This window comes from Cynocephalus volans, chromosome 10 (genome assembly GCF_027409185.1).
Source record: "Cynocephalus volans isolate mCynVol1 chromosome 10, mCynVol1.pri, whole genome shotgun sequence".
Taxonomy (NCBI): Eukaryota; Metazoa; Chordata; class Mammalia; order Dermoptera; family Cynocephalidae; genus Cynocephalus; species Cynocephalus volans.
The window spans coordinates 45532443-45776235 of NC_084469.1; the positions used below are offsets into that span (position 1 = coordinate 45532443).

At 42.8% G+C, this 243793-nt stretch overlaps 1 protein-coding gene, 1 non-coding gene and 1 pseudogene across 3 annotated transcripts; 1 reads left to right on the forward strand and 2 right to left on the reverse strand.

The window, feature by feature from the left end:
- Positions 1-38273: 38273 nt before the first annotated feature.
- On the reverse strand, positions 38274-38677 carry LOC134389235 (small ribosomal subunit protein eS26-like; annotated as a pseudogene).
- Positions 38678-56698: 18021 nt separating this feature from the next.
- Positions 56699-243020, forward strand: SPECC1 (sperm antigen with calponin homology and coiled-coil domains 1). Of its 2 annotated transcripts, XM_063110531.1 has the most exons (15): positions 56699-56841; positions 59497-59667; positions 66458-66593; positions 134286-135862; positions 150970-151177; positions 154834-154907; positions 155309-155487; positions 167909-168054; positions 169198-169298; positions 181327-181408; positions 184406-184592; positions 188774-188876; positions 219844-219960; positions 227555-227614; positions 242484-243020. In XM_063110531.1, the coding sequence occupies exons 1-15, from the start codon at positions 56788-56790 to the stop codon at positions 242571-242573; spliced, it is 3285 nt and encodes a 1094-aa protein (XP_062966601.1). In that variant the 5' UTR covers positions 56699-56787; the 3' UTR covers positions 242574-243020. The 2 variants fall into 2 exon arrangements, with proteins under 2 accessions (XP_062966601.1, XP_062966600.1); XM_063110530.1 differs by lacking the exons at positions 167909-168054; positions 169198-169298; positions 181327-181408; ... (3 more) ...; positions 227555-227614; positions 242484-243020 and adding an exon at positions 159938-160014.
- LOC134389798 (U6 spliceosomal RNA) lies at positions 78894-78999 on the reverse strand. Its single transcript, XR_010024770.1, has one exon. It is a non-coding gene; the product is annotated as a U6 spliceosomal RNA (small nuclear RNA).
- Positions 243021-243793: the final 773 nt, after the last annotated feature.

Sequence of the window (243793 nt, forward strand, 5' to 3'; positions counted from 1 at the left end):
CCTAGCACCTGCCGTGGCCACTCCTGTGTCTGATTTGCTGTGTGTAGTTCTCTCTGCCTTGCAAGACTTTCACCACGTCACTGAAGCTTTCTCTACATCCTAAAAGCTGGGCATTCCTCTCTCTTCTCCCCTACCCCCAGTGTATGCATCTTTAATTGCTGTGATCATGTCACCGTCTTAATTGTTTCTCCACTAGATTAGGGGCTGCGCTCTATTTATCTTTTTGTTTGTTGTTGTTGTGCCTAGTGGAATATACGAATAGGATGTTTTGAGATTAGTCTAGCAGATAAGGACTCGCACAGTTAACAAACCCAGTACAAAAACGTAACTTTATTTCTCTGTACTCAAACTTTGCTCTCTAGGTAGTCAATGTCTTTCCAGTAGAGGCAGCGAAATGCCTTTGGGGTTGGGGTATCTGGCTCCGTCCACGTAGGCCTCATTGGTTGTCGGCACCATCCCATGTGTCCACACAGAAGCCTCTGCGGCCCTCTCCTCTCTGTGTTGGTCTCTTTGGGCCCTCTTCTTCCTGACGGTGAGGGTCTCCAGGCTGGCAGGCCTGCACCCGACTGCTCCAGTGCCCTTCTCAGGCATGCCCCTGGGCGTGCCGTGTGGGAATCTGTGGGGCCTGCAAAGGCCTGAGTCTCTTGAGGAGGACAGCCCTTTGGGACTTCTGTTATCTTGATCCCTCCAGAATCCCAAATCTTATCCTGGAATGCAGAAAGGCAGAGGACCTGGAATGCTTTTCAAAGGGACTTAACAGCATCCTTAAAAGAAAAAACTGTAGTTCTTCTGGTAGAAAACACTGGCTTCCAAGAGATATCTGCTATGGATTTATGGGCCTATTTTGGAGCAGAAAGCCAAAAATATTCACCATAAGTTTTAAAACAATAAATATTAAATGATTTTAAAAGTAATTACACCATGTTTTATGTATTTATAAGAGGGAACACACTGTGAGTTTTCGCTGTCTATAGCCTGGGACAGATTCCAGAGCCTTTCTATTTCTTTTCTTACTGTTTCCATTGAAATAGAAAGTCTAATTGAGAATTATAGGTCATCAGGAATGATAACACGTGTTTTGACTCTAACTGATCTGTATAAGTTGGGGGTAAGTATGGACGCAGAGATTACAGAGTAATTTCTAAGGTTGCTTTCTGCTGCTGAGTTAACAAACATATCACACTTAAAAGCTGGAAGGTTAAATGTTTCTATTTAATCGAAAATGGGTTTTTTTGCATTTGATTTTTTGGGGGATTGCATTTGATTCTGGAAAATATTTATTTATATTGTTTTGAAGCATTTCAGTGTAGTTTTATAATGTGCCAATAATCTGTCAAAAATGTATTTCCTTAATTTGTGAAGAAAACTATCAATTACTGGGGAATGCAAACTCATGGAGACTTAGCTGCCTACACTGCAGTTTGGTCATGTCAAGACACCCTAACATTAGGTGTATTTGTAGCAAATTTAAAATGACAAATGCCCATTTGGCCTTGCAAACTTTACCCTTCCATTTTGACCCTGCTATTCTGACTCAGACATTTTACTTCAGAGAGCTCTAGGCCCTCAAAATATTTTTAATCTGTGCTTAATAAACTTTATATCGGAATTATACCAATATCTAAAAAAATTTTTTTAAGGATGTATTTGTGAGAATAAACTTCAGCAAGACATTTTAATTCTATAATATTTAAAAATATATATAGCACAGCAAAACAATTTAGTTTATCTACATTTATTTTTAATTTATTAAGTGTTTTTATGATGATCATTTACATTTTATGTAAATGATTTTCTGTCTCCATAAGTTACTGACAACAATTCTGTCTTTTTAAGATTTCTTTAGGGATCATTATTTATACATTTTCAAGATCCCTGAGTCAAATAATCCATATCTGAATTTTTTAAAAATATTTTTTCTCCATCAATTCTTTGGCAGTAATAAACTTCACCATGTGCAGTTGTCACCAATATCAGTTTTTAAAATTATTATTAGCATATTCATTATTACAAATTGTGATTTTTCTTTATGCCCTTTACCTTACCTGTCCCTCCCCAAACCCCCTTCCTGCCTCCCCCTCATCTCCATTAATCTTTGGTTTGTTCTCTCCTTCTGAAAATTCAATGAGTTGTGTGGTCTTATCTGTCTGTCTGTCTGTCTGTCTGTCTCCCTCCCTCCCTATCTCTCCACTTTCTTTTCTTTCTTTCTGACTTTCTTTGTTAGCGCCCAGTTATAAGTGAGAACATGTGGTATTTCTCTTTCCTAGTTTGGCTTATTTCACTTAACATAATTTTCTCCAGACTCATCCGTGTTTCTGCTAATGGGAGGATTTCATTCATCATGAATGAATGATTCAGGCCCGCCAGCCTGGAGACCCTCGCAGTCAGGAAGAAGAGGGCCCGAAGAGACCAACACAGAGAGGAGAGGGCCGCAGAGGATTCTGTGTGGACACAGGATTTTTTTTTTTTTTTTTACTGTCTAGTTGTTTGAGTTCTTTGTATATTCTGGATATTAATCCCTTATTGGATGTATAGTGTGCAAATATTCTCTCCCATTCCAGAGATTGTCTTTCTGCTCTGTTGATTGTTCCCTTTGCTGTGCAGAAGCTTTTTAGTTTGATATAATCCCATTTGTTTATTTTTTCTTTTGTTGCTTGTGTTTTTGCAGTCTTATTCATAAAGTCTTTGCCCAGTCCTATTACCTGGAGTGTTTCCCCTGTATTTTCCTTTGGTAATTTTATGTTTTCAGGTCTTATATTTAAGTCTCTAATCCATTTTGAGTTGATTTTGGTATATGGTTAGAGGTATAAATCCAGTTTCATTTTTCTGCATATGAATGCCCGGTTTTTCCAGCACCATTTATTGAAGAGGGAGACTTTTCCCCAGTGTAAATTTTTGCTACCTTTGTCAAAGATCATTTGGCTGTAAGTATGTGGGTTGATTCCTGGGTTTTCTATTCTGTTCCATTGATCCAAGTGTCTATTTTTATGCCAGTACCATGTGATTTTGGTTACAATAGCTTTCTAATATAATTTGAAGTCACGTAGTGTTATGTCTCTGGCTTTATTATTTTTTTTTTTTGCTTAGAATTGCTTTGACTATTCGGGGTCTTTGGTTGTTCCATATGAATGTTTGGATTGCTTTTTTTATTTCTGTGAAGAATATCATTGGCATTTTGATGGGAATTGCATTGAATCTGTGGATTGCTTTGGGTAGAATGGACATTTTGACGATGTTAATTTTTCCCATCCAAGAGCATGGGTATGTCTTTCCACCTTTTTGTGTCCTCTTTAATTTCTTTCAGTAGTGGTTTGTAGTTTTTATTGTAGAGATTGTTCACCTCCTTGGTTAAATTGATATCTAGGTATTTTATTTTTTTGGTGACTATTGTCAATGGGCTTGCTTTCGTGATTTAGTTTTCTGCTAGTTTGTTATTGGAGTATAAAATGCTATTGATTTTGGGGTGTTGATTTTTCATCCTGCAACGTTACTGAAATTGTTAATCAGCTGTAAGAGTTTTTTGGTAGAGTCTATAGGTTTTTCTATATATAAGATCATGTCGTCAGCAAAAAAGGACAATTTGACTTCATCCTCTTCAATCTGGATGCCCTTTATTTCTTTCTCTTGCCTGTTTGCTCTGGCTAGTGCTTCCAATGCTATGTTAAATAGGAGTGGTGAGAGAGGGCATCCTTGTCTAGTTCCTGTTCTTAAGGGAAAAGCTTTCAGCTTTTCCCCATTCATGATGATATTGGCAATTGGTTTGTCATAAATGGCTTTTATTGTATTGAGATAATTTCCTTCTATACCTAATTTGCTGAGAGTCTTAATCATGAAGTGATGTTGAATTTTGTTGAATGCCTTTTCTGCATCAATTGAGATAAGCATATGGTTTTGCCCTTGGTTTCATTGATGTAGTATATCACATTTATTTACTTGTATATGTGTTGAACCAACCTTGTATCCCTGGGATGTTTAATCCATTTGCATTTAGGGTTGTTATTAATAAGTATTGATTTACTCTTATACACCACTTGATCATGGTGTATAATTTTTTTGATGTTTTGCTGTAATCTGATTGCTAGTATATTGTTGAGGATTTTTGCATCTATGTTCATCAAGGATATTGGTACTTTTCTTATTTTGTTGTATCTTTATCTGGGTTTGGTATCAGGGTGATGCCGGCCTCACAGAATGAGTTTTGGAGAATAGCTTCTGTTTCAATTTTTGGGAAAACCTTGAAGAGAAGTGGTATTAATTCTTCTTTAAGGGTTTGATAGAATTCAGCTGTAAAGCCATCCGGTCCTGGGCTTTTCTTTGTTGGAAGATTTCTGATCACTCCTTCAATCTCATTGCTTGATATTGTCTCATTGCTTGATATTGGTCTGTTCTGGTTCTCTCTTTCTTCTGGGTCCAGTCTTGGTAGTTTGTATGCATCCAGAATTTTATCCATTTCTTCCAGGTTTTCATGTTCGTTGGCGTGCAATTGTTTATAATAATCTAATGATTCTTCCTATTTCTGTGGTATTGGTTGTAATGTCTCCCTTTTCATTTCTGATTTTTGTTATTTGGGTCTTCTCTCTTCTTTTTTTTGTTAACCTAGCTAGTGGTTTGTCTGTTTATCTTCTCAAAAAAGCAACTTTTTGTTCCCTTGGTCTCTTGTATTGTTTTTTGGGTCTCTATTTCATTTAGTTCTGCCCTAATCTTGGTTATTTCTTTCTGTCTGCTTTTGGGATTGCATTGTTGTTGTTTTTCTAGTTCTTTAAGGTGTAGTGTTAGGTCATTTATTTGAGATCTTTCCATTCTTTTGATGTAAGCATTCATTGCAATAGACTTCCCTCTTAGTACTGCTTTTGCAGTATCCTGTAGTTTTTGAATGATGTATCTTTATTCTCATTAGTTTCAAGACATTTTTTGATCTCCTGTTTAATTTCTTCTTGGATCTATAAGTCGTTCAGGAGTCTGTTGTTCAGTTTCCATGCACTTGAGTGGTTTCTGGAATTTTGCCTGTTATTGATTTCCAGTTTTAATCCATTGTGGTCTGAAAAGATACTTGGGATAATTTCAGTTTTTTAAAATTTGATAAGACTTGGTTTGTGACCTAGTATGTGGTCTATCCTGGAGAATGTTCCATGTGCTGATGAGAAGAATGTACATTCTCTAGTTTTTGGATGAAATGTTCTGTAGATGTCTGCCAGATCCAATTGTTCTAAAATGTAGTTTAAATCCTGTGTTTCTCTGTTGATTTATTGCCTGAAAGATCTGTTTAATGCTGAGAGAGGGGTGTTCAGGTCACCCACTATTATCGTATTTGGGTCTATCTCTTTTTTTTTTTTAGGTCTAAGAGTGTTTGCTTTACATATCTAGGTGCTCCACTGGTGGGTGCATACATAGTTATGATTGTTATGTCCTCTAACTGGATAGATCCCTTTATCCTTATATAATGGCCTTTTTTGTCTCTTTTTATGGTTTTTGGTTTGAAGTCTATTTTATCCAATATAGGAATAACTACCTGTGCATGTTTTTGGTTTCTATTTGCATGGTATATCTTTTGACATCCCTTTACGTTTAGACTGTGTGTGTCTTTATAGGTCAGGGGGGTCTCTTGAAGACAGCATATAGTTGTGTCTAGCTTCTTAATCCAATTGGTCAGTCTGTGTCTTTTGAATAGGGAGTTTAATCCATTTGCATTTAGGGTTGTTATTAATAAGTATTGCTTTACTCTTGTCATTGTATTGCTTTTTGCTTAGATGTTTTAAACATCATTTGTCCCTTTCTTCCCTTTTTATTTTTCTTCTTCAATGTTAGTTGGATTTTTGAGGTGACATGATTTAGCTTCTTTCTCTTTCTCATTTGCATTTTGGTTTTAATGGTGAGTTTTGCTCTTTCTTGGGAATCTGTGATATTGATTACTGTTTTTCAGATTCTGGATGCAAGACTCCCTTGAGTATTTCTTGCAGGGCTGGTTGCAGGGCTCCCATAATTTTTGTTTGTCTGGGAAATACATTATTTCTCCCTCATTTCTGAAGAATAACCATGCTGGGTATAGGATTCTCGGCTAGCAATTACTTTCTTTTAGTCTTTTGAATATATCATCCCATTTTCTTCTGGCCTGTAAAGTTTCAGTTGAGAAGTCTGCTGTTAGTCTGATGGGGACTCCCTTATAGATGACTTGACTCTTTTTTCTTGCTGCTTTTAGAATTCTCTTTTTGTCTTTGAGTTTTGCCAGTTTGACTATCACCATGTCTTGGAGAGGGTCTTTTTGGATTGAATCTGTTTGGAGATCTTTGGGCTTCCTAGATTTGAAGGTCTGCATCCCTCTCTATACCTGGGAAGTTTTCTGTTATTACTTCCTTGAATAGGTTTTCAATGCCTTTTCCTTTTTCCTTCCCTTCTGGAATACCCATGATTTGGATGTTTGTGTGCTTGAGTTTGTCTGCTAGCTCTCTTAAATTTTCTTCATTTTTTAAAATTACTTTTTCTTTTTTTTTTTTTTTTTGGTCTGCCTGGGTTATTACAAAAAGACCATCTTCAAGGTTTTAAATTCTATCTTCTGCTTGCTCTAGCCTGCTGCTCAAGCTTTCTGTTCTGTTTTTTATTTCATTGAGTGGATCCTTCATTTCTAGGAGTTCTGTTGCATTCCTTTTTAAGATATTAATCTCTTGTAAATTTCCTCCCTCGTATCCTGGATATTTTTTCTTGTTTCATTGTGTTCTCTAATTGATTCTTCTCTTATCTCTTGGAGTTTTCTTAAGATCAGTGCTCAGAATTCCTTTTCAGACATCTCAGGGTTTCTTGCCCTATCGGATCTGGTATTTGAGAATTACCATAGTCCTTTGGTGGAGTCATATCTTCTTGTTTTTTTGTAGTTCCGGTATTTTTCATTGATGTTTGGTCATCTGGTAGAACACTTGCTTCTTCTATTATTCTGTAGTGGAATATGAGGAGAAAGACTTGCTACTTTATTTGTGGGTTCTGCTGATGACTCTTTTTGTATCAGTGCAGTTAAACATGTAGTGGGCTGCTTTGGCTCCTGTTGGGTTGGTGTGCAGGCTTGGGTGGGCCTGCAGCTGTGTCGGGGGTAAGCTGTTCAGGAGCCTGTACTCATCTTGGCACCAGCTTGGTCAGTGTTCGTCCCCTCTGGGGCTCAGGTGACAGCCTGTGCTCACCAGGGCCTTGGGTCGGTTGGGGTGCAACCTCTCTAGCACCAATATCAGTTTTATATTGTGTGGGCTGTTTTTACTAGTAACGTCTACTGTGGTGGTCCCAGTGTCCTTGGGGTCAGAGCACTGCACTACTTTCATTACAGAGCTTCATATTTGACCCAGTTAGGGATATGACGCTTCCCTTACAGACCGCACCCCACCCACCTCACCACCCCATGTAGGCATGGAAGGGGATTTTCTTGAAGCCCCTGCCCACATGTGGGTGGATGAACTGAAAGCAGGTCTACCACTCACATGTCCTGGTTGGGATTAAGGCTTGTTCCCTCTCTCTGGGATGAGTAGACCCCAAGGAGAGAGGCTATGGATGAGAAATGCCATCCATGCCCTAGGGGGCAGCAGCTCTTCCTTCCCACCCCAGGTGTCTGCACAGGGACACTTGTGCCTACCTGTGCTCTGTCCTTCAGAACCGAGACTTGGTCTCACCAGAGAACTAATCCCCAAACCGAAAGGCCGTGGTCCTCACCTCTGCTGCAGCGAAGTGGCCACAATTCTGGCTCCTTAGCTGTGGCAGGGGACAGCGTGGGCTTTGGAGGCAGTGTGGGCATAGCCAGGTGATGACTCACTGCCCTGGGGCAGCCTAGAGGCGGCACGGATTGCCAACTCCAGAATCTCCACAGGGGAAGGAAGATCTTTCTTCTCTGCCCAGTATCAGTCTGAGTTTTCTGCTGTGTGTAGGCAAAGCGAATCCAACCGAGGTGCTAGTTTTTCCTTGAGTCATGGTGTAAACTTGGACCAGACACTTCCCCTCTCTGGGACATATTCCCATCTGCACAACTGGCAGGGGTGGGTGACTTGTTGGATTCTGAAGATCTAAGGCTTTTGCCTGGCTCACATCCTTGTCTGCTTTTGATAGTCATAGTGCCTCAGTTTCTCGTTGGGGAACTACCTTGGTCCCCCAAGTCCATGTGGTTAAGTGAGGGTGACATCACTTCCTGGCTGCAGGGCAGAGGGGACATGTGGCCAGACACTGGAGGAGCCATTGGTCTTGGCACACGGTGTGCAGCAGCTGTCGGCCTCCCATGCAGGCCTGGCTGGACAGTCGGGGTCCACCTGTGATGGAGGCCCGTGCTCACACCAGAGCAGGTCCCCACCACCCCCCACACAGGGTGGAGGGAACTGAGCAGAGTCTGTGCTTGTGCCGCTTGTGCAGGGCCAGCCACGCCCCTCAGTGTGCATTTGGGAAACCGAGGCCCAGAGAGAGGCAGGGACTAACTTGGGGTTTAGGACGTGAGCAGAGTCCAGAGGAGAAGGGAGGGTCTGAGCTCTTAGTTCAGAGCTCAGCCCCCTCTCATGCGGCTTCTGTGGGAGCGAGCGCCTCTAAGACCCTTCCCGTGTGCAGCTCTTAGCACCCCCACAGGTACACACACGTACGCAGACACAACAGGTGGAGACCAGGGGATGGGTGGGATGAGAAGTGGGCCCTGGGGAGGTGACAGGAACAGAAGAAAGGGACTGGAGGCAGTGCTGCCAGGGGACAGAGCATCCAGTCTCCTTGCACGAAGACCAGGGCCCACAGCATGGGAAAGCCGGGGAGATATGCCAGCATGCTGAGCTGGGGGATCCCTAAGGGGCCCAGAGGTCTGCCTGGTCTGGGGCCATCCCAAGGGCAGCCAAGGGAGCACACAGCCTGGGGTTCTTTGTACACCATCCTGGGCACCTTCAACTAGAACAAGCTCCCCTTCAAGAGTGGAGGAGCTATGAGAGAGGCCTCAGTTCTGGTCCCCAGATAATGTGATGGTTTCAGTGACCACCCCGAGGGTCCCATGGGCTCAGAAAGTGACTGTTGCCCCAGGTTCTCTGCAGATGACCACTGTGCTCTGAGGTCCTTGGAAAATGCTCTCTCCTCCCTGGAGGTCCTTCTCAGAAGAGACAGGCTTGAGCTTGGTGGACTGAGACTTGGGTTGAGGGGAAGGTGGCAGAGCATTGGACCACTCATCCTTGGACAGGGACAAAGACCACCTAGTTGGAACCTCAGGGTCCTCATCTGGAAGTGGGCCTGAGGGTCATGGCCCTGGCTGTGGTGAGGTGGCCTCGTGAGTGAACTGGACCCCAGGGCCAGTGCCAGCTGCAGGGGCCAAGGGCAGTGTCTGAGGCCCCTCTCAATGCCCCCGGATCCTGCAGATCCTCCTTCTTCACCCCAGGACTTGGGGAACTGATACCTGAAGTCATTCAAGCAGGGAAATGTTCTGCGGTTTTTCTTCCTTGAGAGCAGCCATAGGATTAGCCACTGTGCTCTGCTGGACTGGGGCCAGGGAGGAGCCACCAGAGGCCACTCTGGCCACTCTCTTGCTACCAGTCAGACGTGTGCTACTAGTATTAGCCTCCAAGTCCACGATCTGAGCTCATCTGTGACAGACACCTGAAGGCGAGAAGCTGCAATCCTTGCAAAACCCTCTCACTGATTCCTTCAGTAACAGCCCTGAGCACCTTGTTCCAGGGGCCGAGTCAGGCCTGGGTGCCTGGGTGCTGCTGTGAGAAAGACCCACGTGGACCCTGGCCTCCAGGAGCTCCCAGCCTGGAGAGGAAAGAAACCACATGACAGAGAAACAGACATAAGCAGAGGGAAAGACCAAGCGTTATATCAGAATAAAGCAGGTGCTGCATGGAAGGTGGGTCACTGCACAGGGGATGTGAAAAGGCCTCACTGAGGTGACATTCAGGCTGGGAGCAGAATGACAAGCAGGAGCCAGCACTGCACAAGTCTGGGAACAGTGTGCCAGGGGGAGGGTCCACTGTGCAGAGATTCCAAGTCAGAAGCACCTTTGCCCAGAGAGGAGGTTACACAGGCGGCCAGTGTGGCTGAGAGGGCTTGGGAGGGCAGGAGGGGAGGGAGGGAGACGGGCAGGGGCAGATTCCGGGGCCTGGTAGACAGTGTGTGATCTGTTGTGTGAAAACACTACCCCAAATGTGTCAGCTTACAACAGCAACCATTGATCATCTCACAGTTTCTGTGGAGCAGGGATCCAGCCCAGCTCAGCTGCTGCCTCTGCCCTGGGGTCTCCCAGGAGGCTGGGGCTGTGGTCTCAGCTGAGGCTCAGCTGGGGCAGGACCCACTTGCAAGCTCAGTCACATGGTTGCTGGCTGGATTCAGTTTATATGGAGGGCCTGAGTTCCCCTCTGACCTCTAGGTCCTAAAATACATGATCCTCCCCATAGGGCAGCTCATAACATACCAGCTGCTTCCAAAGAGCCAGGAATCTGAGAGAAAGAAAAACAGAGAGAGAAAAAGAGGAAGAGAAATCAGAGGAGAGAGAGCAGGACGTTAATCACAGACACTTTGTAACTAAATCTCGGAAGTGACATCATATCACTTTTGCACATTTTGTTGGTTAGAAGTGAGTCCCCAAGTCCAGTCCACACTGAAGCATAGGGCATTACACGAGGATGTGTGTACTGGGAGGTGAGGTCGCTGGGAGCCACTGAGCAGGCCACACACCACATAGGCCTGGAGAGGCACCTGGGTCTGAATCCACATGGGAAGTCATGGGAAGGTTTATGGGGCATGAGGTAGCTGAATTAACTGAATTTCACCCTTTCATGATGCACCCCTTCCTGTATTTCATCTCATTTTTTACATTGGATACACGTGACATCAGTGCACAGGTTTTATAAGTGTCATCTCACTGATGCCTGATGACATCCCTAGGAAGTTGATGCTAGAGTGATTCTCATCATGCAGGAGGTGAGACTGGAGAGGCCCTGAGAGGCACAGTGGCTTGTCCAGAGTCACGTGAGATGTGGAGGAGGAGCTGGGTCTAAACCCAGGTAAGCGTCCTCTAAGCTGGGATCCTGGCTGCACTGAGGCCTTCCACGGGGCTCTAAGGAGGTAGCGTTGTTGTAACAAGTATGGAGATGTCATGGGATGAAAGGGTGAGCAGTCAGTAGCCCAGAGGAGCATGTGGGGTCTTTCTATCTATAGAGGGGACTTAGGTGAGAGGACCCCAGGTAGTGACCTCACTTGCTTGGTGACAGATCACAGAAGAACTTGGAACCCTGGTAACCAGGCACCCACATTCTAGAGACAGCCCTGCCCAGCTCATTTGTTCTGAGATACTCAGAGAGAGAGATGTTTTCTTGTTGTTTTCCCAAGGCTATTGCCTCAGAAAACCATGGACATCAAGGCTGTGGCCGTCGGTTTAGACGTTATTTCAGATGCCCGTGCCCCCTTTCCAGGAGGCACCGAAAGGTAACACAAGGCAGCCCAGGCCAGGCCATGGCTGTGAGTCGACCTGGGCAGCCCCACACCCTCCTGAGTGTGGAGGAGGGGACGTGAAGGGAGGTCCCACCTTGGGCAGGAGCAGGTGGGTGGGAGGCTGTCAACCTGGTGACCTGTCACGTTCACACCCAGGTCTCGGCTGGCAGGGTGGGAAGGGAGTGGGGGGACAGCTCTCATCTGTCCCATGTTAATCCCTGGCCTCGGGCTGTCACCTCCTTTCTTTCCAGGGTAGAAGTTGTGACACGAAGGTCTGTGTGGCCCAAGGAGCAGAAGGTCATGTTGGGTAGAAACAGGCTGAGAGTGGACAGGCAGGTTCTGAGGCTTCCTGCCTGGCTGCCAGCCACTGTCTTTACAGAGCTCCGCACAGGACAGAGGCGAGGAGCTGACCAACAGGGTCCTCTAGTTCGTCACCCTCTTGGAGGGACGGGGACCCCACACTACTACCAGGGGTGACCAGAGGCTGGGAAGGGGAGGGGCAGGGAGGATAGTGAAAGATTGGTTAATGAATACAAACTAACTGCTGGATAGGAGGTGTAAGATCTAGTGTTCTGTAGCGTTGTGAATTGACTATAATTAACAATTTATTGTATATTTTCAATTAGCTAGAAGAGAGGATTTTGAATGTTCCTAACACAAAGAAATGGTGAATGTTTTATATTCCTCTCCTCTGCAACCCTCCCCCCAGTTTTCTCCTATGATTAATATTTTACATTAGTATGGTGTATTTGTTACAATTAATGAACCAGTACTGACACTAATTTATTAACTAACTAATACCGTTATTTTGATCCCCTTTACCTTTTTTCAAAATTCGATTTCCACTGCTTGCCTACTCTTCCCTCAATTTTGGTAAGATTCTTTTTGAGGCCAAATATGAATTTCACTCTTCTTGCAAAGACTTCTCTGACTTTTGGAATGGGACTGGAGGGGAGGGAGCTGACACAACACAGAAGAGAATGAACGTTTTTATCAGGCTTTTCATTTGCTACAAGCCTACTCAGACTCCAAACACAACAAATCCAGACTTTCAGCAGGAGCTGACTGACATCACTGTTTGTACCTGACAGAGTTTGCATGTGTTGTCCCCACCCAAACTCGTGGAAATCTGATCCCCAATGTGGCAGTGTTGGAAGCTGTTTGAGTCATGGGGGTGGATCCCTCAAAATGGATTAATGCTCTCCCTGGGGGGGGGGGTCCTGAGTGAGTTCTCGCTCTGGTAGTTCCTACAAGAGCTGGTTGCTTAAAAGACCCTGGCACCCCCTCTCTCTCTGCTTCCACCATCTTGCAATGTGAGACCCCTGGGTCACTGTTGCTACCACCAGGTGGACTTTGGACTTCCCAGCCTCAGAAACTGTAAGCAATAGATGTTGTTTTTCTTTATAAATCACCCAGCCCCAGGTATTCTGTTATAGGAACACAAAATGGACGAATACAGAAAATTGGTACTGAGGAGTGGGGTGTTGTTATGCAGATACCTGAAAATGTGGATGCCGCTTTGGAACTGGGTGTTAGGCAAAGGTTGGAGGAGTTTGGAGGACTTAGAAGAAGACAAAAAGATGAGAGAATGTGCGGAACGTTTTAGGGTTAAATGGTTAAATCATTGTGATCAGAATGTTGATAGAAACGTGGACAGTAAAGGCCATGCTGATGATTGAAAGAAAGTGAGCCAAAACACCAGGTACCCATTGAGCTTTATTAAAGGAAAAGAACCTGCTGGGCTGCACTCAGAATGGAGAGCAGCAGCCGCATGGGGTGGGAGAGCTTATGCAGGCTGTAAGGAAGGCTGACGTAATCAGGGAGGGGTCTGGTGCTGCTGTGGAAGATAAGACTGGCTGATGCAATCAGGTGGAAGGTTGCACCCGTGCAGAAGTAGAGGAGTTGCTATTTCTCAGAAACCACGAGGTTTCTCCCAAGGGAAAGGCTGGCAGCCGTTTTGTGCTCAGTGTGTGTAAAATGGTGCCAGTCATGTCAAAGATCCATCAGTGATGAGGTTTCAGATAGAAATGAGGAACTTATCAGGAAATGGACAAAAAGATCATCCTTGTTGCACCATAGCAAGGAACTTGGCTGCATTGTGTCCATGCCCATGGGCTTTGTGCAAGGTGGGACTTAAGAGTTGTGAACCAGAATGTTTGGCAGAAGAAATTTCCAAGCAGCAAAGCATTAAAGAAGCTGCAAGATTACTTTTAACAGCCTACTTTGAGTTATGGCGACAAAAGCAGGACATAAAGCCACAATTTAAAAGGGAAGCAGAGCTTAAAGATTTGGAAAATTTGCAGCCTGGCCATGCAGTAGAGCAGTGGAGTTTTAGGACATAATGTCTGCCCTGCTGGGTTTCAGACTTGTTTGGGGCCTGTTTCTCCTTTTTTTTTTTGGCCCATTCCTCCCTTTTGGAATGGGAATATATACCCAGTGTCTGTTCCACTGTTGTGTCTTGGCAGTAGATAAATTTGGTTTTGAGTTTCATGGGTTCAATTCTGAAGAGGTTCCTTTATGCTTCTGGTAATTTACACATGAAAAAGGAATAAATGTTCTTTTAAGCCTACTAAAAAAGAAAATAAATAAAAGAAATGATCAATGTTTGAGGTGATGATGTGTATGTTGATTGACTTGATTTGACCATTACACATTATACACATTATATACAGGTATCAAAATATCACACAGTACCTAAATATTTGCAGTTATATTATCAATTAAAAATTAAAATGAAACTGGCTGTTATTAAGGTGCTTCAAAACTTGACATTTTTACCATGGTTTAGGTTTGACCTTAAGCTGGTAAGCTAATAGATTTGATCCTGTGATTATCCTAAATATCTGTTGAACACCTACTTTGAGGGAGGTGTACTTGTAGATACAGTATTAAATATGGCATATTTCCTGACTTGAATGAACCTACCATCTAGTAAAAGGTACAATCAACTGGCAGTTACAACGCCCTAATCATCTATATTGGAAAAACAGGGAAACTAAACTTGGGTGCAGGATGTCAGAGCAGACCTCTCAAATAAATGTATATCTAAGCGTCAATAAATAATTTTCGTGGACACCTCTGCATGAAATCAGAATTTCAGCTTTTTAGTTTATTTTTAATGTCTATATAGAAAATTAGATTTTTTTATGCCCTCTTGAATGGCAACATGTTCATTATAAATAAGTTCAATCTATTCACTTGTTATGTTTAGAAGAGATATTTATAATAAATTAATTATAAAAATTTTAAAAATTGTTTAATTAAAAATTTAAAAGCAAAGACAGATCGTCTCTGATGGTAGTTTGATTTAAAATGTTTATCCCTTTTTCGGTACTGTGTGAAGATGAGGTCATTTAGATCAGCTCTTCTGAGAGGAAAACGGCAGTGGTACAGATGGGCCCTGCATGTACCGCTGTGACCCCATGTAGTATCCTTTTCTTCCAGGTTCTCCTCCAGTGCACAGTCCTGGGCACCTTTTCTACTTTGTTCCTTGACCCTCATAGATGAACCTTGAACATGAAAGGCGCTGATTCATACGCTGCACAGAGGTTGTTTTTTAAATTTCTTGCACATCCAATTTCCCTGGACTGCACAGAGGTTTCATTCCATGGCAGGTTGGAAGTGTCTGCTGATCAGTGCATGCTAGCAGCTCCTCTTCCGCAGGGCGTAGCACGGATACTCCTCAATGTTCAGAGCGTTGATAGAAGAATTTTGCTGTCTTGCTCTCCTTTCTCTCTGACCAAGACATTTATCATTAACTTTGGGGCTATTTAAAGAATGTTCCATTAGTGTGTTCTGTACCTGTTTTTGGTCTCTGGATGGTGCCCCTATAGTTGTGGTCTTTTCCTTTCGGTAATGAAATGCATCAGTTTTGCTCTGAGAAACATTATTTTGCCCTTGAAGAAGAACTTGGTTGGTTTACCGAAGAGGCTGTTGTACGTTGTTTGAAAGTGACGTAGAAGGCATACGTGGTTTTCTGCCACTATTTTGGAAGCTTCATAAGAGCAATAAAGGACTCTGGCCTTAAGAGCAAATGGATTGATGGTCCAGTAAATTCCAATTTTCCAATATTCACCATTGTGCCTCCTATTTGCCCTTCCCTTTTTTACCTGCCTGGTACACAGGGCATGTATCTTGCTAGCTTGCATTTTAGTCCTGTTCAGTAGTGGTCCTGATAGTTGTTAACAGCTGTATTTATATTACTCTCAGTGTGTCTTTTATACTTCATAGAACCCCTTTGCTATATTAATTTTTTTGAACTGGTGTAATGCTACGAAATAGAAAAAGATGAAAACTGCGAATTTCAAGAAATATGAGCGCAAACATGTATAAACACCAGCACATACATATAATGAGAGCATATTGTGAAAACACAGTAACAGACTAACCAAGATGAACCACAGCCTTTAAACTGAAAGTTAGCTACAGAAAAATGACCGGTATATGAAGTATAAGTATAAATTTCAAAATTAATGGCTGTAAGAATGTAACAGTATTTCAGTGAGTATAATAACTTTACATTTAAAATTTGTGAAGTATATGTGAACAAAATTGTTTCACTTGTTTCTTTGGAAATTGAAATCTCCAGAGCACCTTTTTATATACAACATGTACGTCCATGGGCCCTGTGTGTCCTCCAGCCAGCCACAGGCTGTCTGTGCATTTGGCTGTGGTCACTTGGTGACAAGGACCGTGGTGGGCATCAGCTCGATCCACTGACTGCTAGAGAGTATAATTGGTAGACCCTTAAAGACACAGCCTTTGGGAACCTCGAGCCTTCAGTTTCTATGAACAAGTCAACACCGAGTTTATGATCACTCAGGATTCTGGGCTGAATGATGCTTACAAGGAGATTGATTTTTTGACAGATACTTTTAGGCCTTTAAGTTATTCCGCTTACTGATCAAGTAACACTTTCTAATGTTTTCTATAATTTATTGACTTTGGTCCATTTTTCTCTCATTTATTCAGCAAACTTTATTAAGGGCTTGCTGTGTGCTAGGCACTCTGCAAAATAAGACAGCGGTTTTGCCCTCATTAAACTAATGCTTTGTATATGTGGTTTTCTCCTGTGTCATATCCAGTCTGTAGTTTGCTGCTTATTTTTCTATTTCTCCTTTTTCTTACCTATTATGTTTCAGATCCATAAACTATATTAAGTCTATGTCCTCATTTCAAATTATTTTGTTCCCCAATATAAACATACAGTAACAATTATGGTATTAATCCTTGTGCATATGGACTTAAAAATTCCATTTTAAAAGTTTCAGGCATAATACAAAAAAAAATATTCTTATAGAAATTCAGATATAGAGTAAAATATGAAAAGTCACCCTTTACAATCCCTAGTCCAGCTGCCTCCCAAAAGCCATATACACAAGCGTATGAAAGTGCCTATTTCTTACACTTTTGCTAAGACTGTTATTTCTTTTAAAAATATTAGTCCATTTGATGGATTTTTAAATACCTTATTGCTTTAGCTCGTGTTTTTTAACTACTGGACAGTTTAAGCATCTTTTCATAAGTGTGGTTATGATTTGTACTTTTTCATTTGTGAATTGCTTTTTCATTTCATTTGCCTTTTTTCTGCTGTAATGTTTGTTTCTTCTTGAGTTAATTTTGGCAGTCTATGTTTTCCTAGAAAATTATCTGTTTTGCCTAGTTCACAAATCCACATATGTAATTATGTCCTCTTTCTTGTTTCTAATTTGGATACCTTCTTTTTTCTTCCTTGATTAGATTTGCCAGAAGGTTCCATCTTGTTAGTCCTTTCAAAACACCAGCTTTTATTTTCATTAACCTTCAGGACCATTTTTTCCATCGTGTTTTCTGTTTCATTAATTGCTGCTTTCCTCTTCGTTCATTCCTCCCCTCCTTTCTGAGGGCTTAGGGAAGGTAGACTCTTCCTGCGCATGGGGGAGGGTGGGAGCAAGTGTCGAAGGTCGTCGTTGGGGGACACAGGTGACATCATTCTCCTCTGCCCCTTCCCCAAAACCACATCACAAACCACACACAGTTCAGAGCAGACTGAGAAGTAAGAGATGAGAGGAATCAGATTGAGATCAGACCAGCCGCTCTTAATAACAGGGCTGAGCTGGAGAACGGTGCGTGACCTGTGACCACGGTCAGGCTAACAACCCTCCCCTCTGAGTTAAACTTAACTGATGAATTATTAAAATAAATGCCTTGGGAGGTTCAACAAGAAGACGATTAGAGCTGAATAAATCAGTTGCTCAGAGACACTGAGGGCCAAGAGGCCTCAGAGGTGTTTAGTCTTTTATATCCATTTGGAGACCCAGATTAGAAAAAGGGAAAAATGAGTGAGTTGACAATCCCTGGTTGGCTGCTGACTGAGCAGGGCCAGAGTTGGTGGAAGGAGGTGATCTTTGGGTCCGGACTGCTCAGGGAGGCATGTGAGATGGCAGGAGAGGGGAGGAACCTGAGAAGATGGAGAGGTCAGGGTCTTCAGCTTCCTATGAACGTGCAATCCAGGCTCAGAGCAAGTGTAGTCAAGGCACGGCCGAAGAGGAGCAGCTGGAGGTCAGAGAAGGGCATCGCGCACTCAGAATCCTGATGGCAGGAGAGTCGAATAGACAGGCACATTCCAAGTGGGTAGAACTTGCAGGGGACTGAGGCTGAGTCATTCTTCAATCTCTCTGGGGCTTGTGTTCTTTCCCCAAATTAGTTTGACATCTGCTTTGGAATCAGAAGGGTAGCTGCTTTCCTATTTCTGCCTCATTAAATAAATGCAAATCTATACATAGCCTTACTGCTGCCTCACATAGCTCCGGAAGGAGGTGGCGGGTGTGTAGACCTAGAAGCAGAGGGTGGTCAGTGCTGGGGTGAAAGCATAGCAGGAGGGTTCATCCCCGGAGCCAGATGTACCTCAACTGTACATGACCTCTCAAGGTCATGCTACATGACCTTTGTTGTATGAATTCACCTGGCACTTACAGTAATGCTTTTAAAAATGAAAACATAACAACATATTGTAACTTGTGAGCTGACATACTTTTTGTTCTTAGCCGTGCATTTACAGAAAGAAACTCGCCTTCATATTTTCATAGGGAGGCACAATGAACCTTGTCTCAGAGCTTATAGGAAGGGCAACTTCTCTAATCAACCTTGCCCAGTGTGGTATGTTTCCCTCTGTAATTAGTTTTCTATGTAGTATTTTATGGTGCAATTTTATGCTTTGGAATTAAATTAAAAAGTTATCTAAAGAAATGGTTTGGTTAACATAGAAGTCAAGTTCCTCTTAGTAGGAATGAGTGTTTATAGGTAGACTTTATAGATGTTACAAAGAAGAGCAGTACATTTCTATACTACATGCTTATGTCCAATTTCACATTTTGTTTAGTGCATTTGTTCATGTAATAGTCATTATGACCTGCTAACCCATCAGATAAATAATTTCAAGTTGTACTTCTTTTCTAGTAATAATCTCTGGATCTGTTACTGGCTAGATGAAAGTTAGAAACCCATGAAAAATTTTAAGTTTTTTCGCACCTGGGAGTGTGCCCTTCCATCCTGAATCATCACCAGTTCTCGTGGATACCCCTCTGCTGTCATGCAGGAGTCCTGAGGACTCTTACTCTGACAGTCTTTGCAAAAACTGGTCACACATCTGTTTGAAACTCAGAGTCACTTTCATCTTTTGGTTTTGCCCTAGTTATTTTTAGAGTTGATAAATCTATTTTCCAAGAGCGTTTTTAAGCTTCGGGTTTTAGTAGGGTTTAGGGAACTCTTGTTCTGTGGAGAGCTGGCAGGTCCCCACTGAGGCATTTAGGAACTTCACTGCACGGAGGTTTCCTTCAGCAAGGAGCGTGGGTGTGGAGCTGCCGGTGTGGCTGGCGCTGCCTGGCCTCCGTGCACGTGAACACTGCGGAACGCCAGTGAAGTCGGGTCACCGCGGTTCTTGAAGAATCCAGGAAGAGAGATGGCATAGTCCCTGCAAAGGAAGTCTCATTCAGGGTTTAACTATTTCTGCAATGAAGAGAGCCTTTCTCAGGTCAAATTGAACTTAACTTTCTGCCTTATAAGCCATGAAGTTACAAATAGAGTTTGATGCTGTCGGCATACATAACTGTTGCTATGCTTAAATAGAATTTTTAAAATTATAAAACTGTTACATGTTCATTGTTGATAGTATAGAAAAATCTAAAAAGTAAAAAGTAGAATTTCCTGTCATCCCACCACCCAGAGTTAACCATTCTTAATATATAGATTTCCCAGTTTTTTTCTATGCATAAATATAAATATGGGCTCCTACTATTTACACCATTTACAATCTGTATTTTCTACTAAGTATATTGTCATCAACATTCTATATCATCAAATATTTTACAGTATCACTTTAAATTGAGATATAGTCTACATATCATAAAATTCATACATTTAACATATACAGTGCAGTTTTTTTTATATTCACAAAGTTGTGCAACAATTACAGCTGTCAAATTCCAGAATGTATATATATTTTTACCACTGTTAGCAGTCATTCTCCTTTCACTCCCCTCCCTTTCTCCCATGGCAACCACTAATCTGCTTTCTGTTTCTTGGACTTGCCTATCCTGGACATTTCAAATAAGTGGAATTATACCATACGTGGCCTCTTACGTCTGGCGTCTCACTCAACACAATTTTTTCAAGGTTCACCTGTGGTTCCTCATGTTGATTCATCAGTTGGTGGTCATTTGGGTTTTTTCCACTTTGGGGCTATTGTGAATAGTGCTGCTGTGCACATTTGTGTGCAGGTTTTTGTTTGAAATCCTCTGCTTGCAGTTCTTTGGGGCGTATACTGAGGAATGGAATTGCTGGGTCATACTGTGTTTGACTTTTTGAGGAACTGCCCAACTGTTTTCCACAGCAGCTGCACTATTTTCATTCCCGCAAGCAATGTGGGAGGATTTTGATTTTCTCACATCCTTGCCCCTGTCTTTTTGGCTGTAGCCATCCTAGTAGGTGTCGAAGTGGTATCTCATTGTGCCTTTGGTTGGCGTATTGCCTGGTGATTGCTTTCCCTAATGCTTGGTGACATTGCGCATCTTCACACGTTCTTATGGGCCATTTGTATTGTTATTATCTTTGGAGAAATGTCTGCTCAGATCCTTTGCTCATTTTTTAGTTCAGTTACTTGTCCTTCTATTATTGAGTTGTAAGAGTTCTCTATATATTCTAGATAATAAACCCCTATCAGGTAATGCTGTGGGTTATCTTTTCACTTTCTTGATAGTACTCTTTGAAACACAAAAGTTTTTAATTTTTATGAAGTCCAATTTGTGTAGTTTGTCTTTGGTTGCTCATGTTTTTGATGCCATATCTAAAGAAAACATTGCATAATCCAAGGTCACAAAGTTTTACACTGATGTTTTCTTCTAAGAGTTTTATAGTTTTAGCTCTTATATCTTGAGGTGATTTTTGTACACTGCATGAAGTGGGAGTTTAACTCCATTCTTTTGCATGCTGACGTCCAGTTACCTGAGCAACATTTGTAGAAATGCCTGTTCTCCCCCCATTGAATTGTCTAGTTATACTTGTCAAAATCAACTGCCCATATATGTATGGGTTCAGTCCCGGACTCAGTTCTATTGATTTACATGTCTGTCCTTATGCCAAAACCACCCAGTCTTGATTGCTGTTACTTTGTAGTAGATTTTTTTTTTTCATTTTATTAAAATTATTTTTTATTCTACGATGTCGTTGTGGAGCAGTTGGGAGGGAGGGGGAGAGGGGAAGAGGGAAGGAAATGGGATGGAAGAAGGAGGAAGCAGGAGGGGTGGGATTGAGGCCTGTGGCTCCCCCCTCATTCCCACAGGGGAGTCTGGTGGGCTTCCAATGGTGGCTTGATTATTGCCAGGCTGGGTGCAGATGTCAGGGGGGTGTGGCAACAGCTCTCGCCCCCCACCACCCCAGTTTGGAAACCTGAGGACCTTCTTGCTGAAGCTTGGTGTTGTCACTGGGCTGGTTGAGTGTGGTGGGGTGTGGCTAAGGCCCCTGGCCCTCCCCTCTTTTTGGCTTGGTAGCCCAGGGGACTTCCTGTCCTTCTCAGTGTTATAGGTTGTTGTTTGGTAAAATGATACCTTTACTAGTTCATACCAAACTTTGTCTCTGGTTGTGAGTAGTTTGTTTTTTCTTTCACTTCTGTGTTGGATTATTTGCTGTTCTCACCACTTAAACTCTGCACTGGAACTAATTTGTTGTCCTTTGCTTACTTCTAAAATGGGGGAATTTCCTGTGGGGACCAGCACTTGAGCTCTGTGGTTGAGCTAAATTTCTGCTTTGCTGCTCATTCCCTAGGGAAGGCTTTTTGTGGAGGTCAGGTTTAATAGTTGACTTTAGAGGTACTTCCGGATCTGGTGAAATCTGGTGCACCTGCGTTGTATAGAAACACTGGTCTGGGCCTGAGTCTTTTCATCAAACTGCACCACATGCAATTCTATATTCCTGACCAGTCTCCTCTGAGTGGTCCTGCACTGATTGGGGGGAAGATCAGCTGTCCTTGCTGTGTCCCAGTGTTCCCCCAGTGGGCCCATCCCCACCACCACCCATGCTGCAAATACTTCCCATGGGCTGGACTGTGCTCTGGTCCCTTTCGATGACTCGCCAGCCTCTGAGTGGCTCCTTTTCTTCAGTTGTTGTGGCTCCTCGGTCCTATGTGGGTCCTTGGGAATGCTGTTGTGGTTCTGCTGGCCTGGGGGCCACCAAGGCCCTCTTCTCCCCTGCTGCCTCCAATCAACTTCATCCGAAGGGCACAGCAGCAGCTTTTGCTGGCTCCTGTTCCATGTGCTCAGCATGTGGCCACAGCATGAAATGGTCAAAGTTGTTTTTTCTTTCTCTCATTGTGGCTTCTCTTGCCTTCAGGCACCCCGTAGGTCTCTCCTCCTCTTCCCCTGACCTCTAGCAGTCCCAGCTTGGCTGTTGTTGCTTTCAAATAGTTGTAAATCGGTTGATTTATGGGAGAGAGTGATGCTGGGGACCATCTATTCCACCATCTTGACTGGAAACCCTGTCTGTAGTAGATTTTCAAATGGAGAAATTTGAGTCCTCCAACTTTGTTCTTCCTTTTTAAGATGATTTTGGCTCTTCTGGGCCCATGAATTTCCATGAGAGTTATAGAACTAGCTTGTCAGTTTCTGCAAAAGAGGGCAGCTGGAATTTGGTAGGGATTGCATTGAATCTGTAGATCAGTTTGGGAAGTATTGTCATCTTAGTATTGTCTTACAGTATATGAACACAGGATGTTGTCCATTTATTTAAGACTTCTTCAGTTTTTCCAATGATGTTTTGTAGTTTTTATTGTACAAATCTTGCACTTATTTGTTAAATATATTTCTAAGTGTTTTATTCTTTTTGATGCTATTGTAAATGGAATTGTTTTTAAAACTATTTGGATTGTTCTATGCAAGTATATGGAAATACAGTTGATTTTTTGAGGGGTGGCTGGCTGGTAAGGGGATCTGAACCCTTGACCTTGGTGTTATAACACTGTGCTCTAACCAACTGAACTAACCAGCCAGGTACAATTAATTTTGTATATTGATCTTGTATCCTGCAATCTTGCTGAACTCATTTATTAGCTGTAAGAATTTTTGTTGTTTTTGTTGTAGATTCCTTAAGATTTTCTACATACAAGTTCATGTCATCTGTTAAGAGAGATAGTTTTACTTTCTTACCAATCTGGATGTCTTTCTTTTTCTTGCTAATTGTCTAATTTCTTGTCTAAAGCCTGCAGTATAATGTTGAATAGAAGTGGTGAGAGCAGGAACGTTCTTGTTTTATTTCTGATCTTAGAGCAAGGCTTTCAGATTTTCCCCACCAAGTATGATGTGGAGGTTTTGCAGTTGCCCTTTATCAGGCTGAGGAAGTTCCCTTTAATTTCTAGTTAGTTGAGTGTTTTTATCATGACAGTCTGTTGGATTTTGTCAAGTGCTTTTTTGGCATCTATTCAGATGATCACATGGTATGTCCTTTATTAATATGATGTATTACATTGATTGACTTTCGTATGTAGGACCAACCTTGAATTCCTGTTGCTAGGTTTGGTTTGGTGGTATTTTGTTGAGGATTTTTGTAGCTATATTATAGGTGATAATGGTATTGTACCATTTTAAACAGCTGCATGAGGTTTAATTATGTAGATATACCATAATCTAACCAATTCGGCTTTTAATTACTTCCTTTTCATTGTTATTATCAAGGGCACACTCACTACTCTCACTCATGTAGCTTTGCATTCATGATTGTTTCACAGCATACATTCTCGCACATGGAATAGCTGAAGCAAAGGTGTCTGTCTCGTCTTGTGATTGGCATTTACTTTTGTTTATAGTGTGTTGTTGTGTTTTTTTTTAACTTTCAGGTAGTCACATCTGTTTTTTCTTTTCATATTCTGTCTTTGTGTGTGGGCTCAGAAAGGCATTTCCTACCTTGTCCAGATATATGTATAATCTCCTATGTTTTCTTCTACCTCTTATAATGCTACTTGTTTTCTCCACTTAAATCTTTATTCCATCAGAATTCATGTGGGTATGTGGTGGGAGTAGGATCTATTTTTTTTTTTTTTTTTTGGCTAGTGATTAGCCAATTTTCTGAATGCCATTTTGTTTAAGCAACCCATTCTTTATCTCAAGTCAGTAATGCCATCTTCGTCATAACCTAAATTCGTGTTTCTGGGCTTTGTTATGATCTGTTGATATTCTTTCTAGTCCTGAACCATCCCATTGTCATTATTTTATTTTTCTGGTCTGTTTTAATATATGGCAGTACAAGTACCCTTCCATTTTTTTTTTTTTCAAGAATTTTCAGCTATACAGAAGAATTATTCTGTATCTTCTATAGAGAAGAATTAATTATTCTACTGGATAGATTTTAAGATAATTTTATAAAGAATTTTCGTAACATTTCTAATCTTATTAAGAATTTTTACTGGAATTATAACACATTTATAAGATAATCTGTAGAAAATGAAATCTGGTTGGAAGAACATGGTATTTTTTTCATTCAGTCCTCATTTTTGTCGTTCAGTAAAGTGTTGTAGATTTATTTGGGGTGACTGCAATTTTCTTTCTGGCTATATATATATCGCTCTTGTAAGTAGGATTTTTTTAAGCACGTGATAACTTATTTAATTGTATTATTTTATTACACAATTTAATAATACTCATTTTTAGAAACTTTAGAATGTGAATTTAAAAAATAGATGTCCCACAATCTGAGAGATCATCACTGTTAACATTTGTGTATATCCTTCTGGTAATAGGTTGGCAGTCTAATTGGGGAAGTAAGGTGTGATCACATGAAAGGCTAATAACCCGAGGCCCTTCCAGGTGACTAGTTTGTTCTCTTTTGTCTGCCCAGCACTTTATTCCTTGTGGGAACTGCTCTTCCCACACCTAGCAGGGCTGCCAATCACCGAGGTCCCTCTCACTCAGATTCTTTTCTGGGAAGAGTCTTCTTCTGGGGTCTCGAAGGCTGAAGACCTCTAATGCTGGAATGCTGCTGGGAAAGACTTCCCCATCCCAAAGCACCTGTGCTTGAATGATGCTAATTTAGGGAGGCCGAGCTGAGAGGGCATTAAAGACTGATTCCTGGTGGCATCATTTGAACCTCAAGGTCTAGCTGGCTTAAAGCCAGCTTGAGTTCACCCCTAGATTTTCCAGTTAGTTGAGCCAATTAATTCACCATTTTGCTGAAGTAAGGTTGAGTTGTATTTCTGTCACTTGCCCAGTCCCAACCACTACCACATCCTGTGTCTGAGCCATGATGCCGTGTGTTGGGGGAATCACTGAGGTGTCCCCGACCCCCACAAGAGTGGGTTTTAGACAGTGAGAACAAGTCCAAGGCATTGTGCCTCTTGCCTCCTTCAAGGCAGAGAGGGCTGGCCACGAGAGGCTGCAGCACTGGCCAGGTGGGGCATGGGGCCACTGTGGTAGTAACACCCCTGCCTGACCATAGCGCCTTACTGGTGTGTCCATCACAATGGCAGAGTCTGAGTGTGGGGGATGGAATTGCAGTGAACACTGGGAATTCTGTGTCACTGAGGCTGCGCAAACCCATACCACCTGTGATGTATGAGCTCTCTGCCATAGAAGAGCTGCTTGGCTACTTTTCACACCGATTAGCTAGAAAAATAGCAATTAAAACCCAATTTATGGCAGTGACTAAGCTTACCCTAGGCTTGCTGACTAGAGGTCGTGGTGCGTGTGGCTATAACACATGTTTTTTATTTGCTTTCACAACATGTCTTCCCTGTTTGTCCTGTGCACTGGATTTGCTCCCTTGTGCAGTAGATGCCACCAGTGTGGGGCTTACCATAGGCCATCTGGAGGAGAGGGACGTAGACCCCAGGTTTTGGGAGGATGCCCATCTCATTTTGGAGCTCTCTGAATTCAAAATTACATATGAATGGGGGCTGGCCGATTAGCTCAGTGGGTTAGAGTGCAGTGTTGTAACACTAAGGTCAAGGGTTCAGGTTCCTGTATGGGCAAGCTGCAAAAAAAAAAAAAAAAAAAAAAAAACCCACAAAATTAAGTATGAAAATGTACATTTAGAATGAAAAAAATTGCAACAGATCACTGGAGCCTAGGAGGTCCAGACGCCCCACTCTGAGATGCCTTAGTCTGCTCCACAGGACCACCTGGCTGGAACCTGACTTCCCCTTCCCATCTCGAACTCTCAGCACCCCTGGCCGTGGCAGGTGGGGGCCCAAGCTTCAGGGCAAGCGTACCTCTGCAGAGCAGGCTGGCTGTCACTGCTGCTGTGGCTGTTGTGTTTGACATCTCAGGGAGCCGTCAGCAAGAAGCTAGCCAGCCTACATCTCTAAATCCTTAGGCTTAGGAGAGATGCAAATTAAGTATTTAGGATCCAGTCCAATAGAAGTATGATTCTGCACTTTGTGCATGTGCGTGTGCGTGTGCACATGCATGCATGTGAGTGAGTGAGAGTGCGACTGTGGTCAGCGCGGGAGAGCGGGAAGCCTGCTTCCTGATGAAGCCTCGCTCAGCCTCGCAGCCCCGCCCGCCCGCCCAGCACGGGCTTCCTCCCAGGCAGCACCCAGCCCTGAAGAGCCAGAAGCCGCTCCCGAGAAGCCTGAGAAGCAAAGGGTTTGGCAGTAAGTACGTGGTTGGTTATTGTTTAAGACGAGGATGAAAAATCTTAGAAGACAGATCTGAGGGAAGAGGTTCTTCTGCTTTAGGTACAGTGGCTAACGTACCTAGTGGATCCTGATATGACTAAGGCAGCATCAATACAGTCTTTTGTGGTGCCTGGACGGGGTAAGTTAATGCTACATGTGTGCTTTGGGGGGCTAAATATGGATTTGAAACTCGTCTTGAAAAAATAGTCTTTTCTCACTGCTTGTCAAGTTTTCTTCTTGCAAAGGAAGGGTGATTAACGCTGAGCTCCAGTTAGTGTATAAAGTTCTTTGGAAGAGAAGTCCTCTCTCTGCGGGCACTGATTACTGCTAGTGTGGAGATCTGTCTTCACAACCAGGGTGAATAGGGCTGCTTCTGTGTGTTCTTTTCGCCAAGTGTGGGAAGACCAACGTCCTGTAGAGAGAGCCACCCACTTGCCTGGTGCTCGGCCCCCAGGAGGCTCTAGAGCTCCCCCCATGGAAGGAGAGCAGCGCTCTGGCAGCGGGTCCAGGAAGGTCCCCGTGCTCAGCATTAGGGCAGCGCATCGTGAAACCCCAGATGGCAGAATTTCCAAGCAATAGCATAACCGAGATGGAGACTTTTCTAGGAAGGTGTTCATTGTATGGTTTGTTTAGACAGTCTTCCCCCACCCTCCCTCAAAGGCCTCAGCATACTTTGATATATCTGTTAACCGCTCTCTTTTCTAGAAATTAAGTCTTTCGTTTTTATTTTCTTTTCCCACCAACTCTACTTTCTAACTGGGGTAAAATATTTAGCTCAGTATTGCAGGAAGTCGGATTCTTAAGTGTCCTGGGAAGGGTGCCTAACCCCGCTCAGCAGATGCAGAGGTAAAGACGTGTGTTTGCGGCCCCGGCCGTCGCTCTCATCAGTGTGGCTCCGTTTTGTCCCCTACCACAGGACTCCGTAGACTCTGTATTCTTACATAGGTCTTTTTTTAGAGTGGCCGTGTTTCACTTCCTTTAATCTTTCCTTTCCCAAGTGAGTTTACATGTAAGAGCTGTCTGAACAGAGAAGCCCCCAAAAGTAGAGGTGGAGTACAAAACAGACAATGCTCAACTTTCATCTGAAAATCTGGAATTTGAAATAAATCGCTACTGTGAAGTGCCTTTCCCCCCTCATTTTAATCTTATTTTTTAAATACATTAAAAATTTTTGAAATGATAAAAATAACGTTTTTGGGTGCTCACTGTGACAGGTACAGCAGTCAAGCTCTTTACAGATGTCACCTCATTTGATTCTCACAATAGCCCTGTGAGGTAGCTACCTTTATGGTCTTTAATTTGTAGGTGAGGAAATGGAGGCATAGAGAGGTTATGTCACTGGTCAGCGTCAGACAGGTAGGTGGACAGGTGAGTGGGGCAGCTAGGATGGGACTTGGGTCTCTCTCAATCCAGAGCCCGTGCTCTGATACAATGTTATAGCAAATTTGGAAATTAGAGAAAATAGTGACTCAATCCCACACCCTAAAACAACTGTTAAAATTTCTATATTTCTTTATACCTGGACAACTAGATATTATAGCATAAGTTTTTTATGTTATTATGTAGCTTCACAATTATTTTTAATGGTGCGTAACGTTCTATTAAGTGGTTGTTTCATAAATTATTTAGCCTTTCCCTGTTCTTGAAAATTGCATTGCTTTTCTTTTTGTTTGGTTGGTTTTTGCTATTCTGAGTCGTAGTTCAGTAACTGTCTTTGTCCATAGAACATTTCCCATGATTTTGGGTTATGTCTGTGAAATGGATCGCCAGATGTGGGTTTCCTGGGTAAAAGGGCGTGAATATTTTCGTGGAGTTTGGCGTGTTGCTGAACTCCTTTCCATCAACGCTGTGTGTGAGGGCACTAGCTTTACTTCATCCATCCAGCAGTGGACAGCATCCTGGGGGAAGGAGGTAAAACAGAACGTCTTTTTTGTAATTTTGCATTTCCTTTAATATGGTTAGGCCAAAGGCTTTTTCGCATGCTTGTTTACAAGTTGTACTCTCTCTTTTTCTTTTGTCCTCTCTCTTTTGATCATTTTTATAATCTTAACCTTTGCTTTTTTTAAAAATTTTATATTTTTATACCTTCAGCTTTTCTATGTTATATGATTTTTCTGGATTATCTGTTTTTGCTTATAGGAGCAATCTACTTCTGTGCCATTATCACATTGTGGGAATTTTGTTGCTTTTATAATATGTAGGGAGAATGAGTTGCGTGGAGTATTATTGAGTCGAAATAAGGTATCGGTCAAGAGCGTGGGCCCTGGAGGCAGCTTGCTTAGCCTTAACTTCTCTGTCCTTTAGTCTTATTCTCTATGCAGTGGGAGTAGTGACAGTGCCTATTCTGTAGGGTTGTGGGGGTGAGGAGATAAAAGCTAAATTGAAAAACATACACACTGAAAAAGTATTCGATGTATGTAGATGTGTATAGAGAGTATTTGAAGTGTGTATGTATATGTATTTTATATACATAAATGTGCATTATATGTATTTTTTATGGAGAGTCAAACATGTCATTGTTTTTCTTAATGGCTTAAGACAACCTTTCATGTAATCTGGGGAGACAGGGAAAGTTGTCTTAAGCCATGGAGGAAGAATGACACATTTGACTCTATGTCCACTAAAAACTTGTTACACTGAAAGAAAGGCAAATGGCAGACAGAGAGATCCATGCAATACGCATACCACAGAGATTGCTATCCACCATAAATGAAGAATCCTCACAAACCAAATACAAAAGGACAAACACACAAAAGAAAAATGGCAAAGGTTATACACAGACAACTCTCAGAAGAAGAAATTTGGAAAGGCAGTAAATATAATGTTCAACCTCACTAATGATCATGGAAATGCAAATTCAAATACTAATGAAATATCATTTCCCATGCAACAGATTGGCAAAAATTGAAAACATAAATAATATCCAGTGTGAAGAGAACATAAGGAGATGAGCATTGGTAATCACAACTAATAGGAGCAAAAATGAGTGAAGCGTTTTCATATGACAATTTTATAAAAATCTGTCAAAATGTAAACTATGCATAGCTTTGATATGTCTTAGAAAAATACCGTACATGTTTTTAAAGTAAGAATATACAGTATAATCATATTTATGTTAAAACTTTTGCTATTTATGTTAAGAATCTTTAAAAATATATTTTTATTTATATGTGTGTAAAAATTCATTTGTACGGAGTGAAGCATGTGTGATATTGAGCTGTTCACCATGTCACCTCTGGAGAGGGAAGTGGAGTTAGGGCAAGGTCGCTTTCTCCTTTTGCTAGATATACTTCTGTGTTTGAGTTTTTTATGAGTCTGTATTTGTATATTCATGTAAAATAAATAAACAGGCATTTTTCCATGCCTAAAAGCAAGAAAATTCTTGAGAGCAGGATCCCAGATGTAGAGGCTCAGGGTTGGGGAAGTACATGACAATTTTAGGGAGAGTGAGCGTTTGGGTGGCAATGGTATAAGATTCCTTAAAGGTTTTAACTTACCTTTTAGGAAAAGAAGCAAGGAGTGTGTTAAGAAAACTCAACCCGAGGCACGGAGGAAAAGTTGCTTTACTCATGGGCTCTGACCTTCCCCAGCTCCTGCCCCTGTACTCAGGCTTTGTGCAGAGTCTGGAGTCCCCTGTGCATAGCTCAGGACCCCCTCAGACCTGTTGTGCTGCCCCCTTCCTCTCCACCTGTTTCTTATCTCTAGGTTAAAAAGCCACCCCCTGAGATTCAAAGAGCCCTTCATCCCGCTGTCCCCTCCAGATATCCAGCACCTGTCCAAGCCAGGCAGTATGCAGGGGCTTCACCAGCCTGGGAGGGATGGTAGCACACTCATGGATCACGTGACCAGTTGTGACCTGGCTGTGGAGCTGCCACTGGGGGCCAGGATGGAGAGTGATGGAAAGGGAAACTGAGGCACTCCGAGACGAGCCTGCATGGGCCATCGCTCTTGCTCACTTCTCACTTGGCCAGTGCCGTCAGCCAGTCGCTCCCATCCTGTCCTCTCCTGCCATTTCCTCATTCCCTTCCCTGGGATGGTGTTTCCCAGATTTCAGCCAGTTGCTGCCATAGCCATTGCTTACTTACTAAATTTCCTAAAATTGACTTACGTTATTAATATATCTTACAGGGAAACTCTGTGACTTACTGTCAGTGATAACCATTGAATTTAGCATCATAATAATGCTAAATTTAAAAATTAAAATTAGTAATGAAGGCAGAACTCTTTGACATGGTCTATAAGGCATAAGGAACACTACTTACATGAGAGGAAGGAAATGTATTGGGTTTAGATATTTATCCAGCAGAAAGTGACACTATTGTCAGCGCATTCAGGGAGGACGCTGCAGGGAAGACAGGGTCGAGGGAGGACTGTGGAGCATTTATTTATTTTGTGCAGTTGAGGAGCGAGTGAGGTGAGCTGGCGGCATGTAATGACCTGGCATCAGTGGGTCCCCTGAGACAGGCTGTGCGGGAGCCACACTGATTGCTACGGCAGGGCCTCCTCCTCCTGAGCAGAGGCTGCGGTGGCACTGGGCAGAGCGCGCTGGGGAAGTGAGCAGAGGAGCCGGAGGGGCGATGCAGTAGATGAGTGGGAGATCCTCGGGCACGCTCTTGGGTTGTAAATAAGTCTCTACTGAGCCTACGGGGACCTGACACAGGTCTCCCTCATGGGATCCTGGCATGAGTGAAGGTAGTCCCTCTGGCCTCACCGCTGCCACCTGTGAGTCCCTGCTGCCTGGGAGGGGCCCCAGGACTGGGAGGTGGTGCAGCAGTCACTTTTGCGAACTGGCCGGCAGAGCTGAGCCACTGGGCATCTCCAAAGGAGGGCTGGGCCCACCTGACGGGATCAGGGCAGGTGGGGGTGGCGTGCTTGCTTTCCCACTTCCCGCCGTGGTATCTTTCCCTTGTTCTGCTGCTGTTCCCTCGGCCTGTGCACGCTCTCTGTGCCTTCTCACCTAGTTTGTGCCTGTTATTCTGGAAATGTCACCTGAAGGGTCTTTTCCTCCTTGTCTTCGTCATGTCCCCCACTGGATAAGCTCTTAAAGCACCGAGAGACTCCCTTTAGTAGCATTTTCTCAATTGAGATCTTGTATTTTTTTGTGACAATTTAATAGTTCCTACACTGGACCGCGAATCGCAGACGGGGAAGGATGGTGCTTGTTTTTGGCCCTCTCTGTGTCCAGTGCCTACTCCAGTGCCTGAGATAGAAGTTGTGCTGCAAAAACGTGTGCTGAGCAAACAGATGAATGAACAGTCCAGCTGTTTGATTGTTTAAACAAGTGAATTCCCACGACTCCTTTCAGATCTGACTTTTCCTTTCCCAGTGCACAAAGCACAGGGAATGAAGGCCCGGAGAGTGGGAGTGCAGGGTGTGTGTGTGAACCACAGGAGGGAGCTTGGGTTTTATTCCAAGGGACATGGGGACCCACTGTAGGGTTCTGAGCAGAAGAGCAACAGGATCTGACCTGTGTTTTTAAAGGGTCACTGTGGTTAATATGGAAAGATTAACCAGAGTGGAGGGAATAGGGTGATCAGAGGATGAAGGTGAATTAAGAGGCAGCCACGGCATCCAGAATAAGCTCCGAGTGGATTTGGGGTCTATCCTGAACACAGAGCTGGAGGGATGCGGCTCTTTTGGGCATCAGGATCCTATTATATGTTTGTGGTTCTGAGAGTGTGCTAACTTTTCACAAGAGAACCACGCTGTGGTCCTGAGTTTCCCACATTAAAACACATAACTTTTCAGTTAACAAATGTTTGCTGTACCTTAAAGCCCTCCAGAAGCCCCAGGCCATGTGTGCAGGTTTAGGGGCTGTGACCCCATCAGCAGCTGGCTGGCTTCCGGCACTCCTTTGCCTGGACCTGCTGCTTCCTTCTATCACAGATGATACCGCCTTGCCACTGGTCACACAGGGAGGAGGCACTCCTGCCTACAAAACAGAGTCTAAGCTCCCTAACCTGGCTTCTGGGTCCACAGCCTCCTGCCAGACCATTTTTCCAGTGCTGCTTTGCACTACCCACCCAAGTGCTCACCCACTGCTGCCAAGCTGAGCCGCCTGGCACCCGCACCCTGGCATCACCCCTGCCTGCCTGTGGGCGTGTGGAATGCCCTTTCTTCGAGTTTCCAGATACCAACATCCTACTCATCCTTCCAAGCTGTATTGGTTAGCAAGGGCTGCTGTAACAAAGCAGACTGGGTGTCTTAAACAACAGAAGTCAACTTTCTCACAATACTGGAAGCCAGAAAACCAAGATCAAAGTGTAGGCAGGGGTGGTTTCCCCTGGGTGCTCTGTCCTTGGCTTGCAGATGCTGTCTTCTGCCTGTGTCTTCACATGGTCTTCCTTCTGTTCACGTCTGTGTCCTAATGTCCTCTTCTTACAGGGACACCAGTCATATTGGATCAGGGCCCACTCATATGAATTTATTAACCCTTAATTACCTCTTTCAAGACCCTGTCTCCTAATACAGTCACATTCTGCGTTGCTGGGGGTTAGGAATTTGGGGTGGTGGGCGAGGGGACACACAGTTCAGCCCATGACAAGAGTCTGGCTCAAACGCCACATTCCCCTCAGCGTCCTCTTGTTCTCCTGCATCACAGCCCTTTAGTAACCTCCTGTCATTCATTCACCTCAAGTATCACCAAGAGACCATGTAGTCCACACTCGTGGGCTATACTACTCTTTCTGAGTGTTGACCACACCAATTTTATCCCTGGCCGTTTAATTTTTCACTGTTCATCAAATAGAACATTTCTGAGCATTTCCCATACATAAAGCATTGACCCAGATGCTGTGCATAAATGCAAAGGTGAATCAGATCTGGTGCTTCCAGATAGCTGGAGAGACATGATATTGGCATACACAGCCATACAAGAGAAGGAAATAAATGTACGAAAGACATAGATAAAATGCCTGGAATTTAGAGGCACATCAAATCATTTCCATCCTTTTGTAGGTGTGCGGAGCTGGTAGGCAGAGAAGTCTGCAGAGAAGAAGTAACGTTTGATCTGGGACTTGAAGGATGGATAAGTTTTGTGTATATAGTAGGCAGCCTTTTGAGTTTGGCATCTTGGCATAATGCATTTAAAATTCATCTTTTTTGTGTGAGTAGCTGTAGTTTATTGTTTTTATTGCTGAGTATTCCATCATATAGACATACCACGGTTGGTTTATCCTCTCACCGTGGAAGGATAGTTGGGTCATTTCTGGTTTTGCTGTTATGAATCAAGTTCCTATGAACATTTGCATTACAGATGTTTGTGTGAACCCAAATTTTCATTTCTCTTGGGTGTATACAAGGAGTGGGATTCCTGGATTGTATAAGTGTATGTTTACTTTTTAAGTCATGCATTTTGTTATTATTATTATGATTGTTATTTGTTATTATTGAGTTTTATGAGTTCTTTATAAATTGAAGAAACAAGTCCTTTATCAGTTTCGTGTTTTGCAGATACTTCCTTTCCAGTCTGTGGCTTGTCTTTTCCTTTTCTTGATAACATCTTTTGAAGACCAGAAGTTTTAAATTTTGATGATTTATCAGTCTTTAAAAAATTTATTCTATATATCATGCTTCTGGTGTTGTATCAAAGAAATCTTGGCCTCACTCAAGGTCACAGCAATTTTCTCCTGGAAATTTTCTAGTTTTAGGTTTTACGTTTTGGTCTGTGATTCACCTTTAACATTTATTGTGGACCAGATACTGGGCACAGAGCTGTGGAACCCAAGAGGGACGAGACAGTCCTTCACTCCAGACCATCTGGGCTGGGAGGTGGTGCGGGAGGCAAACACGTAACCAGAACGTCACTGTGGTGTAAGGAACGCTGCCAGGCACTGCTGCAGGGTTCTGTGGACAGTCACTGTGGGGGAAGCAGGACTTTTCCCCAGATAAGGGGCCCCTGAGCCGAGTTTTGCAGGACAGTAGGAGTTAGGCAGAAAGCAGCGGGAATCAGGGGTGGAAAGCCTATTGTTCTGGGCTTGGATTGAGTGGCCTTGGGCAGGCCTGGAGAATGGATGATAGACACTGCATCCCAGCAGCTGCTGGTCACTTGTGGGGCCTGGGCTCTGAGTGCAAGGCAGCGGGCGGAAGTGGGCAGAGGGGGTGGGGGTGGCTTGACAGTGTGACTCATGCCCTGCTCTTTGAGGAACAGGAGGGAGCTTTCTTCATGAGTCAGTCAAACGCGTCTGTATCAAAACACCCATCGTTAGGGGCAGCCACAGTGCTGTTACGTAACTGTTCCTGTCCCCCACCCTGGGAACAGGCCACATAGCAGTGCCGTACTCGCTGTTCCTTGTAGATTTACTCCTGAGGACTATGTGAGGAATGGGTGATGACAACATGATCTCAGGAACAGCCTGCAAATTATCCCTCATAGTTGTGGTTCTTGTGTATATTTAAAACACGATACTAGAAGCCTTTGATGTGGAGGGAAGACAGGGCACGTTCCAGGTGCTGAATGAGTTAACCCTGCACAGCACAGCAGTTACTTTCATAGCAACTGGCACTACAGGAAAATAGCTGAAGTCTGTGGGTTAGAAAGGAAAACTTCAGGAATGTGAGAACAAAAAAGAAATCGGCTGCATTCAGTGATTTGATTTAATCTGGTAATGAGGAAATCCAGAACTCACTGTGCTCTGGCAGCAGCAGACTCCCATGGTGTGTGCGAAGGGCCAGACTCTCCCTGTGGAGCAGAGGGATGTCCACCACGACTCTGGGCACCCAGGCAGTGCAGGCAGGACTCGAGTCCCACGAAGAGAGCATCCAGATTTTGTTCCTGCCTCCTCTGCATCTATAGAAGCTGCAGCAAAGTTCTGTCTTCCCCTGTGTCTTCCGGGCGGTCCCGAGGAGTGAGCACAGATCAGCAGGCTCGGCCACCGTGCAGCCTTTCTCTGTTCCTGGCCTGGGCACTTGTGGCGACAGCTGCTGTTGAGACCACTGCACTGGAGGCCTCTGCTGCCCGCAGTCTTGAAGGCACCTCTCCTCAGCCACAGAAGGAGTCCTCCCAGGGCTGTGAGGTGCCAAAGTGCCAAGACTTCAGTACGACCCAGAAGGCACGGCGAATACGCTGGGAGACCCCAGAATTTCTTGAGGAATCGCTTTTTCAGTGTTATCTTGATGGCCCTGTCTCTACCTGCCTCTCTCTTTCCCTAGGCTGAGAGTTGTCCCAGGAGGCTCTCCAGTTCCTCAGACAGACAGACAGACTGCCAGGGGCCCTTCCTGCCAGCCTCCCAGCACACCTGGGTCGCAGTTCTCAGGGTGCTTGGGTCCAGCTGAGACCTTGCTACTCCAAACTCTTCAAGCTTTCGTGACTCAGGGCTGCCTTTGCAGAATAATGTCTTTGTTGTAGAAAACCTGTTTCTATCCAAGAGGAGTCCTTTGTGACTATGTCAGAAATCAAGACGCTGAAGGCGCCAGATCGGAGGGGGAGGCTGCCCTCGTTGAGCAGGAAGCAGGAAAGGAATCAGAGTCGGGTCTTGTTGCTTTCCCCTATAAGCTGAACTTCTGTATTTTTCCAGGCTCAACATTTACTTTTGTTATTGGTTGTCTGCCCCCAGCCCCAACACACGCACACATCAAGAGAGCTTGGGCCTTTGTGGGGTGAAGGCCTCCCTCGGCATCTGGGGGTACCTGGCTCTGATGCAGGATCACATGAGTGGTGAGGACTGGTCGGGGTGAACACGTATCTTTCAGAGGGAAGAGAAATAACCAGTCACAATTAAAGCCTTGAAGGGGAATGAGCCGCATGAGGAAGCAGTCGGGTCTGTGAGTGACTCGGGGGCTCCCTGGCTGGACGGCTTGGTACAGCCATGACAATGGAGAAGCTGACACCAGCGCTCTCACCTCTGAATCAGAACTGGGCTGTGGGTGGATTCTCCCACCATCTCCTGCCTTCTTGAATTGTTAAGCCACTTTCTCAGCAAGGGGACTTGTGAGCTGACCCTTGGTGGTTTTTCTCAGCAGCTCCTGTTTGCAGGATAGGTAGTGTGTGTCATGCCAAGGGCGCATGGCACCTGGGGGCTGCCTCTCCTGAGTTTGCAGAGCTGATGCTGGCTTCTTCCTTGTTTATATCTTGCTTTGGTCAGAAGGCCAGTGTGGCTAAAGTATAGTGAGCAAGGTGGGGGCAGTGGATGTGGTGAGGGACAGACCTCTGCACCCAGGGGCAGGGGCTCTTGTCACTGAGGGTCCTTCTTTGCTTCTGTGCTCAGCAGTGTTGGGGAGAAGATTTGTCCCCTTCCTTCTGGGTGCTGGTGGTTCAAGTCCACAGAAGAGTGTTGGTGGAAGGCCTGGAATTTACTGGCTGGCAGGGCAGTATACCCCAAAGTTCTTGCATTGTTCTTAGAGGAAATAGGACAGAATGAGACAGAACTGCTTGTTGCCTTGGAAGCTGTGCCACCAACATCACAGGCTTGGCCCCTTGTCCCACCTGATGTAGGGACCCTGGTTAGGAACAAAGAAACAGAAAAGTGTGGATGAAAGATAAGTTACTCAGACTTGATGCTTTAATGATCGGTTTCCTAAATGTGTGGTTACCGTCAGCTCCCACTTGACAAAGCATCTACTAACAAATTCGTTTATCATGTTCCTGTTAAGACATCTGGTTACATCTTAAACCTTAAAAATATAAAGTGTTATTTACTATTACTGTGAAACTAGGACATATACCAAAAATTTTATAAGTCATCCTTCAGGAATAAATTCAGGAAATTAGATAAAGCAGTAGATGATTTTAGAGATTCGATGCTGAATAATTTTAGGAACTATTTCTCAAGCATGACTATGAGTTAATGAGATTAAGTTTTATAATGCTAATGCTCAGACATCAACGTGAATAACATTTTCAAGGTAATAGTATGGGCAGGCACTACATCCATGTCAATGGGGTTCTCATCCTGAAAGCAATTTTTTTGTTTTTTAATTTAATTTTATTTTGTCAATATACAATGTGGTTGGTTATTGTGGCCCATTACCGAAACCTCCCTCCCTCCCTCTCCTCACTCCCTCCCAAGGAATTGTGATTGTTGTGTCTTCTTCCCTCCCCCCCCATTTATTTGTGTATTTATTTATTTTTAGCTCCCACAAATCAGTGAGAACATGTGGTATTTCTCTTTCTGTGCCAGACAGCTTTCACTTAATATAATTTTCTCTAAGTCCATCCATGTTGTTGCAAATGGCAGTATTTCATTCGTTTTTATAGCTGAGTAGTATTCCATTGTGTAGATGTACCACATTTTCCGTATCCACTCATCTGATGATGGGCATTTGAGCTGGTTCCAACTCTTGGCTATTGTAAAGAGTGCTGCGATGAACATTGGGGAACAGGTATACCTTCGACTTGATGATTTCCATTCCTCTGGGTATATTCCCAGCAGTGGGATAGCTGGGTCATATGGTAGATCTATCTGCAATTGTTTGAGGAACCTCCATACCATTTTCCATAGAGGCTGCACCATTTTGCAGTCCCACCAACAATGTATGAGAGTTCCTTTTTCTCCGCAACCTCACCAGCATTTATCATTCAGAGTCTTTTGGATTTTAGCCATCCTGACAGGGGTGAGATGGTATGTCAGTGTGGTTTTGATTTGCATTTCCCGGATGCTGAGTGATGTTGAGCATTTTTTCATGTGTCTGTTGGCCATTCATCTACCTTGCTTTGAGAAATGCCTATTTAGCTCCTTTGTCCATTTTAATTTTTATTTTATTATTATTATTTTTTAGTATAATTTCCATTTTATTTTTTTCCAGAGAATAGTTTTTCTTCAGTCCTTATGAATTCACCTCCTTACATGGGCTTTGGTGGAGGTCGCGGGCAGCACCTGCAGGTCTAAATCATGGTGGGGGTGTTCAGTCCTTCTGGGCTTCACGAGATCGATTCCTGACAACCTTGCTGTGAATGGCACAACTCACACAGTAATGTAGCTTCACATACAGCTTGGGAAGCACATAGGCATCGAAGACACTCGCTTCGGAAATGTCCCTGACGGCTGCAGCCTCTACTAAGTTTCAAATGACGGACTTCTTAATGGCCTTGTCCTTGGGCACGCATCGAGCACAGTTCGTGCAGCGAATAGGATGCACATGGCTGCGGCCCTTTTTGGCACAACCGTTGTTCCATCTTTTCTTTGTCATCTTGGAGAGGAGGATTCGAGAGAGGCACCCATTTTTAAATTGGGTTACTTTTGTTGTTGTTGTAAGGTTGTTTCAGTTCCTTGTATATTCTGGATATTAATCCTTTGTCAGATGTATATTTTGCAAATATTTCTTCCCACTCTGTTGGTTGTCTTTTAACTCTGCTAATTGTTTCTTTTGCTGTGCAGAAGCTTTTTAATTTGGTATAATCCCATTTGTTTATTTTTCCTTTGGTTGCCCCTGCTTTGGGAGTTGTATTCATGAAGTCTGTGCCTAGTCCCACTTCCTGGAGTGTTTCTCCATGTTTTCCTTAAGAAGTTTTATTGTTTCAGGGTGTATATTTAATTCTTTAATACATTTTGAGTTGATTTTGGTATATAGTGAGAGGTATTGGTCTAGTTTCATTCTCTTGCATATGGATATCCAGTTGTCCCAGCACCATTTGCTGAAGAGGCACTCTCTTTCCCAATGTATAGGCTTAGTGCCTTTGTTAAAGATCACATGGCCGTAGGTGTGTGAGTTGATTTCTGGATTCTCTATTCTATTCCATTGATCTATGCGTCTGTTTTTATGCCAGTACCATGCTGTTTTGGTTAGTATAGCTTTGTAGTATAGCTTAAAGTCAGGTAGTGTTATGCCTCCAGCTTTATTTGTTTTGCTCAGAATTGCTTTGGCTATGCATGGTCTTTTTGTTATTCCATATAAATGTTAGGATAGTTTTTTCCATTTCTTAGAAAAATGTCATTGGAATTTTGATGGGGATTGCATTGAATTTGTTCACTTTGGGTAGTATAGACATTTTCACAATGTTGATTCTTCCAATCCAAGAGCATGGAACTTTCCATCTTCTTGTGTCCTCTTTAATTTCTCTCAACAGTGGTTTGTAGTTCTCATTATAGAGAGTTCTCATTAGTTAACTCTATGAAAGCAATTTTGGAACTGTTTTTTTGTTTGTTTTGTTTCCTGCAACTGTTTAGAGTCATTTATAAATTTTGCAGGAAAAGGATTGTCATTGCTTTTTTGTCTGTTTTGCATTTGCCCATTAATTCAGCACCTATTTACTGCATGCCTTCTATTTGCAGGGCCCTGTGCTGGGCCCTGTGCACCTTTTTAGAAGCTCCCTGCTGGTGGGGCAGGGGCAGGGAGACACCCACATGTATATTTTCAATGATAGTCGGAATCTAAATATGCATTAACGAGTATTTGTTGAGCACCTGCTATGTGCCAGGAACACCGTGGTGAACAAGGGGGCAAGTCTGTGCTGTCATGGACCTTCCGTGGTGATGGAGGGAGGCAGATAATCAGTGATGTGTGATCAATGCTGGTGATGTGTGATCAATGCTGGTGATGGTCTTGGTTTGGTGATAAAGGCTCTGAAGAAATAAAGAGGGGGCTGCTAGGTCCGGTGGGAGAGCTACTACAGAGAGTGGAAAGAGGTGCTCTCTTAGAGGAACTACTTAGAGGAACTGCTCTTAGAGGAAGTGCTCTTGAGCAGAGGCCAGACTGAGGATAACGGACCCCCTGTGTGAGAGCTGGGGGCACATTCGGCAGAGGGAACTGCGAGTGCAAAGCTCTTTAATGGGAACTAGCCAGGCATGTCCAAGGAGCTGGAAGCTGGTGCCAGCAGGAAGCAGGGGGAGTGGACAGAGCCAAGCTGACAGCATGGGCAGGGTCAGGCTGCCTAGGACCTTGGGGGCCACAACAAAGATCTTGGATTTTCATTCCAGATGCAGTGAGAAGCCATTGGAGGGTTCTCTGTAGGGAGTGACAGGATCAAATTTGTGTTTGTGTTTAAAATTATTTTTAAAACTTTTATTGTAAAAAATCACATAAATTGAAATTTACCATCTTAACCATTTTTAAGTGGACAACTCATGATATGTGTTTCTAAAAGACCCCTCTGGCTGCAGAGCAGGATTAACTGTGTGGACAGGAAGGGACCAGTGCAGAGGCAGAGAGACAGGAGGCTGCAGGATCCAGGTGAGAGGTGGGCACCTTGGGGGAACCTTCAGTGGTCAAGGACATAGAAGTTCCAAAAGAGAATTACACAATTTTCTGGGGGGTTAGAGAGATAGGAGTATCAGACCTTGTGAGAAAGTCTTGATTGGCATGGGCCTCGAAGTCAGGGATAGAAAACACTCATAGAGGGAGGGGCTCGGACAAGTGAATGCCCCACGGTGAGAACCATGACACTTGGGAGGGTAGAGAAGAGGCTGGCTGGGCTGCACTGTGGGGTAAGTGGTCAGCGTGGCTTGGCCGAGCTCCAGTGAGCAGGTGTTTAATTTGGTGAGTGCTATTGTCTGGATGTTGGTGTCCCCCCAAAACTCATCTGTTGGAATCTAAAACCCAATGTGATAGTTTTAAAAGGTGGGGCCTTTCAGAAATAAGTCGTGGGTGCTCCACCTTTATGAATAGGTCTAGTGCCCTTATGAAAGAAGCTCGAGGGAGCTCCCCTGCCCCTTCCTGTGCGAGCTCTTACCAGATGCTGAATCTGCCGGTGCCTTCGTCTCAGACTTCCAGCCTCCAGAACTGTAAGCAGTAGACTGCTGGTGTTTATGAGCCACCCAGTCTAAGGTATTCTGTTACAGCAGCCTGAACGGACTGAGACGGGGGTCAGGGGAGCAGCGGGTCCAGGGTCAGGTGCACAGATTGAGGTGATGCTGCCCAGGTCCTCAACAGGCACTCTGCAAGCTCTTTGCCATTTGTTGTTGCCCAAAATGTGGATGACAACAGCTGCTTCGCGGGGAGCCAGGAGCATGAAAGAAGATGTAGGAAAATGCCGAACGTCATGCCTGGCACGTAGTCAGCGTTGATAAATGTTAGCTGTAAGATGAGGTAAGGTGAAGGGTCTTAAGCACGAATGACTGGCTCCCACTGAATTTTGGAAGTCTCTTGGGAATACGTGGAGGGGCTGAGCTCCAGAAGGGACCTGGGTGCAGGTCTGTGCTGGAGAGAAAGGCCGGGTAGTTGTGAACTTGAGACATGGGAGCCCCAGGGAGATGACTCTGAAGTTCTGAGTCTGGGAGAGTGGGGGAAAGGCCGTGCTGATGATAGGGATGGGGAAGTTGGGGCGGAGCGGGTTGTGCAGAGTGTTCTGGGTCTGTTCTGTGCCCTGTGCTAGGGCTGGCCGTCCGCAAGGAGATGCCGTGAGGCTGCCCCACGAAACCTTACTGACCAGAGGGGCAGGCAGGCACAGAGCCCGATGAGACCCCCCACACTGGGGAAGGTTTTCTAGAGTAGGGACTTGACCTCACTTTGGAAGGAGGGATTGAAGTCCAGACCGAGGGAGCTGGGCCTCTTCTGCCCTTCTACATCTCCTCTCATGTTCCTCTACCAGCTCTGTGCCGGGAGGTGTCCCTAGTCACTGTGTCTGCTCTCCAGGCCGTCCTGGGGACTGCAGGGGGCGCAGAATGAGCTGAAGGCCGTTCTTCCCAGCTCCTGCCCCACTGAGGCTCCTTGGGTTGGTTGTGTTTCTCTGCTGAAGGCCACAGCTCCTGAATGTCTGTCCAACTCTCTCTGGGTTCCAGCTGCTTCCTTCCCTGACCCCTGCAGACCTAGGGGTGATAAGGTGTCCGGCCCTGGGCTTTGCTTCTGGCTCCTTGCCAGTCCTGCCAACACCTTTGTGAATGGTTCCTTTCTGAGTTTGCCTCAGTTTCCCAGCTGGCATCCCAGGCAGTAGCATGTGTCAGCAGCCAGGACCGGGACTGAATAAACGTTATGGCCCGAGATGCTTCAGCCTAACAGTTATGAAAGTCTCTCCTATACTGCAGTTTTTACTACAGGTTCCCTTCTATACTACAGTTTTTATTTGGAGTTTGTTACTTTACAATAGGCCCTTTTAGACTGTTCTTGAAGAAAGGGCTCTTGAAGTATTTTATTCTCATCTCCTTTCTCTACTGCCTTGGCTCATTCACTTTTGGTTCTTCGATGTGAAGCCACATTATAGGTAAGAAAATAACTACTGATTAGTGGTCATCGGCTCTTTGGGGCTCTGGCTTCATAGTTCCACTTTGGAGACAGAAGGACGTCCCAGACCAGTGATTCGGAGCTTCTGGTCTCAATATAGCTGCCAGATTACAGCCTCTCTCAAGGGTCCGTGTTTCGTGCACGGGACCCGCCTCTGCCTCTGTTTCTCATTCCAGGTTCCGCCCGATCCATTGCTGGTCTCCGTCTCGTGGCGGTTCACGGACTCTGTAGGTTCTCGCTCCACTGTCCAAGTTTGTTTTCAGACTTGAGGCGGCGTGGTTCATGCTGTGAGATGTTCCTCTCTATCCAGTTTTCATTTTAACCCTTCTCGGCCCTCGTTTTCTTCCAGTGACTTCCCCTGGTTGGATCAGTGAGCTTTAGCTTGCAGGTTTTCTTCTGATGCTGTGTGGAAATCTGTTCTTTCTCTTGTTTGCCAGGAAAGAATCTAAGGCTATTGGGATGATTTTTTCATGTCCAGACCACAGGAAATAATCAGGTTTGAAGCATTTCCTGTGGCCACTTGCTGAAGTCTGGGATTCCCTGGGCTGCTCCCAAACCTGATTTTCAGCATTGACATCACGAGACACATCGTGTGCCGGTGTAAGACCCGGCACCTGAGGACTCGCGTTTTTCCTCTTCAACAGCCTCTCAGCCTCGGTGCTGCTGACATCTTTGGGGCTGCCCTTTGGGCTGTAGGATGTCTAGCAGCCTCTGTGGCCTCTACCCAGCAGAACCCCACGTCCACACATCCTCATATGTCCCCCAGAGGGCAGAATGGCCCTGGGCGGAGAACCACAACTATAGATTAGTCAGGGGCAAACTGAACGCTTTAGAAAAACTCCGGCTCGATGTTTTCCACATGTTGTTCACTTGTGTTCTGCTTCCTGCTGAGTCCCCTGGTGATTGAGCTATGTGCACATTCTTATTCAGTTAGTTCTCAGGCTTGAATGCCGTAGCTTTCCGCTTCCTTAGTGCTCATTGTGCTTGCAGCCCAGACCTGCTGCCCCCTCCCACTCTCGACTTGTCATTATTTTCTGATGGCCCGGAATGGTTTCCCAGTCACCCTTCTGTTTTCTTATCCTAAAAGGGTGATAAAGCTAAGGTCCCAGGATTAACCCTGCCAACCCAGCTCTGCGGGTGCAGATTCGGTAGCAGAACAGCATGTTTTAAGGGAGCGGGAGGCATATGCATGGGCTCTGACTTCCCCGGTGCCCCGGCCCCTAATTCTCTTCCTAAAATAGCTGTTCCTCTTCCACCCTTCCTCCCTTCTTCCCTCCTTTCTTTTCTACTTTTGCCGTACGATTCATGGGTTACTGTTTAAATGTAAGCCTTACACTATTCTGGAGAGGAAAGAAACTTGGTAAGAAAATAAAATGTTTGAAAAATTTAAAGAAAACAGCCCTGGAAAGACCCTCTCTCTGCCCTGTCCTCTCCACGCCCCACTCCCACCCCCCGCGGGAGTGAGTTCCTAGATTTAACTGTAATTCCTTCATCAATTCGATCCTTTCTGATGTTTATGAGGATTTTAAGAAATCAGGAAATTAATAATAGGAATATCTTTTTCACTGCCTTGTACTTGGCCAGAGCCCGTCTCTTTGTTTTATATTAGTAATTCACATCCGCAAGAAAACTGTCATTCAAACAGCTTCCCCACCTGTGTTTATCATTTGGCAGCCAGGATTTGCTAAGGTGGGGACCAGTGCTAACGACGGTAAGGTGTCTGCCCTTGGTCTTTATTTCTCTATTTCCCTCTTTCATGTTTCTGAATGAAGATAGGCTGCTCTGTGTACAGGAAGCCTTCCCAAATTTTGCATGTCTGCCTGCCTCCTGCCACTGAGAACTTATCTGACCGATCCCTCACCGTGTGTTGTGAGTGAGTAAAGCAGAGCAGCCCCCACCTAACACAATTCACAGCTTTTGTCGGGAAGGCAGCTCACCCTTGTTCAGAGCCCTCTGTGTGCCGGCACTGTGGTCTGTGTTCTCTTTCAGTCTTCGTGTTGTATGTGGTTGGCATTGGTAACCCCATCTTACTTGGGAAGATGGTGATAATCCTAGTGTTCAAACAGCATGCCTGGCTCGCATGGTCAGCAGTGGAGCTGGATTTGGACCAGGTGCACTGGATCCACAAGCCTTCGTGCTTTCCCAAGGGAGCAAAGGTTATTCAGAGACCCCACATCTACTGTTGAGCCATGTAGATTTGGGGGCCAATTTAAACTGGGTTTGATTCTTGGCTCCATGATAAACTCTGTGATTTGGACACGTTGCTTAAACTCCTTGAGCCAAATAAAGTTTCTCCATCTGTAAAATAGGGGTGTCTTCATCAGTCTGAGCTGCCTTAACAGAAATACTATGAACTCAATGGCTTATAAACAACAGAAACTTATTGCTCACAGTTCTGGAGGCTGGGAAGTCCAAGATCAAGGCACTGGCGGGTTCCCTGTCTAGTGGGGGCTCTCTCTCTGGTTCATAGATGGCACCTTCCTGCTTTGTCCTCACATGGTGGGAGGGAGAACAAGCTTCCTCAGGCCTCTTTTATAAGGGCATTAATTCCATTCATGAGGGTTCCGCCCTCATGACCTAATCACCTTCCTGATGTCCCACCTCCTAATACCACCACATTGGGGACTAGGTTTCAACGTATCAATTTGAAGGGAGACACAAACATCCAGACCATAGCAGGGAGTGACATGTACCTTGTAGGGTTACAGTGAGGACTTAATGAGCCATCCATGTAGAGCCTGGAGTACCCCATCAGGCTCAGAGTAGAACAGTGTAGCTGCTCTCAAGTCACGAAAGCACATATGTAATTAACTGGTTCCCCGTCTCAGAGAGCCAGGCCAAGGGGGTGGCAGAAGAAGCAGTGGGACATGGATCGGGTGGAAAGCCAGAGTGGCCTAGGGGTGCCCCTGCTCCCCTCCCGGCAGGAGGCCTTCCTGCAAGTGGACAGAGGGCAGAGCCAAGGCCGGTGGCGCAGTGTTTAATAAGGTGGAGCCTGGGGAGCGGGGAGCAAGGTTGCTGTTCAGTCTGACTAGATCGTAGGGAGCGGCTCTGTGTCTTCTCACACCGGTCCTTGTCCCCCTGTCTGTGTTGATCCTACAGAGCCCATCACCGCTCCCTGGTGTGGGGCACCCCATGCCGGGCACTTTCCCTATCTGTAGCCGTCTCTTCCTGGTTACAGAGAGTAGGACATCAATGACTTTATTATTGTGTATTTTAAATTCTGAAAGATGATGGGATTTGAAGGGAAGAGGCTGGCTGGGGACGGGTACAAAATGGGAGGCTCGAGTCCAGGGAACACAAGGACAGAGTGAGGCGTGAAGAACACTCGGTAGAGGCAGCGTGTGCAGCAGGGGGGTCCAGACGGAGGAGGTCTCGGGCTCCCTGTGGGAATAATGTGGCTGAATTCAGAGGTGCCAGGAGAGGAGAGAACGAGGTGTGACTTGGCAGATGAAGCAGGGGCTTTGCCTTGGAGCAAGCAGCTCGTCCGTCTCTGGCCAGAGGTGGTCAGATTTGCTGCTGGAGAGTAAGAGAGCAGTTTAGATCTTTGCATTTTGACTAAGATGGTTTTTTTTTCTTTTCTTTTTTACCAAGGACCTAGACTCCCAAAATGTTGGAGAAAGATTTGCAAGGAAAATATCCCCCCTCTTCCTGCTGCTTTTTGTCTTCATATGTTTATGTTTCTGGCGCGGGGTGGGGGGGGGGTATAAATAAAAGCCATTTCATTTCAGAGGTAACCTCGGTGGATTTTGGAACATATAGACACAATGAAAAAATCATCTTTTGTTTTCATAAAGTAATCCCTGTAATAGTCATTCTAAGTAGTTCTAATCATAACATAAAAGGGTAACTTGATTAAATAGATATTTTACGTAAGTCATCTCCATGAGTCAGACTGACATGATGCTAGTAGGTTCTATAGTAACTGATAAAATTCATGATGATTTTCTTCAAGAATCACTCAGGTTCTGTTAGTTCATTTTATATTTGGAGGAAGTCCTAATAAAATTACTTACTGTACAGGTCTTAACCTAGGCATTCTTCCATTGTTGCTGTGGAAACCAGTGTTAAAAATTGTGGGCTGAAAAAGAGAAATAATCAGTGCTAACCATCAGTAAAATACATGAGAAGTGAGTTGCTTTTTTTTATACAGAATTTTTAAAAAATCGTGGTGCCTGGAGCCAAGCTGAGACTAATAAGGTTCTGAACTAATTATGTAACAGAAATCATGACTAGTGATCTCAGAAACACTATGCAAAACAAATCACAAAGTCTCTAAAAGAATGTTCTCACCGGTAGCCACATTCCCACAGCTGCTGTGGTCACAGTGCTGCAGAGCGGGTTCCAGGTAGATGCCTGGATACAAGCCACCGCTAATTGCGTTGTTTAAATAGGAGTAGGAACTGGACGGCCTTTGTGCAGAGCCATCATTGTTGACATGGTGTCCTTCAGCCAGGAAAGGAGACAAGAGCAGAAGGGAGTTGCAGCTGAGCTAGACCCTGTGGTCTCTCCCATGGCTGGGCGATGGGGTGTACTGGGATGCTCGTGGGAAGGGGAGCCGGGGACACTTAGCATAGGGGCAGTTCATTAGACCCTGTTCCCTGTACCAGTGGCCACTGGAATTGGTTGTCACCCGTGGGTGTGTTGTAAAGTGCAATTCTGGTGTTCTTTGAGAGGATGGCACATTGTAGTTTGGGTGCTCTGGGTCACACCATTGGCCTTCAGAGTCCACAGGGACAGGCAGAGTGAGGGCTGGAGCTGATGGGACCCTAGAGGGCATTGAGTCCAGTCCCATTATGTTACTGATGGAAGAAACAGAGGCCCAGAGGGGAAGGGCTGGGCCAGTCCTCGCTCTGCAGTGCAGCGCTGACAGCTGGGCGCAAGACTCGTGCTGTGTGCTCTGTCCCTGCACATGACTTTTTTCTTAGGCCATTAGCTGCATCCTGCTACTTTGAGCAGGTTTTCTTTCATAAAATATTTTAGTTAGGGCAGTAACTCTGCCCTATAAAATCAGGGTTGACCAATTAAAATGTGCTTTATTAACTTTTAAATGATATCCATCTTTATCCAAAAGAAAAAAAGTATTGTGTTTCTGTGAAATCCAATTTTCAAACAATTCATTATGTCTATTTAAAAATTAGGTAAGTTGTTTCTTTGTTAACCCTAAAGCTGCAAAGCTTATGGACATTTTATGTCTTGACTCCAGCTGACCTGTTTCATATGAGGTGTGATGTTATATATGAAGTACGTGGTATATGACATGATACCGTGTCAAGCGTCCCTGACCAAGAAGAAGCTATTGTTTTGCTGAAAAGTAATGTCAGAACATCAGTAATATTGCACATCTTTAATAGTCTGGTAAAAGCTGTGTGGAGTTGTAAAAATTAGCCTAGTCCAAAGTATTGTCTTAGGAACAGAATAATGTACGTCCAGCCAGAGCACAGGGCTCGTTCCCTGTGACAGCAGAACGTGGTGTGTGGGAGTGAAGCCTCATGATGCCACGCAGCAGGTTCAAGCCATGCAGACACCGTTTTCTTTCCTGCTCTCCTACAGGAGGACGATCCCGTGAGTACAAACATACGGAGTGCAGCCAAGCCCTTGAGTCCAGTCATCAAAGCGGGGAGCCATGGCCCTGAGCATGCCCGGCCCCTCCCCGCAGCTTCTTCTGGCATGAAAAGTTCTAAATCTTCAACCTCGTTGGCTTCTGAGTCCCGACTTAGCAAGGTATGGTCCAGGATGCCCAGGGCAGGGCTGTTGGGCACCCCTGATGGCCCTGGTTGGCAGTTAGCACACCAGGGAAGGAGGCCCGAGGAGGGTTCCCAGGAAAACCCGTGTGTCTTGACCTGAAGGAACAGAGTAAGCAGGTGGTAGCGGTGATCTGGGGTCAAGAAAGGAAATTTGCAAAGTGCTTAACACGGTGATTAAGGTCCTCTGCCCTTGATTACATGGATTCTCTGGGAGGGCATCTCCCCCAGCACCCCCTGGGATGGGGTTCAGGGTCCCCGTGATCCTCACAACCCTGACGGTTCACTGTTGACTCTACCTCCACCAGGAGGGCATTCTTTCCTTTTCTTCTTCCTCCTCGTCCCCTTGCCATGATCCGTGATTCATCTCTGCTAGCTGCCTGCCTTCTCCACATCAGAGGTTCTCCCTGTGTCACGCCCAACACCTCCGTTGCCACCTGGAGAGGAAACGGACAGTATTACCTCCCTGCACACACACTTTTGAGAAATCAATATAATATCCTAAAGTAATGTAAAAGGAAGGTAGCTTACTATTAAATAACATGTATTTCCATACGCAAATAAATGCCTGAGCATGCAGTGCTAACAGCCTCCAGTGCTCCTGAGAGCCCCCTGGATGTGAGCACAGTGCAGACTGATTGGGGGGTGTGTGTTGATGACTCGGTGCCACAAAGCGTGCGCTGAGCGCGATTGTTTTGAAGTGGTGAGCACTCTTAGTGAAGTTCTGAACCAAGGTGCAGTCCTTCCTTGTTTTATCGTCACAGCTGTATTTTTAGTAAGTTCAGTGTATCTTGTGGTTGTGTAAGAAGTACCTTGCTTTTACGTGTAAAATGAAGAGAGGCTGTAGGCTGGGATGATTACAAGAGGTGTCCCATCTGTGGAATGTCTGCAGGATCTGTGAAAGCCACGTGTGTTGTGAGGCAGTTCTATGTGCATTTTAGGACTAGATTTTCCATCTTCCTACCCATTAAGTATCAATAGCACGTCCAGTCGTGGTGACAGCCCAAAATGTGTCCTCAGATTTCCAACGCACTCTCCAAGGGACAGTGCTCTCCCTGTTGAGAACCATGTTCTAGGTGACAGTGTCCATTCTCATGGCTTTTAACATTATATGTGAATGGTGCCCAAATTTGCATCTCCAACGAGGATCCCTCCAATGGCCTTTGTGACACCACTCCTTGGATGTGTAAATGCCACCTCTAGTGTAACATGTCCCTTACTGAATCTCAATTCCTTCTCCTTCATCTCTGCTGCTCCCCAGACCTGCTCCTCCTGACTCTTCCCATTGAGCAAATAGCAGCTCCATGCTTTTGGCTGCACAGGCCAGAGCCCCTGGCATCATCCATGAAACCTCCTTTTCTCATGTCCATCATTGAAATGTCATCACTTCTACCTTAAACACATGTGTCAACACCACCCGGGTCCCCCTGGCTCCCATGTGACCAGCATGTCATGCCCCCCATCCTGGCTTCCCAAAGGCTGTTCCTACTTCTAGCCTTGTCCTTACATTCCCATCTCAATGGAAGCCAGAGTGGTCCTTGTCACACGTAAGTCACATCACTTCTCTGCTTAAAACTCTCCAGTGGCCCTTCCCGCTCCCTCAGAGTGAAATAGCCAGTGATGCCCTCAGGACCTGACCCCAGCCCCTCTCAGATGTCATTGAGCTCCCCTCTGCTCTGGCTCCCAGGGCTCCAGCCACACAGTCTCCTGGTGACCCGTGGGTGTGTTGTAAAGTGCATTTCTGGTGTTCTTTGAGAGGATGGCACATTGTAGTTTGGGTGCTCTGGGTCACACCATTGGCCTTCAGAGTCCACAGGGACAGGCAGAGTGAGGGCTGGAGCTGATGGGACCCTAGAGGGCATTGAGTCCAGTCCCATTATGTTACTGATGGAAGAAACAGAGGCCCAGAGGGGAAGGGCTGGGCCAGTCCTCGCTCTGCAGTGCAGCGCTGACAGCTGGGCGCAAGACTCGTGCTGTGTGCTCTGTCCCTGCACATGACTTTTTTCTTAGGCCATTAGCTGCATCCTGCTACTTTGAGCAGGTTTTCTTTCATAAAATATTTTAGTTAGGGCAGTAACTCTGCCCTATAAAATCAGGTTTGACCAATTAAAATGTGCTTTATTAACTTTTAAATGATATCCATCTTTATCCAAAAGAAAAAAAGTATTGTGTTTCTGTGAAATTCAATTTTCAAACAATTCATTATGTCTATTTAAAAATTAGGTAAGTTGTTTCTTTGTTAACCCTAAAGCTGCAAAGCTTATGGACATTTTATGTCTTGACTACAGCTGACCTGTTTCATATGAGGTGTGATGTTATATATGAAGTACGTGGTACATGACATGATACTGTGTCAAGCGTCCCTGACCAAGAAGAAGCTATTGTTTTGCTGAAAAGTAATGTCAGAACATCAGTAATATTGCACATCTTTAATAGTCTGGTAAAAGCTGTGTGGAGTTGTAAAAATTAGCCTAGTCCAAAGTATTGTCTTAGGAACAGAATAATGTACGTCCAGCCAGAGCACAGGGCTCGTTCCCTGTGACAGCAGAACGTGGTGTGTGGGAGTGAAGCCTCATGATGCCACGCAGCAGGTTCAAGCCATGCAGACACCGTTTTCTTTCCTGCTCTTCTACAGGAGGACGATCCCGCGAGTACAAACATACGGAGTGCAGCCAAGCCCTTGAGTCCAGTCGTCAAAGCGGGGAGCCATGGCCCTGAGCGTGCCCGGCCCCTCCCCGCAGCTGCTTCTGGCATGAAAAGTTCTAAATCTTCAACCTCGTTGGCTTCTGAGTCCCGACTTAGCAAGGTATGGTCCAGGATGCCCAGGGCAGGGCTGTTGGGCACCCCTGATGGCCCTGGTTGGCAGTTAGCACACCAGGGAAGGAGGCCCGAGGAGGGGTCCCAGGAAAACCCGTGTGTCTTGACCTGAAGGAACAGAGTAAGCAGGTGGTAGCGGTGATCTGGGGTCAAGAAAGGAAATCTGCAAAGTGCTTAACACGGTGATTAAGGTCCTCTGCCCTTGATTACATGGATTCTCTGGGAGGGCATCTCCCCCAGCACCCCCTGGGATGGGGTTCAGGGTCCCCGTGATCCTCACAACCCTGACGGTTCACTGTTGACTCTGCCTCCACCAGGAGGGCATTCTTTCCTTTTCTTCTTCCTCCTCGTCCCCTTGCCATGGTCCGTGATTCATCTCTGCTAGCTGCCTGCCTTCTCCACATCAAAGGTTCTCCCTGTGTCACGCCCAACACCTCCGTTGCCACCTGGAGAGGAAACGGACAGTATTACCTCCCTGCACACACACTTTTGAGAAATCAATATAATATCCTAAAGTAATGTAAAAGGAAGGTAGCTTACTATTAAATAACATGTATTTCCATACGCAAATAAATGCCTGAGCATGCAGTGCTAACAGCCTCCAGTGCTCCTGAGAGCCCCCTGGATGTGAGCACAGTGCAGACTGATTGGGGGGTGTGTGTTGATGACTCGGTGCCACAAAGCGTGCGCTGAGCGCGATTGTTTTGAAGTGGTGAGCACTCTTAGTGAAGTTCTGAACCAAGGTGCAGTCCTTCCTTGTTTTATCGTCACAGCTGTATTTTTAGTAAGTTCAGTGTATCTTGTGGTTGTGTAAGAAGTACCTTGCTTTTACGTGTAAAATGAAGAGAGGCTGTAGGCTGGGATGATTACAAGAGGTGTCCCATCTGTGGAATGTCTGCAGGATCTGTGAAAGCCACGTGGGTTGTGAGGCAGTTCTATGTGCATTTTAGGACTAGATTTTCCATCTTCCTACCCATTAAGTATCAATAGCACGTCCAGTCGTGGTGACAGCCCAAAATGTGTCCTCAGATTTCCAACGCACTCTCCAAGGGACAGTGCTCTCCCTGTTGAGAACCATGTTCTAGGTGACAGTGTCCATTCTCATGGCTTTTAACATTATATGTGAATGGTGCCCAAATTTGCATCTCCAACGAGGATCCCTCCAATGGCCTTTGTGACACCACTCCTTGGATGTGTAAATGCCACCTCTAGTGTAACATGTCCCTTACTGAATCTCAATTCCTTCCCCTTCATCTCTGCTGCTCCCCAGACCTGCTCCTCCTGACTCTTCCCATTGAGCAAATAGCAGCTCCATGCTTTTGGCTGCACAGGCCAGAGCCCCTGGCATCATCCATGAAACCTCCTTTTCTCATGTCCATCAGTGAAATGTCATCACTTCTACCTTAAACACATGTGTCAACACCACCCGGGTCCCCCTGGCTCCCATGTGACCAGCAGGTCATGCCCCCCTGCCTGGCTTCCCAAAGGCTGTTCCTACTTCTAGCCTTGTCCTTACATTCCCATCTCAATGGAAGCCAGAGTGGTCCTTGTCACACGTAAGTCACATCACTTCTCTGCTTAAAACTCTCCAGTGGCCCTTCCCGCTCCCTCAGAGTGAAATAGCCAGTGATGCCCTCAGGACCTGACCCCAGCCCCTCTCAGATGTCATTGAGCTCCCCTCTGCTCTGGCTCCCAGGGCTCCAGCCACACAGTCTCCTGGTGACCCGTGGGTGTGTTGTAAAGTGCATTTCTGGTGTTCTTTGAGAGGATGGCACATTGTAGTTTGGGTGCTCTGGGTCACACCATTGGCCTTCAGAGTCCACAGGGACAGGCAGAGTGAGGGCTGGAGCTGATGGGACCCTAGAGGGCATTGAGTCCAGTCCCATTATGTTACTGATGGAAGAAACAGAGGCCCAGAGGGGAAGGGCTGGGCCAGTCCTCGCTCTGCAGTGCAGCGCTGACAGCTGGGCGCAAGACTCGTGCTGTGTGCTCTGTCCCTGCACATGACTTTTTTCTTAGGCCATTAGCTGCATCCTGCTACTTTGAGCAGGTTTTCTTTCATAAAATATTTTAGTTAGGGCAGTAACTCTGCCCTATAAAATCAGGTTTGACCAATTAAAATGTGCTTTATTAACTTTTAAATGATATCCATCTTTATCCAAAAGAAAAAAAGTATTGTGTTTCTGTGAAATTCAATTTTCAAACAATTCATTATGTCTATTTAAAAATTAGGTAAGTTGTTTCTTTGTTAACCCTAAAGCTGCAAAGCTTATGGACATTTTATGTCTTGACTCCAGCTGACCTGTTTCATATGAGGTGTGATGTTATATATGAAGTACGTGGTATATGACATGATACCGTGTCAAGCGTCCCTGACCAAGAAGAAGCTATTGTTTTGCTGAAAAGTAATGTCAGAACATCAGTAATATTGCACATCTTTAATAGTCTGGTAAAAGCTGTGTGGAGTTGTAAAAATTAGCCTAGTCCAAAGTATTGTCTTAGGAACAGAATAATGTACGTCCAGCCAGAGCACAGGGCTCGTTCCCTGTGACAGCAGAACGTGGTGTGTGGGAGTGAAGCCTCATGATGCCACGCAGCAGGTTCAAGCCATGCAGACACCGTTTTCTTTCCTGCTCTCCTACAGGAGGACGATCCCGTGAGTACAAACATACGGAGTGCAGCCAAGCCCTTGAGTCCAGTCGTCAAAGCGGGGAGCCATGGCCCTGAGCGTGCCCGGCCCCTCCCCGCAGCTGCTTCTGGCATGAAAAGTTCTAAATCTTCAACCTCGTTGGCTTCTGAGTCCCGACTTAGCAAGGTATGGTCCAGGATGCCCAGGGCAGGGCTGTTGGGCACCCCTGATGGCCCTGGTTGGCAGTTAGCACACCAGGGAAGGAGGCCCGAGGAGGGGTCCCAGGAAAACCCGTGTGTCTTGACCTGAAGGAACAGAGTAAGCAGGTGGTAGCGGTGATCTGGGGTCAAGAAAGGAAATCTGCAAAGTGCTTAACACGGTGATTAAGGTCCTCTGCCCTTGATTACATGGATTCTCTGGGAGGGCATCTCCCCCAGCACCCCCTGGGATGGGGTTCAGGGTCCCCGTGATCCTCACAACCCTGACGGTTCACTGTTGACTCTGCCTCCACCAGGAGGGCATTCTTTCCTTTTCTTCTTCCTCCTCGTCCCCTTGCCATGGTCCGTGATTCATCTCTGCTAGCTGCCTGCCTTCTCCACATCAGAGGTTCTCCCTGTGTCACGCCCAACACCTCCGTTGCCACCTGGAGAGGAAACGGACAGTATTACCTCCCTGCACACACACTTTTGAGAAATCAATATAATATCCTAAAGTAATGTAAAAGGAAGGTAGCTTACTATTAAATAACATGTATTTCCATACGCAAATAAATGCCTGAGCATGCAGTGCTAACAGCCTCCAGTGCTCCTGAGAGCCCCCTGGATGTGAGCACAGTGCAGACTGATTGGGGGGTGTGTGTTGATGACTCGGTGCCACAAAGCGTGCGCTGAGCGCGATTGTTTTGAAGTGGTGAGCACTCTTAGTGAAGTTCTGAACCAAGGTGCAGTCCTTCCTTGTTTTATCGTCACAGCTGTATTTTTAGTAAGTTCAGTGTATCTTGTGGTTGTGTAAGAAGTACCTTGCTTTTACGTGTAAAATGAAGAGAGGCTGTAGGCTGGGATGATTACAAGAGGTGTCCCATCTGTGGAATGTCTGCAGGATCTGTGAAAGCCACGTGGGTTGTGAGGCAGTTCTATGTGCATTTTAGGACTAGATTTTCCATCTTCCTACCCATTAAGTATCAATAGCACGTCCAGTCGTGGTGACAGCCCAAAATGTGTCCTCAGATTTCCAACGCACTCTCCAAGGGACAGTGCTCTCCCTGTTGAGAACCATGTTCTAGGTGACAGTGTCCATTCTCATGGCTTTTAACATTATATGTGAATGGTGCCCAAATTTGCATCTCCAACGAGGATCCCTCCAATGGCCTTTGTGACACCACTCCTTGGATGTGTAAATGCCACCTCTAGTGTAACATGTCCCTTACTGAATCTCAATTCCTTCCCCTTCATCTCTGCTGCTCCCCAGACCTGCTCCTCCTGACTCTTCCCATTGAGCAAATAGCAGCTCCATGCTTTTGGCTGCACAGGCCAGAGCCCCTGGCATCATCCATGAAACCTCCTTTTCTCATGTCCATCAGTGAAATGTCATCACTTCTACCTTAAACACATGTGTCAACACCACCCGGGTCCCCCTGGCTCCCATGTGACCAGCAGGTCATGCCCCCCTGCCTGGCTTCCCAAAGGCTGTTCCTACTTCTAGCCTTGTCCTTACATTCCCATCTCAATGGAAGCCAGAGTGGTCCTTGTCACACGTAAGTCACATCACTTCTCTGCTTAAAACTCTCCAGTGGCCCTTCCCGCTCCCTCAGAGTGAAATAGCCAGTGATGCCCTCAGGACCTGACCCCAGCCCCTCTCAGATGTCATTGAGCTCCCCTCTGCCCTGGCTCCCAGGGCTCCAGCCACACAGTCTCCTGGTGACCCGTGGGTGTGTTGTAAAGTGCATTTCTGGTGTTCTTTGAGAGGATGGCACATTGTAGTTTGGGTGCTCTGGGTCACACCATTGGCCTTCAGAGTCCACAGGGACAGGCAGAGTGAGGGCTGGAGCTGATGGGACCCTAGAGGGCATTGAGTCCAGTCCCATTATGTTACTGATGGAAGAAACAGAGGCCCAGAGGGGAAGGGCTGGGCCAGTCCTCGCTCTGCAGTGCAGCGCTGACAGCTGGGCGCAAGACTCGTGCTATGTGCTCTGTCCCTGCACATGACTTTTTTCTTAGGCCATTAGCTGCATCCTGCTACTTTGAGCAGGTTTTCTTTCATAAAATATTTTAGTTAGGGCAGTAACTCTGCCCTATAAAATCAGGTTTGACCAATTAAAATGTGCTTTATTAACTTTTAAATGATATCCATCTTTATCCAAAAGAAAAAAGTATTGTGTTTCTGTGAAATCCAATTTTCAAACAATTCATTATGTCTATTTAAAAATTAGGTAAGTTGTTTCTTTGTTAACCCTAAAGCTGCAAAGCTTATGGACATTTTATGTCTTGACTCCAGCTGACCTGTTTCATATGAGGTGTGATGTTATATATGAAGTACGTGGTATATGACATGATACCGTGTCAAGCATCCCTGACCAAGAAGAAGCTATTGTTTTGCTGAAAAGTAATGTCAGAACATCAGTAATATTGCACATCTTTAATAGTCTGGTAAAAGCTGTGTGGAGTTGTAAAAATTAGCCTAGTCCAAAGTATTGTCTTAGGAACAGAATAATGTACGTCCAGCCAGAGCACAGGGCTCGTTCCCTGTGACAGCAGAACGTGGTGTGTGGGAGTGAAGCCTCATGATGCCACGCAGCAGGTTCAAGCCATGCAGACACCGTTTTCTTTCCTGCTCTTCTACAGGAAGACGATCCCGCGAGTACAAACATGCGGAGTGCAGCCAAGCCCTTGAGTCCAGTCATCAAAGTGAGGAGCCATGGCCCTGAGCGTGCCCGGCCCCTCCCCGCAGCTTCTTCTGGCATGAAAAGTTCTAAATCTTCAACCTCGTTGGCTTTTGAGTCCCGACTTAGCAAGGTATGGTCCAGGATGCCCAGGGCAGGGCTGTTGGGCACCCCTGATGGCCCTGGTTGGCAGTTAGCACACCAGGGAAGGAGGCCCGAGGAGGGTTCCCAGGAAAACCCGTGTGTCTTGACCTGAAGGAACAGAGTAAGCAGGTGGTAGCGGTGATCTGGGGTCAAGAAAGGAAATCTGCAAAGTGCTTAACACGGTGATTAAGGTCCTCTGCCCTTGATTACATGGATTCTCTGGGAGGGCATCTCCCCCAGCACCCCCTGGGATGGGGTTCAGGGTCCCCGTGATCCTCACAACCCTGACGGTTCACTGTTGACTCTGCCTCCACCAGGAGGGCATTCTTTCCTTTTCTTCTTCCTCCTCGTCCCCTTGCCATGGTCTGTGATTCATCTCTGCTAGCTGCCTGCCTTCTCCACATCAGAGGTTCTCCCTGTGTCACGCCCAACACCTCCGTTGCCACCTGGAGAGGAAACGGACAGTATTACCTCCCTGCACACACACTTTTGAGAAATCAATATAATATCCTAAAGTAATGTAAAAGGAAGGTAGCTTACTATTAAATAACATGTATTTCCATACGCAAATAAATGCCTGAGCATGCAGTGCTAACAGCCTCCAGTGCTCCTGAGAGCCCCCTGGATGTGAGCACAGTGCAGACTGATTGGGGGGTGTGTGTTGATGACTCGGTGCCACAAAGCGTGCGCTGAGCGCGATTGTTTTGAAGTGGTGAGCACTCTTAGTGAAGTTCTGAACCAAGGTGCAGTCCTTCCTTGTTTTATCATCACAGCTGTATTTTTAGTAAGTTCAGTGTATCTTGTGGTTGTGTAAGAAGTACCTTGCTTTTACGTGTAAAATGAAAAGAGGCTGTAGGCTGGGATGATTACAAGAGGTGTCCCACCTGTGGAATGTCTGCAGGATCTGTGAAAGCCACGTGGGTTGTGAGGCAGTTCTATGTGCATTTTAGGACTAGATTTTCCATCTTCCTACCCATTAAGTATCAATAGCACGTCCAGTCGTGGTGACAGCCCAAAATGTGTCCTCAGATTTCCAACGCACTCTCCAAGGGACAGTGCTCTCCCTGTTGAGAACCATGTTCTAGGTGACAGTGTCCATTCTCATGGCTTTTAACATTATATGTGAATGGTGCCCAAATTTGCATCTCCAACGAGGATCCCTCCAATGGCCTTTGTGACACCACTCCTTGGATGTGTAAATGCCACCTCTAGTGTAACATGTCCCTTACTGAATCTCAATTCCTTCCCCTTCATCCCTGCTTCTCCCCAGACCTGCTCCTCCTGACTCTTCCCATTGAGCAAATAGCAGCTCCATGCTTTTGGCTGCACAGGCCAGAGCCCCTGGCATCATCCATGAAACCTCCTTTTCTCATGTCCATCAGTGAAATGTCATCACTTCTACCTTAAACACATGTGTCAACACCACCCGGGTCCCCCTGGCTCCCATGTGACCAGCAGGTCATGCTCCCCTGCCTGGCTTCCCAAAGGCTGTTCCTACTTCTAGCCTTGTCCTTACATTCCCATCTCAATGGAAGCCAGAGTGGTCCTTGTCACACGTAAGTCACATCACTTCTCTGCTTAAAACTCTCCAGTGGCCCTTCCCGCTCCCTCAGAGTGAAATAGCCAGTGATGCCCTCAGGACCTGACCCCAGCCCCTCTCAGATGTCATTGAGCTCCCCTCTGCCCTGGCTCCCAGGGCTCCAGCCACACAGTCTCCTGGTGACCCGTGGGTGTGTTGTAAAGTGCATTTCTGGTGTTCTTTGAGAGGATGGCACATTGTAGTTTGGGTGCTCTGGGTCACACCATTGGCCTTCAGAGTCCACAGGGACAGGCAGAGTGAGGGCTGGAGCTGATGGGACCCTAGAGGGCATTGAGTCTAGTCCCATTATGTTACTGATGGAAGAAACAAAGGCCCAGAGGGGAAGGGCTGGGCCAGTCCTCGCTCTGCAGTGCAGCGCTGACAGCTGGGCGCAAGACTCGTGCTATGTGCTCTGTCCCTGCACATGACTTTTTTCTTAGGCCATTAGCTGCATCCTGCTACTTTGAGCAGGTTTTCTTTCATAAAATATTTTAGTTAGGGCAGTAACTCTGCCCTATAAAATCAGGTTTGACCAATTAAAATGTGCTTTATTAACTTTTAAATGATATCCATCTTTATCCAAAAGAAAAAAAGTATTGTGTTTCTGTGAAATCCAATTTTCAAACAATTCATTATGTCTATTTAAAAATTAGGTAAGTTGTTTCTTTGTTAACCCTAAAGCTGCAAAGCTTATGGACATTTTATGTCTTGACTACAGCTGACCTGTTTCATATGAGGTGTGATGTTATATATGAAGTACGTGGTACATGACATGATACTGTGTCAAGCGTCCCTGACCAAGAAGAAGCTATTGTTTTGCTGAAAAGTAATGTCAGAACATCAGTAATATTGCACATCTTTAATAGTCTGGTAAAAGCTGTGTGGAGTTGTAAAAATTAGCCTAGTCCAAAGTATTGTCTTAGGAACAGAATAATGTACGTCCAGCCAGAGCACAGGGCTCGTTCCCTGTGACAGCAGAACGTGGTGTGTGGGAGTGAAGCCTCATGATGCCACGCAGCAGGTTCAAGCCATGCAGACACCGTTTTCTTTCCTGCTCTTCTACAGGAGGACGATCCCGCGAGTACAAACATACGGAGTGCCGCCAAGCCCTTGAGTCCAGTCGTCAAAGCGGGGAGCCATGGCCCTGAGCGTGCCCGGCCCCTCCCCGCAGCTGCTTCTGGCATGAAAAGTTCTAAATCTTCAACCTCGTTGGCTTTTGAGTCCCGACTTAGCAAGGTATGGTCCAGGATGCCCAGGGCAGGGCTGTTGGGCACCCCTGATGGCCCTGGTTGGCAGTTAGCACACCAGGGAAGGAGGCCCGAGGAGGGGTCCCAGGAAAACCCGTGTGTCTTGACCTGAAGGAACAGAGTAAGCAGGTGGTAGCGGTGATCTGGGGTCAAGAAAAGAAATCTGCAAAGTGCTTAACACGGTGATTAAGGTCTTCTGCCCTTGATTACATGGATTCTCTGGGAGGGCATCTCCCCCAGCACCCCCTGGGATGGGGTTCAGGGTCCCCGTGATCCTCACAACCCTGACGGTTCACTGTTGACTCTGCCTCCACCAGGAGGGCATTCTTTCCTTTTCTTCTTCCTCCTCGTCCCCTTGCCATGGTCTGTGATTCATCTCTGCTAGCTGCCTGCCTTCTCCACATCAGAGGTTCTCCCTGTGTCACGCCCAACACCTCCGTTGCCACCTGGAGAGGAAACGGACAGTATTACCTCCCTGCACACACACTTTTGAGAAATCAATATAATATCCTAAAGTAATGTAAAAGGAAGGTAGCTTACTATTAAATAACATGTATTTCCATACGCAAATAAATGCCTGAGCATGCAGTGCTAACAGCCTCCAGTGCTCCTGAGAGCCCCCTGGATGTGAGCACAGTGCAGACTGATTGGGGGGTGTGTGTTGATGACTCGGTGCCACAAAGCGTGCGCTGAGCGCGATTGTTTTGAAGTGGTGAGCACTCTTAGTGAAGTTCTGAACCAAGGTGCAGTCCTTCCTTGTTTTATCGTCACAGCTGTATTTTTAGTAAGTTCAGTGTATCTTGTGGTTGTGTAAGAAGTACCTTGCTTTTACGTGTAAAATGAAGAGAGGCTGTAGGCTGGGATGATTACAAGAGGTGTCCCACCTGTGGAATGTCTGCAGGATCTGTGAAAGCCACGTGTGTTGTGAGGCAGTTCTATGTGCATTTTAGGACTAGATTTTTCCATCTTCCTACCCATTAAGTATCAATAGCACGTCCAGTCGTGGTGACAGCCCAAAATGTGTCCTCAGATTTCCAACGCACTCTCCAAGGGACAGTGCTCTCCCTGTTGAGAACCATGTTCTAGGTGACAGTGTCCATTCTCATGGCTTTTAACATTATATGTGAATGGTGCCCAAATTTGCATCTCCAACGAGGATCCCTCCAATGGCCTTTGTGACACCACTCCTTGGATGTGTAAATGCCACCTCTAGTGTAACATGTCCCTTACTGAATCTCAATTCCTTCCCCTTCATCTCTGCTGCTCCCCAGACCTGCTCCTCCTGACTCTTCCCATTGAGCAAATAGCAGCTCCATGCTTTTGGCTGCACAGGCCAGAGCCCCTGGTATCATCCATGAAACCTCCTTTTCTCATGTCCATCAGTGAAATGTCATCACTTCTACCTTAAACACATGTGTCAACACCACCCGGGTCCCCCTGGCTCCCATGTGACCAGCATGTCATGCCCCCCATCCTGGCTTCCCAAAGGCTGTTCCTACTTCTAGCCTTGTCCTTACATTCCCATCTCAATGGAAGCCAGAGTGGTCCTTGTCACACGTAAGTCACATCACTTCTCTGCTTAAAACTCTCCAGTGGCCCTTCCCGCTCCCTCAGAGTGAAATAGCCAGTGATGCCCTCAGGACCTGACCCCAGCCCCTTTCAGATGTCATTGAGCTCCCCTCTGCCCTGGCTCCCAGGGCTCCAGCCACACAGTCTCCTGGTGACCGGAGATGACAGTCCCTAGACATGCCACGTGCAGTCCGGCGGCAGCGTGGTTGTCCCTCACTTCTCTATACTCAGTGCCCGGTGACCTCCCTCCTCCCCTGCCTTATCTTCCTTCCTGGCTCTCGCACCATCGCACACACCACATGTTCAGTGTCTGACTCTCCAGGGCTGGAAAGTGAGACCCATGGGGGCAGGGACTGGCTGCTGTTTTATTTGTCCTCAGCTCTGTCCCTTGTGCTTAGAAAAGTGCCTGCTACCAGGCACTCAGTGTTTACTGACTGCTGAGTACACCTGCTCTCAGGAGTGGCAGTCCAGTGCCACAGGAGGAGATTGGCCCGAGCTGGATCCTGGTGCTACTGCTCCCCAGCCGTGAGGTCTCAGGCGCGGTGTGTCGCCGCCCCGAGCTCCTGCTTCCTCTTCTCTGAGATGAAGGCAGCACCTGCTGTGCCATGAGGAATGAATGTGGATAAAGTGTCCTACACATACAATTTTGTCTGTTATTCTATTATCCTGGACTCAACCATCATTTCCATTATTTTTGTTTTTAGTATCTTTAACCAAATAGCACATTTTTAACTTAGATTTTTAGTGAATACATATAGTCCACCAATAACAGACCATCAGAGCTTCTGGAATATATTGGAATATTTTTAAAAGCAGTGTTTTGTAGAAAGCTCAAACAGAGGTGTGTTTCTAAGGACAACGAGATGTTGGCCACTTCCGCCATCGATGGGTGAGCATTTTGGAAACTTGTTCCATAGGGAAAATGTCAGGGAAAAGCAAGTTCTCCTGTTGGAGGCTTTCTGCTCTCCTTTCACATTCCTGGGCTCTCCTTTTATTCTTTTATTCATACAAAAGAATGACAGGGCTTGAGGAAAGGAGCGGCAGAAAGCACTGTACCGTGCCTGCCCCTTTCTGGCCCTTGTCCTGTGCCTCTGCTTTGACCTTCTGCTCGTGGGTAGATGAAGAAGACCAAAAATCCGGAGAACAGGAGAGAAAAAGAGGAAGTGGTGGTAGGCAGAAGGACAAGTATTTTCTCCCCAATATTTTGCTATGAAAATTTGCAAGCATGCAGGGAAGCCAAATTACTCAGCCAACACCCACATACCGCTACCCAGGTAGATTATGCAGGCAACATCTTACTGTATTTGATTTATAGTAAGTGAATAGATAGGTTTTAATTAGTCAAAAATAGGAAAACTTAAACAAATCCACCAAAAGTAGAACTCAATACCCAATGTCAAATACCGGGTGGCCCTGTTCTCTCTGAGTGAAAGAACAAGGTTAGGGGCATAGGAGCCCAGATGGAACTGGGAGGGGGCATGTTGTAACTCCTCGTGCTATCTGAACATAGCGCAAGAAGGAAATGCACCTCGAGTGCTCTGGTTTCAGCAGGCCACCTCATGCTGGCCGTTCAAAAGGCCCAGGCCTATCAGGGTTGCAAGTGATGAAACACTGGCCTGAGCTTGCTTCAGCAGAAAAGGAAAGTATTGAACCGATCCTAAGGCTCCCATGTCGCTACAGGCAGGACAAGGAGCAAGACTGGCACTCAGAGGAGCTGGGAGTGGGACGGACCATCCCCCAGGGACGGAACACCCCAGGACCCTCTCTCTCTGCTGCTCCTCTCTACCTGCCTCTGTGCCACCTCCAATGTGTGGTGTGAAGCAAGGCTGCCAGCATGCAAACCTACATCCCAGGGAGGCCTTGCTGCTGCTTTACTTCCTTCCTACTTGTTAAAAAAAAAAAAAAAGGCCACACAACAAGCAGAACACTCAGGAAGGCCTCTGCAGGGCTCAGTGTAAGTCACAGGTTGGTTCGATCCAGTCTGCTGTGGCCAGTGGGGCAGTGCTCTGTGTTGGGGCAGCCTGAGCAGGGCCCAGCCCTAGAGGAGTCATCTGTTCCTAGAAAAGCACAGTCCTAGTGTGTGGCATGTTCTGTGTGAGTCTTGGGGAACCAGGCATTCTCATGGACTTATTCTCAGCGACTGCTCTAAACCTGTATTGTCCAATACAATAGCCACCAGCCACGTGTGGCAGTGGAGCCTCTGAAATGTGGCTGGTCAAAATTGAGATGTGCTGTAGGTGTAAAATACACACCAGATTTGAAAAGTTAGTACCCAAAATGCAGAATACCTCATTAATACATTCTGTGTTGATTGCACTTTGATAATACTTTGGATGTGTTTGTTAAAATATATTATTAAAACGACTCTTGCTGATTTTGTTTTACTTTTTTAATGTGGCTACTAGACAATATAAACTTTCATATGTGGCTTGTATTACATGTGTTTCCCTTGACAGTGCTGCTCTGAACTATTGGTTCTCAAAGTGTGGTCTCCAGTCCAGCAGCATCAGCATTGCCTGGGAACTTCGGAGAAATGCAAATTTTCAGGCCCTGCCCTAGACCTAGGGAATTAGAAATGTGGTGGTTGGTGGTGGGCTTGGGGGCTGGGGCAAGGAGAAGTCTGCATTTCAGCAAACCCTCCTCACGATTATGATGCCTGCTCAAGTGTGAGAACATTGTCTGATCAAAACATGTTATCACCACCAAAGACCAGATTATGTTATGTCTAATGATAAAGAGCTTTGAATTTTTTCCCCATCTTTGTGAAGTTGAGAGGAATTTCTTAATCTGTGAGATATTTAAACTTTTCCCTTTTGTAGGCTTTCATGTACAGGTGCTCGACAGCTTAAGTATCAGTGCGACTGTTAGAGAGAATACTCATTAAATATGTCAAAGCACCACCGCAGAGCACTCCTTCACAGGGATCTTCTGTGACAAACCTGAAACCTCAGCTGCATTGGATGACCAGGAAAAAAAAAGCCAAAAATGCAGCCATGCATAGAGAAAGAGTATGAATTAGTAACCAAGACAACTAGTGGCTTTCCTTATTTGAAGTTGCTCCCCCCAAAAAGTGACAGAGTAGGAGCAGTTTCAGCTGTTGATTTCAGAGGACAGGCAGGATCAGTTTTTAGTCTTTATGTCCTACCTCCTGGGAAAGCATCTAAGCAATCAGTCTTTCCCAAATGGAACTCCTTGTGGAAGGTGCAAGGGAAGTAAAGTGTTCTGTTGAACAGCTCTGCTGCCACCCAGACGCTGCATGTGGCGTGGGGAGGAGGCGGCAAGCATTGGCCTGTAGCACGTCCTGTTTATCCTGTTGCTTGGGACAGGACCAGGTGTATCTACAGTGTAGAGTAATAAGACCCAAAGTCCAAGAAGAGGCAGAGTAGGTAGGAGGTGGCTGACAAAATGGACCTGGCATTGAGCATCTACGTAAAGTGACACCACTTTTAAGAGCAGCTATCATTTGTGGAGCATGGGTCCTGTGCTGAGGCATTTTATACACTTCATTTCCAAGTCTCACAATGGCCATGTAAAGTATCTGTTATCCTTAGCTATGCCTGGTGCATCACAGGCAGGCACACTATGCGTTTTCACTGAATACTGTTGTGTGAATTTAGCAGAAGAGCCTGAGGTTCAGGGAAGTTAATGACTTGCTCAATGTTCTCCTGTGCTGTCCAGAACCCCCACTGCATTGCCTTAACCTTTTCCTAAAGATACTCCCTCCTCATCCTTGCCTTAATTTGAATTTAGGTTTTACAGGATAGCAACAGTAAAAATGATAATGACGGTTTTCATTGGTTGTTATTATTATAGTTGGCATCTATTGAATGCATACTATGTGCTAGATACCATTATTGTAAGCACATAACGTGGCTAACTCATTTAATCCTCAAAGTAACACTGTGAGGTAGGTACCATTAGTATACCTATTTTTTTAGGTGAAGAAACCAAAGCACAGAGAAGTGAAGTGATTTGCCCAAGGTCACATGTCTGGGAACTGGCAGAGCCAGGATTCACACCAGGTAGTCTGGATTTTGAGCCCAGGCCCTTGGCCACTAAACCTGCTGCCACGCGAGCATGACACAGCTCTGCCCCCAGCCCCTAGGAGGTGGGGCAGAGTCTCCTGCTGCTGTTGCTCTTCAAGCTGGTGGCACTGGGGAAGAATGATGGACCCTGGAAGCACAGTCCTGGGTTTGAATCCCAGCTCTGCCTCCCCACACAGCCTTGAGCATGTAGCTGCATGTCGTCCCCTGTGCATGTCACAGGCTGTGCTGAAAGGAGAAGCGCCGTGCAGGTGGAGGACACGGCAGAGCTCACAGGCGCCTGCCTTGCCGGGCCCTCTGTCACTGGCTCCCTGGCGTTTACCTTTGGGTCCTTGGCTGCCCACTCCCCATCTGCATGGTTTGGGGGCTTTTTCTTACTGTTCGCTCCAGACGTCAGGTGCATTAGGACGGCTCTGGGCACATGCTTGGCTCCAGCCTTCTGCACAGTTCCTAAGACTGAAAGGTGCTGGAGAGAATTTACTTGGGGTTTTTCTCATTAACCTTGAATGTAATTTAGGAGTCCTCCTTCTTAGATTTCAGCACCTTTCAGCAAACATTCGTTCTGCCCCTTTCATGACAGGGAAGGAAGCAAAAAAGGAGCAGAGGGTCCTGCTTTCTTCCTGTCATCCATGAACAGTGACCTTCCGGCCTCCAGGAAAGTTCCTTTCTCAAGTGGAGCATGTTTTCTGCATGAGATAACATACAGGGGCTTGGCGCTGAGCACGTGGTGGCGCTCAGATGGCCTCTCATCCTGTTTCCTCTTGACGTGTGTTATTTTAAGCCAGTTTTTACTGTCCTTGAGTCTTCTGTGCGTTGCCCTACCTGCCTTCGTGCCTCTCTCGGTTCTTTTTCATAAGCTTTATTCTTTTTTCCCATACCACAAAGCAGATTTTTTTACTCATTATTTGAAGTGTGACCTAATGGGTACTATTCTTGCACGATATGGTAACGTCCTTTGAAAGGGTGACGCAGGCTCACATGCTGCCCTGCAAGGATGGAAGCAGGTCGTTTGGTTCTGCGTCTTCCCTCCACCCTGTCCTGCGATTCTGAGGGCCTTGTGCTTAGCGCGGGCCACACGGGACTGCTCTGTGCTTAGTGGATTTGTGGCGCCCCTCACCGAGGACGCATCTCTTCATCCTCTCTCTTTCCCTCCGACCCCCCTTGTAGCTCAAGAGAGCCAGCAGCGAGGACACACTCAACAGACCTGGAAGTGCCCCTGCATCCGGCGTGGTCCGACTGAAGAAGACTGCGACGTCCGGAGCCATCTCGGAGCTGGCCGAGAGCCGCCCGAGGGGCATTGCAGGTAGGAGGGCTGGGCAGGGGGTGCTGGGCAGGGGGAGGGGGCCTGGGGACGAGGGGCCCGGGCAGGAGGGGGCCAGGGAGGCCATTCATCTTGGCCATCTGAAAGCACTGCCGTGCTTCATTTGTCCCTCCCCCCCCCTCAGGTACATACTGAGCACTTTACCCCATGCCGGGGACTGTCTTAGGCAGACAGTGACGCTGCTGCAGGGAGTTTGCATCTCGTGGGGAGTGCCATGGTTTCCTCTGTCCCTTCAGTTGTCCATTTGTCGTCATGCGTGTGCGAAATCCTTTTGAGACCCAGGCAAGGTGGTGTATGTTCTGGGGTCGTCTTGGTGTAAAATGCGTCAGATTAATGAATGAAACTTGTAGGTCCCTTGTGGAGGTGGGTGTGTAACGTTTGTCCTGAACTTACTTCAGCAGCGGTGGCTTCATAAACGCTGCTCGGTGGCTCAGACGGCAGTGACGTCTGGAACCTGTGAACTTTTTCAGTGTTGCTAGTTTTTTGATAATCAGAAAAGGGATTTTTAACCATTGTATTTGAGTTCAAAGCACAAAAAACAAAATATCAAAGAATTTATTTAATTTTCTTTTTAAGCAGGTAGAAAAGAAAGCTAAGCTTTCTGTGATCTAACTCTTATAACACAGCTCTCAGTGTATTGTGAAATTGTCTGAGACAGGAAAATAACTGAATTGTATCACTGATAATTTAGAGTAAGTGTTGAAGAGTAGTGTCCTTATGATTCTTGTATTCTTTGTAAAACGCGACGTTCCAAGACTAGCTTACTAAAGGTATATTTCAATTTATTCAATTTTTAAAAAGTTGAATCTGTGAAAAATTATATGTGGCTTTTTTTTTCTGGATGTAGAGGAAAGTGGTCTGGTGTTTCTATATAATCATTTTACTATTTTAAAGACTGAGTTCATGTAAACGCACACACACATTTGATTTTAAAAATATAGCAAATGAAAGTACAACTTATTTTCTATCAAGCCAGCCTAACACTGATTCCAAAAGTTAATAAAGCACCACTAAAAAATGACGAACCTGTCTCACTCTCAAATATTGATGTAAAAATGTGAGATCAAAATATTAGCAAATAGAATTCAAGAAGAAATTAAAAGAACAGTAATGTACATCACAACCAAGTGGGTTTGTGCCATCCAAGAATGGATGAATATTAGGAAATCTTGGAATGTAATCTGTCATATAATGTTAATAGGCCAAAGAAGAAAAACCACATGGTCATCTTGTTAGACAGGAAGATGCATTTGACACAATTAGCAATCTTTCTGATTTAATAACAAGCTCTTGATAGACTACAAGCGTATGGAGACTTCTTTGATGATATAAAATATATTATCTCAAACCAAAGCCAGCATTATGCTTGACGGTGAAATCCTAGAAGTATTCCCATTCAGATCAAGAATGACTCAAGGTTGCCTGCTGTCACCATGGCTCTCTAGAATTTTCTGCAAGTATTAGCCAAGGCAGTGAGACAAGAGAGGTGTAGGACTGTATAAACATTGGAAATGATGAAACAAAATGATGACTCATGCAGATAATAACATTGTACACTTAGAGTGTCCTGAAAATTATTAGATAATAGTAATTATTAATAATTTAATATGAAAAAATGTAGAATTTCCTGAAAAATCTATTAGATACAATAAGAGTTAGGTGTGTGGCTAGTAGTCTACTTAGAAAAGATAATACAGTAATACACAATCCCATTCATAAAGGAACAAAAAAGGCAAAATACCTAGGAATAGACTTAACAGGACAAGAACCTAATTAAAAAATATCTTAAAACCCTTTTAGGACAAGTCTGTGTTCTTCAAAGCAGACGTAAATAAGTGGAAGGATATCCATGGCTCTTGGATAGGAAGATGAAGGGCCCTGAGATGGGGGCCCGAGGGCCGCAGCCCTGCCCCCTCCCCCCTCCCCCCAGCTGACTCAGCGTGCACTTACTAGGCAGGAGTGTTTCTATGGGGTGTGTAACTCGTCTGCTTATGTCCTTCACCAAGTTTCTGCCTAGATTCTTCTTTTCTTTTAAAAAATTTTTTTAAGTTTATTTATTAAAATTACTATTTTTTTTTTTTTACATTCTATGATGTTGCGGAGCAGTTGGGGAAGAGGAGGAAAGGGGAAAGGGGAAGGAAATAGGGTGGGAGAAGGAGGAAGGAGGAGGGGTGGGCTTGAGGCCTGTGGCACCCCCTCACTCCAGGGGGCTTCCATTGGTGGCTTGGTCCTTGCTGGGCTGGGTAAAGATGTCAGAGGGGTATGGATGAAGCCCTTGCCCCCCCAACAGCCCCGGTTTGGGAGCCTGGGGCACTTCCTGCACTGTTCGGTGGGTGGTCGTAGCTGGGCTGGTTGTGAGTGTCGAGGGGCATGGCCAAGGCCCCCAGTCCTCCCACCTCCTTGGGTTGGTAGCCCAGGGGACTTCCGGTCCTTCTAGGTTTTATAGGTGCTTTTTGGTGATGAGAGACATTTACTAGTTAATATCAAACTTTGTCTCTGGTCTGTGGGTATTTTGTTTTTGCTTTCAGTTCTGTGTTGGATTATTTATTGTTCCCACCACTTAAACTCTGTGCTGGAACTAATTTGTTGTCCTTTGCTTACTTCTAAAACAGGGGAACTTCCTGTGGGGACCAGCACTTGCGCCCTGTGGTTGAGCTAAATTGCTGCTTTGCTGCTGATTCCCTGGGTGAGGCTTTTTGTGCAGCTCAGGCTTTAATGGTTGACTTCATAGGTGCTTCTGGAACTCATTAGATCCAGTGCACCTGGGTTGTGTGGAAACTCTGGTCTGGGCCTCAGTCTTTTCATCAAACTGCACCCCATGCAATTCTATATTCCTGACCATTCCCTACAGAGTGATCTTATGCTGATTGAGGGGTGGATCAGCTGTCCTTGCTGTGCCCCATTGTTCCCTCAGTGGGCCTGTCTCCCCCACCACCTGTGCTCCAAACACTTCCCATGGGACAGGCTGTGTGCCAGTCCATTGTGGTGACTCACTGGCCTCTGAGTGGCTATTTTTTTCAGTTGTTCTGGCTCCTCGCTCCTACCTGGGTCCACAGGAACCCTATCAATAGTCGTGCTGGCCTGGTGGCCACTAAGGCCCTCTTCTCCTCTGCTGCCTCCAAGCAACTCCATCCAAAGGGCACAGCAGTGGCTTTAGCCAGCTCCTGCTCCATGTGCTCACCAGCTCCAGCCTTGAAGCGGCCAGTACTCGAAATGGTCAGAGCAATCCTTTCTTTCTCTCATGGTGTTTTCTTCCACCTTTATGTACTCGGTAGGTCTCTCCTCCTCTTCCCCTGAGCTCTAGAGGCCACTGCTTGGCTGTTGTTGCTTTTTAATAGTTGTAAATTGGTTGATTTGTGGGAGAGAGTGATGCTGGGTACCTTCTATTCCACCATCTTGACCAGAATCCCTCTGCTTAGATTTTTCTAATTCATTTTTAAGAGTTCTTGTTTCATTAAAGATGTTAATCTTTGTGTTAAATTTATTCCTTATCAATTGATACTGAAATTTTTTTTAAAAAAGAAGCTTAGGTAGAAGTTTTGACGTGCGAAGAGATATGGTTGATTATTTTGTTTTGGTTCTATCTTAAGATAGCACCAAGAAACTTACTTTATAAAGTTTACAAAGAAAAAATTAGTGATTTAGTAGTTCTGTAGCTGTACAGTCGAGCTAGGCATGCATAATTAACAATAATTTACTGCATGTTATCAAATGGCTAGAAGAGAGGAACTTTAAATGTCCTCATCACAAAGAAATGATACATTTTTATGGTGATGAATTTGCTGACTACCCTGATTTGATCACTACACATTGGAAACATGTGCTGAAATATAACTGTGCACCACAAATATGTATAATCAATAAGTTTCAATTAAAATTTTAAAATATAATTTAGTAGTATACACTTATGTAATAAAGATGTCTAAGTTATTCTATGAATTCATCCCAATTAAAATGTCAGTGGGAATTTGGGAGTAGGAACAGGGATAAAATGATGCCAGGGTTTATCTAAAACAGTTGTTCTCAATCGGGGGTGATTTTGCCCCCCCACCCCCAACCCAGGGAAGAATTGTGGGTCTACAGGCGTTTTCAGTTGTCAGAACTGGGGGTGCTACTGACATCTAGTGGGTAGAAGCCAGAGATGCTGCTAAATGTCTTAACACTGCACAGTCCCCCGCAACAAAGAATTATCTGGCCCCAAATGTCAATAGTGCCACTGCTGAGAAACCCTGATATAGAAGAATAAATATTCTAGAATAACCAGGAAAATTCTGAAAAATAGTAATCAAGGGACTAACCTTAAGCATATTGGAACTGGAAAAGAAATAGGCAGCTCAGTGGAACAATGGAAAAAGTCCAGAATGTATTAGGATTTCGTATAGGGTAACGGTGGCATTTTATATCAAGATGGATAATTTGCTCAAAAATAGCAACTGATTATGTCTTTAGGAAAAAGTAAAGCTGCATCCCTATATCATTGCTCTCATCAGAATAAATACCAAGTGGATTAACAACTTAAATATTAAAAAATGAGACTATGAAAGTACAGAGAGAATTAATTTGTAGTCACCAGAGAATTAATTTGTAGTCTTGGCCTTGGAAGGGCCTTTCTAAGTAGGAACAAACACAGAAGGCATAAAGGAAAAGATTTAAAAATGTAATTACATAAGTATAAAAAACTCCTTTGCAAAAAGAGGAAATTATTTGCAATACGTGTAACAAAGGGCTTATTTACAAAGAGTTTATACAAATCAATAAGAAAAAGAAAAATAATACAGTCGAGAAATGTGTATCTCACATAAAAAAGAAATACAGATAGCCAGGAGAAAGATGCTAAGCCTTACTTGTAGTTAAAGAAATACAAATCAAAACAATAACTAGATATATAATTTCTCCTAACAGATTAGCAAAAGTTAAAACCGTTTGTCATTTCTGTTGTTATTATGGGGGTAAGGAGTTGGTGCACCACATAGGTTAATGCACAGGACAACTGGGTAGTATCTGTCTAAATTTTAAATATGTAGAAGCTTTGGCTAAGAATTTCTACTGTTTAGCATTTTTAACATTACTGATATACTTGAAAAAGGATGCCAATATGTACGAGCGAGATGTTCACTTGCACCATTATTTAAAATAGTAAAATACTGGAAACAAAGTATGTATCAGTACAGCGCTGGTTGAATAATGAGATTTTGGTACAATAGTGTGCAGCCATGAAAATGGACACAGATTTGTATGTACTGATGGGGAAAGATCTCCAAGATACATCACTAAGTGGGGAAGATAACATGGTGCATACAGTATGATCTCATTTGTTTTCATTTTTAAAAGTATATGTTCATTTAATTACTGAAATCATAACTTTTTTTTAGAAGGATGTAAGAATGGTTATCTTTGAGGAAAGTTACCAGAATTGAAAGTGGTGGGGAAAGGTTTTTCATGTTTAGATTTTTCTTCTGTACTTTAAAAAAAAATTCAACACATGTATATATTGCTATAAAAAATTGAAAACGGAAAATACAAGTCATAATGTAAACTTTTTTTTTTTTTTTTTTTTTTTTTTGCCTTCACCAAATCTTCTTCTATTCACCTGTTGTGGTATTTCTTAGCCATTTGTTGGTGAATTATTTGATTGTTCTGCTCACGGCATGTGCTCCTTTCTTCGGGGTTCTTGACCTTGGTTTAATGCTGGTTCCTGTAGTCTGCAAGTTCCCACATCCTTTGTGGGGCATTTGCTTCCTTATTTATCAGATGAAAGAAGTAACTCCATGTCTACTACACAGTGATGTTGTTGGGACAGAGTTCTGTGAATTCTTCTTAAACTATAATAGGCTATTGGAATGTAAGACGCAGCTGTTAGTCTCCTATTTATTCAAATTCAGTTTGTCAATTATTTTATTGAAATTAGGTTCTTTGCCTGAATAGAGTTGAATTTGAAAATTACATTTTGTCTCTGGAGCTTTTATTTATTTAAATTGCCTGTATTACAAATTTAAGTCTGGAGAAGCTCCTATTTCCCCACCCAAAGAGTTCATAAACATACAGCAGAGCAAATTCATTCTATAAAACATTATTAAAAAGGCAAAAATATTATCCACATGCGTTAGTCCAGCTTCTAAGAGTCAGTGCAATCCTCAGGTAGAGTACCAAGGTTTGTAAGGTTGCCTTAACCACCAGAATTTATAGCTCAATTTCTTCACTTAAGACCAAGGTATTAAAATGTTATTGTCCAACAAGGGGCAAACTACTCCGTTCCCAAATGCACTTCTTGATGGGGCCCTAAATTTTCCACTCGAGATGATGCTGGGTTTTTCTTTTCCACCGGCCCTTGGGTTGTTTCTCCAGATGCACTACTGTGATTCTCTATCTCTTTGCCCAAAGGTGATTGGAAACTATTTGAACAGCTCATGCCACTGGGGTATAATCTCTGATATTTTAAAACACTGGTTCATAGTAATTGAACTTTCAATGAGATTGCCCTATGGGCGCTCATATTTCCTGATGCCACATGAAGTTAAGTGTATAAATGAACTCAAAGAAATTAGGCAGCACTCTTTACAGGACAGCCAGTTCCCAGATATAGCTCATAAATTTGGGGAACAAGTTATCCACATAAGGTGCTCATCTGATTTGGACCCAAAGAGAGAATTCAGTAAAAGTTACAAATCATCAAGACCCCGAATCATCACAAAAAACATGAAGAGCCCTCCTGATGTGCCAGAGATCTTCATTGCTTCAAATCTTGGTCCTAGGTGTCAGAAGAAACAGGAAACCAAATCCTGGGGCTTTTACTTTTAAATGTAGGTAGCCCTCACCATTTCTGCACCAGCTTTCAGACAGCTGGCACTTTTGTAATTGTCATGATATCCCCAAACTGCAGTCGTTCATAGTGAGTTCCAATCTGTTAGGAGCGCCCTCTGGGAGCAGTGCTTCTCTTTGTCGGTTACTGCCTCTGCAGTTGTCCTGTGGGGTTGGGTAGTCATTTGAATATTTGATTGCATTTGTCTTATTTTACATGCATGAAAAACAGGAAAATGTAACACTGGTACTAGTAGAAAGTGCAGGTTTTAAAATCTCAGTACAGTTGAGACAAGTTGATTTCCAGACAGCTGGAAATCAGTGTACTAGAAATGGCATCCTCCCGTAGAGGCTTGCGGGACTTAAAGCAGTTCTCTGCAGGTTCAGCTGTGAAGAAAAAGAGTAAAATTAAAGGAAATAGGGAAATGCTGACAATGATTTTCTCTTAAAGGAAAGGTGCAATTATAAATTTTAGATAGCCTCTTAAGGGGCAGAATTTTTTTTTTATGAAATTTAAGTCTTAGTTCTTGGACTTTTGATTTTGGGACAAGTTTTCTATAATGCATTATATGGTAACATCTGTATTTTCTTTCAACCGTTTTAATTTTGAAAAAGATTTTGTCATGAAATTATAGTACAGTATTGTGATTTTGAGTTCACCACAGTGAAACCTATAATCAGCCTGTATTGCACCCTTTCCTGGGAATTGGTCTGTCCTTGGAGAGAATCCCTTAAACCTAGTGCCAGAAGAAAACATTGGGTCTTCTGGCGATCGTAGCTATATTGTTGCCTCGCATACAGCCCTAGCTCACCATCTCACACAGGTGGTACTGGAACTTCTGGAATAGGGAGGTGTGAACTTCCGGGAAGGCTTTCCATTCCTTCCAAGATGATTTCCACCTTCTGGTATCCAGGCCTCCCCCGTGCCCTGGGCTCTGCTGGAGTTGCCTCGACCAGAGCACGAACAGTAGTTGCTGCCATCCTGCAGCCACCCCTGCCCCTCTGGCTGGCCTCTCTGGTCCCTTACTTCACGTCGTTGTCACCACAATGAGAACATGGCATTTTGTCCAGATCAGGCCACTAGGCTTCAGAAAGGTCACACGAGTTTGCTCTGTCTCTGCAGCGCCCACCTCAGGTTTCCACACTGCACCCCCACTCCCTGATTTTCTTCCGTTGGTGTTATTACCACGCCTGAGTTCCAGCGCAGTTCTTACTGTCCCTTTCTCCCTGAGGTGCCCCTGTGCACACAACGCTGTCCTCAGTAGGTGTAGATTTTAGGGCAGGGTCCGGTGCGGAGGCGGTGTTCCCCTCTGCCTGCAGGCTGAGCCCGGAGCCCGAGCGCTGCAGAGGAGCCAGCTGGGGGGGAAGCAGCCGCCAGGGGGCAGCCGCGTCACGGCGCCCACGTGCTCGCCGCTCAGTCCGGGTTTACTCATTCATTCATTCATCAAGTATTTTCGAGCCCCTACTGTGTGCCCGCACTGTTCTAGCGAAAGGGATGTGTCAGCGAACAGGACAAAGATCCCTGCCTTCATGAAGCCACACGGGCAGTACATGGGCGCGGTGAGAGAGGTGGTGGGCAGCTGGGAAAGGTCATCCGGGTAGAGGTGACCGCAGGATGGCTGAGGAGCGAAGTGACAGCTGGGTGGCTGCGGGGAGGGGGTGGCTGCGTGGGGGAGGGGAAGGTGACCACGGGACGGCTGAGGGGGGGAGGTGACCGCTGGGTGGCTGCGGGGGGGGGGGTTGACGGCGGGACAGCTGAGGGGGGGAAGGGAGAGGTGACCGCTGGGTGGCTGTGGAGGGGGTGGGGAGGTGACTGCTGGGCGGCTGCAGCTGCATCCCCACGTCCAGGGAGTGGTGAGGGGCAGCCACCACACAGAGATCCAGGAGAGGTGGCAGAGGAGGGCAGGAGGGGGCTTGCGGGTCACCGTCAAGACTTTGGATTATTCCTGACTCCACTGGGGCACTCGTGCAGGGCTCTGCGCAGAGCGGCGGTCCAGCCTGACTTCATTTCGGAGGCAGTGCTTTGGCTGCTTGTTGAGAGGGGATGTGGGGTGAGACCAGATCTGAGGCTGTCCTGGTCTAAAAGGAACCGCCGTGGCCTGGGCAGCAGCCGGGAGCTGGGGAGCGGTACTCACAGGGCAGAGCCAATGGGCTCTAAACTCTCCTGCTGGTTTTGTTTTGTTTTGTTTTAATTGTGGTAAAATACACATAATTTAAAATTTACCATCTTAACCATTTTTACGTGTACAGTTCAGGGGTATTAAGTGCATTCACACTGTTGTGCAACCAGAACTCTTCCTGTCTTGCAAAACTGAAACACTGTCCCCATGGAACACTCCCGTTCCCCTCCCCGGCCCTTGGCAGCCACCATTCTACTTTCTGTCTCTGTGTATGAATTTGACTACTCTAGGGACCCCGTAGGAATAGAATCGTGCATACAGTGCTTGTCCTCTTGTGACTGGCTTATTTCACGCAGCATAGTGTCTTCAAGGTTCATCCATGTCGTAGCATGCATTAGGATTTCCTTCCTTTTTAAGGCTAAATAATAAATATTCCATTGTATGTGTTTACATTTTCTTTACCCACTCATCCATTGATGGCCACTCAGGCTATTTCCATGTCTTGACTATTGTGAATAATGCTGCTGTGAACATGGGCGTACAAGTATCTCTTTGAGATCCTGCTTTCACTTTGGGGGTATATACCCAGAGGTGGGGTTTCTGCGTTCTCCTGAAATTTAAAGGCAGATGTAGGGTCAGATTTCTGCCCGTGGTAGTAGCAGAGCTAGTGAGATGAGGTCTGATGGGTACCCAAGGGAGGAGGAGTGAACACAGATCTCTTCTGCAGACAGTGGTTGGCCAGAAGGAGGATCGATAGGCACACAAGTGAATGTCTCAAAAACTGGCAATACACAGAAATGCTCATTTAGATGATTCTAGATGTAGCACATGTGGGATTGAAAAGAATGTCACTATTTTAAACTGATAGTGATGTTTTCTAAAAGTTAAATAAATCAAAATAAATGTGACATGCCAGCTTTACCTTGGCCAAACTCTGCTTTAATGCTTGCAGAATCATAGACATCGCAGTTATCAGTGAGGGTAAAGCAGGTGTGATTCCAGTGTCAACACAGGCTCACCTCCAACAGGGTCTGGTGTCCTTGCTGATACACGTGCCGATCCATGCTCCAGTTACTTACATTATACCCAGGGAATGCCTCAGCCTTCAGCCTAAGGCTCCTGTCCTCTCTGACACGGGCTCCTATCAGGTGCTAACTCCTCTAACAAAGAGGGTAATTTATTCTCATCCCCATCTCACATGTGAAGACGCAGAGGCTCAGGCAGGTGTGGTAGTGTTCCCAAACTCAAACCCAGGCTCTGGCGCCAGACTTCTTTGTTCTGCTACACTGTTGGCTGCAGGTAGTGAGACTTGTTTCTTCTCCATTATCTTCACCTATTATAGATTTGGTTTGAGCATCCCCAATCTGAAAACCAAGAATTTGAAATGCTCCAAAATCTGAAACTTTTTGAACACTGACATAACGCTCGGAGGAAGTGCTCATTGGAGCATTTCAGATTTTGGATTTTCTGGTTAGGGATTCTCAACTTGTATGTATTCTATAAGTATTCCAAAATCTGAAGAAGTCCAAAATCCAGAACACTTCTGGTTCCAAGCATTTCGGATAAGGATACTCAACCTGTACTAACAATGGCTAACATTTTTTGCCCACTGTGTGCTGACCACTGTTCTAAGTACTTGGTAAGTTTTTTGTCTTTTAGTCTTTGCTACAACCCTATGAAATAGTATCATTATTACCGTTCTCATTGTGTAGATCAGGAGACTGAGGCATAAAGAGATTAAACAGACTGTCCAAGTACACACTTAGGAAATACTGGGACCAGGACTCGCAGATTAGGAAATGGAGGCTGAGAGTATCCGTGGGACGGGTCGACTTGCTGGGGTGAGAGTGTAGGACAAGGATGTTGGAGGTCTTGAAACTGAGAGCTGGGAGCAGCGGGGAGATGGCCTGTTCCCTGGATGCCACAGAAGGAGGAGTAGCATGAGCCAGGAATGATGTCAGAGAATTGAGAGATGGGGTGGGGTCAGTAGATGACTACAGTGAGGAGGGGAAGAGGATGTCAGGTCGTGCTACATGAACTTCAGAGATGGAGGGTGTCCGTTTAGCATCAGGGAGGGGAAGAGACAGTGGGGAGGTGACAGCAGGGGTGGGGAGGGACACCTCGCCCACCTTGTTTGTCTGCAGGATCAGGAAGTATGAGAGGAGGAACAGACTGGCTTGAAAAGGCAGTGGTGGGAGCCATTCAGGCACGGAAGTGAGGGGACGTTCAGAGACAGGCTTGGTATATAGATGTGCTGATTTTGTTGTGAGTTCTCAGTGACCCTGGTGAAGTGCTGATCCAGGGAAGGGCGTGGGGCAGACGTGGGGTCTGAGTCCAACTGGAGATGAGAGCCTGCAAAATCACAGACGTCCAGGAATTTGTTTTTATAATTTCAGAGGGATCATTTATTGATGACTGTATTTTGTGGTTAAAAGAAAAAAGTTCAGATTTAGTATTTTCATTTTTCTCCTATTTTTTCTACATTAATTCATTTTCACATTGTGGAAAGAACACTTACATGAGATCTAGACTCCTAGGTGCAGTGTGGCACAGCAGGCTGTCTAGAACTTGTTCATCTTGCATGACTGAAACTCTGTACTCACGGACCAGCAGCTCCCAGTCCCTCCCCCAGCCCCTGGCAACCAGCATTCTACTTTCTGTCTTTGTGGGGTTGACTATTTTAGATTCTACATGTATGTGAGATGATGCAGTATTTGTCCTTCTGTGACTTCCTTATTCCCTTAGAATAATGTCCTCCAGAGTCACTCATGTAGTGGCACTTGTCGAATGTCCTTCATTTTTAAGGCTGAATAATATTCCATCGTATGGATATACCACACTTTTGTTTATCCATTCATCCGTGGATGGCCCAAGAATGGGTTTTTGACTGCCTGTGGTGTCTGAGGACGTTTTAAACTCAGTACTAGAGCTAAGGTCCTGAATTCTTAACTTGATGATGCACACGGTGGTTTCATGGCCCTGTGTTTCCCAGGAGTGCGTGGTCTGCTCGGGGCTTGGGAGTGAACACAAAGGTTTTCTCTGGCTCTCTGCATAGGCACAAGGTGGAGCACGGGTTTGGGGATGGCGGCTACCTGGGTCCTCCCTGGGAACCTGTGGTGCAGGGAGGTGGGGACTCTTCCTGATCTCCGCTTTGAATATTGGCATCTTTGCTGAGACTTTCCATCCAGGAACGTGGCTGGCTCTGCAGTTCTCCGAGCCCTCTTGTCCTTTTGTCTTCCTCTAAAGTTAGCTTGTTTTTTTTCCCTCTCTCTCCCCTATCTCTCTTTCTTTCTTACTGTTGAGTTTATAGCTTCATTTGATACTTTTATTCCTGTTGTGGAAGGGATTCTTCATTCCTATTGTTTAAAATATGGAACATTTCACCAATTTGAGTTTCATTCTCATGCAGGTCTGTGCTGATCTTCTCTGTACCATTCCAATTTTAGCATTGGTGCTGCTGAAGCAAGCACTCGTATTTTTAAATTAGATCATTTTTAAGTATTTAATTAGGAGCTGGCTCTCTCCCTTGACATCCTGTCTTCTTTGCTAATGGTTTTCAGTGCATCCACACGTGTTTTCCAGGAGGACAGTCACATCAGCTGCAGATAACAATGCCTATTGACTCCTCTATTCCGGAAGGTTTTCCTCTTATTTTGGGTTCCTGCTGTTGACCCGAGTTGTGTTAGATACTGTGACATCCTCAACTTGCTCTCTTTTTACTGTGGCTCCTTTCAGTGTTTTGCTATTAAACAGGATGTAGAAAGTTGGCCTGAGATACTGCTTGGCATGTTGAGTCCTCCTCTTCCTGTTTTCCTTGGAGTTGTTATCAGGACTGGGTGGTGGGTTTTATTAAATGCCTTCTAGCTATTGTGTTATTGTTTTGAGTACTGCTTCTCTCTCTACCCTGGATTCTCCTTCAGGAAATGAACATATATGTACGTGTGTTCTCCTGGGTATACCGTCCATGGCACTTAGGTTCTTTGATTCTTCTGATGACTTTCATTCAACTTCTGATTTTTTTTAAGTTTATCCTCTGATATGCTTGCTTTGTATGTTTCTTTACTTCAACTATTGTGTTTTTAATCTTCAGTCTAATTTCTCTAATTTCAAATTATTTCTTCTTCTTGCTCTACTTTCATAGCTATAAAATCTTTTTGAATTTCGATGAAAATGCAAATTACGGATTTTCGAAAATTTCCTATTTCTTCCAGGAATAGGTGCATATTTACTGGGGGTCCTCAGATGGTCCCCTTTTATGAACGGCCACAACTTGCCGTGTCGATCTAGCGATGTTTCTGTGATCACGGATGGTTACAGAGGGGAAGCTTGTGCTTGCCCGGAACTGGAAATTGAGAGGGATGCCACCGGAGAGTGTGTGGACATCAAGTCATTCTTTATGCCCCGGTGAAGGAAGAGGGCAACATTTCTTGCATGACCAGGGAGAGAGTGGGGGCGAGCACTGAAGCCTGAGGTCCAGTTCTGCCATTTTTTCCTTTTCCTTTCTTTCCTTTTGTTTTGTTCTTGTTATTGCTTTGGTGGCTGCCTGAAGGCGGCCTCATCCTCCCTTCTGCTTGTGTGACTGCCCTAGTTATCAGCCAGCCGTGGCTTTTGTTGGCTGCTGTTACCAGCTGGCCATGCAGGTTTCCCTGGCGAGGACTTAAGTGACATGCAGAGGAAAGAGTGCTAGAACATTCTCTGATGGTGCCCATTGCTGAGCCCTCAACCTAGGGGTCCAGTTACCCTTTTCTATGGTGGTTTTTTATAATGCACCCTTTAATGAAATTCATCAGTCCATATATATTACTGAAGAAAATCAACATAATGCCCTTCCTATAATATAGGGGAGAAATAAGAGGAAAACAGTTTCTAATAAAGTGACATATTTCAGTATGTAAATGCCAGTCGCTGACTCCACTTGGACAGTTGTCAGATCCTTGTACATCTGTGGAGATCACTGTCAGTATAAATGCTGCAGGAGAGACTGACTCAGGAATGTTGGGGATTCAAGCAGCGTTGACATCAGGGACTTTCAGAGGCGCCAACCACTCAGTTTTAAGCAAAACAAAGTACTATCTTCCCTTGATTCATGTCAGTTGCATTCCTAGAAAATTCAGCATATAATAATAGTATTGTATTAAACTGTTTTGTGTTTCTATGTGAAGCAGAGTTAGATTCTGGACTTAGTTATAAACAGTTTTTTTCACGTTCGTAAATGCTGGCCTGTCCTAAGAACTGGCAGTGGGAGGTAGGCAGGGGCCGCGCCCGCACTGGCAGGCTCCACGCGAGTGCTGATGGGAGCTGCCTTCACGCACAGTGTTCTGATCAGGAATTGATTACTTCGGTAAAGGATAGTAAGTTTCAGGGATTTCAGATGAACTATTAGTTTGTGGATTTGAGGAAAATAATTTCCTTGCTCATTTTCATTGTTTTTATCAGTAATGGGTGAATTTTGTGTGACAAATATCATTTTTTTTTCTTCTCAGCTTTTTTTCTTGAGTTCTTAGTATTATCTCATTTCTGATCCTTCTCAAAGATTAACAAATATATGATGGTACTCAAAGTATATAATTTTTAAATAAATTTTCTTCAAAATGTAAATAAAGTCAATATAAAGGTTGAAATATATTTCATATGTTTTTCATTTAATTAAATGCATTTAATATGCTTTTTATTTTGCAATAATTGTAGAGTCACACGTTATAAGAAATAATACAGATAGATCTCCTGTACTCTTCACCCAGCTTCCCCCAATGGTAACATCTTGCAAAACACAACCAGGATATTGTTGTTGATACACTCAGGTAACAGAACAGTCCCGTCACCACAAGGATCTCCTGTGTTACCCTTGTATGGCCCCTACCATTTCTCTCTCTCCTGCCCTCTTTTAATCCTTAGCAATTACTAATTTGTTTTCCATTTTTGTAATTTTGTTATTTCAAGAATGTTATAAAAATGGACTCATACAGTATATAAGTTTTTGGAATTGTTTTTTTTTTTTTTTTCATTCAGCATAATTCTATGACCATTCATTCAGGTTGTGACCTATAGCAAACATTTGTTCCTTTTTTATTTCTTCATAGCATTTCTTGTAGGGATGTACCACAGTTTCTTCAACTGTTCACCCATTCAGTCTGGGCTGTTTCCAGTTTTTTGCTGTTAACATTCATGTACAGGTTTTTATGTGAACATCTTATGGGAGAATTTCTCTGCGAAAAATGCCTAGATATGCAATTTCTAAGTCTTATGATAGTTGCATGCTTAGTTTTTAAAGAAACTGCCAAACTGTGTTCCCCGAGTGGCTATACCATTTTGTATTCCCACCAGTAATGCATGAGTGATCCAGCTTCTCCAGATCCTTGCCAGCATTTGGTGTCATCACTGTTTTTTATTTTAGCCATTGGGATAGGTGTGTAGTGATATTTCATTGCCATTATTTTAGTTTACATTTCTCTAATGGCTAGTGATGTCGAGCATCTTTACATGTCTTGTCATCTGTAAATCCTTGTCAGTGAAACGTTTGTTCGTGTCTGTTGCCCATTTTCTAATTGGAAAATATGATTTCTTTTTTACTGTTGAGTTCTGTGAGTTCTTTATATATTCTAGATACTAGTTCTTTGTTGGATACATGCTTTGCAAATTTTCTCCCAGTCTCTATTTGGTCTTTTTGTCCTCGTAATAGGATCTTTCACAGAACAAAAGTTTTTGATTCTGATGAAGTCCAACTTAATATTTTTTTTATGGATTGCACTTCTGATGTCAAGTTTAAAAATTCTTTGCCTAGCCCTAGATTTTAAAGATTTTCTCCTATATTTTTTCTAAAAGTGTTATAGTTTTACATTTACTCTTAGTGTGTGATCCATTTGGGTTAATTTTTATATAAGTCTGAGACGGATCAAAGTTTACTTTTTTGCCATGGATGTCCAGTTGCTCCAGCATCATTTGTTGAAAAGGTTTCCTTCCTTCATTGAATTGCTTTTGCACTTTTGTCAAAAATTAGGTGGGCATATTTGTGTAGATTTATTTCTGGGTTCTCTATTTTTTACCATTGATATGTGTTTATCCCTCTGCTAATACCTTGTAGTACTGACTATTGTAGCTCTATAATACGTCTTGAAATCAGGTAAACTGATTCTTCTGACTTTATTTTTTCCCCGAAGTTATTTTAGCTAGTCTAGTTCCTTTGTATTTCTATATTAATTTTAGAATAATCTCACCTACAAAAAAAAATCTGTTTGGGGATCTTTGAGCTTCTTGGATCTGGAAGCCCATATAGCTACCAGTACCTGGGAAGTTTTCTGCTATTATTTCACTGAGTATGTTTTCAATTCCTTTTCTTTTCTCCTCCCCTTCTGGAACACCCGTGATTTGGATGTTTGTGCACTTTAGGTGGTCTGCTAGCACTCTTAGATTTTCTTTTCTTTAAAAATTATTTTTTCTTTCTTTCTTTTTTTTTCTGTTTGTTCATGTTCAACAAATATGAACAAACATTTGACTGAAGACAGTCAAAAAGACTGCCTCCGAGATCAGAAATTCTTTCTCCTGCTTGCTCTAGCCTGCTGCTTACACTCTCATTTGTAGTTTTTATTTCGTTGAATGAGTCTTTCATTTCCAGGAGTTCTGCTTCATTCTTTTTTATGGTTATTTATCTCTTTGTAAATTTCCTCCTTCATGTCCTGGATTGATTTTCTCCTTCCATTGTGTTGTCTAACTGAGTCTTCTTGCATCTCACTGAATTTCTTTAAGATTGTTACTCAGAATTCCTTTTCAGAAGTGTCAAGGGTTTTCTGTTGTATTGAGTCTGGTATTTGAGAATTATACTATTCCTTTGGTGGTATCATATTTTCTTGTTTAGTCATATTTCTAGTATTCCTATGTTGATGTATAGTCATCTGGTGGTTGCTTCTTCTATGACTCTGGGGTGGCTTGTAAGGAGAAAGCCTCCCTCCTGTAGATTTGTTATATATTGCCTCTTGGGTGGGGTGTTTTTAATTTTGGTTCTGGGTAGGCTCAGTAGTTTCAGTATTTATGAGTAGACCTGGTAGTTCTGGGTAAACTCAGTAGACTCAGTAGTTCTGGGTAGTCTCAGTAGTTTCAGTAGTTCTGGATAGACTCAGTTGTTCCAGGTAAAATTAGTAGTTCTGGATAGACTGAGTATTTCTGGGGGATACTGGTAGCTGTGTCTGTGGCTGGGGTTGTGCACATGCTAGGCCTATGCAGGTGGGCGGGAGCCCTGTGGGCAGCCAGGGTGGCTGGAGCTGTGCAGGTGGCTGGATGGCTGGGCCCTAGCATGTGAGTAGGGCCACATGGGTGGCTGTGGTGGGTGGGACCACATGGGTGACTGGATGTCTGGGCCCACGTAAGTGGGGCTGCACAGGTGGCTGACAGCAGTTCCCATGCATGTAGGTGGGGCTGCATGGGTGGCAGATGTTTCGGTCACGTGGGCAGCTGGGGCCACACAAGCAGCTGAAAGGCTGGAGCCACACAGGTGACCAGAGCTGCATGGGCAACATGGGCTGCATGGTGGGGTGTGCTGCACAGGATGAACTGGGCAGGGAGAAGGGCCACAGCTCTGGGACTAGGCAATGGCACAGGCAACTGCTGTGGTGGTGAGGGCGGGCTGCGGCAGGAACAGAAGGAGGGTTACTGGGAAGTGCTCATGGCTGAGCAGATTGTTTCTGCAGCAAAGGAGAATTCCTTCTGGCTGGTCCTGGTTTGAGAGACACGGTGGTGGCTGAAGCCATGTGCCTCTTTCTCCTCTACACTACCCTGCATGGTTTTCGTGCTTCACAGGGTCCTCACTCAGCTTCCCATGCCCTTCCACACTCTCCCACTGATGCTGTCCCCTGTACTGAGCTGTCCTCTCCTTTCTCTGGTCCCTTTCTGTGGGAGGATCGTGTCCTGCCATCCCACCCCACCTCTCAAGGAGTGGAATATTAAATTTTTTATGTATGCCCTTTCTTGATGTATGAAAGAATTTGAGAAGTGTTCCAGAGATACATGCAAGAATATCAATATAAGATAAATGAGGAAGTGGGGGGAATAGAAAAATGAAAAGCTAGAGGTAGAGACACACAGTAAGGTCATGAGCACTGTGGTAGTTGCTGATTTGGCTTTTGGGGTCTTAGAAGCCAGAGAGAGGGAAACCTGATTCATGGTAACAAGATGAAAAGAAACCAGTTACTAATGAAATACACAACTTTTCCTAGGGCTGAAACGTTAAAAGAAAAAAAAAGTATCTGTTGGAAAGCTGCAAGGGACAAAGGGACTTAATTTTATAAAGTCAACAAAGTCATTATATAAAATACATAAAATATGGCTGAACATCCTACTGGCACCCAATAGGTTAATGCTTTCTCCTTTATCATGCTTAAAACAATTTATACATTTACTCTCCCACTATGGTATTTGATAAAAAACAGAGCATTACTGTTAGATTTCAGTGTCCTTAAACCAAGTGATGCCTGTGCTAGGAAATGGGACTGGATGATGCACTGGAGTGATAATACAATAAGGACTGGATGGGACAACATGTTGCAGTGATAATACAGTGAGGACTAGATGAGGCACTGGGGTAATAATATGGTAATGATTGGATGATGCATTAGAGGAATAACGTAGTAGGGATTGGATGATTTGCAACTGTTAATAATACAGCAATGAACTTCAGGGATAGAGATAATATCAGTGATAGATATTCATATTAATAACTGGTTGGTGCCTACTAACTGAAATGTAGATGACGTGCTGTGAGTAAACATACCAGAGGTCATTGTAAAAACAGGGTGCTATACGACTGTACCTCAGAAGATAGAGGACAAGGACATTTTCCACTGTGACTACCCTTCCTGTTAGAACACCATGGCTAAGGCCCTTGTGTAGGATCCACTTCTTCTTCTACATGTATCTGTTAATTTATTAGTTTTTCTGAGAGATGATCATGAATGTTGCTCCTTAGTTTGAGCTGGTTCGTGCTCAGAATGATGTGGCCTGGCACCAGAACCCAGGCTCTGTAATGGAAGAGGAGAAAGGTGAGAGAACGGTAGGGTCCCACTGTAGAGCAGCTTTTATGTTCCAAAAGAAAGTTCTGCTTCTCTGGGTCTGAATAATTATCACATTGGGTGGAAGGGAAACTGGAGGTCTTTCCACTGAATTCATGGAATATTAAAGTTCCAGCCCTTGCACTTGGCCATGACCTTCTGCAGTGTTCAAGTCCCTCAGTGGAAAACATGATCAGACCTCTTATGCTGCTTTTCCTGGCTGCTGACAAACAGCAGATTCTCAGGGCTGTGCTCTTGCTTCCTGAAAGTCTCTCTGCATCACTGGTTTGCCATTGAATTGCCTTTCTCGTTCATTCCCACTTCAAGAGTTAGTTTAATGCCGTGGAAAGTACTTTTCTTAAGCAAGTTACAGTACAGATGGTCAAAGTACAGTACAGATGGTGACATCTCACCTCCCTGCCAGTGCAATCTTCTGCGATTTTCTTAACGCTGTTTGGATGAGATATTTATCCTTATTTGATCAATCCCCAAAGACAGTGCAGTTGTGGTGGTTTTATGCTGTGGAAATTAGTTTTAGAGGGTAAAGCCAAGAGATTTATAGTAAATTAAATCAACATATACTTAATGATCTATGTGCAGGGTATGGCATTAGGAACCATGCGTGTCATGGGTGCCAGAGGAGCAGAAAACCAGACTTGCACATGTCAGTGGAGCGGCAAGACGACCGTAAGGAAAGTCCTCTGTGAGGGAGGCCATGGATTTGGCTTTATTCTGTCTTGACTGTGCAACCTTAAGCAAATTAATCCACCACCACTACCACTTCTACTGCGGGAGTAGCCACCTCTGTGGATTTTGAAAGCAGTAGAAAGGGCCCTAGAGCAGAGTTTGGCTTATTTCGGTGATTTTTCCTAGTTAATCCATACTGGCTCCTAGTGATCACTATGTCTTCTTACAAAGTATTCCTTTAAAGCATATTCTATCAAATTCTAGTCTTTTATCAGGTTAACATTTTAAATATTTTGTTCATTTTTTAGTAGGTCATACAGTTCAAAATGTGAAGGGTTGCAGTAGACAGTTTGCCGCTGCCCTTTCCTGGCCGGCCAGTCCACCATTGCCTGGCACGCTGGCATCCCTCCAGAGCTACTCGGTGTGCAGGGAAGCCAGCGTGTCTTCTTCCAGCGGTGGTGTAAGTGGACACGCTGTTCTGCACTTGCGCGTTCTCTCAGCTATGTATTCTAGAGATGATTCCATATCATTCCATAAAGTGTCTCCGCCTTCGGTTCCTGTCTCTCTGACGCTTGTTTCATGATTCCTCGGTGGTTATTGATAGTAGTTCATGACCTCATTCACAAGTTATCCCAGCGTTTAGGGATGTAATTTCCCTGGGCCAGGAAGTTGAAACTCATTAGATGGTTTTCTTGGGCTTTGGTTTCCCCCACTAAGGTTGGCTCTGCTCTTTGTAGGGCAAAGACCATTTTTGGCTGCATATGGCTGAGCAAAGACAGAAATTCAGTCGATGTGCAAAGAGCATCTAGGTGTTTTTTGCCCTTAACATTTTAATACTTTTTTTTTTTTTTTTTTTTGGTGGCTGGCCAGTACAGAGAACCAAGCCCTTGACCTTGGTGTTACAAGGCTGCGCTTTAACCAACTGAGCTAACTGGAGATTTTAAACAAAACTCAGCTCCTTTTCAGAGTTAGCTTTCCAGACCATTTTCTTACAGATTTCTGCCAACCTCCTGTTCATCCAAGGCAGGGTGTCCTATTTTCCGGTTTTTATAGATGTCTTCATGTTCACCCGAGCACATCAAGAACAAACTGTACAGTCACACCGGTGTCTTTAGGGACCTCCCCATTTCTTCTTCTGTCAGAATCAGTTACTCATTTGGGGTCAGAATTCACAGTTCTTAGAATTTCCTAGCCTCCTTAGAAGCATCCTGTGTGACTTTGGACAAGCTGCTGAGCCTTTCTGAGCTTGTTTACTTCTCTGTAAGATGGAGTTAATCATGCCCATCACAGACAGTTGTGAAAATTAAGTGAAATGACGTGCATGAGGAACCAAGTGCAGAACCTGAAATGTAGATATTTTAATAAAATGTGACTTTTCCCCTCAAACTGTCTTCCTTAACTGAGTCTCCTACTTAGGAATTATGGCAAAAAACAAAACTAAAAACATCCACCTGCTTTAGAATCTGGGGCATTTTGCCCAGACTCTTCAAGTTTTGCTTTCTTTTTTTCTTTACATATTTTTTCAAAGTCTTTATTTTTTTAGAGCAGTTTTAGGTTCACAGAAAAATTGAGAAGTAGGTACAGATTTCCCATATCCTCCCTGCCCCCACACATGCACAGCCTCCCTGGTTAACAACATCCCCCACCAGATGACACATTTCTTACAGCTGATCAACCTACATTGACACATTATTATCACCCAAAGTCCATAGTTTAAATTTGGGTTTCTTGGGCCAGCCCGTGGCTCACTCGGGAGAGTGTGGTGCTGATAACACCAAGGCCATGGGTTCGGATCCCATATACGGATGGCCGGTTAGCTCACTTGGGAGAACGTGGTGCTGACAACACCAAGCAAGGGTTGAGATCCCCTTACCGGTCATCTTTTAAAAAAAAAAATAATAATAAATTTGGGTTTCTTTTGGTGTTGTACATTGTATGGGTTTGGACAAATGTGCAATGGCATGTGTCTACCACTGCGGTATCATACAGAGTATTTTCTCTCCACTAAAAATCCTTCGTGCTCCACCTGTTCTTCCCTCCCTGCCCTCCTAACCCCTGGCAACCACTGATCTTTTTACTGTCTCCTTAGTTGTGCCTTTTCCAGAATGTCAATAGTTGGAATCATACATTATGTGGCCTTTTCACATTGGCTTCTTTCACTTATTAATATGCATTTAAGGTTCCTCCATGTCTTTCCATGGCTTAATAGCCCATTTATTTTTAGGGCTGTATAATATTCCGTCGTCTGGATGTGACTAGTCATTAATCCGTTCATCTGCTGAAGGACATCTCAGTTGCTTCCAGTTTTGGCAATTATGAATAAAGCTGCTATAAACTTCTGCGAAGCTTTGCTTTCTTAAGATGACATTTTTTTTTTGCTTTTTTTTTTCTGAAGTTACTATCACTTGTAGTTTATCAATCAGTTCCTTTTTTGGTCAAAATTTAACTTTTCCTTTTTGGTTCTAAGCAGGAAATTAGGGCACGGTTTTGACTTAATATATGAAAGAATATTCTAATAGCCACAGAAATTCAGAGATAAGCCTGTTATCCCAGGAAATGGAGAATTCCTTGTTACTGCTAGAGAGCTATTCATTCTAGACTGAACAAGTCCTTCGTGGAGATGTTGCAGGGTGATAGGATTAGAAGATCGTTATTACAGTTCTTTCCAACCCTAACGGGTTACTCTTAAGGTCAAAGGCCTTTTCTTAGGCATCTTTTCTTGTATCTTCCCATGTGGGAGACTCTATTCCAGGCCTATCCCGGGGTTACAAGACAGACAAGGTCTCCGATGACTCCCAAACCTGCATTTCTGGCGGCAACTTGCCCCTTGTACTCCAGAAACATTCCTGTTTCTGAGAATAGCTCATGGATGTTCTGCACGTGTAGTCCTTCATTCATTCCTTCAACAAAGATTTAGTATCTGCTACGTTCCACGCGTCTTTCCTGCTCTCACGGATTTCACGTTGCATTCTCAGCACGCGTGAACTGAACTCCCATCCTCACTGCAGAATTGCTCTAACTGCTCAACGGCTTCCTCTGGCATCTGGACTTATCCTAACGGAAGTGACATTTCCCAGTCACCCAGATAAATTCTAGTGTTATCTTCATTAGCTTTCCTTCCCTCCACGTGTAACTGTCTTTAACAGTCACGTCTGTCCACGTCCTTCTGTTTCCTTGGGGCTCCCTTCCTCCCGCACAGCATCTCTTACCTAAAGCACAGTAACTTCCTGAGTTGAGTTGCTGCTGGTGGCTAATGCTTTCTCTCTTGTCCCATGTGATTGGGGCCATTTTTTGGCCAATTAATTAAGTTTGTTAAATGAGGGAGTCCTAAAAAAATGAAATGTATATACTTTAAACATTTTACTTTCACTTAAAACATACAAGTGTGCATTCATTGGTCACAGGGCCGAGGCGTTTTCTTTGAGTAGGCCTGTTGATTGGAGTTCCCTAACATCTTTCCCTACTTGTAATATATGGCCTGTGATTTCCAGTTTTCAGTTTTTTGTTCGTTTGCTTTTTTAGTCAAGTGCAGTAGTGAGAAGAGGAGAAGAAGTAGAAGGAGGGGTTCAATCTGTAACTTCCTATGAACCATCAGTTAAGACAACTCACTATCTTTGGACCAGCCCTAGTTTTAGTTTTTTAAAATATGAGCAAGAACACGGTTAAAAAGACTGCATGCAGAATCCCTCCACATGTTTGCAAATATCCCCCTAATCTTTCATAGTTGCTTTAGCCACTTTTAGTGACTCACCTTCATAGAGTTATTTCAAACCATTCAGCAACGTTTTCAAAGGAACAATGTCTCTCTCTCTTTGCACTCGTGTTTCATTGGTTTACGTAGTAATTAATTTATGTAAATAAAATCAGAAGCACAGAATGCATAAGAAGGTTTGGAATCAAATACCCCGACTGTTAGTCACAGACAACCCAGTGGTGGGAGCAGAGTGTGCAGGTGTCCCAGAGAGGAGTTCACCTTGCCAAAGTGTTCACCTGGCAAAGTGTTCACCTGGCAATGTGTTCACCTTGCCAAGGACGTCAGTCAGTATGTCTTACAAACATGGGGTGCTGGTTATTTTGCCAATTGGTTGTCTGTAAAATGGTGAGTAGAGGTTATAAGAGAGCAACCTCTGTGTTGCCAGAGTAATCTCCCTAAAGCACATCCTCAAAAGCCTTCAAGCATTCCTCCCTCGGTGAGGAGCCAAGGGCAGCCTCGTGCCTCGATTCAGTGAGATCCCATGGCAGCCCCTGTCAGTCGGTGATTGTGCCTTTTTCACAATCAAGCTGACGTTCACTCTGGTGAGCAGGGACACCTTGCTTGTCCAGGATGCGCTCGTCTGTGCCCCGCATCTGCCTCTTGCTGCCCGTGCCCTCTCTTGCCACTGCAGACATCGACTAAGATGCTGTTCATCAGTAAAGGACCAGCTCATAAGTAGCACCTCCTTCAAAAAGGCTCTCTTGAGCTCCTCACCACTGGGTGTGCTTTTTCTCTTTTAAAAAATCTTCTGTAGCACGGCTGGTGGATTTCTGCCAGGACGCTCTCACCAAGCCCACCCTGTGGGGCTCCTTCCTGCCCAGTCGTTCTCATTGCCTTGAATCCTGTACGTGCAGGAAGCAAGCACCCCCGGAGGGTGGGTGGAGTCACCTTTTTTCTCCTTTCTCTCATCTTCAAAGCCTGAGTCTTTCCAGCCTTTATTCCCAGCAGGCTGGGCACCCCCCAGGCTTCAGTTATGCTAGTTCATTCAGAGCAAGGACAGGGCTCTTTTTAGTTTGGAAATAATACGTAATATTGAAGGATCATCCACTTATCTCCCTTAACTTATTTTTTAAACAGCTTTATTGAAGAATAATTTACATGCCATAAAATTCACCCATTTAAAATGTGCAACCCAATGATTTTTATAAATTGACTGAGTTACAACCATCACCAGAAATGAGTTTTAAAACATTTCTGTCACCCCAGAAATATCACTTGTGCCTATTTCCAAGTCAGTCCCTCTTTCTGCCACCAGTGCCAGGCAGGTACTAATCTGCTTTGGATCCTCATAGATCCTTCCTGGACTTTTCCTGCCACTTTTTCATAATTGGAGTCTTTTCTAGACTAATGTGCATTCTCCTTGCGTAAGGAACTTTTCTTCCAATTCAGTCACTCAGCTCTGTCACCTTCCCTTTTAGTCTTTCTCCCCATGTTCAAGTTTCTCTTGGTTATCTTTGCTGTGTAAACCTAGTTGGCCTTTAGCTTATTAAGAAAATTGAGCTTTTTCCCCTCCTCTAGAATATGGAAAACTTGAATAGTGTCGTGTACAAAACAGATGCTGAACATTATTTACTGAATAAAGGAATCTAAGCTCCTCTAAGGCATGGAAAATCTTGTCTTCTGTTTATTCAGCACAGTGTGCATAAAGCCACTGAATTATTATGTTTGGTAATAAATAATTTTTAATTTTTGGTAAGGAAAATGACATGGTTTTTATTAAAACAATTCATGCTTCACAGCTTAAGGAGTACAGAACAAAGTAATATCTTAAAAAGAAAAGTGTGATATGATCCAGCACATCCACTTCTGGGTACTTACCCCAAAGAATTGAAAGCAGGGACTTGAAGAGATACTTGTGCACCCGTGTTCTTAGCAGCGCTGTTTGCTATAACTAAAAGGTGGAAGCGGCCCAAGTGTCCATCAGCAGACGAACAGATAAACAGAGTGTGGCGTTTGCATACAGTGGAATGTTATGCAGCCTTATAAAGAAGGAAATTGTGACACACGCTACAATGTGGAGGAACCCTGAAGACATGATGCTACATGAAGTAAGCTGGACACAAACACTGTGATTCCACCCTCGTGAGGCATCCAGAATAGTCAGATCCGTAGGACAGAAAGTAGAATGGTGCCGGGCACAGAGGAGGTTTAATAGGACAGAGCTTCAACTTTACAAGATGGAAAGAGCCTGGAGATGGGTGGTGGTGGTGGTTGTACAACAGAGTGAACACACTAAACACTACTGGACCGTACACGTAAAAATGGCTAAGATGGTAAATACTATGTCGTGTGTATTTTACCACAGTTAAGAAAAAGTAAAAATGAAAGAGGGAATAATAGGAAAAAGAGAAAGTACAAAGAAGAAAGTTAAAGCATTATCCAGAACACCACCTCTTAGAAGAAGCAAGTGTGAAACCTCAGTTTCCGAATGTCTCTCTCAGCAGCGATCCACTGTAACGACAAACATCGGTAGTTGCCAAGTGAGGGGAGGCAAGCTTGGGTACAGCGGGACTCTCAACCGGACACGGCTGTCCTTGAGGACAGGGCGAGACCCGACCACAGGAGGCCGGGAGCCACTGGCAGAGCAGCACTGACTGAGTGGCAGGCTTGGGCCTGTGGAGAGCGGGGCAGAGGCGGTGGGAGCCCCCTCGTGCACTCGAGTGCAGGGAGGGGGCCTAGGCTGCTGTGCTGGGCCTGCCCAAGCGGGCTCTGCAGCAGAGAGAACAGAAAGAGCACAGGCAGTGAGTTCACGGAGAGTTCTTGCTAGAGAAAAGGTGACGTACTCCTGGGACTCCCAGAAATAATTGGGGGAGGAAGGTGAAGTTCTAGTAGTAAATGATGAGGCCAGAAAAATACCATTTGATACTGTTACCCCCTTTGTGTGTACCCCTAGACTTGCACCATCTAGCAAAACACGGGGTACACAAAATACATAGGGAGCTACTCAGCCTAGGCTTTTCCTTCACATATAATGTGAGCTTCAAAATACTGAAGGCCAGTGATGATTTTTGATTACTTGTGCTGAGCTCTGAGAGAAGGTGATTCTCACAGGCTGACGGGGTGACCTGAACAGGGTCATGAATGAGTCAGTGGGTGACGCAGCACAGGGGATTTTTGGGGTATGGTCTATAGTGCTAGTTATATCAATCTTCCTTCATTTAAATTGCAGCAATCTATTCATATTTAAGTTAAGCCCCATTGAAGTTAAAAGCGTGTCCTCTGTAATTTCAAGGAGGATTTTCAAGATTTTCTCCTTAAGCATGTTCCACACTTTATACTTATTTCAAGAAAGTATTTGTTTTCTCTGAATCCAGAAATACTGGCTTCTCTCTAAAGATTCTGTGCCCAGCCTCTACTGGAGACAAAGTGGTATAGTGCGGAAAGATCAAGGGCTTTGGAGGAAACAGGCCTGAGTTAAATTCCAGCTCCCTGCTGTTAGTCTGTATGACCTTGGGCAAGACAGCTTAATCTCTCTGAACCTCAGCCCCTTGCTTGTAGGACAAGAAGAAGGACCGCCAAGAGGTCAGATCATTCCTACTCAACTGGACTTCAACACTGAGGGAGGGCTCTACGTTGTATAGCAAGACAGGAGGCAGGTGACTCAAAGGTTGTTTAACTTGGGGGCTCACTAATGCCATTGAGGAGCCAGGCTCTTTCCATCTTTCTGGTCGACCATCCTGACATCTCAGCTTTGCCCTCTGGTTGGCTCCTTCAGTGTCATGAGATGACTGTTGTATTTCTGGTGACCTTATGTAGAAGGGACAAAGTCCAATGGAAAAAGAAGGCATCTCTTCCAGTGAGTGTCTTTAAAAACAAGAGAACTTTCCCCAGCCCTCCCTCCAGCAGACCTCCCCTCGTGTGTCTTTGGCCAGGACTGGGTCATGTAGCATCCCTAACCCCATCACTAGCAAAAAAAATGAATCACCCTGGTCGGCTTGGGCTGTAATTAAGATACATTACTGAGTTAGGAAGAGGGTGACCTTCCATCAGAATCAGATCCTTGGAGTTCTTTAGTAAGGAAGAAGTGGAAAATGGCTGATACACAGGTAATCCACAGAGACTGTGACACCTGATTTGTGGTGTTAAAGCTTGGGGTTATTATTTGGATCATGATTTAAAAAAAAAAAATAGACTGTACTAGTCTGTTTTTGTTGCTTATAATAAAATACCTGCAACTGAGTGATTTATAAAGAAAAACATAATTTATTGCTTACAGTTTCTGAGGCTGAGAAGTCCAAAGTCCACTGATGGTGGCAACAGTGACCCAGGGGTCTCACATTGCAAGATAGTAGAAGTAGAGAGAGAGAGAAAGACAGATTCCTCTTCTTTTAAAGCTTCAGAACCACACCTCTGACCACCATTCTTTTTTTTTTTTTTTTAAATTTTATTTTGTCAATATACATTGTAGCTGATTATTGCTCCCCATCACCAAAACCTCCCTCCCTTCTCCCTCCCCCCCTCCCCCCCAACAATGTCCTTTCTGTTTGCTTGTCGTATCAACTTCAAATAATTGTGGTTGTTATATCTTCTCCCCCCCCCCCGGTTTGTGTGTGTGTGTGTGTGTGTGTGTGTGTGTGTGTGTGTGTGTGAATTTATATATTAATTTTTAGCTCCCTCCAATAAGTGAGAACATGTGGTATTTCTCTTTCTGTGCCTGACTTGTTTCACTTAATATAATTCTCTCAAGGTCCATCCATGTTGTTGCAAATGGCAGTATTTCATTCGTTTTTACAGCTGAGTAGTATTCCATTGTGTAGATGTACCACATTTTCCGTATCCACTCATCTGATGATGGGCATTTGGGCTGGTTCCAACTCTTGGCTATTGTAAAGAGTGCTGCGATGAACATTGGGGAACAGGTATACCTTCGACTTGATGATTTCCATTCCTCTGGGTATATTCCCAACAGTGGGATGGCTGGGTCGTATGGTAGATCTATTTGCAATTGTTTAAGGAACCTCCATACCATTTTCCATAGAGGCTGCACCATTTTGCAGTCCCACCAACAATGTATGAGAGTTCCTTTTTCTCCGCAGCCTCGCCAGCATTTATCGTTCATAGTCTTTTGGATTTTAGCCATCCTAACTGGGGTTAGATGGTATCTCAATGTGGTTTTGATTTGCATTTCCCGAATGCTGAGTGATGTTGAGCATTTTTTCATATGTCTGTTGGCCATTTGGATATCTTCCTTAGAGAAATGCCTACTTAGCTCTTTTGCCCATTTTTTAATTGGGTTGCTTGTTTTCTTCTTGTAAAGTTGTTTGAGTTCCTTATATATTCTGGATTGACCACCATTCTTAATCCATTCACTACTGCACAGTCCTACAGTCCAGTCACCTCTTCAAGGCCCCACCTTTCAATTACCATGATAGGATTTCCCACCCTCTTAACAGTCCCAGTGGGGGCTAAGTTTCTAATACATAAAACTTGGGGGACACAATTCAAGCTTCAGTGAGTTTTGGGGGGACATAATGCAATCCACTACATAGACTTTGTCTTTTAGGGCAGTTCTAGGTTTATAGAGAAGGGAGTGGAAAGGATAGAAAGTTCCCGTATACCCCCTCACTACTACTTCCAGTTTTCCCAATTACCAACATCTTATGTTCATGTAGTACATTTCTTATAACCAATGAGCCAATATAGATACATTATTATTAACCAAAGTATATAGTTTATATTAGGGCTCACTCCTGGTGTTGTACATGGGTTTTGAAAAATGTATAATGACATGTATCTAGCATTACAATGTCATGCAGAATAGTTCATAAAAATCCCCCAGGCTTCACCTGTTCATCCCTCCCTTCCAAACACCTGGTGACCACTGATCTTACTGTCTCTGTAGTTTTGCCTTTTCCAGAATGTGATATAGTTGCAATGATATAGTACGTAGCCCTCTCAGACTGGCTTCTTTCACTTAGCGATATGCCTCTAAGGTTCCTCCATGTCTTTTTGTGTTTTGATCGTTCATTTCTTTTTAGTGCTGAATGATATTCCATTGTATGGCTATACCACAGTTCATTCATTCACCTACTGAGGGACATCTTTGTTGCCTCCAAGTTTTGGCAATTATGAATAAAGCTGCTATAAACATTCATGGGCAGGTTTTCATGTAGACATAGGTTTTTGGCTTACTTGGGTAAATTCCAAGGAGTGTAAGTGCTGGATCATATGGTAAGAGTGCGTTTAGTCTTATGTGAAACTGCAGCTGTCTTCCAGAGTGGCTGTGCTGTTTTACCTTCCCACCAGCAGTGAGGGAGAGTTCCTGTTGCTCCACATCACCAGCATTTAGTGTTGTCAGTTTTGGGGATTTTTACCATTCTAATAGGTGTGTAGTGGTACGGATTATGGTTTTTAAAAAAAATTTGGCACAAGGAAATTTGAAGTCTGATTGGCTATTTGATAAGAAATTATTGTTAATTTTTTAGTTGGGATAATAGATTGTGGATTTGTTTTTTTAAAAAGAGTACTTATTGTTAAAAATGCATACTGAAGTATTTTCCAAGGAAATAGGATATCTGGTATTTGCTTCAAAATAATTAAGGATGGGGGGAGAAGTGGATCATGGCAGATAAAACAAAATTGGCCATGACTGATAATCGTTGAGGCTGAGTTGATAGGCACTTAGGAGATCATTGTATTATTTCTCTCTACTTTTGTATATGATGAAGTTTTTCATAATACATTTTAAGAATTAAAGTTTGATGACATGTTATTAAAAATGGTAGACACTTTGGTGTTTAGTAAAAATTATGAACTGTCTTCTAGTCCCACTTCCAGTTTAAGATTAGTCCTTAACAGTATTGTGGGGAAGAAATGAAGAGATGTTGAATAATTATATATGTACTAGAGTTTATTTTTTAAGGAATCATCTTAAAAACTGAAGTATCTTTGGTAATATTTGCAATTTCACCTGAAATTATTTTTTAAGAACTTAAGTGATTTTTCAAAATAAAAATTTTTCATTACCAAAGCAAAAAGCAGTACATGTGCACTAGAGAGAAATAAAAAATATATGGACTGGCAATTAAAAAAAACTTACATAAAGGACATCACAATCCTACCTACTCAAAGAAACCACTCTCAACTTGTGCTTGAGGTATAATTTTCCAAATCCTTTCCTGTTTATCTGCATATCTGTATCCACATAATTTTTGTTTGTTTATATGTAAAAATTAGGAACTAATGTATGTACCGTTCTACTTTATAACTTAGTGTGTCTGATACATTGTCCTAGAGACCGCACAGGAAGACATTATGTCGCTGTATTGTAATTTATCTAACTGGAACCCTGGTGTTGAATATTGAAAGTTTTCCCAGCCTTTGGCTGTTACAAACAGAAAGGAAGCAAGGACAGGTGTTAAGAGCAAAGCTCTGGGGCTAAGCGGCACAGGTTCTGTGCAGAAAAGAGTGAATGTTGCAGGCCTGGGACGGCTGTCCTTAGAAAGGCTGCTTGCAAGGCTGGCACTTGGCTGGCATCAGGGAACTTGGATTTCGGGTGGGTTCCCACCGTTTGCAGATCTGGTAAGAGTGGCTCGCTGTGCCTAAATCGTTTATGCAAACGTGGTTTGTGCTGAACAGCAGCTTTCCTTTGGGGAGCCTGGAATGTGGCATGTGCCAGGCAGCGGGGGCCAGTAAAAACCCTGAGCACTGAGTCTTTTGTGAGCTTCCCTGGTAGACAGCATTTCACATGTGTTGTCACAGCTTGCTGCTGGGGGAGTAAGCACATCCCAAATGACTCCACTGGGAGAAAATTCTTGGACACTTGTGCCTGGTTTCTCCTGGCTTCATACCGTGGGTCTTCCTCCTTTCTTTGTATCCTTTTGCTGTAATAGATCACAGCTGTGAGTACAGCTTTATGGTGAGTCCTGAGTCCTCCCAGCAGATCACCAAACCTTGGGTTGAACTTGGGCCCTAGACACAGGTTCAAATCCTGACTCTGCCATTTTACAGCTGAGCAACCTCAGACAAGTGACTTACCCTCTTAGCCATTTCTTAATCTTTAATTTGGGTTAAAAAATAGTTTTGACTTGTTGGATTTTTGTAAGGATTAAATAAGTTGACATATATAAAGTACTTGGAATAGGGCCAGACATGTAATTATTTCTCAATAAATGTTTTTAAAAGAATTATCTTGCAAGTTAGATGTTTATGTATATTTGTAATTATTACTTTTGAATAAATTCCTAGAAGATGAATTGCTGGGTTGAAGGATGTGCACTTTTTAGTGTGTTCTGCTCATAAAAGTAAAATATGTTTATTGTTAAGGCATTAGAAATATTTATAAAAAATGAAAGTCCTCTGTAATTCTATTTTCCAGATATAGTTTTTCTTAATAATTTGCTCTATACATGTACAAATTTCTTTCTGTACATACTACAATATAATGTAGAATTTTTTAATTAAAATGGGACCATGTATGTATCATTTTATTGTATATGCCTGAATATAAGGGGATTCTCTATTCAATGAAGATTCCTTAAAATCTTTTTTGTCTTCTGATATAAACACTTAGAATATAGATGAAATAGAGAATATATCACTATAATGTCTAGTTCATCAACTTACACCTTATATTTAAAATCATACATTATATAAAATACAGTAATTTAGAATTACATTGTTACATTTTTTTTTTACAAGCATCACAGGCATCTTTGGCATTTGTGTCACCATCACCAATAGAGCCATTTTTGAGGTTATTTATTTAACGCCAGCTCTGGAGCTCATCAGCTCCACTTCCACCTGTTGCCGGAGAGGAGCACTCTGGAAATTCTGTCCTATTCACACAACAGTCAGGTGGTTGGTTTTCATTTGTTCAGTATGTGTGACTGCCACTTGTTTACAGTGTATCTAATACTTAAAACTGTGAGGTCATGTCCCCTGGAATAATTACTATGAGTGTTTTAAATTTCTTTACCTCCTATTAAAATGGTGTTGTCAGGTAACATCTATAAGCATCTAAAACTCTCACTGATCGAGGTTGTTTCAGGATATACCTTTCTCGAATGGTATACGATATTGATTGGATCTTGGCTTTTTTTTTTTTTTTTAAGGTATATAAAAGATATTTTGGAGATAGGAAAATTTGAATATGGACTATACACTGTATGATATTTTGAAATTCCTTTTTAGGTATCATAAGGTATTGTAGGAGAATGTGCCTTAGGAGAATATGTAAAGTATTCAGGGCTGCAGCCTCATGATGTCTGCAACATACTTCAAATGATTCAACAAAAAGAAAAGTGTTGGGGGGGAGGGGTAGAAAAAGCAGATGTGGTAAAATGTTGACACTTGGTAAATGTGGGTGATGGGCACATAACTGTTCATTATACTATTGTCTCCACACTTTTCTATGAATTTGAAGATGTTCAAAATGAAAAGTTGGACAACAAAGAAAGGCTTTTTCCCCCTTCAATATTATGAAATTATTCATCCATGTTTACTTCTAGAACTTTTACATTTTCATGTTTACAATTAAATTTATAGTGAATTGGAATTTATTTTGTCATAAAGAGTGAGATAGGGGTTTCACTTAATACCACTTTATATTAAATTCTTTTAAATAATTTTGGGGGGAGTTTCCATTTTGTTGTAATCATACTTTTTAATGTAATTTTATGGTATATTTTTAATTCTAATAAGGTAGATCTCTCTTCTTCTTCCTTTTCCAACTTTTCTTGGATTTTCCAGTGGCTTTATCCTTCGAAGTGAATTTTGGCATAAACATATCAAGTTCATGATCAATTTGAATTTTCTTAAAGTTATAGATTAATTTGGGCAGACTTGACATTTTCATATTTAGTTTTCTCACTGCAGTAACAGAATTTCTCTGGATAGCAAAGATCCTTCAGAGATTCAAATAATCACTATAGTTTTCTTTTTGTTTGAGAAGTTAATGTTTTAGTTGTAGAGTAAATAAATATATTATTAACTAAATTACTATATATTAGGTATCAAGGATACAGAGATGAATAAGACAACATTCCTGCCCCTCACAGAGTTCACGGTCTCATAAGAAAGAATGGTTAAAATAGCATCATCACGTAGGAAAATAAGAGCGTTTACAAGTTAAAGAAGTGCTGTCGGAGAGAGCATTCAGTTCTGTCTGGGACGAGCAGGCTCACCAGAGGAGGTGATCCCTGAGCAAAAATTTAAAAGATGATATATTAGTCTGTTTGCCCACCATAACCAAATACCACAGGATGCTTGGCTTAAACAACTTAAATTTATTTCTCACAGTTCTGGAGGCCGAAGTCTGAGATCAGGGTGCCAGCACAGTCAGGATCTGGAGAGGGCTCTCTTCCTGGCTTGCAGAGGGCCACCTTCTCACTGTGTGCTCACTGGAGAGAAAGAAAGAGAGATCTCTTCTTCATATAAGGCCACCAATCCTATTAGATTAAGGTCCCACCCTAATGATTTCTTTTAACCTTAATCACCTCCCAAAAGCCCTATCTCCAAATACCATCACATTGGGGTTAAGGTTTCAATATATGAATTTGGGGGGATACAGTTCAGTTCAATGTAGATGAATAGGCATTTGCCATGCAGCCAAGTTATGGAAGGGTAGTTGAAACAGAAGGAATATAGCAGGTAAAAAGCACAGAGGCCTGAAACGATAGGGTGTGCTCAGGGAACAGCTGGAATAATGTTGCTGGAAGATGAAGCGGAAGGGCGTACAGAAGGCTAGAAGAGTAAGGGTGGAGGTGGGGCACAACAGTGGAAAGGACTTTTTTTTATATATCAGGCCTAAGAACTGGGGACTTATCTTAAAGGTAGAGGGGAGTCACAGGGAGTTTTTAAATGGGTGTGATACGGTCGGATATGCGTTTTTGATAGGTGGGGTGGAGGAGCAATTTGAGCAGCAGCAAAACTGGGAGTTGGGGAGCTAATGCAGTCATCCCCCTGTGTGAGCTGAAGCCCCACATTAGAGAAGTGGCAGCAAAGAGGAGAGGCAAGACCTGGAAAACGTTAAGGAGACGAAGCATACAGGACTGGACCAGATACTTTACATATGGGAGTTGAGAGAGTCCTGGGAGTCCAGGTTGGGTGGGTGTCTTACTTGCCCAAATTTCGTAAAGAGACACCTGAATTGCTTGACGTTTTAGAGAATTAATAAAATGACTCAGTTTCTAAAACTCTGTGGATAAGTATGTAACTGTTCTGTAAATTGATGTCACTGTTACAGTGTTCACAACTCAGGCTTAACCTGTCATTCCCAAGATATTTAGGGAAGTCAGCTGTCTTTTCTGGGGTCACTTTTCACTTTTTTTAAAAATGGGGTTGAGCTTCATCTCACGTGCATTTCTGCTCTAATGTTGTCCTATGCGGTTTATTTTCTTCAGTGCACTTGCTTCTATGTGCTCAGTATTGTTCTTAGTTTTCTAGATTACAGAAAAAAAACCGAGTCCTGTCTTTGACAAACTAGCTTTGTTGGAGAAACCAACTCACGGTACTACCACTAAAAAGAAGTAAAGTGTAAATAAGGGCTGATTTGTGTATGGTGCAGCCTATAAATGCATTCGTTCATTTGTTCATTCATTCAGAATCCCTGCTCTCACGAAGCTTGCACTCTGTTGAAGGGACAATAATTAGTAAACATGTAGTATACTAAATGGTCATCAGTGTCACAGAGGTCAACAAAGCAGGGGAGTGTGTGTGGTGAGGGTCTGGTTTACTATTTAATGTGGTGTGGTGACAGAAGCCCCTCTTCATAGGGTGACATTTGAGTAGAGACCTAGGAAATGAGAGAAAGTGAGCTATAATGGTCTGTGTAATGTAGGTATTTGGGGGAACAGAAAATGCAAAGGCCCTTAGGTGGGATCATGTGCGGCTTATTTGAGGAACAGCAGAGGCCAATGTCGCAAGAGCAACGTGAGGTAGGGAAGGTGAGTCCACTGATGGGGGAGGGAAGGATTATTCAGGACTTGCAGGACATTGAAAGGGCTTTGACTTTTTCTCTGAGTGAGACAGAAAGGCGCCAGAGCATTGTAAGTAGAGGCGTGACACGCCTTGACCTAGGTTTTAGAACCATCAGTCTTGCTATTATGTGGAGCATAGACTATTGGAGGCAGGGTCAGATGAAGGGAGACTGGTTAGGAGGCAGTTGCAATAACCCTGGCAGAGATGACAGCGGCTTGGATCACATGGAGAAGTGGAGGAGGTAAGAAGGCTCGAGATGTGGCAGCATGTATGACCCTATCCATCTAGCACATGGGGGAGGGTACTTCAAAAAGAAAAATAGAATTAAAAGACAGTACAGATCTTTTCATGACCCTTTTGAAGACCCCCCTATACACACACACACACACACACACACACACTGACAGGATTTGCTGATGGACTAGATGTGGTGTGTGAGAGGAGTGGAGGTTTTTGGGCTGAGTCACTAGAAGAATGGAGTTTCCATTCGGAGATGGAGCGGATCCTGGGAGGCATAGGTCCTGAGAGCCAAGTGAATGCGATTTGGAGGCGCTGAGAGTGATGCAGTGGGGTGCTGACATGCTGACAGTCAGGTAAGATGAGGCCTGAGAAAGGACCACAGTGCTCAGGTGACGCAGGAGACAGGACAGGCGTTCCACTAATGATCTCATTGGTTCTAAATATGTTCAGGGCAAGACTTAGTTGGTTCTGCGTGTTTTCACTGTACAATTTCCATAGGTTAGCAGCGAAACAGTTTCCACTTATGACTGGTGTGCAGTTTTATTATTAGCGATATACTCGTCTTTGTCGGCGTTATTTTTCTTCACCGCCTCCTCAAGAGTTGTTTGTTCCTCCATTCATTCATAAACCCAAAAAGCACTTACTCCGCTCCCTTCCTTCGACAGCCCCTGGTTTTTCGGCTCCTGGTGGGACAGCGGGTTTCCCGCGCGCAGGCGGGGCTGGCGGCCCGGGTTCTGCAGCGGGCTCGCGCACCGGCGGCCGCAGGGGCCCAGGGGACGCGTGCGCGATATGCAGATAGGGTGGGCGGGGCCGGGACTAGGGGCGGGGCGGGGTCGACGGCCTCAGGGGCCCACTGGGCGCGGGCGATATGCAGATGAGGTGGGCGGGACCGGAGCGGGCCAGGGGCGGGGCAGGCCGCGGCGGGGGGCGGGGCCGGCGGCGCGGACGAGGAGTGGGGCCGGCCGCGGCGGGGACGGGCGGGCACGGCGGGCGCCGGCCCTTTCTTTGACTGGAGAGGGCCCGTCGCACGGAGCCGGCGCGAGCTGCGGCACGGCGGACACCCTGTCAGAGGCCGGCCAGTCGGCCGTGCCCGAGTCGGCCGAGCATGGGCAACCACTCGGGGCGGCCCGAGGATCCCGAACCAGGTCTGTGCGGTCGGCGGGGGTCGCGCCGCGCCCCTCCCCGGCCGGGCGCCCTTCCCCCACCCGCCTCCCGGCCGGCGGCCGCCGCGCTGCCCGCGGCGCCGAGCGGGGCGAGTGGAGAGAAGAAGTTCCCGGGATGTGATTCTTGCCTTTGGAATGCGCGGAGGGGGTGGTGAAATTACCTGAGCTTGTCCCGCCAGCAGGAAGTACCGCTCGCCGCACGCGCGCACCTGGAAGCTCCGGACGCCGGGTCGCCGCCAGGGTCCCGCGCGCGCAGGCCCGCGGCGGAGAGGGGCCGGGGGCGGGCTTCGCGGTCGAGCCCGGCGTGCCCCTGGCCTTCGCCTAGGCGGGGTGTCCCGCGCAGGGGCGGCTCCCGCGGACTTGGCGGGCACCGGCGGCGACGAGCGGGACCTGCCGTGGGCTCCGCTCTATTGTCCGTCTGGGGCGCGTTCTGCGCGTGGCACGCTTTCTGGAGCCCCGTGGAAGGTGGTGACCGTCAGGTGATCTGCACTCACGGGCTTCATTGTGACTGTTTCTTGCCCAGAATGACCTGTGCGTGCTTTGGGACACCAGAAGCCCCTCCTGCGTTCCAGACTGTCACTTCCTCAGAAGTGAGGGGAGCGCTGCGGGGTCGGCGGGGCCCCGGTTTCCGTCCTCTGTTCGGTCCCCCCGGACTCCAGCGCGGATTTAGATGCGGAGAACCACGGGCTGCGTCTCAGAACGATTCCGTACGGTCCCGGGAAGTAAGTGGGATTGAGCCTCGGAGATCGCGTCTTGGCTGACTGGGAGGCGCTGTCGGGCTGTGTTGGAGTCCTGCGGTGGCAGGGCATGAGCGTGGGTTTCTGTGACAGTCAGAACTCTAAGGAGTTTTCAAAGGAGTAACTTGTAAGTGTCGATTTGAATGAGGAAGTTGGAGCTCTGAGAGGTGAGGCGACTCGTTCAAATGACTTGTCCCTTGAACTGGGCGCAGTGCTGCAGTCAAACCAAGGTCGCCTGAGCGTCGTCCCTGCCTCTCCATTCACCCCCCCCCCCGGGCCCTGCGCCGCCCATGTCCTTGGGCGGGGTGGAGGTGGGTGCCTCCCCGGCAGTTGAGGTGCATTGAACTGGTGCAACAGCCACGACCGAAAACTTTGACAGCCACACGCGAGAAAGGTGAGGACAGGTGTTGGGGGCGGGGTTACTGCGTATCTGCATGGGCGTAACTCTGCAGTTGCACAGCGCCTACCCAGGCTTCTTTGGGCAGAATGACCAATATAAAATCAACATGATATATTTGTCATAAACAGTCATGTTGATAAACTATTAAGTAGAGGATATGTAACATTTTAAAAACATCTCTCCTTAGTACGTGCCTGCCCAAGTATGGTGAAAATACCTATGTGTTTTTTCCTTTGTGTTAAAATTGTGCAAAGACTGTCACTTTTCTTAGAGCTTTTAAGAGTTACTTGGATGCTTGTGTTCCAATTTCTGAGTGACCACACTTTTTAAAACACTCAGATAGGAAATAAAAAGGATATGTTTATGTCAGTGACTTATTTTACTGTATTTTTCAAAGAGAGCATATAATTTTAGAATGGGAACTCAATCTGATTTACTGCAAATAAAGATTCTTGATTAGGAAATTTTGGTAAAGGCTTTAAATGCTGGACTTGCTGAAAGTGTGTGTATAATTTTCGCTGGTCTCTTAATGCTGTGGTGATATGCTATAGAATTCATCAGTGGGATCCTGGAAATTAGAGTTTTGTTGTTCTTGGTCTGCTTTACCTTGGGGGCTGGGACAAGGTGGGGTGCCTCCCACTGGCAGCTGTGGTACATTGGAGTAGAGTCTGAACAAGTGCTTCAGTGGGTCGTCATAGCAAGGGGTCAAAGATGAGCGGTAGACAGAAGGCGGAAGCAAAAAGGAGGCTGGACCCGAGTCTCATTGTCACACGGTTCCTGTCCTGTGTCACTTTTGAACTTGTAGAACACTTAGACAAAATTAGGAGTGCAAGAAGTTTATTAGAGAGTAGCACTTGAGACAGATGAAAGGGGCACAGTTGGCCAGGGAAAGCCTTTAGATGGTGATGCAGAGGGAATGGAGGAGGCAAGCAGCTTGGGCAGAGGAAGCTCGGAGAAGGAAGCAGATTTGGTGAAGTCTAGGCCAGCTGATTAGGGAGCTCTCGAGCAAAGACTACCTGATGGCTAATCTCTGGTCCTCCTGCTGTGGCCAGTCACTGGCTGGAGGTTGCCTGGGAGGAACTTGCCTTCAGCTCAATAGCCAAGTCCTAGGACCCTGGTGGTGCTAACAGCTGGAGGCTGTTAGCTAACTGCAGTCCTTGCAGCTGAGTGGCAAGTTCTTTCTCAAATAGAGATCCAAGGGCACACCTCCATGGCTGGCTGCTGCAGGACCTCAGTTGCTTGCACAGGGAGGGTCTGTTTAAAGGGTAAATGAGGTAAAATCCCCATCTCAGACCTCCTCTGCAGGCTTAAAAGGACTGGGATTGCACCATCTTTTCCAGGGGGAAACTCCTTGTCCCCTCTGAGGCATGTCTGAGGCAGAAGGCCGGTTCTCAACTGTTGATTCTTTTCCAGCCCTGGAATTGGCTGTGGTGGCAGCAGGGTACCTCTTCTGTGGTATCTGCAATCCTCTGAGTTGGGTCATTGTGACTTACTGAGGTATTGCAGGATGGATAAGGGAAATGAATCAAGTAAAAGACATGAAAATTTGCATGCATAATGGTAGCCAGAATCAGAAGAGCATGTTGATGACCACATCTTTTACTTCCTAGAAGGTCCCAGTTAACAGTCCTTCTGTTTCCAGCAGGTCGTCAGTGCCTGCATTGCCAAGGTTGCTGGGCGCGGTTGTACAGTCCATGCAGTGCTCAAAGGCATCTGGGTGAAGGAGTGAGTGGGCCCAGCTCGGTTGTACGAACCCAGAGGAAGGGGTTCCATTTTGCAATTTTGCCTTTTTGTACTCACGTGAAGGTGCCCAGGATACTAAAGGGGGCCTTATAAAGTGAACTTAGAAAACTTTCCCGTCTCAGTACTAGCTGATATCTGCTTAACTGTTTCAAATTTGCCTGTATGTGTTTAAAAAAATGAATACAGATGATATGAAATAAAAACTAAAGCTTCTTCCTATAGCCCCTCAGGTCACACTCTGTATTAGTTATAGTTAATGCTAACTGTGGTTACAGGTGAATCCCAAAATAGCCACTGAAGATAGTAAAAGCTGATTTCTCCCTCGTGTCACAGTCTGTTATGAGTTGGAGGCCACTGAGGGAGGTATCGGTGGTTGTTAGAGACACAGCCTGGTGGACGCTCATCTTCAGTGTATGGCTCCCAAGTTACCGTGGATCTGCTCGCAGTCAGGAGAAGCGAGAGCGCAAGGAGGATCCCGCAGGAGGTTTAAGGGCCAGGCCTGGAAGTGGTGCACATCTCGTTTTCACCCACATTCCCCTGGCCGGACCAGTCCCACAGCCCCACTGGAATGCTAAGGGACTGGGAAATGTCTCTGCAGAGTGCCAGGCACAGGACAGTATGGATGTCGGTGAACACTAGCAGTCTCTCCAGACAAGATGATCATTCTCAACCACATTCGTGTCAAGATTTTATTACACACACTTTAATCAGAAAAATTGAAAGACTTAGATAGTAAACACCCACATACCTACCCCCTCGATCCTACAATTAACATTTTGTTACATTTGCCTTACTCGTACATCTATCCATCTATTCATCCCTCTCTCCATCCATTAATCCATCTTATTTTTTGATGCATTTCAAAGAAATGGTGGTTGTCTCTGTAACTCTTTATAATATGCTATACTGTTTCTTGTTTATTAGCTTTCAAGGCTCTCTACTAACTCTCACTATGAAAGTCGAGGAATTAAGTACATTTTCACTACTATATGTTCCTCTCATTTCTGCAGGTCATACCTAACTTTTCTAAATCCATTGTTAGTATAACAAAATGCTAATGGTGGCGTACAAGTGGCAGGTATATAGATGTTCACTGTAAAATTCTTTCAACTTTGCTGTATGAAATTTTCATTTAAAAAACTTTTAAAATTCTAAGGAAATCATCTCTTGTTGACCACCTATACTTCTTGACTACCCAACTTTAAACACTTTCCTTGGCTTTTTGCGCCAGGTAAATGAGGATATAAGCACCTAAATCTCTTCTTTTTCTTGGCATATCCCCTCCCTGCTCGTGCTCATCCTGCCTCTCAACCTTTCACATGACTGGAACATTTACATTCTGTTCTGTAATTAGTATTATTAAATCTTCTGTGCGTTGTTTATAGGTTGATTTCTAAAAGCTGGAAACCAGTCGGCATGTCAAATACCAGGAGCCCACATATATTATTTACCAAGGAACCACGTATTATGTTTAGGTTTATGGAGAGAGCCTATGTAGTCGTACATTGCTTAACTTGTGATCTGTGACAGACAATATTGCTTTTTTAAAAACATGGAAGGAAAAAAAAATGTAAGTGGAAAGGAGTTGGTACAAGTATTATAAGTATTTACTTTTAAAGTTACTTTAATATATTGTTGGGTTTTTGTCTGTTTTTTGGTTTTTTGGTGGCTGGGCAGCATGGCGAGCCAAACCCGTGACCTTGGTGTTATAAGGCCGAGCTCTAACTAACTGAGCTAACAGGCCAGCCCTTTAATATGTTTATATCCTGTTATTCAGCTTCTTAATTTTCCAGATTGTTACAGGGAATTTATTTTTCTTAAAGACAAAAATCATGGTGGCCAAGCACCTGGGCTCTGGAGCCAGGCTGCCTGCTCAGATCTCAGTTTTGCCACTCCTGCCTCTGAGACTGTAGGCAAGTTATTTAAGTTCTTGGAACCTCGGTGTTTTCATCTAGAAGAGGGGATAGTGACATAACCTACCTCATAGTGATGTTGTGGTGATTGTAGGTGAAAACACGTGAAGGACGAGGATAGACTCACACATGGAAAGTGCTGATAGCTTTAGCTGCCGTTATTCTTAACCTCTGACTCCGTCTCAGTCTGGACAGGTTGCTTTCTAGTCTTGTCTCACTCTCAGGTTGGCTCACTACTTCTGGGACCCTTTCTCTTTTGTTTGCATTCTCAGTGCTTTGGCTGGTATATTTACTATGATCTTGTATGTTGCCAAACTTTTACATATTCTATCTTCTGCAGATTATTGACCTTTTTCTTTTAGTTTTCCTGTTGATTTCAGAAAATTTTAATCAATCATATTTTCTATTTCCAAAATATTTTTTGTCCTGTGTTTTATTTTATTCATAGCGGTTTGTAGTTTGGGATTAAGTTAGGGGAGGGGGAGTGGATTTGGTTAGAGGGCTTAAGCAGACGAGTTAATGGCTTCTGTTGCCATTAGTTTTAGACTTCAGGGATTCATCAGAGTTTTTACAGTATTCATTAAGAGGAGAATATACTATGTATTTTTCTCAAATGTGTTTTATTCCATAGAAGAATTTCACAGTGTTCTGAGAGATTTACTTTGGAAGATATACCCTTTTTGGTTAAAAATGAAGATGTATACATCAGAGATCAGTGATAACACATAGCCAAAAGAAGATAAGAAGTAATATCAAATATATCTGTTACTGTAATAAATGTGAATGGGTTAAACACTCCATTAAAAAAAGAGCCTCCCCCGCATTAAGACAAAAAATCATATATGCTACAGAAAAGCTTATTCAGATGTTACTTTGATTTTTAAAATTAAGTTAAAGTTGTGAATAATAAACTAGTTCTTTAAGCTTTCAAGTTCAACATCTTGTTCTATTTATACATCCAGTAAAATTTAATAATCACTGTTTAAGGGGGTCTTTGATTAATATTCAGTTGTGTTTATAAACTCCATTAATAAATTTTAAACTTTAAATTGTGTTTATTAATTTAATATATTTAGGTTCCTGATGAACTCTATCAAACAAGTTCAGTTTTTTGTCTTACAACTTTAGTAATTAATAAACATAGGGATTCTTAAGTCTTCTTTTAAGTGCAAAATACACATTCTCTGTTTATATGTGTGGGGATATGTAGATGCACACTTTCAAATTAAGATCACTGATTACTTAGATACACATTTTAAATTGGAATCACAAGGTTGACCGGTAATAGGTCCGATTCTCTTAAACATAAAAAATTTAATTATAAAATGCAGGTGTTTCTAATATGGAATACTATGACTACTTGTTTGATTCTTTTAAATGTACTTGTTCTAAATCTTTCTATGATTAAAAGATATTTACATAAATGTTTTATTCTAAATAATATTGGGATTTTTTTCCCCCATATAATTTTTGGGGTTTCCTTCTCATTTTGCTGAAGTTTCTGTTGGGACAAGGATAGGAATCCTACCCCAGACTTCAGATACCAGTTTGAGCTCCTTTTGCTTTGGTTGGGATCTATTCTTGAACCTATTTGGTTTGAGCATATCCATATTTGAGCATATTTGGTTTAAACATATTCAGGGATAATCTGTGTGTGATAAATTTTCTCAGTCTTTGTCTGAGGATATCTATATTTAGCCCTCACCCTTTATTGATAGTTTGCCTGGATGTGGAATTCTAGGTTCAAAATCTTTGTAATCTCCTTATAGCATGGACTTCAAAACTTGAAGAAGGAGGTATTCGTAATGCCCATGTACCACTGATTCAAGTTATATTTTACTTCATTCTTGTAGCTCCTGATAAGGAGCCTGAGACCCCCATTCGAATGGCCATACCACTGAATCCACTTCTTTTGCAGTTAAAATATGTAAATATTTTCCCACCTATCTCCAAAGACCTTTAACTTTTCTTAAACTTTCTGTCTCTTAAGGTGGTATTTTTCTTGATAGTAAAACATGTGATTTAATTGTGGATATCTCAGCTTTCTCTAACTTACAGGTCATTCTTCTGAAACAATGGTATCAGTTAAAGACTCAAACACACACTAAAAGTACCTTAAACGAGACACGTCCTTTTATATTGGTAAAAGTACAATCCAAGAAAAGTAGCAGTTACAAAATCCAGTACACTAAATAGCAAAACACTGGAAGTAACTAAAGTAAAACCTAGTAGTACCCATGGGAAAGCTCACAAGTAAAGTGGGAGAATTTAACCATGTGTCTTACACAAGCCATTTTTCCAGAATGTTCATTGAATGGTTAAAACATTGATCTATTTATTCTTTTTTTTTTTTTTTTTGTCTTTTTCGTGACCGGCACTCAGCCAGTGAGCGCACCGGCCATTCCTATATAGGATCCGAACCCGCGGCGGCCCATATTTATTCTAAGGCCAGAAAGAAAACCTCATTACAGTCTCTTAAGGGAAATTTTACTGGTCACTCTGTGGTCATAGTGCGGTGAAACTGTATATATAATGTTGAAATTTTAAATACTTAATCCATTTGGAAATTTTGACTCACATAGTAACTGAAAACATATATAGATCATTTAGAAAAATAATTGTGAAATACTCATAAAGTTATAAATAATAAGCAAATTCATTCCTCTGAAATCAGAAAAGAGAGAATGAAAACAAGTGAAATAAGTACTACACAAAGAACATTAGAAGATAAGCAACAAAAGAAATCTGGGAAACAGGAGGGAGTTCTTGAAAAGAGCAGAAATTAATGAAGTAAGTTAGGATTGTGTCTATTTCGTGCTTCTCCTTCCTTGGCACCTAGCACGTTGCCTGACCCATAGATGGCACTTAGTAAATATTTGTTGAATGAATATGAATGAAAAAACAAAGAAAAAAAAACACTAGAATTGAAAAATCTAGAAAAATGCTCCAATATCCCTGATTATATATGTTTTTACATTGCTAATTTGGGGTATTTGTGTTCTCTTTTATCTTGATTTCATATTCGTTCAACAGATATTTACTAATTGCCATCCATGGGTCAGGCAGTGTGCTAGGTGTTGAATGAATATGAATGAAGAAACAAAGAAAAAATTGTTAAAATGATAAAGTTAGACTAATCAAGGAAAGGCACGCATAATGATTTAAGCTATATGCAGATGATTATTTCTTATTTTGATAAGTAATTTAAAATGTGTTAGAAAAATTATAACTAGTACACCAGATCTATGTCTGTTGCTTAGGAGGCTAAGTTAAAAAATAAGTGAGTTAATATTAAGTTTATACAGAAAAATATTTAATGTATAGTAGGAGTATTATAAGTAGTAGAATGCAAATATAGCCAAAATTGTGAAGGTTGTAATAGGAACATGAAAAATATTCCTAAGTACAGAAAAGATGGAAAGCATTCTATTTGTTTTAACAAAAGTAGTACTGATACTATTAATACTACTCATGATGCCAAAGCCTTTCAAAGGTAGCACTAACAAAGAAAGCCACAGTATATTCTTACTAACGTAAGATGTACAAGACCTAACTGAAATATAAGCCAAAAAAAAAAAAAGAAATATAAGCCAAATTAAATCCAACTATTTTTTTTTAAATATTACGTCATTGGTAAAAAGTGGATTCACTCCAAGAATGCGATATTATTATTATATAAATAGAATTTGCAACATCAGTAAATTAAAAGAGAAAAAAATTATCATCTTACTCTATGTCAGTAATGCATTTAATAAAATTTAACATCATAAACATTTAATTCCTGTTGGAACTGAATGGATTCTTTCTTAAGATAATAAATAAAATGGTCTGAAAGCAGCACACACCATGCTTAACAGGAAACTAAAAACATTCCTATAAAAGTCAGGAACAAAACAGTGGTGCCCGTCCGGGGCCGTATGACATTGTTTTCAGATATGCTAGCCAAAGCAGTATGATTTTTTGAAAATAATGTTTATTAAATATAAGACAAAATTAGCATTGTTTGTAGGTACTGTAATTCTCTTCTTAGAATAGCCAGGAAGATTGACTGAAAAACTCTTAGAACTAATTAGAATTCAGTAAGGTAACCAGCTTGGAATGAATATATATATGTCAGTTACGTGTGAGTGTACATATGTGGGCATGTGTGCGTATGTAGATGTGTATGTAATAGTAGTTATCCTTTATGTTAGTAATAATCAGAAACAAATAATGGTTTCTTAAGAGGTAACATTCACAGTATGAGCAAAATGTCCCCAGATGGGCAGCTGCCATAAAAATAAAAATAAGGGACTCACAGTATGAGCAAAATGTATAAAACCTGGGGGGGGAGTAAGAAATGTGTGAGGCCTCTGTGATGACCTGTAAGCTCTGCTCAGGGCATGGGCGCCGGTGATGATGAGCACGTCCCTTGTGTGTGGAGGAATTACCCTTCGTGTATTATGGTTTTAAAAAGCAGATATAGTTGCTGAGTTTTGTAAAATGCCTTTTGGGCATCCATCCTGATCTTATGATTTTTCTTTTTAGATATAATGGTTTGATAGATTTGAACATTTTTACCTTATAATAAATTTTAAATCAGGTTTTTCTAAATCCCTCTTCTGGAATTTTTTTTTTTTTTTTTTTTAGCACAAAAGGTGAATGAATAGCATAAGTTTTTATTGATGACTTGTTGCCTTATATATAAAATATGTGTGTGCAGAGTTAGCTCTAAAGTTTCTGCTAACTTTAATAGTCTGTAATTTTATGATTTTAGACTTTTGAACATTCTCTCTCAAGAGAAGTGTTGGGATTTCACCTCTTGAACATGTTGCCCACATGTGCTGTAGGTATGAGATTTCTAGTGTGTTGAATTCTGTTTTACTTAAAAATATTTTTTCATTTAAAAAAAATTTGAATTGTATTTTCAGTATGCCAACGTAGAAGTTTTAAAAAGTTTTTATGTGGCTCCAGTCAGGTGAGACCAGCCTATGTAGTGTCATAGAAACAGCATTAAGACATCAAGGATTTGAAGGGTTCTGTGTATCTTCATGAAGAGTTTGCTCTCACATGACGAACCCCTTCTCCCAGGACCCCCTCCAGCCCCACCCAGCCTCTTGCTGCCTCCCCTTCTCCCTTTGTCCGCCAACTTCCCCCTCAGCCACCCACGCCTTTGGCGGAGAGCCTCTCCAGTGTCACCTTCACCTTCACGGGGACATCATGTTACAGTTGGTTATTTCTCCAGCTCATTGAGAACCATCTGACAATAAAGGTTTGTCTTTGTCATCCCACAGCCCCTAACACTGCACAGTCCTCAGCAAAAAGTAGCGTTTTAATGAATTTACGGCAGTTGTCCAGTGTATTTCCAGGAAATTTTTTAATTCTAAGGAGGAAGTAGGTTTGGTATTTCAAAATTAATGTGGCTAGCAAATACTTAAAATTTGGATTTAAAAAAATCTTTAAATGTTATGAACTTCAGAAAAGCTTGTGCACAGGAAGTTTCACTCATTTCACACCACTACAAAGATACCCCAGATATTCTGGGCCGAGGGAACTCCCTGCGGGGTCAGCACTGCCTGTGCACTGTCTGCTTTCTTCCCTGTCGGAGGGACTGAACGCAGCCATGGCCCCCCTTTCCTCGTCTTCTTAACTCTGTCTGTTCGTGAATATGCTTTTACCAGTATCCTTCTTCCTCTACTCTTCTTTTTTAACCCTTGATCTATTACTTCAGAAAAATTAGTCTTTTTTCGTTTAGCCTCCCCTCGTTTCCAGCTACTTGTTCCAAATTAAACCTAATTATGGATAAGTGTTAAGATTAGAGTTTAGGGTAAACCTGGAAAAGCAAGTCATAAATTTCGACCTGAAACTATATCCAATAAAAAACTAGTGCCGGTGAGCTCAGCTGGTTAGAGCACAGCCTTGTAACACCAAGGTCAAAGTTTAGACCTCCATACTGGCCAGTGGCCAAAAAAAGAAAAAGAAATTTAAAAACCAAAACAAAAAACTGGTGCCCACAACCTCCAAAGCCCCTGAAAATCTCCTTTGTTTTATCTGCCAAAGAATTCATCTCCTTTCTCTAATTGGTCCTGCTTTTCTCTTTAGCACCAGCAGCCAAACTAAAAAAAAATCTTGAAAGGTTAAATTATCAGCAATCTAACCTTCTGATCTCTAAACAGATGTACAAAGAGGTTATTCATACTGGTCAGAAAACTATCATGAAAATTATCTGTTTATAGTTATATTTTGGTCTCTTCTGTTCTCCCTTCGATCTGAATACATTATAGTGTGCAAAAGTTACATGGAATTATGTTTGCAAACTAGACCAAAAATGTGCTAAAACAGCCTTTTTTTGCAGGTTAACAAAGTGTGTGTGTGGGGGGGTGTCTGTGTGTGTGTGTGTCCCTCACAACTTCCCTGACATTCTAGTTTTCTGTGGCATTCTGCTCTTGTGCTTTATGCTTTCATAGGGATTTTGAATCAATAATTGCAAGAGACTAAGAAAGAAGAGAGAATGAAGATCAAGAGAAAATAGTAATTGGAGCAATGATTGAATTTTAATGTAAACTATACATTAAAGCAACCTCTTCTGTGAAATAAGTTTTGGTATCCAGAACCTTATGCTAACCATTTTGGGTACAAAATAGTCCTTAAAATATTACAAGCATCCCTTCTTCATTAACTCTTTTCTCATTACTTGGGTCATCACTGTGAATGTTAACCCTGTCACCAGCCTTGACTCTGGGGGTGCCCTAGGGGCTTCTTGGTGGCTGTGGTCAGCCCACACTGTGGTTCTGTGAGTGTCAGCATTCTGGACTTGGCTCACCTGTCACCTGCTGCCTTTATTTGTTCCTGCATGCCTGGAAACCAGGAGCTAGACTTGCCAGAGCTGTTTATAGACCAGAAATGCTTCTAATAACGAAAAGGTGTGATGTTCGGGTGCAGCCAGTCCTAGCGTCCTGGAGATCTCTTCCTGTTCCTGGCTGATGATGGTACCTCAGGGGGGTTGAGCCTTGGCTAGATACAGTGCCGCTGCACGTGCATGTGGTTGGGCCGTTCCTGAGCCACACCAGCCTCCTCTGGGCCTCGAGCTCCTGCACTTGCCACCCTCTCCTGGGAATCTCCTCTCACAACACGTTACAGCTGCCTCTGCCATAGGTTGACCCTAAGTCTCAATTTACCCAGTATTGTCCCAAGTTAACACCTGTGGCGGGTCGGTTTACTCCTGTTATTTTTACTCTCCAAAGTGCCCCAGTTTGGAAGATGAATTAGACCTCCGTGCTACTTCTCATCCTTTCAGGTATCAACTCAAATATTACCTCCCTGGTAGATTCTCTGCTCCTTCCAGGGGCACGTTTCTTCGCTTGCTCTGGCTGAGCCAGGGTTTGCTTGAGGTAGAGAAATCCAGGCTTCTTTCAGCGTGAGGGCTGGGGATGGGCTGGCCTGGGAGGAAGCAGGAGGGGAGAGGTGGCCACGTGCGGGGTGGGGCAGGTGGGAGTTGGGGAGGGAAGCCCGGAGGGGGGAAGAAGCCAGCAGAGTGCTGTGGGCTGGGCCTGTAAGGAGGTTACCAGTGGGCCTGTGCACATCGCCCTTGAGGAATTTTAATCTGCTTTACCCGTCAAAGCTGTAAGAATCAGATTTGAGTGTTTTAAAAATGAGCTGGTGTGTACAATCAGCTAGAAGAGGAGCAATACAGGAGAGACTTCTGGTGCGGTTGGATTATAAATGGATTACATTAAACTCCGTTTTCTCCAGGTGATGGGTGGGACTATCAGACAAAACCCTGGATTCAGAGACGGACACTATAGGTTGATTTCTCCTTCGTTGTTGACCTTGTGGATTTTCATTTGGTAAGATGAGGACTTGAACTACATCTGTGAAGTCCCTCCCAACTTTTAGAAGTATATGATTCTGCTGTGCACTTTGGAGAGTCCAGACTATCAAGCATTTTGGATTTCTACAGAGTGCTAATTGTTCTCCAATTGAAAACCAGAAAGGAAAACTTCCAAATAAGGACACATGAGCTACTCTGGGAAACAAAGGGAAACAATAACTAAAATTCAAGTCTAGCCTTTGCCCTGGCATGAAAAGAATGCAGACTGTTAGCTGACCTAAAGGTTTCTGTTTTATTTCATATGTAGGTGAAACGGTCAGCTTTGACCATTATTCCCAAAGAACTGTCACTTCAGACTCTCAAATGTTTGTGTAACATTATGATGATTGTGTTATCTGTGAGGGCGCTGTGGTCACCAAACCGCCATTCTTACTGTGTAAGTACCAGGAGCCCTGCTGGAAAGCCAGATTTAGAAAAATTGCTCACAAATGATTATGAGAGACATTCAGTAAACACCCCTACCTAATACTGTCACAAACATTGCTGGGTCACCTGCCGGCGGCTTCGCCACGTAAACAAAAAGAATGGTTCAGTGGCTGTGAGAATGTGCCTTTGTGGTGGAGTACACAGATTATCTACACTGCAACTGTCGGGCTTTACCCAAGCACGAGGAAGTGTTCCATGTAGAGATGAATGAACAAGCTGACTGCAAAATTGTATGTCTGTTATATCTTCGCGAAAGTATAGTCCAGAGGACACACATTGGCAAAGCTCGCTTGCCTTGTGGAGCGTTTTAAAGTTTCTGAATTAGAGCATCAGGCTGAATTCTCCACGTTCACGGTCCCCGCCTCCCTCTGTGCTTTGCTTTGCCCGACACAGACACTCATAACCTCCCTGGCTCTATAGGCAGTTAAATTTTTGACCGCTGATTTAAAAAATAGTAATAAGACTAGTACTGGAATTTAATTTAAAATAAGGATGTTTTTAAAATAAAAATTATAAGTTAAGTTAAACTGAGATACTATAAATATATAGTGAGGTAATAATTGATTGTCCTGGTTGCTTCCCAGGGAAGTAGGCCTGGAGACTCAGATTTGGGCGATGCCTGAGGGGACAATACCTGTGAGGGGGTGAAGGGTGCAGGTTGGGCATAGGGAGGAGCTGAAACGGGATACAGCTGCCATCAGCCCCAGGGACTTCTGAAGCTAGGACGGTCCTTCACAGTGTGCCACTTTGAGACCATGTGGTCAGGCTTCTCTGCCTCCCCCCATCGGCCATGGGGGGCTTCAGGGGAGAATCTGCTTCCTTGCCTTTTCCAGCAGTCATTTCTTTTATGAATTCCACCCCAAAGGGGGTGTTCTGATACCCTGAAAACAAACATTCACCCAGTATTTTCTTCCTGAAAAAGTTCACTCTCAGGGAGTGACCCCAGCTGACCACAGGTTTCTCCTGACAGGCCGGGCCCGACTCATGCTCTGGCCTTCCTCGCCGCAGCCCTGGTGGGCAGGAGTACAGGGGGCTCCCCTGCAGAGTAGAGAGTGGGGTGCGTTCTCAGCAAAGCTTTGGCAGGAGAGCCCCAGTCAGCTGTCAGTGAAGTGCTCCTGTTTCCAGTGTGACTTGTTGGCTGTGGGCCTAGCACCTTCAGTCTGCAGCCCCTGGAGAGGAGGGCAAGCCCAGCAGCATCTGGGCATTGATGGCTGTGATACTGTCATGGAGCTGTCAAGTGCCACCACACCTCTGCTTAGAGAGCGTTTGCTCTAAGCCAGCATAGTACTAGAATTCAGACTTTTGATAACACATCTGGGGGGTGAATCCCTTTTTTTGTTAATTTTGGCCTGGTAATTGGTGATTCCTTTTAAGTCTTTCAACACACTTTTTTGCCTCAGGTTAGTTTTCTCTGTGTGCTCTCTTCTTGCCGTCCGGCTTTCCTATTACGCTATGTTGGATCTTTTCAGCCTTCCTCGGTGTCTCTTAACTTTTTAAAATTTTATTCATCTCATTAATCTTTTACTCAGGATTCTGAGTAAATTCCTTTAGTTGGTATTCTCAGTCATTGGCTGGGTTTTCTATAGTGTTCTGTACTGCTGGAAATCGGTATTTTGCATGTGAAAGGAATCCTTCCTGATGTCACATTTTCCCTTTTAATGAAGGTGCTTTCCTTTCAAATCTTACTGAAAACATGGATGAGAGACTTTCTAAAGGACCGTTTGCCACACTGGCCTTACTGAGAATTGTGGTACCTGTGACTGTTTTGTCCGTGGAGATGCAGTGCTGCTGCCTGGCTTTTGTGGCCTCTGCTCCTGTGTGTGTATATACAGTTATCCCTTGGTATATACAGGGGATTGGTTCCAGGACCCCTGCAGATACCGAAATTCACGGGTGCTTAAGTCCCTTATATAAAATAGCATGGTATTTGCATACTTAAATACTTCAAAAAATTCGTGTCGAAAAATTAAAATACGAATCTTTCCATGAGCTTTTTGAAGATCTCTCTTCAACCTATTCACATCCTTCTGAACACTTTAAATCATCTCTAGATTACTTATAATACCTGGTACAGTGGCTACACATCACTTCATTCATGTGGATTCAACGTTCAGCATAGGATTCAGCGTGTGGCAAATTCAAGTTTTGCCTTTTGAAACTTTATGGAATTTTTTTTTTTCGTGAATATTTTAAATTCTTGGTTGGTTAAATCCATGGAAGCGTACCCCATAGATACGGAGGGCTGACTGTATATATATACTTTTACACAGGTGAAACCTACTACTGTATATTCAAATTCATATCTTGATTTAACAGTGTGTTATAACATTTCTTTATGTAATTGTTTCCAAATATTCTTAGCATCTCCATTAGTATTCTGTCGTATTACCAAGTTATTTAATTCTTCTAGCCAATATTTTTATCTATTTTAAATAATACTAATACATAAACCTGTGTTTAAGTTTTTGAATATTTCTTTGGTGTAGGAGTACTACTCTGTTTATTCTCAGAGACATGAGATTGGACAGAAATGTTCCCCATGTGGTAGGTACAGGAGGCCCCCGTGTGCCAGTTCATTCTCTCCCAGGCTCTAGAATGGAAACTTCTTCCATGTCTTCCTCTGCATGGTGGTTTGTTTGGGTGCTGGGAATCAAACCCAATCCACATTAAGGGGGATTAAATAACTTGAGATAAAGAGCTCAAGCTGAACACTCAGAACAAGCACAGCGCGTCAGAGAGACAGAAGAAAGCACTTAGAAGAAAGCAGCAACCCTCGAAGGGTTGTTATTCCTATTGAGAGCTTTTACTAGATGAAACAGATAGAGTAGCAGTCCTTACTGAGAGTTGAAGTACTTTTCTGGAAAGAGTATCCCATAAAACACAAAGATACAGATATGAGGTGAAAAAGGTAAGATGCTTGAGGGACTGATCCAGGAGACCTAATAACTGAACACAGGGATTCCTAGAAGGGAAAAAAGGAACAGATGGAGAAGACAGAATAGGTAAATAAGAGAAGGAAACCTTCGAAGGTGAAGAAAATTTCAGATTTCAGATCAAAAGGATTCATAGAATTCTGGGAAGAGACTTAATTGCTGAATTGCAGCAATAAAGAGAGAAAACCTTCAAATTTGTGGACAAACTGGAAAATAGGTCAGTGTTGAAGAGAATTAGGGTGACACTGGAATTCTCATCTACTCTGCAGCAGCAGAAGCTAGAATAGAGTCTGCAGGGACTGTCGACTCTAAAGAACTGTAATGTAAATCTTCTATACCAGCCATATCAGCCTGGGTTCTTATATGCAGGCCACAGAGCGAATTTTTGTTGACTTAGGAAGAAAAATAAATGTTTAAAGGATATTGAGTTGCTGTGGAATTGTCAGAAAGGCTAGAAAGGTTGACTTGGGGGCATGCAGCCAGGGACAGTGCCGCACATTGTACACAGAATTGGTGCAGGCCGGACATAGCTGTTGTGTCTTTGGGCATAGGCAGTGAGGCTTGCGCCAGACTCTGGAGTCTCCAGGGAGCATGTTGGCCACCACTTGCCAGGATCTTGATCTCACAGCAGCCACCATTGCTGCCAGCACACATTTCTAATCACAGTCTTTCTTTGCAGCATTCATTTCTGAATCAAAGTGTGGGACAGGTACAAATAACAGCAGAGCCAAGGGCCCCCACTAGATGCAAGGGGGCTGAAAAAGCAAACAGCTGGCATTTTAAACTTATGTCATGGGAGGTGAACCCAGTCTTCACTGAGACTAATAAGTCCTCAAGCACAGGAAAGAAAGGTTCAAAAGCTAAGCAGTCAGAAAGAATATCAGATATCAAATACTCCTGCCAAGATATCATTCAATGAATCAGGGCAAAAGAAGGATATCTTTAGACATGAAGGATTTATATATCCTATTTGAACAATTGTTAAAATGTTCAATTAGATATTGATAATTGAATCAGAATAGGAATATCAAGATAGAGGAGGATGAAGAATGTAAGAAACTGGTGGTCAGTGCATGTTGCAGCAGGAAAATGTATACACTGTTTACATAAATGGAGGAGGCCGACGTGGCTGAAAGTAAGGATTCTTGAAAAGAAGGATCTGCCTCTCAGGGAAAATCTAGGCAATAGCCTGAAACTGAAAATTCTAGTCTAGCTCAGTAAAAAATTTTAGACTATCGGGACCCCAGGATTGGGGGTGAGAGCAGTCAAGGCATTCAGATGTAAAATTTTTCCAAAAATCTCGTCTTTGTTGGTGAGGGATTGGGGGGCATAGTTATTTAATTTTGATAAAGGTTTGGTTAAGACTGTTAGGAATGGCAGGTGACCACTAACAGAATAGAAAAACACAGTGTTCCCAGAATAGCAGGGTTTGAGTGTGAGAATGAGGGGTAAGCAGGCCAGAAAGGAATAGAAAAGGGACACCAAATCAGCAGAAGTGAGGAAAGGATCTAAGATGAAACAGTAAACAGAATGAAGAAACAACAAAGCCAGAGGAGCAGCCTCATAATAAATATTCCTAAGCTAGTTTCACCTGTCAGAACACAAAGATCAGCAGTATTAGCATCAGACAAGCAGGATGCAAGAACAGAAGCACTGAACAGGACACGGGGATACTGTACACTGGTAAACACCGAAAACACGTGGCTGTCTTTAACCTTTAAGCAACTAAAGTCATAGAACAAAAACTGGGAATAAAAGAAGAATTTATTTAAAAACATATTATACTAAGAGATATTAATTATGTGTCATTTTTAATTGGACAGGTCAGGCAAGCCTGATTACTACCTTGGATGCCCACAGGGACCAGGGGTAGCATGAATGTGGCGGGATGGTGGGATTTGCACAGTGGCTGGATGATGCCTGCCTTGCCTTAAGGCATTGAGATTCATACATTTTAAAGCACTTTGCCAGCCATTCAAAATATATCTGTAGCTTGCAGGCTGCCAGTTTTCAACCTCTAGAACAAACAAATAAAAAAGCAACAACAGAGGTTGTAAACAACATACTCAGCAAATATGAAACAGGGAACATACGTTCTTCAGGTCTGGGGTGTTTACAGAAGCTGATCATGTTTTTTTGTCACAGAAAACAAAATGTAAAACATAAACATTATGATTTTATATACAATAACCTGTCATCTTAATCCAATGAAATTAGTGGTAAAAAAAAAAAGATTTAAAAAACTACCTTGAAATTAAGAGACACTCTTTTTACATAATTTCTGCACCTAAAGAAAGTCAAAACAAAAATTATAAATTATCTGGAAATAAACAGAAAGAGAAGAGTTTTGTAGCAAAATGTGTGGAATAAAACTAAAGCTGTAGTCAGGAAAATGTATAATTACAGATGCTTTTATTAGTATTGGAAAAGAGACTGAATATATATCAGTGAAATATTCAACTTATGAAACTAGAAAAAACAAAATAAAAGAGAAATTAGTAATGGTAAAAGCTTAAATGAATTAGAAAGCATAAAATAGAAGATAGATAAGACCAAACATTAGTTCTTTGAAAAGGTAAATAATGGAAATTATTCCTGATTAAAGTAGAAAAAGATGAAAAAATATTAAATGCTTTTATTAAGGATCTATTGTTACACATAAGGGAGAAATGAAAAATTAAATTTGTAACAATACCTGTGAAAACTGGAGCAGATAGGCATTATTTGCCCTCAAAATGTAAATTCACAAAATTGTTCCTAGAAGAAACACTAAACCTGAAGTATTATGACCGTTACTTAACATTGTTTTGGTATTGATGCATTAAGGCAAAAACATTGTTTTAGTTTAAATATCGAAAAAGAAAAATTTGACCTAAGAATAAGGGAATTTGTAGATAATTATATATAAGAAATATAAAAAGAATAATAGCTTTTTTCTATACTAGCAATAACTGGTTAGCATTGGAAAGTGAAAAAAAATCCATTTCACAAATACTGTAAAATATCTAAGGTGAAAGTATTAAATATATAAAATGAAAGTATTAAATTTCATTGTGTTCATAAAATAGGATCTGAAATAATGGAGAAACTACATCGTGTTCTAGGATGGGCAGACTTAATATTATGAGATTATCAATTTTGCCCAAATAGCCTGGATATGAGACTAATTTCTCCCAAGAATTTTTATTAGAAAAAAAGGAAGCTCCTTATATTCAAGTCTTACAAAAGTTTCTTTTTAAATTGGGCATGTTATTTTGAATAACAAAGAAATATTTAGAAAAGACAGACTGACATAACCTCAATCTGTTTTGATTTTAGAGTTTTGTAGAGGCCACCTGACAGAGTTGGTTTAGAAAAAGAGAGTCAAATTTAAAACAAACGCAGTGCCTATTCCTTGGGGTATGTTATCATAGTTATAAGTGTTACATATTGTTAAATTAAGGCTTTGAATGATTATATAACAGTACAGTAAGTGGTTAGGTTGTAGAAATTACAAATATATGCCCACAGGAAAAATTTTTTTAAAAAACTGACCTAATGTCATATAAATATATTTGTGACTCGTTATAAAATTTTCAGTGACAGCATCATACCGCCACTGGATTCAAAAAGTGCCGAATCTCAAACAGCTTGGATAGTTCTCTGCAGATTGGGATAAATAGCTTAAAGGTAGCTCTGGTAATGATAAAGACAGTGATGTAGAACATGCATGCAATGAATTTGGATAAGAATTTTCTTGAAATATGAGTATGGGATCAATATTTCTAAATGAATATATCTTATATAATGTGATTTAAAGTATGTGTGTGTAAGTAAATACATAAATATACATGTATTATATAATGAATATGAGTATATAAATATATAAATAATAAGGCTGGCTGGTCAGCTCAGCTGGTTAGAGTGTGGTGTTGATAACACCAAGGTCAAGGGTTCAGATCCCTGTACCAACCAGCTGCCGAACATTAAAAATAAAATAACTATATAAATAATATGTAAATTAAAAGTAGGGATTTGACTGTTGCAGCAATAAAAGCTTACTCAAGTTGATCAAAAAGTTTGTATATTGTTTTTGTTTCTTGCTCTTATTGGGAAATGGGTATCACCTTATATTCAGGGTCACTCTCTGTACTAGGATTAGATTTGGCTGCACATGACAACCCCCCGACCCCAAATAATAGTGGCTTAAACAAGATACACACTTATTTCTCCTGTGAAAGTCTGGGTGTGTCCAGGGCTGGTATGGTACTGGACAGTACTGAGCCTTGGCTCCTGGTGACTTATAGCTCCACTGTATGTGACCTTGACCTCATGGTCCAAAACAGTGGCATTTGCATTTCAGGTGGCAGGATGGAGGAAAGGGATGAGGAAAGAGAGAGAACAGAGATGGTGCATGCACTCTCTGTTAAGACGAGCTTCCAGGGAATGCTTCATCCAGTTGGCCAGAACCTCGTCACCTGGCCACACTGGAAAGAGGCTGGAAGTGTCCTTCTGGAACCCTGTGCCCAGTGAAAGATGTCACTGAGGAAGAAAAAGAGAAGAAATACCAGGGTACGCCTAACCTCTACTTGGACATCTGTAATAATCTGGAGGAAAAATAGCTTTATGTCATGTATGCATATGTTATGATCCCAAACAAAAGACTAAGCATTTTTGTAGTAACATGGACAGAGTTTTGAAAAAGCACATTCTTTCCAGACTGCTCATGAGATTATCCCAGGCAAGTAGGGGATTTTGATTATTTCACTTTTAGAAAGAGCATGTATTATTCCCATGTGGAGTGGGAGGGATGAGTTTAGTGATTAAGAATATAAACTTTGGAGCCCGCGTTTCCTGGGTTTGAATTCCAGCTCAAGCTGTGTGGCCTTGGGCAAGTTATCTGACCCAACTGTATCTCAGTTTCCTTCTCCTTAAATATGTATAAAATAATATCTACTGCATGGGGTTTTAAATGAGTTAATACATTTAAAGTATTCAGCGCACTTAGTTCTACATGAGAGAGGGCTGGTTTTGTTATTTATAAAATTAAAAATAATAAAGTCAGTCAAGGGTAGAGGAAAGATCATTGTATTCTTTCTGTGGTAAAGTGCTGAACATATTTTTATAATCTTAGAGCTTGGTTTTGAAGGACACAATGAAGCATCAGAATGTTTCTCAGTCAGGCTTTTGCCTGCTTTGCTCTGTGAAGAAATGGGACCAGTGAGCCCAGGAAAGTATGGAACGTCGAGAGTCCTGCATGCACCAGAGGCTGGACTTTACAACCGTCTCTACCGTTATCTTTGGAATTGGCTAGTTGTGAGTAGAATTCACACTGGCTTCCACATCTGGACATTTCAGTGATGCAAACATCAGTTTGGGAAATACAGGCACACAACAAATGGCTTTATGAGCTAAAAGTCTGTCTTGTCAGCCTACTCAGGTGAGGGATTCCGTTTTCCAGAGGTGGCTGCGACTCTGTGTCCAGTCCCCCAGGCTCTTCCACGATGGGACTGGCCACTTCCACCTTCAAGGAATGTGCATCTTGTGTCTGGACAGGCCTGGGACTGCTTCAGCAGCGACACAGGGTGGCTGCCGAGGCTGGGTGCAAAAGGCCACGCAGCTCCCCTTGTTTGCCAGAGCACTTGCACCTGGAGCCCCTCACCCTTCTGTAACAAGCCCCGCCATTGAGAGGCCCCTGCATGAGACTCCCCCTGAGTTTCCACCTGGTGCCATGTGAGCGAGCCCGCCAGGGTGTCAGCCCAGCAGATCTTCAGGTGACCACAGCCACCTCAGAGCATCTAAGCCCTTCCTGAATTCCTGAACCACAAGATCATGAGAAAATAAAATGGTCGTGTTAAGCTACAAAGTCATGGGGAAACTTGCATGAAACAGTGGAAACTGGGACGTGAGGGCTCAGTAAACAGCATGACTGTGATGACGACGTTCGTTCATTAGTGTTAGAAGAGCCTTTACAGAGCCAACCCCGACTGCTTACTATACCCAGAAAATGGCTCATGAGCCAGAAATGCTTCCCTGGTGTTTATCACAGTTGTCTTAAAGTTTGGTATCCTATTTTATTTCATTTAACATTGCATTTTATGTATTATGTATGCTAAAAGTATGCTAAACAGTTTACATAATTTTAATTTTTAACTGCCGCCTGATATCCCCTGCTAGGGTCTAAAGGCTTTTTGGTTTGTTTTCAACTGGTGCACTGTACCACTTCCCATCTGCTGTGTCACTGCACCAGGACACTGCTCCGGGAACTGCCTCACACTGGTCAGACCACATATCAGAGACTTTTTATTTGACTTTCCAGCATCTACTTCCCTCTTCTCCTAAGAATTCTCCTAGGATTATTCACCATTTTCCCACTTCCAGCGGGTCAGCATATCACCTTGACCTCAGTGAGCCACAGACAGCACGGACCAATCAGAGTGAGATGTGGGGGACATTTGTTGGGGCTTCTGGGGGAGAACTGCCTCTTCACTGGAGTTGGTGGTGTGCAGATGTGAGGCCTGGGGCTGCGGGAGTTGTGACCTGTGGCAGAAGGTAGAAGCACGAGGGAGAGAAACCGACCCTGAGAAGTTCTTTCAGTCGAGCCAGACCTGAAGTCGACCTCATCCTAGACTTTCAGTTATGCGAGCCAAAAACTTCTCTTTTTATTGTTGCAAGGTTGAGTTGGGTTTTCTGTTGCAACCAAAGGATCCCTAACTCACTGAGACCATACTTGCAGCATTTTTGAGATTCTGGGTAACATTTCAGAGGGATCTTGGTAAATCACAACATCTCCAGGCACTTCAATCCGTGAATGAACCCTGGGTCCAGAAGGCATGGTGGGAAGGACGAGGAATGTTTTGAATGAAGAATAAAAGACCGAGGGTAAACAAAGCTGCCCTCAGATATTCAGATGTCATGTGGAAGATTGTTTCAGAACTGGAACCAGTGCGTGCCATGTTAACGAAGATAGAATTCAGCTTCATAGAAAGAAGGATTGTCCAACTGTTTGAGCTGCTCAGCAGTAGCAGGGGCTGTCTAGTGCTGGGTTCTCTTTCACCGAAAGAGAAATTGGATACTATTGATGCTACTTTGTCTGAAAAACTAGCATACATGATTTCTCTGCTTCTTCCAATTCTGAAATAAGGTGATTTTGTACTTCCTTAGTTATCAGAAGACCTACTTATGATGTGACCCTTGGGCAAATGGTGAAGCCTCACAGATCCTAAGTTTCCTTATCTGTAAAGTGATAATAATCCTTTTGCCAAGGGCTAGCTGGTTAGCTCTGGTTAGAGCACAGAGTTACAACACCAAGGTTAAGGTTTCATATCCCCCAAGGACCGACTGCCCAAAAAACCCCCCCAAAACAAAAGACTTTAAGTGATTTTTTTGTGAGCCTCAAATTAGTGTCTGTGAAGGTGCTTCCAAAACCGAAGTGTGACACAAACAGAGTGCCGTTATCATTTCCCAGATAGTAAAGTCTGATTTATGTTTGTTTGCCTAAAGAAAAAGCAAAACAAAAAGGCAAAAAAAATGTAAACTCCAATTTGAAGAATGTAGATGATTCCTTAAAGTTCTTTGTATCTTTTGACCCACAGGTAGTTAAAACAAACAAACAAAAAAGTGATGTTAATCAAAACAAATAGGACTCAGCATGCTGGGTGCACTTAATTCTCTTATTTCTCCAATTGCAAATTCAGATGAATCTAGTATCTTTTAAAATTGGAACTTGGAAATTTCTCAGTGAGCTCCATGAGACAGGACTGCAGCTGAGCTGAGTGTGTAATTTTGGGGAGTCAGAGTTCAATTGTGATGTCGACTAGGTCGCTCTAACTGGTGCTGAGCCTCACAAGCCTGGAAGTCGAGCTTTCCCGTCTTTCCTGCGACTGCAGGTGCAGGTCTTCACCTGCTGCAGCCCCGCCGCCCCCGCTCCTCCTGCATCCTGGTGTTTGCTGCCTGGAGAGCAGGGGCTTTGTTCTCCCACAGTGCTGGGAGACTTCTGTTCAGAGGTGCCAAGCTCCCGAGTTAGGTAATAAGGACTTCATTGGGCCCACCTAGCAGCCAGGAAGCAGATGGAGTGTGCAGAGTGAGTTCTGGGACCCCGCGTTCCTCTGGCCACTTCAGTGTCAGTGGAAATGAGATGTCCTGCCTGCTTTGCGCTTTCACATGGCACAGTGGGAGCCCCCTGCCCAGCCGTTTCACTTCTCGTAGAGATGACTAAGGCAGCCAGTTGCGTGGGCACCTGCGAGAGGCTGGTCAGACCACACCATTATCTCCTCTCACAAGCACTGCGGCGTTGTCTCCTGCATATCTCGCCTGCAACCCAGCACAGGGCAGTCACTGTGCCCTCTTCAGGCCCAAGCCTCCTTCTCAGTGCTAAGGTCTTTTGTTCAGAAGCTTTATTGTCCCCTCGTTCTGGAGTGCTGTTCATAGTGGCTGTGGTACCGCATGGGTATTTGGGAAAGAGGAGGATGTAGTTTTATAGCATATTGAATTCTAACCTAAATTTATTTTTTATTTTTTATTTTTTTTTTGACCAGTAAGGGGATCCCAACCCTCGGCATGGTGTGGTACGCACCACGCTCAGCCAGTGAGTGCACCAGCCGTCCCTATATAGGATCCGAACCCGCGGCCTTGGCGCTACCAGCACCACACTCTCCCGAGTGAGCCACGGGGCCGGCCCGAATTCTAAATTTCTTAGCAGGTGCGAATGTGAGCAAAATTAATTTTGCATTCTGCCAAAATTAAAAAGTGAGATGGAGATGAGACAGAAAATATTTATCCCTTTATAAAAACCATCTCTCTAAGCATTGACAGTACTCTTTGCTTTTAAAGAAAAAGGCAAAATGAGCAAGTAATTTGGTTCATTTGTATGAGTATAGAATTCTTTTGTGTTTTTTTCTTCTGTTTGATTTGCAGAGAATTTCCATTAACTTTGCTATGAGATATGCGTGACCCTTTAGAAAGCATTCCATGGACCACTCAGAGGGCAGTCCGGCTGTGGAAAGAACTGCTTTCCACCACAGTCATGGTGGGGCCTTGTGATTTGACAACAGACTTAGTTCTTTATGGCAGTGCCTCTGCTTGCTGAGTTGCCTCAAACTTCTTTATCTCGTTTGTTCTAATTCCAAAGCATCAGTGCCACTTATAAAACCAACGGATTGCTGATTGCCAGCTTCCACACTGTATTCACAGATGTTCACATTTCTTTCTAGTAACTTTTATTGTCAGGGTAGTATATGCACACTTTAAAAAAATGATCTCGTACAAAGGGCTTATTGTGAAAAGCCTGCTGCTGCCTTACCCTTTCCCATTTCTAGTCCCTCTTCTTGAAGGTAACCACTTTATTATGCTTATACTGCCTTTTAAAAAATTACACACTTTATTTTTTAGAGCAGTTTTAGACACAGCAAAATCGAAAGAGGCGTACAGAGAGCTCCCTTATACCTCTTGTCCTGAGCATGCACAGCCTCCCCTGTTATCAACATCCCCCACTAGAGGGTACATTTGTTACAATCAGCAAACCTACTGGGTTGACAATCATTATCATCCAGAGTCTGTAGTTTACCCTGGGGCTCCCTCTTGGTGTTGTACCTTCTGTGGGTTTGGACAAATGTGTGCTGACCTGTGTCCATTCTTGTATCATATGAAGTAGTTACACTGCCCTAAAAATCCTCTGTGCTCTGCCTGTTCCTCCCTCCCCTCAACCCCTGGCAACTTTTTACTGTCCCCATAGCTTTGCCTTTCCCAGAATGTCATAGAGTTGAAATTGTAAATATGTATCCTTTTCAGATTGGCTTCTTTCACTTAGTAATATGCATTTAACTTTCTTCCATGTCTTTTCATGGCTCCAAAGATCATTTCTTTTGAGTGCCGAATAAGTTTCCATTGTCTTGATGTCCCACAGTTTATTTAACCATTCACCTACTGAAAGACATCTGGGTTGCTTCCCAGTTTTGGCAATTATGAATAAAGCTTCTGTAAACAACCGTGTGCAGATTTTTGTGTGGACATGTGGTTTTAACTCATTTGGTTAAATACCAAGGATTGTTTAAGTATGTTTAGTTTTGTAAGAATCCACCAAACTGCCTTCCAAAGTGGCTGTGCCATTTCACATTCCCACCAGCAATGAATGACAGTCCCTGTTGCCCCATGTCCTTGCCAGCATTTGGTGTGTCCATGTTTTGGATTTTAGTCACTTTAACAGGTATGTAGTGAACTTAATGATTTTTTTAATTTGTTGTAATTTGTAATTCCGTAATACGATGTACAGCATCTTTTTATAAACTCGTTTTCCATCTTTGTATCTTCTTTGGTGAGTATCCATGTCTTTTGCCCATTTTTAGTTGGGCTGTTCGTTTTCTTATTGCTGCGCTTTAAGAATTCCTTGTATATTTTGGATAAAAGTCCTTTGTCAGTTATGTCTTTTGCACATATTTTCTTCCAGTCTGTGGCTTGGCTTCTCATTCTCTTGTTATTGCTATATTTTGGTTTTTCAGATTTAGACATTTTATTGATTGCTGCTATCAGAGATGAGGATTTAGCTCATAACTTTGCAGCCCCTCCCAATGTTGTGATATCATTGTTTTAAGTTCCTTTCATGGTTCTTGCTTTTATTTTAATAATGCATTGGTTTTTATTTCCTGTTTTGTCAACTATACAACTGAAAAGTTGAGAAGGATGAAGATTAGAGGGAAATTAGATTTGAAAATAAAGAAATTATTGAACTCTGAGAAAATTTATGAAGAATGATGGTAAAAAAAAATTCTAGTAGTTTGGGTTCTTAGAAACTGTGTAAGCAAGTTCTTCTGTGTTGAGAAAGCGAGGCAGCATTTTGTGATTTGGGGGATGGTAAGCAGGTACTCCACGCGTACTCATTGTAGAAATGAAAGGAAGGTTAATTTATTTCAGAATGTCACCTTTTCCTTCATCAGTTCATGTTAGGGAGAAGACCTAACTTCTGTGGGTAAAACAAGGGAAGAAAAAAAGACTGAAAATATTTGTTTTCAGGCCAGGAAAACGGTGTTGAGTTACCTGATCCATGATCTAAGTGATCTTGCTATTGCTATTTTAAACATACTTTTCGTTCTCTGAAAAGATTTACTTTTCCCACCCCTTTATCTCTCTGTATATTGTTATGATAGGGTTTTTCCCTCCTGTTTTTAATTTTTCAAATAAATTTTTTTAATTGGCAAAATTTTTATATATTTATCATGTATAACAACATGATGTTTTGAAATATGTATACATTGTGGAATGGCTGAATTGAGCTATTTACCATATGCATTATCTCTCATACTTATTTTTTGTGGTGAGAACATTTCAAATCTTCTCTCTTAGAGACTTTCAGGAGTACTATATATTGTATTAACTATAGCCACCATATTGTGCAATAGATTTCTTAAACTTACTCTTCCTATTTAATTGAAATTTTGTACCCTTTGACCAACCCCCGACCCCTAAGTCCCTGGTAACCACCATTCTACTCTCTGCCTCTATGAGTTCAACATTTTTAGATTCCACATATAAGTGAGATCGTGCAGTATTTGTCTTTCTGTATCTGGCTTATTTCACTTAACATAATGTCCTCCAGGTTTACCTGTGTTGTCACAAATGACAGGATTTTCTTTCTTGTTTAACGCTGAATAGTATTCTGTTATGTTTATATACCACATTTTCTTTATCCATTCTTCCATTGATGGACACTTAGGGTGATTCCATATCTCAGCTATTGTGAATAATAGTCCAAGGACTATGGGAGTGCAGATTTTTCTTTGACATGCTAACTTCATATGCTTTGCATATATGCCCAGTAATGGGACTGCTGGATCACATGGTAGCTCTATTTTTAGTTTTTTGAGGGGCCTCCATATTGTTTTCCACAATGGCTGTACCAGTTTCACTCCCACCAACAGTGCAAGGACTCCCTTTTCTCCACAGCCTTGCCAGCACTTGTTATCTTTCATCTTTTTTTAAATAACACTCATTCTAACCAGGTATGAGGTGGTAGCTCATTGTGGTTTTAATTTGCATTCCTCTGATGATTAATGCATTTTTTCATATACCGTTTGGCTACCTCCTGTTTTTAAATTTATTGCATAAATGTAACTGTAAAAAAGAAACATAAAAATTACAGACTGGCCAGCTTAATGCTCAAGTGTTCTCAATATTCTATGTTCCTTTCTAGTTTGTGACTCTCTGAATACTTAGTTTGATGTACTTGTGATTGACTGCAGTATAATATAATTTTTTATTTGGCATTTTAAAATGTAACATGCCAAACATTTTTTTTTTTTTTTTATTTAATGAGTCTTCATAGTTATTAAGTGGAGCTTGCTTTTATTTTAACTTCTTGTAGTCAGACAGCCACCCTCACGGAGATGGCAGGAGTAGGTAATGATCTGGTGGGGGGGGTGATGGAAAGACATACAGGTGTCGACTGAGCCGCTGACCCTGTCTTCTCAGCTCCCCAGCTGTCACCTTGCCATGGTGTGTTGTGTGAGGCCACCAGCCCATTCTCAGGGTTTCAGAATGCACTGCTTAGCAAAGAGGCTTACCCCACAGTAGTTGAAGGAGACTCTAGCTGTAGAACCCTCCTGATCGATTCTGTCGTGAGCCTCAGTTCTGCTGCTGTTTTACGCCTCCCCATCAGTGCCAAGGAGAAGGTGGGAGGGGCTGGAGACAGGGTGGGGGAGTGAACAGCCAACCACTGACCTCAACAGTTTGGACTGATGATGAATTTTAGCAACTCTCTAAACTTAACTGTGCTCTTTACAGTTTCCAAAACGATGTGTACAGAGATGGGAAGAACCATTTGGAAAATAAAGACAGATGTAGTAAAAAAAAAAAAAGAAAAAAGAACAGATGTAATAAAAAATACAGTTAGACTATACATTTCATACTATACAAATGGATATATTTTATAAATTTACTTTGGTTTCATGTTTTTAAAAAATTCCTAGTAATTTAGATAAGACAAGTAACACTTAAAGGAAGAACAGACTAAGTTTTGGTAGCAGCAGTAGTTAAACAGTGTCTACAAATAATGACAAAGTTGATCCACTGTTCTCTTTCATTTCTTTCCATCTTCAAAACTAACAAATGATTAAAGGTTTAAAAAAAAGAAAAAGCCTTGATTTAATGGTGGTGTGAGGAATGGCCGGTTCCTCTGTGATAACCAGCCTTGCGTGCTCAGGTTTGCTGTTCTGACCATTGCTATGGTGAAACTTCAGTTTTCTTCACGGTATTTGCCAAGATGACTTCATCCTAGAGAGCTGGCATTGCTAAAACATTTCATTGCTTAGTGGTTTCAGTCTTCATTTTACAAGAGTAATTAAATAAGCCTCTGTTTAGGATGATGCAAGTGAAGCCTCTAGGCACCTAAAAGTACTGAAAGTCTATTAGAGTATTCTTAGCTTTTCCTGAACTTAATTTTTAAAAGTTAACTAAAATACTATACTTTTCTGTGTTTGAATATAGCAGTTCAATCTTCATTATGTTAAAGTTTAAAAAGAACTCAGTTGTCAGACACTTAGCAGTGAAGGCCTTCAGCCTTCCCATCGTCACTTCAGATTTGGGATGTTCAGATATGTGGGCTCAGTAGCTGTTTTGGCGGTGGGTCCAGAGCTGCTGGGCTTCGTCTTTTTTTTTTTTTTCCCCTGTCATCCTACTGTTGATTTCTCATTTACTTATATTATGATCAAAGAGCATATTATGAATCATTTCAATTCTTTTAAATTTGTTAATTTTTTAACTGAGCCAGTATATGGTCTATCTTGGTGAATATCCCATGTACAATGAAAAAAAAGTATATTGTGCTATTGGGCAGTTTTTTATAAATGTCAGTTAGATTCAGTTGGTTGATGGCGGTGGTCAGTTTTTCTATATCCTTGCTGATTTTGTATGCAATCATGTTACTCTACTACTGAGAGAGGAGTGTTGAAGTCTCCAGCTATAATTGTAAGCTTTTCCAATTCTACTTCTGGTTCTATTCTTGTTTGCTTCATGTATTTTGAGGCTCTAGTGTTAGGTGTATACACATTAAGGATCATTATATCTTTTTGGTTAATTGCCTCTTTTATTATTATGTAATGTCCCTCTTTATCTATATATAATTTTCCTTAATCTAAGGTCAGAAAAGCCTGTTGTTTGATTTATATGGACACTTTAGCTTTCATTTTCATTTCATTTGATAACATACCTTATACCATCGTTATATGGTATAAGTTATGTTTCCATTCCTTTACTTTTGAGCTACCTTTATAATTTTATTTGAAGTGGGTTTTTTGTAGGCAGCATATAGTTGGGTCATGTTACTTTATCCAGCCTTACAATCTGTTTTTCTGTTGGTAAATGTAAGTATTTCAATGCAGTCGTTAGTGTGATTCTTTACATTAAGTTGCAAGTTACAGAAAGACAAGGTTACTTATGTGAAGGACATTTTTTGGTTTGCATAACTGATAGGCTAGCAACAGGCCAAGCTTCAGAGTTGATTTGATTTAGCAACTCAACAATACCGTTAAGAATTTGGCTCCCTCCTTTACCCCGCTGTCTGAGTTGTACCTTCCTCTTGTGAGCACAGAGTGGTTGCCAACCATCCCTACTCTTACATGCTTTCTCACTCCTTTATCTGGGCAGTTTTAGAAGCTGACTGGAATATGTTTTCTTGTGCATCATTGATGTTAGTCAAGGTGTGTGCCCCTGCCTTGAACTAGCTACTGTGGCTGGGGTGGGATTATTCCGAGTAGCTCAGGCTGGGAGTCGGGTGACCCCTGAAGCACAGGCTATGGGAAGAGGTACAGAAACCCCAGTCAGAACTGGGCAGGTATCTAGAGGAGGAGGAAGTGGACGAAGGGCAATGGCCACATTGTCCACGATGCCCTGTGATTTGAAGTCATTTGGGTCTCATTTATAAAAGTGCTTGCTTTTTTTTTCATTTTTTTCTTCTTCTGTCTTTAGGAACTGTTACAACAACCAAACGGACAGGCATTCCAGCTCCACGGGAACTTGCAGTAACTAACTCAAGAGAGAGGTCTGTGCCACACGGACCCTCCAACCCCAGGAAGTCAGTGTCCAATCCAACTTCTTCCAAGGTCCCCCCTGTCAAGCCCCCAAGGAGCATTTTCACAAAACCCAAGCAAGAGAATGAAGGTGCGGAGAAGGCTGTGCTTGAGTCCCAAGTTCGGGAACTTTTGGCAGAAGCCAAAGCAAAAGACAATGAAATTAACAAGCTTCGAAGTGAACTAATGAAATGCAAAGAGGAAAGGGCTCTGAGCACCGAAGAGAGTGATGCTTCAGACCCAAATGTAGATGGAACATCTGTGTCCCCAGGCGACACAGAACGTTTGATCAAAGCTCTTGAGGAGAAGAACCAAAACTTTCAGAAAGAGCTTGCTGATATAGTGGAGGAAAACCGGGCCTTGAAGGAGAGACTGACTTATCTTGAGCAGTCACCAAATTCAGAAGGGGCAGCAAGTCACACCGGTGACAGCAGCGGCCCAATATCCATAACTCAAGAGTCAAGCTTCGGAAGCCCAACTGGAACTCAACTGTCAAGTGAAATCGACGAGTATAAAAAACATGTACATGAAAATGCATTACAGACATCGGATTCTTCAAGTAGTGATGTTACCAAAGCTTCTTTGTCACCAGATGCCTCTGATTTTGAGCACATTACAGCAGAGACACCCTCTAGGCCCCTGTCTTCCACTAGCAACCCCTTTAAGAGCTCCAAGTGTTCTACCACTGGGAGTTCCCCTAACAATTTGCGCGAATTGTCCTTGGCTTCCCTCAAAGAGAAGATACAAAAGATGGAAGAAAATCACCATAGCACCGCAGAAGAACTACAGGCTACTCTGCAAGAGTTATCAGATCAGCAGCAAATGGTGCAGGAACTGACAGCTGAGAATGAGAAACTGGTGGATGAGAAGACGATTTTAGAGACATCCTTTCATCAGCATCGAGAGAGGGCAGAGCAGCTAAGTCAGGAAAATGAGAAGCTGATAAATCTTTTGCAAGAACGAGTAAAGAATGAAGAGCCCAACATTCAAGAAGGAAAAATCCTTGAACTGGAGCAGAAGTGCACAGATATTCTTGAACAGGGCCGCTGTGAAAGAGAGAAGCTGCTCAGCATTCAGCAGCAGCTGACCTGTGGCTTGCGGAAGGTCGAGGAAGAAAACCAAGGAGCTTTAGAAATGATTAAACACCTGAAAGAAGAAAATGAAAAACTGAACGGGTTTCTGGAACTGGAACGGCGTAATAACAGTGTGATGGCCAAGACTCTGGAAGAATGTAGCCTTACCTTGGAAGGGTTGAGGATGGAGAATGTGTCTTTGAAGGCTCATTTGGAGGGTGAGAAGCCAAAAGCCGTGGAGACCAGTACCATGGGGCAGATGGCAGAGAGGTGTGAAGTTCAAGAGATGCTGAAAGTAGCTCGAGCTGAGAAAGAGCAACTGGAACTGTCTTGCGCCGAGCTCAGACAAGAATTACTAAAGGCGAATGGTGAAATTAAACATGTCTCCAGCCTGCTGGCCAAGGTAAGAAGAGAGATGTCTCTACCGGTATTTGCTCACCCTTGTTAACATTTCTCTCCTTGGCTTTTAAATTCACAGAGCAATTCTGACTTTGAAAACCTGTTAGATGCTACACAGATTGGCATTGGGGATACAAAAGTGAAGCACCCAAATTTCTGACCACAAGCAGTTCAAAGTGTGGTGGGATTTAGTGAATCAAATCAGAGAGTACGATGCAGAGATAAAGAATACCATGGAGACTATGCCCAGAGTCTAGTGCAAGGGAGGGACACCTAGTATAATATGGGGAGAGAGGCTAATATAGGAGGACTTTCTGGAAGAGGTGGCAACTGAGCTGAGTCTTGAAGACTGAGTGAGAGTTAGCCCGGACTATCAGTTAGCATGCTGTTAGCTGCTAGTAACGGACAATTAAAGTCCCCCCCACCAATTTTCCCACCAAGTAATAACATAACCACTAGTTTGTTGTTTTCTTCCAGATGTATGTGCGTTGTATGCGTGTGTGTCTCTCACAGGTTAAAATAAATTTAGAATCATCTTGTGCATGTTATTTTTTTTATTATTTTTTTTTTTTTTGGTCTTTTTCACGACCGGCACTCAGCCAGTGAGTGCACCGGCCACTCCTATATAGGATCCGAACCCGCGGCGGGAGCGTCGCCGCGCTCCCAGCGCTGCACTCTCCCGAGTGCGCCACGGGCTCGGCCCTTGTGCATGTTATTAACTTTTTATTTTGCATTTAACATTTTCTGAGCATATTCTTATCATTATTCTTTTAAACACTATTTTAAAGGCCAGATGGTATTTTATTATATAAATATTTTGTATTTACCAGTCCCGTATTGTTGAACGTCTATATATTATCGAACATTTATGTTCTTTCCAGTCTTTCAATATTGTAAGTAATTTTTTTATCTCTATGATTATTTCTTTTGGAAAAATTCCTAGACATTGACTTACTGAATCAAAGAGTGTAAACGTTTTAAAGACTTTCGACACATTCATTCAGATCGTCCTTGAGAAATACTATGCCTGTTTGTTCCCACCAGCAGTTCATGAGAGGTTTGTTTCCCTGAGCCTTTGCCAACACTTGACACTAAATTGCTGTGTCATTCAAATCTGTTAGTCAGTTCCTTTCTTTTTTGACCTTTTTTGCTTGGAAAGATCTTCCCCTGCCCAAGATCAAATAAATAATCACTTTTTTCATTTTTTAAATAATCCTTGAATCAGTCTGGAATTTTGTTACATGATGCGAGATTTGTAGTGACTGTCTGGTGTTCTGTCCACCTCCCAAAGCAGTGCTGGCAGGTGCAGAGATGGCTTCCTATTTCCTGCTTCCTCCAGGCTTTGGGTCTGTGATTTTGGGATCCACTGGTGAGAGAGGTTAAAAACATCTTCCCTTTTTACTTCCAAAGTTGTCACTGTTTTAAGAAGTACATTGTGCCATGAGCTCCCAGGGGGATTTTTCTCTATCGCTTCTTCTGTTAGTTGCAACCTGATTCCTGCCTTTGGCTGCTGAGTGGTCTCAGTGGTGGGTCAACTTAGGATCTGTTACCATTGTGCTCCCAATTCACAGGTATTTCATTGAAAAATAGAAGCAATGTCATTAGATGTTACTAGCCAGGCGCTCAGTTGAACTGCAGGTTGGTAATTGAAGCTTTGCATTAAGTTTAAATATCTTATAGAATAAGATTATTCTTTTTTGCTTTAAGATTACTCATTACTCTTTTGTAAAATGTTTAATCTCCCAGGTGGACCTTCTTGAAGTCTTTCCTCAGTCCATTTTCTCTCTTTGGTTTTTTGATTGGCATGACATTAAGTATATGTGTCAATGAGAAATAATTTAGCATCTTAAAAAATAGCTTATTTTTTCTGATCATGAAGTTTATATGTTCATTATGGAAGATTTAGAAAATACAGAAAAGTATAAAAAATAAAATGGGAGAATTACCTTTAATATTACCACTTGGAGAAAAAACAAACATTTTGCTATGTGTCCTTTCAGACTTATTCTCGGTTATCATGTTTCGGCATGATACAAACTTGTATTAACATGATTACAATGTTTAATCTTCCTATCCAGAAGGGTAGAGTATGTCTGTCCACATAGCATGAATACAAAAAAAGATTAGTTTATCAGTTCTACTGTTAATCTTTCTGATTTATTTATTTCTACTTTTGTCTTTATTAATTCTTTCATCCTGCTTTTTACACATTTGTTTGGTTTCTTCCTAGTTTCTTTTCTTTTTAGAAGTGCAATTTCTTTTTGTTTATTTACTTATTTTTTATTTTATCTTATTTTATTTTTTATTTCTTATTTTAATTAATCAACATACAATATAGTTGATTTTCACGTCCCTTTATCAATTCCTTCCTTTCCTCCCTCCCTTCACCTCCCTCCCTCCATCAATATCACATCTGTTCATGTCTCAACAAAATCAAGGAATTGTTGTGATTGTTGTGTCTTCTTTCCCCACCCCACCCCGTTCGTTTATTTACTTATTTATTTTTATTAGCTTGCACAAATAAGTGAGAACATGCGGTATTTCTCTTTTTGTGCCTGGCTTCTTTCACTTAATATAATTTTCTCTAAGTCCATCCATGTTGCTGTGAATGGTAGTATTTCATTCCTTATTTATTTATTTAACAGGAATGTGTTGCTTATACTTATCTGTCAGGCACCGAGTTGAATGTCAGTACATGCATACAATGTGCAGTGATTAAATGAGTGTAATCAGCATGTGTATCCTTACAAACTTCATCATTTCTTTGTGATGAGGACATTTGATCTCCTCTTTTCTAGCTATTTGATAACATGCAATAAATTATTGTTAATTATAGATGCCTAGCTTAACTATACACCTGTAGAACTTGTTTTTACTATCTAGCTGTTTTGTGTATTAACCAACCTCTCACTAGCCTTGCTCCCTCTTCCTAGTTTCTTGAGTAAAATTCTTTGTTCATGTAACTTTGTCCTTTCTTGGTTGATCATGAAAGCATTTAAAGGTATGAATTTGCCCTTTCTTGTAGCTTTGGCTAAGTAAAGACACTAAAATTTAGAATTTTCTGAGATAAACTAAATCTAATTTAGAGAAAAAGGAAAGAGTTTGCTTTCTCTGTGGAGTACAAGGCACAACATATATGTTCAAAATCAAGCTGCTATTTGTATTGTCAAATCAAGCTGTTATTATTCATATATTCCCTATCTTATTGCCTGCTAACTAGAATTATCAAATACTGAGATTGAAAAAGTCCTAGCTAGTATTTTTAAGTAAGAGTCTGAGGTAAAGACATGGACATGATATCACATAGTGTTTCTTTTATATGAATCAATGTCCTAGGTCTGTGATTTTGTGCTTTCGTATGTGCAGAGACATTCATCTCTCATTGCAGTGAACTTGTAACATACTAATATTCCTACCCTTTTATATTACCGTAGAAAAAGTAGAAACTCAGACCTTCTACAGACTAATCCCTTACTGTATCCCTATTGCAGAATGTCAGCAAATCCACTGGCACCTATGAACTTAAATGACAATACTTAAGGGACTCATGCATGAGGATGAGGGGAGCACTTTTAGCACAAAACCATAATGAAGGACATAAAGTGCTGCACTAGGTCCTGCTGACTTGCCCAGTGACTGCTTTTGTGATCTTGGGCAGGCCTTTTACGTTGCACAGTGTCGCATAGAAGTGGAATGGGGCATGGACCTTCCTCGTGTGCCTAATGTAAAGGGAAACTCTGAGCCTTTCATCACTAAGCATGCTTGTTGTAGGTATTATGTACATACCCTTTATTATACAAGTATTTTGCCAAGAGGTTGTTTGTTTTGTTTGGCTTGTTTTTAAATAAAGGATGGGGATTGAATTTTTTCTACATCTACTGACATGTCTTAAAGTTTTTACATAATTATATATTTTTTTCTTTCTTAATTTGTTAATGAGGAGAATTGCAGTAACAGATTGTCTAAGGTAGGCTAGTGTTAAATCACCTCTGCCTTCTTGGGGTGAGTCCTAATTTTTCATTTCTCAATCACTTCACTTGACGTTTTTGCCTGGAAGTTTCGAATATAATTGCCTTAAGCAGATGTTGGAGTGACTGTTCTTTTAATCATCAGGCAGACTACTTGGTGATTAGCAGCTTCTACCCCTTGAGCACCACATTCATCCACACCAATTCTTGGCAGAAAATGAAAATTATGAGTACAAAATAACCTGTTTACAAAAGCGAAACACAATGCCAAACCATCCTATGATCTAAGACTATTAGAAATGTACTCTTTAAAAAAAAGTGATAGGAGGTGTGTCTTTTCCTCAGGTGGCAGATGGAAAGCTGGTGGGACTTCTACACAGTTGCGTGAGTGTTTCACGGGCACTTTCTTCCTCTCATTTCTTTGTTTCCAGCAGTTTGCTAATATCTCCATTCTTTTGAGCCTCTCTGATATACACCATGTACACTTTGCTGGCAGCTTATAGAACATTCTGCTCTACAGCTTTGAGGAAGGGTCTGATTTCGACAGAATCCCAGAGCCTCCGCCTCCCGCGGGGCATGTGTGTGCTGGCCCCAGCCAGCATGGGCCTGCAGTTGCGTGGGATTATTGCTTTTCCAGGTACATTTTTTTAACTTTCACCTCTTCAGTTGTTTGGGATCTTGATTTCAAGTTAGAATATCTTTATTAGGCCTGAAACATAGAAGTTTTAAAAGGAAAATACTGATTTTTTTCCCCTGAGGTAGAAAGCTTGTAGGTGCTACCTTTAGAAACTTAATTCTTTCTACAGAAACTCAGGGTTCTCTTCCAGGGCAGAAGCAGGAGAGGTCAAGTGGTCAGTGTGTAACCAGTGTTGGTCCTGAGGTCAAACTGATTAGAGTCACCACTGGCCAAAGATTTCAGAACCAGAATTTCAGAAAAAGCTGTGCAAGTAGATTATCCTGTGGCCATGACTTCAGGATAGGATGCCTTAGAGGCCTTAAGAGGTTTTGAAACCTGGTTAAAATAGTCAGGTGGTCCGGGAGTATGCCCAGGTGATGCTTTGGACAGTAAGAAAGAAAACCCTGCTGTCAGCAGCTTACTCCAGGAGACGCTCACTCTGCTCCGTGAAATGTCAGGGCTGTGGGGGCGGCTCTGTGGTCTCACCCTCCTGCCCAGGTCCAGGAAGCTCAGCAGCATCAAGCATCTTATCCCCACATGTTGGAGGCTCGAGGCAGAGTGTGTGTCCTCAGACACCTCAGTCCCCAGCAGCCTTCCCTTTGTACCTACTTGGTCAGAACTGGGCCACACACCCAGTCCCAGCCCCAGCCCACCTCTTGAAATCACAAGATCACAGCCTAATTCTTGAACAAAATTGGGATTTTGTTAGGAAGAAGAAAAGGGGAGGTGGCTTTTGGGTGGGTCACTAGCACTGCTCGCCACAGCCTACACGCAGTGATGTCCTAATCCTGCAGATCCTTCAGGGCTGCCTCAGTCCCACCACGTCCCTCCCTGCCCAGGCCCTGCCAGGCTGGTGCTTGCCTGCCTCAGGTGCGTCCTGGGACCTCTCTGCCCAGAGGGCTTCCCTGCCCCCGCCCCATCCCTCACTTGCCTGCTCACTCCTTGAGCTCTCAGTCTCAGTCGCTTCCTCAGAGAGGCCTTCAGCTCTGGGGAGTCACCATCCACTCTCAAATTCCATCTTCATAGATCACCCGTGATCACTAGTGCGAAAGCCCCTCGCCCATCCCTGGCACCTCAGGGTGCTCAGAAGTGTTGGCGAATCTGATTGGTAGAGTTGAAGGGAACCTTTGGGACACTTCTGCCTGAAAAGTGAACTGGCTCCTGTTGGGAGAGTTGATTGAGGTTACTTAGTTGAAAGTGGGGAAATGTCATTGATTACGTGGAAATGTCAACCATCCTCACTTCAGACATAATTTACCCCACTCTCTGGCAACGGAACATCAACCCTCTCTGACTTCGTGCTGGGAGGAAGGCGTGTCTGGAAGCAGAGCCCATTTCCAGGTCTCCCGTGGGAGTCAGGAGGAGTCAGCGGCAGGGGACGGCGGGCTGGCAGCTTGGGGAGGGGTCTGCAGGCTCCTGCGGGGCAGCCTCTGATGATGAGCGCCTTGCTGGGGAAGCTTGTGCAGGCCCCAGCCTGGCTGTGCAGGCCCCAGCCTGGCTGTGCGGAGCCTGCTGTGCACCCATGCTGAAGCTTGTGAAGATTAAAGTACAGAGCCAGGATCTGTTATTGTGTGAGATGTGACAGTCATGTGGCCTGGAACACATGACAGTCACATGTTGGCCTGTCTGCTGGGTTCCCCCCAGCAGGTCTCTGCTGTTGAAACCACGTGAAAAGGGGTGGAAGCTAAGCATGTGCGTTTGGTGGAGACGGTTGAATAGTTTGAGGAAGGGTGATCTCTCCAGTGGAGCCAGATGCCAGAACGCTGTGGCTCCAGCTCCCTGTACCTGCATGTGATTCCATGGGAGGGGGCTGCTGCTGGACCACTTTCCTCGTGCTGGACTCACTTTCTCCTTAGACATGTTAGCACCTTCAGTGAGGTGAGGCCAGAGCACCGTCCTCTTCCTTCAGCTTGACCTCAGGACTCTGTGAGCCCAGTGTTGCCCAGCATTCTTCTTTCCTGGGCAAGTTCCCAGGAAGCATCTGGGGGAGGCTGTGCTTCTACAAATCTCCCTACAGGTTATAGCCCCTGCTTCCGAAACTCTAAGAGTTCCCAGAGGTGAAGTACACATTTTTAGCCTCATCTTTGAGTTTTCTGTCAGCCTTTTTTTTCCATAACAGAAGTGTAAATAAACTAGAATATCCTCCTCTCCCTTGGCAGAGCAGTATTGCAAGAAAATAACTCAAATTTAGGCCATGAGAATGAAATATAGCCATCATCAGCAGTATCTATTCACAATAGGGCCAAGAATTAAGCAAAAGGAATTTTGCAGTAGCCATGCTAGATATCAGAACAGAAATAACACACATTCTTGCTTGTGATGAAGTTACTCAAGCTATCATTCCAAGTTTATTTACTCTTATACAATATTAACTTAATTTTATGTATACATATTCATATATACACATACATAATGTAATTTTAGTATAGTTTTAACACTGAATTTTTTCCATGTATTAGGTAGTCAGTAGATACTTGTCAAATGAATAAATTAATGAATATCAGAGAGACTCGCAACAGAGTTAGGAGAGAGGCTGCTATAATTATATCAGTATGTTAAAAAATTAAGTTCATCATATTTTAATAATAGTGGCTATTTTCATGCTTTATGTGTGCTAGGCACACTTCAAGCCTTTAGATCATTTAATCTCATTTAATCACCAGAACTTTATGCTGCAGATACCGTCATCATCTAATTTTTTTCAGTTGAGTGAACTGAGGCAAGCGAATGATTACGTTATTACCCTAATTAATCAATTGATGAAGCCAAGATTTGAAGCTGGGCCTGACCTTAGAGCTCTTGTTCTTAATCACTGATTTATACTGCTTCCTTAAAGCAAAGAAGAGGTAGGAAAACACTGAAAGCAAACCTAAGACTCCAGTGCACGGCAGTCATAAGGCCAGAGCCCTTTGGTTTGAGGAAAGCAACTGCCGGAAGCCTCTTGAACTGGGAGAATTTTGCTTGATTATAACACAATGGAGAAATTCACAGTGAAAACTTGAGTCAAGAAGTGTTGTTTTGGTTTCTAATCTGAGTCTTAGAGGGAGAGGAGTCTGCTAATCAGGTGGGTGTGGGCTGGGGACTGTGGGGATGTTGCAGGTCCTGAGGCCAGAGTACTTGCAGGTCAGGGAACGGAGGCAGGGAGCTCATTGTTGGTGGGTGCACAGGGCGGTTGCTGGAAGAGAGGCCCGTCCAGCAGTTTGCGTTCTATCCTCAAGACAGTGGGAATCTCCAAAGAATTTTTTTTTAAATAACAGCTTTATTGAGATATAATTCACATAAAGCGTACAAGTCAGTGACGTTTAGTATATTCACAGTTATGTGTGAATCACCACGATCAATTTTAGAACATTTTATCACCCCATAAAGAAACTTTGTACCCATTAGCAGTCACTCCCTAGTAACACCCCACTGCCTGCCCCTGGCAGCCACTAATCTCCTCTCTGCCTCTATGGGTTTGTCTGTTCTGAACATTTCAGATATTTGGAACCATACACTATGTGGCCTTTTGTGTCTGATCTCTTTCATTTAGCATGGTGTTTTCAAGGTTCATCCTTGTTGTAGCACGTATCAGTACATCATTTTTATGGCTACTAGTCCATTGTATGCATGTGCCACATTTTGAATATCCATTCAGTTGATGACCACTTAGGATGTTTCCACTTTTTTTTTTTTTTTTTGGTCCTTTTTGCGACCGGTAAGGGGAACGTAACCCTTGGCTTGGTGTCGCCTGCACCACGCTCAGCCAGTGAGCGCACCGGCCAGTCCTATATAGGATCCGAACCCGCGGTGGGAGCGCCACTGCGCTCCCAGTGCCGCACTCTCCCGAATGAGCCACGGGGTCGGCCCTGTTTCCACTTTTTGACTATTATGAATAATGTTGCTCTGAACATTTGCATGCAGGCTTTTCTTATGTTTTCATTTCTCTTGTGTATGCGGTGGCTAGGGGTGAAATTGCTGGGTTACATGATGTAGTGAGTGCTTGTAATGTATGTTGCCTCAGCATCCATTTTTGAATATGTTTGACTTTTTCATACCAGAAGCAGGGCTCAGTCACCCTTGACACTGTTTCCAGTACTGTGCCCCACCCATGGATCCAGCCCATAGCTTAAGACTTAAAGGAACTTCTCCTGCCAGGCATACTGGGCTCCCCACGTTCCTACCACTTCCTGTAGTGGACCATTCAGACATTTCCCAGAGAACTTAAAGTGACCACTTCCCAGTCACAGTGTGACCTCCTGGAACTAGTGCCTACTTGCTTCAAACCCGCCAATTAAAAATCCGCACGAGAAACCTGTTTGGATAACACTGTGTGCCCAATAAAAGCATCAGCCCATGAGTCCCTTCTCTCCCTGCATGTGCCCCTTGACCTCTGCACGTGTGCACGTGAGACACTTCAAGCACTGATGATGAGGCCGACCCAAAGGGATCCGTGCTGTTGGACCCCTGTTGGTGCTCTTTTGTCTGCACCTCTGGTGGCTTCTGGGGACAGTAGCTACCAGCTAAGTTGATGGAGAAACTCAAGCAGTTTCTTTCATTCAGAGGATGGTAATTCTATATTAAACTTTTTTGGGAACTGCCAAACTGTTTTTCAGAGTGGCCGCACCATTTTCCGTTCTTACCAGCAGTGCATGAGAGCTCCAGTTTCTCCACATCCCCATCAACATGTTACTGTCTTTTCTATTCTAGCCATCCTAGTGGGTGTGAAGTGATATCTCATTGCGGTTTGACTTGCGTTTCCCAATTAGTCATTTCCCCAAGGACTAATGATGTTGAGCATTTTTTCATGTACTTATTTGCCATTTGTCTTCTTTGGAGAAATATCTATTTAAATCCTTTGCCCATTTTTTAGTTGTGTTACTTGTCTTATTTTTGAGTTTGACGAGTTCTTTATATATTCTGGATACAGATCCCTTAGCAGATAAATGATCTGCAAATATTTCTCCCATTCTGTGGATTATCTTTGGCTGTCTTGATAATGTTGTTTGAGGCACAAGAGTTTTAATTTTTTTTAATGAAGTCCAATATACCTTTTGGGGGTGGGGTGGGGTCTGTCACATTTACAGTTTAGAAACATTACTTTGACCACAGGTGAGAAAGGATGAAGGACTGAAAGGGGGTGGGATAGGAGGAGGACAGGGCTGGAAAGACATTGAGACATTAGATATTTAGAAGGTATAGGCTCAGTAGCATTTGGTGAGTGATTCGATGTCAGGGATGTGCAGGAAAGAGGTATTTTAGTGCACTCATGGATCTTTAGCTTGTGTGATTGAAGGTGTGGTTGTGGTGTTTCCTGCAAGAGGAGACATGGAATGTTGCCTTAGTCTGTTTTGGGTTGCTATAACAGAATCCCACAGCCAGGGCAATTTATGAAGAAAAGTTTATTTAGCTCCTGGTTCTGGAGGCTGGGAAGTCCAGTGTCATGGCACCAGCATCTGGTGAGGGCCTTCATGCTTCCTCACAGCATGGCGGAGGACATCATGTGGACAGAGGGCAAGCTGTGAGAGCCCACCCTGTTGACCTTATGGAGTCCTAATCACCTCCAAAGACCCACCTCCACTCAACATGTGAATCTGGGGAATAAGTTTCCAACACATGAAATTTGGGGGACGCATTCAAACCATAGCAGAACTGGAGCAGGTTTGAGGAGGGAGGGTTTTCTACTGAGCCAAGAATGCTGTCCCGGCCTGCAGGCAAGGCTGCTGCCATCACCTTCCCATACAGCCTCAGAGGAGGGCCTAGAGCCACCTCTGTTCTGGTGCCTACGGTCTCTCATTGCCACTCCTGTACCTCTAGAAGCAGTAATAATATGTGTACAGGGGATGTTCTACCATTTGCTTAGGGTTGCACAGCGTCAACAGTGTCAGGAGACCTGACTGCAAGTGGGAGGGTGGGATGCTTCTTTCTACCCTCCTCTGCCCTTGTAGAGGATCTCTCTCTTTTTTCAAGCACTCAACATAATTTTATTGAATAGACAGTATAATCATCAGATCCAGTCAAAAGCCCAGTGACATGACAAGCATGCTTACTCAAGAAGCAGCTGTGCGGGGTTTACCCCACCAGCCACGTGCCTTCCCATTCCTCTCCCCTCTTGCTGGTTTCTAATAGAACTAGCTATACAACTTTAACATCACTAGAATTTATTCGGACTGTGTTGTAATGATCTGATTCTGTATCTGCCCATGTCTCTGTGTTATTGGTATGTGAATATTTGAATGAATGATTAAATGATTTCTCAAAACCGACATAATTCTTCAAGGTATTATGTTTGCTATGAGAACCTACTAAAAATAACTAGCACTGAAATGTTTAAACTATATTTTCATGTCAGCATGCTTTTATTTTTAATGTACTGAATTATTGGTTCTTTATATATTGATAACATTGCTGGGTTAACTATAAGCCTACTTCCTTTTTATTGTCTTTATTCTACCTTCTCTGTTCTTAGGGCTAGTTTGTGTACAGTAGACCTTGGTTCTTAGTTGACCTCTAGCTTGATCTCCTTTATACACTTCATGCTTTCATTCATTGCACTCAATTAAAGAAAGCTATGTAAGGGCCGGCCCGTGGCTCACTTGGGAGAATGTGGTGCTGATAACACCAAGGCCATGGGTTCGGAGCCCATATAGGGATGGCCGGTTTGTTCACTGGCTGAGCGTGGTGCTGACAACACCAAGTCAAGGGTTAAGATCCCCTTACCAGTCATCTTTTTTTTTTTTTTTAAAGAAAGCTATGTAGATGTACCTTGTAGGGGTCTTTACTCGGTATAGTCAGACCATGACGACCAGCTATGCACTCTCCTGGAAGAGAACTAGATGTGTGTGCGCACCGCTACAGCCGGCTCAGGAGTGCACTCTAATATTTGCAGTGGGTAGGGGTGTATCCAGGGCCCCCCAGGACTGAAGCACTCCCTCCTTCCCCGGCCACCAGGGTGTGGTGGCTGCTGATTGTGCCAGCTGGAGCCCCCTCCAGGATGTGCCCTCTGCTGAGGAGGGCTGCCTTGCCCAAGGGCTAGCCCTTCCCCAGGGTAGCCACATCCAGTGGCTGATCCACCTGGCGGGATAAAGGTGCCCAGAACCTTGCTTCCCTTTGGGGCGATGCTGAAGGGCACCCAAGGTGCAGAACCCCTGTGGGACCCCCAGAGCCTTTGTGGTAAGGACCTTGCAGCTCTGCTTGTGCTCTGGCCAGTCCTTCACCCTTCACTGTTCCACGGGTGTGGATCCCCAGAGCACTCCTCAGTAAACTTCCTACATGCATATCTCCATCTTACAGTGTGTCCCAGGAACCTGATCTGTGACAGTATCTTTTCCTCAAGTTCAAGTTCAGTGTCTGACAAGCTGGGGGCAACAGGGGGAGGAGGTAGTGACACTTGCTGAGTTTCTAGCCCCATCTGATCTCAGAGCAGCCCCGCCTGAGACTGCAGAGCTGCAGGAGGGTCCTGAGCGGCCTCTGCTGCTGTCTGCCTTAGGATGACTCTCTCCGGGAGGTACTGGCATTCTTGGAAATTCTGTTTATAATGCAATTCTACAGACCCCATTTCTACAATAGTTAATTTCTGAAGATGAGAGATGCTTGAAATGCATGAAAGTGATTTCTTTTTTTAAGTGAAACATTGAAAATCACATTGCTGGGTGTCTGGTAGTGTACTTCTTGAATTAGTGAAGCTAAACTCAAAGACGTTGGGCAGCAGAAAGGCCCGATGCGAAAAGGCAACCTGGGCCCCAGCAGTCACGCAGGTCTAGGACTGTGGTTTCAGCTGCTTGGTACACTGGTGTACTCTCTTCAACTGATTTAATTTCCCCCGTCTCCATTTGTTATCTGTAAAGTGAATGTAAAGACACCTGCCTGTTATTATCTAGCAAGCCCCCGTGAGAAGTTGTGAAGTTTCTTAAGGGTTTTTGATTTTTTTTTTTTAATAGCTTTCTGGAATTTATTTTCGAACTTGAAAGAATTATTCCAAAATCAAGGAGGAAGAAGTGATGTGTGTATTTGAAATGGATTTATAGGTTTATCGACCCCAGCAGTCTGCACCTGCACCCCGTGGTCCCCTTCCCACGCCATGTCACCGCTTGGTGCTGTGATTGTGCCGGGCAGCACGTGGGAAGCAGAGGAAGGCGGGCGCACACGCGGCCCTTCCTCGGGGCTCTCGATCTCTCCATAACGTGGTTGCCTTTCCAGGATTTACTTCTCACCCACAGGAGTCCCAGCCAGATCACATGCATATTTCTAGACTGCAGGGGACAGGCCTAGCCTGAGCATCTGTGGTGGAGCTGGCCTTCTCTGCCTGAGGCTGCAGCGCTCCTGGATCCTGCCCTTGCTGCCTTGCACGTGCTCTCCCACATCCGCCTTCTGGTGTCTAACCTGCAGTGCCTCCTCTCTCCTTCCAACTTATCTTCTGCCATTAAGATATAAGACTTTCGGTCTTTTCCATATATTGTGATCTTCTTGGTCAAATGGACCTGTAGTATATTATTATCTAATATTGTAGACATAAGGCAATTATGAGAGAAAGAATGACTTTTATTGAGTGCTTACTACGTGCCGGGCACTGTGATAACCTCTGTAAGTGCATTATTTCATTTAACCATCCCCGTTGTTCAGACGAGGAAACTGAGGCAGAGGGATTAAAGAATACTAGGCTTGGTTTGGAAGAATTGGGACTTAAACCCTGGCAATCTGGCTCCAGAGTCTGCACCCTTAGCCATTTTGAAGTGCTTCAGCAACTTACGGACTTTTTTGGCCCCAGCCTGCAATGATATATTTTATGTTGAAATCCAGAGCCGCACACTCTTATAATTGAAACACAAGTTTCACAGAGTAATATCTACCCTTAACACAGACAGTGTACTCTGGCTCTTCCCCATGCTGGCTCTGTCTGTCTTTATTTCCTTCCTTCCCTCCTTCCATTCCTCCCTCCGTCCCTCCCTTCCTTACTTATCACACCTTCTCAATTGAAAAACAGTGCAGTACTACCTTCCAGTGTCCGTTTGTTCATTCATTTATTCATTCATTTGTTCATCAAATATTCATTAAGTGCCTTCTGTATGTCTGACACTATGTGGACACGGGTACAGTGGTGAATAAAGCAGACAAGATCCCTGTCCCCGTAGAGTTTACATCCAGAAGATCTTGCACATGAAATGCAATTGGAAAAAAAATTTATTGCAATATGGAAACACCACCTCCCACCCCACCCCCTGCCGAAAGAAAAAGTCTGAGGAGAAATCTATTAGGTATCAAGCTTAGATTACCTGGTATAATATACAGCTCTCATTAATATAGTAAAACAATCAGTATATTCAGACAAAGGAATACTATGCAGCAATTAAAGTAACAACCTAGCATGATGTGTATCAATATGGATACATTTCAGAAACATGGGAACAAGTTACAAGAACATAATAAATAAGCACAGTATAGCACAGGACAAAGGCAGATTACTATATTACACAATGCAGGATAATACAGTACACCACAAAAGTATAATATAGTATAGTATCATTTGTGTAAAAGTTTTAAAACATTCAGAGCATTCAGAAAAATACGTATTATGGGCACATACATATGGAGTAAAAGTGAAAAACCATTCAAGGAAAGATCACATACCAATTTGAGGATAATGCTTATTATCCACTGAAGTGGAAGGGAAGATTGAGGCTTTAACAAATATTGTCAAAGTAAAAAGATTTAGTAAATGTGGCAGAATTTAATTATTGTTAAGTCTGTGTACATCTTTATCTTGTTATTTTTGGTGCTTCTCTGGATATTTAAAATATTTCATCATTTTTTATTTTATCTTTTACTTCATCTTTTAAAAAAATTTATCAGTATACAGTGTAGTTGAATTTTTGTATCCCTTTACCAATTCCTCCTTTGAAAAATGTTTCATAATTTTTTAAAAAATTGGACAGGAGAAACAACAGTGCTGTCCTGCTCTTCTGTTTCTGGTGCGTGCATACTTCTGTGTTCTGTGCCTTCAGCTGGCATTCTCTATCACACTCCTGTTGAACTCCTTTAAAGAAATGCTGATAACCACAAGCATCTCATAGCCAAGAGGAGGTTTGGGGTTTGTAGGTCAGGTTTCAGGGGCATTGTTCATGGCTCACCAGCAGAGGGTGCTGCTGCCCAGCAGATGCGATGGTGGGGTTGTGGGCGGGCACCAGGCAGCTCTCCTGGTGTGGGACCAATGCCCTCCAGGGCAGCACCGTGCTACCCCGGGGGGTGGGAAAGAAGGGTATTTTAGTATGTGCAGCTTTCTTTCTGCTTGTAGGAAGAGGCGCAGGATCTAGCTGTTTGGAAATGCATCATGTTTCTCTGAATACTTATAGCCTTGGTTGTTTGTGAGGCTCAGAGTACTGGAATTGGCACATGCCGAGAGCATCCTTTGCTGCTGGTGTGCTGAAGAGCCTGCTGCTTTGTGGGGAACTTTACTGTTGAACTGACCAGGGAACCTTACTTTTATTCTAGGTGGAAAAGGATTATTCTTACCTAAAGGAGATATGTGATCACCAAGCAGAACAGCTGAGCAGAACCAGCCTAAAGCTGCAAGAGAGAGCATCAGAGAGCGACGCAGAGATAAATGACATGAAAGAAACCATATTTGAATTGGAAGATCAGGTGGAACAGCACCGGGCCGTCAAGTTACATAATAACCAACTCATTAGTGAGCTAGAAAGTAAGTAAAGTCAAGTCCAGGTGAGATGTGGAGCAGGCGGGAGTAGGATCCTGAGGAACCAGGAGTGGGCGGGCGACTGGAAGAGTGCTAAGAATGCGTGTTAGCCAGGGTTTATGTAGTGTCTTTCTTTTGAATGCTCTATACAGAGAGAATGGCACTTAAGAAACAATAATTATTGCCCTAAACTAAGTGGAAAACTGGATGGCAGAAGAATAGATTGTTGGACATGAGTCTCCACCCTGGGGTGGCTATGGAAACGAGCAGGTGCGTTTTGGATGTGCGGGGCACATTGTGTGTGAGCCACACTGCTGCCTCCGTCTCTGGACACCCCCCTCCTCTAGGGCGAGTGCTGACGGTTCCGCTGTGCTGGGGAGAGTTCACACTTACTTTCCCAAGGATTGTCCTCCTTGGGAATAAGAGGGTTACTCGGAATGAACTGTTTGCTGCAGTCATCAAGTGTTGTCCTTGGATCTGATGGACAGAGAGACACATGAGGGATGCTGGGGACGAACAGTGTGTGCTCTGAGTCTCAGGGAAGAAGCCATCCCAGAGTGTATCCCACTGATGGTAGGATATCAGGTAACTTACAGGTGTTGGCCACTGAGTCACTGACGAGGCATCAATATATGGCTTGTTTATGAACTGTTTGCTTTGAAGAGAGAGAGAAATTTTTTAAATAGATTAAACATTGACTGCTTTGTTACGATAAGCCTTATCAAATTATCACGTCTAATGTGTTTTGCTTTTGTAACAAAAGAATTAGTGCACAAAGCTTTTAGTGACACCAGCCGTTGCCAAAAATAGCTTAGTCAGTTGCCTGAGAAGTTCTTCAACCTGTACATTCAATCCTCATTATTTACAGATTCTGTATCAGTGAGTTCACCTACTCACTGAAATTTATTCGGAACATGAAAATTAATACAGCGCTTTCACAGTCATTTTTGGACGTGCACAGAGAGGTGAAAATTTTGAGTCATCTGGCACTTGTGTTCTCAACTAAGGTTGAACACAGACACTCTGCTTTATTGTTTTAGTTCTCATCCTGGACACAAGTGTGTTTTTCATGATCTGTTTAGTACCACAGTTGTAGTATTTTTATGCTTGTTTTTGGTGATTTTGCTGCTTAAAATGACCCCCAAGTGCAGTGATGAAGTGCTGTCTACTATACCTAAACATAAGAAGGCTGTGACATACCTTACAGAAAATGCACGGGTTAGGTAAGCTTCTTTGAAGCGTGAGCTGTTGTGTTGTTGGGCGTGAGTTCAATGTTAATGAATCAGTACAAGCAGAGAAGCAAAGAGGAAATTCTCCAATCTATAAGGCTGCTCCAGAAAGTGCTAAAGTAACAAACACATATCTATCGTGCATGAGAAAGCTATGGAAAAGATGGAAAGCAACTACATTTGTAGATTCATGAGACCCAAGGACACAAACCTAATCCTAGATGAATCACTCTTTCCCATAAGATCCTCAAGAGAAATGGACAGAAAGATAACAAGGTAAGGAGTGTTTTCTTACTTTGCAGCATTGACCCCAGACACAAACTCTGAAGCTCCACATGCTCAGTTAAAACTGCCAGGGTAGGACCTGACCATGAGTATTTTTTTAAACCTTCTCTGGTGATTCTGATTTATATTCTTAATAGACAACTGCTGCTCTAGATTAGAGCTTGAGAGGAACCATTGGGGAATTTTAACTAGTGGATTGACATGACCAAGTTTAAACATAAATGACTCCAATAGCAGGATGGAGAGAACTGGAGAAAATTAAGAAAAGTTTAGAGAACCTCATTGTTGGAGGTTGAAAACGAAAGGAATTTACATTCATATTGCCAGGGTCAGGAGAATGATAAACCCTCTTGGCTAGTGCTGGCTGGCTGGTAAGTTTCAAAAGGCTATAAGATGTGCATGTCAGGCAGGTTTTGCAGATCAGGAGACTGTGGAAGAATTTTTAAAGTTCACAGTGTTACAGGGAAGTGGGAAGACCAGGTGTCCAACACCGGTAAGACTGGCTTGTTTTAAAGGACATTGGCAAACAAACAAAGATAACGTAAATGGCCCTCTGGTTGACGAAAATATTTTGACCAGAGGCTCACAGGAACCTAACTCTATTTCCCTTAGGAGCAATAGTTCAGTATTTGTTAATTCGGTGTACATAGTGACCTTATGTAACTACCATGAGTAATGAGACTTGACTTGTCTTCTATACCTTGTTTTGTTGGTCATCGTCAGAGTTGGCAGTGCCTGCTCCAGTCTTCACTAGACATGGTATGCCACAGAACTGTACAATCTCAGCATTCCCTATTAGTGTCATCCACACCCTTCTCAGTGGTCACACTTGAGGGTACAACTGAAATCATAGGCGTGTGTATTTCCAAACACAGCACCATGCTTGAAAAGCATAAAGTCAAGACAGGTTTCTGTGTTGTTTTGTTTTTGTTTTTCATATATTGCTATTGAGAATATGGTTGTATTGTCCCTAAATCCTCAAAAGTCAGCACAGACACACCAAGGAAACCAATGTATAATTAATGTCCAAAGCAAATTTCAGGCCCACCCCCTGTGGTTATATCATCATATATCCAAGACTGAAAAATAACACAGACTGTGTTTTGAGAAGCTTTTAAACTTGTTAGGGATATTGGGTATTATTAGGATATCTTTTTGTTAGGAGACGTAGGGACACAAATCCAGCCTTAGACTAGTCACTCTTTCCCATAAGATCCTCAAGACAAATGGACAGAAAGATACCAAGGTAAGGAGTGTTTTCTTACTTTGCAGCATTGACCCCAGACACAAACTCTGAGGCCCCACATGCTCAGAACTGCAGGGGTAGGACCTGACCATGTGTATTTTTTTTTAACCTTTTCTGGTGATTCTGATTTGTATCCTTAATAGACAACTGCTGCTGTAGATTAGAGCTTGAGGAACCATTGGGGAGTTTTGACTAGGGGATTGACATGACCAGGTTTAAACATAAGCGACTCCAGTAGCAGGATGGAGAGAATCGGAGGCAAGGAGAACAAGGGACCGGAGATGCTCTTGATTAGGGAGAGGTGGGCAAGCCACCTATGAGCTGCTGAAATATACACACGCCCAGATTCTGTCTGCCCTTGGAGATTCTTCTTCTATGGGTCTAGAGTCTGGGGCTTCAACATCTGTGCTTTTGAAAAGCTTCATAAGTGGCTCTGAGGTTTCACTCTGGTTAAAAACCATGATTCTAGATACTGACTTAAAAATCACAGTAGTAATAACCAGTCATATTTTCTATTATATGAAATCCTTCTACCTAAGAGCAATAAAGGGCATTCAGGACAATTACGTGTAAATATCAGGGAGACCCAGAGTAAGTGTGTAAGTGTGAGTGGCTCTTGAGGTCTCTCCCCGTCGTGCTGCTACAGGGTTGTACAGGTTGTCTTCTGAGGGCATAACCTGAATAAGCACCACTTATTTTCCAAATCTTCCCATTCCCTACCTTGGAGGAACCTCCTGCTTCTAGCCCCCCATTTGCAGGGTGCTGAACATTGTAAACTTGCAGTAGAATGGATGGACTTGAAAGCTTGTTGCAGCGTCTAGAGCTGTCCCTTTGCTACCTAGCTTACCTTCTCCCAGGAGTCTCACAACTTCTCCAACTCCTGTCTGATCGTTTATTTCTAGGTAATGTGATCAAGCTGGAGGAGCAGAAGTCAGACCTGGAAAGGCAGCTGAAGATGTTGACTAAGCAGGTGAAGGTGAGATGTGGGTTATTGCAGTGGACGGGAACCCCTCCAGTATCTCGTTGTAAGTTACCCCTGCCTTAGGTTTGGAAACCTTGGGCAAATACCTGGTCACTCTCTAACCTGCTTTGTCACGGACCATTTCCATGGCGTGGACCCCAAGACCATAAATTCTTGTTGGCAGGAAGTAAAATTAGAATAGTCATCCAGTTTCAGGATGGAGTACTCTGATGACATGAGGATGTAGTTCTCACCTGTGCCTTTTCCCTCCTAGTAGTGAGATACCATTAAAGCAGGGACTCACTGAGGATTGCTGGCCGCTCTTTCTCAGTGGCCACCCTGGGGACTCCGGAGCTCCTGCCCAGGTACAGGCGTTGGCAGGCATCTGACTCAGGTGTGCACTCTGGCATTTTCAGGAGGACACCGAGGAGTGGCGGCAGTTCCAGGCAGACCTGCAGACGGCGGTGGTGGTGGCCAATGATATCAAGTGCGAGGCCCAGCAGGAGCTGCGTGCCGTGAAGCGGCGGCTGCTGGAGGAGGAGGAGAAGAATGCCAGGCTGCAGAAGGAGCTGGAGGAGGCGCAGGGCCGCGGCAGGTGGGTGCGAGCAGGGCCTCCCTCGTGTCCTGGCGGGCACCCGTCGCACTTGCTTCTCAGTCACTGTGCATGGGCCTTCGTCGTGTGCAGATACGGTGCTTCTATGTCTGTCTGTGCGTTTCTCCTCCAGGATTTTTTTGCCCCTGCACAACTAGGGACACTCCATGCAGGGCCGAGTCGCTGCCATTCCCTCGCATAGGCGGCGAAGAAACTCTTCCCTCACGTATGCAGGAGAAGTTCTAGCCAAGTGTCCTCCTAGGTTAAAAGAATAGACGTAATGTCTAGGATGCCCCTTAAATCCTAGTACAGATGATCCCTGGATTATGATGGTTCGACTCGGACAATTTTTTTTTATTTTACGATGGTGCAAAACCATCTGTTTTTTAACTTTCACTACAGTATTCAGTGAATCACATGAGATATTCAACACTTTATTATAACATAGGCTTTGTGTTAGATGATTTTGCCCAACTGTAGGCTAGTGTAAGTGTTCCGAGCACATTTAAGGTAAACTAGGCTAAGTGGTGGTGTTCGGTAGATTAGGTGTATTGAATATGCTTTGCCTTAACAATATTTTCTATTTATAGTTAGCAGGCTTATCAGGATGTAACCCTATCATAAGTCGAGGAGCATCTGGGTTTATTAGTGTAGGTAGCACACGCTAATAAATACCAACACAACCCCTTGCATAAGTTGCTCGCATGCAGAGGGGAAAGCTCAAATCTCACTCCTACCGGCCCAGGGACACAATTATTGGCAACGCTCATGGGCTCTTTTAAAAAGGCCTTGACATAATGCACGTTATTAAAAAGAAGAGTGTGGAAAATGTGCATCTGGCTGACACATGGTGTTCCCTTCTCTTCTTGATGGGGAACCACACAAAGTATTAGCCCAGAAAGCCCTACTTAACAGCCGGGTTTAAGAGGAAGGTATTCCTAAGGTGAGTTCAAAATTAAGTATTATTTAAAATTTAAATGGTTTACAGACAAGATTATAAAAAGCATTTTAGGCTTTAACTAATGTGGTGTTATCTTTCCCCAATCAGGAATCAGTGTCCTTACCTTTGAGAGTCTCAGATATTAGGAAATTATTTTGAATTTTCACATGTCTGTCATATATAAAACATAGTCTTTTAAAATGAGATTCAGTGGGTTCTAAATGTCAGGCTGTACAGTTTGCCTAATTTTTATTCCCAGCAGCAGGAGCTGGCTCCTGAGCCTGTGGGTCTGATGTTTTCTTTCATGGATTTCATGATAATTGGAAAGAGTGGATTTCTTCTCAGAATTCTGTTATGATTCTCCTGTCAAACCTGCCCCAATTAATCCTTCATTCCTTTGTTTATGACTTTTATGTAAAACAGCCTCTAGATAAGGGTTACCTCTACCCTCTGGCCACCAAAGAGTGTGAATTCTAAGTGAAGGTAGGAGGCGAGCAGGAAAACCAGACTTTATAGTGTTCCCTGTTGAAATGATCGTGGGGTCATTCTCGTCTGCTTTTGTGTCAGCTTTTGTTTGTCTATTTGTCTTGCTTCTATACTGTATGTCTTTGAAAGTGTAGCCAAGTCATAACTTGCAATGCTTTATATATACACTATTTTAAAGATAAATGGTAAAAGAGAAGTCCTGAGTTTCTGTGGTGGCCCTAAACAGTTTATTGTATGAGATGCTGTTATTTCTTACATAGATCCTATGATACAGGCCAGGCTATACAACTTGAACCCTAATAGAATAGGAAATCTCCACGTGCATCCTGACAGCTTAGGACTCCATGTGCTAGATCCTACATCTTCAAATTTAAGATCACTTTTTTTTTTTTTTTTTTTAACACAGAATGTTTCTTTTCTGATTTTCCAGCAATTTGCAAACCTGCGTCCCCAATCCAGCAGTTTAGTTCCTTACAAAAAAATTTCAAAATTCTAGAACTGGTACTAATCAGAATATGGCCTGTTATTGAAAACCATTAGGCATCAGAATGTTTCTTGCCTGCCATCGCATTTGGCAGGACATAAGACAACTGCCGGTGATGATTTCCTGTCTGATTTTGTGCTTCTCTGGCAAGCTGCCCCCTCTAAAGAGTTGACTGTTTGAAAGTTAACTCCTTGATGGTTCAGCCACTTCTTGAACCTACCACATGAGCAAGAATTGGAACCAGCTTACACCCTCAAAGCTCCTGAAGCCTAGCATTACCTCCTGGCTGAATGAGTTCTTGATTGAAACTTGATTTGACTTTGACAGTCGTCTAATAAGAACTCGAAAGTCATTCTTGGTTCAGCCACAGCCAAAGAACTTGCAGAACGTTCTCTGATGAGGTCCTTCCAGTGCAACAGAGAGAAGGTAAGAGCATCCAGAAAGCATCTTGATCACAACACAGTGTTCTCTGGTTCCTGTTCCCATTTTGCACATCTGGGCATTCGAGGGAGTTGTTACAGGGTCCGGCTGGTAGGCGAGCAAGTGCCTGGGCAGGACTACAAATTAGCATTTGTTAACAAGAACTCAATAACTAAAACAAAGTGGAATATTATTTAACTCTTTAATGATCTCAGTCCTGTTACATTTTCAAAGATATTTTTATTTCAGAGTCAGAATAACTGATGTTAAGGTGTGTGGGGAATGAAGGCTGCAGAATTATCTTTGCCACCAACTGACTGTCTCCTTCCAAGACCCAGCTTCTTCCTCTGTCCAGTGAGGAGAAAAGATGAGGTAGTGTTTGCAGGTCCCTTGAAGTTCTGCTGTGCTCTGAGACTAGTTGGTCAGCTGACCTTTCTCTGGTGAGAGGGCCAGAAACTCGAGTGCAGCCCTACCGTCTTCCTGGTTCAGTCCTTTCATCCTCCTTGGCATGGTGGTGTCTCCATGTTTTAGCTGTGTCCTGTTGCCCTGATATTTCTCTTTCAGAAACTTGAACCAGCCAATGTGTTTTTTAATGAACCTGAAAATGATCCATTTCACTGAACACATATAAATTAATGGATGAAAAGATAATGAATAATTTTCCCAATTCTGGTTTCTCCCCGTTTTGAACAATTAAGAGAAAAGCATTGAACTGAAAAGTTTCTTTGACATTAAAATATCACATCTTTTTCCTGCAAAGTCGAGTCCTGGGGCCTGGCAGGTATACGGAACACACAGGGAGCTCAGTAAGATGACTTGGTGGGCCACACGCAGCCTTGCTCGTGGAACACATTGCTGAGGAGCGGTATGTGACACAGTTCTCCAGCAGTAGCAGGGAAAGACCTATGCATTCATTTCCCTTGTTTTGAATTGGTAAACACCATTATTTTTATGGTGACTTATCCAATTCTCACTGTATTTATCCTACAATACAAATAGGCACCCAAGGGAAACATCTTAAAAAGAGATCATTAAAAACACTCAACATTTGTGCCTAACCAATTGTGTTAGTTTCTAAAATAATAGAATGTCCAAGATTCAAATGTGTTTGGTTTGTGCCGCCTGCCAGTTCTTGCATGGTCACTTCTGAAGTGAGCAGTACTCAGCCGATCTCGTGCACACTCTGCTGGGATGGGCCCTAACCCCGTGTGTGCTCCTCCGTGTCAGCCCTAACATCTGTCATGTGTGCCTGTGTTGCCCATGTGTTGTCTGACAGCTCTAATGGTTCACAGCGCTCAGCAGATGTTCTATAGCTGCCATGGAGAGGGCACGCGCGGAGGTGGGGGTGTGTTTTCTTGGGTTATTAAGATATCTTTTCCAACTCTCTTGCTTTAAATGCTTTGATAACGAATCCCTGGCCATGGTGTGGGAGCTGATTCTTGTGGGGATTCCTAAGCAGTTTCTGAACAGACCTCATGTTAGCACCTACGACTGTCAGGGACTCTGATATTTCATTTGGCCCTCAGTGCAGAAACTGGTCCTCTCGTAGCCTCTCACTCCAGCAAGCATAAATCGTTCACTGGCATATGACTTATTTTTTTCATAACTTAAATTTGCATTGATGACATTAGATACGTAGTCTGTAATTCTGAAGAGCTACATCTGCCTTGCTGCTCCCTGGCTCCCATCTTTACAGATTTGCTATGAAAAGTGTGGGCACAAGCTTCCCTTAGGCCGTTAGGAATTTTAGGCTGTAGTAATAATAGAAATCTTTTTATCTTTTGGCCTTGACAGTAGGGGGAAGCGTGAGCCTCTGTAAATTACAGACGGGCCTGAGTTGTTCATCCTGGGCGTCTCTGCTTCACAAGCATAGTTCTTGGTTGGAGAAATTCCTGTGGAAGGAGCCTCATAATGGCTTTTGAGGTCTTTGGCATTTTGTCTTTCTGAAAACCTTTGACTTCCAAAAAATTGGAACAGTAGGAATGAAGCATGTTGGCCCTAGTCTGGATCTTCGCTTTTCCCTGAGGGATGGTGTAAGCTGTTAACTCTTGTATTTGTCAATCAAGATCATGTTGCTTTAAGTAACCCCTTTACCAGCCTTTCCCTCCCATTCTGTTTCACAGCTCCATGGTCTTTGTCGGCTAGCAGAGCAGTTGGTGGAAGAAAGACAGCCCAGCCCTTGCCATGATTGGAAACTACAGCCATTTCTGTATGAAAGGGGGAGTGTGTAGAGGAGAAATTACCTCTTTACAAAGAGCTCGGTTGTCTCCTTAAAGCATTCACTGTTTCACACAGTCCTTGTGATCAAGTCCCTACCTTTGTTCTGCATTTTGGAATCAACTCTCTGCATGATCACAGATGATCTTTCCCTCTTTTTTTTTTTTTTTTCCTCAGAAGATTCAGCAGGTTTTTATTTGGAGAATGAAATGAATATTTATTTGGAGAATAAAGTGTTCTGAAAAGCCAAAGTAGAAGTCTTGTGGAAGGAATTTTTTTGTTTGCTACTAGCGTGTTCAGAGAGAGCAGTGGTGCTGTGAATTCGGAGCACTGGTGAATGCAACCCATGTCTGGGTTCTACTTCTCAGCATTTATCTCTATGGTTCCTTTTAAATATAGTATCTCATAATCTTAGAACTCACACTGCTTGTGGCAAAATAGGAAGCCATCTGCATGATGCCTTATTCCAAAGAAGTTAGAAAGTTCTGCTTCCTTATGTCAAATTTTGATTGAGCCTTTTCAAGCTGGGGTCTGACTTCATTACCTCATCTGAAGCAAGCTGCCACTGAGCTCTGGTTTGATTTACAGAATCTTTGTTGGGCTAAACATAAATAGATGTTTGGTTGATAAGAAAGGGTGTAGTTAGACCAGATAAGTACACATGGTGCCAGTGCTAATTGAAGAGTAACTGAAAACTAATGAATGACGCCTACGACAAAAGCCTCAAGAGTAAAACTTACCCTGGAAACTTACAGACTTTTAATGCAGAGGTGTACAATCCAGAGTGATCCAGAATTCAAAGTGTGGTTTTAAACTTTTGGAAGTACATACGTTTGTGAAGATCTGTATCCAATTCAGTGACCTCCATCCAGCAAAAACTACTGCATCTCTCCTGTGAGGAACGCTTACAGTACACACAGCATAGGGTTGTTAGCTATGGTATCCAAAGGATAAGACGAGAGTTATTGTCTAATAAACGGAAAATTAGGAGTAGGCATGCTCTTTAAACTCAGGAAGATGTTTTGGAGTGTCACCCTGGAGAGCACAGAACCGGTGGAATAATTTAGCGTGGGGTGAGAAAGAGATGTCGGTGTCTTCCCTATAAAATAATTTAGACACTTTCTAGAATTGTCCTGGTAGGATTGACATTTATATTCTGGGAGATCTTTATTTTAGATTGAGAATTCTTAGAATTATTTAAAATTCCTTTGCCGGGTGTTTTCAAATATGAACAATCAGGGAAATAAACAATAAGTAAAGCAACCTCAACTTAACAGGCACAGCTGTATTTGCACCCCATATTTTGATCTGTCTTTACTCCAGGTGCATTTGAATATTTTTATATGTGAGTGTTTATGAAGTGCTAAATAAATATGTTATTTCGAAGAGTTTGTTGCTTGAGTTTTAGTTACTGGCCACATGTCTGCAGGGCCTTTATTGTCATTTATTCTAAGTTTTTTTGTGAATATAGTTTCAGAAGTTTAAAGCCACGTCAAATAACTAGAACTTGAGATAGAAACAAGTTGGACTTTGCATCTCAGTTGTAGATAGGAGGTTGATGATGGAATATGAATGTAATTTTTAAATTATTTCATTATTAGAACAAGAGGGCACGGAGCAAAATACTAATTTTACAAAAATTAATTTTTAAAGCAAAACTCCAGGGTATAAGGAAATACCGCATATGTAGTTTGAAGTCTAGATTTGTCTTGTTGACTTTCAAAAGGCAAGAACAAAACTGAGGCTACCAGAGGTGGAAGAGAGGAGGGAGGGAGGGAGGGGAGTTAGCGAGAAGTCGGTAAAGGGCCACAAAAGACGATTCCATTGTGCGATGTTTGTATACTAATGATACTGGGGGAAAAATAAAGAAACGTTTTGAAAAAATAGATTTGTCTTGTTGAAATTTTAAAACAAATAGATTGGTGATTCAAAGTGTCAGATTTTTTCCTAATTATGAAGTAACATTTAGGTATACTGGTAAAAAAAAAAAAAAGGAGATGAATGAAGAAAAATATTCCTCTTTCTTCCCCTCCAGTACCGCCCTTTTGGGTAATCAGTGTTAACAGTGTGTATGTTTTTCTTTACCTCTCCATTTAGTCATGTAAATATATATAGGGTTCATTTTTATATTTTCTATAACAATGGGGTTATGTTCAGTGTATCTAGTATGCTGCACTGTCACTTTTCACTGATGTACCGTGGGCATCCTTTCAAGTCAGTATATACAAATCCAACTCATTTTAATAGCTGCATGGTATTCCACAGGATGGATGTACCCTAGCATATTCAAAGATTGTTTTGTTCGTGAACATCAAGCTTATATTTTCTAGGTTTTATTCTTTACAGATAATGCTGTGATAACATTCCTTATTCATGTAGCCTTATATAGCTGTGTTTTCATTTTTATAAGATAGGTTTCTTAAAAATACAATCAATGCATTAGAGAATATGCACACTTTTATTTAATAGATATTACTAGATTACTTACCTAAGAGTTGTGACATTTTACTCTTGGTGAGAGTGCCCATTTCCACACAGCGTTAGCAAATGTGAATGGTATTCATCTTAATTTCTGCCACTAGGATAAGCAAAAACCACCGTCTCATTAGCACTTTAATTTGCATTTCCATGAGCATGTTTTTATATGTTTACGATCCATTTGCATCTTCTCTAAGAATTGCTGGTTTACCTCCTCTGCCTATTTTTTCACTGACCTGATTGTTTTTTTTTCTTATCAGTTTATAAGTCATTATTTTATTAGAGATGTGTTTTTATCCCAATATATTATGGGTCTTTTGGCTTTATCATGGAAAATTTTATATTGTTATATAATATAATCTGTTAGTGTTTTCCTTACTGTTGATGGGTTTTCTGTTTTTCTTTACAATATCTCCTACCCCAGTCTTATATGAATAGGCCATTAAATCGTCTTCACCTGTTTTACACCCATGTGCGTGCATGTGCACGCCACACACGCACTCAGACATTTGATCCTCCTTTATTTAATCTGATGTGGAATACGGTTCTTTTCCCTCCAGGTGGATAGCCAGTTAGGCCAGCACCGTTTATTGCCAAAACCATCCTTTGCCCACTGAATTAAAATCCCACCTGTTTTATAGTGTTCGTTTCCTCTATATTCAGAAACTTTCCCAAATATGCCCTCATTTTTTTTTCTTTTGAGTTAGTTCTACTTTAAAATATTTAGTTATAATGACTATTATAGTGCTTGTATTATTTTGTTAAACTTAGCCTTTCATTTTAAATGGTCATCTTTTGTATGTTTTTCTCTTATTGTATTGAATTTTAAGGTGGATGCTATGGTATGTAATTTTGCTTCCTGTCACAAACTTGCAAATGTCTGTTCTCTCCTGAATGCAGTTTTTCTGTTCATTTTATGTTATGAGATATTTCATAGATCAGGGCATGTTTTGCTCATCCCTTGCTCTCGCTCTAACAGATAAAAGTGTGTCAGGGTCTGATGTGAGCCCAAGATCAGCATCTGTCGATTCTCTTAGATTTGCTCACTTTTCCTGATCATGCTCAGTATCTTCTCTTATTATGAACTTAGGGGCAGGCTCTGTAAAGTAAATGTATATACATACCGGGAGACGTAGAAGCTCGAACAGAGCACGGAAGAAGGAGGTGCTTAGCAGGGGGAATTCTTCTGAGTCCGTTTTCTTCTCTGTCCGCTGGCACTGAAACATGGGAGCCAGCTTTCTGGGCCTCCCTTTGCTCAGCCTGTCACACGTTTTAGGTACGTACTGTGGCTCTTCTTGACCCGCCCTGGCCTCCTTGGGCAGTCACATCTTCATGTCCCTGATCCTTTGCAGAAAAGTCCTGCTACCCCTGGGGCTCCTTGTGCCTCCCACCAGCTCTGGTCCTCTAGTACAGGGACATTAGTGGAATTTTCCCTGTATCTTCCATTTTCTGTGGATGGGGACTGAGGAAAAGCCCTTGGTGTTTTCTTTCCTTTTCCCTGTATTCTGTGTTTAGCAAAAATTTTTCAAAGTCTAAGCTGGGTAGATGATACACTTCTCTAGTTTCCATTGCTGCTGCTGCAAGATTTTTACTGTTTCTTTGATTCTTTTTGTTGGAATTTGGAGATTAAGAGGCTTATGTTCAAATTGTCATCTCATATTCTCTGATTTTATTATTACATATGCTTATATTGAAATTTGAGAGTGAAATTCAGAAGATACTATTTGACACCTGAAAGACAGAATCCTTCAAAATTTCTGTCTCACAGTAGAGTGACAAAGATCTTTCAGATTTGTTTTGTGCAAAATAATGAGAAGTATCTTAGGAAAATGACATTCCAAGTAAGGGCACGGATGAGCAAAGGCGTGGAGGCAAGACGTAAAAGGAACAAAGCTTGAGGAGGCTGGGCATGTAGTCTGGAGGCCAGCAGGCAGAGGAGTCACGGGAAACAGCCTGTGTGGTCTCTGGTGAGGTCTGGAGCTGGGCTTTGATCAGCTGTTCAGGAAGGAGCCCTGGAAGTCACAAGCAGGCATTTGACACCATGCGTCCTCCTTACAGAGATGAGTTTGGTAATTGTGAAGGTCGCAGTGGTGTAATGCAGCAGTTCCCAAATGGAGATAACCTTTGAATATTTTAAAAACCACTATATACAGGAGCTCACCTGTGCTTGGATCAAAACAGGAGACAACACAGAGTGGTGTTTTGATGAAATAATTGCTGTAGAAAACCAACAACCTTTGAAGACTCTGTTTGATAACGAAACAAGAAAAGCAACGAATTAGGGAGATTAAATAAAAATTTTAAAAGAAAAAATAATCACAAACATATATGCATATATATGTTTAGATTACAACGTAAGACCTACAAGGTAGCCTGGCATTCAGTGAGTGGGAGACGAGCATCTTGCTGTGGTCAGTGGGAAATGCTGCCTGTTCGAGTGCGTGCATGTCGCCTCTTGCGTGTTCATGTGGCAGGTGATCTGGCCTCCAACTGCCTGTCATTCTCAAAGAGCAGACTACTGCATAAAAAAAGCACTGAAATAAGTATCGGTAGTAGTTTTTTTTCTAAAATACGTTTAAAATGAATTTTAAAAAGAAATACCATCATTGGCTGGCTGGTTCAGTTGGTCAGAGCATGGTGCTAATAACACCAAGGTCCAGGGTTCCATCCCTATACTGGCCAGACGCCCAAAAAGCAAAAGAAATACTGTGAGCATTATTTTTTTTAGAACCCGCACATGCCCCTCACAGAACGTTCATGCACTGTAGAAAATGTAAGAAAGGCCAAACAGAGCTGGATTTGCATCCAACGTTCAGCGTTTATGAGCCATGTGACATTTGTCCAGTTTTTCCTCTAAAATAAGGGATAATAACATATGAGGGTTTTGTGGAAAATTAAATTTGATGTTTTTGACACATGGTACAGTGCTCAGCATATATAGGAGAGTTGTACACATTTATTTTGCTGAAATTATTAATTATTATTGTTTTATATGCTGAGAGCAGGTAGAAAACATGCTTTGTTTTAAACGTGGCCCCTAAACATGAAGCACCTATTTCATGTGAGATGCAACTAAAGAAAGAGCAAACTGTTAAATGCTGTAGGGAAAACTAATGTGTGAGACTTATTGAAAGATGGCATGTTTATATACACTTGTATTTATAAAGCCATGTGTGCTGTACTTTGGGTTAACGAGGGATTTTCAAGGCTTATTTGACTATATGTGTGATTTTTGTTTTACTGGTTGACTTTAGTACCTAACATCAGCCTTAGAGGCAATAGCTAGTCCTGCAGTTTTTCCTTTATTTAATGATTTGCTAAGATATACCTGGCTATATGTTTAAATATTTCTTAATATCCTTTATAGAATTCAGTGTTCTTATACTTTCTTGAAGCAGAGGAAATGGAAATATTTCCTTTATTGCTGGGGCTGTTACTGGTTGATCCCAAATAGAACTAAGAAAGGCTGGTGTGAGGAATTTCAAACTTATTTAAGATTAAAGTAATTTTAATTACTCTAATTTTATTTATTGCAAGTAAAACCAATAGCGTTCTCAGTAACTGTTTTCTATGGTTATTCAATTCAGTCTTTGTTTTGTGAATCCCGCGCGCGTGTGCGCACACGCACACGCGCATACACACACACACACACACACACACACACACACACACACACACAGCCCTTATATAATATGGTGGGTATTTCTCTAATCTACTTAAATAACTTGCAGAGTTTTTTTATTCTGACTCTTATTCTAGCCAAGTGGACTGACTGAGTACTGTCTTTGATATCTGAAGGCTGGTGTACTGAAAATTGGTTCTTGTAGCTTTGTTGTTTTCTTACAAAGTCCAAATGAGTCTTCCTTTTTATCATTTGACATTTTGAATCACAGAGAAACTTAGATAACTGAAAGGAATACCTCAGCAGAATGTAGGATACTTCATTTTATTCTTATTAAATTATCAAGGAATGAAATGAAAACGAATTTTTAAAAATGATTGTCCTTGGAGGCCCTTTGTTACCAACTCATGTGAATGGATTTGCAAGAAGATGCACCTGTGTTTGTTGATAACCTTCCTGAGAAGGGCTGGGAAAGAAAAGGTGACCTTTTTCCTGCTCAGATCTAACCTGATTTTATTCTTGTTCTGCATATTCACCACCTGATTCTATTCGTGTTGATTACAGAGCAACAGAAGAAAGCTTAGAGAATTAAAGACAAGTAAATTCAGCCACAGAAGCTTATGAGTAACTAGATTAATTTCAAAAGGATCAGTAAATAAATATTTTAAACTTCCACTGACCTTATAAAAATATGCTGCCAGAAATATTCTGTTTGAGCCATTCTCATAAATTATTCATCTTGCAAAACAGCTATGGCAATATGATATAAAAAGAGCAGTGGTTTAGCAATCAGAACATTGGGAGTCCTTGTCTTGGCTCATTCACAGGGGGATTAAATGACATACCAAAGTTCTCTAGATGAGGAAGCCATGCATAAGAGGATTGAGTCAGGTGATCTGTCTTTAAAAGACTCTTCTGTGAGTCTGTGCTCGAATTTAGAAACCACATGAAGAACATATCAGGAAATTTGGGTGAGAATAGAAGCCTCCCCTCATGTAGAACTGCAGTGTTGTTTAGAGTACTGTCACCATTCTCACATTTAGAGGGCAAACACTGTATGAGCCAGGATCCTGGTGCATATAATGGATCACACTCGGGTTGATTTAGGAAGAGAGGTATTTAATGGCTTATAAAATCCAAAGTCACAGCACAGAACTGGACCACCAGGGGAGCTGCCTGCCTGCCACCTAGTTACCAGCTCCAGAAGCATCTCGACTGCTCCAGTCTGATCGACACAGGAAATGCCCTGTGTGCTGCCTCTCTTCCCGACTCATGTCCTGCTCCAGATCTTGCCCAGGTCTCTCTGATTGGTGGAACTTAAATCATATCTGAAATCCTAGCCCAGGAGAGTCCTGAGATTTCATCTTCCCAACCTCTTTATGCTACGTGGGGTTTGGAACATGTGAACAAGCCAATTATATCCACCATTGACAGTAAACTAAATATTTAGATAAGTAACATTTATATGATTTTTTTTTTTTTTGCAATTTTTGGAGTAGACTCACATACTTTCTATTTAGAGCTAATGTCAAATCACTCTACAAATCAAAATATTATTTCTGACCATTTCCCAAGGAAACATTTCTTTTAAAAATTGAGAGCAGTACCTACATTATTTCCTAAAGATGCAAAGTTGATACAGAAAACAGAATTTTAATTCAAGATTCTCTTTCCAGCCTTGTTTATTTTCTCATCAGTTCTGTTTCTCTCTGTATCTGTTCTTTTCCCATGGGGACATCCTCCACCTTTTCAATTCAATTTGCTCTTTACCATGCAGACCTGTGAATGAAGAGCTGGAATCCTCCGAGGTGGATGCTCCTGGCCAGTGGCACAGCGTCTGTGTTAACAAAACGTCTCCAATACCTTTGGAGTCTGAAAACACTGTTAAATCACTTATCAAGTCATTTAACTTGGGACACCCAGGTATTTAATCTTTTTTTTTTTTTTTTTCCATAAGCAAAGCTCCAGATTCAAACCTTGGCCCACCATGTCAAGCTGTCTCTACTCCACAGTGGCCCCAAGTGGATACAACCACAGGGGCTCTTTCTAGGACACACCCCATACAGCCTCCCTGTGCGGGAGCCTGGCTCAGGTGCCCACGAGACAACAGTGGAGAGTGTGGCTTGTGGATAGTACAATACAGTCACCTCCTCCTCTCCACCTCTTCCACACCTCCAATTCCCACCTTGCCACCTTTCTCTTCTGCCCCTTGTAACCATTCAGTTCAGGTCACTGCTACTTGCCTTCTTCCCTTTTCATGAGAATCCACAGGGTCAGCCAGAGGCTTCGTCTCTCAGGACACGAGGCATCAGATCTGTGCAGTCAGCACTCGGGAGGACCTGGCCATAGTCTTCCTGCAACAGGATGTAAAACTTCTTTCTACCTAGTTGTGTCTGTGAGCACCTGTGCTGATCTGTCCCTCCTGATCTTGGTGCACTCCCAGCTTTTTCTGGGACTGTCTGGCTGACTCACAGTTCCCCCTTAGTCGTGTTTATGTACATATATGAGAAAAATGCGTATCTATACTTTATACATACACACACATAAAGGTCATAAGAGAAGAACAGAATGTGCATCTCTCCACAGGAGCAATGTCTTTCTTCCCTTGACTGCAGCAAATACACCTGTATTGGAAGACTAGAGTAATAGCAAATCCTATGATGTACCTGGTTGTCTCTGCTAAAGTATTAGATTAAAATTAGACTACACTTATTGAAAGACATGAAAACCCAGTGAGTCATTCTGAGAAGATGGGAAATGAATTAACGCCAGTGGTTCGTTCATACAAGCAGTTTCCTGTCTCTTCCCATAGGTGCCTCATGCTCTATACATTTTCTGTTTCCTCTGGTATCCTACATCTGAGACCCACCCTCACTCAGCTAACTCCGTCCCTCTCATTTCCTCAATTCAACTCTAATTCAGAGGAGGAAAGGATAGTAGAGTTAATGTTATATGAAACATCAGGGTTACTTTTTACGTCACCAAAAAGTAACAACAAATCAAGAACTACTGTTTGCTGTTTTGAACGGGAATAACTTATCGATGTCTCATCTCTTTTCTTGGTAGGTGGATCTGGACAGAATGTTTCTGTCCCTAAGACCCCCAGAAGTCCCTTAAGTGGAATACCAGTAAGGACTGCTCCAGCTGTTGCTGTCTCTCCAATACAGGTATTGGAAGAGCCCCAGAAATAACCACTGTTTATGGTTTGCTGTGTATCCTTCTAGATTTTTTTTAACACATATAAGTGTGTGTGTGTGTGTTTTATAAATTGGATTACACTGCACATTATTCTGACATTCACTTCATTTTATCATTGGATTGTAAGGTCCATGAGGGCAGCGATTTTTGCTTGCTATTGTATCTCTTCTCTAGAACAGTGGCTTGCACATAGTCATATCATAGTAGAAACACAATATTTGTTGAGTGAAGGATCTTGTCAGAGACATCTTTAAATGTCAGTATTTGGAGAAATAATTCATTCTTTTTTAAGGCTACATAATACACTGATTTATTTAGCCACTCTTCTGTTGATGGACATTTAGCTTGTTTTGGATTTAACTTACTACAAAAACAATACGGTGAAGATCCTTGCACCACTTAGGAGGCTATTCCTGTATAAAAGCTTATCGGGATTCATTTGCAAATATCAGAAATCATTCTAGCTAGTTAAGCAGAAAGGAGCTTATTAGTATAGGGGTTTTAGTATTGGAAGGACTGGAGAAGTCTGTAGTCGGTACTGAGCTTCCAGGAAAGGGTCCCAGAACATCTCGAAGTTGGCCCAGGGCTTCTATTTCTGCCACAATCAGGAAGTCTTTCTCTAAGTGCTTGCCTGGGACGACTCCTCCTGTTGAGCTTAAGATCAGCTTCAGGACCACACTGCCGCAGATGCAATCCATGGCAGCAAAACATGCTCTGTGCCCTGCCTCTTAATACCCATGGAGCAGACATCAGAACCTTTGTTACTCTGCCATCAAAAAGCAAATGCCTTCACAGCTATGCTTGCCAGTAAAAGCTGCAGAAAGGCAGCCTTACCCTCCCTGGAACCTGCCAGATGTTCTGAGAATGGGCATGTTAGACGGAAGCTAGGTCACTTGAAGAACACAGGTTTAAGGGAGTTTGGAAAATATACCCTTTAGCTTTGTAGTCTCTTTTAATTCAATAAGTCACTCTACATAGAGACTAGAATGGAGTTGAGTGAGCCAGTCCTGAGATCTGCCACAAGTTGATTCATAGAAATGGAAAGTGGATTACTAGAAGAGGAAGTGGATTTGCTGTATCCTGACACATTCAAAAACATGACAGATACGTTGTCCTTCAAATTATACTCCCACTCACTGTATACAAAGTGCTATTTTCCCACGGTTTTGACACCTTTTATAAATTTTGAGGGTTGAGTGAAAGAATAATGACATCTTGTTCTTCTCTGTTCATCAGCAAGGTTGAGCACTTCTTCATATATTTATAGGCCATTTATGTATCTTGTGTGTGTGTATATGATCACTTATATATTTTGCCTATTTTTATTTTGAGTTATTGGTCTTTTTCCTATTTATAACACATTTTGATGTATTATTCTTTTTAACTATTTTTAATATGTACTACTAATATTTTCTTTGTTATCATTTAACTTAGTTTATAGTTCTCTTTTACTGAAAAGAAATTTTACATTTTTATGTTTAGTGTTTTCCTTTATGACTTTCAAGTGTTTTGTTTCCTGCCTTATAATGTCTTTCTAGCTATTAGATTATTAAAATATTCTCTCTTAATATCTTAAAAAAGCCTTTTATTTGTTCAGTCTTAAAACCCATAGAAACATGGGTTTGGATTTAGTTGATCTTCCCCTATCTTAATTGCCATCTAGAAGCAGAAGTAAATACTCTCTGGGGGAAGATTAGAACATCTAAGACCTAAAATTATATCCACATTTTTTTCAAATACAATGTCATGCACTCAGTTTGTAAAATACCGGACATACAAGTAGATAATACCAAATGACTAAAAGCCAGGAGAAAAAATAGACAATAGAAACAGATACAAGAGATCCAGATATTGATATTATTAGACTTTAAAACAACTGAGATTGATACAGTCAAGAAAATCAATGACAAGGTGGAAAATTTCAGCAGAAAACCACCATCTATAAAAAAGAATCCATTAGAAATTCTACAACTGAAGGCCACAGACAGCCCCCACCACCTGGCAGAAGGCAGGAACCCACCGAAAACACCACTTTGGCATGAGTAGTTCACCACAGCCATAGCCACTGCCACTGCAAGGGTGGCTCACCACCACAGTAACAGCCACAGCTACCATGCAGGTGGCCTGCCACCCCCTCAACTGCATTAACACAAGGGCAGTTACCAGGGGAGACTGGAAAAATAAGAGGAAGTCTCTTTCGTCAAAGCCTGCTCCAGAGTAATAAAAGACGCAACTGCTCTACCACATGACCCAGACATTAACATAGGCATACTGGAAATGTGAAGAAACAAGAAAATATGACACCACCAAGGGAATACAGTAATTCTCAAGTCCCTAACCTTTTAGAACAGGAAACCCTTGAAATGACTGTAAAGGAATTCCAAGCAACAATCTTAAGGAAATTCAGTGAGATACGAGAAGACTCAAACCACTTAATGAAATGAGAAAAAAATATCCAGGATATGAAGGAGGAAATTTACAAAGAGATTAATACTTCAAAAAAGAATGTAGCAGAACTCATGGAACTGAAGGAGTCATTCAATGAATAAAAAACACTACTGTGAGCTTAAGCAGCAGGTAGAGCAAGCAGAAGAAAGAATTTCTGATCTCAGAGACAGTCTTTTTGAAAAACTGAGGGGGACAAAAAAAAGGAAAAAATTTTTTTAAATGAAGAAAATCTAAGAGAGCTAGCAGACAGCCTTAAGTGCACAAATATCAAATTATGGGTGTTCCAGAAGGGGAGGAGAAAAGAAAAGTCATTGAAAACCTATTCAGTGGAATAATAGTGAAAAACTCTCCAGGTATAGAGAGAGACGTGGACCTTCAGATCCAGGATGCTTGAAGATCCCCAAACAGATTCAATCCAAAAAGGTCCTCTCTGCGACCCATTGTACTCACACTGGCAAAGCTCAAAGGTAAAGAGAGAATCCTAAAAGCAACAAGAGAAAAGCATGATGTCGCCTATAAGGAAGCCCCTAACAGCAGACTTCTCACAAGAAACTCTGCAGGCCAGAAGAAAATGGGATGATATAAACAAAGAACTAAAAGAAAAAAAATGCCGGCCAAGAATACTATACTCAGCAAGGATGTCCTTCAGAAATGAGGCAGAAATAGTACACTTCCCAGATAAACTGTGGGGCTCACCACAGCATGACCAGTCCTGCAAGAAATCCTCAAGGGAGTCCTGCACCTGGAATTTGAAAAATGATAATCACTACCATGAATACAAAAAAAAAAAAAAAAAAGAACAAAACCCACTGGTAGAACAAAAATGCAAACAAGAAAGAGAAAAAAACTAAATCGTGCCAGCTCAAAAAACCAACACACATCAAAGACAAACAATAAAAGGAAAAAATAATTTTAAAAAATGAAGAAAATCTAAGAGAGCCAGCAGACAACTTTAAGTGCACAAATAACAAATCATGGGTACAAATATCAAAGGCACAAAATCATGGGCACAAATATGAAAGGAACAATCCTAAATGTAAGTGAATTAAACTCCCCACTCAAAGACACAGACTGGTTAGATTAAAAAGCTAGACCCAACTATATGCTGTCTTCAAGAGACTCACTTCACCTGTAAAGACACACACAGACTAATAGTGCAGGGATGGAAAAAGATATACTATGCAAATGGAAACCCAAAACAAGCAGGAGTAGCTATTCTTATATTGGGTAAAATAGACTTTAAGACCAAAAACCATAAAAAGAGACAAAGAAGGCCACTATATAATGATAAAGGGATCTATCCAGCAAAAAAGACATAACAATCACAGATATGTATGTACTCAACACTGGAGCACCCAGATATATGAAGCAAACACCACTAGGTCTAAAGGAAGAGATAGATCCCAATACGATAATAGTAGGGGACCTGAGCATCTTCTCTCAGCACTGGACAGACCATCTAGGCAACAAACCAAAAGAGAAACACAGGATTTAAGCTACATTTTAGACCAGTTGGAACTGGCAGATATCTACAGAACATTTCATCAAACACCTACAGAATATACATTCTTCTCATCAGCACATGGAACATTCTCCAGGAAAGACCACATATTAGGTCACAATTCAAGTCTCAACAAATTTTTTAAAATTGAAATAATTTCAAGTATCTTTTCAGACTACAACAGATTGAAACTAGAAATCAATAATAAGCAAAACTCAGAAAACTGTACAAATAAGTGGAAATTAAACAGTATGCTCCTGAACAACCCATGGGTCCAAGAAAAAAACAGGAAATCAAAAAATTTGATTTGAAAATACAGACACATCATACCAAAACCTGTGGGATACTGCAAAAGCGGAACTAAGAGGGAAGTTTATTGCAGTAAATGCTTACATCAAAAGAATAGAAAGATTTCAAATAAACAACCTAATGCTGCGCCTCAAAGAGTTAGAAAAACAAGAGTAATCCACTCCCAAAATTAGTATATGGAAAGAAATAATTAAGATCAGAGTAGAACTAAATGAAATAGAGGCCCAAAAAATGATACAAAAGATCAATGAAGCAAACAGGTTTTTTTTTTTGAGAAGATTAAACCAAATAGACCAACCATTAGCTAGGCCGACTAAAAAGAGAGGAGACCCAAATAACAAAAATCAGAAATGGAAGAGGAGACATTACAGCTGATGCCACAGAAATACAAAGAATCATTACAAACTATTATAAATACCTATATGCCAACAGATTTGAAACTGGAGAAAATAGATAAATTTCTGGACACATACAAACTACCAAGACTGAAACAAGAAGAAACAGAAAACCTGAACAGACTAATAACAAGCAACAGGATTGAAATAGTAATCAGCAGTCTCTCAACAAAGAAAAGCCCAGGACTGGAAGGCTTTACTGCTGAACTCTGTCACACCTTTAAAGAGGAATTAATGCCAATTCCCTTCAAACTATTCCAAAAAATGGAAACAGAGGTCAGTCTCCCAAACTCATTTTACGAGGCCAGCATCACCCTGATACCAAAACCAAAGATATAACAACTAAAGAAAACTATAGGCCAATATCTCTGATGAACATAAATGCAAAAAACCTCTACAAAATATTTGCAATCAGAATGCAGCAACATATCAAAAAAAGAAAAAAAATTATACATACACCATGATCAAGTGGGATTCATCCCAGGGATTCAAGGATGGTTCAACATATACAAGTCAATTAATGTGATATACCACATCAGCAAAATCAAGGACAGAAACCATATGATTATCTCAATAGATGCAGAAAAAGCATTTGATAAAATGCAGCATTGCTTAATGATAAAGACTCAGCAAATTAGGTATAGAAGGAAAGTATCTCAACACAATAAAAGCCAAAAACCCACTGCCAAAAGCTTTCAGGTTTTCCCTTAAGAACAGGAACAAGACAAGGATGTCCACTCTCATTACTCCTATTTAACATAGTATTGGAAGTTCTAGCCAGAGCAATCAGGCAAGAGAAAGAAATAAAGGACATCCAGATTGGAAAAGACAAAGTTAAACTGTCCCTGTCTGGAGATGAGATGATCCTATATATAGAAAAACCCAAAGACTCTACTGAAAAACTTTCAGAGCTTATAAGTGTTTTCAGTAAAGTTGCAGGATACAAAATCAGAATGCAAAAATCAGTTGTGTTTTTATACTCCAATAAAAACGTAGCAGAAAAAGAAATCAAGAAAGCAAGCCTATTTGCACTAGTTTCCAAAAAAAAACCCCAAACAAAAACAAAACCCAGGAATCAATTTAACCAAGGAAGTGAAAGATCTCTACAATGGGAACTACAAATCACTGTTGAAAGAAATTACAGAGGACCCAAAAAGATGGAAAGACACTCCGTGCTCTTGGATTAGAAGAATTAACATTGTGAAAATGTCCATGTGACCCAAGGTGATCTACAGATTCAGTGTAATCCCCATGAAAATACCAATGACATCACAGAAATAGGAATAACAATCCTAACATTCATATGGAACAGCAAAAGACCACGAATAGCCAAAGCAATCCGGAGCAAAAAAATAAATAAATAAGAAAGCCAGAGGCATAACACTACCTGACTTCAAATTGTTCTACAAAGCTGTAATAACCAAAACAACATGGTACTGGAATAAAAACAGACACTTGGATCAATGGAACAGAATGGAGAATCCAGAAATCAACTCTCATACTTACAGCCAACTGATATTTGACAAGGACAACAGGAACATACATTGGGGAAAGAACTACCTCTTCAATAAATGGTGCTGGAGGGCCAGCCCGTGGCTCACTTGGGAGAGCGTGGTGCTGACAACACCAAGTCAAGGGTTAGGATCCCCTTACCAGTCATCTTTTTTAAAATAAATAAAAAATAAATGGTGCTGGGAAAACTGGACAGAATGAAACTAGACCTGTACCTCTTGCCATATACCAAAATCACCTCTAAATGAATTAAAGACTTATATATAAGACCTGAAACTATAAAACTACTAAAAGAAAACATAGGGAAAACACTTCAGGAAGTAGTATTGGGCAAAGACTTTATGAAGAAGATTCCAAAAGCACAGGCAACAAAAGAAAAAATAAACAAATGGGATTTTATCAAACTAAAACCTTCTGCATAGCAAAAGAAACAGTTAACAGAGTGAAAAAACAAACTACAAGATGGGAGAAAATATTCACAAATTATGCATCCAACAAGGGATTAATATACAGAATATACAAGGAACTCAAACAACTTAACAGTAGGAAAAAAACAAGTAACTCCGTTAAAAAATTGGCAAAAGAGCTAAACAGGTATTTCTCAAAGGAAGATTTACAGATGGCCAACAGACACATGAAAAAATGCTCAACATCACTAAGCATCGGGGAAATGCAAATCAAAACTACATGGAGATATTATCTCACACCAGTTAGACTGGCAATTATCAAAAAGATAGAGAATAGCAAATGCTGGTGAGGATGTGGAGAAAGGGAAACCCTCCTACACTGTTGGTGGAACTATAAATTAGTGCAGCCTTTATGGAAAACAGTATGGAATTTCCTCAGACAACTACAGATAGAACTGCCATATGACCCAACAATCTCGCTGCTGGGTATTAACCCAAAGGAATGGAAATCATCATGTTGAAGGGACACCTGCACTCCCATGCTTATCACAGCTCTATTTATAATAGCCAAGAGCTTGAACCAACCTAAATGTCCATCAACAGATGACTGGATAAGGAAAATGCGGTATACTACATAGCATAGTACAATGGAATACTACTCCGCCATAAAAAGAAATGAAATTCTGTCATTCATAGCAGCATGTACAAACTTAGAACAAATCATGTTAGGGAAAATAAGCCAGACACAGAAAGAGAAATACCATGTCCTCACTCATAAGGGGGAGCTGAATAAAAACAAACAAATTCTAAAAAAAGAAAGAAAGATACAACAATCACAATAATTCATTGAACTTTCAAAAGTAGAGAACTGAGGTCACCAGAGATGGGAAACTGGGAGGAAGAGAAGGAGTTAGGGAGAAACAGATAAAGGGCTACAAAAAATGGTTACATTGTATAATGATAAATATAGTAAAATCAGAAACAGAACTTAGCAAGAAACAAAATAGATTTTTATCTATCAGCAACAAATGGTTAGAACATGTACTTAAACAGATATCATTTACAATACTATAAAAGTATTAAATACTGAGGGATAAATTTAGCATAATATGTGCAAGACCTGTACACAAAAAGTCATTAAATTATTGACAGAAATTAAAGGAGGCTTAAATGGAAAGAGATATTATGTTCATGGATAGAAAGAGTTGATATTGTGAAATATTCACTTAAAAAAAAATTGATCCATACATTCTATTTTATCACATTGAAAATCCCAACAAGGTGGGGTTTGGTTTTTGCAGGAGGAGTGGTTGAGGAGTGGATAGTGGAACTTGGCAGGTTGATTTTCAAGTGTATCAGAACTGGCATTGAAAGTCAGTAAAGTATGAGCTTTAAATAAATGATGCCAAAACAACTCGTTACTCATAGAGCAAAAATGAATTTGAATCCATTTCTCATACCACATTCCCCAAATCAAGTGAAGGTAATTTAAAGACATGATATTAGGTAGAGCTTCAAAACTTTTGCAAGAGAATATGAGACAGCCCTTTTCAATTAAAGGAAGAGAAGGGTTTCTAAGCTAGACAGAAAAAAATAAAAATAAAAAGGGGAAAGAAATTCTATAACTTAAAATAACTGAACTAAAGACTCAGCAAATGGGTTTAGCTGTAGATTAAACAGCTTACGAGAGGCTTAAAGAATTGAAGACAGGTCAGTAGAAATATCTGAACTGAAGGACAGAGAAAAAGAAGGAAAGAAAACAGTCACAGTAATATGCTGAACTTTCAAAAAAAAGAGAACTGTGGTTATTAGTGGTGGGAAGTGGGGGAGAGGGGACTAACGAGAATTGGTTAAGGGTCACAAAGATTGATTATGTTTTGTAAACATGAATTTGCTAATTTTCCTGATTTGATCACCACATATTGGACACAGGTATTGATATTCAAATCTGTACCCCACAAATATGTGTGATCAATTATGTTTCAATTAAAAAAAACTATCAATCAATCAAATAAAAAGAAAATAGAGAAAAGGACTTAAAGACATATGGGACAGAATGAAAAGATCTAATGTGTGATTGGAATCCCCAAAAGGGGTTAAAAAAAAAAAAGACATATTGAGCAGAAGCAATATTTGAAGAAATAATGGCCAGGAATTTCCAAAACTGATAAGACGTCAAGTCACAGATTCAAGAAACAATTTGAACCCCAAGCAAGATAAGAACAAAAAACCCACACCTACACAGGGACAGAATGAAAAGATCTAATGTGTGATTGGAATCCCCAAAAGGGGTTAAAAAAAAAAAAGACATATTGAGCAGAAGCAATATTTGAAGAAATAATGGCCAGGAATTTCCAAAACTGATAAGACGTCAAGTCACAGATTCAAGAAACAATTTGAACCCCAAGCAAGATAAGAACAAAAAACCCACACCTACACACATCAGGTTAAAACTGCTGGAAACAAAAGAGGAAGCATCCTAAAAGCACCCAGAGGACAAAAACACAATAATGTCAAAGGAGTGGTAGAACTGACAGCCACTTCTCAAAGAGAAGTGACGGAAGCCAGAAGATAGCAAGTGCAGAAGTACCTGCAAAATGCTGAAAGAAAATAACTGCTTTTCTAGAATTCTGTACCTAGTGAAGATACCCTTCAATGGAGAACACAAAAGAAAGATGCTTTCAGTCGAACAAAAAGATTTTCTTACTAGCATGCTTGAAGTTAAGAGACCGTTAAAAGGAGTTCTGCATGAAGTTTGTTCTTTTAAACAACTTAAAATTGATGATTACCTCTATCAGGGATTTTATAAGGGATACATCACTAAAGATTCTATAAATTCTATAAAGATTCTATTAAAGCAATGATGACAGAATATTATAAATTCGTACCTTGTGCTAATAAATTAGAAAATGTTGTTGAAATGGTTAAAATACTTAGAAAAACGTAACTTACTAAACTGACAAAATAAAAAGTAGTAGAACATCTTAATAGTAATAATTTAAACATTTTCCTCAGAGGAAATGCCTTTACTATGAAATCTCCCAAACATTTAAAGAAGAAATAGCATCAATCTTACCTAAATTCTTACAGAGACTAGAAAAAGACTAAAAAAAGGGTAAAATTTCTTAACCCACGTTAAGAGCCCAGCCTAGCTTGATGCCTCATTCTGGCCAGGATATTAAAAGACAGGAAAATTAAAAGGTCAGTCTCCCAGGAACCTCCATGCAAAAATCCTGAGGAAAATCTTGGCAAGTCAAATTCAGAGGTACATGAAAAAGAGCGTGTCAAGTGAAGTTTATTCCAAGAATGCAAGGTTGTTTTAACTATTGAAAGCAATTAGAGTAATTCACCACATTAACAAAAGTAGGAAGAGCATATGGTCATTTTAGTAGATGGCAGAAAAATGTATTTGGTAAAGATAAATATCTTTTCTTGATGAGAATTTTTAGAAAATTAGGAATAGAAGGGAAATTCCTTCATCTGATCAAGGGTCTCTGTTACATATCTACAGCAAACCTCATACTTAACAGCGAGATATTGGATGCTTTCCCAGAAGATTGTGAAGGGGACAGGGATGCCCTGTACTGTCACCTTCATTCAGCTAACTTCAAAAGCAAGATTTAAAAATACTTTTAAAAATTGTGTGCCACAGTGATTATATTTATGTGAGATGTGGGTACATTGTATCACACTTAATGTGGTGTGGAGTATGCCCTCTAAAAGAAAGATTGCTCTGGAAGGTCTCCTGGTAGCAGGATGCCCATTGCAGCACTGTTCCTAACAGGAGCACTAATATCAACACTAACGCCGGTATTAATGGAGGATCGGTCAAATGCGTTATGGCTAACGTTTATTGAATGCTTACTATGTGCCAGACCCTGTTTTGATTGTTCTAAATGGATTTTAACTCAATCTTCCCAGCTACCCTCTGGGGTAGGTATTATTAGTATCACTGCTGTTTTATAGATAAAGAAAACAAAGTCCAGGGAAGTGGGAGCCCAGAGCCACATGGCTGGTTGACAGCAGCCTGGCTCCAGAGCTGTGCTTGTCTCTGTGTTACTCAGCCTCCCATGTGGCAGTTCTCACGTGAAATGCTAGGGCGGTGGAGACTGCCCAGCAGAGAAAGAGTACAGGGCAGCTCCAGGCCCAAGAAACAAGACGATGTGCAAAATAGTGTAATGGTATGAGTAACCATTGTGTGTTTATGAAAACGGGGTGGGGGGGTTCCAAGGTTTTTTCCTTAATAATGTCACTCTCTCACTTGCATTCTGAAAATTTTTTATGGTGGTAAAAAAACCCACAAAACATGGAATCTACCCTTTTAACAAATTCTTAAGTGTACAGTACAACATTGTTAACTATAAGCACAGTGTGATACAGCAGCTCTCTAGAACTTGTTCATCTTGCGTGACTGAAAAACTCTATACCCATCGAGCAGCAGCTCCCGTTACCCTCCCCACAGCCCCCAGCAATCACCATTTTGCTTTCTGCTTCAACGAGTTTGATTACTTTAGATATGTCATATACGTGGAATCATGCTGTATATGTCCTTCAGTGACTGGCTTATTTCGCTTAGCACAATGTCCATAAGTTTCATCCATGTTGTAGCATATGATAGGATTTTCCTCATTTTTAAAAGCTGAGTAATATTTCGTTGTAGGTGTGTAGCACATTTTCTTTATCCATTCATCTGTTGATGGGCATTTAGATTGTTTCCACCTGTTGGCTATTGTTGAGTAAGGCTGCAGTGAACATGGGAGCGCAAATATCTCTTTAAGATCCTGATTTCAATTTTTGGGATACATACACAGAAGTAGGATTGCTGGATCATATGGTAGTTCTATTTTTAATTTTTTGAGGAACCTCCATCCTGTTTTCCACAGCGCCTGCACCATTTTGCAATTCCACTGACAGAGCACAGAGGTTCCAGCTACCACGTGTCCTCACCAGTACTTGTTATATCTTAATTCCTAACAGGAATGAAGTGATATCTCTTTGTGGTTTTGATTTGCATTTTCCTGATGATTAGTGATGTTCAGCATCTTTTTCATATACCTGTTGGCCATTAAAAGACCCAAGTGTTTTACACACATTCTTGAACATGCATAGAATATTCCAGGAAGGATATTCACAAAGCTGCTGAATAACCATTACCTATGGGGGGAAGAAACAGGTGATATGGGAGTGGAAGGGAGACTCTCTTTTCACTATTTGCCCTTTTTGTTCCTTTGGAAGATTGTGTCAATCGCATTTATTACCTATTCAAATAAATAAGTAATTTTAAAAGCTCCCCTGGTGACTCTACTGTGCTTAGGAACTGTTGCATGCACACACGCACGCACTTGCACACACGCGTACACCTGTGTCTGTGCTGTTCTCAGTGTCACAAGCTCACCTGTGCTGGTGTGCCCTTTTGTTTTTATAGAGGCATTCAACTTTCAGTGGGATGCGGACAGCCAGCAAAGGAGCTACTCAGCACTTGGATCTTCCAGACCTTTCCCTCTCGGGTAAATTGCCTTAGATATGAAGTAATTTGATTTATTTGTGGGGGGCGGGGGTGTGGGGAGGGTGAGGTAACTTCTCTTCTTTTCTTAGCACGAAACTGAGCTTAGAAAAATAATCAGTGGTGTTTATTCCGAGCAGTTTCAACCCCTAGATGAACATTTTGTGGACATTAGCTCCAGCAGGGCCCCTGACGGAAGACGGCATCTCCAGCCAGCTGCACTCCTCGGCGTGCGTGTAGGGAAGAGTGCCAGCCTGTGTTCTGTTCTTTCTAACTGAATTTCAGGAGAATAGCTTCTAATCTTTAAAAGATAACTATTCTAAGAAAAAAAATCTTATCTGATTTTGAATGTCTATTGCTTCCACAATTCTTGAAATATGCCCTGTTGCTTCCAGAATTCTTAAAATATGCCTCTTTTAAGATGTCTTTGTCATTGAGTGTAATCCTCTTCCTGTTGTTATGCAGTATTTTTTAAAATTCAAATCCTGCTAATGAAATGAAGGTTGTAATCAGCAGTCCTCACACATCACATTTTCATCCAGGCTGCACCTGTCCTGCTGATAACAGGTGTGAAGTGGCCCTTAGCGGGGACAGGGACGCAGGCGTGGGACCACGTGGCTTGAATCTCGGCGCCACTACTCATAGTCCAGCTTTGGCCGCATTACTCCGCCTCTCTGTGCTGTGGATTCCTTGTCTCTAAAATAGAAATAATGCTATCTGCCTCACAGAATCGTGGCTAGGACTTAAAGCATTTAGTTAGGATACAGCTGGCATGTGGCGAGCACTGTGCAGGTGTGCCGTCCCCTCTCGGCCTCTCCTCCCATCCAGCATGCTCTCACGCCCAGAGCAGACAGGCAGCGGCCGCACCTTCAGCCTAGGAGAAGGTTAAGGCTGCCCTGAGCACATGCCTAGAAGTTTGCATGTATGTGTCTGTGTGGTCACCGTTAGGGAACAAAAACAACAAAAGAACACTAAGCGAACCATTTACTGGTGCCTGCAGGAAGGATAGAAAGCCAAAAGTCTGCCTCACGTAGACAGAGACCCTTTTGTTTGTAAGTGTACAACAAAATTTCTATAACATGATAGGAATAAAAATAAAACCCAGATGTACTTCTTTTAGACCATGGTCAACCATGCTCTGGCTTGTTCTTAAAACAGTATTTCTATGAGGTAAATTTTCCTTCTGACTCTTTGCTTTTTTTATGGAGTTAAGTAAGGATTTTAGACTTAGATAAACACTGACATTGAGAACTTAAAGTTATCTCAGCCCATTCCTCTTATTTTACATGTGAGAGTTTCAAGCCCTACAGAGACTAAGTGCCTTACCAAAGGCCACATCGATTTTGAATACATGTGGGACCAGGATATTTTCTGGTTCTTCCTACCACATTGCCTTTTGGCAGTGAGGCTGACTGTGTGTCGCAGCTGGATAAAGAAGTGGAGGAAGTTTATATAGGACCACAAGTCATAATGATGACTTCCAAGAAGAAGGAAGTGATGACTGACCAGAGACCAGTGGGGAGTCCAGGGTCAGGAGAATAAGAAAAAACAGAGACGGTGTTAAGTGGAGGTGGAGAAACAATGAGTTTGAAATCAGGAGACCAGGTCTGAGCGTCCCTTCTCTAGAAATGGGGGGTGCGGGGGAGGCCAGGGCTGCGCACCCACCCGACTTGAGGCTCCCTGCTTGCCATGTAGTGTGAAATAGGAATAGCTTGAGATATGCATAGTGCTAGGCGAGCTCTTTTGTTTTTCCATTGTGGTAAAGGACACATGACATAAAATTTACCATCTTAACCATTTTTAAGTGTACAGTAATACTAGGTAAACTTTTGATCATAATATTTGTGTCCTCTTCCTTCTGTTCCACCAGCTTTGAAGTTTTTTTTCTTGTGTACAGAAACCATTCTCTTAATTGCAAGGTAAATACTGAAATTGAGACCGCAACAGCTATTGCTCTGAAGTGAACAGTTCATTTGACAACCCTCCCTCCTGTCCCCCCAGGCACCTGTCTACTTGGAGGATTGTTTACTATAATAAAAAAAGGATTACACAGTGAAAATTGCTTTGCTTCTAGCACTTTCCAGCAATTGCTTGTCAACACTGAGGTCAGCCGAAGATGCAGAAATAGGGATTAATGAGCTGTTTTTGTTGTTCTCTTTAGTGATGTAAACACTGTTTTTCTCACTCTTTGGACCTAATTAGCCTCACTCCCCACTTCACTGCCCATAATTGATGGCTGTTAGCTGTAGAAGTATTGTTTTCTGCAGTGACTCTTTGTAGGTCATCACAGCAGACCACGGGCTCACCCTGGTCGCTGGCATGTTGTGTAGCTTTGAACAAGTCACCTAATTCTCTGAGCTCCAGGTTCCTCTATAAATATAAGCTAGATGTTCTTGAAAATTTTCTCCATCTTCATCGTCCTTTAAGAAATACATTTGGAGGATTCAGCCCATTTCATTACTTGTTTTGACTCAGACTAATATAACAGCAGAAAGAAGCCTTAAGAGTTATTTTTACTTATTTTTTAGTGAGCCCGTCCTATGATTAAAATGGTGTTTTCTCTTGTAAAATAGTTGTTCTTGGTTCCCAGCTTTGTCTGCTGCTGCCTGTGACCTAATGACCACATTAGGCATTTTCCTGCCAGCTCTGTCTCTCTCAGATGTCCGTCATGAAAACAAAATACACTACTTGGGGACGGGGCTTCGTGGGCATGTGAATCATGCAGTTACATCAGGCTCTGAGAAGGTCACACGCTTGGTTTAAAGCTTGGATGACACCGTCCTGAAATTCATCATAATTTTTGAACAAGCGGCTGATTTGGCACTAGGCCCTATAAACTATGTAGTTGGTCCTACCTGGAAAACCCTTTCTAGGAAACATCATGTCCCTAATGTGCATTTTTATTACACCAAAATGTGTGTGTGTGTTTCTGCTTGAGAATAAAATGAGAATTTTATCTTGAGAATAAAATATGATGACCAATCAAATTTCTCTTCTTCAGGAATAGATGATTATGCTGTTGTTCACACAGATCTTCTAAAGGGAAGAGCTGAAGACCTGAAGCCAGACCCTTACCTCCGTAAGAGTCCCTCGCTGGAGTCTCTGGGCAGACCCCCCTCTCTGGGCTTCGGGAGCACTAGACTGCTGAGCGCTTCCGCTGGGGGGTTGAAACCACAAAGCAAACTGAGGTATCGTGTGTTAAACAGTGAAAAGTCAGAAGAACATTGGGCTGATAACCTTTTATTCCTACATTTTATCCCCTACGGTTGATTTACTTCTATAACTGTTTCCTGAATGAAAATGTTGCAGATACAGTACCTGCCTTCCACAAGCCTGAGGGGAGAGCACTAGACAGGGGCATTGTGCAGCATGTAACAAAGGGCTGTTAAAAAACATATATATATATATGTGCTTGGATCGAGAGAAGTGGCATTTCTGCGGGGTGTGCAAAGGTGCCATCGTGAGCTGGCTGTGGAACAGTGTTTGGAGAGCGGTGGGTGGTTTATTTCATCTGACCAGACTGTGGTCTTAGTGAGGTCGGGGACCCTGCCGTACATGTAGTAGGCTCTCAGTGGGCGTGTGTTGGGTAGATGGATAAATGACTAGGATATTACAGCTGGAAAGGTAGGCTTCAATGCGAAGAAAAAGGTTTGTACTTTTTTGGTAAAGCAGTGGGGAACCAGTAAGTTTGTGAGATTTTGTTTTTGAGCGGTGGTTCAATAAGACCGAAACTACGCTTTAAGGAGGATTAATCAGAAAACAGTGGCATGTAAGAAGGATTAGTGAGGCATAAGTAGAACTTTCACAGGGATGTGAAGGATGGAGTGGGAGAGGGAGAGGACAGCAAGGCTGGCATGTTGTCACCAGGAGCCTATCTTTGCTCCCACACTGCTGTCACTTCCTCCCTTGCCACTGCCCCTGATCATCCCAGCCCCAGCAAACATCTTTCAGCAGCTTCCTCTCTCTCCTCTGTCTTCTCTGCTTCATGTTGCTGAGTCTTCTGAAGTGCTGAGTGCATCCTGCTGCAGACCTTGCAGAAACCTCCCAGGACTCACTCTGTTATCCATGTTCCTCCTCCTGGTCTTCCAGCTGCTCCACAGCTGAGTGCCACACCCTGCTCACCTGCGTGGCTGGCCCAGCCCTTCACTCCATCTGAGCCCGCCTTGCTCCCTGCCTTTGCAGCATCCTGCAGGCAATGACTGCAAGTCTTTGCTTATAAGGTTCTGGCCTGAATTGCCCGTCTATGTTTGTCTGTTTTTCAGGCTTCTAAATACTGCTTCTCCTTCAAGGTGAAACCTTCCCTGAAGCTGTAACTAACCTCTCTAGTAGCACTGACGTTGACTCACTTGGGTGTTCAATTCCTGTACTGCTTTGTAGTGTGAATAACTTGCATAACAGGCCTGTGTCCCCATTTAGGGGTAATTAATTGGACAGTAAATATTTTGTCTTTCTTTCTTTTTTTTTTTTTTTTTTAAAGATGACGGGTAAGAGGATCTTAACCCTTGACTTGGTGTTGTCAGCACCACGCTCTCCCAAGTGAGCTAACCAGCCATCCCTATATGGGATCCGAACCCATGGCCTTGGTGTTATCAGCACCACGCTCTCCCAAGCGAGCCACGGGCCGGCCCTTATCTCACATTCCGATACCTTTCCCAGCCCCTTAGGTTTTGCTACACATATAGCATTTCACTTCCCTCAGTGTTTATGAATGGGTAGACAGATGAATGTACAGAGTTGGCCACTTCAGGACTAATAGTGTTTTAATGAATATTATAATTACCAATGTGGGTATTACTGAAAGAAAGTGAGCCGAGATGCTGGGTACTGTTCAAGCTTTATTAAAGAAAGAAATCTGCCGAGCTGTACTCAAAATGGAGGACAGCCCTGGGCTGCCCTGAAAAGGGGGGACAGCAGCTAACATAGGGCAGTGGGAGCTTCTATTGGTTTGTTGTCACCAAGAGCTGGGTGATGTAATTCCGGGCTGGGGATTGAGTTAGGTCATGGAATGGAGAGTTCTGCACATGCACAAATGCTGAAAGTTTCATTTTCTCTGAAACCATGAGGCTTCTTGTAAAAGAGAACAGGAGAGGGGAGGGGAGGAGGTGGACGGTGCCATTTTGTACTTGGGCTTGTCTAAAATGGCACTGGTTATGTGACAGATCTATCAATTATAAAAGGATTTATGAAAGTCTGAGTAAGCTCAGGTCTTGTTGTATCTTTAGGTACAGACTGTATTCAGAGCCAAATAGATGAAGTCATGTATTTCAGAGGCTTAATTTAAAACCCCAGATTTTACATATTGTCCTGTTTATGTGCAAGAGATTTAAATAATCAAAACAGGTTTTAAGGACCAGAAAAATTAGTGCTATTCTAAAATTGTTTTCTTTATGTAAGAAATACATATAAAAAAGCTCTGTTTGTTTTAATATGCTATTGATGTTTTACCTTTCATTATGAAAGGCTAAATTAGTGAAATTAGTTTCTTATTTCAATTTTATGTTCATGTCATTGAGATAAACCAAAGACAGGATAGAAATTACTGTAGAAGTTGTCATCCTATTATTGTTAAACTTATTTTTTTGGCAATTATATTTAGTTAACTTTATTTTTAAAGAGAAATGTTTGGTGAATGTTTCAGTCATCTATTTACCAGAAATTCATTTCCAGGCTTTCATTTCAGTCTTCTCTACTGTGTCAGGCATAGAAATTCAGTTCTCCAGGGTGACACGGGACCAGGTGTGGCAAATACAGGCAGAGTCATGACTTTGTAGTTTACAGCAGCTCTGACCAAAGCCGCTCGTGGATTTGGCTTTACATACGTGCCAAATCCACAGAAAAGCAGTCATCAGATTACACAAGAAAAATTTAAATTCAAGTGTGAACTTTCTCTTAAAATCTTTCTTCCTTGGTTCACATCTTGAGGTCTAGCATCATCCTGTTACTCTTTCTAAAATCATTTAAAAATGTTTATTAAATGTTGGATGGATACAAAAGAAGAAGAAGAAAATATGTGAAAGGTATAAAGAATAACACAATGGAGATTCACCTGGATGCCGACCTTCCAGTCTAAGGAAAAGAAAGTTACTTTTCCTTTGAAATTTCCCATCAGCCCCTCTCTATTTGCCTGGCCTCGCTGCCCCCACTCCCCCAGGTAACCACCATTCTGAATTTTGTATCTCTCTTTCCTTGCTGATCTTTGCAATTTAGCCATGTATGTTTGCATCCCCAAACAATATAAACAATATTTTAAATTGCATATTTAAAATTTTGTGTACATGGAAACATATTTGTTTTCTTTTTTTTTTTTAATTCAAAATTGTTCCTGATACTCACATTATTTCATGCATCTGTAACTCATCAGTGTTTTCTTGCTGAGTAGTATTCTAGTGCATGAATATACCACAGCTTATTTATCCATTTGCCTGTTGATGTGCACTTGGGTGTTTATAATTTTTTACTTTCATAGCAAGTGCTGCTGTGAACATTCTTGTGTATGAACCCTGATGATGTACATCCTAGGAGTAAATCCAGTCACTCTTAAATTATTGCCTGCTTCATCCGACACTCCAGAGATGCACCGCCATTGTGTTCTCTCATGTGGGCCTGTTTCTACTCCTGCAGTCCTGCACATGGTGTTAGGGAAATAGAGTACTGTACAGAAATACTACAAGAATATGGTTCTGATTGCATGATATTCGTGATGGAAGGAACTGTGTGATCTTAAATCCCTTTTTAATATTTGAATGATTTTGGCTAGCATGAAAATTAATGTCGATGTCAATAGAAAATTGAGTGTGGGGCACTTAAGCCCTTGCTCTTTGAATGCTGAGGTGTTAGTAAAGTCACCTCAACTTGGTAAATCAGGTGCTGAGAATTGAGTTAATGTACCACAGACTGAGCAGTATGGAGACCCCATTAGTGTGTCACAGCCCCTCTTTTGAGTTATTTTATCTTATTTCCCATCACCTCCCTCAAGCAGCCAATCAGTTATTTTTAATATGTCCTTTCAATCTACCTTCTATATGTTATTTAGATACAGAGATAGCCTTTTTTTTACAATATTTGGATTAGTGTCTTTAATTCAACTGATACTGTGCTTAAGTAAACAAATAAAAGGCTAGATGGATGAGCAAAACAAAACAAAGCTCTCCCTAGATTTACAATAGTTACGAAGGACAATTTAATTTTTCTTTCATACCTTGAAACATAATGTAATAGATTATAATGTGACTAATTTGGTTGTTTCTTTAGAGTCTCGCTGGATAAGCGCAGACTTTTGCTTTTCCAATCTAGTTATTTATTTAGTGTATATTTGAGGGTTCTAAAAGTTAGCATCTTCTCCTTATTACGTGCTCTTCTTTTTAACCAGTGTGGAAAGAAGAGACCCTCTGGTGGCCCTGGCCGGGGAGTACGGCGGCTCCAAACGAAACGCACTGCTGAAGTGGTGCCAGAAGAAGACAGAAGGATATGCGGTAAGGGACACTGTAGCCAACTTCCAGCCAGGTCTGGGTGGTCGTCGTCCTGCGCCAGTGCGTGTTCTGTATGGCCCAACATGCGTATGACTGTCCCCTCTACTCCCGTGGCAGGGAGGGTCTGGTACGTGCGCACTGCACAGAGGCACCCAGACAAGGGGGCACCTGGGACTGAAAGCCAGTCTGCACTCTGCCCAACAAACTGTACACCTCAATGCAAGGCTGCATCCCCTGTGGGAAGGAGGACCTTTTTCATTGCTCAAAGGAAACATAAACTGCCCACGCAGTGCCCCAACAGGCTGATTCCTCCCAAGGAGACAGGTTTTGCTAAATCACCTTCCCAATAATGGTGCCTTTTCCTAATTCATATAATGGCCCCACATAGGTGGGCCTCCAAAATTTTTCCAAAAATATTCTTTGTATTGCTTTAAGCATTGTTTGTATTTAGTTTGAGCATTGGTTTAGTAGAGCAGTATTTGTTTTCTGTTAGGGTCAGATAAGGAAGTAATATTAATGTAAGATTAAGCTTTTTTATTATGAAATATCATGCACAAAGGTAAAAGTGCATGGAATAGAAATGACAGTTCCATGAATTATCATGAAGTGAAAACACATGCAGTCATCAGTCTCATCTGGAAACGGAGTGTTGCCAGTTCGCACAACCTGTTCATGACTTTCCAGTCGTAACCCCTCACTGCTCCCTAAGAGAACTATTGACCTCAATTTTTTCTTTATAGTTTTCTACAAAAGCATGCATCCCTAAATACTGTTAGATTTGCCTGTATTTGAATTTTCTACACCTGGAATAAAAAACCGTGTGATATTTGCATCTGGCTTTTTTCACCCAGTGTCATGTCAGTAAGATTTATCCATTTGTTGCATGTAGCTATAGTTCATTTTCTTCACCATTTAGTAACCCACTATATGATTATACCACTATTTATTTATCCGTTCTATAGCTGATGGACAGCCAAGTCATTTCTAGTTTGGGGCTATTAAAATAGTGCTGGTATGTTCTTGTACATGTCACTTGAACATGTATGTTCTCATCCCTGCTGCACATACACTTAGGAATGGAATTACTGGGCCGTAAGGTGTGCATGCATTTGAGTATAGTAGACAGTACCAAGCACTACTGAAGTAGTTGTATAATTTACATCCCACCAGCAATTTATGAGAGATCTATTTCTTCACATTGTCACCAACACTGTGTATTGTCAGCGTTGACTCATGGTCATTGAGGTAAATGTGGAGTAGTGTCTCATTGTGGTTTTGATTTGCATTTTCCTGTTGGCTAATGAGGTCAGGCCCCTTATCACATGCTAATTGTTTCGATAGTCTCTTTGGAGATGTGCCTGCTTGGGCCTTTTGCCCATTTTAAAATCAGATTTTCTTTCCATTATTGCTTTTAGGAGTTCTTCACATACTCTGGATATAGGTCTTCTGTGAGATGTATGGCACATACCTTCTCCCAGCGTGGCTTGAATTTTCACTCTGTTGATGAACAAAGTTCCTAATTTTAATTAAGTCTAATTTACCAGTCTTTTCTCTAGTGGTTAGTGCTTTTGTGTCCTGCTTAAGCAGTCATTCATTTCAAAGTCGTGGGGATGTTGTCCTGTGTTTTCGTCTAGGAGCTTTGTTGTTCCGCCTTTCACACTCAGTGATATCTGCTTCGAACTGCCAACTCCCACTGCTTTCTTCTTGCTTGGGCCTGGCTCTCCTATCCCTTTATTCTGTTTTGCTGAAACTGCTAAAGTTCTGGCACCACAGCACTCCTTTCCCAACCTCAAGCTTTTGGGAGTGGCAGGGACAGAGAAGGAAAGAAATTAGCTGGAAAACTGGGCCTCAGCCAATACCCAGACCAGATAGTTAATCAGCAGGGCTGGATTCTCTTTGTAACATCAGCAGTCAGATGTCTTACAATCAGAATCTGCCCAGGAACGTAAGCATCTTGTATCTTTGCATCTCTGACACTGGTCACGTTAACAACCAGTAATAGTAGCTGCCAGCGTGTGAACTTGCTTCTGGCCCATCGTTTATTCCTTTGGCTGCTCTGTCCACTCTGCCTCAGCCCTGTTGTGAGGGCTGCACCATCCCATAAATGAAGGGCATCTCAGGCAGAGCATCCCTTAGCACGTCAGACACGCTGCTGAGGAAGTGGAGAAGAACCAGAAGTCAGAGAGAGAAAGCTGACCGCGGAGTCACAGCATAAAGGAAGCAGGAGTGGGAATGGGAAATTGAAGAAAACAGTTTAAAACGCGTAGTTGGTCAGGAGTGAGGTCTTGGCTGTGGCTGAGCCACATGTGGTCCCTGTACTGTCATTTCCCACCTTCCAGAAGCGGGTTGAGGGAACTTTCAGAGTGGGTATAAAAAGACGTGCTCAGAAGGAATTGGCCCTTTGTGGTGTAAGGTTGATAAATTGCAGGGAGAAGACAGACCGTAAGCTATTTCCAGTTATAGTTGTGAGAATATTATTTCCTGCTGTCGTGAATTTTTGTTGTTGTTTTTGCAAACATCTTGAATTAGTTTTTAAAACATTTTATGTTTGATGAAACACAAAATATTTTGCCTGAAGAGATTCATTGCTAAATCTCTGCAAATTTAGAGAGAAATGTAAAACTCGTGTCTTCTTTATTTAGCCATCACAAAATACCCCTTCTCTAGACCTGTTTAAGACACCTCATGAGCTTGTTCTCTTAGAATCAGGAAGCCAAAACATAGTTGAAAACTCAGATAGTGTATAGTCTTTTTGAAAACCAGTAGCCATGTGCATTTGGACTTAACTTTCTTTTTACCTCATAAAAGTATAGCATGATGACTTATGTTAAATCTCTTCACGTATTAATTCATTATGAATTTTTGTTGAGAGACCTAGTCAGTGCCAGAGATCCCACGATGAATGAAGCAGACAAAAATCTTGGCTCTCATGGAACTCACGTCCTCATGTGACTGACAGTTCATTAGAACAAGAAAGTCAAGCACGTGCTGTATTAGGAGGGGTATGTGCTGTGGAGAAGGGTAAAGCAGGGAAGGAGGCTGGGAGTGTCGGGAGTATGGGTACAGTTTTAGTCCAGTGGTCAGGGTGGTGACATTGGAGTGATGGATCGCCTCTCCTGAAGGACACTGATCTTTATTTCACACCAAGCACTGGGCTGGGAGGTTGGGGTAAGGAGGTCGTCACTGGAGTGACTGTGTCAGTGGGAGTTTGAGTCACACACGATGGCCACGGCAGTTCATGGAGACGTAGAAGAGCAGCCAGACCCTCGTCCAGCCATCCTCAGGGCCGCCCCAGGGCTGAGATCAAGTGCAAGGGCGTGAGCTTGAAGTGGTACTCATGGAAGAGGAGGCCCTCCCAGACATTCTGCTCAGCTCAGACATGAAGGCAAGGAGACGAGAGTAGTCACGTCCTCTTGTAACCTTAACTACATGTGTAAAATCCCTTTTGCCACGTAACATAGCATAATCACAGGAGTAACACCAGGGAGCAGAGGTAAGCGGACATCTTAGAATTCTGTCCACCGGGCATCTCAGTGTGGACTCTGCAGGAGAAGCACCTAGGAAGCTTTTGAAAAATAACTGTCTCTGGGCCAAATCCTAGATCTAAAGAATCAAAACCTCCTGAGGAGGGGCCCAGGCATTGATATCCTTAAAAGCTACTGCTATAGTCTGAATGTTTGTGTCCCCCAAAATTTGTATGTTGAGACCTGATTGATGTGATTGTTAGGAGGTGGGGCCTCAGGGAGGTGATTAGGTCCGTTAATGGGATTAGTGCCCTTGTAAAAGAGGCCCTAGAGAGCTGCTTTGCTCTTCTGCCACACGAGGACACAGCAACGAGGCTCCATCCATGAACTAGGAAATGGGCCCTCAGCAGACACCTAATATGCCTTGATCCTAGACTTCCAGCCTCCAGGACTGTGAGCAGTAACTTTGTGTCATCACCCAGTCTGTGGTATTTTGTCATAGCCACCCTAGTGGACTAAGATAGCTGCTCAGGGAATTCCCACGCGCAGGCGGCCCTGAGAGCCTCCGATCTAAGAACCACACCTCAGCCTACGGAGCTCTTTACAGTTCTGCATGTCAAGTTGCCAAGAGTCTCCACACTCTAAAGGAATTAGAAACCCAGTGGACAGGAGCTGCGGGAGCTCTTTTGTCATGGCCTGACAAAGAGAAGACCATCGCTCGTTCGATTTTGGGATAGGCAAATAATCTGAGCCTAACAAAGGAACTGGGGAATTCTGTATGTTACCTTATGACCCCAGTGACTCCACTGTATTCGTTTTCTGTTGCTGCAAATCAACACAAATATAGCAGCTTAAACAACACCCATTTAGTAGCTCACAGTTTTTTAGTCACAAGTCCCTGCAAGCTCAGCTGAGTTCTCTGCTTTGGGTGTCAAGGTGTCAGTGGGCTGGGCTCTTACCTGGAGGATCTGGGCAAGAATCTGCTTCCAAGTTCACCCAGGGTATTGGCAGATATCACCCTTTTGTAATTGCCCTTATGACCTGTATTAGTCCATTTGCGTTGCTTATAACAGAATACACAGAACTGGGTGATTTATAAAGTAAAACAAAATTTATTGCTTACAGTTTCTGAGGCTAGGAAGTCCAAAGTCCATCTGGTGGTGGTGACAGTGACCCAGGGTTCTCACATTGCAAGATGATGGGAGCAGAGAGAGCAGAGAAAGCAAGCAGGCAGACGCTCCCCTTCTTTTAAAGCCCTCGGAACCATGGCCCGACCACCATTCTTTTTCTTTTTTTTTTTTTTGTCTTTTTCGTGACCAGTACTCAGCTAGTGAGTGCACCGGCCATTCCTATATAGGATCCGAACCCGCAGCGGGAGCGTTACTGCGCTCCCAGCGCGGCACTCTCCTGAGTGCACCACGGGCTCGGCCCCCGACCACCATTCTTAATCCATTCAATACTGTATGGTCCTACAATCCTTTAAGGATTGTCCTGCCATCTCTTTAAGGCTCCACACCTTTCAATTACCATAATAGATTTCCCACCCTCTTAACAGTCACAGTGGGGGCCAAGTTTCTAATAAAACTTGGGGGACACAATTCAAGCTTCAGGGAATTTTGGGGGGACATAATTCAATCCACTACATGACCTTGATCACATCACCAGTGTTGGCCGAGGGTCCAGGGCATGGCAGGGCACTGGGAACTCAGACAAGGTGTCACCCGTGCAGGTGTGGAGTGGCCGTGGCTTTTTGTGCTTCTTGGGAGGTGGCAGAGAACACTGGAGAGATTTAGGGCTGAATTCCACACGTCATCAGGGTGTTACAGGTCAAGGTCCCTCATCTGAAGAAAGGCAGCCAGCAAAGCAACATGACTGTCCTGAGCCTCGCCGAGGTCTGAGGGCACCAGGATAGGGAGAGGAAGGAGAAAAGGCCCAAGGCAGTACAGGCTGTGTGGCACCTTCTGGGTGTCAGCGAGACCTCAGCACTCTGATGCTTTAGCGCCAGCCTGTCCCAATCAGCATAGAGCACAACACGGTGGAAGAACGAGCTCCATAGGGGGATTCGGGTTTTCTAGAAGTGCTCCTTGTTTCGAGCATTCCACTCTACTAAAGCGAAAGATTCTGAAGCTTCTGACAGACGAGAGAAACCCTCAGCCCCTGTGCATGCATGGCACTGGGCTGTCGTGTCAAGGCTCCAGAGTTCACGTACCACTTAACTGAACATTCTTTTTCTTACAACGTCTTCTGTATATTAGTGAATAAATGCTCTATCCTATGACAAACCTAAATCAATGAGCTCCGTTGCCGTGGTATGCTTCCTGTCATGAGAGATTAAACCAGAAAATCGTGGTGAACAGTCAGGGAGCTGCTCGCTCCTTCTCAGGGAGATCTGAGCAGAGCGACTGACTTGTGACAGGACAGAAGCTCCTCAGGTTTAAACTCAAATAAGACCTTCGCCCCATGACCCCATGACCGGGCTTTCCTTGCAGTGCTTTTGTAGACACTGGTGTGTAAATACCCCGCAGCCATCCCTTCCTTATCTTGCCTTTTTAAGTAAAGTGACTTAGGAAAGATAACTTGGTAAGAAAATTGCATTGTCAACGAGATCATTTCTTCCCAAGCATCCCACTGTGAATCATACAATTCTTGTTTTCTCTTCATTGTAACCCAGGCTAAATCAAAGTTTGAGGGGTTCCTCGTTTTGTTTCACAAGCCTGAGGCTGGGGGAGAGGGAGTCAGCGCACCCGGGGGGCTGCAGGCTGCGTGGCCTTGGGCTGGGGGCTCCTGAAGTTCTGCCTGAGGGCACTTTCCAGGAGAACATCGTGGGGGTGTCCCGAGACAGTCAACTAGGTGAGCGTTGATTGGGAAATGACCTGAGTAGTTTTAGTGCGGGGGTGAGGGGAATCCTCAGACTAGTTTTATTGACACGTACGTCCTCTCAATGGATATATGCCAAACACCTGCTGTCTCAGCACAGGTCTGGACCTCCAGGAAGGGGATGGGACAGAAAACTAAGAAAGAAAAGGGGAAAGGGACAGGCCAAGGGCTGCACAACAGGGACTTGGGTTCTGGGGCAGGGGGGCGATGTGTGCGTCAGGACCACAGTGACAGGAAGAGCCCGCTGGAAGGGACCTTCAGGGCAGAAGGGGCTTAGTGTGTTGGAGGGGCTGATGTAGGCAGGTGCAGCTGAGGTCCAGGGTGGGTGGAGAGGAGGCTGGGAGTCAAGCATTTGCATCATGGGTTGATTCTTTGCAGTGGATATGGGAGGCTTCTGGATGGAAGTTCAACCCCAAAAAAGCGATGGCACATTGGCCTCTGCAGTGTCCCAGCTGAAAAGTGGTTACTCCTGAAGCCATGTGCACCTTAGCACATGGCATTCCTCATTTGTCTCCAAGGAAATTAAAGTGGAATCCTGCCTTCCCAGAGTTTTGCACATCTCAGCAGCACAGGCTCTGGGAGCGGCCTAAGGCTGTGGATTCTTGGGCTCAACATAGCAACTCCACGTAGCTTAAAATGGTTTTTTAATCACTAACAGGCATTATCAATACTTATAAATGGCCAAAAATATTAAAATTATTTTTTAAACCACATGTTAATTAGTTCAATCTTTCTGGTCATCAAAAAAATACAAATTGAAGAGTGAAATAACCATTTCTTTGCTTACCATATCAGAAGGGTTTTTTTAAATGATGAAGTGGTCAAAATGAAAACCCTGCTCCACCACAGGTGAGCATGTAGAAGAACACACCCATGGGAGAGAGATTTAGCAGTATGTATCAGGAATCTTAAAAATCAGTATGCGTTTTAACACAAATTGTATTTCTAGGTGTTTATGTCAAGGAAATAAATGTGGATGCCTGTAAAGATGTGATCACAAGCAAGTTCATTATAGTTTTATTAATAATTATTTTGAAAGAACTGGAAATGAGATAAACTAACAGCAGGAAAATCAAATCGTAGTATATGTGTACAATGGAATATTATAAAGCCTTTAAAACCATGCTTTGGAAAAATTTATTTAAAGACAGGAAAAAATGTGCACATTACATTAAGTCAAAAAGAAAATTTGAAGACAGTTTGTATAGTGTGATTTCAATTTCGTAAAAGAAATTTATACAGATGTTAGGAGTAGTTAATTATTTCTGGATGAATATTTAAAATTAATTCGTGCTTTCCCGAATTTTTTACATTTTCTCCAATAAACATGTAATATTTTTAACAGAAAGACATTTTTTAAACTGCACCTTTTCTAAGTAAAGAAGCCAGATGGAAAAGGCCAGATGTTATATGATTCTGTTCATATGAAATAGGCAAATCCATACAGACGTAGAGTAGCGGTTGTGGGTGACGAAGTGGGATAGAGAGCAGCTGCCAGCGGAGACAGGGCTTCCTTGAGGTTGATGAAAATGTTACAGAAGTAGGTAGTGGTGGTGGTTGCACAAGCTTGTGAATATGCCAAAAACGACTGGATTTTAAAAGGGTGAACTTTGTGGTATGTGACATATCTCAGTAAAGCTGTTATTTATTTTAAAAATGATAAATGCAGTTAGAAGAGCTTAAGTAGGAGACCAGGGAGATGGCAGAAGAGGAGTGGGTAGGGGTGGGGGAGGAACTGCTATTTAAGTTACAAATCTCTTCGAACTATAACTTTAAAAGAACATGTGCATGTATTACTTTGTATATTAAAAATTTTGAAATGAAACAATAAGGTAAAATAGACAGTTGCAAGATGTTGGTAATCTAGTTTTTATCTGGGAGGTGGGATTCACAGGTATTTTTTTTATGGTTTATATCCAAATATATTCTTTGTATTGAATGTTACATTATGACATATAATTTGAGGGTGGAAAGTCTGAGGGAAAAGGCCATAAAGATGTATTACAGTCAATAATTAAACCAGATCCCTCCTGAGAAGAAAGTTAAAGTGGAAAAACAGAACACCTAAGGAGAGCACGCACGCCCTGTTGGAATTGCAGTGTGTGGAACGGGTCTTAGGAGCCAGCCGGGCTGGGTCCCATTCACATCTCTGCCATCCCACTTCAAAGCCTTGTCAATCAATGAGTTAGTTATTTCTTTCTAACCTGCGTCTTTTAAAATTAAAATATAAACATAAAAGGTTGATGAAACATCTTTTTAGAAAAACAGCATTTCAGCATTTTTCCAAGGGTATACCTAAAATATCCTTACCCTGAATTGCACATATTATATACAATTAAGAATTTTCTCACTTAGGCATGGTCCCTTCTTATTTTATAAAGACAGTAAAAGTGAATGTTTATATCATCAGAGCTTGCTGTTTGTAATAGTAATGATATGGGCCTGACACTCTTAAACTAGGTTAAAGTCTCCACTCAAAGGAAGGGACAGCTCACTATGGCCAGGAGCCAAATCCGGCCCACTGCATACCTCTGTAAATAAAGTTTTACTGGAACACAGCCCCACCCATTCCTTTACATATTGTCTGAGCTGCTTTTGTGCTGCAGCTGCAGAAGTGAGTAGTTGCAACAGTGACCTTTTCACTAGATGCCCTGCAAAGCTGAAATTGTTTACAACCTACCCCTTAACAGAAAAAGTTTGCTACCACTTCTTTAGAGAAAGACATAGAAGTGTATCTCCTGTTCTTCAAATCCTGTTTGGTTCTCGCATTTCAGAAAGCAAGAAGGAAGAGTTTAGATAGCAAGGGATTTACTTGAAAATTTGTCTGAATTTGTTCAGTTTCTGAAGTTGTATTGCAAGAATTCAGATGGCAGGGGGTACCTGTAGTAGCATGACGGGACAAATAGACATCTTTGAAGTAGCTTTCAACCTGTTAGCTGGGAGATACTAGGGTACCTCAAAAAGTTCATGGAAAAATAGAATTAAAAGATAATACAAATCTTTCCATGAATTTTTAAGGACTCCTCATATATCTTCTCTTTGGAGAAGAAAGTCAGTTTTTGTGCAAACCGAATCTTGTTTTGAATCTGGGAAGAACAGCCATGTCGCAGGCAGCCGTGTTCTGTCTCCGAGCTCCCGCAGACAGGCAGTGACATACACTCATCCCACAGCCACAGCCTGGGAGCTAACTAGCAGGCCACGTGGGGCTCCATTTGTTGCTTTCTTTTTTGAGACAGGTCTCTTGAGGGCTACATGCACAATTCTGAGAACTTGAAATCTTTTGATTTATTTATTGTACTCAGAGTAGTTCTTTTCCCAACTTCACTGTAAAGATAGATCCTCGGTAGGAAATGAGCCCCCGATGGCCTCCTCCCTGCCAAGGCCCTCTTTCTCCCACTGTCTCTGCTTCTGCCACCGTTTGTGACACAATGGTTTGTGGAGAAGTTTTAGATGGCACAAGTGTTGACTTACAACCTGAGGTTGAATTTGCTTGGAAAATAAAGACAAGAGGCTATTTCCTAAATTGAGGTGGACACAGTTGTCTCCTGGTGACCCACATCTCCGGTTCATTTTCTCTCACGAGCCCGCGTGCTTTGGAGCACCCTTTCCTGCTCTCAGTTGTGTGTGAATGCCCAGATGTGTGACACTCCGAGTAATAAAAATGACTTTCTGAGCAAAGCGTGGAACTGAAGGGCACAGAGAGACCCGTCAGAATGCGTGCGCAGCAGATGAGAGGGGCTTATCTGCCACCGTTCCACGTGAACACCAGAGCAGCAGCCAAGGCGGTCTAAGCGGGGACACCGGCCTCTTCTCCAGGAATTTTGGAAATCAACTGAGAGAAGATTACTCCATCACATAAAACCCGATGCTGTTAGCAGCCGTGCTTTGGCCACTGTGCAGAAAAGGGTGAACGTGGCAGGCCTGGGACGGCTGTCCTTAGAAAGGCTGCTCACAAGGCTGGCCCGTGGCTGACGTCTGGGAACTCGGATTTCAGGAGGTTTCCCACCGTTCCCAGAACTGGCGAGTGGCTCTCTGTGCCTGAATTGTTTGTGCAAACATGTGGTTTGTGCTGAACGGCTGCTTTCCTTCAGGGAGTCTGGAATGTGGTATGTGCCAAGTGGAGTCGCCCAGTGAAAACGCTGGGTGCCAAGTGTCTCCTGCGCATCCCTGGTAGACAACCTTTCACATGCGTTGTCACAGCTCGCTGCCAGGGGAAGTAATTGTCCTGCGACTCTGCTGGACAGGATCTTGGAAGCTTGAGCCTGGCTTCCTCTGGACCTCACCCCACATGCCTTTTCGCTGTGCTGTTGCTGCTTGCGTCCTTTTGCTGTGATGAATCTGTGAATGGCTGTGACTGTGACTGTGTACTGAGTCCTGTGAGTCCTCCCAGTGCTCACTGAAGCTGGACTTTGAATTCAGTCATAAGAGGAATGAAGCAGCAACACGGACTACAGCATGAGTGTTCCTTGAAGACATTAGGCTGAGTGAAAGAATCTAGATGCAAAGGCCACGTAGTGTGTGGTTACACTTATGTGAAGTGTCCGGATTAGCAAATCCATAGAGAAAGAGCACAGACTAAGGGTTGCCAGGGGCTGGGGGAGGGGCAGTGGGGAGTGACTGCTAGTGGGTGTGGGTTTCCTTTCAGAGAGATGAGAAAGTTCTGGAAGTAGCGTGGTGGTGGTGGTTACACAGCACTGCAGATGTACTAAAAGCTACTGAATGCCTTCAAAGTACTGAATACTCTAAACTGGTTTAAAATGGTGAATTTTGTGTTATATGAATTTTACCTCAATTTTTAAAAAGTACCATGATGATGAATGTCACTTACCATGCCTTCTTATGCTTGTACTAAATATTTGTGAAATAGTGCTAGATTTTAGGGGGAAAAAATTTTTAGAAATGGATTTGCTTTTTTGTTATGTCTTACCAGAGTGCTCTCCTGCAAGGTCACTCAGTTCACACCTCTACCCGCCACGTGCGAGGTTGTCCGTTCCCCAGTCCTGGACGCATGCCCTTGTGGCATTTCTTTCATTCTTCACGATTGATGGAGTGCGCACCTTTCATCCGTCCCTTCATCACGTCTACACTTCTTCCGAAAATTACTAGTTCAGTCACTTTGCTTGTTTTGGGAGTCACGGGGTCCTCTTTTTCCCTTGAAATCTGTGAGGGCGCTTTCTGGGTTTTGGTTTTTATTTCTATCAAAGTTATACATGCTCACAATGAGGTCGACAGAGATCCTCGTGGGCAGAGCAGTCGGCCTGTTCTCAGAACTTAGTTTCCCACTCCCCAGAGCCAAGCACGTCCAGCTGCCCCGCTGATCCTTCCGTGTTTCCGTCTACCTTGCTAAACAGCATGCTTATAACTGCTCCTTCTGGCTTTTTATTTAGTTCTTTTTAATTTTAGTTGTTACTTTTCATTTAGTTGTTATGGTTAGTTTTTATTTAGCTTGTTATTTTAGTTATTCTGTTTATCTTGATCTCCGACTGTGAAAGATGAGGATTTCTCTCTTTTTCATCCCCAGTGCTGCCCGCCTCCCTTTGTTTCGTTGTGGTTGTAGACATTTGGAGTTCGCATTGAAATGACATGCATGTGATTCATAGATACGCCGAGTCGTCCATCCTATGAGGGCACTTTAAAGACTTCGTGGGAAAATTCTTAATTCTTATTATATCTTAATTCTATTTTTCCATAAACTTTTTGAAGTACCCTTGTATTTGCAGTTATTACTTTTTCCTTTTTGCACAGCTTTTTGTTCCCCCTACACTTAAAATTGTCTTGTTTTTGTTTGTTTACCTAGTTTTCTACATTATTATCACTAACTCAACCGCAAACTCTTGGTGAAATATTTCCATACATCATCTGGGTCAGAGATTCCATGAGTTTCCTCTTTGGGACAGTCTCTCCCGCAGCCCCTGACCGCCCCCGGCCCGGCCGCCCCCTGTGCCTGGTGCACAGGTTCACTGGTATTTCTTTGCCTCTCGTTTTTGATTTTTTATGTCCCACGTTCTATTTTTTTTTCCTTATTTTTTTTTCTTCAATATGTTCCTGAGAATGGGTCTGTGGAAGGTAAAATATTATGACCTTACAACTTTATTTTATCCTGATACCTGATGGCTTCATTGCACATCAAATTTTAGGTCAGAAATTTTTTTTTTCGTAATTTTATAGGCATCGCTTCATTGTCTACTAGTTGCCAATGTTGCAGCAAGAATAAAATGATTCCAATCCTTTGTGGCACTTTTCTTTTCCAAAAGCATGCAGAAGCTTCTGGTTGTCCCCAACATTCTAAAATTTCAGGGCAATGTGCCTTGCTATATATATATATTTTTTTTTTTTCTTGTCTCTCTCTGTCTCTCTCTCTCCCTCTCTCTATCATGCTGGGCAGTCACTGCACCCTTCCGTAAGGTCCCTCATGTCCTTATTTTCCTGAGTTATTTCACTGGTAACTTCTTCTCTGTTTTCTTTCTCTGGAACTCCCCCTAGCCTGGTTCGCTAATTCTCATATCCTTTTTCTCCTATTTTCTATCTGTTTCACGATTTTGTTTTCTGGGAGGCTTCCTTAACTTAATCCTTCAAAGTCTGTTAAATATTTCATTTCTGCTATCATCTTTTTTGTTTTTGCATCGTTTCAATTTTTTTATTTTAATTGTACTGTGATATACATAACATAAAATTGACCATTTTAACCATTTTTAAGTGCACAATACTTAACTAAGTATTGTTGAATGTATTCATATTGTTGAACTTTTTCATCTTGCAAAACCAAAATTCTACACCCTAGAATTTAGAGCGCTAGAAGTCAGAAAACTGACTTCCCGTTCCCCTCTTCCTCCAGCTCCTGGCAGCTACCATCATTCTGCCTGTATGAATTTGACTGCTCTAGGTACCTCATATGTGGAATCACACAACATTTGTCCTTTTGTGACCGGCTTATTTCACTCAATATAATGTCCTCAAGGTTGATCCATGTTATATAGCATATGTTAGAATCTTCTTCCTTTTTAAGGCTGAATAAAATTTCATTGTGTAGATCTGCTGTTATATTTTTAACTTCTCCAAGTTCTTTTTTGTATCCTGAATTTTTTTATAACGTCTTGTTCTTGTTTCATAGATGTGATGTCATCTATGAATTTTGCTGAGGGTAATAGGTTGTTTTTAATCTCCAGATCTTCTCCCTGCCGAGACTGTTTTCTACAGGTGCCTTTGTTTTGTTGATGTCATCTGGTCTCTTTCTGCTAGAGGTTTGACTGCTCATATTTAACTGTGGGGCTCTACAGAGCTGACTGGTGGCTCTTAACATGTGCATGAGGCTTGTGACTGTGGTCTTCACCGCAGGGTGCTGTGCCTGTGGTGTGTTCATGATGATGTTGGGTCTTTAGGTCAGTATCGTTAGGTCCTTCGTATTGGGCTCATTGGATTCCCCAGAGAAAGGCCTTCTAGTCTACTGCCTGAGGCATTGGTTGGCAGCCGTTATTGGGGACAAACCCAGAGAAGAGGCCTTGGGGTGGGAGGGACTAGCAGAATATCTCAGCACACATCGTGTGTACTTCCCCCTAGCTCCCTTGCTTTCTGTCTGTCACTCCTGCCTCAGCTATGCTCAGTGTGCACCCTGTGCAGACACCCCAATTCACTCCCTGATTGTGCAGAAAGGGCTGTAGCTGCTTTTTAAACAGCTTTCCAACCCAGTCCTCCTGTTTTCAACCACTTTCATTCCCACTGCCTGAAGTTTGTGCCACCGATTTCCTGAGCTTCTGGGGAATTTTGCTTGTAAATCAGGTTGATTCTTTGCTCTTCCCGACTGCTGGCTTGGGATTTTGTTTTCTTAGGTCTGTTTCGTCAGTAATTTCTTGTCTGCTGACTTTTCAGCTGCCAAAATTTTGTTTCCCTTCCTGTGCCCTTTTTCCCTATCAGTTAATGTCTTTTCTGAGGTCTGGTTGGGTTTCAAGAGAGAAAGTAAGTGTTTACTTATATTTGTATAAGTAAATTTTATGCAATAAAATATAAAAACGAAAAGAAAGATATCCATACATAAATCATTTTTCCTCTTATAATTTGTATTTATTTTATTAGGTACAGTTTTACCTTTTTTTTTTTTTTTTTTTCCTAAATCGATAGCCATTTGTTTTAGCCTTATTTATTTAACAATCTTTCTTTAACGTCTTGATGGACCAGGTCTAAATGAGAATTAAGTATATGTCTGGACTTTGCATTTTCTCCTGCTGATCCGTTAGTCTAGCCCTCTGCCACAGGTTACTATTGTGCAGAAAAATGAGAAAATGACCTTAGGTACTCCCTGCGTGCGGTACCACAGCAAGGGCTCTGTAAACGTTAGTTGTCTTTGTTATTAGCGTTATTATGATTATCTGTATGCCTGGACGTTTTTCATTATTTGGTTAGAGTTGTTGACTTTCTAGAGTTTTCTAGGGTAAACCATTACAAATAATAATAATTTTGTTTCTTCTTTCCAATATTTGTATTTCTTGTACTTTTTTTTGTTTTATTTCATTCATGGAAGGAAGTCCAGAACAATGCTGAATAATACTATTGATGGTGGATGTTCTTGTCTTGTTTTCTGTTTATAGTAATATCTCACCTTTAAATATGATTTTTGTATTGTTTTCTGATAAATACTCCTTCAACTAAAGGAAGCTTACTTCTGTTTTGAGTTTACTAAAAGATTTTGTTTTCTTTTTAAATCCAGAAATAGATAAGAATTGTATCAAATTCCTTTTGGGCATTTACTGAGCTATCTTTATTACATTTCTTCTCTTTTAACCTGTTTATGTAATTAACAACATAAAGAGATTTCCCAGTGGGGAAATATTCTTATATTTCTGGGGACATAATTCCAACTTGGTCATGGTATGTTATTCCTGGGGGAAAATCTCCACTTGATTATGGTTATTTTCTAATATGAAGCAGATTAATTTTTATACCCCATTAGTAATAAAGAGACATTTGGCTTGTTATTTGGTTTAATTAGTTTCTTTCTTTTTTTTTTTTTTTTTTTTTTGTAACCAGTAAGGGGATCGGAACCCTTGGCTTGGTGTCGCCCGCACCACGCTCAGCCAGTGAGCGCACTGGCCATCCCTATATAGGATCCGAACCTGCGGCCTTGGCGCTCCCAGCGCCGCACTCTCCCGAGTAAGCCACGGGTTCGGCCCTATTTGGTTTAGATATAAATGAAGTTTTTTGTTAAAAAGGCTTGATTTTTTTGTTATGATGTTAGTGAGCACTAAAACCCTGTATCATGTATACATTGTCAAAAATGCAGTCAGTATTTTACTGCCCTCTTTAGTAGGATTGGCAACAAAATTGACTCTTAGCCGAAAAGAATGTTTCATACTCTGAGTACAAGACTCTAGCACTCCAATATAACAAATGAAAACCCAAAGTTATTTAAAATTTTGTTGGTAAAAGTTGGGAAACCTCTCATTTAAAAGTTCCAGGCAATGTTCGTGTTCTCTAAAAAGCAAAGACTTAAATTTTCCTTGGGATTGAATATTCTGTTCTTTTGGCGAAAGTCCTCTGAGGACCTTTTAGGTTTGCACAGATATAAAGCAAAGCGCCTGCCTGTTCTCAAGGGAAATGGTGCTCATGGCCCAGGGGCCCCATCACTGTCCCTGGTCCTCACTTTGGGAGCTGGGCTGTGTCCTCTCTCATAGTGTGGGCAGTTGATACGATGAATCCTGAGTGAGGTGTGTTGAAGTCTCTTACCCTGTGGTTTTTATCAAAATGTTTGATCTCTAGGAGTTTTTGCTGTGGATATTTTGAACCATACTTAAAGATTTGTAGCTTATCTCATTTCTTCTTGGTAGATTTTACATTTTATGTTAGTTAATTCTTTTGATCTAGAAGGTTATATTTTACAATACCAATATTAGTGATATTACAATACCAATATTCTTGGTATTTCTGTAGTATCAGTTATAATGTCTCCTTTTTTATTCCTGATTTTATTTACTTGAGTCTTCTCTCTTTTTCCTTTGTTATTCTAGCTAAAGGTTTATTGATTTTTATCTTTTCAAAAAACCAACTCTTTGTTTCATTGAACTTTTGTTTTTTTAATCTCTAATTAATTTATTTCTGCTCTGATCTTTGTGATCTCTCTCCTCCTAACATGGGTTTGGTTCGTTCTTGTTTTTCTGGTTCCTTTAGGTGTAATGTGAGGTTGTTTATTTGAAGTCTTTTTTTCTTTTTTGATATAGGCATTTATTGCTGTAACCTTTCCTCTTAGAACTGCTTTTGCTGTGTCCCATAGATTCTGGTATGTTGTGTTCTCATTTTCATATGTCTCTAGGAATTTTTAAATTTTCTTTTTATATTCTTCTTTGGCCCATTTGTTGTTTAAGAGTATGTTTAATTTCCATGTATTTGTAGTTTCCAATGTCCCTTCTATTATTGATTTCTAGTTTTGTTCTATTGTGGTCAGACAAGATAGTTGATACAATTTCAATTTTTTTTTAATTTGTTGAAACTTGTTTTATCACTAACATATGGTCTGTTCTAGAGAATGTTTCATGTGCTGCTGAGAAGACTATGTATTCTGCGGCTGTTGGATGAAATGTTCTATAAATGCTTATCAGATGTTTAGCATATCGTCTTTCCAATTGAAAAAACTCCCTTTAGCATTTCTTGTAAGGCATGTCTAGTGTTGATGAATTCCCTTAGCTTTTGTTTGTCTACAAAAGCCTTCATTTCTCAGTTTTCTTTCTTTGTCTTTGGTTTTTGATAATTTGATTATGATGTGTCTTGGGGTGTTCCTCTTTGGGGTGAATTTGATTGGTGACCTCTGAGCTTCCTGTACCTGGATGCCATCATCTTTCTCTTTCTCCATACGTGGGAAACTTTCAGCCAGTATTTCCTTAAATATGCTTTCTAGGTCTCTTGCATTTTTGGTCTTCTTTGGGTACGCCAAGTATGCAGAGGTTTTTTGAGTTGAAAGAGTCTCGTGATTGCTGCAATTCTGTTTCATTTTTTCTTCTTTTTTTCTTTTTTCCTCCTCTGATTGGATAATTTAGTATGTTCTGTCTTTGAACTCACTGATTCTTTTTTCTCTTTGATCAAGTCTGCTGTTGGAGCTTTCTATCAAGGTTCTCAGTTCAGATAACGTATTTTTTATTTCTAGAATTTCTATTTGGTTATCTTTAAGAGATTCTGTTCCTTTGTCTAGTTTCGTTCTGCTCCTGGATTATGTTCCAAATATTATTTAGTTCTCTACCTGCATTTTCTTGTGACTTCGTGAACATGTTTAAAAGAGCTGTTCTGAATTCTCTGTCAGACATTTCGTAAATCTGGTGGTGTTCTGGGTCCGTTGCGGGTGCTTAGTTGGTTTCCTTTGGTGATGTCATATTCTCTGATCTTTCTCCATCTTTGTGTTTTTATGTTGATGCCTGTGTGTTTGAGTAGACAGCTGACTCGTCTAGGTTTTCTAGGTGTTCTTTGGTGGTGTTTTTCCATTCTGTGGTGGATTAATAGCAACCACCACCTACACACGGCACTGGATCTAATTTGCTGTCCTGTGGTTAATTCCTAAATTGTGGCAAAATAAACATAATGTAACATTTACCATTTTAACTATTTTTAAGTGCAGAATTCAGTGGCATTAAGTGCGTTCGCTTTGTTGTACAACCATCTCCACTCTCTATTTCCAAAACTTTTCCATCATCCCAAACTGAATCTCTGTACCCATTAAACACTAACTCCCCTCTACCCCTCCCCCAGTCCCTGGTAACGTCTATTCTACTTTCTGTCTCTATGAATTTGCCTGTTCTATGTACCTTGTAGACGCAGTCTCATGTAGTGTTTCTTCTTTTGTGACTGGCTTCTTTCACTTAGCATGCTGTGCTCAAGATTCGTGAACGTGGTAGCATGTATCTTCCATTCTGCTGGTGCATCTCTCTGTCCGTGTTCTCTCCACAGCAGGAACGCTCCAGACTTCCAGAGCTACAGCTCTGATTGGAGCCCACCTGCCACCACTGTTTTAAAAACACTTTAATGGCTAACTCACTGATTTAGGTCCATGTTTCTTGCCTGTTTGGACAGATCTGCTTTTTCTAATATAGATATTTAGCTGTTTTATTTTTCCTCCCTTCTCTCAGAGGGGGCTTCTCACCTTTCCCATCATCACCACCTATTAGAAAGACTGGAAGATTCAATCCTACATGTCCTTAAGGAAAAGGAAAGAGTTTTTTGTTCACCAGGGATTTGAGCTCTAGGGTTCTGTAAGTCATAAAGGTCTATGTGGAAGAATTACAGGGTAGAGAGAGGGTAAGAGTGGAGTCTCAGGGTGCGTTGTGGAGGGAGAGCAAAGACCACATCCCCCCTTGGAGAACATGGCCTGTGACTGCAAACTCAGCTGAGGGCCCACGTCCTACCCCCTCTGGCCTGCCAAATTCTTACAGAATGCAGGAGAAAATGAGGGGACTAAATAAGGTGGGCTTTTAGAGAATATATGGACTCCAGTTAACAGCTCTTACCATAGTTAGCTTAGTCTCTGACTTTCTAGCATCATTTGCAGGAGACATCTGCATGAAAACATTGCCAATATACATGTGTTTTTCATATATGTAGAAATGCTAGCTGTCATGCCAGCTGCAGGATGTAAAGACAGGATTTTCTAAATGAAATGTCATAAGGCTGTTTCCTCCTCCTAGGGACTGAGGTTGATTTAAAGTACTGTTAACCTCTGTCCTCCCCAGGGCCATTTGTCCTGAGCTGAGGGCCTCTGTAGATCAAGGATGCCAGCAGCTGGTTGCAGTATGACACCATCAAACACCAAGAGCTATTATCTTGTCATCATTAAGAAAAGGAGGCATTGGTGTCTGCTGCCGCCTCTATCTCCCAGGACAGCACGGAAGTGTATTTAGATTATAGCAGTCCCAAGTGAATCTGCACTGAGCATTTTTTTTTTCCATTCTCTTACTTATGAAATGTTCATTTGGGAAAAAGAAGTAGTCTAGCCACAGGAAGTTTATGATTTCAGAGGCTGAATTCAGTCTTTCTGAGGGTGGGAGCTTAACATTAGGTTAAGGGTTATTTTAAGTATAAATTAAACTTAGTCTTGGAACAAAATTCCTTAGAAAAAATTCTTTAATTACTACATATTTTCTTAGTAAGCACATCAAAAAATATAGAAGTACCATTTCCTTTTTAAAAATTTTTTTTCTATAGCTAAAAATATTTTTTTTTTTAGTTCTAGAGCATCATAGTATGAACAAAATCATGTTGTTTTCTGAGACTTCGTGGACCATCTTATGACTTTCGTATCTCCACCATGGCTAAGAACATGGGTCTTGTTCAGTGGGGTAGAGTCATTAAGGGTTTTTAAAGCAGTGGTGGGCTCCAGCCAGAGCTGTAGCTCTGGGAGTCTGAAGCATCCCTGCTGTGAGTTTATCCACAAGGAAGACCACACCTGATCCAGGATGGGGTGGGAGAGGGTGTGGAGAGAAGGCGGGCAGGTGGGTGCACTAGCAGGATGGACGACCGCGCTGCCGCATGTGTGAGCCTTGAGGACACTGTGCTAAGAGAAAGAAGCCAATTGTCAAAGGTCACATACGATATCGTGTAGGCAAGCAGCCACTCATGTGTTGTCGGGGGGCGAGGGGAGTGGAGGACAAGGTGGCAGGGCCACTTTGAGGGCGATTTGGTGGGATCCACCAAAACTTATTCCAGATATGTGCAGAGATGTGCACGTAAGGATAATTACTGCAGCAGTGTTTGTAATAACAAAAGACCAGAAACAACCTAAGTGGACAGCCTGTCCATCCACACGATGGGCCTGTGTGTGCCATCAGGGAAGAGTGAAGCAGGTGATGGTGAGGAAAAGTAGAGCTGGATCTGCCGCATGCTCACCATAAAACAAACGTTGTTCTAATCTGTGCATTCAATCCTGACTGCAGTCCTGCAGGGATACAGAAACTAAGGCATAAAAGGACTAGGTAGTTGCTCAGAGTCATGCAACTAGTAAGGAACAGAGAGCTGGCATGGAACTCTTTCTGTCTCACTTCAGAATCCAGTCTCTTACTCTCTGCCCTGCAACTTTTCTGCACGCGTAGTGGACACGCAAAGGACCTCCCTCTGTTTAGCTTGATTAGGACGAAGAAGATGCTACCATTTGCATAAAAAGAGGGGAAATCTATATACATGTTTGTGTAAGTGCAGGGCTGCACTGTACGCTCTGACAGTCACAGGCCACATGTGGCTGTTGAGCACTTAAAAGGTGGCTAATGTGCCTGAGAAGCTGAATTTCTTATTTTATTTAACTTTAATTCAAATAGCCACATGTGCCTAGTGGCTACTGTATTGCACAATGCGAGATAGAATGGAAAGATGCAAACAGGAAGATCATTGAATCTTGTGGTTTTCAAACCCTACTTTAAAAAAAGCTTCTGCAGAAACGTTAGAGGAACAGCTTCCATAACAAACATTTCAAAACCACTAATGTAGTCCAGCCACTTCATTTGAGAGGCAAAGAAACTGAAGGCCAGAAAAGTTGAGTCATTCTCCTGAAGTCACAGTCACACAGCTGCTTCAGTGACAGAGGAAGGAGGGGCTGATCACAATTTGGGTTGGTTTTTTCCTCTTTAGAGTAATTTCCAGTTTGGCTGGCCAGTGCTTCTTTCAATCTGATTATCAGCTCAGTGAGAGAAAGAAAGAACCCAGAACCCGGACTTTTGTCCCACAGGTTGCATGAAGAATTCTATCAGCGACTTGCTCATCCTTTGAGCCCCAGGCCACATCATGCCCTTCAGGTCCCCCTGCCTGCTCCACTATGCGGGGTAAGCTGTACAGGCCCGGGCCGTGCTGCCTTAGGTTTGCGTGTCCCTCTGCGCCTAACAGGTCAGGGCTAGCAAACTATAATTATAGATATAAGAGCCATGGGCTGGACTCAGTGTCAGCCTGGTGACTTGAAACATTAGTGCATTTATAGATGTTCTTAAGAAAGTTTCTTTAACATCTCCCTGGGGAGCTGGTGGACATAGATGAGCTCTCAGCTAGGAGAAGGAAGGGGTTTAGGGGTTCTAATGGATTACTGAGCCAGAAAGTCAGTGACCAGGTCATTCTAGGGTGCATGGAACCATCAGAGTTGCAAATAACCGTGACTTTGTTTTTAGAAAGAGTAAGCAAAGTAGAATGAAATTAATGAAAAGGAGGTATTAAACTCAACAGAAAGGCGGTAGAGGAAAAGAGAAGAGTATTTGAAAAAAGTGTTTCTACAGATGCCTGGAGCATGGTCCTGGGCTGGGGCTAGAAGATGGCAGAGAATCATTTGGGACCCAAGCTGAGGGACACAGAGAAGACCTGCTCAGAGGACGCTGTAGAAGAATCAGTGTTCTCCTGCGAAGCCAATGGCATGGGAACTGCTCTAGCTGCTGCCAGAGGGGTGTGGACCCAACCAGACGGGCCGGGGGTGTGGGGCGGCAGGGCCCAGCTCCTACAGTGGAGCTGGACAAGTGTCAGGATGCCAGGGACCAGGGAACGTCAGGAAACGTCATGGATGGGGACTCCTGAGTGTTCAAGTGAAAAAGGAGGAAGCGAGAAAGACAGGACCCCACCCACAGCTGTGACATCCTCCCAGTTCTGTCTCCAGGGAGGATGTGTGGACATCCTCCCGATTCTGTCTCTAGGGAGAGCTGCACAGTATCTGCCTGAACCTCTCCAGAGACGGAGCAGCCCTCTGTCACTAGAAAGCTCTGGTCCACAGGCAGAGCCCTTCTTCGCGATCCCCTGTAGCTCATGCCTATGGGCCTCCCCACGTCAGGCAAGGGGCTGTCCTTCCTAGGCCAGCCGACCACGGCCCTCTGACCCACTCTTCCAGGCCTCAGCCCCTCCATTTCTTCAACAAAGGGCAAGAGGAATTAGAAAAACAGTAAGCTATTCCAAATTAATCTCTAAATTTAATACAATTTCAACTCCAGTCCCAACAGAACTTCTTTATTCTTGAACTTAAAATAATTAAAAATCCACCCAGAAGAATAAACAGGTAAGAACTGCAAGGAAAGTTTCAAGAAAGAAGAGTAATGAGGTGGGTTTGCCTGCCTGAGTGGAGACACGCTGGAAAGCAGCAGCCCCCACCTCGTAAATCGCTCTGCCACCCGGGCACCCCAGAAGGGGTAGCACTGACATGGAAACAGCCACAAATGCAGTTCCCGTGGCTCATGTTTAAGGGTATTAATGACGTGTTAATGACTAGATTGAGTAGGTCCACATGTTTAAATACCTTTTGTGTAGAAATTGTCAGACTTGATTTGGGAGATAATGAGGCATATAAATCTTAAGTAGAGAAATGAATAATTAGAGCAAGACTATGAATAGGATCAGAAGTGGAAAGGAATTCCAAGGAAACCCAGAATTATTTGTTCGAGGGATGAAAGGTTGGTTTCCTCTGTCAGAGAGATGCGATTCTCCCCTCTGCCGCAGAGGGAAAGGAAGTAAAGTGAGATGTTTGGGTTATCTATGGGTGTCCAACAAACCACCCCAAAACTTAGTGGATTAGAGTAACAACCGTGTTTGCTGTGTTCTCAGATCCGCAGTTTGGGCTCTGCTGCCTGATGCGTGGGCCTCAAATGGCTGCAGTCTGGAGCAGGCGGGGGCTGGCCAGTGTCCCCGCACACAGTGTCTCCGTACATGGCCAGCGTGGATTGCCACGTACCTCAGGAGCCTCAGGGGTCCCAGGGAGAGTGTTCCAAGAGTCCAGGGTAGAAACTTCAGGGCCACTTATGACCTGGCCTTGGAAGTCCCAAAGGTCACTTCCTCTACATTCAAGCAAGTTATTAAGCCCAGCCCAAATTCAAGGAGAGGAGACTTGGACCCCACCTGTAAGGTAATCTGTCACATAAGGGAAAGTAATTAAGGCCTCTAGCCTGTCTTTCTAGTGATTTCTTAATTGCGTCTTCTTTCCCTTATCTATAACCAAGTCTTTACTTCGTCTTCCTCACAATTTTTGAAAGAAAAAAAAAAGAGCAGGCATTTCTCCACCTCTGTTTGACACAGAACCCATACACTTAGTTACTAGGACCCTTATTCATTCATGAGTTTGGTTGGAATCTACTTTGACCTATTTTTTCTATATATGATGTCATTAATATATTTAATAATGTGTATTTTTTTCCTCATTGTAAAAGTAATCCGTGGTTGTTGTAGAAGAATTGCAAAACACAAAAATTTGAGGAAGAATTGAAGTCAAATGTCTTCTCATTTAATTTGGTTCCTATTTCTTACCTGTGAAATCTTTTTGGATCCTGAATCTATCCATGTGCTTTTCTCTATCCTTCCCAGATTTCTTCGGCCAAGTCAGTAAAAATCTAGAAAAGTATAGGACCAACCCTCTAGGTTGACATTTATCAAATAGTGAAAACATCAAGTATCTAGAAGTAATCGCCTTATAGCCAACCCATCAAAAATCAGAACCTCAGTTTTCCCGTGAGCTCCATAGGAAGTCCGCAAATTAGAAAACTGAATTATAGGTTGTTTTTTATAAAATTTTTCCAAAAAAATGTGTACTCAGCCTAAGTGATAGATGATCAGACATTTCCAGTTCCCCATTCTGAATCACAATGCTGCAGGAACGTCCCATGGGTGTGTCACAACAGTCTCCTCTGGAGTAGATATCTGGGTGTGATATTACTGCGTCAGATCACATTTCATTAAAAAATAATGCTTTCAGTTGCCTTTTTAAGGGCCTGTGCCATTTTATATTCTGTCAGCCAGTACAAGAATACCCATTTCCTCACATCTTCATTAACTTCATGAATTAGCAGTCTTTTTAAAATCTTTGCCATTTGATCAGTGAAAGTATTTTGCTATTTTTATTTTCTGTTGAGCCTGAGCATATTTTCGTATGTTTAAGGCCATTTGTTTTTCCTCTTCCGTGTGCAACTAGTTCATCTCTCTGCCAATTTTTACTTGTTATTTATCTCTTTCTTATTGATCATAGGAATCTATTCCAAATATTAGTCATTTGCTATATATATATATATAGTTTTTAATTTTTTGTCAATTTGGTATAGTCATATTTCTCAATCCTTTTTTAATGCTTTTCACATTTTGTGCCTTTCTTTACCCAAGATTTTAAACCTATTCTTCTATATTTTATTCTAACAATGTCGTGATTTTGGTTTTTAAATTTATCCATCCAGCACAGAAAGACAAATACCGTATCCTGTCACTTATGTGGAATCTAAAAAAAAGAAGTAGAGAGTAGAATAATGGTTACAGAGGCAGGAGAAGAGGGGGGTCTAACAGGTGCAAACCCGTGCTGTCTGCCCTAAGTGAGTTGTTGTGCAGTGTACACATGTATTGGAACAATACACTGCACCCCACAAATGTGTACAAGTAAATGTTAAAATTTTTAAAATAATAAATTAATTTATCCATCCAGAACTTATCTCTCAGCAACAAGCAGCATAGAACTAATCCACGGGGGAACGGCAGCTCGTGAGGGGGTGCCCTGATGGCCAGCTTTCTGCCTGGGAGCAGTTTCGTGTGGTAGGGAGAGAACTGGTGTTGGAGCTGAGCATGGCAGCCCTGGCTGAGGAGGAGGCAGTGGTCTGGGCAAGCCTCTGGAGCAGCCTCTTCTGTGGGAGGGGGCGTTGGAAAGGAGGAAGCTGTGCAGGAGCCCGGGGGTCTGTGTGCAGCGCTCCACGGGTCCATGGCAGGGGCTGTGCTGTCCACGTACAGGACACAGTCAGTTGAGGTTTGCCAGAGCCTGGGACTGGAACAGAGAAGGTAGAAACAGACGGGCGTGTGCATCTGCCCAGGGCAGGGATGCAGGCCACATGCCTCCCACGGGCCACTAGTGCAGATGCCGTATGTTCTCTCTCAGCAAACCTTCATGTAAGTTTGTCCTCCTTGGCTCTTACTATGCATGCTGCTCCTTAGTGAGGAAGGAGCCTCTTTTATCCTCTGTGATCTATAAGTTGTTCCTGTTTCCTGAAAATAAAAAACTCAGTCTAATTTCAAAGCTGTGACAATAAAGACCTATCAAGAAAAGCCCAGAGATCTGGGAAGGGAGGGTGTTCAGGCCACCTCACCTGAGACAGCCAGCTCCTGCAGAAATGGACATGACATATTTTCTGATCAGTCTCCTGCCTTCTTCCCAGAAGGTTGCTTTTTTTCTTTTTAAGTCTTTTCAAACATTTGCACTCAGCTCACATGGCGTTGCTCAATTCACAGAAATCTAGTGGAGGAGCCAGGAGATCCTCAGAGAGGATGAAGTGGTGGGAATGAGGTCACACAGCACAGAATCCAGCGCATCCCCTGCAGGATTCAGCGCAGGACACGCTCCAGTGCGTGCTCTGCGACCAAGCCTTTTCACAAATGTTGCTGTCTCCAGGCAACAAAAGGCAAATGAAATAAGTCTTCCAGAAGCAAATCATTGGGTGTGCTCTGCTTTCATCCATGTGTTAGGGGCACTGCCGCTACATTTTCCCTTCTGGAACTTTAACTACGACCTCAACCATTCCAAGAGGATAGTCTTGGATACTCACGAGAGTGAGGGTGTAGCTTCTCATGTATGAGTCAGTGTATTCATTTTGCTGCACTGAGGGGGACAAACTTCTACATGTTACAAAATTTTCTTCTAAGTGCCCATAGGAACTTAACCTATTTTGAAGATGCTTGGAATGTTACCTTATATGTATATATATTTCTCAGATTATATTTATATATATCTAGGCTTTGTTCCATTAAAAAGTCCCATTTACCACTCAGAAATATCTCTGAGATATTTATATCCTAGAGAAGTTTCAAGATGACCTGCAACAAGTTACTGCCTTCTCCATGGGGCTGATCACCAGTAAGTTTCTTTTTGTCATTGCTCTGCTTTTCCACCCAGCAAGTCTCGTGCGTAAATTCCAGATGTTAGTATCACAGTGAACAGCCACTCTCCAGTCTCTTGAGCTGACCAGGGTCTGTCCCCCACTTTCTTTCTCTTTCACTGAGACATAACACGCAGGTGCAGGGCTCTGTGGGTTCTCACTAGCACGTGTGCCTGTGGCCCTGGAGCCCAGAAGCACAGAGTCGCCAGTACCCGAGTCTTCTTCATCCTCCTAGTCAGTTTTATTCAGGAACAAGTACCATGAAAAATACTTGAAGGTCTATCCCATGGATCGCTTGGTCGACCATTTCTCATTTTCCTCTAAAGTTGTTCTTTTGATGAACTCCTGAGACTCAGACGAATGATACTTGGGACGAGGATCACATCACACAGATGTCCCTGGAGTGGTTTTGTTTTTATTCTTAGTGGCTGGGTCTGTGAGCACTGAGGGCTGTCGCCTCCTGGCTCTGAAAGGTCCCCGCCTCCTGCTCTAAAGCCTTAGCCAAAAATAAGGCTTTTCATCCCCACCTAGGAGTAGGACCTGGACTCCTGGGGTGCCCTCGCTTGGCCCAGCCACGCATGCCTAGCAGACGTCTTCTTTCTGTCTGTGACCAGCACGTCGGTCCAGTCCACGTGAGTCCCTTTCTGCCATGATTCCCTTGACCTCTCTGGTCACTGCCATGGACTGGGCCTCTGCACACTCAGCTGGGCCCCACACACCCTGCCTGGCTCTTGGCTGCCCCTGGAGCTGGGTGCTCTTCTAGTCCAGGAAACCAGCTGCCCAGAGCTGAGTGGACGGCAGTGTGGTGCCATTGCTGTGGCCTGTGGTGAACTGTCCTCCACAGCCCAGGCTGCAGGACTGTGCTTGCCCCAAGGCAGCCCAGGCTACTTTAAGACTGCCCTCCGCCCTGCTCAGTGAGGCCACCCTGCTACCCTCTCTGGCCTGCCTGGCCCCCTTGGCTCTGCTGCTGAGAGCCCAGCACACCGCTCAGCCAACTGCAATCCCTGGATGGGTCCATGGAGGGAGCTGTAATTGAAGTGATGTGGCCTTTCCAAAATGAAGTGAGGGAGAGATCTGATGAGGCGTAAGCTCACTGCATCGTCACATTGTCCCACACCACGTCAGCTGGCTCCTCATCTGTGGGCACTGACGAAACCACTTTTGCAATGACCGCAGCAGAAGCAACCGCCGAGGTGCGTGCAGTGCTCAGCGGGTTCATAGTCATCGTCTTATTTGACCATCATAAATGCAGACGTTTTAATTTTCAGCCAGCTGTTTTGCGTTGGGAGTCGTTGACACTCTTGTTGCTCAAGTGGAAATAGAGACCACATCAGATGGCATCCAGGAAACCAGAACTGGGGTTGCTCAGCTCAGAAGTTAAACGGGTAAAGTTTTTACTTGGTAGCATAGTGTCCTTGGAATGAGTCTAATATTGCAAATCCTAGCTGATTTTTCTCCATCTCTGCCACTGTCGGGAGCGATAAAAGCAGAACAAAGTTTACACATAAGAGAAGCATTTCCTGGCCCAGATGTTGGATTTGATTACCTGACTAGATTTGAAATGTCCATAATAATTCCTTTTTAATAGGGTAAAACACCCCTTCCTTTTTCTTGTGTGGTTTCTGTGCGGTCTTCCTGCTGAAGTGCCAGAGTCTGCGTTAGAATGCGCCCACCTCCCTGCGCCGAAGCATCCGGACCCCCAGCTCTCCTGAGTTATGTCATTCTGTGTGACTTCTCACGCACGGCTTTGATCCCACCAGATTGTAGTCTCAGCCTGTTACTCCTGTATAGTTATAGATTAAGAGCTGTTCCTAAATGACATTCAGTTACAGCATGCCGGGCACTCTCGGTTTTGTGAGATGCATGACATCGTCCTGCTTCTGGATCCATTTGCCACTCAAAATGCCTTGAAGATTGTGCAGATGAACAAAAATGACGTTATGCATCATACATGGCACAAGATATAAATGTGCATAAAATGTTCTTGTGGATGGGGAAAAGAAAGATCTAGCAAATATTAAAAGCTTTAGGTGTAAAGTAAATTTGGGAAGAGAGAGAGGGAGTATCTGACCCATTTGGACGCACAAGTTCCTGGGCACGATGACATTCATCAGTGCATAGAGAGTGGCACTGCTCCCCCGGGGCCTGCTCTTGGTGGTTGGCCTGGCCACAGAAAGGGTCTGCTTTCAGCCCCACCAGGGGTGTTGCAACCGTGCTTGGCTCGCCCCACCTGAGGCCCTTGCGTCGTCCTTCCCTGGTGGCAGTGTCATCCACAAGTAGCAAACAGGACATGTGCTCTCGAATCATGCAGAACTAGGGTTCTGATCCTGACTTGGGACTAGCGGTATTTCTTTTTGCTCCGGCTTTCTTGTCTGTAAAATGGTCATGACGCTACTTGCCGTGTAGGGGGGTTCTGAGAATTGAATAAGAACAAGCACAGTAACAGGCACTGCACAGGCGTTCAGCAAACGTGACTGCCATGACACCCGCCACTGTTGGAGCTTTATGCCTAAGGGAGCTTCCTCTTGATCTCTGAGCATTAAGCTTTCGATTTAAAATGTGGCCTTTCTTGGAAACAACATCATCGTATGCCTGGACGTTGCTTTTCAGAGAGAATTCTTCCAGGCGCGGTGCCGGGCTTACCCCTGCTTCACGGACACCTCTGGGGGCCTTTTAAGCAGTGGACATAGACAAGTGGCTTCTGGGGATAAAGTCTGGCTTTCCTTCCTCTAAGTCACAGGCCCCATGAAACATGGGTTTGGAGGTGGGGTCTTAGGCATCCTGTGCGTGGCAAAGAAAGGAAGGAAGGGAAGTGGATGCTGGTAAGTGCTGTAACACTCTTCGCATGTCCAAAGGCTGCCCTGGCCTTCTCCATTCCCCAGGGTTTCACGTCCACAACATCTGGATTGAATGCTTGACACTTTGAGTGAACTGGTAGGTCACAACCCCTGCCCATTTCTTTCCTCTGCTTTTTTGACACATAAACTCTTCAGAAAATATAAAATGAAAGCGTTTTCCTTTTCTAGAGCAATATCCAGGCCTCCTCAGGTAGCCATTGAGCCCAAAGAGGCTTTTTGAAGCCCAAATCCATGTGATCAGCTTACCACTAGTCCCAGCTATTACACAGCCTGGGAACTGAGATGGGGCTCTTCTAACAAGGGTGTTCTCAGACCTCCACGTAGCACTGACGCTTAGCAGATGGTGAAAGTCGGTTGTGCCTGAGCTGCGCAGACCAGAGTGAAGAGGCATTATTAGGATGATGCGTTGCCTTCAGCTGGGTGTTCTTCCCTGGGTAAATGCAGTAGCAAAGCAGACTTGGGCACATGCCGTCTTCCCAAAAGCCAATGCACAGGGGACACTCCAGGGTCTATCCTGGACTCCGGCCAGAAGCAAGGAGAGCTTTGATGGAAACCACATGTGTGACTTCTTCCGGCCTTAGTTTCTTTACCCATAAAATGAGACATTTGACCAACCTCATCACCAAGGGCCAGGCTAGCTAACACTAACACTTGAAAAATCTAGAGTAAAAACTCAAAGGAAATTGTAGGCCATTTGCTTAAAAACCCTAAGGAAACTTCACAGGAAACATACCATATTTTATTGCACATTTCCACCTACGTGTATTCTGCAAAACTTCTTTATGTACACTCTGAGAAGAATTCCATAGAATTGCCGCCTCCTGCTCCAGTTTGGCTTCCAGTGGTTTCTTCTTCCCCCTCCTCCCGTAAGCTGCATGCTGTTTCTGGCAGATGCTCCCAGCAGACCTGCCCAGGACAGTCAGAGCTGAGCTGTGCTGGTGCTGCACTGGCCCGGGCAGAGTGAGGGAGCGGGGGTGGTCGGCATCCACTCCATCAGAGGGGCCAGTGACCTGCCACCTGCTCATCTTGGCTGGCTCTGCTGGCTCCTGTTTCCCAGGACAGGGGCTTCAGAGGAGGAGGGGCCTCTGCCACCTCCCAAGGCCCAGCGGCTGTGGGGAGATGGCAGGAAGGAGCCCTCCACTTGCCCTTTTCCTCTAGTCACCCCAAACTCAGTCGAGCCCTAACCGGGCCCCCTCCAGGACTTTAAGTAGCCACCGTGGAAAACAACCTCAACACTTGTGGTTGTGGCTGTGGAGCCCGTGTTTCATTGGGAACACACTTTGTGAATCCAGGGACGAAAACCTGTTAGGGTCAGCAGGTGAGTGACAGGTCTGAGGACCTAACAGGTGGAGAAGCATTGGAGCTACCAGCCAGCCCAGGGGACCTGCCTAGGAGTCTTTTCACCCGGGTTTCGGTTTCCTCATCACTGTGTGCCCAGCAGCTCCTGGCCCGCCTTTCCTGGAGAAGGAGCTGCTCTCTCCTCAAGCAGTTGTGGGACAGCAGCATGGTGGCAGGAGCAGCCACTAGTGAGGCCAGAGTGTGGGTCTGCATCTCGGGTTACTCGCTGCTAATTAGGGTTATTTATACATGATGGTGCTGGTTATTCTTCCTTGGCCAAGTAAGTCTGGGAAATACTGGGATATACAATGCTAATCAGTATGTTAATTTGAGAACAAGATGTCTCAGAGCTTTTAATGACTTCAGGGGACAGACAAAAATTCTCTACTGTTTTGAATATTAAAACCTTTTTTCTGTGCTATTCTATGAATGGATTTGGGCAATACCAGGCCATTCCTGGTGCCAACATTAAATGTACTCCCAGAAAATTTAGGTAGTTTGTTCTTAGGTCGCATTACTGAAAACCCAAAGATGGACCCGCCTTGACACAACCTCCCTCGTACTCTGTGACATTGCGCAATTTGGTGATTAGTGCTCCTTTTCTCTCCTGCAGAATATCGACATCACCAATTTCAGCAGCAGCTGGAGCGATGGCTTGGCCTTCTGTGCCCTGCTGCACACCTACCTGCCTGCCCACATCCCCTACCAGGAGCTGAATGGTCAGGAGAAAGTAAGTGACCCGCCCATCACCCCAGTTGTCATCGAGAAGATGTAAGGGGAATTCCTAATTATATCAATACATCCCAATGGGGGCGGGGTTTATAGACCTGCAGTAGAAGTTGGGATATTGACACCAGGCACGGATAACCAGTGGCAGTGTCTACGCCATGGAATCCCATCCTCAGCAATGACTTCTGAGTTTCCCTTCTCAATATATGCACCTTGTACCCAGAAGAATGCTGTGAAAACCGGTTTACTGTAGCTACTGAGAAGTTCCCATCACCCACTTTCCAGAGATAAATGGAATCTCACTTTCGTGGTTTCTAGGCCTTGGCTGGTATTTTTCAAAGTCTATTCCAAAGAACCAGCAAACACAAATGAAAAGAAGTTGCTGCTCAAATAAGCTTGGGAAACTGTACACTAAATCACATTTTTAGAAATCACAGTGCACATTAACACATTAAAGACTTCAAGAAGTCCTAGGTTAAAGAGATCTATGTGACTTCATTTAATCCAACATAGATCCATACAACCTTTTTTTTTTTTTTAGCTATAATTATCTATAACAAGGGTTGGCAAACTTTTCCTGTTAAGAGCCAGACGGCGGGTCAGTTGGTCTCTGTCACAACTGCTCAGCTCTGCCATCAGGCTAACCAGCCATCCACAATGTATAAGTTGCGGGCATGGCTGCATTCCAGTAAAACTTTATTTGCAAAAAACAAGCTATGGGCCAGATTTGGCCCACAGTCAGTGGTTTGCCAACCCCTGACCTAGAACATCCCACAAAATTATATTCCACATTTGGAAAATGCTGTGCTGGGCCCTGCACTCAGTCATTCAGTGAGCGTTTCTTGCCAAGCGTCCTGCACAGTAATAAAGACAACAGTGAACAATGCAGACATGATCTGCACCTTTGTGAGGCAGACAGTGAGCAAGTGAGCAGGCTCATAACAAGTGCAGTTATAAATAGATAAGTATAAATTGTGAAAGAGCGAAGAGAGACACGGTGCCCGCGAGAGTGTAACAGGGATCTCATTTAGATCAGAAGGCTGAGACAGTCTTTCTGAGCAGGTGATACTCAAGCGGACGGCTGAGAAGCAGGCAGAGGTGGCAGCAGCGTGAAGTGCGGGGGAGCCACGGGCAGGGTGCACCTGCTCTGTCAGGGACGTGGGGGGAGGCCCCTGGCTGGATTGCTGTGGGTAGGGGAGGACAGGCCGGTGATGATGCCAGGCTTGCAGGCAGAGGGGACCAGCCCCAGAGCTTCCCCGACAGCTCTGGTGAGAAGTCCACATTTTGCTCCAAGGATGGTGGGTAGTGGGAAGCCATTGGAGAATTCCAACAATGGAGAGACATGAATTGTGTGTTTAAAAGATCGCTCTGGCTGTTATGTGAAAAGATGAATTGGAAGAGGAACAAGAGTGAAGGAGGAACTCGCAGTTAGGAGGCTGCCGCAGCCATCAGTGTGAGGGCTGTTTTCTTGGCTTCACCAATGCAGACGGAAAGACGTAGAAAGGCTGGAAATAGTCTTAGATAAAGAATCAGCCACACTTGGTCCTGGATTTGTTGTACGGGAGGAGAGGAAGGAGTCAAAGATGACTCCCAGTGTCTAGTGTGACAGGACCATTCTTTTGTGATGGGGAAGGTTAAAAGTTCTGTTTCAGTTATCTCACATCAGGATTTAAATAAAGTCCAAAGAATGGTTATGGACATGATAATAACTGAACAAAGCGACTTAAGTTTTTACACTGTTAGGCTCTCAAGAGGAGCAGAACCAATGAGTATATATGGGGGTGGGGAGATTTATTTCAAGGAGTTGGCTCCATGACTATGGAAGTTGGCAAGTCCAAAACCTGCAGGGGGAGCTGGCAGGCGACAGCCTCAGGGAGGAGGCGATGCTGCAGTTTAAGGCCGTCTGCTGGCCGAGCTCCATCTTCTTGGGAAGGTCAGTCTTTTTCTGAGACCTTCAGGTGATTGCATCAGGCCCGCCCATATTACAGCAGGTCATCTGCCTTACCCGAGGTCCGCTGATTTAAATGTTAATCTTATCTTTAAAATACCTTCATAGAAACATCCAGAATAGTATTTGGCTAGATACATGAGTATTGTGCACAGCCAAGCTGACACATAAAATTGACCATCACAGAATGCATTTGAATTTTAAAGCACTTTTATTTGGGGTGTTTTTGGTGGGGGTTTTTTTTGTTTGTTTTTGTTTTTTTGTTTTTTCCTTTTTTTTTGGTAACCTGTGAAGCAGGCTGGATAGGCGTATTAAACATTTTAGGAAAAAAAGGTGTTTCGAATCATGTTAAGTCTGAGATGTCTGAAATATGCAGTTGGCAATGTCAGGCAGGCAGTTGAATAACAAATCTGAAGTTCAGATGGGAGATCAGGGTTGGAAATATAGATCTGGGAGTCATCTGTAGATAGATCAGCACTGTCTGGTGGAACTTTCTGAGATGATGGAGATGCTCTGTGTCTGTGCTGTCCAGTATGGTAGCCACCAACCACCTGGGCTTCATTGAGCACGTGGAGTGTGGCTTGTGCAGGTATCGAACTGAATTTTTAATTAATTGTAATTCGAATAGCCACATACCATGAGTGGCTACCGTATTGGACAGGGCAGGTGTAGATGGTGTTCAAAGCCGTGAGAAGGGAGGAGGTCACCTAGGCCCTACGTCCTAAGGTACATGTAGCAAGAAGAGGACCGAGGAACAGACCTGAAGACTTCAGTGTTCACTGTCCAGGCAGAGGAGGATGCCCCACAGAGGAGGATGCCACACAAAGGGGCCCCGGAAGGAGCAGCTGGAGGTAGAACAGCCGGGACAGACAGTGTCCTACAGCACGGCCGTCCATCTCAGCCTCACAGGCAAAGCTGGCATCTGGCGGTGACCTAAATGGCCCTTCCCTCACCACCCTCTTGATTTTTCACTCTCTGCCTTTCCCACATGGTGTTAGGAAGATAATTGAGTAAATAGTGGGCATAAAACAATTCAAAATAATCAGACCCTGCTGAATGAGACCCTGGTAAGTGCAGGTCTGAGCACTTGCACCCACGCACTCTGAACCCTGAAAGCCCCAGCTTCTCTGTCCTTATGTCAGCTTTGGGAAATAATGGGCCTAAAAGTGTTTGCTTTCACGCTCTGAATTGTGAGCGTTGCTTCCTGATGAGATAAACCTCTTTGTCTGGCTCTGGGTCCCTGTGATCCACACAGTCACTGCGCCAGCTGCCCGGCCTCCACAGACCCAGAGACGTGCACCGGGCCAGGCCGACATCACAGTGTATTGTTTCTGCCCTTTTAGGACAGGAGCCCCTACACACAGGGTTGAATTTTCTCCTGGGTCTGTCGTACTGTCATCGGGGAGCTCATGAGTCAGATTGTGGACGACTGTGGGTTGGTGACAAGGTTAAGGGGTCGGCTCCAGATACTGTAGCTGGAGTTTTTCACTTTAAGATTCCCGTGGCTTCATAGCTGCCCTGTCAGCGTGAGCCAGGTTTGTGTCCTAGAGCCCAGGACTGTTGGCTAGTTGCCGCCACCCACCACTCCCCGAAGGAGCATCTGGCTTCCTGTTTCCTAAATGCTCCCATCCAGGCTGCACTCGGATGGGCTGACAGTGTCTGCGGCAACCTTCCGTGACTACTCAGCACGTGACGAGCATGTCCTGGGGGTGCTTCTGTTCTGTTTGATGGGAGAGGCCAGGTCTGTTATAATTGTAATTTGAATGGCCACATGTCATGAGTGGCTACTGTACTGAACAGGGCAGGTGTAGATGGTGTTTAAAGCTGTGAGAATGGAGGAGGGCATTGTGGATGAGGGTTTTCAAAACCCCGTGTCAACTCTGGCAAATCAGCACAATATAAAACTGAGCACACATGTGAACTCAATACGGGGTAGTCCTGCTGGGAGACAGAGGGATGAAGCAGGGGAGGTTTTCCTGAGAGGCTTATTTGAAGTCAGGTTTCAAAGAGAACAAACTAATTTGAATGAAACGTGCACCTTAGACCTTGCTGGGGTGAGGGGGGCATCGCGCCCAGCCCCAGCCTGGAGCCCTGTTTTTGGTAAGCCTCCTTGTTGGGGTTTTTCTGGTTTTTTGTTTTTGTTTCTGGTATACACGTACATCAAAACGGGCACCAAGAGAGGCCTTTCATGTTTGTCAAAATCTATTAAAATCAAAATCTAAAAATTGTATGGTATAGCTATTGATAGCCTAGAAAGTTCAGAAATCATGAGCTGATCCCACCTGGATAAAAGTAATTAAACCAACAATGCTGACATCAGTATTAAATGGGGAATTTCTGATAAAAATTAACAAAGATGTCATCTATGACATTAAAGAGATAAACAGTCACAGGTGTGGTTTTGGCATTTTTTTTTTTTTAATAAAAGGAGAGTGTTCATCTGTCAGCTTGTGAACCTCTTCCACTAGCCCTGACAGATTCAGGTGATAGAATGGAGTGTGTTTATGTCAGTGTTTGAAATGAAATACAGATGTGAGGAGAAGTTCTGGAATTGGCGTCCTTTCTCCCATCAGTTTCAGCTGAGATACCCTGCTAGCCAGGAGAGGGACAGAGTTCCACTTAGACTGTCCTGGAGCTGGAAGGTCCCAACCTGCCACCTGCTTCCCCGCCAGGGCAGAGACTGAAGCGGTGGCGGTCCCCACCCCAACCCACCTGTGTGGGTGTCGCGGCAGGCTCTCCTCTGCCCGCGTCAGTGGCTGCCACCTCCCTCTGGCCTCCCACAATGGCCATGATGGTGTTCAAGTGAAAGAGTATTAAGATGATGACACATGGTCACTAATGTCCTGCTGCTGCCACAATAAATAAAAATCATTTTTGTGAACCATAAACCACCTGTTTTCATAATGTTCCATGTTCTACTGTTCGCTGCTTCACAGCATTTTGAGACAATTTTTGGCGTGGACTGTTTCTCCCTTGTTCACTGCCTGCTTAGAAAACATGAGTGATTTCATTAGAATCAAATCAGAGGGTCTTGGGGGAATTCTGTATAAAATCTTTGGTTTAGAAATACCTTCTCCTTATGGGCCGAGCCCGTGGCGCACTCGGGAGAGTGCGGCGCTGGGAGCGCGGCAACGCTCCCGCCGCGGGTTCGGATCCTATATAGGAATGACCAGTGCACTCACTGGCTGAGTGCCGGTCACAAAAAAAAAAAAAAAAAAAAAAGAAATACCTTCTCCTTAGACCTTACTAGTAATCGAAGAATAGAAATTAAAGCAACAAAATACTGTTTTTAGCCTGACACATTTGGCAGAGACATTTGGAAATCATAATATTCCCTGCAGATAAGGTTCAGGAATATGGGCACTGTACACTATTGCTCAACCAAAAATTGGTGTAACATTTTAGAAAGTAATTTGGTATTACGTATCAAAAGCCATAAAAATGTTTGTGTCTTAACTTTTGGAATAATGGTAGCCTAAAAACTGTCTTACAAACCCCCTTGCTCCCCAAAACTAACCCTAAGGACTTTAAAATAAGGACAAAGTCCTCGTTAATACCAAAAATAGGAGGTTGCTGCCGCTAGTCAGGGCTGAATTGAAGGAGGCCGGGAACCAGCGCACAGCCGGCTCCCCTCTCGGCAGAGCCCCGTTGTGTTATGAAACGAGTTTGAGGTTTCCAGTGCATCCTCTCTAGTTTCCCTTAATTTGGAGGAAGAGGGCTGGTGGCTTAGGCTTGGTCATCACAGATCAGCAGCTTTCCAAGGCCTCAACGACAGACTGGAAGAAAATGTGCCCTGCCGTGGCTTTCTGCTTTTCTCCGACCTGGTTCCTAGAGCAGAGAGTTGGCTTCAGTGTGAGAGCAAACACTTTGGTCTTCAGGCTCCAGCTGTCCGGGCAAGGGCAGAGGGAGAAAGCTATGGGGGAAAACGAATATGAAGTTTAAATGTATAAAAGTGTGGAAATCTACTTGCATAAAACATGAATATGTAGAGAAACATTTGTCTCTCGGTTATACTTCGTGTAGCAATTCAATTACATTTTAATATGAGGGCACTCGAAAAGGTTTATGGAAAGGTTCGTATTACCTTTTGATTCTGTTTTTCCACAACCGTTTTGAAGTATCCTCATATAATCCTAATGGCTTTGGAATGAATTGTGGAGAGTGGAGAGGCATGACCAAACAAACAATTCTCAAGTTCATCTGGATGAGCAAACGTCAGAAAACAGCCAAGAGCCTCATAAAGAAACTGTAGAGCAGGGCTGAAGGTTCGTGGAGCGGTGCTGTGAACATTCTAAGGGAAAATTGTTTTCAATCTAGAATTCTCTATCCAGCCAAACTTAACCAAGTACGATGTAGAAAAGAGAAGTTTTCATATACAAATGCCTCCAGAAAGTGTGTCTACCCCACATCCTCCTAAGAGTTTGCTTTAGTGAGACAGGAGCATAACCCAAAACTTGATATGCGGAGGGCTCGGTAGCTGGAGATGTGACAGAATGGAGACATGGTGAGGAGTGTGAGTGAGGGAAGATAAGGGGGAAGTGAGAAGCTGCACAAGGAAGTCACAGGCCACTGCTGAGACAGGCCGTCCAAGCCGGAACAGAAAGTCCGTGGGCTGCAGGGGGTAATCCTGGAATAAGCTAGAAGCCAGATGAGGAGAAGCCTGCGCTTACCCTCCCAGTCAGAGGAATCCAAAACAAGCAGAAACTATAGGAAGAAATAAACCTTGGAGGAAAGGCAGGGTGCGGCTCGGAGCAAGTTAAAATGTGGTGTGATTGTGAGCAATTGATAGAGTACAGAAGAGGAAAATCCTTTTGGAACAATTCTTTGTGGAGCCGCGTGTGTGAGCACCACTCACTGTCCTCGGCTCCACAGCCGTCCCCATGCACGGAAGACTCAAGCTGTGCCAGGAGAGCAAGCAGCTGTTTTAGCAGCTTGAGTAAAACCTGACAAGGTGGAGGAAAGACAAGGGGCACTTACCTCTTGTCATACAGGAAGTGCTGTTTGCAAGGGATGGGATAAGAAGTAGTTTAAGGATGTTATTTAAGGTCAAAAATATTTCCACAACTAATAAGGGAACAAATCAGCCGTGTGACGACAGTAAAGGGAGGAGAGAGGCACTTGGTGCCTAGGCCTCATTTGTCCTGGGAGGAATCCAGAAGATACGGCCTCCGTTTTAGAAAGCACGAAACAGTCGTGTAAGCATAGTACAGAGATACGGAGGTGATCACCGGAAAAACAAGAGGGAAATTAAAACATGGTTCTCCTGGGGACCAGGACTGCGGGCAGGAGCAGTTTTCATTTGATTATATTTAACTGTGCGCACAGATTACTTTGATAATTTTTTGATATAGAACCATGATCAAACACCTTTATTACATAATAGAATGTGTATGTCATAAATCTTGGCAAAGTAAAAAAATATCAAAAATATTTATCTTTGATAGTGAGGTGTCAATCAGTAATTTTTAGTGGCAACTGTAACCTGCTAATCTTTTTTCTTTATATTTAGGCCATTGTTTGCATATTTGACTTAATATTGTTTTATAATAGTGGATAATCTATATGGGAGTGTCAGCTGGTGTTCTTTCCTAGAAAAAGCTATGTATTTTTGGTTGATGATTCTAGTCTCTTTGTCTTTTTAACCTAGAAAAGGAATCTCTTACTGGCATTTGAAGCAGCTGAAAGCGTAGGCATCAGACCCAGCCTGGTAAGTGTCCTATTTTGTATCTTTGTGATACTTTATTCTAATTATAGGAGAGTGATCATTATGCCATCTACTAAATAATTCCTATAGAACATTGAAATCCATTTGCTGCAGATCTGTCACTCATGATCCCTGATATAAAGTTATCCAGTTGGACTGATCATATATGATTTAGAGTTTTTTCAATTAAGAAACACAGTGGACTGAATTATCATTAAAGCCCTCTTGTTCAAATCATCTAGAAATCTGAATAAAATGTAGGTTTTAAAAATGTCAATACATAGCTGAGCTCTCAAGAAAGATTGGGAAATAACCAGATGCCAGAAATTTTAAAAGAAATGAAAATTGGAGCTGTAGGCATGAGCTGAGACTGTGGCAACCCCAGGGTGGTGGAGGGGATGCCTGCTGGGTGTAGGCCCAGTGGCTACAGCTGCCGACACAGGAGCAAGAGACTAGACCCAAGCAAGTGCCTCCCATCAACAGAGCATTAGTACTGAGAACCCTGTGTAAGACTAAGGCTCACAAAATGCTGCTCTTCTTAGTGGAAGCGGAAATTTTAAAACTTCGCTTGCCAGTCCAGGGAGGTGAAAAGGAAGCTTGTCTCCACCTTGGATTTCTTGTGGACCAAAAAAAAAAGAATATCCCTTGTAAAAAAAGAAAACAAGGCCAGATGAGGCTTAGAGTCCAAATTTATGATATTTGTGCTACATGAAGCCCTTAGCTTATTCTATCTCTGGTGCAGGAAGCTTCTGGGCTGGTAGTACATGGCTACTGAAAATATGCTCAGAAACCAAAATTACAAGACATTCAGGAAAATGATTTGTTTTGAGCTATTCAGCAGATACAACAAACAAGAGGATTATGTACCAGAACTTGGGATAATAAGTAAGAAAGAGACTACAAAAAGACGACATTTAAACATATTAAAGAGATAAAAGAAGGAATAGAAACCATAAGGAAGGACTATGATACTATCAAAAAAGAGATTCAGAAAAAGATTCACATAAAACTTCTAGAAATGAAAATTTGGAATTAAAAACATGAGATGGGTTGCCAAACTCATTAGAGACAGCAGAAGAGGGAACTACTGAACTGGAAAACAAATATAATGAAATTACCCAGAACCTAAAACAGAGACATTACAAAATACAGAATATAATAGAGGTGTTTTACTAGTTAGTATATGTTCAGCTTCTAGAAATAGAAAACCCAACTAACAATTGCTTAAACCATAAAGATGTTAATTATTTTTTAATGAGAAGTTCAGAAGTAGTTTTAGGATTGGTTCACCTCTTAGTGTTGTAATTAAGGATCCCAGAGTGTCTCGTCTCTATCTTGAATCTGTTGGTTTTTGTCCCGCACTTGTTCCTCTGTGGTTGATCGAGACTGCCAAGCTCCAGCCATCGCTCCGCCTGCAAGTCAGGCGGAAGGGGAAGTGATAGGGCAAGTGCCTCACACCTTTCCTCTTTGATAAGGAAAGCAAAAGGATTTTTAGGGTTCCTGCGGCTCACTGGCAGTGCTCTGTTTCAAGGTCACCCCAGCTGCAAGGCGTTTGAGGGTATAACATTTTTCAGCCTCTTTTGTGGGAAACCTGCAAGGAAGAGGTTGGGAATGACTGTTGGGTTAACCAGCTAATAGTGTGTGTGGCAGAGCTTAAGAGATGTGGAAGATAAATCAGACGATGCCCATGTCCCATGTCCAGTGGGAATTTCAGAAGAAAGGGATAGAAGGAGTGGAATAGAGACAATATTTGAAGATATGGTACCTGAAATTTTTCCAGAATGGTGAAAGGCAAGACACATCGTAGTGAAACTGCAGAAAAAGCAAAGACAAGACATAATCTACAGAAAGTTCCTGCTAACTGGTAGTAAAAAAACAACCCAGTAGAAAATTACCAAAGACTAGAATAGACAATTCACAGAAGAGGATCACAAATGATGGTCAATAAACATTTAAAAAGATGTTGAGGAAAATCTAAGTTGGAGTAACAGTGAGATACAATTCCATAACCCTCAGAGGACACAGAATCTGCAAAATGAAAAAGGGAGAGGACAGCCATCATGGAAGTCTTAGTGCTGTGAACAGTGTTATACCCACATAAATTTGAAACAGAACAGTTTTCTAGAGAAATAGCACTATTTCTTCACATATTAAATGTAAATATTTCTTCAAAACTTACTCAAAAAGAAATAGAACCTTAGCCATTAAAGAAGTTGAATTCATACTTTAAAATATAGGTACACATGCAAACAGTAAGCCCAAATGCCACGAAACCTGTACGAAACAAACATCCCTGTCATGCATATGCAAGTCCAGAGAATTTGAAAGGAGTGAGGGACTTACGAGTCTGACCAGGGTGGAGTGGCAGAAATCTGATTTACACTCCCTCTGGAAACAATGAGGCGACTCACAAGTCCAACAGAGAGTTTACTGAGGATCAAAGACGCAGTAAGAACGTGTTAGAAGATTATCACACACAGAATACATTTTTCTTCATAGTTTTGTGGTTCATATTTTCTTCTTTTTTGATTCAATATTTTTCCTTAATTTTCATCTTAATGTACTGTAGAAATTAGTGAGCCGGGAAGCAAATGAGATCATCCTGTTGACCTAATTGTCAGAGCCAACAATTTCATTTGTACGTCTGTGAGGAGCTGCTGACAGACATGGTAACTCACCTCAAAAGTGTGGAGGGATGTCTGTGAGCAATTTCACCAGTTTATGCCATCAACAAAATAGAAATTTCCTACATTCTTAAATTTGCTTTTCAGTATCTTGATGTGGATTGAAAAATAATGTATTTTTAACTTTTAATTATTACTTTTAATTGACACATACTAATTGTACACTTTTATGAGTTGCAGAGTGGTATTTTGATACATACAATGTGTAGTGATCAAATCAGGATAGTTAGCATATTTGTCACCTAAAACATTCATTGTTTCTTTGTATTGTATGCATCCTCTCCTAGCTGTTTGAAAATATGCAGTAAATCATTGTTAACTATAGTCACCCTGCAGTGCTTTAGAACACTAGAATTTATTTCTCCTACCTAGGATACAAAATCTTTTAACCAAACTCTCCGTGTGCCCCCTTCCCCTTGCCTTTCATAACCACTGTTCTACTCTCTACTTCTATGAGATCAACTATTTTAGCTTCCACATATGAGTGAGAACATGTGGTGTTTTTATCTTTCTGCATCTGCCCTAATTTCACTTAAAATGATGTCCTCCAGGATCATCCATGTTTTTGCAAATGACGGTATTTCATTCTTTTTATGGCTGAGTAGTATTGCACTGTATATACCACATTTTCTTTATCCGGCCATGTTGGTGGACACTTAAGTTTTCATATCTTTGCTATTTCATATCTTAGCTTTGGTGAATAGTGCTGCAATACACTTGGGGGTGCAGATATCTCTTCAACATACTGATTTCCTTTCCCTTGGATGTGAAAAATAATATATTGAATTATGCATGACACTTTTAAACTACATACAATCAGAAGTGATGTCAGTAATAATCCTAAAACTTCAATCAAGTTTCACGGTTGGATTATTCAGGAAAAAAACTTCACTTATATTTATATATTTAAGTAAATATAGGTAGCTTATCAGCAAGGATAAGATCTTTAAAAAGTAAAATTCTACAGTGTTGCTCAAATTTTAGACAGCATTCCTCCTCAGTCACGGTCATGACAGAGCTTTAGCCCTCCACGTCGTGAGTGGGAATAGCTCCTCACAGAAAGAACAAGTAATGGCATTGTTGTCATTACTGTAGAAACAGCCAGAATGTGTGTCTTCTGGGGCTGCTGTGTCTGTATCCTGGTACGGGGCCGCTGCCATGCTGGTCTTTTGGTCTGTGAGTGCTGTTGCTCCCCAAGGAAGTCAATGCAGCCAGAAGGACAGTGGCCGTGCACACAGGCTCAGCTCCTTAGCCCCCATGCTGGGAGGCCCTCACAGCCCAGGCTTGCACGAGGGTAGCAGAGTGATTCCTTAGGCACAGCATAGCCTAGTCTGCGGCATAAATGTGATAAAGTATACTTAAATAGTTGATTCAAGCTTAATTACAGAAAAACTTTTTTTTCCACATTTCCTAGCACCATTCTGGGAGTTTTCCATGTATTGATTCATTGGCCCCCACAGAAGTCTGCTGAGGTTGATGTGCTTTACAGGCCAGACGCTGAGGAACAGGCTGGGAGCAGCTAAGGCCAGAGCCAGAGCCAGAGCCAGGCAGGCTGGCGCAAGAGCCGTGCTCCTCATCGCTCCGTGACCCTGCATCCGTGGTGGCATGTCCACCCTCTGGGCTCTTAATGCAAAATTTATTCAGTATAGCACATGCCCTATTATATTGTAATTTATCTGATTATATGGCATATGTCCGCCACCCCCCAGCTCTGCAAGACCGTGAGATCCCAAGGCAAGAGGCTTATCCTTTTTTTTTTTCCAGCTGTTTTTTATTGTGGTAAAATATACATAAGATATAATTTACCGTCTTAACCATTTTTAGGTCCACAGTTCAGTGGCATTAAGTACAGTACATTCATGTTGTTGCTGCAGACATCACCTCCATACGTGTCCAGAGCTTTTTTAATCTTGCAGGACTGAGACTCTGTCCATTAAATATTAACTCCCCATTTCCCCTCTCCAGCCCCTGGCAACCACCAGTCTGCTTGCTCTGTGTATGAATTTGCTTATTCCAGGTACCTTACAGAAGTGGCATCACACAGTGTCTGTCTTTTTGTGACTGGCTTCTTTCACTTGGCATAGTGTCCTTGAGGTTCCTCCATGTTGTAGCATGTGTCAGAATTTATTTCCTTGTTAAGGCTGAATAGTATCCCGTGTGTATATACCACATTTTGCTGTCCATTCATCTATTTTTTGGAAACTTGAATTGCTTCCACATTAAGCTATTGTGAATAGTTCTGCTATGAACATGGGTATACAAGTATCTTTTTTATAATTAAGTTAGAAGTGCTTAGAACAGTGCCAGGTAGTAGATTGCTGTTAGTGGATATGTACAATTAAATGAATTAAATGTAAAACTATGGTAGATTCCTAACATTAATTATGTTCGTCAACACCAAGATACTGAGGAAATTCTTAGCCAATATTTTCCAAACCAAGTTTATTTTCATCCTGGCTGGAGCCTTTTTTTCTTCCATTTTACTTGTTTTGTCTTTAGCATCCCATGAATCAGGTATTTATCCCATGCTAATCCATTCCCTGGTTATCCACACCAAACCACAAGAGAATCATTTCCTAGTATCAGAGTTGACATACAAATTACAAAGGCCTCTTAGCCTCTGTATCTACAGTTACTTGGAGTTAGCCCTGAAGTTCAGAGTCAGCTTCATGTGCAGCAGTGGCTTCCTCCTCCTCACCAGCTGAAGGATGCCAAGGATTCTGAACGCCACGCGTGGCAACTGTCACAGCACGTCATGAGCCCGGGGGGCCACGGGGCTTCTGGGAGTCAGACAATGTGCTATTATCTTCATCTGTGTAGCGATTATGCATATTTGCTTTCTAATAATTCATTCAACTATGAATTCATATTTTATACCCTTTTTATGTAATATCTCACAATGAAAAGTGTTATTAAAAAGATTGGAAGAAATTGTACAAATGTAGATGGATTCTACAGTCAGTTTGCTTTACAAATTTCTTTAAATTTTTGCTCCACTTAAAAACAAAAAACAGCAGCAGCAGCAGCAAATTAGGGCCTCCTAGACCCTGTATTTTGGATCTGGCTTTTGCAAGAAAGATGGCTTCAAGCCCCAAGGACCGTGCTCAAGTAAAAGGCCTTGGCCCAAACTCAGATGGACAAATGAATATTGTTGTGTTTTTCAGCTTAAAACAAGAAATATAAGATTGTATGTTATTTTTTATGAATATCCAGTTTAGGCTGTATTTTTATCTAGATTAACACAGATTCACTAAATTCACCTCTTCCCTTCTGTGAATAGAATTAGCCAATACCTTGAGCAAAAAAATTCTACCGAGAAAGGCCTGCTATAGCATTGAGCAAGGGGGAACGTGTCTTCTAGGATGAGTGCTACCTAGAGACCCTCCATGATTTATTCTTCAGAAATGCTCCCAGTACCCCACTGTCCAGCTTTGCCTTCCCACCTGCCTTCCCACCTGTGTGTTTGCTGCTTCTTGTCTGGTAGATTCTTCTGAAAGAATTGTATCCGTATCACAAAAATTATCCCGTAATTATCCCATAAATGCTGTGGTGGTTTTAGTTGTGAAAAGTAAAAGAGTTCAAAAGTAAGAGAGTTCCTGATTCTCCTGCCTTCTCACCAGCATTTGATATTGTCATTTTTTTTTTTTTTCAGATTTTAGCTGTTCTAATAGATGTATAATAATATCTCATTGTTGCTTTAATTGGCATTTCCCTACAGGAAAATATTTGCCAGCCATGTATCTTCTTTGCCCAAGTGTCTATTCAGATCTTTTCCCCACCTTTTAATCAGGTTGTTTGCCTAATTATTGTTGAATTTTAAGAATTTTAAAATATATTCTGGATGCAAGTTCTTTATGTAGTGTGATTTCCATATATTTTCTCCAAGTCTGTGTGGCTTGTCTTTTCATTCTCTTAAAAATATCTTTCTCAAAACAAAGCTTTTAATTTTGATAAAATTCAGTTTATCAGTTTTTTCTTTCTTTCTTTCTTTCTTTTTCTTCTTCTTCTTCTTCTTCTTTTTTTTTTTTTTTTTTGGGCAGCTGGCTGGTATGGAGATCCAAACCCTTAACCTTGGTGTTAACCAACACCTTGCTGTAACCAAGTGAGCTGCCTGGCCAGCCCTGATATTTTTTTCTTAATTATGCTTTCAGTGTTTTATCTAAAAACTTGTCGCCAAACCCAAGGTCACAGATTTTCTTCTCTATTTTTAAGTGGAGGTTTTATGATTTTGCATTTTATGTTTAGGTCTGTGATGCATTTTGAATTAATTTTTGTGTAATCTGTAGAGTATGAGTTTAGGTCCTTTTTATTTTTCATATGCACATTCATCTGTTCTGACACCATTTGTTGAAAGGACTGTCCTCACTGTTGAATTGCCTTTGCACTTTTGTCAAAAATCAGTTGATTATATTTGTGTGGTTCTATTTCTGGGCTTTGTTTACTTCCATTGATCTAAGTGTCTGTCCCTTGCTAGTACCACACTGTCTTGACGAATATAGCTTTATAAAAAATCTTGAAATTTAGTTCTCTAACTTTGTTCTTAATTTCAGAATTGTTTTAGTTATCCTAGTACCTTTACCCTTTTTAGATTTTAGAATCAGTTTGTCGACATCTACAAAAAATAACAAGCTTGTTGGAAGTGTAATTGGGATTGCGTTGCATCTATAGATCACACTGGGAAGAACTGACATCTTAACAGTACTCAGTCTTCCAATCCAAGAACATAGAATATATCTCCACTTATTTAGATCTTTGATTTCTTTCATCAGTGTTTGGTAGTTTTCTGCATAAAGATCCTTCACATGTTTTGTTAGATTTATACCTTAATACTTTTGTTTTCTTTGGTGCTATTGTGAACAGTACTGTTTTCACTTACTTCAATTTTTAGATGTTCATTTCTGGTATAGAGGAAAGCAATTGATTTTTTTGTGCAGACTTTGTATCACAAGACCTTGCTAAACTTGAATGTGGGCTCTTCAGGGTTTTCTATGTAGACAGTCATATCATCTGCAGATAAAGGCAGTTTTATTTCTTTCTTCCCAATCTGTATCCCTTTTCTTTCTTTTTCATGCCTTACTGCACTAGCTAGAACTTCCACTACAATGTTGGATAAGACAGGTGAGAGAGGACATCCTCGCCTTGTTCCGAATTTTAGGGGGGGGAGCGTTCAGTCTTTAACCATTAAGTATGATGCCAGCTGTTGGTTTTTTGTAAAATATGCTTTATTAGGAAAAAGAAATTCCCTTCTATTCCTAGTTCCTGAGAGTTTTTAATCATGAATGGTTGTTGAATTTGTGTAATTCTTTTTCTGCTTCTGTTGATATGATTGTACGATTGTTCTTATTTAGTCTGGTAATATGATAAACTACATTGATTTATGTATGTTGAACCAGCCTTGCATTCCTGTGATGAACCCCACTTAATCATGATGTATTATACTTTTTATAGATTAATGGATTTAATTTGCTAATGTTTATTAAGGGTCTTTGTGTTCATTTGGGAAGTTGGTCTGTGGTTTTCTTGTAATGTCTTTGTCTGGTGTTGGTATTAGGGTAATGCTGGCGTCATAGAATAAGCTGAAAGTGTTCCCTCCTGTTTTCTAGAAGAGATTGTATAGAATTGGTGTAATTTCTTAAGTATGTGGGAGAATTTGCCAGTGGAATCATATGGGTCTGGGGTTTTGGGGGGGTTATTGTTTTTTCTTTAAGGTTTTTACTACTAATTCAAACCAATGTCATGCATTATGAGATTGTCACTAATGCAGCATGCTCTCTTCTCCTGATACATGCAAAATATTTCTTCAGAAATTTTCAAATGTTAGTGGTTCCATGGTCTGATCTTGCTAGGGCTGCATGCCTCTGTAAAAAACAAACAAGCAAATCAGAACAAATTTCAAATGTTATGTTAACAATGTACCAAAATATATTTTTTTTAATTTTAAAATTTAATTGTACATATCTGTGGGCTATGGTACATTATTTCAATACATGCATATACTGTACAATGATACACTTAGGGTAGATAGCATATCCATCCCCTGAACATTTATCTTCACTTTATGGTGATTATAGTCAAGATCCTATTTTCTACCTATATGCTATACAATTACTATACAGTATAGTAATATTAGCACTAGTCAGCCTAGAACACCAGAACTTATTCTTCTGTCTGCATGTAGCTTTGTAATTGTTAATACACAACTCCCCCCTCCCCACCGCCCCTTCTCTTCCCAGCCTCTGGTAACCATTATTTTACTCTCTACTTCTATGAGAACCTTCTTTTTTAAGATTCCACATATAAGTGAGATCACGTGGTATTTGTCTTGAGCCTGGCTTAATTCACTTAACATAATGGTCTTCAGTTTCATCCATGTTGCTACAAATAACATTTCATTTTTTAAATAGCTGAATAGTATTCCATTGTGTATATGTACCACAGTTTTTTAATCCATTCATCTGTTGATGGGCATTTAGGTTGATTCTATCTCTTGGCTATTACGAATAGTGTTGTGATGAATGTGGGAGTGCAGGTGTCTCTTTGATATATTGATTTCATTTCCTTTGGGTATATACCCAGTAGTGGGGTAGCTGAGTTATACGGTAGTTCAAGTTTAGTCTTCTGAGGAATTTATCCATTTCTTCTAGAAAGCTTGTTAATATATAACCAATAATAGTCTCTTATGGTCCTTTGTATTTCTGTGTATCAGTTGTAATGCCTCCTTTTCATTTCTGATTTTATTTGAGTCTTCTCTCTTTCTACATAGTCTAGCCAAAGGTTTATCAATTTTCTTTATCTTTTCAAAAAACCAACTCTCTTTCATCAATCTTTTGTGCTTTTTTTTATCATTACACAATGTAACCATTTTTTGTGCCCTTTACCAATTTTGTATTTTTTTTTTAAATGTGTGAGTTTTTTGTTTGTTTCATTTTTGGTTTTGTGTGAGGTTTTTTGGTTTATTTTTTGTTTTTTTGGTTTTGGGGGGGGGGGTTGGTAGCTGGACGGTACAGGGAACCAAACCCTTGACCTTGGTGTTACAAGGCTATGTTCTAACCAAGGGAGCTAACCAACCAGCCCTGTGTAATTTTTTAAATCTCTAATTCATGTATTTCTTCTCTGATCTTTGTTATTTCTCTCCTTCCACTAATTTTGGGTTTGATTTATACTTGTTTTTCTAGTTCCTTCAGGTATAATTTAGGTTATTTGAAATCTTTGTTCTTTTTTGATGTAGGCATATTTTTCTATAAACTTTCCTCTTAGAACTGCTTTTGCTATAGCCCATAGGTTCTAGTATGTTGTGTTTTTATTTTCATTTATCTCCATGAATTTTTTAATTTCCTTGATTTCTTCTTTGACTCACTTGTTGTTTAGGAGCATGTCATTTAATTTCCATGTATTTGTACACTTTCCAATGTTTATTCTTTTATATAGGTTTCTAGTTTATTCCATTGTGGTCAGACAAGATAGTTGATGTGATTTTGATTTTTTAAATTTGTTGGGAGACTTGAATTGTTACTTAACATGTGGTCTGTTCTAGAGAATATTCCATGTGCTCCTGAGAAGAATGTGTATTCTGCAGCTGTTGGATGAAATGTTCTATAAATGTCCATATTAGGTCCAGTCAGTCAAGAGTGGAGATTAACTCTGATGTTTCTATGTTAATTTTCTGTGTGGATGATGTCTCCTTTGCTGAAAGTAGGGTATCAAAGTCCCCAACTATTATTGCGTTGGAGTCTCTCTCTCCCATTAGATCTAATAGTAATTTTATATATTATTATATATCTGGGCGCTCCATGGTTGGGTACATATATATTTAGAAAATTGCTATGTCCTCTTGTTGAATTGATCCCTTTATCATTATATAATTCTTTCCTTTCTTTTTTTTTAACTTTCCTTGGCTTGAAGTCTATTTTATCTTATATAAGTATAGCTACTCCTGCTCTTTTTTGATTTCCATTTGCATAAAATATCTTTTTTCATCCCTTCACTTTTAGTCAGTGTGTATCTTACAGGCAAAGTGAGTTTCTTGTTGGTTCTTGTTCTATAATGCATTTAGCCACTCTGTGTCTTTTAACTGAGGATTTAATCCATTTACAATTAGAGTTATATTGATATATTGGTACTTATTACTACCATTTTGTAACTTTTTTTTTGGTGGTTTTGTAGATCCTTTTTTTCAAGTATTACTGTCATCCTTTGTGATTAAGTGGTTTTCTCTAGAAGTATATTTTGATTTCTCACTTTTTATTTTCAGTGTATCTGTTGTAGTTTTTTGTGTTATGATTACCATGAGGATTACAAAAAAATGTAGTTATAACATATTATTTTAAACTAATAACAACTTAACTTTTATCACTAAGAAAAAAAAAACCAAAACCAGCTTTACATTTTGATGTTATTCCCCTCTACTTTTGTCATTTTGTTGTTTCAAGTTACAGCTGTTAGTATTGCCTATCTCTTATAAGGTTGTTGTATTTGTTATTATCTTGTTAGGTTTGTCCTTTAGCCTTTATACTAAGTATGTAAGTGGTTGACTCACCACCCTTACAACATTGTAGTATTCTAAAATTGTCTGTGTACTTTACAAAGGTGTTTTTACCTGGTTTTGTTGTTGTTGTTGTTGTTGTTACACTTTAGCATCATCTTCTTTCCAACTGAAAAACTCCCTTTAGCATTTCTTATAAGGCCAGGTCTAGTGTTGATGAATTCCATTAGCTTTTGTTTGTCTATGAAAGACTTTATTTCTCCTTCATATTTGAAGGTTAGTTTTGCTGGACACAGAATTCTTGGTTGACTATCTCTTTCCTTCAGTATTTTGAATATATTGTCCCACTCTCTCTCAGCCTATAGAGTTTCTGCAGAGAAATCCGCTGAGAGTCTTATTGGTGCCCTATTGAATGTTATGTGTTTCGTTTCTCATGCAGGTTTCAGTATTCTTTCTTAGTCTTCAGTTTTTGATAATTTGGTTATGATGTGATTTGGGGTGTTCATCTTGGATTGAATTTAATTGGTGACCTGTGAGCTTCCTATACCTGGATGCTGTCATCTTTCTCCATACTTGGGAAACTTTCAGCAATTATTTCCTTAAATATGCTTTCTACATCTCTTCCTTTTTCTTCTCCTTTAGTTATGCCAATTATGCAGAGGTTATTTTGCGTACAGGTCCCCTAATTGCTGCAATTCTGTTTCACTTTTTCTTCTTTTTTCTTTTTGCACTTCTGATTTGATAATTTCATATGTTCTGTCTTTAAGCTCACTGATTCTTTCTTCTGTTTGATCCAGTCTGCTGTTGAAGCAGTTTTTTAGTTCAGATAACATTTTTTTAAAAAATTTCTATTTAGTTATTTTTTAATAGATTCTAATCCTTTGTCAAGTTTCTCATTCTGCTCCCGGATTATTTTCCAAGTATCTTTTTTTTTTTTTTTCTGACCGGTAAGGGGGTCACAACCCTTGGCACGGTGTTGTCTGCGCCACACTCAGCCAGCGAGCGCACTGGCCATCCCTATACAGTATCTGAACCCGCAGCTTTGGCGCTACCAGCGCCACACTCTCCCAAGTGAGCCACGGGGCCGGCCCTATCATTTAATTTTCTATCTGCATTTTCTTATCACTCCCTGAACATCTTTATGAGGGTTATTCTGAATTGTTTGTCAGACATTTCATAAATCCACTGTTCTTTGGGGTCTGTTGCTGCTGTTTTGTTGTTTTCCTTTGGTAATGTCATATTTCTCTGCTCTTTCTTTATCCTCATGTCTTTACATTGATGCATGTGCATTTGAGGAGATGTCTACCTCTTAGGTTTTATAATGTGTTCTTTTATAAATTAGTCCTTTACTGCTGAATATCAGAACTTTCATCTGTTGTTTTTTCCTGTTCTATAGTGGATTAATAGCAACCACCATCACTTAAACACTGCACTGGAACTAATTTGCTGCCTGGGTTGATTCCCAGATAGGGGAAACTTCCCACAGAGACCAGAAGTCAAATGCTATACCTGAGCTGAATTGCTGCCTTGCTGCTGTTTCTCAGACCGGGGAAAAGTTTTGTGAGGGCAATATTTGAATTGTTGGCCTTTTAGTCACATCTGGGTCATGTGGGGTCTCCACTAATGTAACTGGGCTTGTGGAAAATCCTGCCCAGTGCTGAGTCTTTACCACAAACTGCCCCCCTGCAGATCTGTCGCACTGACTGGTCTCCACTGCATGGTGCCTGTGCCTATCAGGAGGCAGATCAGTTTCTAGTGCTGTACCCCTATATAGCCCTCGACAATCAGCCCCCTCCTCAGCACCTCAAACCTTTCCTGTGGGGCAGTCCTTGCACAAGTCCCCCAGGAAGACTCACAGACCTCTGGGCAAATCAGACACCCACCTCCTACTCTCTCCTCTCACCTCTGATAAAGCAGGACAAGTGATCTCTCAGTGTGCAGTGCTTTGCTTGTCCTAAAGGTGGTAGATGGGACTCTTCAAAGTGATCCCTCCTCCCATGTGCCACTACTTTCCATGCCTTCACAGACTCAGCAGTCTCTCCTCTCTTCACCCAAGCTCCAGTGGTTTCAGGGTGGTGGTTTTTGGGTTTCAATAGTTGCAAGTTGATTTCTTGTGGAGGGGAGCCATGCTGGAGATGGTCCATTTCACCATCTTGTTGGCATCACTTCCTCCAAATATTTTTAATTCAATTATTAGATTCAAGCACATACAACAGTCTGAGTAAAACTGTATTACTGGACTTCAGATTCTCTCCAAGGTTGAAGACATCCTTCCCACCATACTGAGGAAGGTTTGCCCTCTCTCTTGAGTTGGTAGGCATTCGTTTCTTTCTCATAGCTCATCTGTCTCTTTCCCAGCATGCTCAAGTCTTCATCATTTCTCTTCTGCATTGTCATATAAGCAACCCTCCTGCTGTGAGAATTTTAGCTTGTCATGCATCAGTCTGCATGCACAGTCCTGACTACAGGAGTCTAGGTAGAAGGAGACCTTTTACCCTTGTATTCTGTGAAAGTTATGTTTTTCTTTTAAGATTGTTCTTGGTGTATCTGTGTGGATACCACTCCTTTTCTACCCCTTTCCTGTGACTAGTGATATGCTGATAATTTTTTAGCCTACCCAAGGAGCAAAATCAGTAGAGTATATTTAGCTGTTGTGGAATCAGAAGATAAATGGCCTGTTAACGGCCTCGACTAGTTGTCAGTGCCCAGGAACAGATGTGCTCAGTTCAGCCTTATTTTGCTTCTGGTTTTACATCAGGGTTCTTCCCTCCTGTTCTCTGTGACCACAAAAGAATCCAACTTCAGTCCCAAAGTTAATAATTAAATATGTTCAATGACACAGATTTCAGAAAAGCTTGGCTACTCTACAGGGCACCCAGCCCTCTTGCCCATTATTTGCTGGCCTTGACCTTATGCTTACTCGTTGAAGGGTTACTTGCAAAATTAGCAGCAACAAAGAAAAAGGCAAAAAAAATTACTCAGTGAGGGTGAAACCCATATTAAATGGTAACACTTAATGCTGGTAAAATAAATGGTTGCATTTTATGTTGGTTCGAGGCTTTTGTGGTAACCCCATTCTTAGGAATTTATCTGAAGGGACTAATTCAACAGAAGGAAATAATACTGCACAAAGATGCTTGTTGCAAAGTCTGTAAGGGCGAAAAAGCACACATCACCTACATGTCATGTCACTTTTGGACAGCAGTCCCTTGGACAGTGTGCATCCGCTGAAATGGCAGCCAGCAGAACGGGGCAGCAGCATGGGAAATTGTGTATGAAAACGTCCTGCTCAGTGAAAGAGCACAGGGTACATAACAGCGGGCGTGTGTCCACTACGATGGAAGCCTGGGAAATTAGAGGTGTATATTCAAATGTGCTTTAGAAAAGTGGAAATCATTTTACGGTAGGGAAATTATGGGTGACTTTCATTTTTCAAAACTTTTTTTAATGCCATCATATTGCTAAAAGATGAAAGCAGCAGGAGATCCTGTCTTCTGTTTTTTGAAAGGGATAGTATCTCCCAAATAAATAGGAAAAAAAGGTTTTTCTTGTAACTCACTGTGTGTAACACCATCTGTGTTTGCCTCCACCTCTGTTTGTGTAGGTGGAGGGTTTCCAGGCAATATAAGCCCTGACTTGGATCTGAGTCCCTTAGTGGAAAGAGGTCTATGGTGTGCCCCCTGTGACCTGTCCCCTTTCCCTGCAGGAGCTCAGCGAGATGCTGTACACGGACCGGCCCGACTGGCAGAGTGTGATGCAGTACGTGGCGCAGATCTATAAGTACTTCGAGACGTAAATCTTGTCGCCTGCGACTTGTCCTGGAAGCCCCTGGTCACTTTCCACCAACCCTGTTCCGCCCACCACCACCCACCTGTCTGGATTTCAAAGGAAGGCACAATCTGAATGGACCAACACACAAACAAGAAACATAGCTAGGTTCTGCGCTGTACCTATCCCAAATGCGCACGTTTGGAGTGTCAGTGAAGCTTTGCTCTCCCCCAGGATGTTTCTAAGGAGGGTGGCCTTCCTCCTTCCAGACCAAGACTCCACACCCAAGTCCATTTCCATGAGAAACCAGGACAAGTCGCCAATCACATTGGGGATTCCCAAATCAATCCTTTTTTTTTTTTTAATTTAAAAAACCCTGACATTTGCCTTTATAAAAATTTTGTTCTTGCCATCTTCCCATCCCCACTACCCCAAAAGAAACCAACAAACAGAAACATTTCCTCCAGAGCGGCCTGGAAACACGTTGGCCCTGCCTTTGGGGAAATATGCTCAAGTTCTAGGTGACAGTTTTAACACCTAGAATTCGGTTCCATTTTTAGATTTCACGGTCCCTTATTTGATTCTTCGAGTGAGAAGTGAAGTGTGTGAGCTCAGAGGAGCCTGCCTACCAGGATGTATGCACTCGGACACACGTACGGCGGGTCGTTTACACCCAAAAGGCACTGACCACGCCTTTTGTCCTCTTGTTTGTTCACACTCCCATCACACTCACACATATTTGTGCCACATACAGAATGGACAAAGTCACATGCATGTGAAATGGCCTGTGTCAGGTCTTCAGGTACTTGCACAATTAGTCTGAGGCTTGTATCTGGGGACTTGGGACAGACAGCACATCGCACAGTATTTCAACTCTCTGGACTGATTTACTCTCAGAACTTCATGAGGCCTCCCACATTTGAATGGCAAAAGGAAGCTCTTCAGGGTGGGTGGTGATGTCTCCTTTTATAATTGAACAAAGAGAAAAAGCAGTTTCCCCCAGTACCCTTCCAGTTTCCCTACCTGGCTGCAGAGCCCTCCCCAAAGCTGCCCCAGTCTGGCCCAGGTAACCACCTGCTGGCTGTTTGTGGGCAAATAAGCATGCGTTTTGTAGCAGATGAAGGTGCAGCCCACACGGGCAGTTGAGATCGATGTGTAAGTGCCCATCACTTGCTGCTTTGGGTGGCAGATAGCTCTGTGTCAGTGCCCCACAGACGGTCGTCCTTACAATAAGTCCCTGACAATGAG

What these genes read in the sequence shown, in the direction of transcription:
- SPECC1 (XM_063110531.1), top strand. Translation starts at nt 56,788, where the DNA reads ATGAAAAGTTCTAAATCTTCAACCTCGTTGGCTTTTGAGTCCCGACTT. An exon ending in ACTCATTAGTGAGCTAGAAA is followed by an intron (nt 151,178 to 154,833) that starts GTAAGTAAAGTC and finishes GTTTATTTCTAG; the next exon opens with GTAATGTGATCAAGCTGGAG. An exon ending in TAGGCATCAGACCCAGCCTG is followed by an intron (nt 227,615 to 242,483) that starts GTAAGTGTCCTA and finishes CTTTCCCTGCAG; the next exon opens with GAGCTCAGCGAGATGCTGTA.